We start from the raw sequence: 288,358 nt of genomic DNA on the forward strand, positions 1-288,358 counted from the left end.
CGTTATTTAAGTGCCACCACAAACTGCAGTTCCCTGTCAGGTCCACCACTTGTGCGTTATTTAAGCACCACACCACCACAAATTGCAGTTCCCTGTCAGGTCCACCCCCTACTGACTTGAGACCCGTTGTGGTTTGAGTCCTCTCCTGCTCTTTAACTCAATGTTCTCATCATTATGCTCAATGATGCACAAGCTGGGTAAGGGGCAAGAGAGGGTAAGTGTTCATGCCCCCTCCTACCCCCATGTAGAGAATGCTGAGAGAGGAGTTTTAACCGTATATCTTGCCTTGGGTGGCCTTTTGTGCTGGCCCAGCTTTGGGAAAGCAGCCTGAGGTGGAAGCATGGGTTGGTTCTAGAAAGGTTTTAAAAGAATGCAGTAATGCAGTAATGCAGTACAAAAATAACTTCTATATGCAAGTTCCTTCTATTTTTAGAAGTATATAATACAATGGCATTGGGTAACCCAACTGTTATCTTATTAATACAAAAGCGGGACAGGGTCAGACTGGCCTATCAGAGTAAAAGTACCAGGATCTTCTGTTGGGCCCCAGCAGGCCCCTGTCTTGGACAGTACCCATCAGTCAATTCCTATTTCCACCATAAGCCTATATAACCTCATTAAACTTTGGCTCTGTGTCCATCTAAATGGATGTGAGGTGGCCCCAGAAGGCCCTCTACTTGTGTCAGTTCTTGGGTAACAAGTCATTTCAGTGCAGCTGAAGAGGAATGAATCTTTGAATAAGTAGTGGAACCAAGGAGTCCATTTGGCCATTAGAGAATTGCTTGTAGGTTTCAAAAAATAAGTCTGCCTTAGGCCTATTAGTTATGGGCCTTTGTATGCATTTATGATAATAAATACTAACATAAGTTATGGGCTCCCTATAGTTTCATTTCCATAGTGTCAGCCTCATCTGGGGCCACTCAATCTAGAATAATGTTGTTGCGCTGCGAGATAACAACTTCAGTCAATAATTCAGTAACTTCTGCTATCTGATATTCTTGACATTATTGGCAGTTAAAACAGCTCATGCAATTTCTCGATAACAGCGTTTGGCAGAATCTCACAGATAACGATAAAAACAAAAAAAAAACTTCCTTAAAGACTAATGTCATGTCTGCCGGATGTATCGGTAATGTCAGTGATCCCTCTGCCAAGACTGCCGCACCTTCACTTGGTTATTTGTTGGAATTTATTTGTATCGACTCAAAAATTGGTTTATTAAATAAATCGATCATTGTTTAAATTATAATTTTTTGAAACCTCACATTGTTAAAGTGCAGGAATGGAACTAGGGGCAGGCTGAAGAGGCACAGTCCTAGGGCGCAATTGTCAGGAGCGCTTTGTCTAGGAGCTTCTGGCCCAAGATGGCGGCACCCATAGCTGCAACATCACGTCGTGTAGTGTTGCGCCGCTGTGTGATGTCATAACATTGCGCTTTAATGCAAAAATTCAAAATAATGCTGAAGACCCCGGTTCAATGCCCTAATATAGGTCTTTCCCTGTGGGTTACTATTTCGGCTTTATCTACTGGTATCTGACTTTTTACTTTGTTCCTATGTTGTGACTATGTTGATTGCCACTCACTACGATCTTTTGTCTATAACTTGCCCTTGGATACCGATTACTGGATTTTCAAAACTAAGCTTCCTCCTTGGTCGGGATTTCAACCTCGGTAAGGACAATCGAGCCCTAATAGCAATGGTGGGGGGAGGGGGGGGGTCCTAGGCTATCATTCCAACCCTGGGCTGAGTTGCCAATCGTAACCCCTTCGGGGGGGCAACATCAGCTGAACAGTTGGAGAGAGGATAAGGAAGAGTTTAAAGGTCCCCATACACACAACGATTCTAGCTGCCGATATTGGTCCCTTAGACCGGTTCGGCAGCTAATCTGCCCATGTATAGGCACTACCGACGGGCCTGAAATTGGCCAGATCTCGATTGGTCAGGTTAGAAAATCTAGTCGGATCGGGGACTGCATCGGCTTGTTGATGCAGTCCCTGGGCCAACTTTGCCTATACCCACCGCAATAATTTGATAGTTTGGCCCCAGGGTCAAACGATTGAATTAACCTGGAGCAACATCGCCAAGCAAGCGGATCTTAAGGTGTATGGGCACCTTAAGACTGAGAGATTAGTTGAGGGAGCGGCAGTTGATGAGCACTGAACTGGGGTGACATACAAGAGAGAGTTGCCGAGGGGTACAGAGGCAGAAGACGTGGGGGCTGGCCTTGGGCGCCCTTTACATTGCCTTAGCTCTGTTCAAGTGGCTTGTGGGGTCCCTTTAAACATCATGGGGACCCATTTTTAGGTCCTGAACTGTAGATTAAATAAGAGTGGACATCATTAATATAAATAAGTACCACTGGAGAGGCCTCCTACCATTGAGCTCCCAAAATAGTTTCGTGTTTGCCTTACCTTAAATATTCGCTTCCAAGTGATTGCAGATACAGAGTATGGGCAGTTTAAGCTGATCCGGATGTGGCTTCATCTGCACATGCTTATGTTAATGATCACATGGAAATGGAGATGAAGCTCAGCTACTCTACATATACTTTCTTACAAGGCCAACAGGGTAGGCAAGCTGAGCTTCATAGGTGATGGACCTATCGTGTTTTCATGAAGCCTTCTTCTAGTGCTTCTCATGGTTCTCTAGGCTTTTGTGTCGACACCATATATCACATTGGATGAGTCTTTTTTTAATATTTTATCGATCCAAGGATCTATATATGGAGGCATAATGAATTAATGTTGAGTTGGGTTTTGATGCATTGTTTAATTGTGAGCTTTCTCTAAAACAGCCTGTGGGTCGGGACCCCTTTGGGGGTCGAACAACCCTTTCACTGGGGTCGCCTAAGACCATCGGAAAACACATATTTCCGATGGCCTTAGGAATAATTTTATGGTTGGGGGTCACCACAACATGAGGAACTATATTAAAGGGTCACGGTGCTAGGAAGGTTGAGAACCACTGCTCTAAAAGTTTACAAAAGATTACATGAAATACATAGATGAAGAAAGAAGGCAGGAGTGTGAGAGACACAAAGATGAAAGAAGCAGAGAGTAGGAGAAAATTGGGCCCCGGAATAAGGTTTGATTGTTGAAGCTCCAAGCCTACTACAAAAACTAAGTTGCTGAGGCTTCTCAGGAATTCTGGAAAACAAGGTCAAAGAGCTGAAGTCCAAGTCAAGCATTTCTCATCATTGGAGAGTGAAGGGTCAGATAGACCAGGCCAATACGCTCTTATCCCCCATCAGATTCTAGGGCTGTCGGTTATCATTGGCACTCCCTGAATAAGCCTTCTTCATACTGAGCTGATACAGAGGGCACCTGAACTTTTCATTAGAGGTGATGAAAAGGCGATATCAGAAGAAACTGATAGGCTCATTAATGTTTTCACTCTGCTCCATGCTTATTGGTTAGCTTGCCCTTTTCTGCTAATGTGTCGTTCTAATCTGTAGTGTGACTGGAGCCTATGGTCCACATTATTAATGGATGTAGAAGCAAAATAAGCATCTGTACAAACTGATTGCATTTCTTACCAGTTTGTACCATTCCCTTAGCTCCAGACAGAAGACTACCATAGGGTGCTGTGCTCCCAACCACCAATGAGGCTTCTTATCCAGGCTGCAGGCTGAGTTATACAGGGAACGCTGAGTAATCACTCATGTATTATAAGGGATAATGTACCCCCTACTGTAAATGATAAGGATATTAGCAGTCACTGAGGGGTTCTGTGCCCATATAAAGGCACAAGGCTGCAGGCTGAGTTATACAGGGAACTCTGAGTATCACTCATGTATTATAAGGGATAATGTACCCCCTACTGTAAATGATAAGGATATTAGCAGTCACTGAGGGGTTCTGTGCCCATATAAAGGCACAAGGCTGCAGGCTGAGTTATACAGGGAACTCTGAGTATCACTCATGTATTATAAGGGATAATGTACCCCCTACTGTAAATGATAAGGATATTAGCAGTCACTGAGGGGTTCTGTGCCCATATAAAGGCACAAGGTTGCAGGCTGAGTTATACAGGGAACTCTGAGTATCACTCATGTATTATAAGGGATAATGTACCCCCTACTGTAAATGATAAGGATATTATCATGTAATAAAAGAGATGATGTTGGAGGAGATCCACAAGCATATATCGGTTCATGTATTGTCATTTGCAAGAACAACTCCATACAGTGTCAGACTTGGACCCCAGGGGCCCACCAGAAAACCTTTGACCATAGGCCCCACTCTCCAAACTATTTTCCCTCCTTTCCTCACCCAACCTCTTTATTCTCCTAGTCTCTTTTATTTACACGCTAGCATCTATTCTTCCATCTATTTCTACTCTTCCTTCCCATTCAGAAATAGGGGATAACGATCAAACAGGCCAAATGGTCAGGAGCAGGAGGGCAGGGCCGGGCCAAGGTATTTTGGCACCCTAGGCAAGGACTTAAATTACCGCCCCCCCATTACAATTTCCCACCTGATAACGGTATCAGTTTTTTTAATCTCTTTTTTTTGCATTTTAAAGTATTATATTTTATAATTTTTTATAATAAATCACACAAAACAGTCACAGGCAGCACATCAGCCCAAAATTAAAACCTAATAATCACAGCACACATAACTCTAATCAGTTCCAGCACAGCAGAAACCACCCCCACCCCCCAGTCACAGCAAAGTTACATGTATTGCCCCACAGAGAACCTTAGACCCTAGGGTCACTCTCCAAACTATTTTGCCTCCTTTCCTCACCCAACCTCTTTATTCTCCCACTCTCTTTTATTTACATGCTAGCATCTATTCTTCCTCTCTCTTCCCATTCAGAAATAGGTAATGACCAAGAAACAGGCCAAATGGTCAGGAGCAGGAGGGCTCACTTACACCTGGGCCCACCGGGAGTTTTCCTGGTATCCTGGCCAGTCCGACACTGGCTGCCATCATCATGCCACATAAAATAAGCCCCCCAATTGCTCCCATGTACCAGTGCCAACAGCCATCATATTGCCACCTAACATATTGCCCCCATCTGTACCTGTGCCAGCAGCACCCAACATATTGCCCCCCATCTGTACCAGCAGCACCCAACATATTTCCCCCCATCTGTACCTGTGCCAGCAGCCCAGCCACCCCTCATATTGCCCCCCATCTGTACCTGTGTCAGCAGCACCCAACATATTGCCCCCAATCTGTACCTGTGGCAGCAGCCCAGCCCCTCATATTGCCCCCATCTGTACCTATGCCAGCAGCCCAGCCACCCCTCATATTGCCCCCAATCTGTACTTGTGGCAGCAGCCCAGCCACCCCTCATATTGCCCCCATCTGTACCTATGCCAGCAGCCCAGCCACCCCTCATATTGCCCCCAATCTGTACCTGTGGCAGCAGCCCAGCCAACCCCTCATATTGCCCCCATCTGTACCTGTGCCAGCAGCCCAGCCCCTCATATTGCCCCCAATCTGTACCTGTGGCAGCAGCCCAGCCAACCCCTCATATTGCCCCCATCTGTACCTGTGCCAGCAGCCCAGCCCCTCATATTGCCCCCATCTGTACCTATGCCAGCAGCCCAGCCACCCCTCATATTGCCCCCAATCTGTACCTGTGCCAGCAGCCCAGCCAACCCCTCATATTGCCCCCATCTGTACCTGTGCCAGCAGCCCAGCCCCTCATATTGCCCCCATCTGTACCTGTGCCAGCAGCCCAGCCCCTCATATTGCCCCCATCTGTACCTGTGTCAGCAGCCCAGCCCCTCATATTGCCCCCATCTGTACCTGTGCCAGCAGCCCAGCCCCTCATATTGCCCCCATCTGTACCTGTGTCAGCAGCAGCAGTGTCTCAGCGAAATCCACTCCCAGGTCCCAGTCAGCCAAGGCCAGCAGTCCTGCTAACTCAGCCAGCCCAGGTCTCGACGGCACAAGCGAACGCCGCCGCACCCCATCGCCTTCTGTTCTTCTGGCGCCTTGTGAATGACACGCATGCGTAGGGGGGCGTGCGCGCCACTTCCCAATACGCATGCGCAGGCGGCGCAGAGGTAAGCATAGGGAAGGGTGGGGTGGCGGTGCGCTCGGTTCCTGGGAGTCTGGGACAATTAAAGAAAAGCTAATCATGCCAGAGGGGGGTTTGGGTAGCGCCAGCTACAACTACAAAAAAAATAAATTTTAATTTCCCCTTTAATGTGCGCCGACTGCGCCCCCAAGCGATTGCGCCCTAGGCAGGCGCCTACTCTGCCTACCCCTAGTTCCGGCCCTGCAGGAGGGCCCACTTACACCTGGGCCCACCGGGAGTTTTCCTGCTATCCTGGTGGGCCAGTCCGACGCCGACTCCATACGGGAGCCCCCTGTACTGCTTATTGGAACCATATGGGTCCATTTTCACTTTATATCTATATACATGTCGGGGGGGGGGGGCAGCATTGGAAGAAATTTCACTTCCGTTTGAGCTTGGAAAATCCCAGCTGGCCAAATACATAAACCCATGCTGCGCAATGTTGGCCTTATTGTTAATATATAAGAAAACAAATGTTCTGCAAACACAGTAAGAAAAATATGTGAGTACAAAGGTTGCTCTTTATTCGGTGCCGCTGCATTCGGCTGTACGTGAGTATTTGTTTTCCTTGTAAAAACTCTAAATAAAAAAATAACTCAGATAACAGCAAGCGTCTGACATTGGGTTTACTCAATTGTGTATCATTAATTCTTCCCAAAGTAGATACATTTTATGAGCTTTTTGTTAACCCTTTGACCTACCCCGTGTTGGAACTTTACAGAATTTCACAATCCAAAGCATCAAGTCAAAAACAGACCAAAAGATTTTTGCTGGATAACAATAACCCCTGGGAGTAACTATATATACAGCAGTACTGCTATACCTAAGCCCCCCCCCCCCCCCAATCCTACCTTAAAGGGGTTGTTCCCCTTTGCATTAACCTTAAGTATAATGTAACATTCTGAGAAAGTTTGCAATTGGTCTTCATTTTTTTATTATTTTTTAGTTTTTTAATTGCATCAATTTTAGCCCTCCAGCTTGGAGTTTTAACAGCTATCGGGTTGCTAGAGTACAAATTACCTTAGCAGTCAGGGAGTGGTCTGAATGAGAAACTGGTATATGAATAGGAAAGGGGCTCAGTACAGAAATAAGTTATGATAATTAACAATAACAAAACCATAGCCTCACACAATAATAGTTTTATGGCTGCCAGGGTTAGTGGTGCCTATAGTAGCAGTGGGGGGATAATAGCCTCTGGGAAGGGACTGGGGCTGTGGGATAGTAGGTATAGTAGGGAGAGATGGTGCCTATAGTAGCAGTGGGGGGATAATAGCCTCTGGGAAGGGACTGGGGCTGTGAGATAGCAGGTATAGTAGGGAGAGATGGTGCCTATAGTAGCAGTGGGGGGATAATAGCCTCTGGGAAGGGACTGGGGCTGTGGGATAGCAGGTATAGTAGGGAGAGATGGTGCCTATAGTAGCAGTGGGGGGATAATAGCCTCTGGGAAGGGACTGGGGCTGTGGGATAGCAGGTATAGTAGGGAGAGATGGTGCCTATAGTAGCAGTGGGGGGATAATAGCCTCTGGGAAGGGACTGGGGCTGTGGGATAGCAGGTATAGTAGGGAGAGATGGTGCCTATAGTAGCAGTGGGGGGATAATAGCCTCTGGGAAGGGACTGGGGCTGTGGGATAGCAGGTATAGTAGGGAGAGATGGTGCCTATAGTAGCAGTGGGGGGATAATAGCCTCTGGGAAGGGACTGGGGCTGTGGGATAGCAGGTATAGTAGGGAGAGATGGTGCCTATAGTAGCAGTGGGGGGATAATAGCCTCTGGGAAGGGACTGGGGCTGTGGGATAGCAGGTATAGTAGGGAGAGATGGTGCCTATAGTAGCAGTGGGATAATAATAGCCTCTGGGAAGGGACTGAGGCTGTGGGATAGCAGGTATAGTAGGGAGAGATGGTGCCTATAGTAGCAGTGGGATAATAATAGCCTATGGGAAGGGACTGTGGCTGTGGGATAGCAGGTATAGTAGGGAGAGATGGTGCCTATAGTAGCAGTGGGATAATAATAGCCTCTGGGAAGGGACTGGGGCTGTGGGATAGCAGGTATAGTAGGGAGAGAATTTTATTAAAATATATGAAACAGTTACAACAGAAATACAATTACATTTCAATCAAACAGAAATATACAATAAACAATATCACATCAAAAAACAAAGTGAACATTTCTCCAAAGCATCTTATTTCCCACAGATTTCTCAATTTCCATTGTCTTAATAAGAATTAGTTCATTTACAATCACTTTTGCAACATGTTCTGCAGGATCTTTCGTTTGTCCAAATGTCCATTTGCATCTCATATGCCAGAGATGATACCTTATCACCATAATGATTATATACAATGTTTCTTTGTCCGTGCCATTCTCCCTCCCAGCACCCACCACCCCATAGGCAAACTCAGAATAGTTGAGGTCTATAAGCATCTGTAGGTGTAACAGTCTCGCCAGTAGACATCTCAGAGATTGTGAGACAGGACACTCAATTAAAAAATGCTCCTGTGACTCCTCTGTCCCACAACCCCAAGGACATGCCCTGTTATCAACACTTCGATACTTAAGGTTTCCCCTTACAAATAGCTTCCCATGAAAGGACAGCCAAGCATTATCCCAAAATTTTTTAGGAATTCTCTTGCTATTCAGAAAGCTTAAACTCTCCTCCATAATCCTACTCACACAGTCCTGCACTATTGGGGGGGTACAAAAGAAAAAATCTAAAACCCGTAAATAAATACTTTCCTGCTTTCCAATGCTCCATTTCCGCAGAAGCTTAACTGCCTGGCTCAGAAATGATGGGATGCTGCCTCCTCTCACTCGAACCTCCTTCACTCTGTCCCCAAGTAACCAGTCCTTGATAAATGGCGATACCCAGTCCTTAACACTGACTTCCCACAGCAATTTCTTTTCTTGCATCAAATTCCTAAAATTATATTTCAGGAAAATGACACAAAAGAACCCCACTGGACATAACATGTCCAACCCACCCTTTTTTCTCTGCAGGAAGGTCACACCCCTTTTTACAGGATTGATCCTGCTCCCCCATAGCATCTGGAAGAACAGGCTCTGGATCCGGACATAGAGAGCTTCTGGCAATAAGAAGACATAGGAAACAAAGAGAAACAAAGGAATCAGATAAGCTTTAATAATGTCGATCCTTTCCCTATAGGTCAGCTTCCATGCCTTCCATCGCTGAACCTTTGCAATACCAACATCCAACTTTTCTTCCCAATTTACCTGAGCATTATCTCCTCTCCCAAATTTGATACCCAGAATTCTAACCTGCTCTGGGGCTACGGGAAAATTCTCAAGATTAAAACTTGGTCTCCCTTCTAAAACCCAAAGAGCTTCCGATTTTCCTGGTTGACTAGAGACCCAGAGGCCTCTGAATAACTTTTGATGTGCTCTGACACCAGCGACTCCTCCTCTGGATAAGACAGAACCAAAGTCACATCATCCGCGTAGGCTACCGACTTAAAAGACTGACCCATGGGAAACGGAACACCCTCCAAACCACAACTCTGCAAACCCCTTAAAAAAGGATCCAGAGCAAATATGTATAAGAGTGGGCTAAGAGGGCATCCCTGTCTCACCCCAGCCTGCACTTCAAAGTCTTCACCCTGCCAACCATTAATTAAAGGGAAGCTCTTTGCCCCTCCATACAAAACTCTTAACCATTCAATAAACTGACCCGGGATGTGGTACTTTTGCAAAGTAGCCCATAGGTATTCGTGATCGACTTTATCAAAAGCTTTAGCCTGATCTAATGAGAGAAAGTACCTTCCCCATTTATTTAGTTTACACCTTTCCAAAGTTTCCCTGAGAAGTAGAAGTGCCCCATAGATGTCACGTCCCTCCACCGAGCAGAACTGAGAAGATGACAAAAGAAGCCCAGCAAACTTACCCAGCCTTACAGAAAAAATCCTTGCAAGAAGCTTCCTATCGCAGTTGAGAAGTGCAATAGGCCTCCAATTCTCAATGTGTCTCGAATCCTTCCCCTTTGACAACAGAATCAACGAGGAGTTCTGCATAGAAGAAGGAAGGCTCCCATTCACTAAACTCTCATTAAACACCTCCACCAGAATTGGTGCCAACTTCACCTTAAAAGTTTTATAGAACTCAGCTGTTAAACCATCCAGCCCAGGAGCCTTCTTCTTCTGCTGTTTGTCAATGGCCTGCAAAACCTCCTCCTCTGTTATTTCTTTCACCAAAGGGGAAAAGTCCAAATTCTCAATGTTAGGGCCTGGGGTCGCCTCTAGGAAGGCTTGCATCTTTCCCCTATCCAAAGCTCTTTTTCTGAAAAGCTCAGCATAGTATGATCTTACAACTCCCAGAATCCCCTCCCTAGTACTCTGTAAGTGACCCTGGGAGTCATACAGACCTTCCACCAACTTTCTCTTAACTGTCTCCTTACAGTTTTGGTAAGGGTCTGGAGAGTTGGACACCCCATAATCCCTTTCCAAAACCAAGGACTTGTAGCGGCTATACTGCTGCTGTCTTAACAGATACTTGAGCCGGTTCACTTTTTCCCCCACCTCTCCCTCCGAAACACAGACCTCAAGCTTCCTTCTCAAGGACCAGCACTTTTGCTCTCTTTCCCTCCCTTTCTTAAAAGAGACAGACTTGAAAAAGGTTCTAAAAGAATCCTTGGTAGCATCCCACCATTCTGATAGTGAGCCGAAAAAATCTACCTTTGTGACTTCCCTCTGCAATAAACGCTCAAAGGATTTCCCTACCTCTGCATCCTCTAGGGAACCTGCCCCCAATCTCCACAGTCCCCTCCCAAATCTGGGTTTTCCTACAGAACCATAACAAAATGACAGGGCTAAATGATCAGAAAATTCTACTGCTGTTTCCTTGATCTCTGAGAAAATCTCCCCTTTCTTAACAAAAACCAAATCAATTCTGCTGCTTCTCCCACCACAATAATAAGTGTGCTTCCCCTTTCTCCCATGGGCTGTAGCGATGTCTATAAGGCCGGTCTCTTCCACCAAATTCACCAGAAACTGGCTCTCATATTTTTTATACCTTCCCGTTCTGTCCACATCCCTGAGAACCTGATTAAAGTCCCCAGCTAGAATCACAGGAGCAGATGTGTATAAGAACTGCTTAATTTCTGATAATAATTTCCTCCTCTCTGAGATTGTCTGGGGCCCATATACATTTATCAACCTCAACAGGGACCCATCAATCTGCACATCCAGCATCAGACACCTTCCCAGCCATATGTCTACTACCTTTTTTACCTCAATTTTTCTACCCCCTTTAAAGAGGATACCAACCCCACCAGCTGGCTCAGTAGCCACCGACCAAAAAGAAAACCCCCCTTTCCAATCCCTTTTAGCCTCCCTTATCTCTTGGATAGAGGTCAGTCTAGTCTCTTGCAGAAAGATAATATCTGCAGCCACTGACTCTAGGAAATCAAAAGCCATAAAGCGAGTCTTTCTGTTCTTAATGCTGCAAACATTCATGGTTATAAAATGTATATCAAGAGGCATCTTTATGTTTCTTGTTTAGAGACGCATCAGAACTTTTCCCACCTGATCTTTTTACCTGTATCCTTATACCTGTCTCCTGACTCTCCATCCCGCTTTCTTCTTCCAACTCCCCTTCCTCCAGCGACTCCAAATCTGCCCCCTGAGACTGAAAAGCCCCTTCCCTCTTGCTCTTTTTTCTGCTGGAGATGATATCAGAAGAGAGACTTTTTCTTTTCTCCCTCTCTTCCTCCTCCTCCATTCTCTCCAACTCTGCCTGCTCTTCTGCCAAATCCCCCCACGACTTCCCTCCTGGCAAAACAAATCTATTTTCAGTTGGGAGGGTCATTACACCTGGGCACTGATCTTCCTTAACTTCCTTTGATTTATTGCCCACCACTATCCAACCATCCTCCCCCCCTTGGGATGCCTGTACCTTTGCCTTTTTATTCCCCTTATTCCTCCCCCTTTCACTCTTCCTGCCCTCCTTCTCTGTCTCTTTCCCTCTCACCTCTGTTGGGCGCCCCCTGTCTGTCTCTTTTCCCCCACCTGCCCTCTCCTTTCCCCCTCCCTCAGTCTGTGGCAAGTTCTCCCCTGGCATTGGGGTACTCATTTTTTCTTCCAAATTTGGACAAGCCTTCCTAATGTTGCGCCAGGCGTCGGGGCAGGCCCTATAAGCATGGCCGGATTGCATACACAGGTTACACTTTATGGCCTTTACACACTCCTTGCTTGGGTGCCCAGTCTCCCCACACAAAGCACATTTCTGTATGTTGCACTTTACAGCATAATGCCTGTTGGACCCACATTTATAGCATAGCCTGGGCTGGCCCACATAGAAACAGACACCCCTTGCTTTCCCAATGAAAAAGGAATTTGGGAGATGTTTCTGAACATTCTGATCCACATGCAATTTTACTTGGACTTTATACCCCCCCACCCAGAATCCCTCCTCATCAAACACCGGCTCCAGGGGGGATAGGACAGTGCACTGGCGCCGGAGCCATATGAGGATGTCCTGCTCATGCACGGTCTCTCTCTTCATGATAATGGTAACCAGTTTGGTTTCGGGTTTGGACACAGGGATTACCCTAAACCCCTCCCACTCCTTGGCCCCTTTACTTGGATGGTACCGCCTCCAGAACTCCTCTAACCCTTGGGATAACTTAAAGCTTAAATCAAACTCTGTGTCTGTGACACTCAGCAAGGCATAAACGTCCTGTGGGGTAAAACCCAGCAACTGTTTAATAATGTTTCTGCCCACAAACCTGCGCCCCGGGAAATCCTCCCTCTCTTTCTCCCACTTAATTTTCACCACATTCTTCCTCTTATCAAACTCATCATCAAACTCCTCATCCTGCTCACGTGCAAAGAATCTCCTTCCCTCCCAAACACTGCCCCCCACAGCCCCAGCAACACTCTCAGTCCCCCCTTGCACATTGCTTTCCCCAGCAGAATAAACGACATTTTTTCCTTCCCCTCTCCCAGCTCCCTCAGTCACACATGCTGCATTACCTGCAATCACCTGCACCTCAGCTGCACCACTCTCAGCCGCTTGCACCTCAGCTGCCTCAGCACTCACTGCCCCACCCCCCTCACTCACACACATTGCATTGCCCCCAGCCGCTTGCCCCACACTGCCCCCAGCACTCACGGCAGCTGCACACACACTATCAGCATTGGAAATACCGTTACTATGTACAATATCAGTAGCAACACTACATTGAGTAAGAGTTTTTGAAACCTCAGTCTCTTTGAGCAGTTCTGCAACTTTTAGCAGTCTCTCAGCAGTCATATTGCCCTCCTTCATTTGTTCAAATCTCTGCTTGTTGCCATACAGCTCCTTCCATGGCTCTATAACAGCCAGAATGTCTTTAATGTAAGTCTCAGTGTCTTCCAGCTCCTTATTGTGGAAAGCCAACTCCCTGATATACAGAGTTCTCCTCTCTCCTCTTGCCAACTTCAGATTTTTTATAAGCCTGTCAATGTCTTTATTTAATTTGCCTTGTTTCTCCTCTAAACACCTCAGTTCTTTCAAAGCATTAATGATAGTGTCATACTGTATTACAGTCTCAGTAACTTTGTGCCCTTCCCCTGCCTTCCCCAGGGGGCCGGCAGCCATTACCTGCTCACTGTCCTGGGCCACACGGTTTCCATGCTCCTCACAGGCAGCAGCCATCTCCTGGTCACTCAGAGCGCTCTCTGCAACCTCCAGGGCCACACGGCTTCCATATTCCTCACTGGCAGCAGCCATCTCCTGGTTGGTCAGAGCATTTTCTGCAACCACCATTGCCACATGGCTTCCAAGCTCCTCACTGCCAGCAGCCATTTTGCAGCCATCAGACTCTCCTCTCACCTCCTGGTTTGCCTCTGTTGCAGCTCCCTGCAGTTACTCCAACACCGGCGTCCATTTCCACAGAGTCAGAGTCACTCTCAATGCCGCTTTGGGAACAACTTTTACTTTTCTTATTCTTTCCTTTAATAGAGCAGGAAACATTCCCCTTTGCAGCGCGCTCCACAGTCACCACAATGTTTGATCCGGCAGCCCTCTTGCTGCTGCCCAAACGGGTCTTCACTACCCGGCTAAAAGGTTTTATTGCCTTCTTCCCCATTGAGTAGGGAAAGCACCAAAAACACAAAGAAAAAAGCACCCACAAAACTAACCCCCAGACCCAGCTGGGCCTGGGAGAAAGTCACAGAACCACAGAACACTCAAAGCACCTCCACTCACTAGCAACAGCAATGAGAAAATGGCCTCTGAGAAGGGGGTGTGGCTGTGGGATAGCAGGTATAGTAGGGAGAGATGGTGCCTATAGTAGCAGTGGGGGGATAATAGCCTCTGGGAAGGGACTGGGGCTGTGGGATAGTAGGTATAGTAGGGAGAGATGGTGCCTATAGTAGCAGTGGGATAATAGCCTCTGGGAAGGGACTGGGGCTGTGGGATAGCAGGTATAGTAGGGAGAGATGGTGCCTATAGTAGCAGTGGGGGGATAATAGCCTCTGGGAAGGGACTGGGGCTGTGGGATAGTAGGTATAGTAGGGAGAGATGGTGCCTATAGTAGCAGTGGGGGGATAATAGCCTCTGGGAAGGGACTGGGGCTGTGGGATAGCAGGTATAGTAGGGAGAGATGGTGCCTATAGTAGCAGTGGGGGGATAATAGCCTCTGGGAAGGGACTGGGGCTGTGGGATAGCAGGTATAGTAGGGAGAGATGGTGCCTATAGTAGCAGTGGGGGGGATAATAGCCTCTGGGAAGGGACTGTGGCTGTGGGATAGCAGGTATAGTAGGGAGAGATGGTGCCTATAGTAGCAGTGGGGGGATAATAGCCTCTGGGAAGGGACTGGGGCTGTGGGATAGCAGGTATAGTAGGGAGAGATGGTGCCTATAGTAGCAGTGGGGGGATAATAGCCTCTGGGAAGGGACTGTGGCTGTGGGGTAGCAGGTATAGTAGGGAGAGATGGTGCCTATAGTAGCAGTGGGGGGATAATAGCCTCTGGGAAGGGACTGGGGCTGTGGGATAGCAGGTATAGTAGGGAGAGATGGTGCCTATAGTAGCAGTGGGGGGATTTTAGTCTCTGGGAAGGGACTGTGGCTGCGGGATGGTGCCTATAGTAGCATTTGATAAGTTAGATTAAGTTTTACACCATACATATATCTTTCACTATATCAGCATATATAAACAATTTCACAAGACTCCATTATATGGTAGTCATGTGACTTAGTGCTATAAACCTGTCACAACAATAAAAACAATATACAGTTCCAATGTGGAATAAAAAGAGAACATATGGCAATTATGTAATAAAAGGCACTGAGTCTGCCCAGGAGCAGTAACCCATACTGTTATAAACACTATTAAATATAAAGCAGAGTGCTACATACTCATAAAAGTTTAAAGATAAGAGGAGGGGTCAAAATTTCATTGTTAACGACTAGTGATGGGAGAAATAATTCAGCAGGCATGGATTCACTGCGAATTTCTGTGTTTTGCCATTGGCGGATTGTTTCGCGTCAAATAAACAACGCCCTTGACAATTTTTTTTTAGACATTTTTGGTGTTTCACAAATCTTTTGAAAGATTGGCTACATTTTTCGCAAACCGAAATGGGACAGATTCGCTCATCACTATCAATGACAAAAAGTTTTAAACATCTGATGGATTTTCTGACCGGTGTTAGAAGCAAGATCGCCAGATGTCCAATTGTTCGCTGCCCCCCAACCGCATGATAATTTGACGGTTTTGTCCGATCGAACTGAAATTGGTCGTTAAGTAAAGACAAATCATTACGTGTATGGCCAGCTTTGTCTGTGCCCCAGTGGCTGGGTGTGGGTTGGAAATTTCCGTTTTTCTGATACATAAACTCTTTCGGGCAATGAGTTCAGGCTGGCACAGCCTCCCGAGCTACTAAATATAACAGCACCCAAAATGGCCCCGCGTGCCAGCTCCCTGATGTTTTTTGTTTTTATATCGAGGGAGTTATTGTGTAAGTTATTGATCTGTTTGTCCGTTTGTTTTGCAAAATGAAAATCATTCACCTTTTACCCTGGAAGCCGCGGCTCCATGGCGGGATAGCAGGATTTCTGGGGAAGCGGGCACATCTTACTGCATATTACAGTTAGAAATCCCATGCCCTGTGGCAGTGCCTAGGGCAGTTATCATGATAGCTTGTTCGAGGGCTAATTTGATGTGTATATAGCAAGCTGATAGTTACTTACATAGTTACATTGGGTTGAAAAAAGACCAGTCCATCAAGTTCAACCCTTCCAAGTAAACCCAGCACACACAACCTATACTGATCTATCTATACACTCACATACATAAACTATATATACAACCACTAATACTAACTGTAGATATTAGTATCACAATAGCCTTGGATATTCTGCTTGTTCAAGAACTCATCCAGGCCCCTCTTATAGGCATTAACAGAATCTGCCATTACAGCATCACTAGGAAGGGCATTCCCCAACCTCACTGCCCTCACCGTGAGGAACCCCCTACCCAACATCCCCCGGCAGGGCATTCCCCAACCTCACTGCCCTCACCGTTAGGAACCCCCTACCCAACATCCCCCGGCAGGGCATTCCCCAACCTCACTGCCCTCACCGTGAGGAACCCCCTACCCAACATCCCCCGGCAGGGCATTCCCCAACCCCCTCACTGCCCTCACCGTGAGGAACCCCCTACCCAACATCCCCCGGCAGGGCATTCCCCAACCTCACTGCCCTCACCGTGAGGAACCCCCTACCCAACATCCCCCGGCAGGGCATTCCCCAACCCCACTGCCCTCACCGTGAGGAACCCCCTACCCAACATCCCTCGGCAGGGCATTCCCCAACCTCACTGCCCTCACCGTGAGGAACCCCCTACCCAACATCCCCCGGCAGGGCATTCCCCAACCCCCTCACTGCCCTCAACGTGAGGAACCCCCTACCCAACATCCCCCGGCAGGGCATTCCCCAACCTCACTGCCCTCACCGTGAGGAACCCCCTACCCAACATCCCCTGGCAGGGCATTCCCCAACCTCACTGCCCTCACCGTGAGGAACCCCCTACCCAACATCCCTCGGCAGGGCATTCCCCAACCTCACTGCCCTCACCGTGAGGAACCCCCTACCCAACATCCCCCGGCAGGGCATTCCCCAACCTCACTGCCCTCACCGTGAGGAACACCCTACCCAACATCCCCCGGCAGGGCATTCCCCAACCTCACTGCCCTCACCGTGAGGAACCCCCTACCTAACATCCCCCGGCAGGGCATTTCCCAACCTCACTGCCCTCACCGTGAGGAACCCCCTACGCTGCTTCAAATGGAAGCTCCATTCCTCTAATCTAAAGGGGGGGCCTCTGGTGCCCTGGTCCTTTTTATTGGAAAAAAGAACATCCCCTATGGGAAAAAAGAACACCGTCCTAGTTGGTTGCATAAAGCCCTGTATGTTATTATTAGTGCAGACAAAGTAGGCAGTGGAATCCAACCAGGGGAATGGCCCAAATAACACTATCATGGCCCAGTAGCTGGCAGTTTACACCACACTGGCACATAGGCCACCGGTTAGAGACAGAAGTCGCAGAAGAGAGAGCACATCCTGCAGGTTCAGGGAAGCAAAAGCAGAGAGATGAGGGGTTTTGCTTACAAGAAGCTCTGTATTGCTGTACCTACTTTCCCTATTGTCACATCACGGTACTGTCCCATAAACATTTACATGACAATGAGGCCTCCCCTTGGGACCAGGGCAGTTTAGAGCTACTTACCATAATAATAAATGGTTAAGATATACTCAACTGTCTATGCAAATACTGGGTCAGTACCTAAGATCCAATTACTAACAATACTATTCAGCTTTCCAGGGCATTGTTGTAGGTTTAAACTGTTGCTTTGTGTGCATTATAGCTTCTCATTAATGCTGGCTTTCTTCCAATAAGGAAACAGAGTAGGGCATATATACATATACAGTATTTATACAGGTATAGGACCCATTATCCAGAATGCTCGGCACCAAGGGTATTCCGGATAAGGGGTCTTTTAATAATTTGGATCTTCATACCTTAAGTCTACTAAAAAATCAATAAAACATTAATTAAACTTAATAGGATATTTTTGCATCCAAAAGGATTAATTATATCTTAGTTGGGATCAAGTACAGGTACTGTTTTATTATTACAGAGAAAAGGGAATCATTTAACCATTAAATAAACCCAATAGGGCTGTTCTGCCCCAATAAGGGGTAATTATATCTTAGTTGGGATCAAGTACAGGTACTTTTTTATTATTACAGAGAAAAGGGAATCATTTAACCATTAAATAAACCCAATAGGGCTGTTCTGCCCCCAATAAGGGGTAATTATATCTTAGTTGGGATCAAGTACAGGTACTTTTTTATTATTACAGAGAAAAAGGAATCATTTAACCATTAAATAAACCCAATAGGACTGTTCTGCCCCAATAAGGGGTAATTATATCTTAGTTGGGATCAAGTACAGGTACTGTTTTATTATTACAGAGAAAAAGGAATCATTTAACCATTAAATAAACCCAATAGGGCTGTTCTGCCCCCAATAAGGGGTAATTATATCTTAGTTGGGATCAAGTACAGGTACTGTTTTATTATTACAGAGAAAAGGGAATCATTTAACCATTAAATAAACCCAATAGGGCTGTTCTGCCCCAATAAGGGGTAATTATATCTTAGTTGGGATCAAGTACAGGTACTTTTTTATTATTACAGAGAAAAAGGAATCATTTAACCATTAAATAAACCAAATAGGACTGTTCTGCCCCAATAAGGGGTAATTATATCTTAGTTGGGATCAAGTACAGGTACTGTTTTATGATTACAGAGAAAAAGGAATCATTTAACCATTAAATAAACCCAATAGGGCTGTTCTGCCCCCAATAAGGGGTAATTATATCTTAGTTGGGATCAAGTACAGGTACTTTTTTATTATTACAGAGAAAAAGGAATCATTTAACCATTAAATAAACCCAATAGGGCTGTTCTGCCCCCAATAAGGGGTAATTATATCTTAGTTGGGATCAAGTACAGGTACTGTTTTATTATTACAGAGAAAAGGGAATCATTTAACCATTAAATAAACCCAATAGGACTGTTCTGCCCCAATAAGGGGTAATTATATCTTAGTTGGGATCAAGTACAGGTACTGTTTTATTATTACAGAGAAAAGGGAATCATTTAACCATGAAATAAACCCAATAGGGCTGTTCTGCCCCAATAAGGGGTAATTATATCTTAGTTGGGATCAAGTACAGGTACTGTTTTATTATTACAGAGAAAAGGGAATCATTTAACCATTAAATAAACCCAATAGGACTGTTCTGCCCCAATAAGGGGTAATTATATCTTAGTTGGGATCAAGTACAGGTACTGTTTTATTATTACAGAGAAAAGGGAATCATTTAACCATTAAATAAACCCAATAGGGCTGTTCTGCCCCAATAAGGGGTAATTATATCTTAGTTGGGATCAAGTACAGGTACTGTTTTATTATTACAGAGAAAAGGGAATCATTTAACCATTAAATAAACCCAATAGGGCTGTTCTGCCCCCAATAAGGGGTAATTATATCTTAGTTGGGATCAAGTACAGGTACTGTTTTATTATTAGAGAGAAAAAGGCAATCAGTTTTAAAATTCTTAACCATTTGATTAAAATGGAGTCTATGGGAGACGGGCTTTCTGTAATTCGGAGCCTTCTGGATAATGGATCCCATACCTGTACTAACTTTTTTTTTAAAGCTGCACAAAATTGCCTTCTACTAAACTGATTAAAGAGTCAGAAGTAGAGAACAGAAAGGGATTGGGTTTCTGAGTGCATTTTACAGTTGGTCCCATTGTGACATTTTCTCTGCTCACTAACTTGTTTTTCATAAGACTTTCCTTTTCTCACAAACTTAATTTTCTACTGTGTCCAGTCGGCCAAAATAAAACAGCAGGTGGCGCAGTCCCAAGGGGGCTTCTTGTATCTGTGACCTGCAGACCTCTAGATACAACTATGGTTCCACTATTGGCCTTCAGAGAATTGTGGGAGATGAAGCTGAGCTCATCAGGATTTAGGCTGGGACTATAAATAAGTCAATTTAACCCTAAATATATTCTTCTTTAGCCAGTCATTTAAGTGTTATGGGTATCCCTAACATTTTTGGTGAATAGGATGGTATCACTCTCTAGACTTCTCTCATAAGAACTTTCATTTGCTCATCCATCAGTCATGGAAAGTGTAAAACCTTTGACTTTGGGTCTTCTCTGGATTGTTGGCGAGCCTGGGGATTGAGTATAGGTCACACTGATGAACACTGACTCTTCTGCTTTATGGTTTATGTGGACATTCTTCTTCATTTTTATAGTTAATCCATGCCAATCCTAACTGCCCTAACCCAACCTAAGACAAACCCAGGCCAAGACTAACCCAGTCGCGTGGTGACTAATCTCCCTGTGTGTCACAGCCCTTGTAGTTAACTTAAAGGCAAAGTGCCCCTTTATGTTCACACAAAGTACCGCTGGTATCGATACTCATAGTACAGCGCTGATCCAGTGACAGGAGTGGCTGCCATTTTGGAATCAGGTAAACGGGTGATGAATTCAGATCTGGTTTTATCACCCTCCTCTGGAAGGGAATGTGACTGTTATCAAAGTGATTCACTTAAAACAAACAGGATCCGTCCAGAATCAGACGATGTTGATGCCAACGGCATCTTTTTTGTTTGCTGGATCCTGGATGGAGAGGTTGAAAAGTCAACTTAGTACCTATTGAGTCACATTTATTGGTGCCATGAACGTCATTATATTGGCCTTTTTTTTTTTGTTTCCTCAGTGTACTCTTTGTACAATGCCTTGGTCCGGCACGGGGGGAGGAAATCACATTATTGGTTCCATGAACGTCATTATATTGGCATTTACTTTGTGTCCTCGGTGCACTCTTTGTACGATGCCTTGGTCCGGCACAGGGGGAGGAAATCACATGTATTGGTACCATGAATGTCATTATATTGGCATTTTCTTTGTGTCCTCAGTGCACTTTCTGTACAATGCCTCGGTCCGGCACAGGGGGAGGAAATCACATGTATTGGTGCCATGAACGTCATTATATTGGCATTTTCTTTGTGTCCTCAGTGGACTGTTTCTACGATGCCTTGATCCGGCACGGGGGGGGAGGAAATCACATGTATTGGTGCCATGAACCTCATTATATTGGCATTTTCTTTGTGACCTCGGTGCACTTTTGTACAATGCCTTGGTCCGGCACGGGGGGAGGAAATGACATTTATTGATGCCATGATTGTAATTATATTGGCATTTTCTTTGTGTCATCAGTGCACTTTCTGTACAATGCTTTGGTCCGGCACAGGGGGAGGAAATCACATGTATTGGTGCCATGAACCTCATTATATTGGCATTTTCTTTGTGACCTCGGTGCACTTTTGTACAATGCCTTGGTCCGGCACGGGGGGAGGAAATCACATTATTGGTTCCATGAACGTCATTATATTGGCATTTACTTTGTGTCCTCGGTGCACTCTTTGTACGATGCCTTGGTCCGGCACGGGGGGAGGAAATCACATGTATTGGTACCATGAATGTCATTATATTGGCATTTTCTTTGTGTCCTCAGTGCACTTTCTGTACAATGGCTCGGTCCGGTACAGGGGGAGGAAATCACATGTATTGGTGCCATGAACGTCATTATATTGGCATTTTCTTTGTGTCCTCAGTGGACTGTTTCTACGATGCCTTGATCCGGCACGGGGGGGAGGAAATCACATGTATTGGTGCCATGAACGTCATGATATTGGCATTTTCTTTGTGTCATCAGTGCACTTTCTGTACGATGCCTCGGTCCGGCACAGGGGGAGGAAATCACATGTATTGGTGCCATGAACCTCATTATATTGGCATTTTCTTTGTGACCTCGGTGCACTTTTGTACAATGCCTTGGTCCGGCACGGGGGGAGGAAATTACATTTATTGATGCCATGATTGTAATTATATTGGCATTTTCTTTGTGTCCTCAGTGGACTGTTTCTACGATGCCTTGGTCCGGCCTCCGGCACAGGGGGAGGAAATCACATGTATTGGTGCCATGAACCTCATTATATTGGCATTTTCTTTGTGACCTCGGTGCACTTTTGTACAATGCCTTGGTCCGGCACGGGGGGAGGAAATGACATTTATTGATGCCATGATTGTAATTATATTGGCATTTTCTTTGTGTCCTCAGTGGACTGTTTCTACGATGCCTTGGTCCGGCACGGGGGGAGGAAATCACATGTATTGGTGCCATGAACGTCATTATATTGGCATTTTCTTTGTGTTATCAGTGCACTTTCTGTACGATGCCTCGGTCCGGCACAGGGGGAGGAAATCACATGTATTGGTGCCATGATTGTGATTATATTGGTATTTTCTTTGTGTCCTCAGTGCACTTTTGTACAATGCCTTGGTCCGGCACAGGGGAAGGCAATCAATTATTAACCCCCTAAGCCTGGAGCCACCTTTTTCACCTGACTTCGGGAAGCTGAAGAGATGCATAGGTCTTTCCACGATGGAAAGGCATTTCTAGTTCCGGCCCTGTTTAATATCTGTTTAATAAAAACAATAAAACACAATCCCCTGAGTTTCTACATTATAGAAACTGCGCCACCAAACAAAGAATGAGGCAGTTGCAGTTGTTGTCAGCCGCTGTAAGCAATATGGCAGCACCGACTCATAGAGATTCAGTGGGCACAATAAGCTTTATTCTGCATTAATTAAAAATACAATACACTGTATACAGGTTTTTTTTAATCATTTCATTGCTAGCAGGAAGCAGATAAAGCAAAATGACTCCCTACCTTCTGCGTGTGTCACATGACTCATCTGTTAGCATTACAGACATTCCATTGGCCTGAGGTAACCTTCTGCTGAATTGGTGGCCGCTTGCCTGGAATTGGTAGCCATATGCCTGATAAAGCCAGGGGATACTGTATCTCACATTAACATCAGGTGGCCACACACACACAGTGACCAGGGTGGCAAATCTGCCAATTGTTGGATTTGATCAAAATAATAGATAGAACGTTGGCTGATGGACCTCATGTGTGAGTTAATCAGATGGCCTTGAGTAGGGTTGGCATATTTTTTGGGGGAGGTTTGGGGGGTGGGCAGTAATGTCACTTGGGATAGGGTGATGATGTCATGGGTGGGGACATTGGGCGGGATAGGCATATGGGGTGGGGAAATGGGCGTGTGGGGCAGGTAACTGGGTGTGTGGGGTGGGTAAATGCGCTGTCTTTATTTAAAAGGGGCTATAAATGATAAGGATATTAGCAGTCACTGAGGGGTTCTGTGACCATATAAAGGCACAAGGCTGCAGGCTGAGTTATACAGGGAACTCCGAGTATCACTCATGTATTATAAGGGATAATGTACCCCCTACTGTAAATGATAAGGAGATTAGCAGTCACTGAGGGGTTCTGTGCCCATATAAAGGCACAAGGCTGCAGGCTGAGTTATACAGGGAACTCTGAGTATCACTCATGTATTATAAGGGATAATGTACCCCCTACTGTAAATGATAAGGATATTAGCAGTCACTGAGGGGTTTCTGTGCCCATATAAAGGCACAAGGCTGCAGGCTGAGTTATACAGGGAACTCTGAGTATCACTCATGTATTATAAGGGATAATGTACCCCCTACTGTAAATGATAAGGATATTAGCAGTCACTGAGGGGTTCTGTGCCCATATAAAGGCACAAGGCTGCAGGCTGAGTTATACAGGGAACTCTGAGTATCACTCATGTATTATAAGGGATCATGTACCCCCTACTGTAAATGATAAGGATATTAGCAGTCACTGAGGGGTTCTGTGCCCATATAAAGGCACAAGGCTGCAGGCTGAGTTATACAGGGAACTCTGAGTATCACTCATGTATTATAAGGGATAATGTACCCCCTACTGTAAATGATAAGGATATTAGCAGTCACTGAGGGGTTCTGTGCCCATATAAAGGCACAAGGCTGCAGGCTGAGTTATACAGGGAACTCTGAGTATCACTCATGTATTATAAGGGATAATGTACCCCCTACTGTAAATGATAAGGATATTAGCAGTCACTGAGGGGTTTCTGTGCCCATATAAAGGCACAAGGCTGCAGGCTGAGTTATACAGGGAACTCTGAGTATCACTCATGTATTATAAGGGATAATGTACCCCCACTCTGATGAATTGCATGTATGGATACTGACTTGTGACCAGAGGATTGGAAGGTTATTATCGGCTCCCCGTACTGCACACAAGCTCAGTAATAAGCTGCAGAATATGAACCCAATGGCCTGACAGGCTTGCATACTATCAGTGCTGCTCATATGCCGCCGCCTGTATTGTGTATTCGTACATACCGCTACCATATCATTTCTGGCTCCCTATGAGGAATAAACCATTGGGACATTCCCAGCTCCCTATTTCCTGCTCTAATGGTTTGTGCCGCTGCTGAGCGCAGCTTTCACCCAGGTCACACCCGGCCTGAATCAGCCCACGTAGGCCCCACACAGCACCTGTCTGCCTGCCACGGCCGGCTGGGCCTCTCAGCATTGTCTGCCTTTCACCCGTAGCCCAGATAAGTGCTGCTTTGAAGCTGACTTTTACCTGCTCTAAATATAACACCCAGGGGTGGAAACACCACCCACGCTTTTTAAAAAATTCTTCTGAGGCAAATGCAGCGGCGGAAAACAATAGTAAACATCACGTATGTGTTCTGAATTTAGCTGTGATTGTGCTGGCAAAATGGATTAAGTAACAGACCCCCCCCCCCTATTGCTTGTGGAACATTCCTCTCCCTGTGCTGTTACGTTTATCATATACACTCCTTAATTTCATATTTTGGGTACAGCTCTAAGTAGGGCATGGAGTTACTGTATAATAGGGCCCCCAGAGATTCTTTAACTATTGGTCAAGGGGCTCAAAATGCTCATGCAAATGCACAGTACTATTATCCTTTATTTGTCCAGCCCCAGTGGAGCTTACAATCTAAGGTCCCTATCACATTCCCATTAGTCCCTGCCCCAGTGAGCTTACAATCTAAGGTCCCTATTCCATTCCCATCAGTCCCTGCCCCAGTGGAGCTTACAATCTAAGGTCCCTATCACATTCCCATTAGTCCCTGCCCCAGTGAGCTTACAATCTAAGGTCCCTATTCCATTCCCATCAGTCCCTGCCCCAGTGGAGCTTACAATCTAAGGTCCCTATCACATTCCCATCAGCCCCTGCCCCAGTGAGCTTACAATCTAAGGTCCCTATCACATTCCCATCAGTCCCTGCCCCAGTGGAGCTTACAATCTAAGGTCCCTATCACATTCCCATTAGTCCCTGCCCCAGTGGAGCTTACAATCTAAGGTCCCTATCACATTCCCATCAGTCCCTGCCCCAGTGAGCTTACAGTCTAAGGTCCCTATCACATTCCCATCAGTCCCTGACCCAGTGAGCTTACAATCTAAGGTCCCTATCACATTCCCATCAGCCCCTGCCCCAGGGGAGCTTACAATCTAAGGTCCCTATCACATTTCCATGAGCCCCTGCCCCAGTGGAGCTTACAATCTAAGGTCCCTATCACATTCACACACACTAGGGTCAGTTATAAAAGGAGCCAATGAACCTGCCTTTATGTATTTGGGGACTGGGAGGAAACAGGAGGAAACCCATGAATACATAGAATTCTCAGGGATAGTGTCCTGTCTGGAATCAACAGTTGTTGGTCAGGTTGCAAAGTGCTAGAGGAAGGGGCAATATGCCAGGTTTTTTGCCCACGTGCCCCCTGGGAGTTATGAAACTCTTCTATGGAGCGCTGTGCCTGTATCTGTACTACCCCTGTTTATATGGCCCATTGTATGGCTCCACTACAGAGCCTAGGTCTCCTAGCCTAAAGGGGAGTGAAATAAATGAGGGGTGGCAATTTGTTCTAAATCATCATCTACCCCTCACTGGTGCACAACTTTCATAAAACCCCACCAATGTTAAATACTTTATGGCAGTGTCAGACTAGCCCAGCGGGAGACTAGGAAAATTCCCTGTGGGCCCAGGTGGGCTCTTCTGCTTCTGGCCATAACTTTTTTCATTCCCTGTATCTGTATTGGAACAAAGAGGCTGAATAGGTGGAGGACTTTAAAGAGAAGGGACCAGGAGAATAAAGAGTGGAGAAAAAGTCAGTCTGGTTGGTCCCAGGCTTCCCAGTCTGCCAGTGAGTGCAGGGCACCACATCCCTATGATTTGAATCCCTGTATGTGCCAATTAAAGCTGCAGTGCCGTACACTTGCCAGAAGGACTACTGTGCCCCGGGGGGTGCTAGGGTTACCTGGTAAGCCATGGCTCTGCAGTACTGTATGTCAGGCTGGAGCATTATTTATGTTAAGGTGGCCATATACAAGCAGATTTTAGCTGCCGATATTGGTCTTTTAGAGCGACTTAGCTTATCTGCCCGTGTAGGGCCACAAACGATGGGCCTCCCCGACCGACATCTGGCCTGAAATAGTCCAGATCTTATGTTGGATCTGTGACCACATTGGCTCGTTACTGCGGTCCATGAACCGACAGTGCCTATGCCCACTGTGTTAATTCGGTCGTATCGAATTAGCCCAATATCAGCCACCCGTAAATGGTCATATGGGGAGAAGATCCACTCGCTTGGTGACCTCTTCCAGATCTTACAGTGTATGGCCTGCTTAAGAGCCCCCCTATCCCAGGGCAGAAGGTTAGCAGTTTGGTTCATTGGCAGTGCCAAGACCATCGTAGACCCCTCTGCACGTCTCAGCCCCATCCCTATGAGTGGAAGTGACCGCGCACCCTGTACCACTGCCAGCACTGAGCCTTTCCAACAATACGCAGCCACTCATCGGCCAACTACTCATCAGAGCGCAGCCTGTCTGATAAACCCGTCTGAGCAGCGTGGCTGGCAGCTGGCATTGTGGGAATGGTGCCCAAGTAATCTGAGCTCACAGGTGATACATTTAATAGAGATCTGAGCCCGACGCTTCAAAGTCATCTCACGGGGCCATTGATCCTCACGCCACCCGGATGCCAGGAAATGTCTGTAACAGAATTAAAGGAACCTGCTGCGCGTTTCTCTCTATACCTGCTTTGTGCAGTTTGCCCGTGGGGCCAGGATTCGCTTATATAACGCAGGAATGCGCGCTGCAGTGTAATGTCACTTGTTAGTGTGCCCTTTACTCCAAATAGCTAGAATACTGCTGCATGGCCAGAGTTTCCCACCACTTACATAATGGTCCCTTTAGGGTACACATCCCTAGTGTGGGTGCTCTCTGTGCCTCTGTTTAGTAACTGCCGTACCTGGTGCACTCTTACCTTCCAGTTTGTGCCTGTATGTTACCCAACCACTTAGACTGTAAGCTCTACGGGGCAGGGACCTCCTTCCTACTGTGTCTCATACCACATGACACTTACTCCCTGTGTATTTATACTTATTTATTGTATTTATTATAACACTTGTCCTCCCTGTGTGTAATTGTGTATATTGTAAGATTGTACAGCGCTGCGTACCCTTGTGGCGCTTTATAAATAAAGTTATACATACACACATACATACATACTGCACCATCTCTGTGGTTCTATACCAGTGGCAATAAGTTACGCCATCTAAGCCATTTAATACAAGCCCTATATGGAACCCACTTATTAATCCTTTGTATAATCCATGGCTGCTTTGTATTCATTGCAGGCTGCAGCAGACATTTATGCCTTTTAATACTCCAATGTGCAAATGACTCTTTAGCCCCGGGGATCCATTATGTGCTGAGTGGGATTGGATTTACCCTGATCGCTCTATCGTTGGGAGAAAAAGATCTCTCGTTAGAGAGGAGGAAGTCAGGGGGAAATCTCAGCCTCGTTATATAATAGGAAAATAAGGGCACGCCCAGTGTTTTGCCTATACTGCCAGCAGCGTAGTAAATGCTGTTGATATACCCCATTTGTAATAAAAGGCACTAGTATGTCTGCCCAGGAGCAGTAACCCATAGCAACCAATAAGATGTTTGCTTTTAAACAGGTGACTAGTAAATGCTACCTGATGATTGGCTGCTATGGGTTACTGCTCCTGGGCAAACTTAGTGCCTTTTATTACATAACCCCAATAGGGTATTAGTGAGGTTACTAGTGGTCCTGTAGCAATAGTACCCCCTTACTTCAGCCTTGGGGTGCCTTGGAGCATTGGGCACTGGCATAGGGTTGCCACCTTTCCATGGGTGTAAATCCGGGCGGGGGGGTAGGGGGGTTTGACGTGATGTCATGGGGGTGGGTCTATGATGTGGTGATCATTGACCAGTTTTGGACCCAAATTGGGAAAAGCAGGCAGGCAATTTTGACCTGAAAACGAGGCTGTCTGGGTCAGAACCGGACAGGTGTCAACCCTACACTGGCATCAACTTTTGCTATATATTCTATCCATTATTGAGAGGAATAATATGTATATAAAGCTGAGTGCTTTTTGCTTGGGGGGCTGACTGTAATCACAGAAAAAGGGGTTCCCTCATCTGCGTTTAACTCCTTCAGATCCAATTCAGACCCTTTGTCCAGAGAGGACCTGCTTAAAGGCAGAAGAGGCCTGGCACCTTTGCAGCGCTGCCATTTAGCAAGGACTTTTGCAGAAACTCTCAATAGAAGGGAAAAAGCAAAACAATGTGTAAGCTTGGACCCGCTGGGCAGTTGTGCTGGGCGGCCACAGTTGGCAGGAAATGAAGTTACTGAGCAGAGGAAAGTCTTGTGATACCAGACAACTGAATTAAAGTAATTTGACAAATGTAAATTACAAAAGTGCTGACCAATTTAACATTCGTTTGTTTCAGGAGTTTACATTCCCTTTAATTAAGCCTCAGTGCTATTTTTAGCCTACAGGACAAAGTGCCAGCAGAGAGATAGGGTTTATTGGGCAATATAATTACACCCGGCGCACACGTCCGCTCCAACACTACATTGCTATCATTTCCAGCCGGGTAATTACATCACACCTTTACTGGCTGGGAAATGGCCTATTGCTGTACCTTCCTCCCCAGCTCAGCTCCAAGGTATTTGTATCCTGCTCCTTCCTGCTTATTGGCAATGTCCCTCGGGAAGATTAGTCGCCTGCGATAAACCTCTGCTACCGTGGGTGCCTAGTCTCCCCAGAAAGCCTTTCCTCCAGTAATAAAGGGAATGGAGGGTGGAAAGGCTTCTCCGCGGGGCATTACCCCTAATGCCCTCACTCTGTCTGGCTACAATGCAGGTCTTTTATATTACCCGTTAGTACCAATCGGCTGATAGCCAAGCAACACCGGAGGATTCATTTACCAATGATAAAAGGATAATTGCGCCCCTTAGTGGCCATGCAAGGAGCACAGGCACAAATTGCAGGGTTCGGTTTACACAGATGCAAGGGATCCCTGTATTTAACACTTGCCCCAAGCAGTGTGGGACTGGGCTGGCAGGACACCAGGAAATAACCTGCTGGGCACAGCCCTTATGGGCCCCACTGACCCAGACACTCTCCCTGTCTGACATTATAGGTGCTCCCCCTAATCACAAAAGTACAAGGTAGGTGTGGGGGGGAGGAGGAAGGTTGTGGGAACAGTATGTGGAGGACCTCACAACTGGGGCTGGGAGCCCTTGGGATGTGTAAGAGCCTTCGAGGCAGCAGCGCCTGTGGCCCACAGACCCCCTCAGACACAGTCCAAGGCTCGACAGGGGCAGGAGAGTGGATGAGACTGGGCACCCCTCTGTGTTGTTCTGGCTCTGAGTCCAGGGCTCCTATACCTGAGTCCAGGGCTCCTATACCTGAGTGCAGGGCTTCCATACCTGAGTCCAGGGCTCCCACACCTGAGTCCAGGGTTCCTATACCTGAGTACACAGCTCCCATACCCCCAATACTCACCAGTTTGCTCACAAGCTGCACAATGTCCCCAGTGTGCCTCCATACCTGAGTCCAGGGCTCCCATACCTGAGTCCAGGGCTCCCATACCTGAGTCCAGGGCTTCCATACCTGAGTCCAGGGCTCCTATACCCGAGTACACAGCTCCCATACCCCCAATACTCACCAGTTTGCTCACAAGCTGGAGAATGTCCCCAGTGTGCCTCCATACCTGAGTCCAGGGCTCCCATACCTGAGTCCAGGGCTCCCATACCTGAGTCCAGGGCTTCCATACTTGAGTCCAGGGCTTCCATACCTGAGTCCAGGGCTTCCATACCTGAGTCCAGGGCTCCTATACCTGAGTCCAGGGCTTCCATACCTGAGGCCAGGGCTCCCACACCTGAGTCCAGGGCTCCTATACCTGAGTACACAGCTCCCATACCCCCAATACTCACCAGTTTGCTCACAAGCTGGAGAATGTCCCCAATGTGCCCCCATTTGTACCCTCAGTGCTACATGCAAAACAAGGTACAATGGGCAAGTTGGGTTGTGAGCAAAATGCAGTTTGCCCACTTTTTTGGTAAATGAGCCTGCAAATACACCCGGGTGATTAGCAAGGGCATTAGGGCACTGTGCCGGGGCAGAAGCTTCCATCACACAAGGAAATATTACAGTTGCTCAAAACCAAAGGCAAAGAGGAAACAACTCAGTGATTATTTGTACCTATTATTGTTCCAGAAAATTGCAACAGAAGTTTCCTTTCTCTTGTCATTACATCATAAGAGAGAAAAAGTAACCAGAGAAGCTGCTTCCTCATTGGCTGGGAGTCTAGTGGCCCCGCCCCCAGCCATGTATTTATTCAGGTGTTGGCAAAGCGCAGCCTCAGCATCAGTGACAGCAGCACCCAGCAGCATCCCAAGCACCCAGGAACCATGAGGCACAGCAGCAGCCGGCACCCTGTGGAAGTGCAAGGGATCGGACTCATGCACCATGGCAGCCACAAGGTTAGAAGCGCTATATAAAGGGGATGTAAACACAAGTATAACATTTTGAAATAGATTGTAATTCTAAGAGAATCACCAATATTTTATAGTTATGTGTAAATGTAATTGCTTCTGAAAGCATTATCAGTCCGTCCCCTTTATAATCCCCTGCCCTGGTGGTTCTGACTATCAACATAGTGTAGCAGAAGCCGGCCGATGCAAGTCTGATGTCTGCTACATTGCTTTAAAAGTCAGAACCAGCAGGGGAGCAGACTGACACACTGCACTTATATTAGACAGATCTGTCATCTATCTATTTTCTATCTATATCATCTGTTTGTATTTCACTGTTATCTATCAATTTATCTAATTATCTATCATCTATCAGTCTGTCTATTTTCTATCTATATCTATATAATCTGTTTGTATTTCACTGTTATCTATCAGTCTATCTATCTATCTATCTATCTATCTATCTATCATCTATCTATCTATCTATCTAATCTATCTTTCTATCTATTTGTCTGTCTTTCTATCTATCTCTAGCCATTTATATCTGCCTGCCTTTCAACCAATCTTTATCTATCTATCTATCTATCTATCAATCTATTTGTCAGTCTATATCTAGCCATTTATATATGTCTCCTATCTATCGATCTATCTACCGATCTAATATCTATCTATTATCTATCTATCAATCTATTTGTCAGTCTATATCTAGCCATTTATATATTTCTATGTATCTATCTATCTATCTATTGATCTATCTACCGATCCAATATCTATCTATTATCTATCTATCTATCTATCTATCTATCAATTGATCTATCTACCGATCCAATATCTATCTATTATCTATCTATCTATCTATCTATCAATCTATCATCTTTCTATCTATTTGCCTATCTGTCTATCTACCTATCCCCTGTGCATAGTAACCAGAGGTGTAACATTATAATGTAACTGTAATGATAATAACTGTGTTCCCATCCCACAGACGTACATGTTCTCAGTGCTTTGGTCGGACCACAACAAGGTCCTCATTTACAGAACGATGGAGGAGTTTAAAAAGTTCCAGGTAAATGTCTTTGGGATATGAGTTCTGCTGTAGAAGGTTCAAGCCTGTAAATATCTTCCCAAAAATATATGTACCCATCCCTGAATAAAGCATTGATAAAGGCTCTGAGTGACTTTCTGAATGACGTGGGAAGCTTGGTGCTTTAGAAATACACATTAATAATAATATTATTATATAAGGTTAAACTGGATGGATCTGTGTCTTTTTTCTGAGATTTACAAATGTGATTGTTATTAATAGAACAGTATTTCTAGGCTTAACATAAAGGGGAACTCAGCCTTTAATGGGGCCCGGCCACATTATGGTATAGACAGGTCCTTGGGAACCTTGGGGTCGGATTATGGATAATAATTTGCTATTATTGTCTTTCTAATACAGTAGATTAATGTACAGTTTTTCCTCCGTGTCACAGAAAGAACTGAAGATGAAATTCCCATTAGAAGCCGGCGCAATGAAGAAATCAGAAAGGACAATCCCCAAGCTTAAAGGTATCACTGAGTTCTGACCTGAATTATTATCAAGGGGGTCCGGTTATCCGACCTCAGCACAGGGTGGGCTAATTTGCCCTTATCTATTGGCAGCTGCTGTTCAGAAAACAAGGAAGAGAAATGACTAGAAACCCCCAGGCAGCATGTTGCTGGAGTTTGAGGCTAAATGCCCAGTTGGCCATAGTGAAACCAAGAGGCAGAGGGTGACCTGCCCAAAGTCTGTATAGTTAGGGGTTTTAAGGTAGTGATGAGGTTTGTCCTGGGCCCTTAGCAGTCCAGGGCCCCCACAAAAAGGAAAAACGTAGCTAAGAGTACAAAGGTCCTACTCCATTGTGTAACCATTGTTGGATGAGGTTGTGTCTCCAACTGATTCCCGGCAGGTAAATAAGGGGCCGTGCCAAGGAACACAGATCGCATTGTGAAATCTCTTATCTGTATCTTCCTTTTAGTAGCGGCTTTATACACGGGTGACACAGAATTCTGGGTCAGGGTCCAGAGGCCATGCCAGGGGAGATTGCTATTGGCACACAGCATCGGCACTGGCACAAGGGGCATAGAATATATATATATATATGTTAATAGATAGAGTAACCAGTATTCCCATAGGTTTGACTGAACTTTTACCGTGAAGGTAAACCCACGTATATCTATGGTATTAGTTGCCTTTATAAAAGGGCACAACCTAATAAAGGGCAGAGTGACACCAGGCTTGGGGGGTGAGAAGAAGGAGGTTATCAGGATAGCGGAGTCCCATATAACCACTTGGCCACCTGCAGATCCTGCCCCCTATCTGACCAAACCCCACTTCGAGTCTACCCAGACCCAGCTCCTTTTAGTCCTGCCCCTTTTTTGACAGTCTGGGCCTCCCAACTGAACCAGGTCCCAAACATGTCTCCTCCTTATACACCAGATATATAACTATGGTATATATTCCTCTAAAGGGCACAACCTAATAAATAACAGAGTGACACAAGGTTTGGGGTGGGAGTTGGTTCTATCAGAAACACTATGACCCCCTAAACATGTCCCAGTTGGGCCAATTCAGCCCTCAATCTGCCCAAATCCAGCTTCTAATGTGCCTAAACTCAGCCCCTTTATTGGGATGTCCTGTCCTTCCAGTAAAAGGCCCCCCTGGATGAAAGAGGTATTTCCCCAACAACCCACCACCCCCCTCACCCGAATAGGGAAACATTTTATTAGGTAGAGTTGCTTTAAGACTCCATCCCTAATGTTGCTACAGCTCCCAGCATGCTTCAACCCTTGGTAATACTTTGGACTATGTTTGGAGTTGTAGTTCAGCAACATTTAGGTGAGCCATGGTTGAGTATGTATGTATATCTTTATATATAAAGTGCTACTTATGTACGCAGCACTGTACAGCAGAATACATTAATACAAACGGGGTTATTAAGATAATAATAGATAAATACAATAAATACAAATAAATACAAGATACAGTTGCAATAAGTTAAGAGTCAAATACACAAGAGGATGGAGGTCCCTGCCCCGTAGAGCTTACGCTTAGATCCTTAGATTTAATAACAGGGCTGGTGTGTAACATAGTCGGTCTGACCTTGCCCAATTTAATCTATCTGCAATACTTGATACCTCTGATGCTTCCAAACCTGTTTTGTGGTGTAAGTAAAGGGAAAAAAAATCTTTGGCGCCATCGCATGTCTCACTGGCTACAAAACCTATTAATTCATACAGTATTGCTGCAGTATTATCATTCCAATTTATTGACAGTAGATGGCACTGTTCACTAACATCAATCTTACATATTTATTTGTTACTGAAATTTATTGTAGTCTAACAAAAATATTGTTTCTCTATTGTTGTTCAGATGCCTTACGTGGTGGGTCTAAGAGAAAGGACTCCCGAAAGTACTTAGAGAGACTGCGAAAGCTGGAAACCTACTGCCAGGCGTTGCTAAGGCTTGACGCCAAGATCTCGCAGTGCCCCCTCCTGGTGCAGTTTTTCACCCTGCACAATAACGACTTGAATCCATCCTTCCCAGAAAACAGGTAATGACGATCACCCAAGAACAGGGTGGCGTATACCCCTTACATCTTATAGAGAACCCCGCTACCCATTTCATCCTGAAAACTAACCAAAGATGGTGGGGGGGGAGACACTTTGAGCCTTGGAATCCAAACTTACAGTATAGAGCCAAATGTGACTTCCTTTTTCTCTGGGGTAAATCACAATATACATTGTACATTTCTTTGTATAAGGAAATAGTCCAGCAAGGTTTCTAATTGGAGAATAATCCGGCATAATTAATAAATATTCACTTTGCGGGATCATTCTCCAGTCAGAAACCTCGCTGTACATTGTGCAGAAAGCTCCTCTGCATCCACTTGTTTGTGCCTTCTACATGGACTAAGCATCATCTAACCCATCTAACCCAGCTTTCAGCCCAATGTATGTGTACCTCCTAATCTTTATATCACATGCTGCTGACATTACTCTCCCTAAGGGTGAAAGCACATGGAGCTACTTGTAGCAGCTACTTTTTCATGGCTACTAAACTCCAGAAAATACCCTGCTCTAGACAATACTGAGAATTGCCTCTACTAAAACACATGTAGAGACAATTATCAGTAAATAATCTCTTTTAACAGCCGTGATAAGTAGCTGCTACTAGTAGCTCTGTGTGTCGTCACCCTAAGTTGTATTGCTGAGTAAAGGTGGCCATACACTGTAAGCTTGTTTGGCGACATCTTCTATCGATATGCCCACCTACGGCCCAAAGGATTGAATTTAATCGGCGGGTATAGGTGCTGTCTGTTCTGGGACCACATCAACGAGCCAATGTGGTACCCAATCCAACGGAAAAATCAAACCTGACCGATCGAGATCTGGCTGATTTCAGGGAGACCCGTCATTGGTGCCCATACCGCTGCCGAATTGGTCTAAAGGACCGGTATCGGCAGCTGAAACCTTAACTGTTACCAAGGCAGATTTGCATTTATATGGTGCATCCTAACACAGAGTTAAGGTGGCCATACAAGTTAGGATCCGCTCGCTTGGCGACTTCGCCAAGTGAGCGGATCTTCTCCTGATATCCCCACCTACGGGTGGGTGATATCAGGAAAATGTAGGCTAATTCGATCGCTTGGCCCTGGGGCAAACGATCGAATTATAACAGGAGCAATGGGCGCAGTCGGTTCGGGGACCGCATCAATGAGCCGATGCGGTCCCCGATCCAGCTAAATCTTTTAACCTGCCCGAGCGATATCTGGTCAATTTCAGGCCAGATATTGGTCGGGCAGGCCCCTCTTTCCTGCCCCTACACGGGCCGATAAGCTGCCAAATCTGTCCAAGCGACCGATATCGGCAGCTACAATCTGCCCGTGTATGGCCACCTTTAGCCGTTTACAGGCGGTGGTGTAATTAAAAAGGGCTCACGTTTGGCCAGGTCTAGTTACGGATAGCACCAGGTCAGATGTTTGTGACCAGTAAAGTTGATAGGTTACTGTGGGTTATACTTCCTGTACCTAACTTTGCACCTTTTATTACTCTACCCACCCTAAGTTTAAGAGGCAGGATGCGTTTTATTTCATCCATATGTGTATTTAACCAAAATAGCAAGTATTGCTGTGATTTCTCACGTCACTATCCTGATTTGGCCTGACCTTTCAGCTAAACACATTGACATTATTGGGTGGAAACGTTTATATTGTGGTTCAGGGAGTGTGAGGTCAGTGATCGGTGTGATTATGTTCAGATACTGTTCACAAGTGAAACTGTATATCTTGTTGTTATTGCAAGTGGTTTGGCAAGAGCTCTGTTGTATCTATAAGGAAAGGAAACATCAGTCCTGCTTTGTTTGCATAGTGTAATGTTGAAATAACCTGCCATTGTGTTTGTTCCAGTCTGGTGATAATGCCCTCCGACAACAAGGAAGAGAAGAGCATCTGCCCAAATCAGAATTTTAACGTCTCCGGACCACTTGTCTCCCTGACGTATCGCTGCACTGCTGACTTTGAAACGGTCGACCTGAAAAATAAGCCATTCAGAGCAAAGCAACACCAGTTGCTGGATGTGTTGGTGAAAGAAAGCACAGGTGCGTTTCTAGGCTCCCTTGTATGAACCTGCAGTCGTTAGTTGTCCCGCAGTTAGTCGGGCGGGACTGGGTTAGTAGGAGGAAGGCCGCATCTGGCTACAGATTAGCAAGGGAGTAGGAGAGCAGTAGTCAACCTCTAGTGCTCCACATTCTGTTAAACTTCAGGCCCCCAACGCCCCCTAACAACTTTCACTATGGAGTGTTAAACCCTTGTTCAGCTGGTTACACTACTAATGACATCAAACTATGCCTCATTATCCACTTGGCCAACTCCTTGTCTACTTTGTAACAACAGAAGTACTAAGGGAGGGGATATGAAAGGTTGTAGACAGTTGCAGCATAGACAGTTATCAATGGTCACTTGTGAATCTACAAGCCATATATACGTATGGGCCAAAACAATTGTGTCCAAATCGCTACTCTATCAGGGCAGATAGCGATAAGGATGGCAAGGGCAGCAACTCTGAACCTGCGGTCTAATGATGCTCCTTTTACAGGGTGGTGGCTGGTTGAGAATGATGATCGGCAAATTGCCTGGTTTCCAGCACCTTACTTGAAGGCCCACAGCAATACTGAAGATGGCTGCAGAAAGCAAGAATGTCAAGATCAAGGTAGGTTCAAAACTTTTGATGGACCTCATGGTTTTAGCAAATGCAAGGAAGCTACACTTGGCTGAGGGTTTCCACCATCATTGCGGCGTATAATATACCAGCTTAGGCGGTCCATCAGTCTTGGATTCTATCTTCTTAATTACACCATTCTAATTCACATCTTTTTTTTTCTTCCCAGGAACCTTTTGTGTTGTACTGAAAGCCTACGAGGCCCAGAACTTTGATGAAATTTCCATTGGTATCGGAGTCATTGTGGAAGTTTTGCAGAAATCCGATAATGGCTGGTGGCTGATCAGGTAAGATCTCATCTTTATGCTACAGAGCAACATCAACCCTCCATTTTGATTGGGCTATAGAAAACAACTGATTGGTTGCTTTTGGCCTTGTAGACCGTACCACCAGATATTGGTAGAAGAAATGGGTAACACACATCCAATAAAGCAGATAAGTGATTAAAATGTGTTGTGTGGTACATTACTCTAGGTACAACAGCAGGACGGGATATATCCCATCCATCTACCTAAAGCCATACAGGAATCCATGTGAGAAGTTCCAAAACATTCTTCGACGAGACATGTACATCTCTACACCAAATCTCTATGAAGAGCGAGTTGGAACCAAGATGGAAGATAGAGACCGGTCTCAGTCTGTGGGCGATTCGTCAGTTACATCTGCTGATATCAGGTCTTCCATGGCTTCTGGAATGGACAGTTCAAGTTCGAGTTCACGCTCAGTCTCTGACGGCGAGTCGTCAGCCGGTGGCTCTAACACATCACTCTCAGCTGCTGATCCTGGTGCTCCTAAAGTTCCAGCAAGGCCAAAACCAGATGAAATTTTCCAGAACTGTAGCACCGTGACCAAACGCACTGTGCAAAAATCCCTGTTCAGGCCTCATCTCACTGAGGTTCTGGTGGAAGCTCAACTGCGAAGCTCAGAGGGGAAAGAAAAATAGCCAAGTCAGATATGGTCCTTTAGACAATACATTATCTTGGCAAGAATTTTACTTAAGTGAAATTGATTGGGGATCTCTCAGGTACATGTGAGGTCCATTTAATGTCCATTGTAGGCATGAATCTAAGAAGCAGTAAAGCTTAAAGTGTAGTAGAATTTTCTCTACCCCAATGATTACAAGTGGCCAATAGCAGTGATATATGGAGGGGTTACTAAAAAGACATCATATAAATATATATATGTGTGTGTATATATATATTTAGTAGCAACCCACAATCACAGTTGGGCTAATACAGTAAAGGTTTGGCCTTGTGAAGCCAACGCTGGTGGTTTTGTTCCTTTGCCCACCAAGATGAAGCAAACGTTAGGTCGGACGAATGCCTATGGCACCATGCAAAGTGTACAACAAGAACTAGTACCTACACTGAGTTCTTTAGAACCCCCATGAATAGGTAACTAGAGCAGAATTACAACCAGGGACCACACACCAATAGGAGTAGGCTTTTGTCAACCTGTCCCATTGAGTAGTGCCCTTACTATGACCAGTCATGTGACCCTGTCAGTGCTACTCCTAGGAGCATGAGAGGGTAAGACTAAGCAGGGTCCTTAATGTAGGCTGAACAGCTGATATTGCTTTGGGTGACCGGGTAGCTTGTCTCTCTACTGATGACTATGTACTTTGTATCAAGGTATTATTATATATATATATATATATATTATTATATTCATGTTTAAGCACAGAAATCTAAGTACAAATGCTTTTTATTATATTTAAGCGGCGTAATTAAGCAAATAGAATGGTATCTCTATATCCAAAGCCCTCAAACAACAGTCGAGTAAGGAGAAAGCTGATTGGCTGATGTGCAGGACAATGATATGTATTGCTACAATTCCAAGTGTACGGTGTTTAGTAACCATACAAACACAAATATATAACTTTAATCAGCAGGCCGCAGTGCTGTCAGTATGGTTGTGTATATCGATGCAGCCACGTAACTCAGTGATCTCTGTGTGACTTCTATAATCAGAAATAAAACTGTTAAATAAATATTCTGTCCGTTTGTTCTTTAAAGTGTTTCCCTTCAGGTCATTCACTTTCTTGTTTAAAATGCCTTATACTGACCAGTCATTGCACTAAATATTTATAGGACTTTATAATAGGGATGCACCCAACCCTCGTTTTTGGGTTCAGCCGAACCCCCGAATCCACACCGGCGGATCCAGACGAATCCCAAACTGAATCCGGGATTCGGTGCATCCCCACTTTATAAAGCATGTCAGCGCAGTTCTGGAGCTTTCTGGGACTTCCCATCCACTGCTTTGGACCCCATTTGGGCATAATAATACCAGATGGAGTCACCCTAAAATGGCAGCCTGCCGGTAATTCTTACAGTTACATAGAAATAATTGATTCATTTCAATGCACCACCACACACTGGATTGGGTCAGTGCCTAAACTTTACATAAACTTATACCGAGTGCTTGCCGCTTGCTGTTTACCTCAGCTCTTTCTATGTTTACTACATGCATCATAGTTCAGCACCCCCCCCCCCTTTATTTCAGTTTTACACAGCTGCCAGTTGTAGTTCTAACTATATTGTTTGGAGAGTGTGTTTGGCACAGGGGTCCTCAAACTTCTTAAGCAAGGGGCCAGCCCTCAGACTGTTGGGGGGCTGCACTGCCATCACCCCCCCACCCCCGTTGTCAAACTGTGGCCCACTCCTGCATTCTTTTCCAATATCCCCCCCCCCCCGCCAGGGGTGAGGATGCAGCGGGGGGCCAGGTAAACTCCCCTGGGGGGCCGGATCTGGCCCGCGGGCCGTAGTTTGAGGACCCCTAGTTTGGCACATAGAGAGTTTGGTACCTGCCAAATGACAATGAAAGCAGCGCCAATGGTGCTTACTATTAAAGGAGAAGGAAAGGCTAATAAAGAGTTAATCTCAAGCTGCAGGCATACCTTCAGTTCTCTCAATAGTGCCCTTAAGTCTCCCCATATTTCTCCCGTTCAGATGATCTGAAGTCAAACAGGAAGAAAAAATGCCGAGCTGGGTAGAGAGGATTCCCATAATGCATCACTCCTGCTCAGACCCTAGCAAGCGCGCTCCCCTCCTCTGCCCTACCCTGGCCCCTGTGAGCGCGCACACAGACGCACAGAAGGACCAGGCAAGTGTTGCGGGAGCGTGGAGGCGGGGGGGTGTTTGGTGGCCACAGGGGGGGGCTGCGAGTGGGGGCGGGTTTGGTCATCATGGGAGGGTGCGAGCGGGGGGGGGGGTTGGTTGCCATGGGGCCATGGGGGGTGCGAGCGGCGGAAATTCAAGATGGCACAGACTGGAAATACAGCAAAGTTAGAAGGCAATTTTTGGGAGAAGTGAGCATTACTTAACAAAAATAAAGTTGCCAATTTGCTACAGGCAAGGGGGCTCTACACTATATTAAGGGCTATAGTAGAAGCCTTTCCTTGCTCTTTAAGGTTGCCACCTTTCTAAATGATTTTTACTGCTGGTGGAGGGGGTGGGGCAAACGTAAAAGGGGCAGAGCTATGATGTAGGAGCCAATGGAGTATGCAGAGGATTGGGGGGGGGGGGGGGGAGTTAAAACTGGGGTGGATTTGGGATGCGCCAGGGGCTCATCTTAAGGGTATTACAGATTTACTAAACACACTATTACCACGCCTTTCCCAATGCACATTGCAATGGATATGAGTTCAATGATGAATCTCCCTCTCAAAACATGTCAACTACGCAGACCGGCCCCCCCGACGCGCTCCCCAAGCTCTCCCTCAAACCCCCCCCGTGACACATATTCTTTAGTTTGACATATTTATATAATTTATATTTTCATCATTTTTTATTTTCACGGAAATACAAATAAATGAGTCACAGGAATAGATTCCTTTGTCAAAACCTGTAAAACCAACACAAAGGAGAGAAAAGGGGGTGTGGGCTTTGGTAGCCAGTCTCTCATTGGCTGCCTCCTTCCGGCCCCGCCCCATGATATGGATTGTTGTGTTGTACAGGTAACATCCCACCTGCATTCCTGCCTCTCAGCTTAGAGAAGGAAGATGAATTTCAGCCGATACCCGGTGGAAGCGACTGGCGTTGGGATGGTGCAAAATGGGAAAATAAAGGTAATCAAGGGGGGTTACTAATGGAATATGTTTATTGCAAATAAAGGGGAAAGGTAACTACAGCTAATACATTATTTGCTTGCGTCCCGCAGACCTACATGCTCTCTATCCTCTGGTCAGACCGCAATAACATTCTCATATACAGAACCTACGAGGAATTCAAGGATCTGGCTGTAAGTAACACTAATGCCTTTAATATATACTTGCCCTTTAACCCCTACATTGATGCCATTTGGAGATTAAACTGCACAGAGCTGGTTGCCATTCCTTCGCCATTCACCCTATAGCAATTAGATTCACACTGGGGAGTTCAGCACATCCCCCTATAACCACTATTTTCTAAGTGAAGAAAAATACCCAATGATGAGCAACTCCTCCAACTAAATCCCATTTTTTCTCTTCTATTTATCCAGAAGCAACTTAAAAGGAAGTTTCCCTTGGAATCTGGGCTTTTAAATAAATCAGAGAGGATCATTCCCATACTTAAAGGTAAGTACATACAAAAGTCAAACGTGGTGATAAAGTCCAACGCAAAAATTCTTATTTATATAAAGAAGGATTTACACTCCTATACCTGCTATCCCACAGCCCCAGTCCCTTCCCAGAGGCTATTATCCCCCCACTGCTACTATAGGCACCATCTCTCCCTACTATACCTGCTATCCCACAGCCCCAGTCCCTTCCCAGAGGCTACTATCCCACTGCTACTATAGGCACCATCTCTCCCTACTATACCTGCTATCCCACAGCCCCAGTCCCTTCCCAGAGGCTATTATCCCCCCACTGCTACTATAGGCACCATCTCTCCCTACTATACCTGCTATCCCACAGCCCCAGTCCCTTCCTAGAGGCTATTATCCCCCCACTGCTACTATAGGCACCATCTCTCCCTACTATACCTGCTATCCCACAGCCCCAGTCCCTTCCCAGAGTCTATTATCTCCCCACTGCTACTATAGGCACCATCTCTCCCTACTATACCTGCTATCCCACAGCCCCAGTCCCTTCCCAGAGGCTATTATCCCCCCACTGCTACTATAGGCACCATCTCTCCCTACTATACCTGCTATCCCACAGCCCCAGTCCCTTCCCAGAGGCTATTATCCCACTGCTACTATAGGCACCATCTCTCCCTACTATACCGGCTATCCCACAGCCCCAGTCCCTTCCCAGAGGCTATTATCCCCCCACTGCTACTATAGACACCATCTCTCCCTACTATACCTGCTATCCCACAGCCCCAGTCCCTTCCCAGAGGCTATTATCCCACTGCTACTATAGGCACCATCTCTCCCTACTATACCTGCTATCCCAGTGCCACAGTCCCTTCCCAGAGGCTATTATCCCCCCACTGCTACTATAGGCACCATCTCTCCCTACTATACCTGCTATCCCACAGCCCCAGTCCCTTCCCAGAGGCTATTATCCCCCCACTGCTACAATAGGCACCATCTCTCCCTACTATACCTGCTATCCCACAGCCCCAGTCCCTTCCCAGAGGCTATTATCCCCCCACTGCTACTATAGGCACCATCTCTCCCTACTATACCTGCTATCCCACAGCCCCAGTCCCTTCCCAGAGGCTATTATCCCACTGCTACTATAGGCACCATCTCTCCCTACTATACCTGCTATCCCACAGCCCCAGTCCCTTCCCAGAGGCTATTATCCCCCCACTGCTACTATAGGCACCATCTCTCCCTACTATACCTGCTATCCCACAGCCCCAGTCCCTTCCCAGAGGCTATTATCCCCCCACTGCTACTATAGGCACCATCTCTCCCTACTATACCTGCTATCCCACAGCCACAGTCCCTTCCCAGAGGCTATTATCCCCCTACTGCTACTATAGGCACCATCTCTCCCTACTATACCTGCTATCCCACAGCCCCAGTCCCTTCCCAGAGGCTATTATTCCCCCACTGCTACTATAGGCACCATCTCTCCCTACTATACCTGCTATCCCACAGCCCCAGTCCCTTCCCAGAGGCTATTATCCCACTGCTACTATAGGCACCATCTCTCCCTACTATACCTGCTATTCCACAGCCACAGTCCCTTCCCAGAGGCTATTATCCCCCCACTGCTACTATAGGCACCATCTCTCCCTACTATACCTGCTATCCCACAGCCCCAGTCCCTTCCCAGAAGCTATTATCCCCACTGCTACTATAAGCACCATCTCTCCCTACTATACCTGCTATCCCACAGCCCCAGTCCCTTCCCAGAGGCTATTATCCCCCCAGTGCTACTATAGGCACCATCTCCCCTACTATACCTGCTATCCCACAGCCCCAGTCCCTTCCCAGAGGCTATTATCCCCCCACTGCTACTATAGGCACCATCTCTCCCTACTATACCTGCTATCCCACAGCCCCAGTCCCTTCCCAGAGGCTATTATCCCACTGCTACTATAGGCACCATCTCTCCCTACTATACCTGCTATCCCACAGCCCCAGTCCCTTCCCAGAGGCTATTATCCCCCCAATGCTACTATAGGCACCATCTCCCCCTACTATACCTGCTCTCCCACAGCTCCAGTCCCTTCCCAGAGGCTATTATCCCACTGCTACTATAGGCACCATCTCTCCCTACTATACCTGCTATCCCACAGCCCCAGTCCCTTCCCAGAGGCTATTATCCCCCCACTGCTACTATAGGCACCATCTCTCCCTACTATACCTGCTATCCCACAGCCCCAGTCCCTTCCCAGAGGCTATTATCCTCCCACTGCTACTATAGGTACCATCTCTCCCTACTATACCTACTATCCCACAGCCCCAGTCCCTTCCCAGAGGCTATTATCCCCCCCCACTGCTACTATAGGCACCATCTCTCCCTACTATACCTGCTATCCCACAGCCCCAGTCCCTTCCCAGAGGCTATTATCCCCCCACTGCTACTATAGGCACCATCTCTCCCTACTATACCTGCTATCCCACAGCCCCAGTCCCTTCCCAGAGGCTATTATCCCCCCACTGCTACTATAGGCACCATCTCTCCCTACTATACCTGCTATCCCACAGCCCCAGTCCCTTCCCAGAGGCTATTATCCCCCCACTGCTACTATAGGCACCATCTCTCCCTACTATACCTGCTATGCCACAGCCACAGTCCCTTTCCCAGAGGCTATTATCCCCCCACTGCTACTATAGGCACCATCTCTCCCTACTATACCTGCTATCCCACAGCCCCAGTCCATTCCCAGAGGCTATTATCCCCCCACTGCTACTATAGGCACCATCTCTCCCTACTATACCTGCTATCACACAGCCCCAGTCCCTTCCCAGAGGCTATTATCCCCCCACTGCTACTATAGGCACCATCTCTCCCTACTATACCTGCTATCCCACAGCCCCAGTCCCTTCCCAGAGGCTATTATCCCCCACTGCTACTATAGGCACCATCTCTCCCTACTATACCTGCTATCCCACAGCCCCAGTCCCTTCCCAGAGGCTATTATCCCCCCACTGCTACTATAGGCACCATCTCTCCCTACTATACCTGCTATGCCACAGCCACAGTCCCTTTCCCAGAGGCTATTATCCCCCCACTGCTACTATAGGCACCATCTCTCCCTACTATACCTGCTATCCCACAGCCATAGTCCCTTCCCAGAGGCTATTATCCCACTGCTACTATAGGCACCATCTCTCCCTACTATACCTGCTATCCCACAGCCCCAGTCCCTTCCCAGAGGCTATTATCCCACTGCTACTATAGGCACCATCTCTCCCTACTATACCTGCTATCCCACAGCCCCAGTCCCTTCCCAGAGGCTATTATCCCCCCAGTGCTACTATAGGCACCATCTCCCCCTACTATACCTGCTATCCCACAGCCCCAGTCCCTTCCCAGAGGCTATTATCCCCCCACTGCTACTATAGACACCATCTCTCCCTACTATACCTGCTATCCCACAGCCATAGTCCCTTCCCAGAGGCTATTATCCCACTGCTACTATAGGCACCATCTCTCCCTACTATACCTGCTATCCCACAGCCCCAGTCCCTTCCCAGAGGCTATTATCCCACTGCTACTATAGGCACCATCTCTCCCTACTATACCTGCTATCCCACAGCCCCAGTCCCTTCCCAGAGGCTATTATCCCCCCACTGCTACTATAGGCACCATCTCTCCCTACTATACCTGCTATCCCACAGCCCCAGTCCCTTCCCAGAGGCTATTATCCCCCCAGTGCTACTATAGGCACCATCTCCCCCTACTATACCTGCTATCCCACAGCCCCAGTCCCTTCCCAGAGGCTATTATCCCCCCACTGCTACTATAGACACCATCTCTCCCTACTATACCTGCTATCCCACAGCCATAGTCCCTTCCCAGAGGCTATTATCCCACTGCTACTATAGGCACCATCTCTCCCTACTATACCTGCTATCCCACAGCCCCAGTCCCTTCCCAGAGGCTATTATCCCCCCACTGCTACTATAGACACCATCTCTCCCTACTATACCTGCTATCCCACAGCCCCAGTCCCTTCCCAGAGGCTATTATCCCCCCACTGCTACTATAGGCACCATCTCTCCCTACTATACCTGCTATCCCACAGCCCCAGTCCCTTCCCAGAGGCTATTATCCCCCCACTGCTACTATAGGCACCATCTCTCCCTACTATACCTGCTATCCCACAGCCCCAGTCCCTTCCCAGAGGCTATTATCCCCCCACTGCTACTATAGGCACCATCTCTCCCTACTATACCTGCTATCCCACAGCCCCAGTCCCTTCCCAGAGGCTATTATCCCCCCAGTGCTACTATAGGCACCATCTCCCCCTACTATACCTGCTATCCCACAGCCCCAGTCCCTTCCCAGAGGCTATTATCCCCCCACTGCTACTATAGACACCATCTCTCCCTACTATACCTGCTATCCCACAGCCCCAGTCCCTTCCCAGAGGCTATTATCCCACTGCTACTATAGGCACCATCTCTCCCTACTATACCTGCTATCCCACAGCCCCAGTCCCTTCCCAGAGGCTATTATCCCCCCACTGCTACTATAGGCACCATCTCTCCCTACTATACCTGCTATCCCACAGCCCCAGTCCCTTCCCAGAGGCTATTATCCCCCCACTGCTACTATAGGCACCATCTCTCCCTACTATACCTGCTATCCCACAGCCCCAGTCCCTTCCCAGAGGCTATTATCCCCCCACTGCTACTATAGGCACAATCTCTCCCTACTATACCTGCTATCCCACAGCCCCAGTCCCTTCCCAGAGGCTATTATCCCCCCCCACTGCTACTATAGGCACAATCTCTCCCTACTATACCTGCTATCCCACAGCCCCAGTCCCTTCCCAGAGGCTATTATCCCCCCACTGCTACTATAGGCACCATCTCTCCCTACTATACCTGCTATCCCACAGCCCCAGTCCCTTCCCAGAGGCTATTATCCCCCCACTGCTACTATAGGCACCATCTCTCCCTACTATACCTGCTATCCCACAGCCCCAGTCCCTTCCCAGAGGCTATTATCCCCCCACTGCTACTATAGGCACCATCTCTCCCTACTATACCTGCTATTCCACAGCCCCAGTCCCTTCCCATAGGCTATTATCCCACTGCTACTATAGGCACCATCTCTCCCTACTATACCTGCTATCCCACAGCCCCAGTCCCTTCCCAGAGGCTATTATCCCACTGCTACTATAGGCACAATCTCTCCCTACTATACCTGCTATCCCACAGCCCCAGTCCCTTCCCAGAGGCTATTATCCCACTGCTACTATAGGCACCATCTCTCCCTACTATACCTGCTATCCCACAGCCCCAGTCCCTTCCCAGAGGCTATTATCCCCCCACTGCTACTATAGGCACCATCTCTCCCTACTATACCTGCTATCCCACAGCCCCAGTCCCTTCCCAGAGGCTATTATCCCCCCACTGCTACTATAGGCACCATCTCTCCCTACTATACCTGCTATGCCACAGCCACAGTCCCTTTCCCAGAGGCTATTATCCTCCCACTGCTACTATAGGCACCATCTCTCCCTACTATACCTGCTATCCCACAGCCCCAGTCCATTTCCAGAGGCTATTATCCCCCCACTGCTACTATAGGCACCATCTCTCCCTACTATACCTGCTATCCCACAGCCCCAGTCCCTTCCCAGAGGCTATTATCCCCCCACTGCTACTATAGGCACCATCTCTCCCTACTATACCTGCTATCCCACAGCCCCAGTCCCTTTCCCAGAGGCTATTATCCCCCCACTGCTACTATAGGCACCATCTCTCCCTACTATACCTGCTATCCCACAGCCCCAGTCCCTTTCCCAGAGGCTATTATCCCCCCACTGCTACTATACAGTTTTCCTAAAGGTGGCTCTGTGTATTCATACAATGTAATTTCTAGTGGTGATTTATTATTATTCTGAATGAAATCATTGAAGTTAATTAAATGAGGTAAGGGGTAAGATTGGAACAATGTCAGTACAGAAGGTAACGATCTTAATGGGTTGCAGGGCACCATTTTACACTCTCTACCAGTAATTACAGCTGATTGTAGATTACTAAACAGCATGTTTAGTAAAGTCAATGACATCTTTTCCTGAGGGCAGCCTAATGGCTCTTGAAAGATAATGCCCTAATGGAACTTGGTGCTCATTAAACTGGAAAGAGGATTAAAATAATTATTGAGTGTGCAAATTAAAGGGGAACTACACCCTATTATTAGAAGGCCTTTTTATTATGTCATGCTTCTGCACTCATGTTTAGTAAGAAGGCAGTGTTTGTGTGGTTATTTCTATTCAGAGGAAAATACTCTGGGACAGTGTGTTTTGTACAGAAGAGGAGCCCCAGGCGTGGGTAAAAAGTTGAAGTTTTCAATATGTCCTCTATAGTTTTATGCTGAAGACACACAGAGCTACTTAGTCGCAGCTATTTGTCACGGCTACTAAACTCCAGAAAATCCCCTGCCATAGACAATACTGAGAATTGCCTCTGCTAGAACACACGTAGGGACAGTTATCAGTAAATGATCAGCATTGTCTGTTTTAGTAGCCACGACAAGTAGCTGCTACTACTAGCTTTGTGTACCTAAACTGCATCTGCAGCTCCATCTGAAATTTTACAGCAGGGAGGGATGGAAGGAAGGTGCTTGTGGAGAACACTCAGCTGCCCTCTTTCTTTTATAGACATTCCCTTGATTTACAGGAGCACCCGCTTCTCCAACCGCTTCATTGAGAGGCTGCACCTGGCCGAGCTTTACTCCCAGGAGTTGCTGCAGACTGACTCCAAAATCTCTCAGTGTGAAGATGTCATTCAGTTCTTCTCTCCGAACAACCAGGACCTTGCTCCCACCTTCACTGAAAACAGGTTTCTACCTATCATCTATCTATCTACCTATCATCTATCTATCTATCTATCTATCTATCTATCTATCTATCTATCTATCTACCTATCATCTATCTATCTACCTATCATCTATCTATCTATCTATCTATCTATCTATCTATCTATCTGTCTGTCTATCTATAATCTATCTATCTATCTATCTATCTATCTATCTACCTATCATCTATCTATCTATCTATCTATCTATCTATCTATCTATCTATCATCTTTCTGTCTATCTATGTCTGTCTGTCTGTCTGTCTTTTTGTTTGTATGTCTATACAGTATATCATTCTATGTATCTATATACAGTATCTATCTATCTATCTATCTATCTATCTATCTATCTATCTATCTATCTATCTATCTGTCTGTCAGGGCCTGTCTGTCTATCTATCTATCTATCTATCTATCTATCTGTCTGTCTGTCAGGGCCTGTCTGTCTATCTATCTGGCTGTCTCTCTCTCTGACTATCTATCTGGCTGTCTTTCTGTTTATATGTCTACTTATTGTACAGCGCTGTGGAATATGTTGGCGCTTTATAAATAAATGTTAATAATAATCATAATATATATCATTCTATCTATGTATCTATCTGTCTGTCTATCTATCTGTCTGTTTGTCAGGGCCTGTCTGTCTATCTATCTGACTGTCTCTCTCTGACTATCTATCTGTCTGTCTTTCTGTTTGTCTATCTATCCATCTATCTATCTATCTATATATCATCTATCTATCTATCTATCTATCTATCTATATATCATCTATCTATCTATCTATCTATCTATCTGACTATCTGTCTATCTCTGACTATCTATCTGTCTGTCTTTCTGTTTGTCTATCTATCTATCTACCTATCTATCCATCTATCATCTATCTATCTATCTATCTATCTATCTACCTATCTATCCATCTATCATCTATCTATCTATCTATCTATCTATCTATCTATCTATCTGACTGTCTATCTCTGACTATCTATCTGTCTGTCTTTCTGTTTGTATGTCTATATATCATTCTATCTATCTATCTACTTATCTATCTATCATCTATCTATCTATCTATCTATCTATCTATCTATCTGACTGTCTATCTGTCTATCTCTGACTATCTATCTATCTGTCTGTCTTTCTGTTTGTATGTCTATATATCATTCTATCTATCTATCTATCTATCTATCTATCTATCTATCTATCTATCTATCTATCATCTATCTATCTGACTGTCTATCTGTCTATCTCTGACTATCTATCTGTCTGTCTTTCTGTTTGTATGTCTATATATCATTCTATCTATCTATCTATTGCTAATATAGTAGCAGTATGGCTCCATGCATACAAAAACGCAAACTAGATTCTAATCAGTCAATGCAGCCTGAGAATATTTGAGTGCAATTCTCATGGGGCTTCTTTGAGGTGTGGTTGTTTGATTAACTATCCTGTTTGGTATGACAGTAAAATAACAGTTATACTTGATCCTTGTGAGACTACGGTATGTGGGTTGGTTTATTGCCTTATTCTGTAGAAGGAAGATACGCACTGCTGATTGCCCTTATCCAGCATACTGGAGGCTTCAGTGCACCATTTATAAATAGCCCACATACCGGTTCCTAAGAACTTTACTTAAATTGTCTGTTTGTTCTACACCCGCACTCTTTCCCATTGCATCACACGAGAGCGCTGGTTGGATTTATTTGGCCACTACACCTCACACATCTTCTATATATTTGTGATTGGCTGAGCTTGCAACTTTAGGGTGAAGACACACGGAGCTACTAGTAGCAGCTACTGGTCGTGGCTACTAAAATAGACAATGCTGATCATTTACTGTTAATTGTATCTATGTGTGTTATAGCAGAGGCAATTCTCAGTATTGTCTATGGCAGAGTATCTTCTGGCGTTTAGTAGCTGTGACAAGTAGCTGCTACTAAGTGTTGTGTAGACTTCTCTCATAATCTGGGTCAGGGCACCAAAATGTTGTATAGTGTATATATATATATATATATAGGTAGTATATTATTACAAATATACTAAAGATTACAATATTTCCCACAGCCAGGTAAAAGGAAACAACTACGGTTCTTTTCCAGAGATGAAGCAATTTTATTGAGATTGTCCAGCCCAGAGACAGCAAATAATACAGAGTTCTTTTTAATGTGCCCACAGGATCTATTCTATAGGGAACAGCCTTCAGAGGGCTTCTCCCTGACCTTCCATCTAAAAACTTTTTGTGGATGTGACTATGTGTCTATCTGTCTATGTGTGTGTGTCTATGCGTCTATCTGAGCTTTGGACACAAAATCCCCCATACCTGATTTAGTCAGAATATTACTGGATACATATATCCCTGCAAATATGGAGCCAAACCATCAATATTCTGATTTTATGTGTTCTTTATAAATCCACCCATGTCTGTACATTTAGCTTCCAACACCCACTATAGACTTTATGCTAGATATGAGGCCTTGTTTAGAGTCCCTGCACAGATATGCATATCGAAACCAATATATTTGCACTTTCTCTGGGCCACTCTCTGGAGTTTTTTTTTTTAATATTAAAAGCAAATATGTACACAGAAAGATAAACACTGAATGATATTAATGTGGGTGTTACTTAATTAAAAGTAGACGTTCATGTGTTTCCTGAAGCTTTGTAAATGTTTGTACGTTAATGAGTCCTCTTCATTGGATCTTCTCACTTAAGGTTGAAGACACACGGAGCTACTAGTAGCAGCTACTTGTCACGGCTACAGAAATGGACAATTTACTGATAACTGTCTCTACGTGTGTTTTAGCAGAGGCAATTCTCAGTATTGTCTATGGCAGGGGATTTTCTGGCGTTTAGTAGCCATGAAAAAGTGGCTTCTACTAGTAGCTCCATGTGTCTTCACTGATTTAGACACTAAACATCAGAACAGTTCATATATTTTTTTTAAATCCCATTGACCTATTACGTATATTTGTGGGAGAACATTAGCTATAGAAGAAGCCTGAAGAATGTATTTTGACATCAAACAGTATCCAGCCCATTGCACCACTTCATCCAGTCAAAACACTTCTGTGGTGTCAGCATCCAACACCTCTACTTCTATGTCAGGCCCTTCACACCCCCTCTTGAAACCTTTAGGTCTCTTCCATCAATGTTCTACTGTCATTAAAAAAGTTTCAAGTTCATTCCCTGCTTAAGTGTGAGATGAAAAAAAAAACATTAAACATGACCAAAAATTCAGATACATTTATCCTTCTGCTTGACTATCTTTTCCTGGAAGATATAACTTAGAGAAAAATATTCTACATAAAATGACATTGTCTCTAGATAAATTTGAACATGTAAGTGGTGTGTATGGGTTTAGAATTCTATTAAAGTTCACAGCTCTAAGTATTTCCCTTAACACATCCCTTGTCCTGTCCACAATTCTGCACAATCCTTACCCATAAGCCATTTCCCACAACTCTCTGTAAAGGTGGCCATACACGTTAAGATCCTTGGTGACTTCGCCAAGCGAGCGGATCTTCTCCCGATATCCCCACCTACGGGTGGGGGATATCAGGTGAATTCAGGCTAATTTGGTCGTTTGGCCCTGGGGCCAAACGATCAAATGAGAACAACGGTAATAGGCGCAGTCGGTTTGGGGACCGCATCAACGAGCCGATGCGGTCCCCGATCCGACTAAATCTTTTAACCTGCCTGATCGATATCTGGGCAATTTCAGGCCACATATTGGTTGGGCAGGTCCGTCGTTAGTGCCCATACACGGGCCGATAAGCTGCCAAATTGGTCTAAGGGACTGATATCGGCAGCTAGAATTGGCCTGTGTATGGGGACCTTTATTAATACCAAGGTAACCACCACAAAGGCACGTCAAAGCTTTTTCCAACTTAAGCACCTTAATTAACATCTGACCGACTCACTGTTTAAATCTATACAGATAGCTTGTGCATTATGTACATTCATACAATTAAATGATATTAATATCATACCCTTGCAGGTATGTATGCATAGTCCCCAAACACATTACTACACTAAGTAGCTCCGTGTGTCTTCGTCGCTGAAATGTGTCCCATAGGTTGGGAATTTATCTTTAGGGTAAGGAGTTTTCTGAGATCAATGGAAGCTGTGTCTAGTACAAGAGAAATTAAACCTTGGCTCAATGTCAGGGTGGTGTAGCAAAAGCTGGAGATTTATTGGCTTTTTTAAGGTTGGGAATCAGAGCATCAGCTTGGGGTATGGCCACTTAACAATTTAAACCCTTGAAGCTGATGCTCCTCCAATGGATTACAAAGTACAGCAATGGTGGGTTAAGATCAGATCTACTGTACAAATAAGACTCACTTTTGTTAGAGCTCCTCAGGGCTTGCTCTAGGGAACTGGCCAGTACATGCAAAGCTACAGATTGGGATAGGGATCAGTTTTCAATACAGGCAAAGCCAAGAAGGTGTTTTTATAAAATGGAATAAATGGTTAAATTAACTGTTGCATAACAAATGGCTTTGCAGATATTATTTATAATGCCTGCGCCACATGGTGAATGTTCCTTGCGTTTTCCCATTAGGGACCAAATATAAAGTCAGTGCGAGTCTGAAGGTTCAGAGAGTCAGGGCTTCCATAATGATGAACCTCTCTGTGTGCTTGCAGCTTGGTGATAATGCCTTCAGACAAAGACCAAAAAAAAGTCAACCACCAAATGAAGTCCTCAGCACCAGTATCAGAGCCAGTGATTACCCAGAAGTACATCTGCATTGAAACCTTTGAAACCAAAGACACCAAGAACAGGCCCTTCAAAGTCAACAAAGATGAATTAGTTGATGTGCTCATCAAGGATCCTACAGGTAGCTGTGACTCACTGAATGGACTGGAGAGTATGGGTGTATCCAATAGGCGGGGGTAATAAGGAATCACAAAGTGACTAGGTGGGCTTCTTGGAATACAAATGGTTCAAGGGGATACAACTTGTCACCTGTGGCACATCACTCACCCTCACAGGTGACAAACCGCCAAAAAATACCTTGTCATTGGGAAGTGTGGGATTCATCACCCTTAATCTAAGGTACCCATCAGTGTTCCATGCTGGGGGACTGACCCCGTTTGGAATTCCTTGTTCCCATGGAAAACTGACTCCATCAAGTGTCCTCACCTATGAATGCTGTCCCCGGCTGTCCTTGTAGCCAATCAATGCTTTTCCAGGTCCTCCCATGTCCTCCAAACTTCCCGTGCCAGCCTTTGTGCTGCTAAAAGAAGAAAGAAAGTGTATGAAATTATTCTGGAGCTTTTCTAGGGTATGAGGCTGTGATGTTGAGCAGGTAAACTAAAATGGGGGAGTGACCAAAAAGTGGGCATGGCATTAAAACGTGACCCCAATTTCATTTTGGAAATCTGGTAACCCTACCTTATTCCTGAAGAAAGAGTCAGTCCTGTCCAAAATCTATCCATATTCTACTCAGGTAACCATTACAAGTATAATTTATATAGCAAACTGGCATTTTCTAGTACCAGGGAGGCATGGGCAGCGGCCACACTGAGCTTATCCCTGTTGAAGAGTATTTGAGCATCAGATTAAGGTTGAGATGTATTCTTCTCTATGACCTAGCAGACAGTGTACCTTTGTTACTGGAAGCAACGCTACATGCTCCAGTGGGCACAATGATATACCCTGTATAAATCCATCCTGTTTCATTCTTGCAGGCTGGTGGCTGGTAGAGAATGAAGATGGAAATTTAGCATGGTTTCCTGGGCCGTATTTGGTAGAACCTGCGGATGCAGCCTGCACATACTCAAACAGGAAATCCTTAAATGATGGTGAGTATTGTACAGATTTACTGCTGGGCAGCCAAAAGCGTTTGTATGCCTTTAAGTATAAGCACTCTTACCCTGCAGTGGTAACAATTGCTGTGCGGCCATAAGGGCAGCCATTCAAGCTACAAAATAGGGATAACTAGGCACACCTTTGCATAGCAAATAGCATTCTTAGGCATTAACAGGGGTCAAATTTACACGTGAAGTTCTCCTTCCAATAAGTTGTAATGTGCCCCATGACATGCTAACAAACAATGAATTAGGTATTTGATTGCTGGGGTCCGAGGCTGTATATAGGTTTGGTGGAACCTCTGGCACCGGACCTAAATGTGCCCACAGTTGTACCCCCTTCGTTGCCGGATTTCCCCAGTAACTCTCTGGCGGCTGGGGGGATTTTTAATTTAAAAAAAAAAAAAAAGAAAAGTAGAAAATCAATTATATAGGCACCCAAATTGCTGCCCCAGGCACAGGCCCTTAGGTGCCTATATAAAAATACAGCCCTTATGGGGTTCCACTAACCAAGTGATCCCCAACCAGTGGCTCAGGGGCAACATGTTGCTCCCCAACCCCTTGGATGTTGCTCTCAGTGCCCCCAAACCAGGGAGTTATTTTTGAATTCCTGACTTGGGGGCAAGTTTTGGTTGAATAAAAACAAGATTTCCTACCAAATAAAGCCCCTGTAAGCTGATAGTGTGCATAGAGGCCCCTAATAGCCAATCACAGCCCTTATTTGGCTCCTCCATGAACTTTTATGGTGCTTGTGTTGCTCTCCAAGTCTTTTGACTGTGGCTCAAGAGTAAGAAAGGTTGGGGTCACTGACCCTCGTTGCTTGGGTTACTGTAACTTTATGCAATAAGTTAGTATATGCCACTGTTGTTTACTGTGGAATTCTGGTCTTGTTTCACCCCTCCAGGCACATCCTACTACGCAGTGAAGGGTTACCAGGCTCAGAACTCTGATGAACTTTCCCTCGGAGTAGGTGTTGTAGTGGAAGTAATAGAGAAATCTGACAATGGTTGGTGGCAAGTCTGGTGAGTATTCCCTTAGATGTCTCAAGTGGCGCATTACGTAGAGGAGGTCACCACAACCACTGATATCTTACTTCTTCCTTAGTTACAATGAGCAGTGCGGATACGTCCCATCTATGTTCCTCAAGCCATACTGCAACCCCCACCAGCAACTGCAGGTCACCTTCACCCATCACAGATTTGGATCAACCCCCAACCTACACAAGGCTCCGAGCTGCCTCACTGGAATCCATGAACCCAATACTGCAGACAAGGAGTATAGAACTGAGAATGGGAATAATGAGGCATCTCTAAACATAAGAAGATCCCGTTCTGTGGGTGAGTTTAAAGATTTTCAAGAATTTCAAGGAAACGTCCTGGGGAGAAGATCTTCTACTGAACGCTTCATTGAATGGGAAGCCCCCCACCATGATGATTATCCCTTGCCGACTGCAGAAAGCAATAATAGTGAAAAGATCCGTATTATTATATCATCAGAAGATAATGAGGATCCAAGACCAAACCAAAGTCAAACTGATTCTACCCAAAGCCACCTAAGGAAAGACTCCAAGTTGGATCATTCCACCCAAAGCCGCCTAAGGAAAGACTCCGAGTTGGATCATTCCACCCAAAGCCGCCTAAGGAAAGACTCCGAGTTGGATCATTCCACCCAAAGCCGCCTAAGGAAAGACTCCGAGTTGGATCATTCCACCCAAAGCCGCCTAAGGAAAGACTCCGAGTTGGATCAATCCACCACAGGTTCCTACGTTTCTTGTTTTTCCCCTGACAGCATGTCCAACACAAGACCACCAACGGTGCCACCAAGGCCAACAAGCCAAGAAATACTAAGCAGGTGCACCACCCTAACCAAAAAGGCCTCCCGAATCTAATACATAGCCTCCAATCGTCCCTAAATTCCCAGGGGCTGTTCTCTCTTCTCTGGATTTTTTGTGCCCTGGTTCAAAAAAAGTGAAACCATCAGGTTGTGAACCCAACCATGATGCTGTCCCACTGTTTAAAGGTAGAAGCGGTGTTTAAAGGCACAGTAAAGTTACGGAAAAAAATCCTTATTAACTTCAACAGCAGCTAAAGGGATGTAAAGCAATACAGTCACCCCCAAAAACAGTGGTGTAACTATAGAAGAAGCAGACCCGGGGGAGGGTTTTGCCCATATCCATCAATGAACTCTTTACTTTCATTTTGTTTTTGCTCATTGCCGAGTATCTCAGCTGCTGTGTGCTCCATAGCCACTCTTTACTATTTTATATCAGTGTTTTATATGGTTTGTCATTAATAGCAGCAGCGGCTAGAGCCCACCAGGGATATGCAAAAGGGCTCCAAATGCACCGGACACAGCGGCTTGCTTAAAACTCGATTTTTATTACTCCATTTAAAGACAATACGCCTGACGCGTTTCGTGTAAATATACACTTAATCATAGGCATGCCTGACATTTGAGACATTTAGGTTAAATTAATTGAGCCATTTCTAAGTTTAGGTTACTACCATTTCTTAGTTTGTAGAGCCCACCCGGGAACCTACTACTATAATACTCTAAACCCACAACTATAATATGTTTTATATTACTGTTTTTTGTATCTACCTTGTCTGTAATAAACAATAATGCCTATTATTATTCACTGGACACAACATTGAGAAGGATCTTTGTTTTTCCACCAGTGGAGCAGGAACAGCCCCCTAAGTTCACTCAGAGCCTGAACAGAGAGATGATACCATAAAACTATGGCAGCATAGGGATTCCCCTGTACTAAGCACAATTCAGCAGGAACAGCCCCCTAAGTTTGCTCATAGCCTGTACAGAGAGATACCATAAAACTATGGCACATAGGGATTCCCCTGTACTAAGCACAATTCAGCAGGAACAGCCCCCTAAGTTTGCTCATAGCCAGTAGAGAGATACCATAAAACTATGGCAGCATAGGGATTCCCCTGTACTAAGCACAATTCAGCAGGAACAGCCCCCTAAGTTTGCTCATAGCCAGTAGAGAGATACCATAAAACTATGGCAGCATAGGGATTCCCCTGTACTAAGCACAATTCAGCAGGAACAGCCCCCTAAGTTTGCTCATAGCCAGTAGAGAGATACCATAAAACTATGGCAGCATAGGTATTCCCCTGTACTAAGCACAATTCAGCAGGAACAGCCCCCTAAGTTTGCCCATAGCCTGTACAGAGAGATACCATAAAACTATGGCAGCATAGGGATTTCCCTGTACTAAGCACAATTCAGCAGGAACAGCCCCCTAAGTTTGCCCATAGCCTGTACAGAGAGTTACCATAAAACTATGGCAGCATAGGGATTCCCCTGCACTAAGCACAATTCAGCAGGAACAGCCCCCTAAGTTTGCCCATAGCCTGTACAGAGAGATACCATAAAACTATGGCAGCATAGGGATTCCCCTGTACTAAGCACAATTCAGCAGGAACAGCCCCCTAAGTTTGCTCATAGCCTGTACAGAGAGATACCATAAAACTATGGCACATAGGGATTCCCCTGCACTAAGCACAATTCAGCAGGAACAGCCCCCTAAGTTTGCCCATAGCCTGTACAGAGAGATACCATAAAACTATGGCAGCATAGGGATTCCCCTGTACTAAGCACAATTCAGCAGGAACAGCCCCCTAAGTTTGCTCATAGCCTGTACAGAGAGATACCATAAAACTATGGCACATAGGGATTCCCCTGTACTAAGCACAATTCAGCAGGAACAGCCCCCTAAGTTTGCTCATAGTCTGTACAGAGAGATACCATAAAACTATGGCAGTATAGGGATTCCCCTGTACTAAGCACAATTCAGCAGGAACAGCCCCCTAAGTTTGCCCATAGCCTGTACAGAGAGATACCATAAAACTATGGCAGCATAGGGATTCCCCTGTACTAAGCACAATTCAGCAGGAACAGCCCCCTAAGTTTGCCCATAGCCTGTACAGAGAGATACCATAAAACTATGGCACATAGGGATTCCCCTGTACTAAGCACAATTCAGCAGGAACAGCCCCCTAAGTTTGCTCATAGCCTGTACAGAGAGATACCATAAAACTATGGCACATAGGGATTCCCCTGTACTAAGCACAATTCAGCAGGAACAGCCCCCTAAGTTTGCTCATAGCTTGTACAGAGAGATACCATAAAACTATGGCAGCATAGGGATTCCCCTGTACTAAGCACACAGAATACAGTAATACTGGTGTCAATCTAAGCTCAAAGACATTCCCTAAGAGTAGAGGCGCAGAGTGGAACTAGGCAGGACAGTTGCTACATGAATTCTGTTACAGGGCATTTTCACCCATTCAGCCACTACTATAACAGCACAGTCACAAGTGAGACGAGTCACATGACAGACGCTCAGCCAATCGGCGCCGATTTTATGAAGAGAAACCGAAAACAGCGTCTTGCGCGTCTAAGGCGCTGAAGTCGCCATGGAGACCGCGGTTATCGGAAGTGCGTCATGCACCGGAAGCACAAGGCAGCTGGCGCGAAACTTTGGAAAGGGGAGAGGAGGTTTGAATAACAGTAAGTAGGAATAACAGTACCGGCAGGGCGGGCAGTGGGCCATAGGCCTGGGAAACGGGCGGGCTGGTCGGGAGAGGCCATATCTGGGGGTTCTGAGCCAGTAACTGTGCGCATACAGATGTGGCCCCTAGTGTTATTCCCCCAGGCTTAGTGCCGCAGTGCGATGTGCCGCTTGTGTCACTTGGCTCCGAGTTTCCCTGCATTACCGGCTGTTTGAGCTCTGCCCATCCCCCAACCGGTATTGTGTCCCTGTACTCTCCCCTTCCCATCCCCCAACCGGTATTGTGTCCCTGTACTCTCCCCTTCCCATCCCCCAACCGGTATTGTGTCCCTGTACTCTCCCCTTCCCATCCCCCAACCGGTATTGTGTCCCTGTACTCTCCCCTTCCCATCCCCCAACCGGTATTGTGTCCCTGTACTCTCCCCTTCCCACCCCCCATAGTCTCCTCTTGGGTTCCCATGTCCCCTCCCTCCCACCTTCATAAGGTGCCCATATAAAGGCACAAGGCTGCAGGCTGAGTTATACAGGGAACTCTGAGTACCACTCATGTATTATAAGGGATAATGTACCCCCCTACTGTAAATGATAAGGATATTAGCAGTCACTGAGGGGTTCTGTGCCCATATAAAGGCACAAGGCTGCAGGCTGAGTTATACAGGGAACTCTGAGTATCACTCATGTATTATACGGGATAATGTACCCCCTACTGTAAATGATAAGGATATTAGCAGTCACTCAGGGGTTCTGTGCCCATATAAAGGCACAAGGCTGCAGGCTGAGTTATACAGGGAACTCTGAGTATCACTCATGTATTATAAGGGATAATGTACCCCCTACTGTAAATGATAAGGATATTAGCAGTCACTGAGGGGTTCTGTGCCCATATAAAGGCACAAGGCTGCAGGCTGAGTTATACAGGGAACTCTGAGTATCACTCATGTATTATACGGGATAATGTACCCCCTACTGTAAATGATAAGGATATTAGCAGTCACTGAGGGGTTCTGTGCCCATATAAAGGCACAAGGCTGCAGGCTGAGTTATACAGGGAACTCTGAGTATCACTCATGTATTATAAGGGAAAATGTACCCCCTACTGTAAATGATAAGGATATTAGCAGTCACTGAGAGGTTCTGTGCCCATATAAAGGCACAAGGCTGCAGGCTGAGTTATACAGGGAACTCTGAGTATCACTCATGTATTATAAGGGAAAATGTACCCCCTACTGTAAATGATAAGGATATTAGCAGTCACTGAGAGGTTCTGTGCCCATATAAAGGCACAAGGCTGCAGGCTGAGTTATACAGGGAACTCTGAGTATCACTCATGTATTATACGGGATAATGTACCCCCTACTGTAAATCATAAGGATATTAGATGTCACTGAGGGGTTCTGTGCCCATATAAAGGCACAAGGCTGCAGGCTGAGTTATACAGGGAACTCTGAGTATCACTCATGTATTATAAGGGATAATGTACCCCCTACTGTAAATGATAAGGATATTAGCAGTCACTGAGGGGTTCTGTGCCCATATAAAGGCACAAGGCTGCAGGCTGAGTTATACAGGGAACTCTGTGTATCACTCATGTATTATAAGGGATAATGTACCCCCTACTGTAAATGATAAGGATATTAGTAGTCACTGAGGGGTTCTGTGCCCATATAAAGGCACAAGGCTGCAGGCTGAGTTATACAGGGAACTCTGAGTATCACTCATGTATTATAAGGGATAATGTACCCCCTACTGTAAATGATAAGGATATTAGCTGTCACTGAGGGGTTCTGTGACCATATAAAGGCACAAGGCTGCAGGCTGAGTTATACAGGGAACTCTGAGTATCACTCATGTATTATAAGGGATAATGTACCCCCTACTGTAAATTATAAGGATATTAGAAGTAGACCCCGAGGGGGTCTGTGACTATATTATTATATACAGGTCGGGGAATCTATGCCATGAGGATTTCTTGCACTGCACTATAACCTCTATACTTGTCTCCATATCAAGCGCTATTTGTTTGTGACCGCCAAACCATTGGACTTTCTGTTGTTGCTATGCCCAGTTTGACACGAGGACTGGAAGGTCTGGATAGAGATTCAAAACCTGCCCTGCATTTTAGTGTGCTGAGGCCTAGAGCTGGGCGGTATGACCAAAAATTTATATCACGGTATTTTTCAAAATTATATCGGTATCACGGTATTTGACGGTATATAAATAAAAAATAAATAATAAATATTGGTGGCCCACCCCCCACAACCCCCCCCCCCAACACCCCCCCAACCCCAACACCCCCCCACAACCCCAACACCCCCCCCCACAACTCCAACCCCCCCAACCACAACCCCGACCCCCCCCAACACCCCCCCCCCACAACTCCAACCACAACCCCCCACAACTCCAACCACAACCCCCCAGCAGAACTTACCCAACTTGTGGTTCCTCCAGCGATGCGTCCTAGCGACGTCGCGTGCGCGCTGACGTCACATGCGCACGGGCGCAACCCGGATATAATTGAAGAAAAATAGCAGGAGGCGCGCATACCGGTGTAGCGGTATGTTTAAAAACCATATTGTTTTTTTTTTTAAAAACCGGTATACCGCCCAGCACTACTGAGGCCCAATAATAAGTGCATTTGTGGCGTCTAACAGCAGCCCCGCTGGCGCTCACAGAACCTACAAATTGCTTGCTCTTGGTCACAAACAGTGTTTGTTTTAATCTTGATCAATACTCTCTCAACTTTTCCTTTTTTTGTGCTATAGTCACCATCACCATGAGAACATCAGGCGAATTTGCTGCCGAGAGTCATTCTCCCGAGGAAGCTCAAGGGGAAGAAAGTGTGATTGTCATCAGTGACGAGGAAGGAGAGGTCACTCTGGGATTGGGCAACTCTGTGTTATTAATAGAAGATGGTGGAGGTAAGTGGTTAATTTTAGAACTGTAACAAGGGTGGCATCCATGGGGCCAGTGGGTTGGCTATTATGGGTGTGTTTGGGTTGGTAGGTATAGCCCACCCTGGAAGTGATGTTCCTTTTCTCTAAAGATTCCATGGCCTCTACCTTTGTGACTCTAGTCAATAAATATAAATAAATAATATATATATATCAGTAAATATTGCTCTTTTACATCCTTTCCCTTGAGCCGCCATTTAGTGATGGGCTGGGTGTTCCCTCAGAGATCAGCTTACAGGAAGTGATGCAGCTCTAACTGTAACAGAAAGTAGTGTGGGTGTAAAAGGCAGAACTCTGTCCATTCATTGGCTGATGGGGCCTAGCATGTATGTGTGCACTGTGAATCCTATGATCCCAGGGGGCGGCCCTTAATACTTAAAATGGCAATTTTCTATTTAGGATTACCCAATGGCACATACTAAACAAGTATATTTTTATGAAAATGGTTTGTTTAGATGAAGCAGGGCTTTACATATGAGCTGGTTTATGCAATATATTTGTATAGAGACGTATATTGTTTGGGGGTATAGTTTCCCTTTAATGCAGGGGTGCTCACAGAATTATCTGAAACGGTTTGCTCTTTGGCCTGTTGGTATATGGATTTTTCCGCAGTTTGTTATATTTCAGTATGGTTTTGCCATGGAATGTAATACATTCATTCTTATGCTATTTTCACAGAGGACTCTTTCATTCGGGATAAGAGACCAGTGGAAGTGCTGGATGAAGAACTTGCCATTACATTCAGCAAACGGGGGAATGTGATGCCCCATGCCAGATACGACTGCACGGCTTACCCTTTCTCGTAAGTCGGTGGTGAATATTTGATTTTCCAGAGATGGTGTGAATGGTGGAACAAACATTATAAAGGGTGGTTCACCTTCAAGTACAGCCAAAAAACTATTGCTCCGTGAGGCTACAATTTTATTCTTATTGTTACTTTTTATCAATTATCTTTATATTCAGTCCCTCACCTATTTATATTCCAGCGTCACATTGAAACAACCGTCTGGTTGCTAAGGTAAGTAGGATCCTAGCAACCACATAGCTGCTTAAAATGGAGAGCTGCTGAACACAAAGAGAAATAACTGTAAACCTATAAAAAATGAAGACCAATTGCAAATTGCCTTAGAATATCAATATCTACATCATACTAAAGGAAACTACCACTTTAATAACGATAGTAACTCTTTCTGTTTCAGACGTGCTGAGGAAGAAACCCAGGTGCCACTGGAAGATAATGAGAAGGCTTGCGCGGAGTGCTATTGCTATCTCTGTGATAAGCTGGCCTCGGAGGTAAGAAGGGTAGACTTGGCCTTTATAGGGTGAGAAGGGGAACCATGGGGCCTGTGTTGCTCCACCTATTCACGTTGTTAGATTGTGGCTGCTTACTACTTGCCTCAGAGATATCTGTTCATGCTCAGGGTAACATCATTATGTTATTGCCCCCATGCAGTGCCCCAATTGGACGAGCGTTTCTTCCTGCCACTGCAATGCACACAACAAGAGCAAATACTGGAAGGAGCAGCGAGACTCCGCTTTGGCTGGGGTGCTAACCATATTCAATCTGGATCTCACAGAGATTGACTCAGAGCTTCGGGAAGGAGGTGAGAATAGGTCCCGTGTAAATGTGCCATGGGAATCTCTAGATAAGGCATCTTCCCGTAATTTGGATCACTATAAAAGCATGAGATAAACCCAATAGGATTGTTTTGCCCCCAATAAGGGGTAATTATATCTTAGTTGGGATCAAGTACAGGTACTGTTTTATTATTACAGAGAAAATGGAATCATTTAACCATTAAATAAACCCAATAGGGCTGTTCTGCCCCCAATAAGGGGTAATTATATCTTAGTTGGGATCAAGTACAGGTACTGTTTTATTATTACAGAGAAAAGGGAATCATTTAACCATGAAATAAACCCAATAGGGCTGTTCTGCCCCAATAAGGGGTAATTATATCTTAGTTGGGATCAAGTACAGGTACTGTTTTATTATTACAGAGAAAATGGAATCATTTAACCATGAAATAAACCCAATAGGGCTCTTCTGCCCCCAATAAGGGGTAATTATATCTTAGTTGGGATCAAGTACAGGTACTGTTTTATTATTACAGAGAAAAGGGAATCATTTAACCATTAAATAAACCCAATAGGACTGTTCTGCCCCCAATAAGGGGTAATTATATCTTAGTTGGGATCAAGTACAGGTACTGTTTTATTATTACAGAGAAAAGGGAATCATTTAACCATGAAATAAACCCAATAGGGCTGTTCTGCCCCCAATAAGGGGTAATTATATCTTAGTTGGGATCAAGTACAGGTACTGTTTTATTATTACAGTCAAAAAGGAAATAATTTTTAAATATTCAATTATTTGAATAAAACGGAATCTATGGGGGACAGCCCTCACGTAATTCTGAACATTTTAGGTAACGGGTTACTGATAACGGATCCCATACCTGTAAAATGTTTCCTTTCTATCAGCAGAAATTTGTTGCTAGACGTGGATGGTGAGTTTTATGATATCCACCGCTACTTCCGTCAACATCTTATATTATCCAGTGGGGCCATACCTAAATATCTGTTTAGAGCCCCCCTTATCCTTAATCACCAAGAATACTATTATAGCAGCTCATTGCCCTTCACTGCCAGTGCACCATAGTAGCAGCTACTTGTCTTGGCTACAGAAGTACACAGTGCTGATCATTTACTGATAATTGTCTGTGTGATTTTGCAGAGGCAATTCTCAGTATTGTGTATGGCAGGGGATTTTCTGATGTTTAGTATCTGTGACAAGTAGCTGCTACCAAGTAGCTCCGTGTTTCTTCACCTTCGGGGTGAAGACACACGGAGCTACTAGTAGCAGCTACTCATCACGGATACTAAAATAGATAATGCTGATCATTTACTGATAACTCTCTCTACTTGTGTTTTAGCAGAGACAATTCTCATTATTGTCTATGGCAGGGTATTTTCTGGTGTTTAGTAGCCATAAAAAGTAGCTGCTACTAGTAGCCCAGTGTGTCTTCACCCTTATGACATATTGCTATGGTGCTGAACATTTAGGCTGGGGGTTATCTAGCTAACGGGCTTTTTTGACTCTGATCAGCTTTTACACTTCTGACTAAATTACACAGCAGGGGGGACACATAGGTGCAATTGATTCTTGGATAGTTGTGTTTAACTGATGTATTATTTGTTTGTCTTTAGGGAGTTTGTTGCAGAATTTTATTAATGAAATGAATGTTATATACAAGAAGTACGTAGATGGGGAAATAATGAATCGAGAGAGCCTGTATTCCTGCACGTGCGCGTGCCACCGTAGAAGAACAACCCGGCCATGCAATAGCTGCGCAGTGCATCACACGGGAGCACTCATTCATAAGTAACGCCATTTCTTTCTTTCCTCTTTGTCCCTTTCTGAAATTCCCTGTAAAGTTTGACCCGAGATGTGTCCCTTGTTATGGTGACAGTGACTAAAGAGCCTTTCATTTGCCGTTACAGTTATGCTCCAGTGTTTGTGGCAGTCACAGAGTATTTAGATAAAGCCGAGCTGCAAAGCCCCAAAACGTCTGTAGTGATGCAACTGGGGGCAGTCAAAGAGTTGGTCAGCCATCAAGCGACTCCAAGGTTTGTTTTGCTTCGGAAGATCATTTTTAGTCATTGCTTTAGTTGTCCCTTTTAAGGCACGTACATACAAAAAAACACCTGTACCCCACTGCTCTTAAAGAGACCGTTTTCCTGAGCTCAGTATATTCCAGCAATACAGGGCACTGTTATATTATGGACCCCTTACCCATTATACAGCCTTGCTTTTCTATGTGTGTGGGATTATGGGTACCTACCAGAGGAACTTTCCCATGGGGGTTCAGTTAGCTGCTTTTTAATGAGACAAATGTCACATGGGGTTCTTTGACAGCCATTTCCATCAGTCAAAATGCCCTTCTCTGCCTCTCACTGCTTCCCATAGAAATCTATAGTTACATGGGTAGTTTACCCTTAAATTAAATTTTAGTATGATGTAGAGAGTGCTTTTTTGAGATTTTTTTTATTATTTTTTAATTAATTAGGTTTTTGTTCAGCAGCTCTCCAGTTTGGAATTTCAGCTGCAGTTGGGTTGCTAGGGTCCAATTTAACCTAGCAACCAGGCAGTGGTTTAAAAGAGAGACAGGGATATAAATACAGCAGAGCCTAAATAGAAAGATAAGTAATAAAAAGTAACGATAACAATTGTAAACCCCTATTTGAAAGAGTCAAAGGCATATCATTTAAAAACTAAAACAAATGGAGACCAATTGAAAAGTTGCTTAGAATTGCTCAAGCATGGCAGATCTTGCGTCACTTGCATGATCCAAATATTCGCCCAAGATTTTATAAATGTTACAAATTAATCAATTATCGTTCCATATATGTTTAAGAATTTGTGTTTATTTTTGTTGCAGCCCCCTTGGACTAAAGGTGCCACATGCGTGCTTGAAAGAATCATCAGTGCAGCTAATGGATAGGTATGTGCTTTGCTGTCTCTGTTATCAGAGGCTATTTCCTGAGTATGGCTTTAAAGGAGAAGGGAAGGGGGGGACAAATATTAGACACACCCTGTGTTTATAATCACTTACCTTATAGCTTGGGCCTGTGCTTTTGATAGCAGAAAACCACAATCACCACAAAGCATTAGTCTTATTCCTCTTCTTTCTTTAACAGTCCAAAGTTCAGCCTTTCACTCCTGACAGTGAAGCAGGAAAAAGAATTAAACTAATAGAAATTACGCAAGTGTAGACAAATTGCACATTTTGATATTCTTTTATTGAGTTGAAATTCTCTGTTGATTAGTGAAGTGAAAGGGAAAGTTAAATTCTGCATTGTTTTGTTACGGCTCAGACACACTCACTGTGGGGCAGCATTGCCCAGGTATCCACTATTATATGGGAAACTGAGCCTCCATGCCCGCTGGTGACCAATGGGCAGCTGTAAGCAAGGGCCACTCCATACAGACTGCTTTGTGATAGTGTGCAGAGTAGCCTAGAGCTTTAACATGATATCACAATGATGTTACAACTACTTGCCTACTGTGAAAGCCAGCAATCAGGTTTAAAACCAGTGATAGCTACCTAGGATAGGGCCAAGCTAAACTGCTTCATCTTTAGATTAACCCTTTTGTATGTTATAGGCTATTTCTAAGCAGTTTTTTAATTCTTCATTTTTCACCCGATGTAAATAAAGCACTGGAAGCCCTGGAATGGAATCAAAAGGCCCTGGCTCCAATTATTAGTCAGCATGTTAATTACAAACATATTTTCCCTTTTAAAGCAACAATGAACAGATAAACCCAAGAAATGCACTTATAATAGCACAGACCTGCCTTTACCGACCTGTTATTTTTTGTAATTAGCCATCAGTTGAGCCCATGCACTTGCATGTAAAACCACTGAACTACACAAGGTGTACATTTGTTTCCTTACGCAGGATTGTAAGATCTCTCCAGGGGCTTTTCGTTCTCGCAGATTTCCCAAAGGAACTTTATGATAAATTTGTGATGTTTTTCCAGTCTCTCACGCTTCCCCCTCACCTGTACGTGTACGTTAATAGGTAAGTTTAGCAGAGCCCGATAACATTGTGGGACTTGTTTGATGTTCTGCCACTAGGTGTCACTGTTGCACTCTTGCTCTGCTTGTACTGCCAATATGGGAGAATATAAACATTTGCTCTTTAAATTTTGTGTTTGAGTTTTTCTTCAAAGACTGCAAAGAAACATACAGTACCCTAAATCCGTGTCAGCACTGCTTCCAAGGGAGTATTCTTTATCACTGCAGAAACCCAGCAAGCATTCGGGTCCTGTTATGTAACAGAGCCAACAGTAGATGCTGCAGCTCCCCTTTTATAGAAACTTCACATATTTACCCCTTGATTTCCTTCCATCAGCTTGAACGTCATCCGCTGGGATAACTTATTCTTGACCTCGGTGTTGGCCGGCCAGAATACAACAGGCCAGCGCACTAACAAAGGGAAGAAAGAATTCCTCTGGGAGCCATTACCCGTGGTGCAGGCCAGGGTAAAGAGACTGGAGGATGAAAAGAGGTAACTTGTCAATCCCCTCAATTATCCATAATATCCACAATTATTCATAATATATTGAATTTTAAACAACAGCACTGCCTGCTGTTCATTTCTGCTTACAACTAAACAGAAATGTCAGATGTTGGCAGTTTTTATACCTCTAATATATGAATATGTAACAGCGCCACCTGCTGTTCATTTTGTCCATCAATCCACAGTTGGCAGAATATTAAAGAATATTAACCTTTAAAATAAGTTGATGTCAAATTGATGAGTTGTATTCTAAGCACCATTCTATTCTCAGTTACAGACAGGTGGTGCGCTACCTCAACGCTGTGAGATGCCCCGACACAGGAGGGTGAGTATCCCTTGTACCTACAGAAATGTGCCAGACATGGATCCTGTTATCACACGAGGCAGTTGAGAGAACCAGTGCTCTATCATGGGGCTTCCCATTGTGCATGGTTTGGGCACTGTCACAGTCAGAATATGCTGTGTGTGTGCAGTGACAGGCAGAATCCATTCATTCCTACATGCTTGGGGCATAACTCAGCAGGAACAGCCCTTAGCCTGTACAAAGAGATACCATAAACCTATGGTAGCATAGCGATTCCCCTGTACTAAGCACAATTCAGCAGGAACAGCCCCTAAGTTTGCTCATAGCTTGTACAGAGAGATACCATAACACTATGGCAGCATAGGGATTCCCCTGTACTAAGCACAATTCAGCAGGAACAGCCCCCTAAGTTTGCTCATAGCCTGTACAGAGAGATACCATAAAACTATGGCAGCATAGGGATTCCCCTGTACTAAGCACAATTCAGCAGGAACAGCCCCCTAAGTTTGCTTATAGCCTGTACAGAGAGATACCATAAAACTATGGCAGCATAGGGATTCCCCTGTACTAAGCACAATTCAGCAGGAACAGCCCCCTAAGTTTGCTCATAGCCTGTACAGAGAGATACCATAAACTATGGCAGCATAGGGATTCCCCTGTACTAAGCACAATTCAGCAGGAACAGTCCCCTAAGTTTGCTCATAGCCTGTACAGAGAGATACCATAAAACTATGGCAGCATAGGGATTCCCCTGTACTAAGCACAATTCAGCAGGAACAGCCCCCTAAGTTTGCTCATAGCCTGTACAGAGAGATACCATAAAACTATGGCACATAGGGATTCCCTTAGCTCAGTACTGCTGACTGTTCTGGTTGAGAACTGATATTGGCCTTTATTATTATTTGGCCTTTCAATAATTAGAATTGCTGAGTGATGTTTAATCCCTATATCTATGTAGCCCTTGCCCATCTGTAGCCCCTCCCCTATTTCCTTCCCCTGTTTAAATGAAAGCCTGAGCGCAGGATTGTCTGTGTCCCCCTTCTTTACAGGCTGACAAGCTTAAGGCAGAAAATCTGCTTCTATATGTGCAAATACGGAGATTTTGCAAGTGCCGCCTACGCTCTCATCCACCTGAAGAGCCTGCCGCGCAGCTTAGCCCTGTCCCTCACGCCGGCACAGTTTGAGTTGTACCTCCTAATGCTCCGGACCAGCAGCTACCCACCCGGGAACGACCTTGTGGCGGGGGAAATGTGGATTCCATTTGAAGGTGAAGGAAAGAAGGAACTTTATAGGCATGGACACAATCCTATTACAGGGCAAGGGCTTCTACTCTCTGGGGGGGAGGTAATTGGGCCGGCACTCCGGCAGGTTGGTACATGTGCAATTTAGTGGCCCCAGGGGATACACAAGTTCAGTTCTTAGATAGCCAAGGGGGTGGGGCTTGTGGCGGAATGGGTGGGCTTTGTGCAGGTCATGGCAGGGGTTTTGACATAATAGGGCACATGTGAGTGTCTGGGGCATTGGGGCTTCATTTTACTTGCTGACTGGGCCCGCTGCCCAGGGGACCTGGATGAAGGGTGAATAATTGGGGCCCCCTGGGGGTTGTTAAATTAATAGAGGGATGGTTCCATGGTTACTAATGGGATGTGATCTGGGGAAACCCTGAAGTTAGTGGCTCAGTGCTCAAAAAAAGTTGCCTCCCTCCGTCCCCCGGGGTCAGTGCAAAAGAAGTGTTTTGACCAGGGTCTGAGCTTAGAGTCTGCTGCCTGCCTGTTAAGTGGAAACCCCCAGAGAATAGCACTTTCCTTGTCCTTAATAAGTGGAATGTGTCACTATCCCTTTAAATCTATGACCATCCCTTTTAACGTGCAGGACTCTTATCCCATCAAGGGGATCTGATGCACTTTACAAAGGGTCATTGATAGTCTCCCTAGTTTCATCCTATTGCAGTATAGGTTACAAGCAGGCAGGCTGCCCCGTAACTGACATGCAGTGCACTATACCACCTGTGGGTGGCGTTATAACTGCGCTGAAGAATGGCTTTTATTTTTGAAGGGCCGCCAATGAGAAAGGGAATTTTAGTCCGTTGCGCGATCAAGATTCTTTTCCTGAACGTCGGCCTCTCTCAGCAGGTGGGTGGCAATGGGGTCCTTCCCAATTAGGGCGGGGCTTCACCTCCATGTTCGTTCCCCAGCAGCTGCCTGGGATACGTTATTATTACACCCTGATGGTTTGCCCCAGGAATATAAGGTGTAACATTTATTGTATATAACACTTTTCTTTAATATAGTTATAAGTGTGTATGTTTACATTCATAATTATTTGATTATTATCACATTTTTGCGTAAGCTTGCACATTTATTGTATTGCATAATTGAACGGAAAAAAAACAAAAAACCCAATGTTTATAATGATGCTTACCCCTCTCCAATAGTTGTAGTATTGCACTATTTTTGTACTGTACTGCATATTAATTTAGTCATTTTACCTTACCCCTGCACTGATTTTGTGTTGCACAATTCTGTGCTGGAATTTTATTTTCTATTATTATAGTAATTATAGTTATGTATTGCACCTTTTTGATCCAGGAGGGATGATATTTCGTCCCACCGTGTAATTGTAAGTATATTGTTGGGATGACAATAATGTGAGCAATAATGAGCAAAATGCCAATTAAAGAAAACAACTGTAATATATGTAATACTCCTTAAACATTGCCTTTGGTTTGTAGTTGTCATTGGCAGCCATATCTGTTGTGTGCAGTGCTTCTCCTGACTGCTGGAACAATGTAGCATAAGCCAAGTCTCCCATTCCCCCCATGCTTTGCGTGTAGCAGCCAAGTGTGAATAGGAACCTTCTATTGAATCTACTTTATTTTCCTTTAGGTGAAGTGCTGGGCTGCTCTAATCCGAACCTGGTGCACTAGCGACATGGTGACCCCAGAAGGGGCGCTCGATCCCATGCACTTAGATGAGCCAGACCTACATTTCCAAGGCGTATGTTGCACCAATCACTTGGAGCGAGTCCTTATTTACTATTTGTACTGGGCCGAGTCTGTCCATTAGGGGCCTTTGTGCTCCTGTCCCTTTTATATGGGGTATTGGAGCATTTATGGGGGTTCCCAGCTCATGTATCTGGCCACACCCACAGTCTGCCAGCTACAGCTATTGGGGTTATAACTGTGTAGGGAGGGTATGACGGGGTTAAGGACGGCCAGGAAACAGCGGGTACTTATTGTTTTCCAGCCTTTGTTTATTATTTTAAACAAATGAATGTTGAGTGATGATGATGTTAAAAGATCCCGGTATCCTCTTCCCGCAGATGGTGATGAACATGTCTTGTGCTATCCTGGATGAGCTGCGTAGGCAACCCCACGCTTACCTCCCTGATCCATTCCCAAAGGTAAGTACTATGTGGCCCACTCTTCTTCTTTATGGGACTGAGCAACCTGTTGGGCGGAGTTATAGGAACCATAAACTTATGTTACTGGAATATGATTGGCTGTTCTTTGGGGGCTCTTGGGTTCAAGCTCTTTGTTGTGGCTGCACTACCTGCCTCTGACCACTTGGTGGCATTGCAGCATTTACACAAGAGCTCTCCATGACCGGAGCACAAACCCACGTTCCCTGTAATAATAAATGCAATAGTAATTAAGGTAAAGGCGGCTACTGTGTGCCGGGCTCTGCCCTCCAAACTGGGGCCTCAGCGGGGCTTATAGCTGTAAAAACAGGGGTGATAATGAGAGGGGGCAGCCGGGTGGCTGGTTATATATGTCACTGATTACTTTGCTGTGTTTCTTGCAGTCTCCTTTTAGCTGTGAGCTGATCCTTGTGGTCCAGGCTGTCATTCAATTCATGATGAACTCAGTGACCCCGTTATGGGGCACATTACAACTCATCTTAGCCTTTGGGGTAAGAAGTGGGTCATTTACACACTTGCCCCCGTTACTGTGCCATAGACACGGGAGGCGCATTATTTCCCATATCCATAACGAGTCTGTGCTGTTTGCCTTAAATAAACTCTTCTTCTCTTTTCCCAGACGAATATTTGGGCGTTGGTGCTGCTATTGGATGGGATCTCCCCCATGCAGTCCCTGTTGGTCGGCTTTGTATCCAACCTAAACAAAGAGCTGTGTGATGAGGAGCAGCTTCTCTTGAGAGAGTAATATGCGCTCTTTTCTCTATTTCCTACTCACTGGCGCCATTACCTGCTGGCATTTAGCTCGGCGCAGCCATGCTCCCTAGTATTTATGTGGGGGTCCAGAAAATTTGACCCGCACCCAACCCTAACCCGCCCTCTCCCAACGCTAACTCGACCCGACTTCTCCCCTCCTTTTATAGACCTGCGCCCGACCCACCCCACAATGACATCACAAATGGGGCGGGCTGTGTCGGGCACGTACCTATAAATTCACAAGCCAAAAGAGGCAGCCGGCAGTGTTAGGTCGCGGGCGGGGAGGGTGAGCAGAAGAGCTCAAGTTGAACCCACCCATGACCCACAAGTGATGTGCTGAGGTCGGCCCAAACCCGCCCAACCCGCAGGTTAACCTTCTGGTCCTGTGGGTATCGGGCCGGCCCGCACATCACTACTCCCTAGCATCTCTCTCTGCCACCTCTGCTGGCAAGGGCATTCTGGGAGTTGGCCCGCACATCACTACTCCCTAGCATCTCTCTCTGCCACCTCTGCTGGCAAGGGCATTCTGGGAGTTGGCCCGCACATCACTACTCCCCAGCATCTCTCTCTGCCACCTCTGCTGGCAAGGGCATTCTGGGAGTTGGCCCGCACATCACTACTCCCTAGCATCTCTCTCTGCCACCTCTGCTGGCAAGGGCATTCTGGGAGTTGGGGTTCTGCCACAAAAATATAGTGTAAGTTTCCTGTTTCTGCTCTAGAACTTAACTTTTAGTATGATGTAGAGAGTAATATTCTGAGACAATTTGCAATTGGTCTTCATTTTTCATTAGTTGTGTTTTTTTAATTCTTTCACTCTCCAGTTTGAAATTTAAGCAGTTATTTGGTTGCTTGGGTTCACATTTTCTTAGCAACCAGGCAGTGGTTTGAATGAGAGTCTGCAATATGAATTGGAGAGGGCCCGAATAGAAAAAAATAAGTGATTATAGTAATATAATATAGTGATATAAAATTGCAGCCTCACAGAATAGTTCCGGGGTCAGTGACCCCCAGTTGAAAGTCCGAAGAAAACATGAAAAATAAATAATGAAGACCAATTGAAAAGTTGCTTATAATTGGGCAATATATATCATATTAATATTAACTAAAGGTGCCCATACACGGGCCGATTCTAACTGCCGTTATCGGTCCCTTAGGCCAGTTTGGCAGCTTATCAGCCCATGTAGGGGCACTAACGAGAGCCTGCCCGACCGATATCTGGCCTGAAATCGGCCAAATCTCAATCGGGCAGGTATGATTATCGGATCAGGGACCATATCAATGAACCGACGGGGCACCTATACCTGCCCCAGGGCCAAACGACTTAATTAGCCCGATATTTCCCACCTGTAGGTGAGGATATTGGGAGAAGAAGAGCAGATCTTAGCGTGTATGGCCACCTTTAGCGGTGAACCTCTATTGGCTTCCCACCCACAATTGCCGGCCGGGAATTATTATTATAGATTAGGCACCATGGGCAACTCCCTGCCAAGTTGCTTGGCTGTAACAAACTCTCTGCTCTCTCTTCCTTAGGCTGAGAAGGAACGGCGCCCACTACGCATCCCACTTGGTTTCAGCGTTTTTACTGCACTCGTTTGATGGGGTTCGCTCCGTTGGCTTTCACATCCTCGATATCATCATACTGAATATAAACATGTAAGCAAGCAGGACCTGAACGTGCCACCCTGTGCTGTAAGGGGTAGTGCACCTTGAAATTAACGTTAGACAGTAATATTCTGAGACATTTTGCAGTTGGTCTTTTTTTTGTGGTTTTTCAGTTATTTAGCTCTTCAGTTTGGTATTTTGGCAGCTATCTGGTTGCTAGGGTCTTATTTTCCCTATGAGCCTAGCGCCAGCGTGAATGGGAGTGGGCCTGAATAGATAGATAATAAATAGATAAGTTAAAAGACAATAAACAATAACATTGTAGCCTCACAGCAATAGTTTTTTGGCTGCCGGGGTCAGTGACCCCTATTTAAAAGCTGGAAATAAGAAGGCAAATAACTAAAATAAAAACTATAGAACATAAATAATGAAGACCAATTGAAAAGTTGCTAGCAATAGTCCATTCTATAAAAAAACTAAATGTTAGTTTGAAGGTGAAGCATTTCCCTTTAAAGGGATAAACAGCAACACTTAACCAGTGAAAGTGATTTATGGAGTATCAGCAGTTAGCTGGTTGTTATGGTCCAGTTTACCATAGCAACCTTGCACTTATAAATGCCTAGTGCCAGGCATGGCTTACATCATGGATTGGAAGGTGAACAGGGAAGGAGCAAAATAATTTTATATTTATAATTAATAACAAGTACACCTTTCCGCTGTGTGTGTTTCCATGAGCAGGCCTGAATTACAGACCTAAAGGGGGTGGAGCTTATGGTAAAGTGGGCAGTGTCTCAGGTGGGTGTGTCCAAGGCAGATCCGGGGCATGAAACAAGATTTCTATTAGCAGGGAGTATCCATGGCTTTTCTAATGCACGGTGAGGGCAGGAACATAGCCCCCAGCACCAAGGGGCAACTACCCTGGCAGCTTGTCCTTTAACCCTTAGCAATGTTCTTATGGAAGGTACACGCCCCTTTTTATGTGTGGGTGCTGTCACCTAGCAACCATGTGCTCATTTTCTTAGTAGATCTGTAAATCACAGGCCTGTTGCATCATGCTTCTTGCTTGTTACACTGGTTCTCTTTTCTTCCATAGGTTCCCATGGAGCCCTGCTCTTGCTGGGTACTTGAAGGTGAGGGTAAGTGACCATTGGGGGGGGGGATTCTGTACCTGAGGCCGAGGAGCTTACAGAGCTCAATACCTTGTCTAATCCATTGTAACAGGAAAGGGGGGCTCGCTAAAGGGGCTTCATGTGGCTCCTTGAGACCAAGACACTACCTTATTGTCCAAGCCAACGGCAGCTTTTTATTGGCCAATGTGTGCCCCGCCCAGCTTTAATAAATAAAAAAATAATCCTGCTGGTACAGTCCTGCACGGTTCTGGTCGGGCAGACCCACAACCCCACCCACACCTGCCACCCAATATGTCCCACTACACGACCCTGACTGCAAATAGCTAGTTTACCTTCCAGCCCGGGACCTGCATAAAAGGATGTGACGTCACCATATACAGGAAGTGATGTCACTCCAGAGCCAAATTACTTGGGTAAGGGAAAAAACTTGTAGTATCTAGAGGGGGGGGAAGGAACAGAGGGTACCAAGGTGGGAACTGATGTTGGACTCACCCCTCCATTTGACCGTCCATTAATGAACCCCTGAATTTGAAGCATGGATACCTTCATAAGTGGGTTTGCTTGACCTTTATTCTGTTTTATCACATACAGGTGCTGGATATCCAGAGTCTGAAGGTTCTCGCCGAGATCCAGGCATTAAAAAACAAGATTGCAAGGCTAAGAAGCTGCTGTTAATGGGGGAGGAGCCGAGGCTGCCCATAAAGAACACTGCCTTTAATACATATGCACTTTGCGCCGAGAGAATCTCTGTGCCTCTTTTTGTACTCAAGTGCCTCTGGGCCTGCAAGTGGAGGAAAAGCTTTTATATCCGAGTGATTTTATATTTCAGATATCCGTGGAAATTGTCCAACAGGGGGCGCTGGTGCTTGTTTGCGATCCAGCAAATAATGTTATTAGCGTACTTGCGGGTTTACTTACCCTTTGCAGCGGTGACTGTGTTATTATTCCCATGCAAAGTGCATATACTGTAGCATTACATTACTGTGGGCTAGGCCAAACTACAGTCTTTACTAATTATTGAATTCATAGCAACCAATCAGCAATTGGCTTTAGTTGGACAGCTGCAGGAGGACTGGTGAAAGCCATATACGGATTGGTTGTTATGGGCAGATACTCCAGAAGAATACTGGTCTCAGCTTTGTGAATTCCCACCATAATATTCATACTATAGCTCCTCTGCTGTAACTGAACGGCACCGCTGAGCATGCTGGGAGTGTAGTGCAGCAACAACTGGCTGGCCAAAGGAGTCGGTGAAGCTCCATCTATAGGGTTAACCTCCAAATGCCTAATAGATAATGTGCCACTTGTCATTTCCCATAATCCTTCTGCCATTCTCTTTCCTGAATAGCTGGCTGGCACTGGCCAATGGCGGCCTCGGGCCATGGGGTTCTGTACAGAGAAGCAATTGGACCCAATACTGTTTTATACTTAGTACTACGTGCTGTTTAGGAATCCAAATAAAGATGTTCTGTTTGTGTTTTGTTATTGTGCAACCCCTGTGTATTATTTTTTTATATTTAAAAACAAAAGGTTATAAAAGCAATTCTGATTGGTTCAGCCTTTGTGTGTCCATGAACTGTGTTTGTTTTCATAAACCTTTATTAAAGTGCCTATTTTATATCTGTGCCAGTGCAGACAACTGGTCATTGCTTGTCATTTGTCCACCTCCAAGGCATTCTGTTTTTAAAGGGTAACTCCATCATATTTATTTTTTTTTTGTTTTGTCCAGTGAAAACAAACATTTATGTGCATATCACATGGATGTGGGCAGATTTATAATAGAAAAGTGATGCACTTGGGCATGCAGAGAGCCATTTTAAAAGTCTGCATCTGGCCCAATGGCCTCCAGTTGGATATCCTTCCCAGCTTTGATGGTGTTGCTAAAGTTGGCCATACACGGGCCTATAAAAGCTACTGACTGAAGCTTATTAGTTAGGGACTTGGGCCTCACCGCTGCCTATCTGATTGGTATCTGCTTGGGTAGGTTAGAAAATTTCATGGGGGTGAGCACCACATTAGATGGGTTAGAGCTGAGAGCCATTTTGAAAGGCTGCATCTGGCCCAAAGGCCTCCAGTTGGATATCCTTGCCAGCTTTGATGGTGTTGCTAAAGTTGCCCATATACAGGCCTCTACTACTGACTGTTGCTGATTGGTTAGGGAATTGGGCCTCATACTGACTGATACCTGGTTTGGGTAGGTTAGAAAATTGCATGGGGGTGAGGACCACATTAGGTGCATTAGAGCTGAGAGCCATTTTGAAAGGCTGCATTTGGCCCACCGGCCTCCAGTTGGATATCCTTGCCAGCTTTGATGGTGTTGCTAAAGTTGGCCATACATGGGCCTCTAAAATCTACTGACTGTAGCTGATTGGTTAGGGAATTGGGCCTCATGGTTGGGTATTTTAGAAAATCACATGGGGGTGAGGACCCCATTAGGTGGGTTAGAGCTGAGAGCCATTTGGAAAGGCTGCATTTAGCCCACCAGTTGGATACCCTTGCTGTGTAATTTGTTGCTACAGGTGGCCGTACACAGGCCAATAAAGCTGCCAAATCAGCCCCTTTATACCAAGCTAGCCACTTACTGGCCCTGGAATGGGGGCTTCCTGATAGTCTAGACTGGCTCATAACTGGCTGGTTAAAAAATCCCATTGGGTGGGGACCAAGTTGGTGAATTGATGAGGCCTTCGCTTGCAGGTTCCCCTATGCCCTTATGATCTGACTGGATCATCCCAGTTTGGCCCAGAAGGTTGGAGCCAAATTGGCTAAAGATCATCTTTTCTCCTATGTCAGCTTCAGCCTTGTAGCATAACGTTGTTCTAAAATCCAACCTACCTTCCCCCATAGCCCTCCTGGGATGCCATATTCCTCCCATGGACGCTGTGACTGAGCTGGCATATCCATCACTTTCCCTTGTACAATCTTTCAAATAATGTCAAAGGGGCAGTTGCCCTTAAAAAGAGCTTTTTCCATGGTACAGTATGTTATTGAAATGAACTTGCCCTTTAAATGAAGGCCATTAGAGGGGATAGAGAGGACTATTTTGGGACGGTGGCACAAGGGATGTTCAGTGCGAGTGATACGGGTTACAATCACAGTGAAATATTTATCAGGCTCTTGCTGAATTATACAGGAGAATAATACAAATATAACGCTGGCACGTATAGCGGAATATTTTCCAGTTTCTCCCGGCGATCAGGTTACACAGGGAACCAATCAGCAATATGGCTGAACCCAGAGCCCACCCTTATAAATAGGGGCCTGGAATGTGATGGGATCATAAGGTGGGGTGCTGTCACCCACGACTCCCCTTGTTTATTTGCATCAACTTCTGCTCGGCAGGAACATCGCCAGGTAAGGAATGGGCTTTTTAGTATTTATATAGGAATCTGCACTCCATTGCTGTAGCCCAGGGCATCCACTAGAGGGCAGCACATTGTACAGACTCAGGTTTATGGCTCCCTGGGAAGTCAGGAGATGCTACTTGGAGCTGGTGGGAAATTGCTTCCCTTATTTCCTCTTGGGGGAAGAGCCCCGATAAGCTTATAATAAGGATACAGGGATACTGGGGGTTGAGCTTGGAAGGGCAAATAGGCACCATCTCCAAATATTACTCCAGCTGACCTGTGAGCGAGGATTCCAGGTGTATCTAGTAGGGCAAATAGACACTCTCCCCAAATCTCACCCTAACTGACCTTCAAGCTGGGCTTTCAGGTGTATCTAGTAGAGCAAATAGACACTCTCCCCAAATCTCACCCTTACTGCCTTCAAGCTGGGCTTTCAGGTGTATCTAGTAGGGCAAATAGACACTCTCCCCAAATCTCACCCTTACTGCCTTCAAGCTGGGCTTTCAGGTGTATCTAGTAGGGCAAATAGACACTCTCCCCAAATCTCACCCTAACTGCCCTACAAGCTGGGCTTTCAGGTGTATCTAGTAGAGCAAATAGACATTCTCCCCAAATCTCACCCTTACTGCCTTCAAGCTGGGCTTTCAGGTGTATCTAGTAGTCCAAATAGACATTCTCCCCAAATCTCACCCTAACTGCCTTCAAGCTGGGCTTTCAGGTGTATCTAGTAGAGCAAATAGACACTCTCCCCAAATCTCACCCTAACTGCCCTACAAGCTGGGCTTTCAGGTGTATCTAGGAAAGTAACTAGGCAATGTCCCCAAAGCTCACACCCATCTTATGATCAGGCTGCCCCCCAGCCCCAGCCCCCCAGCCGCTGCTTTAAGCCCTTTCAGGTGCCCCACACTTTGGGCGGCGCTGCCATAGAGTCTAATAAAGCCCGTTTGTGTCGGAGCCTCTCCCTGTGAGACACGAGAGTGACACCATATTGTCAGCAAAGCCCCTGAGAATGTGAAACAGATATCAGATACCCGGCCATTTGGCAGTGAAAGGATTACCTCCCAGATAAGGATAAAATACACTTTTTTTCCAATTTATAAATGGGGGGCACTTGTCAGGGGATTAACTTGGCCTTTCTATCTGGGTTGTTGCCAAAGTGACAGATGCACCAAATTCATAATATCTGGGGCATCTCTCCAGTAATCTGCTTATATTCTCTATATGACTGCTTTATCCAGATATCTCATATATGTAATGCACCGGGGGCAGTAACACCCTGCGGGTCAGGGAACGGGGGGCATCACGGGCTGAGACCCCTCTGGCACATTCCCAGGCTCCAACTCCCATACGGATTCTCCAGCCAAAAACTCCATCCCGGGCACAATTTGTTCTACAGCTTCTCCCTACCTGCACCCCTCTGTATGGAACCCCCCTCCCCCATCTATGGGCTCATCTGAGAATAGGACAAGATAAATTATAGAATTAAATAGACACACAGACAGACAGACAGATAGATCGATAGATAGATATAGATAGATAGATAGACAGACAGACAGATAGATAGACAGACAGACAGACAGACAGACAGATATAGATAGACAGACAGACAGACAGACAGATAGACAGACAGACAGATAGACAGACAGATAGATAGACAGACAGACAGACAGACAGATAGATAGACGTTGTGCTTTCTACACTAGCAGAGCAGAATTACAGATTTAAAAAACAGAATTTTGTCTCAGGATAGTCTTATTGCCCCCCCCCCCCCCGGTAACTGAGGGTGCTGTTGCTAAGAAGAGATTCTCAACTCGCCTCATGGCAACAGCGCCCTGAATAGATAAATAGATAGACAGATAGATGATAGATAGATAGATGATAGATAGATGATAGATAGATAGATGATAGATAAATAAATAGATAGATGATAGATAGATAGATGATAGATAGATGATAGATAGATAGATGATAGATAAATAAATAGATAGATGATAGATAGATAGATGATAGATAGATAGATGATAGATAGATGATAGATAGATAGATGATAGATAAATAAATAGATAGATGATATATAGATAGAGATGATAGATAGATAGATAGATAGATAGACTGATATATCAATAGATGATAGACAGACAGACTGATAGACATAGATAGATGATAGCTAGATAGGAAGATAGATAGAGATATAGATAGATAAGATAGAAAGAAAGAGAGAGAGAGATAGCAATAGATAGATAGATGATAGAAAGATAGATAGATAGATAGATAGATAGACAGACAGACAGATAGATAGTAGATTGATAGATAGATGGATAGATAGACATAGATCTTATAGATAGCTAGATATACAGACAGATAGATAGATAGATAGATCTGATGCAGTTATTAGAACATTACATAGTAAATGGGGGCCATATTGTGATTGGTGCCTCTCTTGGTGACTAAACTGTGTCCCCTGTTGAAGGTTCAGACTGGGATACAAAATAGTCCCTGGCATTCCCAGTACCCAGAGGCCCAAACAGCCCCCCAGCCCAATAAATAGTGACTGTCTATGGAACCTTACAGCAGCCCCTCTGGCATTTGCCAGAATCCACAGATTGCCAGTCCGGGCCTGCCCTGCTCTCGTGACCCGTTTAGTCAGTCAGAATCCCTGGGGGGGGGGAACATAAATGTGACAGGTTTCACGTCGGACTGCAGGTGCCCCTGCCGGCCGCATCCCCTAAGTCTCCCCCCCCACCAGGGGCCCCCCTAACCCCCCACGCAGCACCCCCACCCGACGTCCTCCCCCGAGAGTGCGTAATTTAATGCGTCGGGAGGAGCGGTCGGGCAGAGGGAGTGCAGCAAGGGTTGGGTCTGGGCCGCCGGGGCCCACTAGAGCCGGGGCCCACAGGGATTTTTCCCGGTGTCCCAGCGGCCCAGTCCGACCCTGACAGGTTTATATTACTTGTCTCACTTTCCTTTTCCCATAGGCCTCCCATTGTATTACAAGGCTGGGGGGCGGGGCTTGGCCAGGTAATAACACAGCCTGATTCCTGGTCCATGATACAGTATATGAATATAGATTTTGTGCAAATGATCAGTCAGTGGGTGGGTTTGGGCCCAGGGCTCCCAATAGCCACAACCGACTTGCGCCAAGTGAATGACATAAAGTGCCGCCATACTGACGCAAATACGCTTAGGGGGGAGGGGGGGCGTGTAAACCCCACCTTAGGTGCAATTTACCAAAACAGACGCTAATTTGTAGCTGGTAACCACAATTACGCAGGGGGTGGGGGTACAAATTGCCTATTTGCGTCCAATGACTGCTCTGCGTTCATAAGGGAGACCTAAGGCTGCCGAGTATTTGGGCGTCAGGATCCTAAAGCCACACAGGCAGCTGCCTCGCTGCTAGAGTTTCCCCCGGGGAGGCAATTAGCAGAGCATCTCTCAGACAGGTAGCTATGGTAGCCAAACATCGCATGTCATTAGCCACAGCGCCATCTGAGGCCGTCCCTGCCGCCTGCTGTGTGTGTGCTTTTTCCTATAGGAAAGCAGCCGCCACTTAGTGCTGAGAGCATTTAAGTGCTCAGAGAGATCCGGGCTGTGTCCGTAGAACGTTCCGTAAGGCCGGCATTATATCAGCCTGGGCCGAGGGGGGGCTACAATATAAAAATTACCAGGGAATCCAAAAGAACATCCTCCTGATCCGCTGTCTCCCCCCCTGTAATGCAGCTGGATTGGCCGGGCATTAACAGATTACATTCTGGCTTCCTGGCAGATTTAACTGGATTCATCCTGCAAAGAGGCCACTCGGACTTCTTACTCGGCTGCCGGGCACATCTGCCCCCCGACCCTCCTCGTAGGAAGCGACACCCCAATTCTGCCCCAGACGCATGAGGTGAGTGATTGGTTTGTCTCTTAACTTAGGCGTGACGGGGAGCCCTCCCTGCAGGCAAGGGTTAATATATTGATGGGGCCATTCTTAGCGGCGCGGCCCGGGGCAAAACAGACTTTGCAGGCCTATTTATATAAAGTAGCGCAGATTAGTTATTGTTCAGCTACAACCAACTGATACTCTGTCCTACTGCTACTATAGGCACCATCTCTCCCTACTATACCTGCTATCCCACAGCCCCAGTCCCTTCCCAGAGGCTATTATCCCCCCACTGCTACTATAGGCACCATCTCTCCCTACTATACCTGCTATCCCACAGCCCCAGTCCCTTCCCAGAGGCTATTATCCCCCCACTGCTACTATAGGCACCATCTCTCCCTACTATACCTGCTATCCCACAGCCCCAGTCCCTTCCCAGAGGCTATTATCCCCCCACTGCTACTATAGGCACCATCTCTCCCTACTATACCTGTTATCCCACAGCCACAGTCCCTTCCCAGAGGCTATTATCCCCCCACTGCTACTATAGGCACAATCTCTCCCTACTATACCTGCTATCCCACAGCCCCAGTCCCTTCCCAGAGGCTATTATCCCCCCACTGCTACTATAGGCACCATCTCTCCCTACTATACCTGCTATCCCACAGCCCCAGTCCCTTCCCAGAGGCTATTATCCCCCCACTGCTACTATAGGCACCATCTCTCCCTACTATACCTGCTATCCCACAGCCACAGTCCCTTCCCAGAGGCTATTATCCCACCATCTCTCCCTACTATACCTGCTATCCCACAGCCCCAGTCCCTTCCCAGAGGCTATTATCCCCCACTGCTACTATAGGCACCATCTCTCCCTACTATACCTGCAATCCCACAGCCACAGTCCCTTCCCAGAGGCTATTATCCCCCCACTGCTACTATAGGCACCATCTCTCCCTACTATACCTGCTATCACACAGCCCCAGTCCCTTCCCAGAGGCTATTATCCCCCCACTGCTACTATAGGTACCATCTCTCCCTACTATACCTGCTATCCCACAGCCCCAGTCCCTTCCCAGAGGCTACTATCCCACTGCTACTATAGGCACCATCTCTCCCTACTATACCTGCTATCCCACAGCCCCAGTCCCTTCCCAGAGGCTACTATCCCACTGCTACTATAGGCACCATCTCTCCCTACTATACCTGCTATCCCACAGCCCCAGTCCTTTCCCAGAGGCTACTATCCCACTGCTACTATTGGCACCATCTCTCCCTACTATACCTGCTATCCCACAGCCCCAGTCCCTTCCCAGAGGCTATTATCCCCCCACTGCTACTATAGGCACCATCTCTCCCTACTATACCTGCTATCCCACAGCCCCAGTCCCTTCCCAGAGGCTATTATCCCCCCACTGCTACTATAGGCACCATCTCTCCCTACTATACCTGCTATCCCAAAGCCACAGTCCCTTCCCAGAGACTATTATCCCACTGCTACTATAGGCACCATCTCTCCCTACTATACCTGCTATCCCACAGCCACAGTCCCTTCCCAGAGGCTATTATCCCCCCACTGCTACTATAGGCACCATCTCTCCCTACTATACCTGCTATCCCACAGCCCCAGTCCCTTCCCAGAGGCTATTATCCCCCCACTGCTACTATAGGCACCATCTCTCCCTACTATACCTGTTATCCCACAGCCACAGTCCCTTCCCAGAGGCTATTATCCCCCCACTGCTACTATAGGCACCATCTCTCCCTACTATACCTGCTATCCCACAGCCCCAGTCCCTTCCCAGAGGCTATTATCCCCCCACTGCTACTATAGGCACCATCTCTCCCTACTATACCTGCTATCCCACAGCCCCAGTCCCTTCCCAGAGGCTATTATCCCCCCACTGCTACTATAGGCACCATCTCTCCCTACTATACCTGCTATCCCACAGCCCCAGTCCCTTCCCAGAGGCTATTATCCCCCCACTGCTACTATAGGCACCATCTCTCCCTACTATACCTGCTATCCCACAGCCCCAGTCCCTTCCCAGAGGCTATTATCCCCCCACTGCTACTATAGGCACCATCTCTCCCTACTATACCTGCTATCCCACAGCCCCAGTCCCTTCCCAGAGGCTATTATCCCCCCACTGCTACTATAGGCACCATCTCTCCCTACTATACCTGCTATCCCACAGCCCCAGTCCCTTCCCAGAGGCTATTATCCCCCCACTGCTACTATAGGCACCATCTCTCCCTACTATACCTGCTATCCCACAGCCACAGTCCCTTCCCAGAGGCTATTATCCCACCATCTCTCCCTACTATACCTGCTATCCCACAGCCCCAGTCCCTTCCCAGAGGCTATTATCCCCCACTGCTACTATAGGCACCATCTCTCCCTACTATACCTGCAATCCCACAGCCCCAGTCCCTTCCCAGAGGCTATTATCCCCCCACTGCTACTATAGGCACCATCTCTCCCTACTATACCTGCTATCCCACAGCCCCAGTCCCTTCCCAGAGGCTATTATCCCCCCACTGCTACTATAGGTACCATCTCTCCCTACTATACCTGCTATCCCACAGCCCCAGTCCCTTCCCAGAGGCTACTATCCCACTGCTACTATAGGCACCATCTCTCCCTACTATACCTGCTATCCCACAGCCCCAGTCCCTTCCCAGAGGCTACTATCCCACTGCTACTATAGGCACCATCTCTCCCTACTATACCTGCTATCCCACAGCCCCAGTCCTTTCCCAGAGGCTACTATCCCACTGCTACTATTGGCACCATCTCTCCCTACTATACCTGCTATCCCACAGCCCCAGTCCCTTCCCAGAGGCTATTATCCCCCCACTGCTACTATAGGCACCATCTCTCCCTACTATACCTGCTATCCCACAGCCCCAGTCCCTTCCCAGAGGCTATTATCCCCCCACTGCTACTATAGGCACCATCTCTCCCTACTATACCTGCTATCCCAAAGCCACAGTCCCTTCCCAGAGACTATTATCCCACTGCTACTATAGGCACCATCTCTCCCTACTATACCTGCTATCCCACAGCCCCAGTCCCTTCCCAGAGGCTATTATCCCCCCACTGCTACTATAGGCACCATCTCTCCCTACTATACCTGCTATCCCACAGCCACAGTCCCTTCCCAGAGGCTATTATCCCCCCACTGCTACTATAGGCACCATCTCTCCCTACTATACCTGCTATCCCACAGCCCCAGTCCCTTCCCAGAGGCTATTATCCCCCCACTGCTACTATAGGCACCATCTCTCCCTACTATACCTGCCATCCCACAGCCCCAGTCCCTTCCCAGAGGCTATTATCCCACCATCTCTCCCTACTATACCTGCTATCCCACAGCCCCAGTCCCTTCCCAGAGGCTATTATCCCCCACTGCTACTATAGGCACCATCTCTCCCTACTATACCTGCAATCCCACAGCCACAGTCCCTTCCCAGAGGCTATTATCCCCCACTGCTACTATAGGCACCATCTCTCCCTACTATACCTGCAATCCCACAGCCACAGTCCCTTCCCAGAGGCTATTATCCCCCCACTGCTACTATAGGCACCATCTCTCCCTACTATACCTGCTATCCCACAGCCCCAGTCCCTTCCCAGAGGCTATTATCCCCCCACTGCTACTATAGGTACCATCTCTCCCTACTATACCTGCTATCCCACAGCCCCAATCCCTTCCCAGAGGCTACTATCCCACTGCTACTATAGGCACCATCTCTCCCTACTATACCTGCTATCCCACAGCCCCAGTCCTTTCCCAGAGGCTACTATCCCACTGCTACTATTGGCACCATCTCTCCCTACTATACCTGCTATCCCACAGCCCCAGTCCCTTCCCAGAGGCTATTATCCCCCCACTGCTACTATAGGCACCATCTCTCCCTACTATACCTGCTATCCCCAGGCCCAGTCCCTTCCCAGAGGCTATTATCCCCCCACTGCTACTATAGGCACCATCTCTCCCTACTATACCTGCTATCCCACAGCCCCAGTACCTTCCCAGAGGCTATTATCCCCCCACTGCTACTATAGGCACCATCTCTCCCTACTATACCTGCTATCCCACAGCCCCAGTCCCTTCCCAGAGGCTATTATCCCCCCACTGCTACTATAGGCACCATCTCTCCCTACTATACCTGCTATCCCACAGCCCCAGTCCCTTCCCAGAGGCTATTATCCCCCCACTGCTACTATAGGCACCATCTCTCCCTACTATACCTGCTATCCCACAGCCCCAGTCCCTTCCCAGAGGCTATTATCCCACTGCTACTATAGGCACCATCTCTCCCTACTATACCTGCTATCCCACAGCCCCAGTCCCTTCCCAGAGGCTATTATCCCACTGCTACTATAGGCACCATCTCTCCCTACTATACCTGCTATCCCACAGCCCCAGTCCCTTCCCAGAGGCTATTATCCCACTGCTACTATAGGCACCATCTCTCCCTACTATACCTGCTATCCCACAGCCCCAGTCCCTTCCCAGAGGCTATTATCCCCCCACTGCTACTATAGGCACCATCTCTCCCTACTATACCTGCTATCCCACAGCCTCAGTCCCTTCCCAGAGGCTATTATCCCCCCACTGCTACTATAGGCACCATCTCTCCCTACAATACCTGCCAACCCACTGCTGTGCTACCTGTACTCTCAAATGGCACATTTTTTACCTTTTACCCAATGTACCTACCCACAGTTTGCTCTAGGTGACACACTATGTGGAATATACAGAACATTACAAAGGATAAGTAAACTTTTTCACCCGACAAATCTCTGCTAAAATTTTGCAATGAGTCTTTGTTTGTCAAAATTTCACCATTTCCACAAATTCAAAGGGGGCAGTTCTGCTCATCACCAACTATAACCCCTCTTGTACTGCACCAATCACTCACTCGGGAGATGCACGTTGCCTGTTTATCTGTAGCCCGGCTATCAGTGATGTGGCACATATATGAAATGTAAACAATGAACTGAAGCATGGGGGAAAAAACATTAATTTACTTACGAATAATGAGATTGCTGACCTTTGGCCGGCAGCCTTCCCGCTATCATGAAACTACAGCTCCCAGCATCCCTTGTTAGCCTTAGCAAAGAGCTTAGTTATACAGTTTGGCATGTTATAACCATACGCATTAGAAAAAGTTGGGTGGTGGTCTTGTCACTAATATATAAAGGTTGTTATTGGGGTTGTGGTTCAGTGAGAAAACAAAATATCCCCATATGATGTTACTAGACCTGCTTGCCAGAAGAGCTTGCAATTAGTGTTGTGCCACCATATGAAAAGTGATTTCCTTTAGTGGCTGCCGGTTCACGTGTCTGAATGAATTAATATTATAGAGCTTTGGACTTAATCTGTAGATCCACTGACCCCAAGTCCCCCGATTGTCCCACCCGTACCCGCAAACTAAAGGGGGGTTTCAAATGAAAAGTTGCTAAGAACAGGCCAGTCGATTTGTTTTTATACACTTGGGGGGACTGCATGGGGGTAAGATAGTGACCAGGAGCAAATTTACCCAAGGATTTGTCCCAGTGTCTAGTTCTCCTTCTAATAAACTTTCCTTTATATTATTTTTATTTTCTTTCCAGAATTTTCTCTCACTTACTGCTGCTTCTCGCACCACAGCGCTTCCTCCTGCCCGGTGCAACGGAAAGTTCTTCCCCCTTCTTTTCTGAGACAGATTATGCAATCTATTTATTGAGCCTTAACAAGGTATTTATCGGACTCTTTCAGACTTGTCAGTTCTCACTGTGTGGGTTACAGATAGATAAACATTTATAGATAGATAGATGATAGATAGATACACTTTTATAGATAGATAGATAGATAGATAGATAGATAGATAGATAGATAGATGGATGGATAGATAGATGATAGATAGATACACTTTATAGATAGATAGATAGATAGATGATAGATAGATACACTTTTATAGACAGATAGATAGATAGATAGACAGATAGATAGAAATAGATATATAGACAGAGACATACACTCTTATAGCTAGATAGAAAAAGATATATATATGATAGATAGATACACGTTTATAGATAGAAAGAAATAGATATATAGATGATAGATAAACATTTATAGATATAGAGAAAAAGATTGATAGATAGACAGATAGATAGATGATAGTTAGAAATAGATATATAGATAGACAGCTAGATACATGTTTATAGATAGATAGATAGATAGATAGATAGATAGATAGAAATAATTATATAGATGATAGATAGAAATAGATATATAGATAGACAGCTAGATACATGTTTATAGATAGATAGATAGATAGATAGATAGATAGATAGATAGAAAGAAATAATTATATAGATGATAGATAGAAATAGATATATAGATAGACAGATAGATAGAAATATATAGATGATAGATACACGTTTAAAGATATATAGAAAAAGATATATAGATGATAGATAGATAATAGATAGAAATAGATATATAGATAGAAATAGAAAGACAGATAGATACACGTTTATAGATAGATAGATAGATAGATAGATAGATAGATAGATAGATAGATATAGAGACAGATAGAAAGAAATAGATATATAGATGATAGATACATACACGTTTATAGATAGAAAGAAATAGATAGATAGATAGATAGATAGATATATAGATGATAGATAGAAATAGATAGATAGAAAGATATATAGAAATAGATATATAGATGATAGATATATAGATAGATACAATACTTCCCTTTAGCTCAGTACTTTCCCTTTACTACGGATTTTGCAATTATCGCTGCATACAGCTCCGCTGAGTCTCAGGGGAGAGGCCCCAGGCAGTGTTGCCATCATTATCTTCTGTTTTGGGTTCATTAGTGACACAGAGAGCAGACACCGGTACTTGCAGCTTTTGGCTAAAGCTTTTTTGGTGGGGGGGATATGCAGGACTCTGGGTACCGATTCCTTTTAAAGGGACACTGTCCCTTTCATATTTTCTAATAGATTCTCTAGGCTGCCACTAGGTGGCGCGTCCAGTTAGTAACAAAAAACAGAGATCCACAGATAATGGCATTGCTGCAAAGGCTCCAAACATCAGGGCAGCAAGCCCTCTCTGCTTTGTAGAGAGACTGCTCTGGATAAGCTACAATAGATTGGAACAGATTGCCTCTGGGGAGTGAGGGGAGTGGGCCAATGACCTGAGTGAGGGTGTTGATGACATAGGAGGGGCGGAGTTATGGAGTTGACTGCCAAAGTGATGGTGCGGAAGGGCAGATTCTTTGGGAATCAGGCCAAAAAAAGGTAGGAAATGGGGAGGATCAGGGGTGGAACAAGAGGTCATTACAAATTTACTGGCAAATACATTACCGGTGATACTGGCCCAGACGCTATTTTACCAGCTGGGTGGCAGCCCTATCCAGGGCAGGAGAATGCAAGTAAAGCTGGTCATACATGAATGGATAAATGCCGCTGATTGGCCCCTAGTGTACTGGCCCGAGTATATTGCCTGCCCGGCAGCCTCCCAACCAAAATTTGTCCAAAAGGTTAAGGACCATTCATCTTAGGAAGGGCAATTAGCTGCTACAAACCCCCCTGAATATACCCCACCGCCCCATTCATTCCTAAGACAATCACTGTGACCAGCAGCTCCAATTGCCTGATCCACAAGGGCATCCATAGAAATAAATGGTGGGGGGGGGGGGTTGGACTTTGTAATGAGACTTTCCTGCATAGAGTAAAGGTCCCCATACACATGAAGATTCGCTTGCTTGGTGAGGTCGCCAAGCGAGCGGATCTTCACCCAATATCCCCACCTACGGGTGGGCGATATCGGGGAACATGTAGGTTAATCGTTCGTTTGGCCCTGGGCCCAAACGATCAAATTACAATGGCGGCAATGGGGCAGTCGGTTCGGGGACCGCATCAACGAGTCGATGTAGTCCCCTATCCGACTGAATTTTTTAACCTGCCCGATCGATATCTGGCCAATTTCAGGGCAGATATTGGTCAGGTATGGCCGTCGTTTCTGCCCCTACATGGGCCGATAAGCTGCCGAATCCGTCCAAGGGACCCATATCGGCAGCTACAATCGGCCCATGTATGGCCACCTTAACACTGTTCCTACTCAACCAAGCTCTCAGGGTGACAAGCTACCAAGCTGTAATAGTCTTTAGGGTGAAGACACACAGAGCTACTAGTAGCAGCTATTGTAAAACAGACAATGCTGATCAATTACTGATAATTGTATCTACGTGTGTTTTAGCAGAGGCAATTCCCAGTATTGTCTATGGCAGGGGATTTTCTGGAGTTTAGCAGCCATGAAATAGTAGCTGCTACTAGTAGCCCAGTGTGTCTTCACCCTTAATTAAAGCTGTAAGTCTGGTAAATCATTGCGCTGGTAATAAATACCTTCCTATTTACATTTCCTACATGTTCAGCTAATGCGCCCCGGCAGCATCTGTTACACTATATCCCATCTCAATTAAGGGCACAGGCACGCTCGCAGGCAGCTCAGTGTATGGGGGGGGGAGGGGGCTGGCAGATGGGGGCCTGACAGTACAATTTGCATTTTAAAGTTATTTGTAATTGTAATGACGAGCGAAAGCCCCGAGCCTGGGGGGGTTTAGATTCTCTGCAGTGATTCCGACCCCTGAAACAATGGAGCGGCAGCCGGCTGATTAACAGACCTGGAGGAGAACTGGTTTGTGCTGCATTTATTTTTGGGTTTATTTCCCCTTTACTGGCACTGAATGTGTGAATCAACCCTTCCCGGCCTGTTCCTGCCCTACTTTAGCATCCCCCCAGGCGCTTAGACCACCGTAGCACCGCGGCTGCCCTACTTGCTCTGGCTCAGCAGTGGCTCCGGGCCCTCCCTATGTCACACACGTGCTCCGCCACTGGAACATTCAAATCACAATCAAATTCTCTCTGCAGATTTGAATGCCGAAGCTCCTGTCCATGCAAATAGAGAAATCGGCTGAGCATCAGAAAGGAGAGGCGACCCCAAGGCGTTAGGCTCGTGGCCCCCGGCAGGTAAGAACGAGCCACCAGTTCAGGGCTCATTGGGTTTCTACAATTCTGGGTAATGCTGAGATTGCCAGAAGCACAATAGGCTGGAAGTCCAGGTTTGTAACTGGGACCCGGTGCCTAGGAATAGAGAAAGTATCAGCCCAGGAGGTACAGGGGGTCCAGTATTTATATTATAGATATCCAGCCTGTAAGGGTGAAGACACACGGAGCTACTAGTAGCAGCTACTAAAATAGACAATGCTGATCATTTACTGATCATTGTCTCTATGTGTGTTTTAGCATTGGCAATTGTCAGTATTGTCTATGGCAGGGGATTTTCTGGCCATGACAAGAAGCTGCTACTAGTAGCTCCATGTGTCTTCCCCCTTATAGTTGAACTAGAACTTCACCAGATGCTGGCAGATGTAGTTCAGCAACAAATGTAGGTGCTGAATACTCCCATTTTATGTAAGCTTTCCCCTCTGTATTCCTCTTCTCTAACTTAGGGTCCTGTTCAGCAGATGCCCTGTGCTTGTAGAGTAGAACGCAGAATGGATAGATAATGTATTGGAACCTGGGCTTGTTGCTTTAAATTCAGGTTGTGTGCCCTGTGCTGAATTTCTTTCCTGTATTACACAGTATTCTCCAAGGGCTTGTACCACTTAACTCCGCTACAATGGATGAAATGGATGCTCCACAGATGAAGAAGGAGGTAGAGAGTCTGAAGTACCAGCTGGCTTACAAGAGAGAGATGTGTTCCAAATCTATACCAGAGTGAGTACCGACACTGTGCTGGTGTGATAGTCTGGGAAGGGACTATGGCTGTGAGATAGCAGGTATAGTAGGGAGAGATGGTGCCTATAGTAGCAGTGGGATAATAGTCTCTGGGAAGGGACTGGGGCTGTGGGATAGCAGGTATAGTAGGGAGAGATGGTGCCTATAGTAGCAGTGGGGGGATAATAGCCTCTGGGAAGGGACTGGGGCTGTGTGATAGCAGGTATAGTAGGGAGAGATGGTGCCTATAGTAGCAGTGGGATAATAGCCTCTGGGAAGGGACTGGGGCTGTGGGATAGCAGGTATAGTAGGGAGAGATGGTGCCTATAGTAGCAGTGGGATAATAGCCTCTGGGAAGGGACTGGGGCTGTGGGATAGCAGGTATAGTAGGGAGAGATGGTGCCTATAGTAGCAGTGGGATAATAGCCTCTGGGAAGGGACTGGGGCTGTGGGATAGCAGGTATAGTAGGGAGAGATGGTGCCTATAGTAGCAGTGGGGGGATAATAGCCTCTGGGAAGGGACTGGGGCTGTGGGATAGCAGGTATAGTAGGGAGAGATGGTGCCTATAGTAGCAGTGGGGGGATAATAGCCTCTGGGAAGGGACTGGGGCTGTGGGATAGCAGGTATAGTAGGGAGAGATGGTGCCTATAGTAGCAGTGGGATAATAGCCTCTGGGAAGGGACTGGGGCTGTGGGATAGCAGGTATAGTAGGGATAGATGGTGCCTATAGTAGCAGTGGCGGGATAATAGCCTCTGGGAAGGGACTGGGGCTGTGGGATAGCAGGTATAGTAGGGAGAGATGGTGCCTATAGTAGCAGTGGGGGGGGATAATAGCCTCTGGGAAGGGACTGGGGCTGTGGGATAGCAGGTATAGTAGGGAGAGATGGTGCCTATAGTAGCAGTGGGGGGATAATGGCCTCTGGGAAGGGACTGGGGCTGTGTGATAGCAGGTATATAGGGAGAGATGGTGCCTATAGTAGCAGTGGGGGGGATAATAGCCTCTGGGAAGGGACTGGGGCTGTGGGATAGCAGGTATAGTAGGGAGAGATGGTGCCTATAGTAGCAGTGGGGGGATAATAGCCTCTGGGAAGGGACTGTGGCTGTGGGATAGCAGGTATAGTAGGGAGAGATGGTGCCTATAGTAGCAGTGGGGGGATAATAGCCTCTGGGAAGGGACTGGGGCTGTGTGATAGCAGGTATATAGGGAGAGATGGTGCCTATAGTAGCAGTGGGGGGGGATAATAGCCTCTGGGAAGGGACTGGGGCTGTGGGATAGCAGGTATAGTAGGGAGAGATGGTGCCTATAGTAGCAGTGGGGGGATAATGGCCTCTGGGAAGGGACTGGGGCTGTGTGATAGCAGGTATATAGGGAGAGATGGTGCCTATAGTAGCAGTGGGGGGGGGGATAATAGCCTCTGGGAAGGGACTGGGGCTGTGGGATAGCAGGTATAGTAGGGAGAGATGGTGCCTATAGTAGCAGTGGGGGGATAATAGCCTCTGGGAAGGGACTGGGGCTGTGGGATAGCAGGTATAGTAGGGAGAGATGGTGCCTATAGTAGCAGTGGGGGGGATAATAGCCTCTGGGAAGGGACTGTGGCTGTGGGATAGCAGGTATAGTAGGGAGAGATGGTGCCTATAGTAGCAGTGGGGGGATAATAGCCTCTGGGAAGGGACTGGGGCTGTGGGATAGCAGGTATAGTAGGGAGAGATGGTGCCTATAGTAGCAGTGGGGGGATAATAGCCTCTGGGAAGGGACTGGGGCTGTGGGATAGCAGGTATAGTAGGGGGAGATGGTGCCTATAGTAGCAGTGGGGGGATAATAGCCTCTGGGAAGGGACTGGGGCTGTGGGATAGCAGGTATAGTAGGGAGAGATGGTGCCTATAGTAGCAGTGGGATAATAGCCTCTGGGAAGGGACTGGGGCTGTGGGATAGCAGGTATAGTAGGGATAGATGGTGCCTATAGTAGCAGTGGCGGGATAATAGCCTCTGGGAAGGGACTGGGGCTGTGGGATAGCAGGTATAGTAGGGAGAGATGGTGCCTATAGTAGCAGTGGGGGGGGATAATAGCCTCTGGGAAGGGACTGGGGCTGTGGGATAGCAGGTATAGTAGGGAGAGATGGTGCCTATAGTAGCAGTGGGGGGATAATGGCCTCTGGGAAGGGACTGGGGCTGTGTGATAGCAGGTATATAGGGAGAGATGGTGCCTATAGTAGCAGTGGGGGGGGATAATAGCCTCTGGGAAGGGACTGGGGCTGTGGGATAGCAGGTATAGTAGGGAGAGATGGTGCCTATAGTAGCAGTGGGGGGATAATAGCCTCTGGGAAGGGACTGTGGCTGTGGGATAGCAGGTATAGTAGGGAGAGATGGTGCCTATAGTAGCAGTGGGGGATAATAGCCTCTGGGAAGGGACTGGGGCTGTGTGATAGCAGGTATATAGGGAGAGATGGTGCCTATAGTAGCAGTGGGGGGGGATAATAGCCTCTGGGAAGGGACTGGGGCTGTGGGATAGCAGGTATAGTAGGGAGAGATGGTGCCTATAGTAGCAGTGGGGGGATAATGGCCTCTGGGAAGGGACTGGGGCTGTGTGATAGCAGGTATATAGGGAGAGATGGTGCCTATAGTAGCAGTGGGGGGGGGATAATAGCCTCTGGGAAGGGACTGGGGCTGTGGGATAGCAGGTATAGTAGGGAGAGATGGTGCCTATAGTAGCAGTGGGGGGATAATAGCCTCTGGGAAGGGACTGGGGCTGTGGGATAGCAGGTATAGTAGGGAGAGATGGTGCCTATAGTAGCAGTGGGGGGGATAATAGCCTCTGGGAAGGGACTGTGGCTGTGGGATAGCAGGTATAGTAGGGAGAGATGGTGCCTATAGTAGCAGTGGGGGGATAATAGCCTCTGGGAAGGGACTGGGGCTGTGGGATAGCAGGTATAGTAGGGAGAGATGGTGCCTATAGTAGCAGTGGGGGGATAATAGCCTCTGGGAAGGGACTGGGGCTGTGGGATAGCAGGTATAGTAGGGGGAGATGGTGCCTATAGTAGCACGGGGGTGATGTACAGAGTTATAGAGTGAGTCCCTGCTATAAAAAGTTTTAAAAACACCCCTTTCCCAATTATCTTTTCTAAGAATAAGGATATTACAGGAATCCCTAACCAAACAGATTTAATACCATTTTTGGCCCTATCCCAGCAGTCAATATTTGGACTCGGCTCATATGTCAGAGGACATTAATGCTCTCACTATTACCAGAACCATAGTGCTTTGTTCGCAGACGATGCAATTGTGTGAGCTGTGCCCAGATTTGCACATGCAAATGCCAGTCTGGATTTGATTCAGCATTTGGCCAACCTTTTGCATTCGTTAAGCTCTGTGTATTTAGTTAAAAGTCAGCGTTCAGCTGGGATTCAGTGCTTCCCCAGCGGCTTCTTAGGGGTCTTGTAGCGAAATGATACCTTGGTCCAATCATAGAAAAGTCTCATGGTCACATGTCTTGATAGGATATTGACCACTCTTGGCAGTTAGGGGACATCCCTGATGTCTTTAAAGGGTAAGTTAAATGCTTAGCCAGTGTATTCTGCTCCATGGCAACCTCTTCTGAGTGCAGGGTGATTATCCTTCACCCATTGTGACTATCATACACCCATTGTGACATCAATACGAGTTGAAATCCCCAGTCTTCTCCTCCCAACAGGCTGCTAAAGTGGATCGAGGACGGCGTACCCAATGACCCCTTCCTGAATCCGGAGCTGATGAAGAATAACCCTTGGGTGGAAAGGGGAAAATGCAGCATACTGTAAAGCGCTCGCTCCCGACCCCCCCAGCGGTACCATTACCCATGTACTCTGAATGTACTTAAATATATAACAATATTAGGATATAGATAGGAAGCTGCTCGGAGAGTTTACATTGCTATTTAACAAACTGTATCAAATAAAGCGGTTGGGGGGGCTGGTATAATTTGATCATCTGGGTTTTTTCTTTTCAAGACCACCATAAGCCAGGTCAGTGGATCAATGTGGCCCTAAATCTCTAATATTTAATCTCTAGTTTGAGAGTTACAGTAGAAGGTGACAAAATACATTTGAGGGGGGGGGGGCATACGGTTACAATTGTATGGCGGCAATAATCCAGATGGGGGGGGCTTTGTACTATGCAGAATATAATTCTCGGCCTGCTGTGGGTAAATGCAAAGCCCACTGGCTCTACCCTACCGGCCTATGCACTAGGTAATGCGTTAGAAGGATACTACTAGTATTAATTACCCTACTGATTAGCCCTAACGGAATGCTACCCTCACAGGGCACTATATAGGGCTTACTTGGCTTAATAAAGCCTATCTTGGGCAAGTTGTCCAGGCTCATTTTCTCTGAAATCGAATGGAAATGGGCAGCTGGAAGAAAATGCTCTCTACTACACCCCTAAATGCCCACCCTCCCTGAGACACAATGAAGTCACATAACTAATAAAGGCATCTTGATGCAGTAATAGCTGACAGGCTCACACTCATTTTCTAAGTGAGAGAGTAAGGCAGAAATACTGCTGGTAGAAATACTGCCCCCTTTTGACAAAATGGGTAACTCTACAAGGGAGCAATCCGGTAGGGTAATGAATGATTTTAGTGTCCCTTTAAGCTTTCTTCAGGTTGATGTCAATACTTTACCAGATTAACCCCCATCTCTTCTGTAGCCTTTTTACCCCTACAAGTCAGTTTACCCCCATAGACCCTTCCTAATGAGAAACTTGAGGTTTTTCTTCCTTCTCTTAAATGTGGCTCTTTCTAAGGTTGTGCTTGACAGAGCTAATTTTACTTTTCAAACATGTAAAGGAAAAACAAAATGCTTTCTAACAAATATATATATATTTAACCGTTCCCTCCTGTGTTGTGATGGTTTTTTTTTTGCAATATGGTAGATAATTAATGGAGGTATGGGGGCTTGGGATCTGGGGATTTTAGGAAAAGGATAAGGGGAAGGCACAGAAGGCCCCAAGAGAGGAGCAAGAGTAGAAGAACAGGCAATATGGCACACAGGAAAATAATAGAAAGAAGTGGATAGCACAGTGGGGTTGGAGATAGGATAGCTCATTGAGATAGATAGAATAGCTCATAGTGATAGGATAGCTCATTGAGATATAGATAGATAGATAGGATAGCTCATTGAGATATAGATAGATAGATAGCTCGCTCATGAAGACAGAGAAGATGGGGGTGAGAATTGGGATATTCAGAGAGGCAGCAAAGGGTGAGAGAAAGGGCCAAAGGGGCAGAGAAGGGTCTCTTGGGTAGCCAGGAGAGAAGGGCCCATGAATGGAGAAAGAAAGGGACAAAAATGATAAGAGACTGGCGTATAAAGAGAGTTACAAAGGAAGGGGAAAGAAGAAACATATGGACAAGCTGAGAATGGAAAACAAGAACTAACCACACTATGTGCCATTTGCTATGGGGAAATAGGCAGAAATGTTGAAAAATATTTTTTTTTATTACTTTCATATTAAACAAAGAACTGTTGCAACCAAATAACTTGTTAATATCATGTTGCACCCAAATGTGGTGCTTTGTGATGTGAACCAGGAAAGAACAAGTTGTAAAGATTGAGTCTGCTCCTAAATACACACACACTCCCTATGTACACAGGCTGAGTAAGGCAACACTGCTCCCATAAATATCCTTATTGCTTCCACATTGGTCAAAATCCAAATGATCCTGGCAGAAAGGTTCAGCCAAAAACAACCCAGCTGGTCCTCAGTGGGCGCGCTCAGTCTCTATAAAACCCATATGCCCCGTGTAAGACACGCAAGCCTATAGGAGGTCCTTAATGTATATATTCCGCCGCACAGCATTAGAAACACCCTCATTAAAGCGAAACCAAACATCGCTGTTTCCCACCGCCTTCCCAATTCTTCTCTCCACCGATTCCTCCTGGTTTGCACTTGCTGAGCCGAGGGGGAAAACAAAAACAGAAACCACATAAATCTTTGTAACATACAAACGCGGGCTGCTCCTGCAGAATTGTGCTTAGCACAGGGAAAACCTAAGTGGTTATTGAGTTTGATTTACAGCCTTTGTTGCTGGCATAACATCCAATGCACCGATAGGGTATGTTATCATAACCGAGGGAAAATGTGTGCTCCATTGCCATGTAAGAGTTAAGGTCCCCAAACACGGGCAGATCCGCTCGCTTGACGATGTCGCCCTGCGGCCAAACGATCAAATTATAACAACGGGTATAGGAAAAGTCGTCCGGGGACCGCATCAATGAGCAGATGCGGTCCCCGATCCGACTAGATTTTCTAACCTGCCTGATCGAGATCTGGCCGATTTCAGGCGGGCCCGTCGGTAGTGCCCATACACGGGCCGATTAGCTGCCAAATCGGTCTAAAAGACCAATATCGGCAGCTACAATCGGCCTGTGTATGGGGACCTTTAGAATTCTATGGCATTAGTCCTAATGATAATAAGGGAGCGGTCACTTTGCCCAAGGATGGCAGGGCTTTAGGATAACTAAAGAAGGACCATTTATACACACGGAGTTTATACAGTTAATGCTTTACTTACCTGCCACTGGCGCTGCCACCTTCTTGACTATTTGGCGACCAAAGAAATCTTTTTCAGGCTGCAAAAGAAAGAGCACAACTCCTTTAAAGCCTTAACGCTCAAACCCAGTTTGTTTGCAGATCAGTTTTCCATTGCGCACTTACCTTCTCCTCAAACGCTGCTGCCTTCTTCATGATATTCTCCAACCGCTGTTCGTGGTTTAAAGCCGCGGGTTTGGCCGTGCTTTTGGCACCTTTGGTTTCAGTGGTTGGTTTAGCGGCATTGGCGCTGGCATTGTCCTGTAATGGGATACAATAAATGTTACTTGTTAAACCTACAGAGAAGCCAGACAGAAGATGTGCCCAAATAAAGGAAAAGCAAAGATTAAAAACCATTAATTTTTAGGCACTCCTAGCCACTAAACCGGGTCATTACTCCTCTTCTTCAAAGAACATTTCTATATTTTTCCACTTTGCCAGGTATTCCCAGTGCTGCCCTGGGGCGAAGGAGAAGGACTGCCGGCCCGAGTAAACAGGTTAGCGATTAGAATTAGGGGCAACACTACTATCATTTTCCTCTGTCATTTTACCTTCAGCTCTCCATTATATTACCTAGCTAATGATTATATGGATGCCGAAGGATAATGTCATCATTAGTTGCGGGATTTGCTCCTTGCCTAGCAAACATCCATTTGGTTGCTATAAGTTACACTGCCTAGAGCAACCTTTGTACCTATTTTATGATCCTATTAGTCAGTAGGGGCATAGCAATGAAATCCCCCCCCCCCCCCCATATATATATATATATATATATATATATATATATATATATATATCTTTCCGTTCAGACAGAATTCAAACCAAAGCTTCCACTCTGTATTTAAGGATGGGGGAACAGAAACAATGATCTGTACCCTTTACTTTGTGTGGGGAAACCTTGTACAAACACTTCCCTTTCCTTATCAATCACTGCAAGGCCATGTATATTATATTATAATATATATATATATATATATATATATATATATATTTAGCAGCAAATTGCTGACTATTAGGTATTGCAGCAGCAAAACAACCTACAGAGGCCGTGTATTTATAACACTTGTTTATGGATCCTCTGCCTTCCGTCTCTGGGATACAGTGTAAACTATAACCCTTCGGGGACCTTCTTGTTTGCCCAACTGTGAACCTACGGGGATTGGCTGGCATTTAGAGAAAACGCTCATCGGTACAGGAGGAGGGGTTAATAGTGAGGTTGCGCTAGTACGGACGTCACACAATGAGGCTCCAGGGAGTGGAAAATTGGGAGGACGAAAATAGGTATTACTACTTTCCTTTAATATGATGCACTGTCTGATTCCACAGGGAATTATTTACTGAGGGAACAAAAATAATCTGATATACTGGATACTCTTACATACCCCTTTTACTATAGGTTAAGCAGATTTAGGGTTTGCCAAATGTCACGTGTCCCTAATATGATCATGGTAAATCCTTTCTACTCGAGAACAATCGCTTAATCCTACTATTCCCCCATCAGATACCAGGGGATTTGCTTCTTTGCCCTTTCAGTAAAGCTTTGATCCCTTTCTTTTCATCTCTTATTTTGTATCCTATACATGGGCTTGATTTATTGGCATCTGCTGCAAGCAAATCCAAATCCACAGCACATGTGTTCCCACAATCACACATAAATTATACTCCGAGTCCCCATTCACTTACCTTATCCATATGTTACGAGTTTACCCACAAAGCACCAGTGAGGCCTGCGCACAGGTCTGAACCAACAGAAAACCAATGTGCTGTATTTAGCAAAGAGCAAAGATGGCGCTCACCCTTCCTGCATTTCTCGCTTGCTGGAATGCTTCTGTCCTCCTCATTCTCTCCAGTTCAATCTCGCGCGCTATGAGCTGTTTGGCTTGGTAAGTCAATGGTTTACGGATTGGAAGATCTGGAAACCTGCATACATCTTCAACATTCCTAGAGGGAAATATATATTATTTAACTTAATTTTTACATAGCACATAGTTATATAAACCACAACATCACAGCTCTAACATAGCCTTGGGGGCAGATGGTTACGGCACAGCACCGGTTGCTCTCTTAAATATACTCCCAGAAGTCCTGATAGTGCCTCAAACAGGCAGATACTGCCTGAGTGTGACAACTATTTACTGACTGCTCGGGCAAGACAAACCCTATTACAAAGCTTTATAAAGTCAACCAAAACAGCCAAGGAGAACTGTGACTATCACCTTTACTACTTCTACGTGGCACCATTAGAGGGCAGCAGAGAGTAAGTCCATGCAGGCAGACTCCATGGAAGCTAACCATCAGCAGCCAACGAATAAAAGTCTTCCGAGAGATTGCGACCCTTCACTCCCAGTGACGAATGGGAGAGTTTGGCCGGCAGGTAGATAAACATATAGACGAGACCCAGGATTAATAAAGCCATAGCCAGTGGCACTCCCCAGTCTGTAATAAACAGGGGCTCTTTGCAGCGGGCTTGAAACATGCCGGTTCTTCCTTTCCCTTGTAGCATGATAAGGGGCAGCTCTGCATGTAGCTCCTTGTTCTGCTGGTTCCTTGGATAACAAAGCTAATCCTCTAAGGCTGATCTGATTTATGGACTCTCTGATTCACGTGCTGGCCACTGGTCAACCCCCCCCTACCCACAATGCTGGCAAGATGCCTCAATTAATATCATACACTTACTGGAAAGGGAGAAGCAGTACTGTATAATTTCCCTGAATGCTGCAGAAGTCACTATGCAACAAATCAATGTCGCTTTTTAAAATGATATTGCTATACCTAAAAATGGCCAATAGCATTTGCACTTATTTCACCAGACTGCAGAGTTGATGCAACTGTTAGGCCTACAGGCTAACAGGCAAATCACACAGGGGCTCAGAGCAGAACCGCAACCTGCAATTTCCACCCTGGCTGACCAATATCTGAATGAGCACTGAATGCTTTTCACCAATAGGTTGCCTTGTTCACAAGTGGCCCAATCAGCATTCCAATGCCTGCACCGGGCAGCTGTTCTGAAGCAAAAGCTAAGGCTGATGCCACACGTGGCGTTTTTACACTGCGTTTTTTCTTAGCCTCAAAATGCCGCACAAGCCACACAGCCCCTGACTATGGCGTTTTTCAGCCTAGTACTGGTGACGTAGCAAATCCCGTTTCCATGGTGCTAATAGTGCGAAATAGTAAAAAACGCCGCGTATTTCCGCTAGGTCTGGCAGCTGCCTTTGTGTATACATAGGAATAGCTTGCTGTGCAAATACTGGCGTATTTCGGCCAACGCTTGAAAAATCCGTGCTAAGGCGTCTAGCATATTTCCGCATTGTGTGGTTTGCTTCGAGTCTTTTCAAGTTATTTCTATGGATGATGATATCGGGCGTTTTTCAGCCGCTGAGAAAATTAGAAAACGCAGCGTAAAAACGCCTCGTGTGGCATCAACCTTATCCCAGCTCCTCAGTATTCAGAGCCAAACTTTTGTTCCATAAAGACCAACATGGAGGAAGCAAAATCCTACTCACGGATCCAGCTTGTAGACATACTGCCCTTCCATGGTCCGCTCCTGGTGGTAGGTCAGGTTATAGGCTAGCATAGTATTAATAAGCTCGGCTAGCTGCTGCTTCTCTTTGGTACTGAACAGCTGCGTGTTTACCTGCAGAAAAGAAAACACAGTTAATAATCAAGGGCTGTGCATTATTCCTAATACAAAATTCTCTTTACCCTTTAGCACCCCTCCATTTATCTGTCTGACAGCTCAAATGCATCATGTAGGGCCTAATGGGCCTCTAATACGTGATAATGTAGGGAACGGCAGCACAGATCAATCATGTATAAGCACTAACTCTCCCTCTAAGGAACTAATGCCAACTCATGTACAGTGAGACAAATCACTGGCTCTGGATTTCTTTACTACCACCTCTCCGAAAAAGCCAAAAAGATTGCCATTTTGTTTTAATATTATTATCCAGCCTCTAATCTAACAGAAGCTGGGCTGGGAAATCTTAGGGATGGGGAAGAGTTAAAACCCCAGGCAGGGGGGGCAATATATAAACTTCCCGATTACAAACACTTAACCACCATCAATTATTCATCCATGGAAAGTGAGCGGGCCGAGAGCGCTGCTTTCGAGACACTGATCACAGACGGGCTGGTAACGTATTTCCCTTCGAGGAAACATATTGATCGTACCAGTGTATGTTTTCAGATAGGTAAAGAGCTGGGATAATTGTGTTGGGACTCTCATATGACTGCTTTGCTGTTAACCATTAAAAAAATATGTCTGAGTAGTTTCTATTCTAAGGTACCTAAATTCTATTTCTCCAATGCTCTTCTATCAATATACATGCTAGTATTTGGCTAGAAGTTGTGGGACTACACCACCCAGCAGTGTTGTATAGAGGAGCCCTGTCTCCTTGTGCCCTTAACGTAGCTTTTAATTCATTTATTTTGGGAATTAAACATGCTTTTGTATTGGTGACACTTCTGTAAGTAATTTGTATATTATCTTAGTTGGGATCAAGTACAGGTACTGTTTTATTATTACAGAGAAAAGGGAATCATTTAACCATGAAATAAACCCAATAGGGCTGTTCTGCCCCCAATAAGGGGTAATTATATCTTAGTTGGGATCAAGTACAGGTACTGTTTTATTATTACAGAGAAAAAGGGAATCATTTAACCATTAAATAAACCCAATAGGGCTGTTCTGCCCCCAATAAGGGGTAATTATATCTTAGTTGGGATCAAGTACAGGTACTGTTTTATTATTACAGAGAAAAGGGAATCATTTAACCATTAAATAAACCCAATAGGGCTGTTCTGCCCCCAATAAGGGGTAATTATATCTTAGTTGGGATCAAGTACAGGTACTGTTTTATTATTACAGAGAAAAAGGGAATCATTTTAAAAAAAATCTAAATGATTTTGTTAAAATGGGTCTATGGGAGACGGTTATTCCATAATTAGGAGCTTTCTTCCCGGATAACGGATCCCATACTTGTAGAGGGCTGCAGAATATATTGGCACTTTAGAAATACATGTTAATTCTACTAATAAGTCAGCAGGAGAGACTTAGATTTCGGAATTTTACAGATAATTGCACTGGTGCCTGGCTCACCCCAAGATACAAAATAAATTCCCTTTTTTAATTTACAAATTAAGATTTGAATTAAAAAGGTGTGAGCCCTGGGATTACAACACTCCGATTACTAAGACACTAGAAACATTAACTCTTGCAGGACTAGGGTGACCTTTGAGGGCAATTTTCTCTCTCATTTCAGAAGCCTGTAACGTGTGTAGTTTTTATGTATTACGTATTACCTTCATCAACGAGCCGATGCGGTCCCCAATCCTACTAGGTTTTCTAACCTGCCCGATCGATATCTGGCCGATTTCAGGCCAGATATTGGTCGGACAGGCAGCTACTATCAGCCCGTGTATGGGGACCTTTACTGTTCCTTTAAGGTCAGTGTCAGTACAAGGCACCGATTACAAGCAACAGGTTGAATAATATTTGTCACTATGTTCTTCCCATATCTGACCAGAGGGGTCTGCAGGCACTGACTCTCCTCACAGAACTCTTGTCTAACTTACCGGGCGCAGTTTAGGAGAGATCACATCCAGGAGAAGGCACAGAGCATCAAGCACCAAGGACTGAGGCCCCACGCGCGTTCGGATAGCTGGAGAAATTTCGGCCACCATTGCATTCAGTAGGTTTTGCATTTGATTAAGTTTGGACTGTGCCTAGAGGAGAAGCGCAAAACACTCTCTTGGTGTCTGAACAACTGTAAATAATGACAACCAGCAACTCAAAGGTCAGTCACGCTCTACTTGACGGCCTTTAGCAGAACTGATTTCCACTCATCTAAACATCTAAAAACACACAGAGCAGATTATGGAAGTCGCAACCAAAGTTCCAGAAATGGCCACCTTCCATGTCCTGTGAAAGGGGTTGTTCACCTTGATATCTAATATGATGTAGAGAGTTCTATTTTGAGAGAATTTGCAGCCGCTCTTCATTATTTATTATTTGCAGTTTTTGATATATTTAGCTTATTGTTTATCAGCTCTCCCAGTTTGGAATGTGTGGAGCTATCTGGTTGCTAGGGTCCAATTCACCCTAGCAACCTGGCAGTGGTTTGAAAGAGAGACAGGGATATGAACAGAGGAGGGCCTGAACAGAAAGATAAGAAATAAAAAGTATTAATAACAATAAAAATTGTAGCCTCACTCGCAGTAATTCTTTGGCTTCTGGGGTGAATGACCCCCATTTGAAAGCTCAGAAGTCAGAAGATGGCAACTAATTAAAGAACTATCCAAAATAAAAAATGAAGACCAGCTGAATCGTTAAACATTGGCCATTCTATAATATACTGAAAGTTAACCTAAAGGTGAATTACCCCTTTAAAGGGGAGGTTCACTTTTAGGTTCACTTTTAGTATATTATAGAATGGCCAATTCTAAGCAACTTTTCAATTGGTCTTCATTATTTATTTTTGTATAGGTTTTTAATTATTTCCCTTCTTCTGACTCTTTGCAGCTTTAAAAAACTATTGCTCTGTGAGGCTACAATTTTATTAGTTATTTTTATTCAGCCCCTTTTTATTCACATACCAGTCTCTCATTCAAACCACTCCTTGGTTGGTAAGGTAATTTGGTCCCTAGCAACCAGATAGCTAAAATTCCAAACTGGAGAGCTGCTAAACAAAAAGTGAAATAACTAAAAAACTACAAATAATAAAAAAATGAAGACCAATTTCAAATTGTCTCAGAATATTACTCTCTACATCATACTAAAAGTTAACTCAAAGGGGAACATCCCCTTTCATTATGATAGCGCACGTTGGAGTCGTTGGATTCTCCAGCTTAAAAATTTTCTGTACCGTTTTTTTTGGGTGCTTTAGAAAGCTTTTGTGCGGCATAGGTATAAATGCAGATTACTTTGACGTACCTCATAGTGGCTGTTGGGGTATGCAATGCGCGGCACATTTGAGGCTGCAAACAGGAGATGGAAAGCTACAGGCAGGAAGGGGAGGTATCTCATGAGCTGGAAATTCTGCCCGTGCATTATAGTCGTGTTCACAATGTCCGTGAACTCCAGCCAATCCAAAGCCAGGCACACTGTACTGAAGTTGGACTCTTTCACCTTCATGTTTAGGAAATTGTCGTACAAACCCTGCAGAGATTAAAGACCAAAGTGAGTAACAAACGGATAATAAGCATTCCTGTCAGTCTGGACTCTTGCTGAATTACATCCACTACAGCTTCTAGAATAATCTAACATAGGAGGATGTAGCTGGACAGCTGGAAAGCAACACTGTGAGGGACGTATATAGCGTGGCCACACCTGCATGCCCCTATACCTGTACAAAATACTGTAGATTCCCTATAGAGGTGGCCATACACGGGCCGACTCTAGCTGCCGATATAGGTCCCTCAGACCGATTTGGCAGCTTATCGGCCCGTGTATGGGCTCTAACAACGGGCCTGTTCGACCAACATCTGGCCTGCAATCGGCCAAATCATGGGCAGGTTTGAAAAGTAGTCGGATCGGGGACCACATCGACTCGTTGATGCAGTACCTGAACAGACAGATGCCTATACCAATCGTTCTAATTCGATCGTTTGGCCCCAGGGCCGAATTGGCCCGATATCGCCCACCCATAGGTGGGGGTATCGGGAGAAGATCGCTCGCTTGGCGACCTCGCCAAGTATGTGGATCTTAGCGTGTATGGCCAGCTTAAGTCTCTTAGGCCAAGGTACTATAGCGGGTGGAGAAGTGCCTGAAATCTGCCAGCTCCAGTTGTAGCCACACAAACAGTTTGTACTGCAGTTTTTGGACTGAAAACCCTACTGCACATTTTCAGACTGCGAACAACCTATACCAACTGCGACAAAAGGTTCACATGAAAGTCAATGGAAGCTGGCAGGGCTTTAGCTTGGCACTAGATTATGCCAAAAATTATTGAGTGAAATCTTGCCAAAATCACAAAAAGTAATTGTGCCATCATAACAATTCTGGCAGATTAAATTGCACATAACCCTATGTGTGTAAAGGGTAACTAAAGCTTTTTTTTTTTTATTTACTTTTTAGCATGCTGCATGTAGAAATAGGGATGCATCGAATTCACTGTTTTAGAATCCGGCTAAACCCCGAATCCTTTGTGAAAGATTAGACTGAATACTGGACTGAATCCTAATTTGTAAATTTGGATAAGGAAGGGTTAAAGACAATTACACACAAATTGTGCATTGAAATTTTTTTTAAAGGAATACTGTCATGGGGAAAACATGTTTATTTTCAAAACGCATCAGTTAATAGAGTTTCTTCAGCAGAATCCTGCATTGTAATCTGTTTTTCATAAACACAAACAAATTATATTTAATTTTGAAATTTCACATGGGGCTAGCCATATTCTTCATTTCCCAGGGTGCAACAGCCTTGTGACCTGTGCTCTGATAAACATCACACTTTACTGCTGCACTGCAAGTTGGAGTGATTCCCCCCCCCCTCCCAGCAGAACAATGGGAAGGGAGCAAGATAGAAGCTCCCAGTAGGTATCAGAATAGCACTCAATAGTAAGAAATCAGAGTCCGGCATTGGACTCCTCCAGTTACATGGGAGTAGGAGAAACAATAGGTTAGCTGAAAGCAGTTCTAATGTGTAGTGCTGGCTGAAAGCTCAGACTCAGGCACACTTTACTGCTGCGCTGCAAGTTGGAGTGATTTCCCCCCCCCCCACCCAGCAGCCGATCAGCAGAACAATGGGAAGGGAGCAAGATAGCAGCAAACAGTAGGTATCAGAATAGCACTCAATAGTAAGAAATCCAAGTCCAGCTTGGGACTCCTCCAGTTAAATGGGAGTAGGAGAAACAATAGGTTAGCTGAAAGCTCAGTGTAGCACTGGTGTAGCACTGGCTGAAAGCTCAGACTCAGGCACAATGCACTGAGATGGCGCCTACACACCAATATTACAGCTAAAAATACATTTGTTGGTTCAAGAATAGCATTTTCAATGGTAGAGTGAATTATTTGCCATGTAAACTGTGTAATTTAGGAACCGAATCCTGGATTCAGTGCATCCCTATGTAGAATAATTGCTAAACTTTGCAATAGGTTTTGTTTATGAATTTTGTTTATGAAATTTGTCTGTCCATTCTGCCTTTCTTCAAAGAGAAATATCAGCATTACAGTCACCCATAAACGTGCCATCTACATACCATGGTGAGCTTCTCGTACTCTCCCGTGGAAGTGGAGAGATGCAGAATGTGATGAAATCTCTGAGCCACGGCGCTTAATGGTGCCTTCCCCACCCCACCGAGAGATTCATTTCCTGACCCCAAAAAAAGATGGAGGTCTTTAATTGCAATTTCTTGGCCGATACGTTTCCTGAAAAACCACAGGAAAAGAGTGAGGAATGCTGCAGGACTACCAAAAAGATTAAATAAAAAATAACACTGGTGTGTGATGAAAGTCCTAATATTGTAATTGTAGTCAAAAAAGCTCAATGTAACATTGATCCTGAGTTAGCCCCTCCCACAAAAAACTTCTTACCTCTGAATCTTGGGAAGCTGGAAGATCTCCTGCCAAACAGAGAACAGGCCTTTGTTTTGATCCTTCAGGCCGATCTTCATGGTCTGCACACTGCGCATATTGAGCTCCTTCTTTCCTCGGCCGTGTAGGAACTGCGGAGAGCATGGTTGTAAGGACCCAAGGGAGAATAACGGATTCCCTGTCCCTCTGTTTGAGGCACAATCCCTCCAACCTGCTATGTTTTTACTTGCCTAACTGTGCCCAAAGGCAAATATACACAAATTTTGACTGCTTGAGATATCGGTCGTGTTATGTTTAAAATACCATTGGTCAAGGCCACAGATGGGCCCCATGAAATTTGCTCATTGGCCTGAATCACAAAATCTGGCACAAGCAGGTCTTAATGGAAGATGATCCCCTCCCTGGAAAACCCTGCCAGACAACTTTCCATTTATGACCAGTTTAACACTGGGGAATAAATAGATTAAACATTTTACTGTTCTCACTCAGTACACATTATTAGCAACTGTAAAGGGGAACTAAAGCTCAACAAAGATGTTACTTTATATGTTTTAGGCTTCTTTACGTGCCCAGTGCGCCCCAGCCCTTTAGCAGGGAAGATCTGTGCCCCTAAAGATGCCCCCCAGTAGCTCCTCAATATATTTTCTGTTGATTCCTAGCACATGCTCTGGGCTGCTGTCACTTACCTGAGCTTCGGGACCAAACGCATCAATCAATAATTAGCATCAACTTCTGCAGCAGATGCAACCTCACTTTTTGTTGTCTTGTTAATTTGACAACCCCTAAGCTATGCTCCTTAACAGCAACCCAAAGCCCACTGAGCATGTGCAGTGCCACGGACACGCACAAGATGGGATCACACAACAGGATCCATGATGGGGAGCTGCTGTGCACAGCTTTGAAGGAATGGACTATACGGCTGCAGAACCTCTGGGCTAATACAGTAAGCTCAATATATAAAATACAGTATTTCTAGTCAATCTTGCTTTAGGATTCCCAATCGCTCCTGTCTCTCTATTCTTTGGATTATCTGAAGCTCCAGCAGCATAAAACAACACATACATGCTGACAACGTGCAGTCCCCTGCACTGCTTCATTCACACATGGCTAGTCCATTATAATAAGATAAGGCAAAATAAGGACAAGGTATATCATTCAACGTAAGCCTAAAAATAAAGCAAAATCCACCGACCTACCTGCAATGTATTAATACAGGATCTGATATCATTCTCTGTCTTTTCACACAAAGCCATGAGGGCCCCAGTGTCTGCTTTCATACCTTGCTTAATGGTGATCTATAGAAACAATCAAATTAAATCTGAGAACATACAACACTAAAATCTCAGTTACAACCCAGCGATTAATTCCAAATAAATTTCAGTGACATTTTAAGATAACTACAAGAAAATCCTCCCCTCTTTTTTCTTTAACATTAGAATCGTCACAAGTAAATTACATTACTCGAAATGATTGGGCTTAAGCAGGAAAATGCAAAAGAAGGGATTACCACTCCCCCTCGATTAAGCCGAACTGCCCCAAGTAATTTAACATAAAATTAGCAAATGGGCATTTTTGGAAAATCTGTTCCCCACGGTAGCACATTTTTACTGTGGGCAACATATCCCCGTTTGCCATTGCCCATATGGAAACAAGAGCCACAACAGCAGGGAGATTATTCCTTGTATTATAGAATAGCTTTCTCAAATGACAAAAGAGGCGGCTGCTTCTGCTAATGTCAAATGAAGAGACATAAAATGCAACTTTAAACAATCCAGAATCCATAGTAGTAATAGCAATCAGCCATTTTGACAGTGGACTTTAGTGGACTTCAGATTTTAAATGTCGAGGTAACAAAAAACATCATTAGGGATAGAAAAGAATTGCTTGGGGCCAATTAAATGGAACCCCTTTCCGTCGCTGACCTCATACAGCCTTTGCACCAGTCTGGAAGGCAGAGTCTGAGGAAAATTCAGCATGAAAGCTTGCTGTCTCAGCAGCCGTAAGGAAGGGACATATCTGTGTAAGAGAACATAAAAGTAGATTGTGGGGTTATTAACATTAATATAGCAATAACTTAAGCAATAGCTTAAAGTGCAGTTTTATTTTGACCAGCAAGTACAGGGGTACCATTTAAAATCTATTCTGTACACTGTTCCTTTAATGCAAAGAAGGGAAACTCCCTAGATGTTATAGAACTATAACAGCCTATGGTGGTGTCGAGTGAGTTGTAGTTGTAATAAACACTCCCACTCAAATATTATAAAACACTTCCAAAATGATATTGTTTTCCATTTGTAGATTGTAAGCTCTTTTGGGCAGGGCTCTCTTCACCTCTTGTATTGGTTATTGATTGCTTTATATGTTACTCTGTAAGTCCAATGTATGAAACCCACTTATTGTACAGCGCTGTGGAATATGTTGGCACTTTATAAATAAATAATAATAATGGCAAAAGAAAAAAAAGCAGTTAAAGTCGCAACTTCTGGACACCCTTTTTCTCTCATTGCACAGAGGCATGAAAGCTGCAAACGCCTATTCACCTTAATCCTATGAATCCTATGGGGCACTTTGCAAGTTAAATTTAAGCTGAACATTTAAAAAAAATTCAAGGGGAAGTAAGCCAAGCTTACCTATCATTAAAGCTGTTTTGGGGAGGGATTAAGTATTAAAACATGCGGTGGTAATGTTCTTTTAAGGTTAAGATGCCAACACAAATCTGACAGGAATACTAACTGATCATTGCAGATACAGATGATTGGCCTGAGCAGTAAACCACCTTCTTTCTTTTTCTTCTTCCCTGTTGTCACATCTGTGCCACCCTCAGTTTCCTTGGCGTCTTTTCGGTTGATTAAACTCAGCAGCATGTTGATGGAGACCTGGGAGGACAGGTGTATTTAGAAGGCAAGTCACCCTGTTAAACATGGCAAGTAAACTCATGATTCTTGCAGTTCCATTGTAACATTAATAAAAGCCGATGCAGAGTTTCTATGCTTTACAGCTAGTGCTGGGCACTCTGCTAAAAAAATCAAAACAGCAGTTATATTAATCATCTGAGCTGCCTAGGTATTTTACATTTCACTTGCATAAGGGCATATTTCAATTAATACTGCATGCACTGAAATGCTTTATAAGCAATGAAATCTTACTGCTGGAGCACCATCAATTTCATCTATAATGAGGCAGTTGGGTCTCTCATCAACACCCAAAACAGATTTCATCTGAGTCGCTGCTTCTATGCGGGTTTTAAAGATCTCGGGGCTCCGATCATCACTGTTGAACACAAACAAGATAATTTGGTTTGATAAACTTTCTAAATATTGAATCTACATTAAAAACATTTTGGATAGCGTTTTCAGGCAGATAAGTGCTGATAAATGCTCTTGAGAATTTTCAAAGAGCCAAGGAAGTTGATGGATATTGGTCATGGGTGCGTTTTATTTTTTATTTCTGTTTTGTGGGGGCATAAAAGTAATATACACCCTACAACCCCATTCTATGTAACTCTGCTTTATGCACACACATGCCCTGGCAGTGATTTTAATCTAATGAAAAGTTACCACTCTCACCTGGCATTCATTTCCACCACATTGTATCCTGCGTGCCTTGCTATTACATGTGCCAGTGTGGTCTTTCCAAGGCCCGGTGGGCCGCAAAGAAGTGCAACCTGTTACAGGGAAAGAAAAACACTTGTTTTAAAGGGGTGGTTAAGTTGAGTTTTAGTATGTTATAGAATGGCCAATTGTAAGCAACTTTTTAATTGGCCTTTATTATTTATTTGTTACAGTTTCTTTTAAATTATTTGCCTTCCAATTCTTAAACAGGGTGTCACTGATCCCAGCAGCCACAAAACTATTGCTCCACGAGGCTACAGTTCTATTGTTACTTTTTGTAACTTCCTTTTCTATTCAGGCCCTCTCCTATTCATATACCAGTCTCTCATCCAAACCACTCCCTGATTGGTTGCTAGGGTCCAAGTTACCTTAGCAAATAACTGCTAAAACTCCAAACTGGAGAAAAAACATTTCTAATGTATAAAGGAATAACTTTTGCTACATTAAAATATGAGGTATAGCATACTTTGACTGTATATTTGTGTGCTTGAATCAGAATCGGGGCAGCACTATTTGTTAAGATACAGTGCTCAAATATAGATATTGTTTGAAATGAATGGCATTAATGAGCACCTTGTTTTTGGGTCTGTTGTGCTGATCCAGTTCAGCTTCCAGGATCTCCTCGGTGATCTGAGCTTTGCTCTTAAACTTGCTCTGCTGCTCTTTCTGATTCTTGAAGTTGGCGCGTGGGTCCACATTTGCCTTGGGTTTCTTCACCACTCTCTCTTTCCCAAACACCACAGTGTCCCACAGCTTTAACCATTTCAGTAGGCAGCGGTTTGTGTACTACAAATACAACATTCAAGAAGATGAGTTGCCTATGAGGAGTTCTGGTCTCTGCTTGAAATGCAGGGAATATATGCAGAGTTGTTTTCCATGGAAAGCTGGTTGATTAAACTTCAATGTCCACCTCCAGACAACAATCTTGGGCCAAAATACTCAAAAATTGCTAAATGATAGTATTCAAGGATAAATAAGGAAAGTCTATGAAAATAAATAGGAAGTCAGTATTACTATGAATGTCGGCACACAAACTTCTTTCTATAGAAAAGTGACCCAAGTTAACCCCCAGCCCTGCGGTACCAATTATAAAATGGGCTGCAGGAGTGGCAGCCATTTTGTCATTTAGAGCTGGAGCCAACATGACTGATCATTTCCACTGATTGGAGTTATCCAGACCTATGGATAGATTGCACTACCTCCTGGCAGAACAATGAAAGCAAAAAACACATTGGCAGCTATGGGTTACTGCACTTTTGCCCATTGTTGATAAATGAGCCCCAATGACTGTAAAGTACAAAGTGGCTTGTTTTGCTCTATAGTATCAAAATTTATGAAAGCTGTCAATATTTTGTAATTTCTGAATTATTTTGTTTGCCTGGATTTAATGATTGTGGAAATCAGACAGAAAATATATAGATATTTGTTTATTACTCATCTCTCTGTTCAACCCTCAAGAATTCATGATGATAGTCAACAAACCTCTGACCATGACACTTCTATTCAAATATAATTTAAAACTACAAATGGTCTCGGTTATTCTAAAGGTACACATTAAAGTGACCTCCCCATGTCACATAATGATGTAAGACAGCACAAACATATAGAGAAGCAGAGCCACAATATCTCACATCATCACTGAGCAATTCAGTGTAGTGCCTGGGAGTGAAGCAGTCTACCCACAGCGAGTGGGATGAAGATTCATTTTCGCCATCCTCTTCTCCAGCATTATCTCCATTTTCCAGTGTTTCACTATCGTCCTCTCCAAATTCATCATTAATTTGACTGTAAACACCAGAGAAAAAGTTAGACCCCCATTACTAAGACTACAGAGAACAACTGGTGCCACTTGGTTTGCCAAAAATCCCATTCAATTTTCCACTGATGGTCAATTTTCCCCCCTTACAACGTGCTCAAATGAATCTGTTGAACTGAAAACATAAAGGGTAGCATTCCCCATTCATAAGCAGCATGTATTTTATATATTCTTCCCTTAAAAAAACAGTAACACCAAAAAATGAAAAAGTGTTTTACAGCAATTAAAATCTAATGTTGCCCTGCGCTGGTAAGACTGATGTGCCATGGAGAGATCTAGTCGCTCAAGATAGATCTCTGCCACTGCGGACGACTAATCACTCCAAAATGCCTTTTCACCAGCAATTCCTATTGTTGCTGGAAAGGAATTTTGGAGAGACTGGTCGCCCATGGTAGCAGCGACTAAATCTCTCCATGGGACATCAGCCTAAATACTGTGTGTTTGCCTCAGAAAGACTACTATATATCATAAAAACAGCCCTGGGGATTGCCATTCAAGCTGGAAAAAAGGCACAGGTTACATTTATAGCAGATAACAGTTAAGCTCTGTAGAATCCCACTCTAATCTACAGTGTGTATCTGTTATCTGCCGTGTAAGGGCAGGGGTACACGGGGAGATTAGTTGTGGCGCGAGCGGTGGGATGGCATACGCGTCGTTGCGATGTCCCGCAGTCGCCCGAAGTTGTCTTCAGAGGAAACTTCGGGCGACTGCGGGACATCGCAGCAACACGTATGCCATCCTACCAGCGATTTACATTCTAGCCGGTGGGATTGCATTGCGGGGAGATTAGTCGCCCGTGACAAAGGAGATATGTTGCGGCGAGACTAATCTCCTTGTGTACCCCTGACCTAACCTCTTCTCCTTTGCCAGTTTAGAATTGCTGCACAGAAACTAATTTAGCTTCTGTGCAGCAAACATGATCATGATAATCTGCCTCTGACTTGCAGGAACCCTTTCCCCACCCCTTGTTCCATGTTGGGAAAAGATGGACGGAGTTTGGAACTTAAGTCCCTCTACCCTCCATAGTGGAACATACACAGATTCTCCAGAAAGAACAGACTTTAAGTACTAGAATCAAAAACAATCTGTTTCTAAATTATACCCACCTGTTCAGCATTTCTGTAAGTTTCTGGGATTCTTCTAACACCTGCCGTCGGCGCTGTAGCAGATAAAGTAGCAGAACAGTTAGAGCCTAAAATCTGGGAAGTTTACATTTTCAAAGGGGAACTACTTAAAAAAATATATTGGTGTTAATATTCTTTTAAATCTCAAGGCAAATCTTAATCATTACAGGGTTTTCGAAACTCAGATTATGCTATTAGATTCCAGAGATATATATATATATATATATATAGGAAAAAAAAGGCATTCATCCTTACTATATTTTTGAAGTACATGATAAAATATAATAGAAGAGAGACATTACCTCATCGTTAACCTGTTCCTTTAAGTAGGAGAATGGAACCCCCAGGAGATGCAGCTGCTGACCACTGTTCCACTTCACGTTCCCTTGCTTTTGCTGAAATATAAATGTGTGGGTTGAGTATAAAACTGCTCTTATCTGTCCGTGTATGGGCATGAACGATAGGCCTCCCCGACCGACATATGGCCTGAAATCGGGCAGATCATGATCGGGCAGATCATGATTGGGCAGGTATGATTTTTCCATCATATCAGAGGACGCATCGGCTCATTGATGCGGTCCCCAAACGGACGGTGCCTATACCCAGAGTTTTAATTCCATCATTTGGCCCTAGGGTATAGCTCCTGGGGTAAGGCTGAAGAAACCTCTTGCATTACATTAGTTTGTTCCTTCCATGTCCCTTCTATAGATTACACCTATTGCTTTGTATTAAAAGGTCAGCACCAGCAAAATGTTGAATAGAACCAGCACAACAAGGATAGCGAAGCAGGGAAATTATGTCACACTATACCCCCAAACAATGTAGGCCTCTATAAAAATATATTGCATAAAACAGCTCATATGTAAAACCCTGTTTCATCTAAATAAACCATTTTCATAAAAATATACTTTTTTAGTATAGGACCCGTTATACAGAATGCTCGGGACAAAGGGTATTCGGGGGGTCTTTCCGTAATTTAGATCTCCATACCTTAAGTCTACTAAAAAATCAATAAAACATTAATTAAACCCAATAGGATTGTTTTGCATCCAATAAGGATTATTTATATCTTAGTTTGGGTCAATTACAAGGTACAGTACAGAGAAAAGGGAATCAGTTTTAAAATTCTGAATTATTTGATTAAAATGGAGTCTATGGGAGACGGGCTTTCCGTAATTCGGAGCTTTCTCGATAACAGGTTTCCGGATAAGGGATCCCATACCTGTAGTATGTGCCATTGGGTACTCCTAAATAGGAAATTGTCATTTTAAGAATTAAGGGCCGCCCCCTGGGATCATAGGATTCACAGTGCACACAAACAAGCCAAGGCACACATACATGCTAGGTCCCATCAGCCAATGAATAGACAGAGTTCTGCCTTTTGCTCCCACACTACTTCCAGTTAGAGCTACATTATTTCTGCACAGCCCATCACAAAATGGTGGATCAAGGGAAAGGATGTTAAGGGATGTTAAGGGATGTAAAGGGTCGTGCCAGCAAAATGTTACTGTGTAATGGATGTCTAGGCACACTGTTGTAAAACAGGGAGCATTATACGATCAGCTATCAGGTTCCTGTTAAAGCACCTTTAGTTATAATCTTAATCTCACCTGAGTCCCTGAGCCATCATTATCCTCTTTTAATGTCATATACACCCTAGACCCGTCAGTGGATGTCACGTTAATGTAATCCTCCAGCACAGGGGGACGCTTAAGCACGCGCTTCTGCTCCGATTCTGTGGGCGTTACCTGCAGGGGTGCCATGTCGCTCACCTCAAAGGCATCGCAGCTTGGGAACTTGGAATCCCTGTCAATAAATCTGTGGTTACAAACGGGACAAACGATGCAAAATACACAAGCACAATATAGACAAAGTGTGAAAATAAGAAAAGGAGGTCATTTGTAATTCAAGTAGGACATCAAGTTAAAAATACAATGGGGTTAATTTATAAACACTGGGTAAATTTGCCCCTGGGCAGTAACCTATGCTAACCAATCAAATGTTTGTTCTCACTGCTTAACTGGCAGCTGGCTGAAAAAAAAAGTCAGTCGCTGATTGGTTGCTATGGGTTACTGCCCATGTGCAAATTTGCCCAGTGTTTATAAATGAGCACCACTGTCCACATTTATGGAGGAAACAGGCATGATACAGGTAATGGCAAATGGGCCACTTTGAGCCCCTAAAAAGTGTTACTAAAGCTGTCAAACCCACAATGGCTTGCACTGTAATCACCTGCAGCATTGTGCCTTTATATGGTCACAGAACCCCTCAGTGACTTCTAATATCCTTATCATTTACAGTAGGGGGTACATTATCCCTTATAATACATGAGTGATACTCAGAGTTCCCTGTATAACTCAGCCTGCAGCCTTGTGCCTTTATATGGGCACAGAACCCCTCAGTGACTGCTAATATCCTTATCATTTACAGTAGGGGGTACATTATCCCTTATAATACATGAGTGATACTCAGAGTTCCCTGTATAACTCAGCCTGCAGCCCTGTGCCTTTATATGGGCACAGAACCCCTCAGTGACTTTAAGACACTAATAAATCATAGCAGGACGTATATGAAAATTCTGAAGCACCATAGTCCACTGTAAATTTAAGGAATACCTTTCACTTTTCTTCTGAGTATAATGAGGAGAGGGTGGAGGTGTGATATCATCACTGAGGGCAGTACTGTTGCCTGCATATTCATCACTTCCAAAGTCTAGCTTCTTAACAGCTTCAATTCTTGGCCGTTTGTGTTTGGGAGCTAGGAAAGGGGGAAAAAATATGGTAAATTAAGTAAGAAAGGGATAGTTACAACTGAGAAAAAGAATCTAAAATGGGGAAAAATCAGTGGTTAACATGCTTATCTGTGCCTGTCACTGCATCCTATAGTAACCTATGGGAAATGTGGTGCCAAAAGCAAATGTTGCTTTACATGTTGCTTCACCCCTACATGTGATTTATGCCCCATGTGTCCCATAGATTACAACATGAATCAGTGACAGAGAGAAGGGCATTTTGACTACCGTGTTTTCCGTGTGATTGCAGCAAAATGCTCCTTCAGACATTAGCCTTTGGCAGGAATCTATTTTTACATCCTTCTAGTTCAACTAAAACCTTTAGGAACAACAAAGTATATGGCTTATACGAAAGTGTACATTTTTACGCTTTTTAATTGTCTACACTGTTGCTATTAAAATTGTGAGATCTTCTAAAGGCTTAATATAAACCAAAGTAATTGCAACTATTTATGATGTGTATTCAAAGTAACACTGGCACTGAAACATTTCAAATAGTCTGCTTGTTTTAGAAATTCATTTCTTGTGTTTTATTTATACATAGTTTTATTCAAAGTCTAGTCATCGCAAGTAAGGAGATTGCTTGAAGAAATCCAAAGATTTTATAGGGCCAAGGAATCCCCCAAAAGCCATCACAATATATTTATATTACAGCTTTTTTTTTTTTCTTAAATGGTTCTGGGCCATGAAGACAGGGGCACAAAATATAATTGGCCACTGCATGAAAGTGGTTAGGGTGCTGTGAGACATCTTATTCTACAGGCCACAACAGAAACCTAATTAAAGAAGTCCTCCGGTTAAATATTACTGTAGGTGCATGTGTAACAACACAACTAAAGCAAAGGTTGGTATATACCATACTATATGGAATAAGTGAGATAAGTCCTATGGGACCATCAGGAATGTGTGGGGAAACCATTCTGTCAAGCCTGAGCCTGGAAACAACAGGACTTTGTGTAGTAGCAATGACTTGTCCGCTGTGCCAACCCAAGTTATAAAGATGGCATCGTAATAAAGTTCACAAAAAGACACAAAATGTATCCAAAGCAAGGAGTAGGAATGCATTCAGATAAGAACTTACTGACAGGAGGCTCAAAGAAGCTGTCTGAGAATTCATCCTCTTCAAAGTCAAGGCAGCTTGCGTCTCGCTTTTTAGTCTTGCTGGTATTGACGCAAGCGAGAGCATCGCCGTTTCTCTCACTAGTTGTTTTGCTGTCGGCGTTGCTCTTTACACGATCCCCGGCAGAGATTGCCTCCTCGAAGGAAAGTTTGCTGCGTAGCTGGGACCTTTGGGGAGCGGGACGGGAAGGTACGTCATCTGTAAGGAAAATGTTTTAACAAAGCAAATTCATATGTGGTTGGACAGAAAGCTGCACACAACATAACACAATCCTTACTATGTGTGCTCCCTTTCCTTGTAAGCTTTATAAACTCCACACCTCATTAGCAGCCCTGCCCTACTGAATGGTGCCTTTCTAAAATGCAAGGCTAGTTTTATTTTACATTGGCTGTATATAAAAATGTTTCTTTTTGACCAGTTCTGCTGAGAGTTTTACCCAACAATGGCATGATCTTGCCCACAGAACAAATTTATTAGGACTAAAAATAATCTGATCCACTGATTTTTTTTTTGGGCAGATACAGTATATCCATGGCGAACCTGTACCAGCAAAGGCCCATAGCTCAGACATGGCTGCACAGAAATCTAATTGCTAGGGCTATGAAGCAAATACTTGCATTGGTGGAAATGAATCACCTAGCCCAGTGATTGCTAAAGTGTAAGGCTGCCTCCCAGAGGGGGGCCTGCAACAGTGCAGGTATCACACACTGAAGGTTAGTTTAGGGGAGATATGTAGCCACGTAATAAACCAGCGGTGCCCAGACTTTGTCACCCTGTGATCTACTCATGAGAGCTACCACAGTTAAAATTGTCTATCATTTGGCACAATAAGCAAGAAAAAGTATCAATCGATGTTTACCAAATACACATAGCAATACATAAATGCAGTGCCAAATTCACATTTAATGCCCATATAACATTATTCAAGTGCCAACTTCAAGTTTAATGTGAAAAGACTGCAGTAGCTTTTACTTCCCTTCTTCATGGGCCACTTTGTAGTCTGCACGCAGAAACATATATAAAGTGGGCACAAATATATACAGCGGCCCGGTGGGGACAATCTTCTATACCGGGATGAAACTACAAAGACAGACGGCCTGAGCAGCCGCACTCAAAAGCTCCAGTATGCTGGGGGGAAAAAAGAAGTGGCGGGATGTCATCCCACTGCATTCCAACTCGAGGTCTACCAAAATCTAAAAGTCCGTCTGCCTACAATCGTCAATTTTAATCAATAAATGTGCCTTACAAAAAAATGAAGGCCAACCTATAGTTGTCTTAAAGGAACAGTAACACCAAAAAATGAAAGTGTATAAAAGTAACTAAAATATAATGTGCTGCTGCCCTGCACTGGTAAAAGTTGTGTGTTTACTTCAGAAAGTCTACTATAATTTATATAAATAAGCTGCTATGTAGCCATGGAGGCAGCCATTCAAAAGAGAAAAGGCACAGGCACATAGCAGATAACAGATAAAACACTATTGTATTCTACAGAGCTTATCTGTTATCTGCTATGTAAGCTGTGCCTTTTCTCCTTTTTTCCATCTTGAATGGCTGCCCCCGTGGCTACACAGCAGCTTATTATATAAATTATAGTAGTGTTACTGTAGCAAACACACCAGTTTTACCAGCGCAGGGCAACAGTGCATTATATTTTTATTACTTTAAAGCTCTTTCATTTTTTAGTGTTACTGTTCCTTTAAAGGCACTTGTGTATTGTGCTCCATTTAGACCCACTTTGGCTAACTGTGGCTGTTACCGTAAGGGTGAAGACACACAGAGCTACTAGTAACAGCTACTTGTCACAGCTACAGAAATAGACAATGCTGATCATTTACTGATAACTGTCTCTACGTGAGTTTTAGCAGAGGCAATTCTCAGTATTGTCTATGGCAGGGGATTTTCTGGCGTTCAGTAGCCACGACAAGTAGCTGCTACTAGTAGCCCAGTGTGTCTTCACCCTAAAGGGTGCCACACCGGCACATCGTCAAGCAAACACACCAGAGATGGTCGGAATATATTAAACACCATAAGCAATTTATTATGATGTTTATTCACAGAAATGTAACTACAGAGCAGGAACCGCTGCTACATGATAGAGGAGACCCAATGGAGACCTAGAAACAACACACATTAGATTTGGGGTTCCTCTCTGTCCTGTGATATGTAAAAGCGCAACCCGGTTAGGGGATAATGGATAAGTAATGCGTGTAGTCCGACTTGCACAGGTCCTTTAATCAGCTGACTCAAACTACATTTCAACAGTCAGATCCACCAGTGCAGGAAACATTAACAGCCACATACGGATTTCTATAGCACTCACATTTACAAACTTGTAAACTGAATATTGTTATGGAATTTATATTGGAAAGTTTCTCAGTACAGGTATAGGACCCGTTATCCAGAATGTTCGGGACCAAGGGTATTCCAGATATGGGGTCTTTCCGTAATTTGGAACTCCATACCTTAAGTCGACTAAAAAAATCAATAAAACATTAAACCCAATAAGATTGTTTTGCATTCAATAAGGATTATTTATATCTTAGTTGGGATCAAGTACAGGTACTGTTTTATTATTACAGAGAAAAGGGAATCATTTAACCATTAAATAAACCCAATAGGGCTGTTCTGCCCCCAATAAGGGGTAATTATATCTTAGTTGGGATCAAGTACAGGTACTGTTTTATTATTACAGAGAAAAGGGAATCATTTAACCATTAAATAAACCCAATAGGGCTGTTCTGCCCCCAATAAGGGGTAATTATATCTTAGTTGGGATCAAGTACAGGTACTGTTTTATTATTACAGAGAAAAGGGAATCATTTAACCATGAAATAAACCCAATAGGGCTGTTCTGCCCCAATAAGGGGTAATTATATCTTAGTTGGGATCAAGTACAGGTACTGTTTTATTATTACAGAGAAAAGGGAATCATTTAACCATTAAATAAACCCAATAGGAAGTCACCTGTAGCGATATTTTGGGTTACAGGCTGTAGTAATGTTAACTATTGACAAAACTACAACTCCCATCAACCCCCATAGTGCCTAAATAGTAAGAGCATTGTGGGAGTCGTAGTTGCAAGGATCAGACAGTGCCACCACAGGTGCTTTATTAAAGAGATTCCTATTCTCCCCTCACCCTCAAACTCGGCCAGCACTTCCAGCTCCGAGGCGAACTGACTCTCGAAATCATCCTCCACTCCGTACAAGTCATATTCGTCCATAGCTACCCACGAAAGCCAACCCCCGGCCGCTGTCTGTGTCGCCAATCATTCCATTTCCTTGCAAGACCCACTAGTCGCCAGGAACTACGGATTCTGCAAAGATTCGCGCCAATACTCTGCCTCCGCCAATCACAGCCACTTCCGTGTGGACGTCTCTCAGACGTACGCCGGCCTTGTTCCCAACCGGCTTCCTGATTGGCTGCTCTTCCAGAAAGCCCTCTGCCATTGGCCCGTACGGGGAATGCTTTTCTGTTTCCGGATACAGCGGAACGACTATTGCCAGAGAGGTGTGCGCTCGTTGTATGTGTTGGAGCTACGCACTAAGCAGGTAATGTGCCTTTATATACGCATAGGCGCTGCCCTAGGGGACTATAGCAATACAGCGCCGGGGGCAGTTAGTATTATAGCCGTGTCTAATGTGTATTTACATTGTGTCCAAATGCGTCTCTCAGGGGTTGTAGGGAGTTGTAGTTTATCGGTAGCTGATAAGTGGCAGGGTGGCCAGCCTGTATCTTATACGGTTTTGGCGCTATTAAGATGCGGCAGTGTTTGTCAGCGCTAAGCATTGGTTGCTTACAGTGTGGTACTGCAATTTGCTCAAATTTGAACAGGCATTTTGGAAAGGTATCGCGGGCGACCAAATCGCTCCAAGGGGCAGTACCGACCAGCTACACTTTCCCCCAACTTTCCTCTCAAGGCAACTTTGGCAAATTGTAGCGATTTGGCAAACTAATCCCTTGGGGTGAAGACACACGGGGCTACTAGTAGCAGCTACTTGTTGTGGCTACTAAAACAGACAATGCTGATCATTTCCTTATTATCATCTCTACATGAGGCAATTCTCAGTATTCTCAGGGGCACATTTACTAATCCACGAACGTCCGAAAAGCGTCCGAATGCGGTTTTTTTCGTAATGATCGGTATTTTGCGACTTTTTCGAGCGCTCAATACGAAAGTCGCGACCATTCGTGAAAGTCGTACTGGCCATGAATAGATCGAGACAATTCACGAAGTTTGTAATGGCTATGAAAAAGTCGCGACAATTCGCGCAAGTCGTAACGGCTACGAAAAAGTCGCAAAATGTTCGTTTTCCAATCCGAATTTTTCCCATTCGGATTCGGGGATTAGTAAATCAGCCCCTTAGTCTATGGCACAATATTTTCTGGCGTTTGGTAGCTATGAAAAAGTAGCTGCTACTAGTAGCTACATGTGTCTTCACCCTAAGGGCAGTGGTACACAGGGAGATTACAAAGCCTTTAGGGCAGGGGTGTCGAACTCAATCAGAGAAGGGGCCAAAATCTAAAATTCAGCCTAAATCGCGGGCCGAATGGTTTACTGAACACAGTACCCCCCCATAGACAGTAGACCCCACACACAGTGCCCCCATAGAAAGTACCCCCAATTGCCCCCATAAACAGTACCCTCCATAGAAAGTAGCCCCCACACACAGTTCCCCCAATTGCCTCATACACAGTACCCCCCATAGACAGTAGCCAGCCCGCACAGTGCCCCCAATTGCCCCCACAGAAAGTACCCCCAACAGACCAGAGATGTCGGCGCCTCCTTCTCTCTTATGCCGCGGCAACAGGCACTACTATAAGGCAGCGCCTCGTCGCTGACGTGTGACGTCATACGCACGGGCGCAACCTTATAAAAAGGCCTGTTGCCGCCGGCATAAGAGAGAAGGAGCCACCCGCACAACCACATCGGATGCCGGACTATAGGTCACGCCTCCTGAATCTCGCGTGACTTGTTATCTATGGCATAGTCGGCCGTACTTGCTATCTATTACGCATGCGCATAGATTCTATGCGCATGCGTAATAGATAGCAAGTACGGCCGGCGAGATCACAAGCCTCCTATGTCACCGCGCGTTATTGTGATGGAACGCAGCGGCGTGCAGTGATGACAGCGCGGCGCGGGCCACATTGCAAGGCCTGGCGGGCCGGATTTGGCCCGCGGGCCTTGTGTTTGACATGTGTGCTTTAGGGTAAAGACATGGAGCTACTAGTAGCAGCTACTAAAATAGACAATGCTGATCATTTTCTAATTATTGTTTCTATGTGTGTTTTAGCAAAGGCAAGTCTCAGTATTGTCTATGGCAGGGGATTTTCTGCAGTTTAGTAGCCGTGACAAGTAGCTGCTACTGGTAGCTCTGTGTGTCTTCACCCTTAGGGCAAAATGAAAAAACAGCAGCACTCCGGAAATGTTGTAGAAAAAAGTGACTTTACTCAAGTGCACACAGCAACGTTTCGGGCTTAAACCAGCCCTTTATCAAGCCTAATCATACAAATACAATCAAGTGTTATATACCCACAGGAAAGGGAGGGACCATCACTCCAGCCCTCCATTTAACCCATAGTGTTCAATATACAAATTTTCAATATATAAATTCTCAAATTGCACATATCAAATTTTCAAATTGCAAAAAGACATATAAAACAGCACATGTGTATGTCATAGTAATACTTCCATAATATACTCTAGTGTATCAAGTGCATCAAAATTTAATAGTGATAAATATACTGCTAACGTATAGGAACAATAAATGTCTTACTTTAATGTATTTCATTAAAAATAATTTCTTTTTCCTTATTTCTTTTTCTTTTTGGCTCCGATGTCAAAACTCAGGGGACAAATCACCCCTGAATTGTTAGGAATCTGGAGCTTCCACATCTCTGAATCTTACTGTCCTATAACAAAAACAGTAATAAACAAATTTTTAGATAAAAACAAAACACAATATTTGTTAAAACACAGTATTTGTTAAAAACAAGCACTCGTAATCACTTACTTATATAAATAGCATAGGGGTATATTCCCTGTTAAGACCACCTGGTGATAAAGTACCCAATATATTTATCCAGCGCATTTCTAATTTCTTCAGCATCCACTGTCTATTACCTCCCCTCCTGAGAGGACCAACAGTATCAATAACCTGATATCTGAGATTACAAAGCCTTTAGGGTAAAGACACGGAGCTACTAGTAGCAGCTACTAAAATAGACAGTGCTGATCATTTACTAATTATTGTCTCTACGTGTGTTTTAGCAAAGGCAATTCTCAGTATTGTCTATGGCAGGGGATTTTCTGCAGTTTAGTAGCCGTGACAAGTAGCTGCTACTGGTAGCTCTATGTGTCTTCACCCTTAGGGCAGTGACAGACAATTGACAGAAATTAGTCGCCCAGCGACAAATCTTCGATGCCGTGGGCGACTAATCTCCCCACAATTCCATCCCACCAGCTAGAATGTAAATCGCCGGTGGGATGGCATACGCGTTGCTTAAAGTTTCCTTGCGAGAAAACTTCGGGCGACTTCGGCAAATAATATAATTGTAGCGACGCGTATGACATCCCACCGGTGATTTACATTCTTGCCGGTGGGATGGCATTGCAGGGAGATTAGTCGCCCACGGCATTGAATATTTGTCGCGGGGCGACTAATTTCCCCGTCTGTCACTGCCCTAAGGGTGAAGACACACAGAGCTACTGGTAGCAGCTACTTGTCACGGCTACTAAACTGCAGAAAATACCCTGCCATAGACAATACTGAGAATTGCCTTTGCTAAAACACACGTAGAGAAATTATCAGTAAATGATCAGCAGTGTCTATTTTAGTAGCTGCTACTAGTAGCTCTGTGTCTTTACCCTAAAGGCTTTGTATAAATAAACCCCTCCTTTTACCCCTTTGTTTTGTATTCCCTTTTTATCAGAATCACTCCTGGCCATGATAAAAACAATGGTTTTCTGATAGGATCAGTACTGTGGCACAGGTGCAGCTACAGAAAGATAGAATTTCTGTCCTGAGGACAATAGTCTGCACAGTGTGTTTGTTTTTAACCCAACACAAAGCACTCGCAATTACCCCCATTGGGGGCAGTGGGAAACACGAGACTATACCAGATCACATGTTAATCATTCTTAACAGTTCTCTTGATTATTTTTTTTTCAATGGAGTGGAGGCAAGAATCATGCAGTTTACAAGTTGCAGTAAATGAGAGAAAGTTGGTTATTTCAGGCATAAAATTATTTTATTAATTGCGATTAAAATTAGAAAAAAAAGCAGAGGGCAAAATTTCTAAATATCTGTCGTGGCCCATAGTCCAAAGGGAAGTTTTGATCAAAATGCAAACTGCAGGGTTCTCTATTAAAGTTGAAATTTAATCTTAATTTCTTAAATTAAAACTATATAATGTTTTTCTATATTTAATTACATGTTATTCATATCCAGGACATGTAAAAAAATTGCTACATTGTGTTTGTTTTTCATACTGTGAATAGAGTTATACTTGTGTGTGTGTGTATATACAGACAGGGCACCTACCTACTGTGTGTAAAGGTGGCCATACACTCGCAGACTTAAGCTGCCAATTTGGGCTCTTTCAGACCTATTTGTCAGCTTATCTGCCCAAGTATGGGCCCCTCCAGCGGGTTTACTCTACCTACATATGGCAGAAGATGTTGATCAGGTTTTTTCTAGGGAATATGAGCCATCAGAGTGAGGACCTCCTTAATGAGCCGTTGCGGTCGTCAATCTGAAGGTTTATGTTTCAGTTATTGTAATTCAATTCTTCGGCCCTAACGCTAAACAACTGGATATCCTCAAAGGGATTCTGTCATGATTTTATGGGGTACTTTATATTTCTAAATTACACTGTTTACATAGTAAATAATTCACACAATATTGGTGTGTAGGCGCCATCTCACTGCATTGTGTTTGAGTCTGAGCTTTCAGCCAGCGCTACACATTAGAACTGCTTTCAGCTAACCTATTGTTTCTCCTACTCCCATGTAACTGGAGGAGTCCCAAGCCGGACTTGGATTTCTTACTATTGAGTGCTATTCTGATACCTACTGGGAGCTGCTATCTTGCTCCCTTCCCATTGTTCTGCTGATCGGCTGCTGTGGGGGAAGGGAGGGGGGGTGATTTCACTCAACACTACAACTTGCAGCTCAGCTATAAATTGTGACTGAAGTCAGAGCACAAGTCACATGGCTAGCCCCGTTTGAAATTTCATAATTAAATATAAAAAAAATCAGTTTGTTTTTGAAAAATGAATTTCAATGCAGGATTCTGCTGGAGAAGCTCTATTAACTGATGGGTTTTGGAAAAAAAAGTATTATTCTTTAAGGTGGGATATCGCCACCTTAGGTTTAGAGCAGTTCCATTCAATTGATGATTTCGGTGTGCAACTGCTAAACCATGCATTTTGCACTGAAATCCACCCCTTGTGCCTTTTAGCCTTATTCTGAATGTGGCTGTGTTTACTTTGTTGTACATACAACTTCCCCATCATTTTCCAAGTCCCATTTTCTTTTCTAAGCAGTTGTTTTTAAAAAAGGCACTCTTCGCTTATCAAACATGCAAACATGAACAGGCAGGCTAATGAGCTCCTGATAAAACTAACCTTAGTGTGTGTGTGAATGTGAGAGACATTTAGGGGCCCCTTCACTAAAGCACAAATTTTGGCCAATTGAAAGCACGATTGGAAAAAAATTAGAGTAACCACGATAATTTCTGATGTGCGAAAAAAAATTTCTGTATCGTACGAGAATATTGTGGTTGCGATCCGAAAGTCCTGAAATTGTTGTATCCGAACGATCGTAAACGGCGCGTAAACCTTTCTGGCTTTGAAACTTCAATGCATGATTTTGGAAGCCTTCCATAGACTCCAGCTCCAACCTGGGCAAAAGAAAGTCACTAACTAAAGGTGGCCGGCCATACACTATAAGATGCGCTTATCTGGAAAGGTCAGCAAACGGCTGGATCTTTTTACCAATATGCCCGCCTAAGGTAGGCAGTATCGGAGTAATCTAAGGGCGACTAATCTCCCCTTCTGTCACGGTCCTAAAGCTGGCCATACACGCACCGGTAATAAACCTCGTTTCGTACAATATTCGATGCGTGTATGGCAAGCCGGCGAGGTGACCTTGATCGCAGGAGGCTGCGCCGATCGGGCGGGTTAAAAGATTTTGATTGGGCGCCATAGAAGGCGCCTGAGCAAAATCAGCCTTCAGGGCTGAATCGGCAGTAGGAGGTAGAAATCCTATTGTTTCTACCTCCTTATCTGCCGTTTCAGCCCTGAACGTTAGTGGCGGATTGGACGATCTTTCGTGCGACCGATGGTCGAAAATCGCCACGTGTGTGGCCACCTTAATAGTTTAGTCAATCAGTGTTTAAAGGAACAGTAACATCAAAAAATTAAAGTGTTTTTAAGTAAAATATAATGTGCTGTTGCTCTGCAAAAAACTGGTGTTTTTGCTACAGAAAAGCTACTATATAAATAAGCTGCTGTGTAGCCATGGGGGCAGCCATTCAAGCTGGAAAAAAGGAGAAAAGGCACAGGTTACATAGCAGATAACTAGTAGCTAAGCCCCATATAATGGTGGTTTATCTGTTATCTGCTAAGTAACCTGTGCCTTTTCTCAATTGAATGGCAGCCCCCATGGCTACACAGCAGCTTATTTATATAAACTATAGTAGTCTTTCTGAGGCAAACACACCAGTTGTAGCAATGCAGGGCAACAGTACATTATATTGTAATTACTTTCATTTTTTGGTGTTACTGTTCCTTTAAAAATAAAACTTTTAAACTACACTTATCTGTTGGAAGAATTCTTATCTTATACATATGCATTTTGTAATTTTCCACTGAGCTGGGGAGGGGGGGATAAGGTTTAGGAAGATATTCAAGCTATTGATTTAAAGGAACAGTAACACCAAAAATTGAAAGAGCTTTAAAGTAATAAAAAAATAATGCACTGTTGCCCTGCACTGGTAAAACTGGTGTGTTTACTACAGTAACACTACTATAATTTATATAATAAGCTGCTGTGTAGCCACGGGGGCAGCCATTCAAGCTGGAAAAAAGGAGAAAAGGCACAGGTTACATAGCAGATAACAGATAAGTTCTGTAGAATACAATAGTGTTTTATCTGTTATCTGCTAAGTGCCTGTGCCTTTTCTCCTTTGAATGGCTGCCCCCATGGCTACATAGCAGCTTATTTATATAAATTATAGTAGACTTTCTGAAGTAAACACACAACTTTTACCAGTGCAGGGCAGCAGCACATAATATTTTAGTTATTTTTATACACTTTCATTTTTTGGTGTTACTGTTCCTTTAAGGGCTGTGACAGACGAGGGGAATAGTTGTCCCCAGTAAATTTCCCCAAGTCTCTTCAGCTTTCTGAAGTCGCCCAAAGTTGCTTTGCAAGGAGACTTTGGTCAACTTGAGAAAGCTGAGGTTATGCATTTATAAATATTGAGTTTTTGAAAACAGGTATAGGATCCATTATCTGCAAACCAGTTATCCAGAAAGCTCCAGATTATGGGAAAGCCATCTTCCATAGACTTCATTGTAAACAAATATTCCATTTTTTAAAAAAATGATTCTGTAAGAATCCTTATTGGAGGCAATATTTTGTTCATTATATCTTGGTTCCAGTTAGGGCTTGGTTTGGAATGATCATCCTGAAATCCTGTTGTCAGTTTGGACGATAAAATGCAGTGTAATCTTCCGATGCCCTTTGCTGAAGGGTACAAGGTGCAGACTTATTTATTTAAATATGAGAAAAATAAATAAAACTTATGCTGAACATATTTATGTATATATGTTTTGTACAGTGTTGGAACTATGCATACAGCAGCCCTCCACAGACGTGGGGGGGCCTGGACCATGTTGTCTACCTTTAAATGTAGTGACGCTGGCATAACTTTATATTCTCCTGCCATAGACTTCTTCCAGTCATGCTGAGGCAATTTTTATTTAAATAGGAGCTATGTATTTATAAAGCGCCAACATATTCCTCAGCACTGGACAATAAATGGGTGCATACATTGAACATACAGATTTATGTAGATTTACACGTTATTGGTTTTGTCGTTACAAGTGTTGGTAATAGGTTGCTCACTTGCCCAGTAGAAGAACTCCTGTTCCTGTTCTCAACTTTGAGTAAGATAATTTAAGATATTACAGGTATACAGAAACCCATTATTCAGAAGGCTCAAATCTATGGGAAATTATTTTTTTTAGCAGCGTTAAGGTCCCCATACACGGGCCGATTCTAGCTGCCGATATGGGTCCCTTAGACCAATATGGCAGCTTATCGGGCCGTGTATGGGGACTTCCGACGGGCCTGCCCGACCGATATCTGGCCTGAAATTGGGCAGATCTCGATCGGGCAGGTTAGGAAATCTAGTCGGATCGGGGACCACATTGGCTCGTTGATGCGGTCCCCGGACCGACTTTACCTATACACGTCATTATAATTAGATCGTTTGGCTCCAGGGCCACCCGTAGGTGGGCAATATTGGGAGAAGATCCGCTCGTCTGGCGACATCGCCAGGCAAGCGGATCTGCCAGTGTATGGGGAGCTTTAGGTATGGTGATGTTACAAAAGACCCTTCATCCAGAAAACCCCAGTATTTTGAACAAATCCAATACCTATATCTGGAAACAATACTATTCTGATAGTTCCTATTTAGACAAATCTTTATATTTTACTGGTTTGTTCATTTGTAACAATAAGACAGATCCCAGCTATGAGACCCCTTATCTGGAAATCCAAAATCCTAGTAATAATAAAGTAGTTTGTATTAATCATTATTAAGCTACGTGAATCCATATCTGCGGCTAAACAATTGTATTACTATGTAACCTGTGCTTTTTTCTTTTTTCCAGCTTGTGACGCCCATCTCTCCTTTAGATTGTAAGCTCTGAGGAGCAGTGCCCCTTCACCACTTGTTTTGGTTGTAACTTTTTTTCTATGTAATCTGTACATTTGATGTATACACCCATCTGTTGTACAGTGCTGTGGAATATGTTGGCACTTTATAGATATTAATAATTATCTCACTTCACTTGTACTACTGCATTTTCAGATTGAAAAAATGCCATCTTGCCTAGTCCATGGTTGTCGTCACAGCACAGCAAGAAAAGGCCTCTATCCTGGCATCGTCTTGCACGGATTCCCAAAAAACCTTTCCAGAATAAAGCAATGGCTCTTAAACACAGGACAGAATTTTGGCAACCTTGATGCCTTTGCACAGAAAGTCCTGGATGGAAAGAAACACAATTCCTATCGTATTTGCTCTTCCCATTTTTCCTCCGATTGTTACGTCCAACTCGGCTGTACAAAGGGACTGAAAGCAGATGCAGTGCCCACAATATTTGCTTGGAACACCCCAGGCGAGAGCGAGGACAGTGCTTATCACATTCACCGCTCAACATACCCCGAGCGACCATGTGGCCGCTGTATGAAAAAGAAAATGGTCGACGCAAGCACGCTCACAGATCCAGCAATGTTTTCCAAAGAAGCAGGTGTGCAGTGGCCGGAGTTTGAGTTTAATACAGCTGGTGAGAGATGGAAAATAAAGCACGATCACTATTACTATTTAAGCTCTTCAAGAAAAAGCACCCAAAAACCTACAGTGGGTCGTGATCGTCAAAAAGACACAAGTAATAAGATCAACAACAAAGATGATGAGGAGGATGATGATGAAGACGATGATAATGATAGCAATGATAGCTTCCAAACCCACCAGTCCTCAGTACACGTAGATCCATTTTATTCTGGTATACCAGAGATAACCAGAGCAGACGGTTTCATGGATTTCACGCTATCCTCCTACAAAGTAAGACACAGCATACAAAATACGTTCGGAAGTACAGAGCACACCTTACCCATGGACAATGACGTTGCAGCGTTAGATGTTGTCCATCAAAGGAAGTTTATAGTGTTTGAGTCTTGCCTTGATGTCTTACTTCGTAAGCTTTCTTGTGGATTTGGTGTGAACTGCAGTGCTCCTATTGTTGGACTTGAGAAGCACGTGGAGGGTTCTTACTTGTCTGTAGTTGGACGGTGCTCCAAAGGCCACCGCTTTCATCTATGGGACAGCCAACCTGTAGTAGGAGACGTTGCACTGGGTAACCTGTTGACATCGGCTGCTCTGCTTTTCAGTGGTTCCAGATTTTATAAGGTTGAAGAAATGAGTCGGCTATTGGGACTGCAGCTAATTTCCCGCGACGTCTACCATAAATACCAGCGTACATTGCTGTTTCCTACAATTGATCATCATTGGCTGTATGAGCGCAAACTGCTCAAAGAGGCTGTAGGATCTAAAAAACTGTGCCTTTCTGGGGATGGGCATAACTCTACGGTCTCTATGTACACGTTCGTCGAACCCGAGAGCAAACTTATTTTAGATTTTCAAGTTGTTCAGAAGGCAGAGAGACGTAAAAGGCCAGACTTGGCGATGGAAAAGCTAGCCTTTGAAATCTGCTTAGATCGACTTCTCAAAGAGCATTATGTTGTTGAGGCCATTGCAACAGACCAACATCCAGCTATTGAAGAACTAATGTGTGAAAAGTACAGTTCTGTCATTCACAAGTATGATATTTGGGTTTGTGCCCAAAAGGTTAAGAGACAGTTGGTGGCCGCCAGCAAAAAGAGAAAATGTTCTCAGATAAGAAAGTGGATCCCTTCAATCATGCTACACTTTGAATGGTCTTCCAGAACTAGTCACGGCGATGTAGCCTTGTTTCGTGAGAAGTGGCAGTCACTGCTAATGCACATTACTAATCACCATAAGTGGGATGGTTCCAAAGTGTGCCATGTATGTTGCCATAAAGCTCTGGTTCGCCATTCACGGCCCCTTCCCTGGATCAAAATGTGGTGTCCGGCCTTCCATGCTTTACGTGAAGTCATTCTTTCCTCCAGGTTGGCGAAGGACTTGGCTCTCCTTTCTCAGTTTAGCCACGGTGAAGCTGTTTTGTTATACCATCGTCTTCTTCAGAAGTATATGCCTAGTTCAGTTCATCTTAGGATGGATGCTGTGGATGCAAGGACCAAACTAGCAGCTCTTACGTATAATGCAAATGTGCACATGAGACGTACAAAGGCTGAGGTCTCCGTAGAAGTATCTGGTGGTGCTGATTACAGTTGGCCGACCTTAAAATCACTGTCCAAACCAGACTCGAATGCTCATTTGTTGCGCATGATGGTGGATGCTATAAAACTGTGCTCCATTAACCCAAACCCATGTTAGTCTATATAAGTGTTGTTCTTGTTTGATGTTTTTCACCTTGACAGTTGTAGGGAATATTCTTTGGGCGGAGTTGGGGGGCAATACTGGAGGACCCTTTTGATGACTGAGTTTGTTTTGTGTGCTATGGTTTTTGTAATTAAACCTTCACTTGTAACTTTCTGTAAAGCTGTTATAATCTAAATAAGAAAAAAATGTTATCCCTATTTTTAAATTCCTCTGCCTTAAGTACTGCCTGCATTATTGTTCTTCAGAGGAAAAGGAAAGTTACTATCACTGGGGGGGTTGCTAAAATGTTAGGCACCCCCCTAGTGATTATAATCGCTTACCTAAAACCCCCGGCCGGTGATCCTGTCAGGAGAGCACTTCATTGGTCGGGCTGTAAACAAGCAAACGACCCTTCTTCTTGCTTTGGTCTTTGGGTGCGCACAGTAGAGTAAAGGTCCCCATACACGGGCCGATCCGCTGGGTTGGTGATGTCGCCAAGCGAGCGGATCTTCTCCCGATATCCCCCATCTACGGGTGGGCGATATTGGGACAATCCAGGCTAATTCGGCCAAACGATTGAATTATAACGGTGGGCATAGGAAAAGTCGGTACGGGGACCGCGTCAACGAGCCGATCCGACTAGATTTTTTAACCTGCCCGATTGAGATCTGCCCGATTTCAGGCCAGATATCAGTCGAGTAGGCCGTAGTGCCCATACACGGGCCGATTAGCTGCCGAATCGGTCTAAGGGACCGTTATCAGCAGCTAGAATCGGGCCGTGTATGGGGACCTTTAAAATCTGTCTTTTTCACTCAACTGTGCATGTGTCGGCCCTGGAATTCTGAAGAAAGACGATAGGAGGAAGAAGGAGAACTCGGTGGCATATACCCTGGGCTGGTGCAGTTTTCTCCTAACAGGAGCACCGGCCAGGAATATCGAGTAAGCTAAGCGATTACAATCATGGTCCCCCCAAGTGGTTTAGACCTTTAATCCATTGCCTCCCCTTTTTCCTGTACTTCTTTTTTTTTTTTTTTTTAGAACCTGACTTCCGGGCACATTTTTTGGTTCTTGGTTGAATGTTTATCACTAACAGATGCACAACTGGTGGTCATGGGGTTAAAGGAAACGCCAAACAGGAAGTAGCATTGAGGATATTGGTTGCAACATGTATAAGCAAATCTAAAGTAATGTGCCACACATTGTACAACACATAAGTGCATTTGTGTGATGTGTTGCTATGCATTTCAAAGCCAGTATTAATTAGTACAGGTATGGGACCTGTTATCTAGAATGCTTGGGACCTGGGGTTTTCCGGATAAGGGGTCTTTCCGTAATTTGGATCTCCATACCTTGAGTCTACTAAAAAATCATTTAAACATTAAATAAACCCAATAGGGCTGTTCTACCCCCAATAAGGGGTAATTATATCTTAGTTGGGATCAAGTACAGGTACTGTTTTATTATTACAGAGAAAATGGAATCATTTAACCATGAATTAAACCCAATAGGGCTGTTCTGCCCCAATAAGGGGTAATTATATCTTAGTTGGGATCAAGTACAGGTACTGTTTTATTATTACAGAGAAAAGGGAATCATTTAACCATTAAATAAACCCAATAGGGCTGTTCTGCCCCCAATAAGGGGTAATTATATCTTAGTTGGGATCAAGTACAGGCACTGTTTTATTATTACAGAGAAAAAGGGAATCATTTTTCAGAATGTTAATTATTTGCTTATAATCTATGGGAGATGGCCTTTCTGTAATTCGGAGCTTTCTGGATAACGGGTCCTATACCAGTACTGAGTATTGCTCAATTTACTACAAATTTACTACAAATTTTGTTGTTTACGCAGCAGTGTTGTGTGTTCAAGATGCAAATGATTGAAGGAGTAGTGCTCCTTTTACTGCAGAGCTGTGCAGGCAGAGTCTCCACTCTGGGTACCTGGAGTCAGAGGTTCCATAAACCGAGGAGTCATAGTTGTAGGATTTATGTACCGACAGCCCTGCTTTACTGCTCATTTGACAATTAGAAAGTGCCAATAAGAAATGAAGGTCTAGTGTCCCTGTACATAATTAGGAATGCACTGAATCCATTATTTGGGGATTCGGCTGAACCCTGAATCCTTTATAAAAGTTTCTGCCGAATACTGAACTGATTCAGAATCCGAATTTCCATATGAAGATTAGGCTTCGGAAAGGTTAGAAATGTTCATCTTCCATGTCTATATATGACGAAAAGTCACATGATTATTTGGATTTGGATTCGGCCAAATCTAAATCCTGGATTCAGTGCATCCCAACTGTTAATTAGTAGTATTAACTGTATTAACAGCTTCTCTTTCAATAAGTAGTAATAAAAGGCCATAGCACACTGTATGCCCCATGCATTTCTTATGGTATTATGGCATGCATTGATAGGAGTGTGAGCTACTTGTTTTGTAGGTGATGATTTTGAGTTGAAAATACATACCGTATATAATTGCTTTAAAGGAAATCTATACCCCCCAAACATTGTAGGTCTCTGTAAAAATATATTGGTTACACTTACTCATATGTAAAGCCCTGCTTCATCTAAATAAACCATTTTCATAAAAATATACTTTTTTAGTAGTATGTGCCATTGGGTAATCCTAAATAGAAAATTGCCATTTTATGAATTAAGTACCGCCTCCTGGGATCATAGGATTCACAGTGCACACAAACAAGCCAAGGCACACATACATGCTAGGCCCCATCAGCCAATGAATGGGCAGAGTTCTGCCTTTTGCTCCCACACTACTTCCTGTTACAGTCAGAGCTGCATTATTTCTTGTCAGGTGATCTCTACCTCGAGCCACCATTTTGGTCTGTGTGCTCCCTCAAACAAAGTAAAATGGCAATATTTACTGAATATATATATATTCCAGTTTGAAGAGATTCTTTAATAGGTCACTTAATATAAACTGTTGGTTAATTATTCATTCTGGGGGTATAGTTTTCCTTTAGGGCTGTGACAGACGGGGAGATTAGTCGCCCGCAACAAATCTCCCCGATATGCCATCCCACCAGCTAGAATGTAAATCGCCGGTGGGATGGCATACGCGGCGCGGCGATTTGCGGAAATCGACGAAGTTGCTTTGAGAGACAACTTCGGTGATTGCGGCACCACGTATGCCATCCCACCAGCGATTTACATTCTAGCCGGTGGGATGGCATATCGGGGAGATTTGTCGCGGGCCCTTAAGCACATTCATGTCTTCTCACCTCGTCTATGCAGTCTGCTGTTGGTTTATGATGCTATAGGCAAAATGATGTGTTTTGTGTTATAAAAATGACTTAAAATAATAAAGCAAATTAAAACTACCTGCAGGTAGTGGTGTTACTACTTGGGATTGTCTCTAGCAGCAATTTAATGAATAGCCTGATTCTACAAAGAAGCTTGAAAATATTTTCTATATGCTAGAAGCGTGTCCCCTGAGAGCTACCGTAGCAATAGCACAATGATTTTAAACCAACTGCTCTTCTCCCCTAATAACTTGGGAAATAAATGTCTAAGTAGCACAAGCAATACTAAAAGCCTATTTTTTTGTAGAAAAAAGGCTTTTTATTCTTTTTGTTCTATAAAGAGTGATGAATGGCATTTAACCTGTGTTTATCTTCCTGTGCAAGAACAAAACCCATTGTATTCTACAGTGCTTATCTGTTATCTGCAGACTTGAGCCTTTGCACCCTATTCATATTGAATTGCTGTCACCATGGCAATGCAGCAACTTATTTGCAGTGGGGCTTCTGGAGCAAATACACAGTTACCAGTGCAGGGTAACAGTCTCCTTTTTAATAGTGCCTTCCCACATTCACCCTAATGGTGGGAGGTTGAAATTGAATCTGAATTTCTCTACACGCTCGAGGCACAGGCAACAATAATAAGGGGGAAATGACTAGCTCATTAAAGCCTGAAAGCAAGCTTTTTAGGTACTAAAGCTCAGAAACATCCCCGTATTACCCCTGAGTGAAAATCACTTGGAAGCTCATAGTATAATTGTGTGCAGGCATCTGTCATTTTAAAATGCTTCATAGTTTCTTGCACTAAACTTACCTGGGGTATTTTCATAGGGTAATGGTTATGCAGAAACTAAAAGGCAAACTAAACTAGGACTACTGATTAAAAAGAAGGGATGGATTGATATATATGGCACGGGATCCCTTACGGAAATTCGGTATCCAGAAAACATCAAGTTCCGTGAAATCCATCTGCTATAGCAGGGGTGGGCAAACTACGGCCCGCGGGCCACATCCGGCCCCTTTGCCTTTTTAATCCGGCCCGCCGACGCCAAGTCTCATCACGCGAGACTTGGTGTCATTGGTGCGCCGGAATTGAAGAGAGAAGGGGGCCCGCCCTGGCCCGGTCCGGCCCGGGGGTGAGTAAATGTGGCCCGTGAGCCAAAAAGTTTGCCCACCCCTGTGCTATAGAGTCCATTTAAGGGCTGTGACAGACGAGGAATCTCCCCGAAATGCCATCCCACTGGCGTGAATCTAAATAGCCAGTGGGATGGCATACGCGGCGCGGCAAGTTGCCTTGCGAGGAAACTTCAGCGATTTCGGCACCACGTATGCTATCCCCCGGCTATTTACATTCACACCAGTGGGAGGGCATTTCGGGGAGATTTGTCGTGCGGCAACTAATCTCCCCGTCTGTCATAGCCCTAAAGGGGAACTCCAACAGTTGAGTCGCCCATGATAGAATCTGCTATCGCGGGTGACAAACTGCTCCACAAAGGCTTTCCATTGGCATTGCTTCTGCAATCCGAAGTCACACAAAGTTTTCTCCTGCAGGCTTAGACTTAGCGCAACTTCGGATTACCGAAGTGATGCAAAGGGCTTTCCACTGGCGATTGCTATTGTTGCTGGTGGAAAGCCTTGGTGGAGAGGTTTGTCTCCCGCAATAGCAGAGAACTCCAGCTTCGTGGGTTCTTGCCCTAAGGCAGGGATTCTTTACCTAAGGGTTGGAACCTATGCTGATTGGTATGGGTCCCCATTTTCCCCTTGTATAATGGGATGTTTCATCCTACTGTAGGAAATACATAGTTTATTATATTGACCTGAATCACTGGTTCAAAACCAATTTTTAAGTCTTGAAGCAGATACATTGACTTTTTTCCTCAGGGAACCCAAATTAAGGAAGTCAGCACAGCGCTCCAAATTATTTAAAATTAAACCCGAGTACCTGGAGGAAATGCACACACACTGGGAGAATGTACAAACTCTATACAGATAGCGCCCTGGTTGGAATTGAACACAGCACTGCAAGGCAGAAATGGTACCCACTGAACCAGCTTAAACGCTTGCCTAAAATATACACTTGAATTTAAACTTTATGAACAAAATGTTTGCCAAATGCATTGCTGAATTGCTGCATTGTTTGAATAGCATATGGCTTCTCATTTCTTCTGAGAATATATTATCTCACTATGCTTGTACTACTGCATTTTCAGATTGAAAAAATGCCATCTTGCATAGTCCGTGGTTGTCATCACAGCACATCAAGAAAAGGCCTAGATCCTGGTATTGTCTTGCACGGATTCCCAAAAAACCTTAACAGAATAAAGCAATGGCTCATAATGACACAACAGAATTATGGCAACCTTGAGGCCTTTGCACAGAAAGTCCAGAATGGAAAGAAACACAATTCCTATCGTATTTGTTCTGCCCATTTTTCCCCTGATTGTTACATCTACCTCGGCCGCACAAAAGGACTGAAAGCAGATGCTGTGCCCACAATATTTGCTTGGAACACCCCAGAGGGCAGAGAGAACAGTAGTAATCGCGTTTATCCTCAGCGGCTATGTCAGTGTATGAGAAAGAAAATGGTTGATGCCAGCACACTCACAGATCTGGAATCGCCAGACTCTGCAGTTGGTGAAAAATGGAAAGTAAAGCACGATCATCATTACCATTTAGGCTCTTCAAGGAAAAGCACCCAGAAACCTACAGTGGATCATGATCTTGAAAAAGATTCAGTAGACACGAGTAATATAAAGAACAACCCAGATGATGATGACGACGAAGACGAAATCTCTTTCATACGTGTAGATCCATTTTATTCTGGTATATCAGAGATAACTGGAGCAGATAGATTTATGGATTTCGCACCATCCCCCCACAAAGTAAGAGATGGCATGCAAAACATGTTCAGAAGTACAGAGCACACGTTTCCCGTGGACAATGACGTGGCAGTTTTAGATGTTGTCCATCAAAGGAAGTTTATAGTATTTGAGTCTTGCCTCGATGTCTTACTTCGTAAGCTTTCTTGTGGATTTGGGGTGAACTGCAGTGCTCCCATTGTTGGGCTTGAGAAGTACGTGGAGGGTTCTTACTTGTCTGTAGTTGGACGGTGCTCTAAAGGCCACCGCTTTCATCTGTGGGACAGCCAACCTGTAGTAGGAGACATTGCACTGGGTAATCTGTTGACATCGGCTGCTCTGCTTTTCAGTGGTTCCAGATTTTGTAAGGTTGAAGAAATGAGTCGGCTATTGGGACTGCAGCTAATTTCCCGCAACACCTACCATAAATACCAGCGTACATTGCTGTTTCCTACAGTCGCTAAGTATTGGCTGCATGAGCACAAACAGCTCAAAGAGGCCGTAGGATCTAAAAAATTGTGCCTCTCTGTGGATGGGCAGAGTTCTACGTTTTCTACGTACACGTTCACTGAACCCGAGAGCAAGCAAATTTTAGATTTTCAAGTAGTTCAGAAGGCAAAGACAAGTACTTCCCAAGAAATTGAAAAGCTAGCCTTTGAAACCTGCTTGGATCGACTTCTCAAAGAGCGTTTTGTTGTTGAGACCATTTCAACAGACCAACATCCTGGCATTGAGGAACTAATGTGTGAAAAGTATGGCAGTGTTTGTCACAAGTATGATGTTTGGCTTTATGCCCAAGAGGTAAAAAGGCAATTGGTGGCTGCCAGCAAAAGAAGAAAATGTTCACAGATCAGCAAGTGGATCCCTGCAATCATCCAGCACTTGGAATGGGTTTCGAGAACTAGTCATGGAGATGTGGCCTTGTTTCGTGAGAAGTGGCAATCACTGCTAATGCACATTACTAATCGCCATAAGTCGGACAGTTCCATAGTGTGCCATGCATGTCGCCATAAAGCTTTGAACCGCTGTTTACGATCACTTCCCTGGATCAAAAAATGGACTCCAGCCTTCCACGCTTTACGTGAAGTGGTTCTTTCCTCCAATCTGACGAAGGACATGGCCCGTTTTTCTCAGTTTAGCCTTGGCAAAGACATTTTGTTATACCGTCGCCTCCTTAAAAAATATAGGCCAAGTGATGTTCGTTTCAGGATGGATTCTGCGGATGCAAGGACCAAACTAGCAGCACTTACGTACAATGCATATATGCACACAGGGCAAAGAAGGCCTAAGGTTTCCCCAAGAGCAACTGGTGGTTCTGACCTACAGATAGACAAAGTGGATAACTGGTCTGCCTTGTCATCAACATCTAAACCAAATTTGAATGGTCATTTGTTGCGCATGATGGTGGATGCTATAAAATTGTGCTCCACTAACTCAAAGCAAAGAGTCTAGATAAGCCCAGCTCTTAAGTGTAAATATCAACCCCCGAAAGAAATATTCCTACTGCTTTAATGCAAGATAAAACCCGTTCCACAAACACTGATAGCAAACAAGGGGGGAGGGGGGTATTCAGTATTGACCCTTTTAATAACTGAGGGTTTTTTTGTGCACTATGTCAAATCAAAGTATTATACTTCACTTTCATTGCAACTTTTAAAGGGTTTGTGTGTAAAAGATTGAGAATTTTATTTCTATTATACCTGGTTTTGAACCTTTGCCTAACACTTGTGCCCAAAAGTAAGCCCTTTACGAATCAACTATTTTTTGGCAATAAATTGTATATGAGAAAGATTTTCAGTCTGTAGTACTATAAAAAGAAACTTGAGTGGCATGTAACCCTTGTTAATTTCTTGCATAACTTCAATGGCACTTTAAGGGTGTGGCACTAGGGGAGATTGGTCTCCCACAATAAATCTTTGCTGGTGACTAATCTCCCCAAAATGGGAAGATATACACGGTGCTTCTGTTCTCCGAAGTTGCATCGCAAGGAAATTTTGGCCGACTAACTACCATAATGGGCTTATTTAACAATTTTGAGTTTGTGAATTCAGGTCATAATCTCCCATATTTATTCATTAGGAAAACTTGCATGATTTAAAAAAAAAAAAAAAACTAATTTTCTAGTTTCCATATCTCAAATGAAAAATTTGGCTTGACTTTGCTTAGGACAACTCCCATTGACTTCTATAGAAACTAGCAAGCTTTTAGATGGCAATTTTTTTTTTGCCATTTGAGTTTTCGGGTTTTTGCACTTAATTAAAAAAGTCAAACTCAAACATTGAGAAATCTCCCCATGTGTCAGAGAATTCCTTTCTGAAGACAAAAGGCTCAAATTTGTGTTATGTACAGTAACCACAGTTATCCTGCATCGATATTTTATGTGATTCAGCGAAACAACCATCATGGTTAGGGTGAGAAGGGCTACAAGGAGCCAAAGAGCCTGTCACAAAGCAAGACATGCAGTGTAAAGCCTTCGTAAAACTGAAGGTATCTACATGCTTTATGCTACGCTTGCTTAAAACCAAAAATGATATGCATTAGCCCTCACTTAAGGAATTATAGGCACAGATATGAAAATGAATGTCCCCATTGCCAACTATGCATCCAGAACCGCTGGTTTAAATAGGTAAAGCCTAATATTTCAAAGCCATACATCCAAACTTGCCGACAGCCTTTTTCAATCTCCTTACATCTCATCAGCGCTGTTTTGTGCTTCATAAACACTCCTACGGTGCATATAAATTAGTTGCTGTGTAGCCCTGGGTGCAGCCATTCATTGCTGAAATTGGGGCCATGTTTACATAGCAGATAACAGATTAGCTGCGTAGAATACAATGGGTTTAGTAACCGAACAGGAAAATAAACAGAGTTTACATGCCATTTATGGTTCTCTACAGATCTTTAGAATTAGAACCCCTCTAAAAACAGACATTTTGTTACCAAGTTCTAGGGCAGGGATCCCCAACCTTTCTCACTCGTGAGCCACATTCAAATGTAAAAAGACTTGGGGAGCAACACAAGCACCATAAAAGTTAACGGAGGAGCCAAATAAGGGCTAAGATTGGCTATTAGGCAGCCTCTATGCACCCTATCAGCTTACAGGGGGCTTTATTTGGTAGGAAATCTTGTTTTTATTCAACCAAAACTTGCCCCCAAGTCAGGAATTCAAAAATAACTCCCTGAGAGCAACATCCAAGGGGTTGGGGAGCAACATGTTGCTCATGAGCCACTGGTTGGGGATCACTGTTCTAGGGGGAAAAAGTACAAATATTACATTTAAACTTTATTGTTAGATTCTCTGCATGAATACACACCAACAGAGTAATGCCATTTTTCATTTGTAAGGGCTCTGGTACACGGGGAGATTAGTCGCCCGCGGCAAAACTCCCTGCTCGCGGGCGACTAATCTCCCCGAGTTGCCTTCCCTCTGCCATCCCACCGGCGAACATGTAAGTCGCCGGCGGGATGGCAGACGCGGCGGGGCGATTTCGGGAAATCGCCGAAAAAGCCTCGCGAGTCTTTTTCGGCGATTTGCGCGAAATCGCGCCGCCGCGTCTGCCATCCCGCCGGCGACTTACATGTTCGCCGGTGGGATGGCAGAGGGAAGGCAACTCGGGGAGATTAGTCGCCCGCGAGCAGGGAGTTTTGCCGCGGGCGACTAATCTCCCCGTGTACCAGAGCCCTAAAGCTTCTAAGGGTGAAGACACACAGAGCTACTAGTAGCAGCTACTTGTTGTGGCTACTAAAATAGACAATGCTGATCATTTACTGGTAATTGTCTCTATGTGTGTTTTAGCAGAGGCAATTCTCAGTATTTTCTATGGAACGGTATTTTCTTGCATTTAGTAGCCGTGACAAATAGCTGCACTAACAAATCAACATGTTGGAAAGGAGCAATAATGCATTGCTTCGCAATGATCATTAAAATGATTAAGTTATTGCTTTTGCAGACTGGTCAAGATTTTGGAGATATAGATGCCTTTGCACAAAAAATACTGGACCATTAGAGTTTTGGAACACTTTGTACCAGATAATTATGTGGCCCATTGTGCAAAAAAAGCTCCTGTAGAACAGATGCACTGCCCACAGAATCCTTCAGTGAGTGCTGACTCTTTAGCTATAGATAATAGTATATTTTCTGGTGACCGAACACAGAGTCAGGTACAGGCGTCTGGTATCTGAAGGAGTTGAAGGATCCTGCTGCAAAGCAAGAATTGATAGCATTCTGAGCATTACCAGCAGTTCTATAATAACAGATCCACCCTTGTCCACCACTGTCCATGCAGTATGACATTGGAATTAGAGATCTTGTGAATGAAAGAAAGTTTATTGTATTTGAGTCTTGCCTTGATGTCTTGCTTCTTAAGCTTTCCTGTGGGTTTGGTGTGGACTGTAGTGCTCCCATTGTTGGACTTGAGAAGCACAAGGAGGGGTGGTTGCTTGTCTGTAATTGGACGCTGTTCCAAAGGCCACTGCTTTCATCTGTGGGACAGCCAACCTGTAGCAGGAGACGTTGCACTGGGTAATCTTTTGTCTTCGGCTGCTGTGCTTTTTAGTGGCTCCAATTTTTATAAGGTTGAAGATACGAGTCAGCTTTCGGGCCTACAGCTTATTCCCTATGACATGCACTTATAAATACCAGCGTATATTCCTGTTTCCTACAATTGATAAGCACTGGCAGTATGAACGTAGAAGGCTCAAAGAAGCAATGGGACGGAAAAAAATGTGCCATTTTGGAAATAAAGTATGATGTTTGGCTCTATGCCCAAAAGGTGAACAGACAATTGGTGGCCACCAGAAAAAGGAAAAAGTGTTCACAGATTAGCAAGTGGATCCCTGCAATCATTCAACACTTGGAATGGGCTTCTAGAACTAGTCATGGAGATGTGGCATTGCTGCATGAGAAGTGGCAGTCGCTTCTCTTACACATTACCAGCATAAGCGTGGTGGTTCCAGAGTGTTCCATGCCTGTTGCCATAAGGCTCTCAAAAGCGGTTCACAGTCTCTTCCCTGGGTTAACAAAATGGAGTGCAGCCTTCCATGCTTTACATGACGTGATTCTTTCCTCCAGGCTGACAAACGACTTGGCTCGTCTTTCTCAGTTTGGCAGCGGCAAAGAAGTTATGCCATAGTTTTCTTCAAAAATATAGGTCCGGTGAGGTCCACTTCATGATGGATACAAGGAGCAAACTAGTAGCTCTTACATACAGTGCAAATGTGCACAACATGTAACATACAAAGCCTACGCTCTCGCCAAAAGTTAAAGATGTTGGCCTACAGACTGACAAACTCATTTACTCTGGAACCAACTGCCATCTGTAATGAAATCGCCACCCAAATGTTAATTTGTTGCATGTGCTTTTCGATGCTGTAAAGTTGTGCTCCCTTAACCTGACCCAGAACTAGATGAGCCCAGCTCCAAGGTGCAGTACAGGCCCCCGGAAACTGGCCAGTCTGATGGCACATCAGATTAGTCGGAGGAACTAAGCCCTGTGTAAGTTCACATTTTAATAAAGGGTTATTGCATTTTTATTAAATTAATAGTGTTTCTAATTTAAAAATAATTTAGTAAGAAACAAAATAATAGAACTGGAAAGCTTGTAAAAAGTAGGGATGTGCCGAATTTGGGATTTGGGGAAGATTCAGCCTTTTTCAGCAGGATTTGGATTCGGAGGAATCCAAGTGTCTGGCCGAATCCTTAAAGGAGACATATCGTATAGAAATTAAGATTGTACCAGTGAGTTATTCTCCTAAATATAGAAGGATTGTGCTTAGGGTTGTGTTTCGGACTGATTTATTGAGAAATTCCACCAAAACCCGCCCCTCTGTTCCACTTCCTGCTGGCTGAATTCTCTGGATATGCAGGGGGGCCGGCAGCTCTAAGTAAACTGCACTGTAGGATAGGAACCAATCAGCAGCTAGGCTGACCTGATGGGGAACTGAAGCCTGTATTTGCTTGTGTGACTGCAGGGCTGTGATTGGCTCTCCCCCTCCTACTGTGCTTCTGGCAGGGACTGTTAGGACACGCCCACCCTTCATTTGAAACACAGAGAACTGATGGGATCTATAGGGAGCTCCAATGAAGGGGCCATTTTTACAGATAGGATTCATTTTTAGCCCAAAGTGAAACCAGCACCGTATATTATTCATAATTGCCTACAGAATTAGGGTTTTTTCTATTTATCCAATATGGACTTTTGGTTACATGAACACGGAGGTAAAAAAATGTACTTGCATGCTACTGTTTAACCCCTCCATAGCCTAATTTAAATATGCAAATTAGGATTTGGGTAGGTATTCACTGGAATACAAAGGATTCTTGGGTCGAACCCGAAAATACTGGATTCGGTGCATCCCTAAGTACAAGTAATATGGTTGAACCCAACTTCTACGTTGAAAATGCAAAGAAAAGTGCAACATATATAGGAAAAGCAGGTTAAACAATAGTAGGACTAGCGGAAGACCTTGCTGTCAGGAGGCGGGGCGTAGTGATACAGATTGCGTCAGAGGGGTGGGATGTATGTTTTAATGAGAACGGATAATGGAAACATTTGGCAGTGGGGTTTGGTGTAGGGCAGTGGTTTTCTGTAGTTTTAGTTAAAGCTTCTCTTGGAGCCTAAACCTTTGGTAAGGCCCCTCTTAGCTCACCCAAAGTTACAGTTAACATTGGTGTATCAACCTTTCAGCCATAGTTGGGCGGTATATATTCTATGTGACTTTCCTGCTAAGCGGAGTCTCTATAAGAGTAGTTATCAGTCTCAAATCTCCCTCTAATTGATCTTCAGGCTGAGCCCCTCAACCACTACTCCAGGCCTTGCCGACACCAGCCACAAATGGGAGCCACTGGCGTTGGGCATGATCGTAGCCAACATTAATCGTTCATCCCTAGAAACCTGGAATTTAGTCAGCTAATTGAGTGTCCTGGTAAAATTAAGAATAGCCTTGTTTCCTTCCGCTATATCTACTGCCATACTGTCTATAAAGGGAGATTAGAGCGAGTGCAAGAAATGTGCTTGTACATCTCTTCTGCTAGTTTTAAATTAAATTGCACTAAAGTGAATTAAAATTCTCTGCTGGTGTACATTTAACCTCTACCATTAATACATTACTGTTAAATTGTCACATATGTGTATATATTACAGTATTTAATAAGTTCTTACTGTATGTATTATTTTTGCATTCCGTAACAAGTCATTAAAATCTCGTATATTCCCACCACAGTTATTACATGAAAGGATGGCCTCTTTAAGAAAATGCAAAAAAAAAGGGATTAAAGATTAACATACCTATGTTCATTATAAGGAAACCTCCCCAATTGTCCCTATCATGGTCCTATATTTGGTGTTTAGCTTACTAAAAAATGGGTGGTGGGGTCTTAACCACGTGGCTTCTATGGAATCGTCTTGTGGCCCCTAATAAGGGTACTTTATGTTGAACATGTGTCTAGAGTAGTATGGTTTTGGGTTTGTTTGTGTGTGGATATTGTGTTAGACCTTTATTTTTTCTGTACAGTTCATGTATAATTGATATTTTATAGTTGCTGCCTTTGGCAGACATTGGCCCCGTGAGGTGGATGTCACTTAGACGTGCATATTTGAGTTTACCTAAATAATCCCTGAGAGGCAGCTTCTGGCACAAGTAGAGCATTTACCTGTTAAGTTCCTCCAGGGGGCGCTGCAGCAGTTAAAACACCTAGATCTTCTCTGTTGTCATAAGCTGCTGCAAAGCCAAGAGTGCAACCATTCAGGTTGAAAAGGGCACACCTTTACCTTGCAGATTACAGATAAGCTATGTAGAATACAATGGGTGAAAACTGCTCCCGTATGTAGTTTTGTGCCGTATTCTGATTAGTGTGGCTGCAAGCAATGGCAGATTCTTGGGGCAGGGGCAGATTCTTGTCCTGTGGCTAAACAGAGGCCAAGAATCGGCCCATACACTGGCATCTTCCTTGTGTACACCATTGCGTCGGCCCGGGTGCAGGCACGTGATGATACCTTGACACAGCCGATATCCGCAGTGTATGCATACACCCGGGCCAACACAATGTGCTGACTCGAGTAGTTTGTGTGTAAATCTGCCCTGTTTGCTGCTCCTGGGCTGGCACAATGGCTTCGGGTGCAGGCACTGGAATAAGCTTTTCGGAGCATGGGTGGATTCTTGGCCAGAGTTTATCCACAGCCCGAGAATCTACCCTGTGTGGCAGGACCCTCGACTTATCTCATAAAATAGGATATTTGTTGCAAAAAAAAAGCATTGATTTGTAAGATTTAGATGAACATATACTATATTTTCACTTTATAGCATTGCTATTTCATCTGGTTTATTGCTCTGGGTAACTGCACTGGTCCTATCTAGTACCTGTTGGTAAATTAGCACCCTGGTTCCTTATTAAAACCAAAATGAGTAAATAATTACTGTAGTAACTCCTCTAGTAACAGAACTAGTAACTCCTATTTTGTTGCAACTTGCTCCAAGCCAGGGCTGGAACTATAGGGAGGTAGAAGAGGCTTGTTCCTGGGGCACAGCAGTAAGTTGAGCCCTAGGACCCTATGTGTAGACTTTTGCTGCTTCGTCTTACTTCATTCCTGTGTACCCAGGATCAGCAAGCATATGGAGTTGGTGATAATGGCAATGGTGTGGGGTAGAGGCATTGACAGCTGAGGGCCTTGTCTGAGGTTGGTTAGTATACTTATATCTTCACTTTGAAGGCAAGGCAGATAAAATATGTATAATAGCACTGCTGTCTTTGTTAGCACTGATTATTTTTCTGCTCCAAAATAAAATACATTTATTGTTATGTTTTCAGGTTTAAATCATGCCGAATTGCATTTCGCCCGGTTGCAATAACAAAACTAACAAAACAACACACGCAAAAGGAGTGATAATGCATTGCTTCCCACCGAACATTACAATGATTAAGTTGTGGCTTTTGCAGATCGGTCGAGATTTTGGAGATGTTGATGCCTTCGCCCAAAAAGTACTGGATCACAAGAAAAATGGCGTGTTTCGTTTGTGTTCAGAGCACTTTGCAGCCGATAGTTATGTAGACCACTGTGCAACAAAGCGGCTTAAAACAGATGCACTGCCCACAATTTTTCCGTACCGGAAAACAGCTCCCGTATGGGATACTGGATTGTCATCTTTCTTTAACATAAACGCCTTATCTGCAAAGTGTTCACTGAGCGCCTCGCCATGTTCTACAAATGAAGGTAGTAGTCGTAATCCCAACAATATATCCACGGGGAAAGCGATTTGCAAATGTGTACGTAAGAAAATGGTTGATGCAAGCACGCTCACGGATCCAGCAATGTTCTCCAAAGATGACTCTTTGCCGTGGCAAGAGATACATGGAAGTGGCAAAGGACTGAAAAGAAAAGGCCACCACACTAAGTTCTCTAGAATAAGCTGCCAAAATCCTTCAGAGAGGGGTGCCTCTCTAGGTATAAGTAATAGGATGATCTTTCTTAATGACCAACCACAAAGTCAGGTTTCTGGAATCAAAGCAAAAACTGGTAGCATTCCAAACATTTCCAGCAGTTCTGTAATAACAGAACCACCCTTCTCCATGCACTATGATGTTGCCATTAGAGATCTTGTGAACGAAAGAAAGTTTATCGTATTCGAGTCTTGCCTCGATGTCTTGCTTCTCAAGCTTTCCTGTGGGTTTGATGTGAACTGCAGTGCTCATATTGTTGCACTTGAGAAGCACATAGAGGGTTCCTGGTTGTCTGTAATTGGACGCTGTTCCAAAGGCCATTGCTTTCATCTGTGGGACAGTCAACCTGTAGCAGGAGACATTGCACTGGGAAATCTATTGTCTTCAGCTGCTGTGCTTTTTAGTGGCTCCAATTTTTATAAGGTTGAAGATATGAGTCAGCTTATGGGCCTACAGCTTATTTCCTACGACATGCACTATAATTACCAACGTATGTTCCTGTTTCCTACAATTGATAAGTACTGGCAGTGTGAACGCAGAAGGCTCAAAGAAGCAATGGGACGGAAAAAAATGTGCCTTTCTGGAAATAAGCAAGGTTCCAAATACTCTACATACACCTTCACTGACGTCGAGACAAAACATATTCTAGATTTTCAAGTAGTGCAGAAGTCAAAGACTTCTACGTCCCTAGAGATGGAAAAGCTCGTCTTTGAAACGTGCTTAGATCGACTTCTAGAAGAGCATTATGATGTCGAGACCATTGTAACAGACCAACATCCCGCTATTGAAGAACTGATGTGTGAAAAGTACAGTCCTGTTGTTCATAAGTATGATGTTTGCTTTTATGCCCAAAAGGTAAAAAGACAGTTGGTGGCCGCTAGCAAAAGGAGAAAATGTTCACAGATCAGCAAGTGGATCCCTGCAATCATCCAACACTTGGAATGGGCTTCCAGAACTAGTCATGGCGATGCAGAATTGCTGCGTGAGAAGTGGCAGTCACTACTCCTGCACGTTACAAACCACGACGAACTGGATGGTTTCAGGGTCTGCCACGTGTGTTGCAATAAAGCTCTGAATCCCCATTCACGGTCACTTCCCTGGATCAGAAAATGGAGTCCAGCCTTCCATGCTTTACGTGGAGTGATTCTTTCCTCCAAGCTGACAAAGGACTTAGCCTGTCTTTCTCAGTTTAGCAGCGGCAAAGAAGTTACGTTATACCATTGTTTCCTTCAAAAATATAGGCCCAATAAGATCAGTTTCAGGATGGATGCTGTGGATGCAAGGACCAAACTGGCAGCTCTTGCATACAATGCAAATGTACACATGGAACATAAGTTAAGCTTTGTATCCTCGAAGGTGAAGGATAGTGTTGACCCATCGCTACTGAAACCACCGCCCAGGCTCAACTCAAATACTCATTTGCTGCAAATGATGTTGGATGCTATAAAATTGTGTTCCCTTAACCAGCCCTAGAGCTGCAATTCTAGATATGCCCTGCTCAAAAGTGCACCCAAGGGCACCAAAGAACTTGGTCTACTGCTCATAGTTGACACTACTCCTTTAAAACTGATGGCAAACTATCTTTTGTGGCTTTAATGCTGGCAAACGTTAAAGAAGCAACCGGTGATTGTCTGCGCCATGTTCCTTTATGAACTCTACGATTTATAGTGTTTCTTTTCCTTGGTTAAGTTGTTATTTGTACACAATGCCAGGGTTTTATGGGCATTCCAAAAGTACTCTTTCCAGGCGCTTTGCAGACAGTGGTATAAAACTGAAGATTCTCACAGATATGTAGTGATTGCTTTGTACTAGGACTGCCTTCACTTTTATACATGTCTTCAGTTTTATAGCAAAGCGTGATTCTTGACCATGTCCTTTCACCTTTTGCTGTTTTAGGGCCGTGGTAGACGGGGAGATTAGTCGCCCGCGACAGATCTCCCCGATATGACATCCCACCGGTGATAATGTAAATCGCCGGTGGGATGGCATACACGGCGCCGGTGATTTGCCGAAGTTGTGTCGAGAGGTATGCCATCCCACCGGCGATTTACATTATTACCGGTGGGATGTCATATCGGGGAGATCTGTCACGGGCGACTAATCTCCCCGTCCACCACGGCCCTTATGCTACAAAAGAGTTTTTTTTTTTTTTTAATTTTTTAATGTACCAAGGTTGATAAAATATACTGTAGTTTAGCCCTTTCTGCAAGTAATTCATAGTAATTTATTTTCCCCCAAATTAGACAGTATTACAGAATTGGAAGGCAAATGGGCAGTACATGTAATATGACCGAACCCAGCTTTGCAAAGACGAAAATGTGCAAAATACCCTGGAATGTAGGTCGTTCCAGAGTTGGGACCATGTTATCCGTCAAATGGCATCAGTCGGGGTGGAGCCATAGCAAAAGGGTGGGCTTTATGGTTATGTATGATTTATTTTTTTTATGTGTATGAGTTATTTTTAAACCTTTGAGGGCCCCCTCCGCTCATAACAAGGTTACAGATTTAAGTTACCCTTGGTATATCAACTATTCAGCCATAGTTTCAATAATACGTTGTATATAGAACAGCAAGTAAGTTCAAATTTTATTTTATTTGATTATCTATAAAAGCAGGTAGGTGTCACCTTAACTCTAATTGGCTTTTTGTCCCGCCCCCTCCCCCACACAACCACTACTCCAGGCCTCCACTGGTGGGAAATACTGATATTTTTTTTTTTTTTTTTTCCAACTCTTGAGAATCTCCTGGTAAAACAACAGATAGCTATGCCCCCTTTGCACCATATCCAATGCTGTACTGTCTATTTGAAGGGAGAGTAAATCGAGTGGGTAAAAAGTTTAGTTAGACATCTGTTTTTGCTAGTTTTTGCAATAAAGAGAATTACAAATTAAATGATCTCTGCTGGTCTACGTTTTTTCCTTCCTTTTTAATTGATGATCATGTACATATTTTACTGTATGTAATAAGCGCTATCTATCCTACATCTACATCTACATCCTACATCTGTAGGAAGTTAATTAATAACTAGTATGAACCAAAGACAGTTATTAATTGGAAGGATTATTAAAGATTCATATGCCATACAACACAGGCAGACCCTATCTGGTCCCATATGGTCTTGAAGTGGTTTTAGGCTTGTTCAAAAATGGATAGTGGCCGCGTCTTTCCCATGGCAGCTAAAATTAGGGACGGCTTTTGGAATGGAGGTCGGATAATCAAATAATGATTGTGAAGTCTTTGGGCACCTTAAGAAAGGCTGTTGAAAATTAAAATTCCTTGGAGACGTGCATCCAGTTGTCCGCCTACCTTTTGACAGACCTGTTTTAAAGGTTTAGTGTAAAAATAAAACTGGGTAAAACAGACTGCGCAAAGTAAAAAATATTTCTAATATAGTTAGTTAGGCAAAAATGTCATCTATAAAGACTGGAGTGGGCAGATGTCTAACATAATAGCCGGAACTCTACTTCCTGCTTTCAGCTCTCTAACCTCTTACTCAGTGACTTAAGAGGGAGGGGGGGTGGCACATGGGACATAACTAGTTAGTTAGTTAGTTAGATTGTGAGCTTGCAGGTCAGATCCTATAGCAAACTAACTGAACAGTCCCGTATGTCCCCCCCCTCAAGACACTGATTGGTTACTGACTGCTAACAGCATAGAGAGCTGTAAAGCAGAAAGTAGTGCTCTGGCTATTATATTAGACAACTGCCCGCTCCAGCATTTACAGATTACATTTTTGCCTAACTAACTATACCAGGGGTCCCCAACCTTTCTTACTCGGGAGCCACAGTCCAATGTAAAAAGACTTGGGGAGCAACACAAGCACCATAAAAGTTCATGGAGGAGCCAAATAAGGGCTGTAATTGGCTATTAGGGGCCTCTATGCACCCTATCAGCTTACAGGGGGCTTTATTTGGTAGGAAATCTTGTTTTTATCCAACCAAAACTTGCCCCCAAGTCAGGAATTCAAAAATAACTCCCTGGTTTGGGGGCACTGAGAGCAACATCCAAGGGGTTGGGGAGCAACATGTTGCCCCTGAGCCACTGGTTGGGGATCACTGAACTATATTGAAAACATTTTCTATTTTGCACAGTCTGTCTATTTAACCCAGTTTCATTTTTACACTGAACTGTTCCTTTAGGCTAAGGATCCACAGAGCCATACCATGGGCAACGAGCCACTCCGAAATGCCTATTTTCACCTGCACCAATAGTAGTCACTGGTGAAAAGGCCTACCCATCGCTTTGGCTTTCCGAAGTCATGTAAAGTCTCCCCCTGCAGGCAACTTTGCGTGACTTCAGAAAGCCGAAGTCAAGTGTTGGCCTTTCCACCAGCGACTCCTGTGGAAAGGCGTTTCGGAGAGATTAGTTGCCCACAGTAGCAGTGATCTATCACAGGTGACTAACTCACTCCGTGGGTCCTTAGTCTTAAGGGATACTGGCAAAAAAAGCCTTATCTTTAATAGGAAAATGTTGATAACATTTTAAAGTTAATAAAAGTTTTTAAAGGAGAACTAACTGAGGGGTGCCCCCCAGTAATTAAAATCACTTACTTGATACCCCGGGATGGTGGTCCTATTAGAGGAAAATTGCACCAGCCTGGTGCTTTATGTAGTATTTATGTAGAAGCTCATTTGCCCGCGATCTGCCTTCCTGTTCTGGAATGGAGAGAAGCAGTATTTAGCAAACGGGAGCACCAACCCAGGTTATCAGGTAAGTGATTATAAACTTTGGGGAGTGCCCAACATCTTGCTTCCCCCCCACCCTGTGATGTTACCAAGCCTTCAGTCAGACTCCGCCCTGCCAAGCTTCTGAGTACCCTATGGGGTTTTCTTTTTAATACCCAGGATTTGTCACATGAATTACTATGTAACTTACAGTTCATTCCCTCCCAAATATACATTTTTTTTTTCCTCTTTCACCACCACCACGTGCCAAAAATGGGCGCATTTGTAATATATATATATATATATAAATTTTTAAGTATACAGTGAGCAAGGTAAGAATAACTGTAAGATAAAGCCCTAAAAATAACAAATGGGAGGATGTTCTGAACATGAATTAGTTGGCAGCACCAATCACAAGAAAGTGACTCCCATTGGTCCCCCAAGGATATCGTCAGGTACACAATATATGCACAGATTTTATCGTTAACGGAAAGAAATTTTTTAACCTGTTCGACCAATCGCCATGGTATGAAAATTATCGGAACGATAATTCGGAGCCCACACTGGGTCCAAACATTAGTGCGTGTATGGGCAGCTTTAGGCTTACCTTTGTCTGATGCCCTAGTTTGCTGCTATGGAGGACTTCATAGACTGCGAAAATACCCACCCTGCTCCGTTTATTCACTCGGGCCACGATTTGCCAGTAAAGTATCAAGCAAATCTGTATCGTCCCACGGGAGACTGGTGATTGCTGGTTGGCTGCATTCTCATGTGTTCTTACAGTACTTATAAGGCCACCATTTCAGCCATTTTTAATCATCTGACGGGACAGGCAATCTAGCTGAAAATTCATTAACGCTTAAGCAATGATCGTATAAGGCAGTGATCCCCAACCAGTGTCTCGGGGGCAGCATGTTGCTGATCAACCCTTGGATGTTGCTCTCAGTGCCCCCAAACCAGGGAGTTATTTTTGAATTCCTGACTTGGGGGCAAGTTTTGGTTGAATAAAAACAAGATTTCCTACCAAATAAAGCCCCTGTAAGCTGATAGGGTGCATAGAGGCCCCTAATAGCCAATCACAGCCCTTATTTGGCTCCTCCATGAACTTTTATGGTGCTTGTGTTGCTCTCCAAGTCTTTTTACATTTGACTGTGGCTCCCGAGTAAGAAAGGTTGGGGACCCCTGGTATAAGGGATGAACATTCTTCTTTATGATGGAGCAGCAGTTCGCCAAACATCAATGTCTGATGATTTATTATAATAAAAAGACACCTAATGCTCCCCATGCACGGGCCGATCCGCTTGCTTGGCAATGTCACCAAATGAGCGGATCTTCTCCTGAAATCCCCCACCTACAGGTGGGCGATATCGGGAGAATCCAGGCTAATTCGATCGTTTGGCCCTGGGGCATAGGCAAAGTCAGTCCGGGGACCGCATCAACGAGCCGATGTGGTCCCCGATCCGACTAGATTTTCTAACCTGCCCGATCGAGATCTGGCCGATTTCAGGCCAGATATCGGTCAGGCAGGCCCGTCAGTAGTGCCCATACACGGGCCGATTAGCTGCCGAATCAGTCTAAGGGATCGATAACGGCAGCTAGAATCGCCCCGTGTATGGGGGACCTTAAGAATATAGATGTCAAAGGAACAATGGTGGCTGCCGTACTGGGTACCATGTTTTTTGGGATACGTAAAAAATGCACCTGAAATCTCCCCGCGTCCCATTGCCCAAAGAGGGGGCTTCACTATACTTTTTCACATGATGCCTTGTAGGAAGTATAGCATTTGGATATGTATTTATTTGCTGAAACAAATACTCTGTTTGCCCTGCAGTTAGTGTTTCAGCATGGAGCCCTGCAGCATTGAGAAGCTTTCCATCCTGTACCAGAGCGCCGACTTTCTGGTTGTCAACAAGCACTGGGACATCCGTATCGACAGCAAAATGTGGTACGAGAAGCTAACGGTGCAGAGCCAGCTGAAGCACAGGTTCCCCGAACTGGCCGACCCGGGCACCTATTATGGATTCAGGTAGGTACCAATGGGCACAATCTTGCTTGGCCAAGTGGGTGCTGCTCAGGCCAGTAATGGGATTACAGAGCCCATCTATGTTCCCTGCTGCCTTCTACCTTACATTATATCTGAACAAGTCCGCGTTACATTTTGATGGGGAAGGGATCCTATTGAGCCCCTACATGGGCAATTGGCACCAATCATACACCCACATCCCACATTAATATGAATGCATTTTATCCTGGCAGGTTTTGCCACCAGCTTGATTTCTCCACCAGTGGTGCCCTGTGTGTCGCACTCAACAAAGAAGCTGCGGGACGGGCATACCAGTGTTTTAAGGATCGTACAGTAACGAAGGCTTATCTTGCCCTGGTAATAATCGTGCCTTTATATCCTCAATGAAGCAGTCAGTTAAATAGTTTTAATTAAGGATGCAACGAATCCTATTCAGCTTAACCCTTCATGAAGGATTCAAATATCACACCAAATATGCAGCAGTCGGTTCGGGGACCGCATCAACGAGACGAGACAGAATCTTTTAACCTGCCCAATCGATATCTGGCCAATTGCAGGCCAGATATCGGTCGGGCATGGCCGTCGTTTCTGCCTCTACACGGGCCGATTAGCTGGCGAATCTGTCCAAGGGACCGATATCGGCAGCTACAATTGGCCCGTATATGGGGACCTTAAGTCTCGCGTGATGAGACTTGCGGAGTTGGCGGGCCGAATTAAAAAGACCAACAGGCCGGACGTGGCCTGCGGGCCGTAGTTTGCCCACCCCTGGTCTAAAAGAACCATACACCAGAAGATTTTACAATTTTAACCAGTTATAAATACTCACTTTAAAGGGGAACTAAAGCTTAACTAAAGAAATAGGCTAGAAATGTTGTACATTATGTGTTGGGCTTCTGTATAAGCCCAAGGCAACCACAACCCAAAGTTGCCCCAGTAGCTCCCCATGTTCTTTTCTGCTGATTCCCAGAACAAGCTCTGTGCTGCTGTCACTTACCTGAGCTTAGGGACCGATGCACAATATACTGTATATATAGAATATAAATGTCACAATAGTAATTCATTTACACTCACATTGCATGGCCGTTCTGGAACCAGTGCAGTTGGCATCAGAATTTAATAACCAGCCCTGTAGCATCAGTTTATATGACAGGCCAACCTCATTTTCTGCTTGATAATTTGCAACGACCCCTAAGCTTAGCTCTCAAACGGCTGCCCAGAGCCCACTGAGCATGTGCGGTGTCCCAGACAGAATCCAAGATGGAGAGCTCCTGTGACAACAGCAAAGACATAGGTCCCATTGTACCAACTGGAAATTTGGGATCCCTAACCAGTATAGGGCTACTCCAATTTTTTTTTTTTTTTTTTTTGCTTTATTTACAGGTCAGAGGAACAGTATCAGAGAAATACATGAGAATCTCGTTGGCCATTGGCAAAAACACTCAGGAAGGGCTAACCCATATGATGTGCGTAGAAGGGGCACCCGGTAAGTGGTAAGAGTAAATGAAGTGTGAATGCTGTGATTTACTACTTAAAGGGGTGGTTCACCTTTATGTTATAGAACTGCTAATTCTAAGCATCTATTCAATTGGTCTTTATTATTTATTTTTTTATAATTTTTCAACAATTTGCCGCCTTCTAACTCTATTGTTACTTTTTAATCTTATTTTTCAATTCATATTCCTCTCATTCAAATCACTCCCTGGTTGCTAAGGTAATTTGGACCCTAGCAACCAGACAGCTGCTGAAACACCAAACTGGAGAGCTGTTGTACAAAAAGTGAAATAACTACAATACTACAAGTAATAAAAAAATGAAGACCAATTGCAAATTGTCTCAGAGTATTACTCTCTACACCATACTAAAAGTTAAATCAAAGGTGAATATCCCCTTTAATGCAAGAGAAAATGGGATTGACTATGCGGTTCTCTCTAGGGATGCACCAAACCCAGTTTTTCGGGTTCGGGTGAATCCATGGTAAGGGATTCAGCCGAATACCGAACCGATTCCTAATGAGCATGTGCTAATTAGGATTTGGAAGGGTTAAATGTTACACTTCCGTGTTTGGCCAGGGCCGCGCATTCGGCTGAGCAAATTTTTTTTGGCAGGCATGGATTCGCAGCGAATTTCTGCATTTCACCATTGGCGAATTGTTTAGCGAAACTTCTGTGAAAATTCACCACAAAAAAATTTGTCGCACGGAAAATTGGGTGCGGTCATGTCAAAATTGGGCATGGTCGCGTCAAAAAACCGTGGGCGATAAGAAAATAGACATGGGGAACAAGAAAGACATGGGTGACAAAAAAATTGAGCGACAAATGCGTTTCACAAATTTTTCGCCTTTCGCGAATTTTATGGCGAAGCAAAACGGGACAGATTCGCTCATCACTAATCCCTAGTTCTCCCCTAAAACATCTCCTTTTCATTCAGACACAATGCTGGGCCCTGTTTGTTAGGACACTGTATAGAGGGGGTGGGTGAGTTGGGAGCCCCTAACACTTGTTCCTTCCCTGCAGGGTGTAAGAACGCCAAGTCGTGCCAGACGGACCTGGTTGTGTTACAGCATGGTTCCTATAAAGGAGACCCAGTCACCAAGGTTTTGCTGCAGCCTCTAACAGGTATGTGGGTAACCATTAGCACAAACTTATAAACCTAAATATCACTTTTCATCCATTTTCTTTTTTTTTTTTTCACAACCTCCATATAAGGGAAGGCATAACATTACTATAGTATATAGAAACATGCAGCCAACCAACATTGCACACATACTATACCTGCATGCATTAGAGCTGTTACCCAGGAACTGTTAGAGTGAGAGAAGTAAATAGAACTCCAGAACGATCCAGTTCAGCTGAAGTTGCTTGCCCAGCCTGCTGTTATTGGCCTTGTCCAAGCAGCCATTGTTTCCAGCCTTCCTTGCCACCTCCTATAGCTCTCCTGTTGTGTTATAATCCCCTTGCAAGGGCATATGCAAACAACGTCATCTGTTATCATTGGGGGAGTGGCCAGCCAAATGAAGGGCTTTGTAGAAAGTTTGCTCCTGTACAAACCATTAAGTGCTGTCTATCTTTTTCCATGAATTTACTTTTAGCATGGTAAAGAATGTTGTATTCCTAGCAACTTTGCAATTGGTCCTAATAATTTATTTATTATAGTTTTTTTTTTTTAAGCTATTTGCCTCCCTGCCTCTTTTTCAGATGGGGGGGCACACACAAATCTATTGCTCTGTGAGGCTACAGTTTTATTTTTACTTTGTGTTCCTTATCTTTCTATTCAGGCCCTTTACATTTTCATATTCAAATCACTGGTTGCTAGGGTAAATAGGACCCCTAACAACCAGGTAGCCGCTAAAATACCAAACGGGAGAGCTGCCGAACCAAAAGTGAAATAACTGAAAAACCACAAAAAAACAAATAACAACCGAAGATCAGTTGTAAATGTTCTCAGAATATAACCGTTTGCACCATATTATAAGTTCATTCGAAAAGGAACCACCCCTTTAACATGCTGCATGTTCATAGGACGAATTATTTGATGTTTAAATATTTATATAATATATACTACCTTTAACAACCGAATTGTGCGTTAGAATACAGTTGTTTATATTTGCCAACAGGCAGAACCCACCAGCTGAGAGTACACTGCAGTGCGTTGGGGTTCCCTATAGTGGGAGACTTCACATACAGCTATAAGAAGGACAGCGAGCCGTACCGTATGATGCTGCATGCCTACTACCTCCGGATCCCCACTGACCACGAGCTCATTGAAGTCACAGCTCCTGACCCTTTCCAGCCAGACACGGACCCTAACTGGACACCCCACGACACCCTGTGCTCCCTTAGCAAAGCCATGGCGGACCTAACTGCTTCCGCAAAGGCATCCGAACGGAACAGGCAGAACAGTGAACTGGTGAAAGCCGAGACAAAGCCGTCGAGCTCCTATAATGAGACTGAAGAGCAGAGAGCAGTGTGTCAGCAATGGTTAGCGGAATGGGCTTTTGAGTAATGCCTTTGCCAACCAGTTGCTAGTCAGTTTGCCCGTCTTAGTCCAGTTGCCTGCATTCCACCCATCCAACGCTGTAGCAACTCTTCCAGCCTCAGAATAAACCAGTTGCTACAGTGGGATCATTGGATCACAACCAGCTCTAATGCCATAGTTCCACCATGGATCCTTCCTGTCATGGTTTCTATACCTGTCATAGTGAATATCTTCCAGCATCGCCCCCTAGAGGCTTGATGTTTATATCTTGCATGCATTAAGATAGCATAGCAGAACACTCTATTAGCAATAGAACATTAAGGCATATACTATTCTGGAGACAACAAGCCATTTGCTTTTACTCCCTACATAGTGGAGCAATATATGGCCTCGGTACATAGCTGCGTTACTGTTAACCGGGAGTAGAATGGTTTGAGGCGGCCATGTTTGGTTGTGGAGTCGAGCACATGACATTCTAAGAGGAAGCGGCAAAGAGAAAAGAGGCAATATTGTTTATTCTAAATCTACGTTATGGGATTCTACAACAACTGAAGAGGTTATTTTAACGCCCCAAGTAGTCAGGTTTGTGATGTCTACTGGACAATTTTATGTTTTATCCATTTTACAAGAACTAGTCAAATTTGGAATAAAAGAAAAACTGGGAAATCTCCGTAGAAAGATGCTCAGGTGAATTAGAAATCATTTTGTTGAACGTTCTTGCAGCTTTCCGAGAATCTTTCCTTACTGGGAAATTATCCAGAAAGGTGAGAGTGTCTGCTGGAGAGGAGAGTGTCTGCTGGAGAGGAGAGTGTCTGCTGGAGAGGAGAGTGTCTGCTGGAGAGGAGAGTGTCTGCTGGAGAGGAGAGTGTCTGCTGGAGAGGAGAGTGTCTGCTGGAGAGGAGAGTGTCTGCTGGAGAGGAGAGTGTCTGCTGGAGAGGAGAGTGTCTGCTGGAGAGGAGAGTGTCTGCTGGAGAGGAGAGTGTCTGCTGGAGAGGAGAGTTGAATATTTTTTAATGTAAAGTGTCTGGGACAAATAGCTCCACTGATGCCGTGGTATACTGCTAATGAACAGTGATCCCCAACCAGTGGCTCGTGGGAGACATGTTCCTCACCAACCCCTTGGATGTTGCTCTCAGTGGCCTCAGAGTAGGTGCCATTTTTAAATCTCTGGCTTGGAGATGAGTTTTGGAAGCACAGAGACAGTTTCACTCCAAGCAGAGTCTTCTATAGGCCAGCAGTCCACATGGGGCTACCAAATAGCCAATCACAGCCCTTATTCGGCATCCCCAAAGGGTCCCTGACTAATGAAGATGTTATATCAAGCAAACAATAAATATGTGTGTATGTATAACTTTATTTATAAAGCGCCACAAGGGTACGCAGCGCTGTACAATCTTACAATATACAGAATTACACACATGGAGGACAAGTGATATAATAAATACAATAAATAAGTATAAATACACAGGGAGTAAGTGCCATGTGGTATGAGACACAGTAGGAAGGAGGTCCCTGCCCCGTAGAGCTTACAGACTGAGTGGTTGGGTAACATACAGGCACAAATTGGAAGGTAAGAGTGCATCAGGTATGGGCATTCGCCCTTAAGCGCAGGACTGGGCAAAATAATGTTTTAGTGCCCCAGAAGGTTCAATCTAAACTTTTTCTTACAGAGAGAGAGTGAATGTTCCAGAGGTAAGGAGCAGCGAGATAGAAAGGGTTAAGCTGAGAGAGCGCAGTGGGTGTGGATGGTGTAAAGAGACGGAGGCTCTGAGAGGAGCGGAGGAGACGACCAGTGAGGGAATGTAGTGAGGAGCAGAGGAGTGAAGGGCTCAGTGTGGGACTGGATTCCCTAAGGCCCAGCAGAGACTCAAGGGCCCCCATTCCAGCAGCAACACCCTGCCCCAAACCATTTTATTTACTATCATTCTCTGCCTTACCCCTTCCCCTACTCCCCTCCCACCCAACTGTTTCCATCAGCCAGAGACTTAGGGGCAGGGATTTGCCGCTTCCCCCCAAACCCACATTTGTAGCTCTCCGCCTTCCCATTCCCCAAATATGAGCCCCTCTATCCCCCTTCTTTCCACCAACCATTCTGCTCTTATTGTGCGCCATTTACTTTAGCTTCCCCCTCTCCTCTCCATGCTTTTCCCTCCGTACTTCTACCCCCGCCCACAAGTTCAGTCAGCCCTCACTTACCCCGCTCCTCTGATTGGCTACTTTCCCAAGAATGCCTGTGGCGCCCTCCCATTGGACAGCCCGGACAGCCCCGGATCAGTTGTGCCTGAAAGCAAAACTTCCCCCAACCCCGCCCCCTACCAGCGCACACCTCAACAGGGGTGGGTCCTACCCGGACACGCCCCCAAGCCCTACCACCTTGCACTTCAGACTAACAGCGGGGCCCACCGGGATAAGGTACCGTACAGCCAGCCCCACACACCCACAGCAGGGCCCAGCAGCACTGGGGGATGCCGGCGGGCCAGTCCGAGTTGTACCCATTTATGCGTGTTTTCCGGACTCCCCCAGGGGCCCCTGCCTGCACCATTAATGTGTTTAGGCTCCATGCGTGTCCCCGCTGAGATGAGAAAACGTGAGGCTGATGTCGGTGCAGGTAGTATTTAATACGGGAAGGCCATAGCTTTACTAGAACTTAGTTGGGAGCTGCGCACTGGGGGGAAGCGGTGAGTGTGAGGCTGCGGATCAGGGTGCGCATATAAATACTCTCCGCTGCACAAGCAGTCGGGTCTCTGACAGCTCCGCTCTTACTAGCGAGTTCCTCAGTATGTAATTGCGCTCCTTTCCCACATAGGGCACTTACACCAGAGGCCCCTCCCACCGCTATTACCCCATTGGCTGGCAGGGAATGTGTTGCATAGCAGTGGGACGCCGCGCAGACTCCCTGTATACCCGCGTTGCTATGGTGACATATGAGCCGTGTCCCTGTCAGACTCTGGAAACTTGCGAGTGACATGTCCTCTCAGGTACTTGTATCCCGTCCGCTGGCCCCACAGTCGGTCCCTGCGACGAGCCTTCCGGTGCCGTCACCTCAGGTGGCGCAGAACCCGCACTCCTCCTCCGGTCTGGCCACTGCCGGCTTCCGTACAGCCAAGTACCTGCATGAAGAATGGCAGCAGGGCAACCTGGCCACCTTCTACCGGGCCTTCTCCTACCGGGACCAGTCGGAGACGGGGAGGCCTGAGGCCAAGCAGCTTGTAGCGGAGACCAGGCGGACTGTACCAAGTGCCTGGGGGAGAGACTGCTGGATATTCACTTCTGTAAGTCTGAGCTGGCCCGGGGGATGTGGAGGCCGAGACCCAGCTGCTGGCATGATGGTACAGAATGGGTTTGCTGAGAGGGTATTGGCATTAAGCATTAAAACATGCCTCTCTTCTGCAATCTCAGGGTAATGGTCTGTGAGATGATACCCTGTAGGAAGGAATTGTTGGCTCAGCCAGACTACAAAAACAGTATGAGTGTTGCTACCTATCCACCGTAAGAGAACCACTGGTTCACCAGCCGCTACAGGCCTACAATTCCCAGCATGGGCATTTAGTAAAACTGGGAGCATCCAAGGTACATTAAAAGGGGTGTCTGTCTCCCCTCTGGAAGCTGCCTTTATAAATGGTAGATACTAAGCCCATTCCTACCACTTGTACCTGCTGATAAGATATTGAAGGCCATCGTCACTGCTGCCGGTCTCAGTGCTTTCCTTAGTGCTCTCTTCCATGTTATCATTATTTAGAATTTGCTCACTATTGTCTGTACAATCCCTGTATGGCCCAATTTGCTTTCCTTTCCTCCTTATACTTTCCCCCTGCTGTTCCTCCCTGGTACCCCAAGCCCCATTCTGCTATTAGGGTTGCCACCTATTTTTTCCTGTCATACTGGCCTTTGGTTCGGGGGAGTATGGGGGCCCCATGCTGGATTGTTCGCTCCTGGCATCTTTGCATTTTATATATAAATATCTTTGCTCTATGAGTTTGCAAAACCCCACCACAAAAAGAGTGTATGGTCAGGCTTAAGAAATATGTGTGTGTCACTTTGGTGCAGGCAAAAAATGCTAGAGGGCCAATGTGTGGCCCGGCCTTCCTATGTTTTTAACCTACTTTCCTATTAATCACATTGGCATCAACCATCATTTTTACTGGCTGGGCTGGGAAAATACCGGAGTGGAGTATGATGCACTGCAATTGGCTGAAGTCGCCCGAAGTTTCCTCTCAAGGTGACTCCGGCAAATCGCAGTGCAGCGTATACCATCCCACTGGTGATTTACACTCTAGTCGGTGGGGTGGCATTGCGGGGAGATTAGTTGCCCGCGACAATGGAGATTTGTCGGGGCGAGACTAATCTCCCCATGTTCCCCTGCACTTACACACAGGCCCGGATTTGTGGAAAGGCCACAAAGGCCCGGGCCTAGGGTGGCAGAAGTTTAGGGGTGGCATGCCGCCCCGCCGCAAGAAAATTTTTAAATTTGGCTCCCATACGGAGCAGTTGGGTCCTCTCCCCACTGCTCCGTATGGGAGTTTAAAGGAGGGTTTGTGCATGCGCACTGGGGGCCGCGTTCGCGCATGCGCAGAGGGGGACAGCCACAGGGGCGGCCTCGGGGCGCCTCACAGAGAAATCCGGCCCTGCTTACACAGTTTAATTGAAACTCCTCCGTTCACAGGTGGGGGGGGGGGGGGGGCAGCTGCAGAAAGAACTCCTCCGGTCACAGGCAAAGCAAGGAGGGCTGCAGAGGGGAACAAAGCATTGCACGGACTCAGCGGAAACCCTCCGGCCACAGGTCTCTGTTCTTCGTTCTCTGTTATTCTCCTGCACATTCAGACGGTTGAGAGGAAATCTCGGGAGAGTTCAGGACTTTTTTTTTCCCATGGAGCTTTGCACTCTGACTTTTGAAAAAGTCACAGTTGTAAAACTACTGCTTCTGGTCATTTTTTTAAAAAAAAGTTATGGTATGTCATTACACTTAACACTCTAAACACGTTCCTATTGTTAACTAAAAACTGACAGGATGTCTTTAAAGGAGACATATCCTATAAAAATGATGAATGTACCAGGGAATTATACTCCTCTAGATATAGAAGGAATGTGCTTAAAAAAGTTGTGTTTCTGACTGATTTATTGAGAAATTCCACAAAAACCCCACTAGCCCCGCCCATCTGTTCCATTTCCTGCTGGCTGAATTCTCTGGATGAGCTGGGGGGCGGCCCTCTGTACCCTGCACTGTAGGATAGGAACCAATCAGCAGCTAGGCTGACCTGATAGGGAACTGAAGCCTGTCTGTGCTTGTGTGAGTGCAGGGCTGTGATTGGCTACTCCCCCTCCTACTGTACTTCTGGCAGGGGCCGTTAGGACACGCCCACTCTCCATTTCAAACTCGGACAGAGAAGCGATAGGATCTATAGGGAGCTCCAATAAAGGGGTCATTGTTACAGATAGGGTTAATGTTTAGCCCAAGGGGAAACCAGCACCGTATATTATTCATAATTGCCTACAAAATTAGGGTTTTCCCATTTATCCAATATGTCTCCTTTAAGTGATTCTATGGGTCAGTTCTCATTCTCTTGTTCTCTGGTTCCTGGATCTTTATAAAGTCTCCTCCGCATTTGCGCTTGTGCGCCTTGGTGCCCGGAGTCCTGTCCGTAAGCCGCTTCACGACTTGTTGACAGGGGCCATTGCATTTCCACCAGTGGCGCTTCAGTGACTCGTATTCCTGAATGAAATCGTGATGGATCTATAAAATAACAGGAGAAATATCATGGAACCTGACACATTCTTTATATCAAACTTAATGGTACAATACAATTTTGTATATGTGTATGTATATACTGTATAAATATAAAACTACTTACCGTAATATTTGCGCCACTTTCTCTGTTGATTCTCTTCATGTGAAAATGAAAGGTTGCGCCATGATCTTTATCAGGCGTTCCTCTGAGTCGCTGGTAGTAGTGGATCATTTCATGCAGGAGCGTCTGTAGGGTGAGAAACAGCCCCAATGTTACTTGTTCTGCCTTCATGTATAGAAAATGCATCACATCTTTGCAGGCAAACCCATGTCTTTTCATAGATATTACATGCACATATCTGATTCCATAAGCAAATAAGATAAATCTAAATGCATCTTTCTAATAAACCATTTTGTGGTATCAGGTGAGGACGCAAGGAATGAGTAGTGAAAATCTTATCTAGCAACTTAAGGTGTCTATACACCTTAAGATCTGCTCGCTTGGCGCCATCGCCAAGTGAGCGGATCTTCTCCCGATATCCCCACCTACGGGAGGTATAGGCAAAGTCAGTCCGGGGACCGCATCAACGAGCCAATGCAGTCCCCGAGCCGACTAGATTTTTTAACCTGCCCGATCAAGATCTGCCCGATTTCGGGCCAGATATTGGTCAGGCAGGCCCTTCGGTAGTGCCCATACACGGGCCGATTAGCTGCCGAATCGGTCTAAGAGACTGATATCAGCAGCTAGACTCGTGCCCTGGGGCTGCTGTACCAACCAGATGGCACAACAGTCTGACACCCATTGTCCCGGTGGCCCAGTCCGACCCTGGTTTTCCAGCGACACAAGTACATGGCCAGTTTGGCTGTTATCAGTCGGTACAAACAGAGACAAAGAGAAAACTTACTTCCACTGTATCTTTCCTTGCCCGTAACTCAAGGAGAGGTTTGTTCATGTGAATTTTGCATCTTCTAGTTTTATTGTCATATATGAAACAGCCGGCAGTGCTGGAAAACATAATGCAAATTTGATAAGTGTCTGTGCTGAATAAACTCTACCATTTATTCTATTTATTAATAGAGCAATTTATATTGCTCTATTAATAATATCTTTTTCTCCCCAAGGTCTATTAACAACAAACCCCATTAGTTCCTGACTTACCTGCATAACCTGTTACTCCATTTAAGTTCTATTGGCGGCAACAGTCCACGAAAGAATTTTGCATTAAACTCTTCAAATAGGACGTGGATATCGGGTTTGGGGTCCAACACCTCCCAATATGGATCCACAACCGACAGATCAGTCTGAAAAGACAGATCAGTCTGACAGGCCACAGAATGTTTTTCTTGAGAAGTGAAATTTTCAGTAGATTGATTATTGAAAGAAAGATCTGGAGAATGTGATTCGGAATTGTGCTCCGAGGAGCTATCCGATGCTGAGATGAATAAGCCCATCCTCCTTCTCTAACCTCCTCTTACGCAGTTGTTTACCAACTGTGGCCAACTGTGAGCGCGCTGCAGGCAGTGTTGGTTCTCTCATTGTGATGTCATAGTGATGTCATGTGACATTTGTTTACAGGCTGTGAGTGCTGGAGGTGCCCATTGTGACATCACACTCACTGCACAACATGTAGGCCCTTAAGGAAAAGTGCATCTGTTGCAATCAATTCTACCTTTCTTAGTTTGAAATATTCCCCTATTAATAGGTTCATTGGTCCAACCAATCAGGCACTAGTATTTAAATCTTGATTTAGGCGACAGGATACATTTTAATTGACTTTCAACCAGGGATGGGAACCTAAATCCATGTGTTTGTACACTACAAATATTCAGTGCTCAATACTAAGACATCTGATTGAGTCTTACACCCCCATATTAAAGGGGAACAGCTTATTAAAGTGGACCTGTCACCCAGACATAAAAAGCTGTATAATAAAAGCCCTTTTCAAATTAAACAAGAAACCCCATACCATTTTTTTATTGCCACATTCATACCCAATATAAAAGCATTTAAAAATCCCAGCTGTCAATCATAAATTGCCTTCCCCACCTCTATGCCTTAGGCATAGGGGCGGGGCAGAGAGTTTCTTTCACTTTCAATTCAGAACTTCTTAGATGTTGCTGCACCCCTCACATTCCCCCTCCCTCCTCACCATCTAATTGAGTAACCAGTGCATGGATATGGGCATCAGGTCCCCCCATACTGGCACAGAAACAAGATTTTGGCAGGATGCAATGCCAGCTTTGATAACAGCGTCCACAAAATAGTCCCTGCCTACTTGCTACAATTGTGAATTCCAAGGCTGAAGAAAATAAGATTAAAATAATTTATATAGTGTAAGTAAAGTTTATTTTGCTTGACAAACATAATAGAAAACAATTTGGCATTATTTCTTAAGGTGACAGGTCCCCTTTAATGTATGGCCCTTCTTGGCGTAGGGGGCTATTCAGTTCAAAAATTTAGCATGCTACAGGCCTACAATTCCCAGCGTGGGCATTTAGTAAAACTGGGAGAATCCAAGGTACATTAAAAGGGGTGTCTGTCTCCCCTCTGGAAGCTGCCTTTATAAAATGGTAGATACTAAGCCCATTCCTACCACTTGTACCTGCTGATAAGATATTGAAGGCCATCGTCACTGCTGCCGGTCTCAGTGCTTTCCTTAGTGCTCTCTTCCATGTTATCCAGGATAAAATGAAAAAACAGCAGCACTCCGGAAATGTTGTAGAAAAAAGTGACTTTACTCAAGTGCACGCAGCAATGTTTCGGCCTTAAACCAGCCCTTTATCAAGCCTAATCATACAAATACAATCAAGTGTTATATACCCACAGGAAAGGGAGGGACCATCACTCCAGCCCTCCATTTAACCCATAGTGTTCAATATACAAATTTTCAATATATAAATTCTCAAATTGAAAAAGACGCAATAACCTACCTAGGAATCAACCTAACTTCCTCCTACCAAACCCTATACAGCACCAACTACCCTAAATTAATAGAAAAACTCAAAAGAGACCTAATAACCTGGCACACATATCACCTCTCATGGTTTGGCAGGATTGCAGCAGTACGAATGACCCTACTACCAAGAATACTATACTTATTTAGGACACTCCCAATCCCATTCCCAGAACAAATGGCAACGGCCCTCCAAAAAGCCATAACAAACTTTGTATGGGGAGGTAAAAAGCCCAGAATCAAAGCGCCAATCATGACCAAGCCCAAAACCCTTGGAGGCCTGGGAATCCCCCACATATACCGATACTATTTAGCAAGCAGACTAGAAGCTATGATAAGCTTACACACACCCACAAAGGAACCATGGAAAATGATTGAAAACCTACCAACTGCACCCTTACAATTAGCAAATCTATTCTGGATACCTAAATCATTAAGAATAACCACAGCAGAACTACTACCAACCTCCAAACACGCACTAGATCTTTGGGACACAATAGCACACAAATCAAAACTGAGCCATACTAACTCCAAACTCAGAACCATCTTCAGCAACAGAGAATTCACACCAGGCTGTACCCCCACGAACTTCAAACCCTGGATAGCTGCAAACCTGACCACGATAAAGGCGCTCGCACCAGAACAAAAAGTCATTTCCTTCCAGGAATGCACAGACAAACATGAGATCCCAAACACCCAATTCTATCAATACCTACAGATCAAACACTACCTAGAAGCAAAAATCAAAAAGCAAACAAACCAAACACTCACATACTTTGAAAGCATCTGCCACAAACAATCCCAGCCAGGACACTTAATATCCTTGCTATACTACCGACTAGCGGCAGATACAACACCCTTACAACAAACATACATGACAAAATGGGAAAAAGACATAAAGACCACAATACCTGAAGAAACTTGGTCACAAATATGGACCACAGCTAGCAAAACCTCAATCTGTGCAACCTCAAGCGAAAGAGCATACAAGATCATCTTCAGATGGTATTACACCCCATCCCGTATCAGCAAATTTACAAATAATCCAGAACTAGCACTCTGCTTTAGAGGATGTGGGGCAGAAGGATCATTCATACACACATGGTGGGCATGCAAAATAGCACAGGAATTCTGGAAACAGGTAGCAACTCTACTCTCCGAGGTCCTCCACACCACTATAGAACCAACCCCACAATTCTTTCTCCTAGGGCTACAAACAAGAACTACACAACCCAAACAAACACGCAAACTGACAGCTCACATCCTAACAGCAGCAAGATCATTATTAGCAGCTAATTGGAAACAACCTAACATACCTGGAACACCAACACTGATAACAAAAATAAACTGGATCAGAGCCATGGAATCAATCAGAAATAGACTGCTGGATAAAAGCTACGAGGGGGAGCTGGAGTGGTACCCGTGGGCCCAATACCTGGAGAGCCAGCAGACAGATAGCCCCGATTAGAAATCGACGAGAACCGGTAACCTTTACCTCCCCCAGATCCCCACCCCGTCCCCTTTCTACCCCCCTAACCCTACCTTTCTATCTCAGCTTAACCCACTATACTATACTTTACTATCTTTCTTAACCAATCAACTATAGCCTATCAGAAGAGAGAATCAACCACGCTATCAAAAGAAAAACAAACATAAAACAAGTACGATGTTGAAACTGTAACTTTTATTGCAATCCATTAAGAAATAACAATTGAATGTAAATCAGTCATGTTGATTGTTCTGTTTCTGCATTAAAAAACTAATAAAAACTTTCAAATAAAAAAAAAAAAAAGATTAAATTCTCAAATTGCACATATCAAATTTTCAAATTGCAAAAAGACATATAAAACAGCACATGTGTATGTCATAGTAATACTTCCATAATATACTCTAGTGTATCAAGTGCATCAAAATTTAATAGTGATAAATATACTGCTAACGTATAGGAACAATAAATGTCTTACTTTAATGTATTTCATTAAAAATAATTTCTTTTTCCTTATTTCTTTTTCTTTTTGGCTCCGATGTCAAAACTCAGGGGACAAATCACCCCTGAATTGTTAGGAATCTGGAGCTTCCACATCTCTGAATCTTACTGTCCTATAACGAAAACAGTAATAAACAAATTTTTAGATAAAAACAAAACACAATATTTGTTAAAACACAGTATTTGTTAAAAACAAGCACTCGTAATCACTTACTTATATAAATAGCATAGGGGTATATTCCCTGTTAAGACCACCTGGTGACAAAGTACCCAATATATTTATCCAGCGCATTTCTAATTTCTTCAGCATCCACTGTCTATTACCTCCCCTCCTGAGAGGACCAACAGTATCAATAACCTGATATCTGAGTTGTGAAATAGAGTGCTTCATCTCATGAAAGTGTGCTGGTATAGGAAGATGCAGTAGATTGCAACGTATATTAGACTTATGCTGTTTAATCCTGTCCTTGACCTTCTGAGTTGTCTCCCCCACATATGCAAGGCCACAGGGACACTTAATCAAATAAACCACATAAGTGGAGTTACATGTAAAATAATTCTTGATTGAAATATTTTTACCTGTATGTGGATGTGTAAAAAATTCCCCCTTAGTGATGTTATTACACTGTGCACATGATAAACATGGAAATGTCCCCATTTTAGGGGTACCAAGAAATCTCTGACAGTATTTCTTTTCTGAACCTATGTCAGCTTTGACCAAAAGATCTTTCAAGTTTTTATTCCGCTTATAGGCCATCAAGGGTGGTGTAGAAAATTCTGTGACAGTAGGAATACCCATCTGTAACACCTGCCAGTGTCTCCTAAGAATCCTCCCCACATGTTCACTTGCTACAGAGAATTGGCTAACAAATGCCAACCGTTTCTCTTTTTCTTTTGTCTTCCATGTTATCATTATTTAGAATTTGCTCACTATTGTCTGTACAATCCCTGTATGGCCCAACTTGCTTTCCTTTCCTCCTTATACTTTCCCCCTGCTGTTCCTCCCTGGTACCCCAAGCCCCATTCTGCTATTAGGGTTGCCACCTATTTTTATCTTTCATACTGGCCTTTGGTTCGGGGGAGTATGGGGGCCCCATACGGGATTGTTCGCCCCAACTAAGATATAATTACCTCTTATTGAGGGCAGAACAGCCCTATTGGGTTTATTTAATGGTTAAATGATTCCCTTTTCTCTGTAATAATAAAACAGTACCTGTACTTGATCCCAACTAAGATATAATTACCCCTTATTGGGGGCAGAACAGCCCTATTGGGTTTATTTAATGGTTAAATGATTCCCTTTTCTCTGTAATAATAAAACAGTACCTGTACTTGATCCCAACTAAGATATAATTACCCCTTATTGGGGCAGAACAGCCCTATTGGGTTTATTTCATGGTTAAATGATTCCCTTTTCTCTGTAATAATAAAACAGTACCTGTACTTGATCCCAACTAAGATATAATTACCCCTTATTGGGGGAAGAACAGCCCTATTGGGTTTATTTCATGGTTAAATGATTCCCTTTTCTCTGTAATAATAAAACAGTACCTGTACTTGATCCCAACTAAGATATAATTACCCCTCCTCGAATTTACCATATTGACTCCTTAGGTCTCATTAACCCCAATGCGAGCAAATGTGCAAACTCCCTACCAACCTTTCTTCCCTTCTCTTTTTCCTCCTTTTCTCTCCCCCTCTTTTATATTTGGTTTACTTGTTTGGAAAAAAGGAAAATAAAAGAATTTTAAAAAAAGATATAATTACCCCTTATTGGTGCAGAACAGCCCTATTGGGTTTATTTAATGGTTAAATGATTCCCTTTTCTCTGTAATAATAAAACAGTACCTGTACTTGATCCCAACTAAGATATAATTACCCCTTATTGGGGGCAGAACAGCCCTATTGGGTTTATTTCATGGTTAAATGATTCCCTTTTCTCTGTAATAATAAAACAGTACCTGTACTTGATCCCAACTAAGATATAATTACCCCTTATTGGTGCAGAACAGCCCTATTGGGTTTATTTCATGGTTAAATGATTCCCTTTTCTCTGTAATAATAAAACAGTACCTGTACTTGATCCCAACTAAGATATAATTACCCCTTATTGGGGGCAGAACAGCCCTATTGGGTTTATTTAATGGTTAAATGATTCCCTTTTCTCTGTAATAATAAAACAGTACCTGTACTTGATCCCAACTAAGATATAATTACCCCTTATTGGGGCAGAACAGCCCTATTGGGTTTATTTAATGGTTAAATGATTCCCTTTTCTCTGTAATAATAAAACAGTACCTGTACTTGATCCCAACTAAGATATAATTACCCCTTATTGGGGCAGAACAGCCCTATTGGGTTTATTTAATGGTTAAATGATTCCCTTTTCTCTGTAATAATAAAACAGTACCTGTACTTGATCCCAACTAAGATATAATTACCCCTTATTGGGGCAGAACAGCCCTATTGGGTTTATTTAATGGTTAAATGATTCCCTTTTCTCTGTAATAATAAAACAGTATCTGTACTTGATCCCAACTAAGATATAATTACCCCTTATTGGGGGCAGAACAGCCCTATTGGGTTTATTTAATGGTTAAATGATTCCCTTTTCTCTGTAATAATAAAACAGTACCTGTACTTGATCCCAACTAAGATATAATTACCCCTTATTGGGGGCAGAACAGCCCTATTGGGTTTATTTAATGGTTAAATGATTCCCTTTTCTCTGTAATAATAAAACAGTACCTGTACTTGATCCCAACTAAGATATAATTAATCCTTATTGGAGGTAAAACAATTCTGCTCGATTTAATTCATGTTTAAATAATTTATAGCAGACTTAAAGGAGAAGGTAAAAACTCCGTAAGCTTTATCAGAAAGGTCTATGTAAATACAGCCATAAGCACTAACATAAACGCTGCACTGAGTCCTCTATCAAAAGAAACACAGGATTTATTTCCTCTTTTGTGTACACATGTTCTTCTGTGTCAGACTTCCTGCTCTCAGAAAAATCCTTCAGAGCAGGGATAGGAGTCTGCTCAGTTTGCTCCTCTCTCCCTTCTCCTGCTCCCCCTCCTCAGAATTTGCTCCCCTTCCCAACTATTTTGTGTAATCTGAGCTACCAGCAGTCAGAGCTGCAGCAGGGAAGCTACTGAGACCAAGCTAAAATGGCAGCTGTTATCTTAAACAGAGGGAGCTTCTAGAGATATTTACTCAGGTATGGTAAAGCTTTCTGCAAAATAAATATAATGTTCTGGGGGGCACTAATGTGGCAAATCTATTGGCAGTAAAATGCCTTTCCTTCTCCCTTCTTCTCCTTTCCTTCTTCTTTGGTATGAATATCCAAACTTTGGAAAAACCCCTTAACTGGAAAGCCCCAGGCCCTGAGCATTCTGGATAACAGGTCCCATACCTGTAATAAACATTCAGATAGGCTTGGGAGCACCAGGAGCCAAACGCAGAGGAGAGGAATAGGCCACCATGCGAGTGAGTGGTGGGTTTTTGCCATTAGCCGTGTTCTGGACATATTCTTCAAATCCTGTAGCTAACCCCCCCCCCCACCACCACGCTTCCTACTATACCCACAAACATATGAAATCAGACGCCAACAGGCTTTAAGATTTATTCAATATATTATTTTACATCCGTTATACATTTCTTTTGCAGTTTGAGACAAATAATAAATTACATTTTATTCCAGAGAGCAGGTATTGATTGTGTCATGAGCTGCTATAGGAGTCATTTGTTGGGGGGGAAGGAAAAAGGTTCAGCCTTTAACAATCAAGCTACTCTCCTTCACTCTAATATCTACTGAGCATATTTTCATGCATTTGACAAAAATGTAAATTATCAAGACGGACCATTTCCCCATCCCCATCACACGAGTATCCAGAGTGCTCGAGTGGGCATTGGGCGTGGAGCTAACCTTACTATAATGGGCTTTGCCCCGCCCCCCAAGGGGCCGCCCTCCAACTACCTAGCCCCTCCCCCTGAGCACATGTGCATTATACTTCAGTGTGATCTGGGGAAGATCAGTTTTGGGTTGGCGAGGCCCATTGGGTTTTTTTCCAGTCCAACCCTGGAGCTGTTACAAACATTGTCTGGCATTGAGCATATATAACTGTCATTATTCCTATACTTGCTGCCTATTGGGAATAGGATAGTAGATAGGTTCAAAAAGAATTTTCAATAGCGAATCATACAGAGCTATACCCTCTAGGAGGAGTCTGAATGCCTCGTTTGGTGTCAGAAAAGCAATTTTCTCCATTTTTCTTCAAAGTATGAGTAGAAGTGGACTTTTGTTTTATTTTTCATGTTGGCGACAGGACAGCGAGTTTATTGGTCAATTTCTTCCATTTGTATTAACATAATTGAGGTTCTGAATGGTTTCTGTCGTTGTGGAACTTAGCAGAGGAGGAAGGCGATCAGACCAGCGACGAGGACAGAATGGGAAAGGACAACCGCTCCAGCAGAAGAACCAACTAGAAATGTAAAAAAAGCTGATATTACAATATGGAAAGATAAGTTAAATCACAAACATATTCCTGTTTCATCCTGATTTGTGAAGCGAGCATCCCCTTCAATGAAAGGTTTTATGGGAAAAACACAATGACAATGGCAGGGTCAGTTCAGCAATGCATTGGTAATGAGCCCAATTATCCAATATACAACAAGGGCTGCATTATAATGGAATAGCAATATACAATGAAGTATTTGGTGCCTTTGGTTAGGTTAGTGGCCATAATACATGGAGACATGGGGTCTCTGGCTGGACCTAGAGGGATCTCTTGTACCAACTTGATTACCTTTCTTAGTGGTCACTGAAGCAGCTGTGGTGGCGTCGGCTCTGCCTCCGGTGAGCCCAATCCCAAGCAGGTCCAGGGCTGACTGGCTCTGAGATCTGGTCCAAGTGCTTACAATTGTGTTGTTTTCCTGAGCCTTTAGATCAGCTACGTTGCTTCCAAGCAGGCCTTTCATATCACCGACTGATAGACCCTGTGGAGATATAAGAAGGCAATAAAGGATCTATCTAGCAGGGATATATTATTGTATTGCTGTTTAGTAAGACAAAATGGGCTTTAAAGAGATTCAAGGCTGGTTTGTTCCACTGCTAATTTAAAAAACACCGGTGCTTATTTATAAACACTGGACACAATTCTACCTGGGTAGTAACTCATAGCAACCAATCAGTGATAAGCTTTTCTTCAATATAAAAATAAAATCTGATTGGTCGCCATGGGTAACTGCCCAGGTGCAAATTTGCCCAGTGTTTATAAATGGCCCCCATTAAGTTTGCCAAGAAGCAGTAACCTATAGCAACCAATTAACAGGTAGGATTTATTGGTCACCTGTTTAAAATCACACATCTTATTGGTTGCTATAGGTTACTGCTCCTGGGCAAACGTAGTGTCTTTTATTACATATAGGGGTTAGACCAGGGGAGACTTGAATACAATGGTGGCTCCCTTCATGTATCTATGTATGTGTGTATGTATAACTTTATTTATAAAGCACCACAAGGGTACGCAGCGCTGTACAATCTTACAATATACAGAATTACACACAGGGAGGACAAGTGTTATAATAAATACAATAAATAAGTATAAATACACAGGGAGTAAGTGCCATGTGGTATGAGACACAGTAGGAAGGAGGTCCCTGCCCTGTAGCGCTTACAATCGAAGTATGGCAGTGGTTGTTTGTAGGAATCATATGGGAGAGCTGGTGATGTAGGGCAAGATGGCAGGAGTAACTCTTTATATCAGTAGGAAAATAGGTTGAAATAAACAAGAGTACTGTGTCAAACATGATGCCGGTTCCAGTTTGAACTAGAACTTACCAGCACTGAGTTTACATTTAAGTTTATGAATGTTCCGATGTCCATGCTAACATTTTTGGAAGCGAGGTATTGCAGATCTGCAGCTGGTGCCCCACCTGGAATAAGACAAGACACAATGGCGTTTAAAAAACACAGCTAAAGGGGGACTCCGGCTTCAGAACCACAGTTTGTTAAAGAGCCCCACACAACACTGTAATCACTGTAATCTGTTCCTTCAAAAAGTAGGAATAAATACCAGTTTTATATGCTGAAATACAGCTGCAAAACAGTCCTTCTCTTTCTGCATGATTTAAAATCCTGGCAGGGGAGGAGGGACTAAAACACTGATGTTACAAATTATAACAACTTCTCCACTGCTTACAGACAGCATGCAGGAACTACATAACCCACAATGCATTGCACTGGGATGTTCCTTTCCTTAGCGACATCACGTGTGCAGGGAATTGTGGGATTGAGAAGCTGCAGGCTGAAGGCAGGCTGAGGACACTTAATTACTGTTACTTTTTATTTGAGTCTCAAAGTAGCCAACCAGATCAGCAGGGGGACAGGGGGCGGGGCTTAGGGAACTGTTCCAAACCATACTATTACATTACAAATCATATTTTTAACTGATGTATCTTGCAAAGTTGCTTGAAATTATGTTTACTTTTTAAAAAGCTTAAGTTGTGTTTGGGTGGAGTTCCCCTTTAAACTTTCCATGCTAGAAAGCTCAGCATACAGTACAAAGTGGAATATGGGTGGGGGACTTTGTAAGTGAGAGGATACCCAGTTCTTTAAAACACTAAACTGCAGAATGTAAAAGAATACATTCTTTTTTAAAACCAGTTTAGTTCCACTGTATCAATAAGAAAGAGTTTTAAGAGTTTTGGGGTTCAAGCTCCCCCCTTTGTAGGCAAAAATGTGGTTGGTTTCTCCTTTGTTCCTAATTATATGACTACGTCATAACATCTACCCTGCTATAGTTTTAGGGGACTAGCAAAGTAGGAAGCACCCCCAACTTTCACTCTCATGACAGGCCTGCCTCTGCCTCGGCTTGGCAACCTCTGCAATAAGGTATCGAGTAATAGCCCCCCCACTCCCCATATTAAAAGCCTCGTGGATGTGAAGTTTGGTAGTTTCATCCAAACTTACTGATCAGCTCTTGGGGTTTGGGGTCTTCGTTGAGTTATTTTGAATGATCTTATTGGAACTGAGAGTCCTACTCTGAGCTAGAGGAGCCGGTTCTTGCCTACGTCTTATTGATCCAGCCATTGGGCTGTAAAACCAGTTCAGTGCAACTTGCCCTTCATTGGGCACACCCATAATATTATAGAGAGACCTCGGAATCCTAAGAAGCTCCTCCAACTATAAATCAGTGAAGCAGAAGGACTAAGCTCTAAGCTGCACCAAGGAATTTCTGGAACCATTGAGTCTTCCCAACTAGAGTGATGCCACTGGGATTTGCCAACTAGTCTTCCATTTGATCTATCTGTTGCTTTGTACTTACCTAGATATGGTTTCTTGAGGTTAAAGTAAGAAGACGAGTCACTGATCATACTTTGGAAGGATGTATTGGCAACACCGTACAGCTGGTTCTTCACTGACTGATTACATGGGTTGACATTTAATGGTTTGGCATCTCTGAAAATAGATATACAAATATATTATACATATATAAATATAGAATATATAACTAATTATAAAACAACAACAAATTCAATATACAGGTATCAGACCCCTTATCCGGAAACCCATTATCCAGAAAGTTCCTAATTACGGATAGGCCATCTCCATTTTAATGAAATAATTCACATTTTTATAAATGGTTTCCTTTTTCTCTGTAATAATAAAACAGGACCTGTACTTGATCCCAACTAAGATATAATTACCCCTTATTGGGGGCAGAACAGCCCTATTGGGTTTATTTAATGGTTAAATGATTCCCTTTTCTCTGTAATAATAAAACAGTACCTGTACTTGATCCCAACTAAGATATAATTACCCCTTATTGGGGCAGAACAGCCCTTTTGGGTTTATTTAATGGTTAAAACATTCCCTTTTCTCTGTAATAATAAAACAGTACCTGTACTTGATCCCAACTAAGATATAATTACCCCTTATTGGGGCAGAACAGCCCTATTGGGTTTATTTAATGGTTAAATGATTCCTTTTTCTCTGTAATAATAAAACAGGACCTGTACTTGATCCCAACTAAGATATAATTACCCCTTATTGGGGGCAGAACAGCCCTATTGGGTTTATTTCATGGTTAAATGATTCCCCTTTCTCTGTAATAATAAAACAGTACCTGTACTTGATCCCAACTAAGATATAATTACCCCTTATTGGGGGCAGAACAGCCCTTTTGGGTTTATTTAATGGTTAAAACATTCCCTTTTCTCTGTAATAATAAAACAGTACCTGTACTTGATCCCAACTAAGATATAATTACCCCTTATTGGGGCAGAACAGCCCTATTGGGTTTATTTCATGGTTAAATGATTCCCTTTTCTCTGTAATAATAAAACAGTACCTGTACTTGATCCCAACTAAGATGTAATGAATCCTTATTGCAACCAAAACAATCCTATTGGGTTTAAATAATTGTTTTAGTAGACTTAAGGTAGGAGATCCAAATTATGTAAAGACCCCTTTTCCGGAATACCCCAGGTCCCGAGCATTCTGGATAACGGGTGCCATACCTGTACTTCAATTCACATCCAGTCTATAACCGTTCTGCAACCAGAATTCCCTTTCAAAAAATGGCGGCTCACCCTAACGGTTACATTGGTCCATGAATTTTTTCCAGAAAACCCTAAATTCTTAAAATGGCAACTTTCTATTTAGATGTTTTTTCCCTAAATACTAGGGCAATATCCAAATGTTAACATTGTTTTTTTCCCCCCCCAGGTCTGTCATGACAAAAACCATGATCACTATGGTTATTTATACTAATTATAGTATAATTATATTACATTTGTTAAAAAAACAGAAAATGTTGCAGATTTTTTTATTCAGTCTAATGCTTCTTTTCGCTACACAGGTGGATTATAAAGACGCTTTGCACTCTTAACGTTCATACGTTTCTACAACTACCTGGCAAGACAATAACTGTGTCCATAATTAGCAAATAACTTTAGCGCAGGACTCACCCGATGGCACTTGGGGTGACGCTGCCCAATTGGGTGCTGTTTAGAAGGCAAATGTTCGGACTGCCGATGATGTTCAATGCAGAAGCGTTCAGTGCGTTTCCAGCAACGAATTTATTAATAACGGCTTGAACCTGTAAAATACAAAGTAGAGATGTTCAAGTTTAGTACATTAATGGGTGTAACTAGATGGGGGGGGGGTATTATGTGTGGTTTTTCTGTTTTAAAGCCCCTGCAATAACATTATTATGAAGCACTGTATAAATGTTGCTGGGGGCTCAGTAACCTACAGCTATATCACTGGCCAGTGGGGCTAAAAACAGCCCCCGTGCTTATAGTCACTCTTTAATATATAGGCTCCTAAACTGCCGTGCCTTCCTCCCCAGGGGGAGGGAAGAGCTCATCCCGGGGACCAGTTGGGTTCAGATCAAAGTAAATACCTATTTGCTGCCCAGTTAGATATACCTGGAAACCCAGTAGGGGGTTATTTATCAACAATGGGCAAATTTGCCTGTGGGCAGTAAATGGTGACCAATTAAATTGTTGCATAAAACCCAATCACTGAAGGGTTACAGCCCACGGGCAAATTTGGTAATAAATGAAACTCACAGTGAGATTTGGGGCAGGTGCTTATTTGGTCCCATAAATATTTCTGGAAGCTTGGTGTAAATTATTATTATTATCATTATTAACATTTATTTATAAAGCACCAACATATCCCACAGCGCTGTACAATAAGTGGGTTTCATACATTGGATATACAGAGTAACATATAAAGCAATCAATAACCGATGCAAGAGGCGAAGAGAGCCCTGCCCAAAAGAGCTTACAATCTACAAGGTACCATTTAGGATGAGATCTGGAGTGGCTATGTATATGCTTCCCTTGTTATTACATCTCATGCATGCACAATTGACAGAACTGTAGTGGGATGATATATGAGTAACCACACTGAAAAAGGTGATTTAAGCGTCCTAAAGGATAAGTAAACCTTGAAAAAACTGTATGTAAAAAAGTAAAATCGCTCCGGGTTCTTTTGTAAGCAATTTACGTTTATTTGTCTCAGTTTCAGAGCTATTTAAGTTTTCCTTAACTGCCAATATAATGAATTTTGTAACAACAGCTCCACCTGCTGGTCAGTTCATGCAGCTGTAGAGTCAAAGAGATAAACCTTCAGAAGGAAAACAGATAAGTGTTCAGATGTTCCTCTGCTCTTTGACTGTACAGTTCCAGGAACTGGCCAGCAGGTGGCGCTGTGGTCATTCTTTATGTTGGCAGTTAATAGAAACTAATTTTTTTAAACATTTTATATTTGATTCACACAATATTTACTGATGGACATAAAGTGGCTTTTTGTTGCTAATCCGTAAGGGATGAACTCGTGTAACATACCAGGTTGGTGGCTAGATCGTTGCTTAGTAAACTTTCCAGAGTATCGACTGAGGTGATGTTCCACTTTGCGACATCTACTTCAGAGCAGACGTTGGCGATGGCTCCGAGTGTGGTAAGCACTGTCTCTGGGTATCCGCTGGGATAGATCTGAAAAGATAAAGAGTGATATTTATGTTTTTTTGTTTATGTACGTTTTTGTAAATCACTTTAGAATTCCAACAAATTCCATGTTCTAGAGTTTTTTCCAGATTCCCACCTGATCGAGTCTGCTCTTTAGAACGATGAGCTGACCGTTCGTGAACGGCTTGCTGCCCAGGTCTTGTAGGAAATCGGTCAGCGTTTGGTTTGACAAGCAAGCGTCTAATTGGTCGGTAGGGTAAGACAGCGGGAGGCTGTTATCCTTAACATTATCTGCTGTGATCTGCCCAACTGTGCAGCCTGGAAGATGACAAATTTTAATAATTTAGGATGGAAAATAAAAAAATATATATACATTTTATGTAACAAACTATGTATTAAAGGATAAGTAGGACAGCCCCCAGAATAACATACCTTTCTCCCTGCATGATCTATTTAGTTTTTCTATTACAAGCAGATGAGCTGCAGCTCTTTTACTGACTTCCTTATCTAGCATGAAGCCCCGCCCCCTTTTTGCTTTCTGAGCACGCCTTCTTCTCTCCAACTATTAAGAACTTAAAGAGGTGTCTACTGGGCATGCTCTCTGCCTCTCCTCCAATGAAAATCAATCAGGCATGCACAACAGGCACCTCTTTGAGGTCATCATAGTCTGAGAGAGAAGGAGTGCTCAGAAAGCAAAAGGGGTGGGGCTTCATGCTAGACCAAGAAATTGGTAAATGAGCTGTAGTTGAACTGGCTGTAATAGAGAAACAAAATAAATCTGGATGCAGGGAGAAAGGTATGTTATTCTGGGGGCTGTGCAGAGGAGTTGAAGAGATAAAATAGATAGAAAAAAAAAATGTAAAAAAAAAAAAATATATATATATATATAAAAGCTCTTCTCTTTTTCAGTTTGGTTGATTTAAATAAGGAATAGAACAAGATCTGCTTACTGACTGCTCGGCGTGCCCTAGTGGGATATAAGGTCTTGACAATAGTTGCGAGCTGATTCCTTTTCAGGCCAGGGGCATCTTTTATCCAAGATACTAAGACAGTCTGTGCAAAAAAAAAAAAAACAATTGAAATCATCAGCCCCCCTCAATTCATTTAGATGAAAAATGGCAACATTTACTAAAAGAGTACATATAGTATATATTGTACATATAGACATATTAACCATTTTCCTTCCCACATTATCCCCGAACCACTGAAATTTGCTGTTTTTAGGTGGATTAGCTGAGGCTTTTCAATTCAAGGGGCACTAAATCAGCAATTTTCTGAAGCTGATTCCAGAGCTGAATTGCCAGCCAAGAAAATTCATATACATTATTTCCATTTTAAGGTCCCTACAGGCCATATACTTTTGGTACATTGAGCATCTAACTGTTCAGTAGATGGAAAGAGCAAAATGGCTTCGCTTGAAAGTAGGCAAAACTAGAAATTGCTGGTGGGCGAGGCTTATTATTACAGCAGGTGTGGCTTATAATTGTGGTTGTGGTTTATTGTGGCACACACCTAGCATCCCTCCACTTTTTCCACCTCAATTCAAGCACTGTACAGGCTATTAGAAAAGTTGATGTTGGTAGGACCATATGTCAACGGTTGGGCAAGATAATGTCATCAGTACAGGGTGCCAACAGTAGGACAAGATGGAGATGGGAGGGTAAGGCAGAAACAGAAGGGCACGATGGAGATGGGAGGGTAAGGCAGAAACGGTAGGACAAGATGGACATGGGTGGGTAAGGCAGAAACGGTAGGACAAGATGGACATGGGTGGGTAAGGCAGAAACAGTAGGACAAGATGGACATGGGAGGGTAAGGCAGAAACAGAAGGACAAGATGGACATGGGTGGGTAAGGCAGAAACAGTAGGACAAGATGGACATGGGTGGGTAAGGCAGAAACAGTAGGACAAGATGGACATGGGTGGGTAAGGCAGAAAAGGCAGAAACAGTAGGACAAGATGGACATGGGAGGGTAAGGCAGAAACAGAAGGACAATATGGAGATGGGTGGGTAAGGCAGAAACGGTAGGACAAGATGGACATGGGTGGGTAAGGCAGAAACGGTAGGACAAGATGGACATGGGTGGGTAAGGCAAAAAAGGCAGAAACAGTAGGACAAGATGGACATGGGAGGGTAAGGCAGAAACAGAAGGACAAGATGGAGATGGGTGGGTAAGGCAGAAACGGTAGGACAAGATGGACATGGGTGGGTAAGGCAGAAACGGTAGGGCACGATGGAGATGGGTGGGTAAGGCAGAAACAGTAGGGCACAATGGAGATGGGAGGGTAAGGCAGAAACGGTAGGACAAAATGGATATGGAGGGTAAGGCAGAAACAGAAGGACAAGATGGATATGGAGGGTAAGGCAGAAACAGAAGGACAAGATGGAGATGGGATGGTAAGGCAGAAACAGAAGGACATGATGGAGATGGGAGGGTAAGGCAGAAACAGTAGGACAAGATGGACATGGGAGGGTAAGGCAGAAACAGAAGGACAAGATGGAGATGGGTGGGTAAGGCAGAAACAGAAGGACAAGATGGATATGGAGGGTAAGGCAGAAATAGAAGGACAAGATGGAGATGGGAGGGTAAGGCAGAAACAGAAGGACAAGATGGAGATGGAGGGTAAGGCAGAAACAGAAGGACAAGATGGAGATGGGAGGGTAAGGCAGAAACAGAAGGACAAGATGGAGATGGGTGGGTAAGGCAGAAACAGAAGGACAAGATGGATATGGAGGGTAAGGCAGAAATAGAAGGACAAGATGGAGATGGAGGGTAAGGCAGAAACAGAAGGACAAGATGGAGATGGGTGGGTAAGGCAGAAACAGAAGGACAAGATGGATATGGAGGGTAAGGCAGAAATAGAAGGACAAGATGGAGATGGGAGGGTAAGGCAGAAACAGAAGGACAAGATGGAGATGGAGGGTAAGGCAGAAACAGTAGGACAAGATGGAGATGGGAGGGTAAGGCAGAAACAGAAGGACATGATGGAGATGGGAGGGTAAGGCAGAAACAGTAGAGCAAGATTGCGGTATTAGGACAAGGTGGCAACAGTATGACAGCAAAGCAGGGCAACAACTTGTAGTTGTCTAACAGTGACGGGGTGTTCACTCCAGTTCCAATATAATTGTCTGTGTTCTCTGAGTTCTTACATTGGAAATATTTGTGAGGATGTCCTTGTTAGCAAAGCCCATGATTCCCTTAAGGGATACCAGTGTTGATTTTGACCAAGTGGATGGTTGCCTTAAAAAAAAGAAAAAGAAAATGTATTAATTCCATTATCCCTTATAATACATGAGTGATACTCAGAGTTCCCTGTATAACTCAGCCTGCAGCCTTGTGCCTTTATATGGGCACAGAACCCCTCAGTGACTGCTAATATCCTTATCATTTACAGTAGGGGGTACATTATCCCTTATAATACATGAGTGATACTTGAGTTGAGATAATTGAGACCTTTTGCAGAAATAAGACCACATGTTAAAACTCGTACCCATACGGTGACTTCCCCTGGCTGATCACTTTAATAATGGAAGCTTTCTGGTCATCAGTGAGGGACGAGCACTGGGGCAGCTGGCTAATCAGACTGCTGTCGGAATTTTCAATGTAAGTCCCATTCAGGTCGCAAGCTATTTGTCCGAGCACCTGGATTTGGTCGCTGGTAAGGGCGAACCCTGTCACATTCTGTAGGAACATAAACATTAAAGTAGCTCAGGGATAGATACACTGTTGCTTAGCAGGAGTTGTATTTGTTACTGTCCTGAAGAAGGACAGCTAAATGGCACCATGTGAAACTATACCAAAACCTGGAGTTTTTTACTTACCAGACAGGACAAGGCCTTTGGCAGGAAATTCTTTTGGCTCTTGGAATAGGCTGAAAGGATGCTGATGTTTGCCGAACCGACATTGGTATAGAAGGTTCTACAGGATGTTGCATTCGTATTGTTCGGAGGGCTGGAAGGAACATGCGAATTCCAAAGTCAGATAAAGACTTATAGGAGTAAAAATGCTAGTTAATGTACTGATATTCAATTTGCGCTTGGTCTTTCTTTTTAGTTTATTTTTTTAAATTATTATTTAAAGGGGAACCAACATTTGTTAAAGAGCCCTACACAACATAGAAACCCCTAATATACCTATTACTGTAATCTGTTCCTTCAAATTACAGGCGGGGGGGGGAGGGACTAAAACACTAGGCTGGTACAGAAGCCCAAAACATAATGTACAATATTTTTGCCCTAAATCTTTAGTTAAGTGTTACTTCTCCTTTAAGAAGTGCACCAGAGCCATTAGGTTCCCAGTGACCCCAGTGATGCAGTTACTAAAGTGTAAAGATGGCCATACACGGGCCGATTCTAGCTGCCAGTATCGGTCCCTTAGACCGATGGACCTGCCCGACCAATATCTGGCCTGAAATCGGCCAGATCTTGATCAGGCAGGTTAGAAAATCTAGTCGGATCGGGGACCACATCGGCTCGTTTATGCGGTCCCCGAACTGACTTTGCCTATACCCGTCGTTATAATTAGCCTAAATTCCCCCGATATCTACCACCCGTAGGTGGGGGATATCAGGAGAAGATCCGCTCGCTTGGCAACATCGCCAAGCGAGCGGATCTGAAGGTGTATGGCCACCTTAAGAAGTCTCAAAAGATTTCTGAGTTCCAGATTAGCTCTTAAGCGTTCTACAAACAGCAGCAGAACTACAGAGACTAAGCGTTCCCAAATGGTTGAGGTGTTACCTGGCAAACAGATATATTTCTTTTGGATAGCTGGCCATGTCTGCATCAGAGCTAATTTTGACGATCGGCTTGGCTAGGCAGTTCAACTGGAACAGAACAAGGAAAGAAGAAAACATTCTGCTGTTACCAATCAAGGGACTTCCAGTTCGAAGAGCAACTTACAAGGGGGTCAGAATGACTGTAGAGCAAACAGTTTCTCTCCAGCTGTTAGGGGGCTGCATTCTCTGTACTATGGACAGGAGGTTGATAGAGTTGGAGTTTGGTTTTTCGGTGGCACTTGGCCCAATATACTGGGACCCAAAGTCTAATGTTATGCAGTCACTAAGAATAATGGCTGGCTCAATGCCAAAAAGTGCAGCTGTAGTGCTAATGTACTGTACCAGGGAATGGCGAATATTCTTAGAAACAGGGCCGGTACTAGGGGTAGGTAGAAGAGGTATCTGACATCAATCTCCAGGTACTTCTCTTGCCTACCCTTAGTCTGCGCTCCCTTGTCTTGACATTGCCCCTGCCATGTGTCATTATGAGGCGGGGGCAATGACTCCCCTCTTGCACGATGGCATTGGGAACACACGCATCAGGGGGGAAGGCGCAAGGGCGAGGTGGCCGACTGGGTTGCTTGACCCACCCCTGCTCAGAAAGTCATGGCCCAGCAAATCTGCCAAAGAGCCACCAGAAAGACAACTCCTCTTAGGTTTCCTTTGTTCAAAAATCCCAAGGTTGACTATAGTCTATCTGGATGCCAGTGGGGAACCTCAACTATATCTCCACAACGTGGTCTCAGATTATAGGAAGCACCATCTAAAATTAAAACTAAATAAATTATGATTTTCTTAATCCTTGGGATAAACTTTAATGCTTAACTTAATGCTTAACTCTATGCTATAGATGACATTTTGGCGTTCTAGAGCTACAGTAAAATGATTGATGGTGTATCAGTGGACATTTTTTTTTATCAGGGATCCCCAACCTTTTTTACTTGCAAGCCACATATATAAAGTGTTGGTGAGCCACACAAGCATGAAAAAAGTTCCTTGGAGATGCCAAATAAGGTCTGTGATTGGCTATTTGGTAACCCCATGTGGACTGCTGGCCTGCAGGAGGCTCTGCTTGGGGTAAAACTGCTTTTATGCTTCCAAAATTTGCCTCCAAGCCAGAAATGTAAAAATGGCCACTGGGAGCAACTTAAAGAGGGTGGTGAGCAACATTTTGCCCCCGAGTTACTGGTTGTAGATGACTCTAATAAAAAAGACTTCCTTTACGGTTCTAGAGCTACATTAAAATTATTAATAACCCTCCATAAGTCCCTCCATATTATTTATTTAATGCCATAATCTATACTATGGAGGTCTTAAAAATTCTGAATGATCAAATGACTGCAGTGTATTATAGTTAAATCTTTGAAGAAGAGATGTTCTAGAGTTCTAAAGCTAAAGAGGATTAATGATATATCTATGGGCATTCTATATTACAGATGACTCTTGGGAAAATACGTGATCTAGGGTTCTAGAGCCACAGTAAATTTGTTAATGATGGAACACCGGGCAATCTATTATATATAACTATTGGAGCAAGATCAAGGCCAGTGATCCCCAACCAGTGGCTCGGGGGCAACACGTTGCTCCCCAACCCCATGGATGTTGCTCCCAGTGTCCCCAAAGATGGTGGGAATTTTTGAATTCCTGGCTTGGAGGCAAGTTTTGATTGGAGTTGACATTGAAGCCCCGACAACCATGAAACAATTTTAGAAGAAAACTCCTAAAAAAACATACCTGGTCCTCTGAAAGAATGGCGTTATTTAAATACATAGCCTTTGCCAACAGCTGAACTTGGCTAGCACTCATTTTGTTGTTTGAGCCGCAGGTATACCCTTGCAAAACCGAGGCAGAGATACTGCAAATAAAAAAAAAATATATATGGGCATATTCTCATGGTACATTCATTTTCAAGGGGAACTATACCCCTGAAATTTGCAGGTCTCCACATGAAAGACCTGCTTTAAACTTTCTTGTGGGTTTGTCCGATCATTCTAATGGGGAAAAATGCAAAATGCTATGGGTATGGGACCCATTATCCAGAATGCTTGGGACCTGAGGTTTTCCGGATAAGGGGTCTTTCCAGAATTCGGATCGCCTACCTGAAGTCTACTAAAAAAATATTTAAACAGTAATTAAACCCAAAAGGATTATTTTGCCTCCAATAAGGGTTTATTATATCTTAGTTGGGATCAAGTACAGGTACTGTTTTATTATTACAGAGAAAAGGGAATCATTTAACCATTAAATAAACCCAATAGGACTGTTCTGCCCCCAATAAGGGGTAATTATATCTTAGTTGGGATCAAGTACAGGTACTGTTTTATTATTACAGAGAAAAGGGAATCATTTAACCATGAAATAAACCCAATAGGGCTGTTCTGCCCCAATAAGGGGTAATTATATCTTAGTTGGGATCAAGTACAGGTACTGTTTTATTATTACAGAGAAAAGGGAATCATTTAACCATTAAATAAACCCAATAGGGCTGTTCTGCCCCAATAAGGGGTAATTATATCTTAGTTGGGATCAAGTACAGGTACTGTTTTATTATTACAGAGAAAAAGGGAATCATTTAACCATTAAATAAACCCAATAGGGCTGTTCTGCCCCAATAAGGGGTAATTATATCTTAGTTGGGATCAAGTACAGGTACTGTTTTATTATTACAGAGAAAAGGGAATCATTTAACCATTAAATAAACCCAATAGGGCTGTTCTGCCCCCAATAAGGGGTAATTATATCTTAGTTGGGATCAAGTACAGGTAATGTTTTATTATTACAGAGAAAAGGGAATCATTTAACCATTAAATAAACCCAATAGGGCTGTTCTGCCCCCAATAAGGGGTAATTATATCTTAGTTGGGATCAAGTACAGGTACTGTTTTATTATTACAGAGAAAAGGGAATCATTTAACCATTAAATAAACCCAATAGGGCTGTTCTGCCCCAATAAGGGGTAATTATATCTTAGTTGGGATCAAGTACAGGTAATGTTTTATTATTACAGAGAAAAGGGAATCATTTAACCATTAAATAAACCCAATAGGGCTGTTCTGCCCCCAATAAGGGGTAATTATATCTTAGTTGGGATCAAGTACAGGTACTGTTTTATTATTACAGAGAAAAGGGAATCATTTAACCATTAAATAAACCCAATAGGGCTGTTCTGCCCCAATAAGGGGTAATTATATCTTAGTTGGGATCAAGTACAGGTAATGTTTTATTATTACAGAGAAAAAGGGAATCATTTAACCATTAAATAAACCCAATAGGGCTGTTCTGCCCCAATAAGGGGTAATTATATCTTAGTTGGGATCAAGTACAGGTACTGTTTTATTATTACAGAGAAAAAGGAAACCATTTTTAAAAAACGTGAATTATTTGATTACAATATAGTCTATGGGAGATGGCCTTTCCATAATTCGGAACTTTCTGGATAACGGGTCTCTGGATAAGGGGTCCAATACCTGTAATTGGGTTTATGAAAGTTCTACTTTGGTTTCCTAGCTGAGGAGTTGAATGGAGACAGGGATGTGGGAAAGTGGAAATGGCCAGATAAAATGCTGCCAAGAGTACTAGTTGCAAGGATACTATTCAAGTTTCAGAATTGGAACTTACTTGGATAAGACGGATTGGGCAGGCACAACATTGTCAAAAAACATGGCGGCCTGAGTAACAAAAGAAAGATTGTGTTAATTATTTGCAACAAAAGAAGGTAACTAGAGACAATACTGATGTGTTTTTGGCCATGACTTGTACAATAATAATATAGTGCAGGGTTTCATTGGGCACAACATATGTCTTTGTGTTTGTGTTGACATTCTCCATAGCCTTCTACACAGCAGTATCAAGCGTTGATGTCTAAGGCCAGGCAAGCAAAGTATTTATAATAGGGACGCACCAAATCCATAATCTTTTATTTGGCTGCACAATAGATCTTCCACAACTCAATCAGAACCCTAATCCCCCATTCCTGTTCCATTTCTACCCATTTATATAGAGCAAACCCTGTTCCTGGATGCTGAGGATGTGTGTTTGGCTACCTCTTGCTGCTGACTTACCTGATCTGGGGTCCAGGCTTTGTTGTTAATGTCATCCAGAACAGGCTTGAAGGCAAGTCGGGATTTGGGAATGAGTACGGCCATTGCACTGGGAATACTTTTGACAACATCTTCTGGCTTGGAACCTGCGGTTAGAATCTATAAAAATAGAGAAAAGAACATCGAATTTAGTTGCCGTTACCAATGTGCAGCTGTCCATTGGTCCATCTGTTTGGCTTATAACTCATTCAAGAATTGGTAGTTTATTTTTGTGTACCTACACAAGCAAGAGAACATACCAACTCCCATGTGTGGCTGGGAGGCATGCTGTCCCTCAAATTGTGCCACCCTAGGCCCAGGCCTGCACCTACCCCTGTGTCCCGTGTTTGGTATGATATGCTTACTCCTTGGATAGCTACTCACCTTTGCAACAAAAACGGTCTGCAGAGAAGTAGGAGCACTGGACATCTGGCTTGCAAACTGGGCATTTTTGGATGCGTTTAAAATCATACTTGGATCCAAACCCATGAGCTGCTGACTTGGAAGCCCAACCACCAAGCTGCCTAAGCTTTCTAAATTGGTGACCTACAGCAAATGAAAGAAACCAGGATTCCAGGTTAGCATCAGTAAATAGATATGCCAAAAAGGCTAGGTAACAATCATCTTAGTACAAGTTGATCCAGGGTCTGGTCCAACTGCCATCTTGGAGTCAGGAAGGAATTTTTTCCCATCTGCGGCAAATTAGAGAGGCTTCAGATGGGGTTTTTGCCTTCCTCTGGATCAACTAGCAGTTAGGCAGGTTATATATAGGCATTATTGTTGAATGTAATGGACGTACGTCCTTTTTCAACCTAACTTACTATGTTACTATGTCATTTAAAGAGGTGTATAGGCCTGCAAGTGGCTAGAACAAAGGTCTCCAGTTGGGCAGCCCTGACATAGTATTATAATACAAGGGTAGTTATGTGATGACAGTATCTCTTTGTCCAGCAGAGGCATGCTGGGAACTGTAGATCTACAGCAGGATACATCAACATTCAACTTTTTGAAAGCACCATTAATTTAACTTATTAGTAAAAAAAATGTACCTGGTAACCGGAATTGAGCAGCTTATTGATTATTGACTTAGATTGTCCATAATTCCAGCCGGACACACCGCTGAGAGAAGGCAGAGCGTTCTTGAGATCACTGTCCTTAATGCCACTGATTTGGGACTGTGAGAGTCCGACGGCAGTTTGGCCTAGATTACTGAGAGTGGCCGTTGTAAAGTTGTTCAGCTTGCTGACAAGAGAAATTGAGACCTAGGGAAATGAAAAGTAGGGTTATAGAATACAATATAAAATATAGACATGGTGGCATCACTAAACTTTACTGGGTCCCACAGCAAAATCACATTCGGCCCCCAAGACTTTGGGAAGAAGGCTTTATTGAAGTTATATTTGGAATTTCTCACCATTCAGGACACTAAACACTCCTGGTCCCCCTTGTAGTCTTATGTTCTGCTTCCCTGTTAGTCCCAGGGATATATTAATCTATCAACTGACAGTATTTGAATTGCCTGGCAGGGCTTACTGTATATATCATTTCACTCTACAGCTACTATATGAGAAGGTGCTTGCTTTGGACTGGCATTTTTCATAGGCAGCATCATAAAAGCATTATCCATTTATGACCACTAGGGGTGATGTTACTATTTTTTTTGTCTATAGAACATGTTCTTTGCAACGGAAGTCACTTGACAGCATTTATCTTTACTAACCTTCCCCAGTAATGTCATGAGCTGATAGGATAAAATGAACTAGTGGCATATGGCCTCTTAGTTCTGAGTGGGCCTAAGGAGAGTAGGGGCCACAAATGGTGCTTTCTCCCTCACAGATCCCTATACATACCTCATCAAGTCAGAATTGCTATAAGGGTGCCAATGGCATATTTCCCCATATTGACAAGGAGAAAAGACTCATACATAGAAAAGAACCAAGGTCATGTAGGCAAGCAATATTTCAGCAAAGCTGATGGCCTTCTTAGAAACAGGATATTTCATTACCTGTAATTCCTCAGCTGTTGGGGCGGAAGGACCTTGGGTCTGGTTTTTAGCACAGGCCTGGTTGATTTTCTGGGTGCTGTCAAGAATATCAGAACTGCTCATATTCTGAAAAGCTTGTGGTGTCAGGAAGCACAGGAGATTAGTCGGGATACTAAAAAAATAAGAAATAAAATAAACAGTTGTTACTCGTTGGCCTTCGATGCTGGGCGTTGATATGATCATCAGCACCACAAGGAGATACTTTGGTGTTACGGTGTGGTGCATAGTTACTGTACATTACTGGGGTTGCTTTTTGATATTCAAATGCTGGCCCAGTTGGGCCCATAGGAGGCCACCAGCAAAGCTCACATCCAGGGCCCACTTTAAGAACCTCTAGATCCAAAAATATGCAAAATCAGTGCCGTCCATTTCATTTCATGCAGTGGGCCAGTTAGTTGGAAAACTACATGTTTCTGGGCCAAATTATATCAAATTAATGATGTAATACACAGCATTCTATGGAGCCCATCGCCGACCAGAGGGCCAAAAAAATACCTTGGAGGGCTCAGTAGGGCCTCCTGTACCAGGTTATGTGGTATCTAGTAGGAGAGACAAATAGTGCCAAAAAAGGTAGTGCCAAAAGGGTTTTTGGCAGTGATTGGTATCACTAGGTACCTGATATATAGAGAACAAGGTGGTAGTATTCTACCAGGTTACATATAGACCTAAAGGAGCACACAGCCATCGCCCAAATGAGAACCTATCTGTACTGTACCTGCTCAGATTGACATTCCCGCCTGAGGTCAGGAGTGTGGTAAAGAAAATGGCGGTGTCCTTATCCAGGCTGAGCTGGCTGGCAAACTGGGCAGTGGCTGGGTTGCTGGCGAACATCTGCAGCTGCAAAAAATCATTTGAGTTATGTTAAAACTTTATCCCAATAATCATGTTCTGTACCATCAATGTCAATGTTTTTAGCAGTCCTTGAAACTCATTTACTAAAGCAAGGGGCATTTCGTAGTGCAAGGGGCAGTGCAAAACTGCCTCCATCCTATAAAGCTCCTATAAACTTGAGCTTTGCACCACATCGATTGAGGCTTTGAGATCAGGTTATTATACAGAGGGGGTCAGTGTATTAGTTCTCCTCCTATCATAGTTGCTCAGAAAAACCAGGAGGTTGGGTGCAGGATATAACAAAAATATATTTCTTAATTGAGCTCTTGCTAAACTTGGAGATATCCTGCCCCTTTAATAGCTGGGAGTGCACCATTGGCTTATGATGACTAGGGGGGGGGGGGTGTCCCATAACAGCCCCAATAACTGCATGAACTTACTATGCTTTGATTTGCAAAAGTTAACAGATCAGTCTGGCTTGTCAGTGTCATGAAGTTGCCTAAGTTGTTCATAAGCCAGGATCCAGAGTTGGGATCACTTTGGTTGTAGCATTTTGGTGTCCCTTGACCTACAAAGAAAAAATACAGGTATGAAAAATGATATACAACTGCTTTCCCTTCAATCCTCATGGTGGGGCACACAATATTTACGTACAAATCACAGCACAAACTTAGGTAGGATGAGTGAATAACTCATGAATGATGTTAATCAATATTATGGGTTCCCTTCAGCCCTTTATAAAGAAGTATGTAGGGCTTAGCATCCCTAACCAATGTTCTAGGTTCCTCCCAGCCTGGCCAGTGGCCCTGTGATCCTGTTGGATTAATAAAACTCACCATTATTATTCAGATATGGCTTAATGAAGGATCCATAGGCAGATTGCTGTTTGTCTGCTGTCAATTTTGGGTAAGCCGAGATCAAACCTTTGGTTCTGAGGAATATTACACAAATACAATCAGATAAAATATAGAAACTGTAAGAGATAGAGGTTCTAATATGAAATATTGAAAACAACCAGTGAGTTGGTCATACACAATGAAGATCATTTGGCAAGGATTTATGGTAATCTGATTAATTGGTGCCAGCCAACGTCTAATTGGTCCATTAGAATATGACTACATGGCCTACAGCCAACAAGATTTTCCAGCCATCAAAATCCGTAACCCTACACCAAACAGATATCAGACACAAAAGCCACTTACATGGCCATTAAGCTCCTATCATGTGTACATATAAGATTCTATCCCCCTATCCATATCAATACAGTTAAAGCTGTAAGGGGGTGGGTAGCTTTTCTTTTTACATTACACCATTACTAATGGGTTTTGGAGACAGGCAGACGATCCCTTCTTAAAGGTACACCTTCAAGCCCTATCACTTCTATAGAGGTTAGTATTGTACACATTGTACACCCTTGTGAAAGGGGCTGACTTTCTTTCTATTCTTGTCTGGAGCCCGGCCAACATTGAAATACCAGTGGCTAGTACATAAAACATATTAGTATATAGCCTAGACCAGAGTAAAGATAACTCACACTGCTTGGAAGGAGTCACAGGAGATGTTCTTTGGGATGAGACTGAGTTGATCTTGCGAGATTTGAGGCAGAAGAAGGCTCAGTTTATCTTGGAACAGTGATGACCAGTCAGAACTAGTTAAGTTATTTATTTGGGGGGTTAGGGTCTGGAAGGTTTTAGCTAGAAGCCCCTGAGCTAGAGGAGAAGGTATGGAGGTCATATTATTCTGCAAAAGAAAGAAACACATTTTTTAGAATGAACCGATTACGTGCATAGGCTGTCCACACATCTTACATCATGCTAAATTACTAAAGGGGCATCTTTGCTGCAAGTACAACATACAGTAAGAACATGTGTTACATTTCAGAGGGCATCAATGGAATCATTACAGAATCTTCCACCCATTAATAGGATACAATAGGGACACAATAGAGGACGGTCATTGAACCTACCGATGTAGCTGCAGAATTTATCTGGGCCAGGAAGTTGTAGGCATCGTTGGTGTTCTGCAGTAACCCTACAATCTGCCCTACGGCACTAGGGTTATTTCCAGCCTGTGGCGCCAAACTGAAGCTGACCACTTGTGGCACTGTGAGCGAAGACAACACGTCCAACTGCAAAATAAATACATGGGTAAGTGTATAAAGTCTTAGCTCGTGAGCAAGGATACATTCCTACATTTACTATGTAATCAGGAATTGGATATACTGCTTTTATCCCGCTTCTATAAACAGATTAATTATAGTCATAATTGCCTTTTGCCTACTTGTTGCTACTTTCTTTTTAAAGACAACCCTTCAAAAGTGGCTCCATCCAACCAAAAGAAGGCCATTCAAGGCGAATTGGAACATGGGATGGAGTCACCTTTTAGCATGGGTGGAAATTTGGTCTCTGCCCTTTTCCCACTAAGATGTTTTTATGTAAAGTAATATAAGAATACAGTTGCAGTTTGCCTTTTTTAAATCTCTGCTTTTTTTCATTGAGAAAAGAGATTGACCATGTTGAGGTTGACCAGGCGGAGGGAGAGAATAGATATGAACAGTAAAAAAGTTAAAAAAACATATAGAGCTCTACAATATTAGAACATGGAAGAACATGGAACATTCTTCTTCTGAGAACCTTCTTTATATTGTACTTGGTTGATCCTTGTTATATTCATTACTTTTTTACTGGATATTCAGTTGTAGCTTGTTACGCACCGCATTGAAGTTGGGATTTAAGTTAACCAAGGACGTGTAGTCTGCAAATTGAGAATATTTCCCAAAGTTGGCCTTGATCCATGTGCTGCTGTTAACATTCTTTGAGCAGGCTGAACCTAATGGAAGACAACACAAAAGGGAGCTGTCATTGCTGTCTAGCCCTTCAGTTCAAATAGTCTTCTATGGGACATATAGTGCAAGGTGCTCTTTTAGCTTAGACACTTGAACAGGAAATGCATCCTACTCTATTTTCTATCAGGAGTAGAAGCTTTTTCAAATGATCTCTTTAAGGGTATTCTCTGCAGTCACTTTTTCCTACACAATATTGAAAAAATCTCTTGCAAGCAACAACTATGACATTAATTAGTGTTTTCATCCTATCCCACTTAGATGACTGCAATTTCCTGCTATATGGCCTCCCTAACTGCCACCTCTTTGCCTCATCCTGACACCAAGAGAGAACAGGTTCCTCCACTTTTAAATTTCTTACAATGGCTTCCCATTACTCAAAGAATAACTACAAAATTATTCTTATGCCCTTCAAAGCCCTTCATTCTGCTGCCCCTCACTACATCACTTTTTTGTGTCTTCACACATTCCTGGCCAACTTCTCCGTTCTTCTCAGATGCCACCACCTGACCACACCACCACTGTTGTTTCCTGTCTCAAACCTCTGCTTCTATCCTTTGGAATTCCATGACTGAATTCCTTTATAAAGAATAACCACCCCCCCAGTCTCTTAAACTAAATGTAATGCCTACCTCTTTGAGCCCTGCCTTCACAGCTGACTGAGATGGTGCCTTAACCATTGTATAATCCATAATCTGCCCTTACTTATCCTGCTTGTTGTGTGTTACCCATACTCTTACATTCTAAACTATACAGTGCAGGGACCTCCTTCTTCCTCTTGATTCTTAACACATAGCCTTCAGGGACATCCGTGGCTTACTGCACCCCCCCCACCCATTCCCACCCTCCCACTGCATAAGGTAAAACCATGCAGCAGACCCTTCAACCTAGGCACCCCTGTATGGTAGTTACGTCACTGAATTTCCTGCTTGACACCAAACTGTTACATAGTTAACACCAATCAACAAATGTTATTCATTACCATTATTTTTGAGATAAGGTTGGATGAGAACTTTGTAAACATCTTCTTGTTTTACATTTTTCAGTTGGTTGAATGTAGAGTCCATTGATTTGATTCTGTTAGAAACAAAGAACATTAAAACTGGGGAAAAGTAGATTTGCTGTATACACTACCATAATGCTTGTGTACTATTCTTTAATGGGCTTCATTAAAATCATCATTGGTTTATAGGCAAAACACTTTTAATATAACTTATCTTGAGTCTATGAAATCCTGTGATCAGTAGGATGGCAAAAGCTTAGGGGCTCTGCCTTTGGCCTCATCATCAAGTCTTAGTCTTCAATTTTTTTCATTATAATATAAAAGGGGGTCCAGACTACTGTATTTCATCTCTTCTAGAACATCATCTAGACCAGGGGTCCCAGGGTGCCAAATAAGTGCTGCTATTGGATATTTGGTAGCCCCTATGGGGATTGGCAGCCTACATGAAGCTCTGTTTGCCAGTACTCATGGTTTTTCTGCAGCCAAAAGTTGCCTCCAAGCTATAAACTCAAAAATAAGCATCTGCTTTGAGGCCACTGGGACCAATAGCCACTGGTTGGGAATCACTGGTCTAGAATGTAGTGAGATGATTGGATTTGTACTACGGATCATTTCAGTTGTGAGACTAGCTGAGAACATTTGCATCAGGCAGCTGTCCTGCAGAGGTTAAAAAATAACCCATGAAGGAGAATTTACATATGTCATTACATGCCTATAATTTGTGTTGTTTCAAAAGGAAATGTGGCTCTTACTGCCGCTTGAGAAGTAAATCTCTTTAGTTGTGAAAGTGTCTGCCACCACTCACACCCATGACAGTCCGAATCCTTCACAGAGGCAACAGTGGCAATTTTGTTGACCATATAAAGGTGTAAGACCAAAGGCCGAAGCTTTTATTTCATGGAAACCCCATAATTATACTCTTGTTACTTTATCATAATGACACATGGAGGGATTAAAAAGAAAAGAGTCCACTTACACAGTTTGGAAGGAGTCACAAGAGAAGTTCTGGGGTAGAACCTTGAGCTGGTCTGTTGTGATTTCAGGTAGAACAAACTTCAGTTTATCCTGGAACAGCCCTGTCCAATCAGAGCTGTTGGAGGATGAGAGGCTTGGAACCAAAGCTTGGAAAGTTTTGTTGATCAGACCCTGAGCCAGAGGGTGTGGAATGGTGCTCAGATTATTCTGAAAAGAAATATAGAACAGCTTTATAAGTATGGCATTCATTTAAAAGAACCTTATGTGCCACAACGTTTGGTCCAGGTCTTCTCACCACCAGCAACAGATGCAGCACAAAGGTAAATGCTAGGAGCTAATTGGTTACTAGAACTGCCTCTCAGAAAGAATGAAGCTCATGACATGGGTAGACTGAAGCTGATGACTCTAAAGCAGGGGAATGAGACTTACTAGAGCAGCCGCTGAGTTGATTGTAGCCAGGAAGCTTTGGACATCCCCAGGGTTCTGATATAGTGCCATTATTTGCCCCACAGCATTGGTGTTGTTTGCAGCAACTGACCCCAGGCTGAAGCTTGCCACCTGGGACATTGCTAGGTTTGACAGTACATCCAGCTGCAAAGTACATTAAATGCAACAGTAAGCAAGGAATTCATTAAGGAACCACGTATACACAGTCACAGTAAATGCATTTTTGGGACTGTACGAAGGGTACAATTGTAGAGAATCCCATCATTAAGTCCCATAACACCTCCCCCCAAACATTACAGTTGGGCCGCAGTGAGTCGAATAGGTTTCTGGTGTGTCGAACACACAGTCAAAAATGTGTTGCCCCCATTATCCAAATAAAAGGGAATACGGTACCCAGGTTAACTTTTAAGCTGAAGTATCTGTTACTTACTGCGCTGAAATTAGGATTTAAGGCAATCAAGTCATTGTACGGTGCAAACTGTATGAATTTCCCAAAGTTCTGCGTGACCCAGGTACTGGTGTTGACATTCTGTGAGCAGGCTGAAGCTAATAGAAGATGAAAGATATTGAATGGGGATACCATTGTCATAGCCGTTGATTTCAACATGATGTAGGCATTAAAAAAGAAATCATAGCTGTAGACTAGCTTCTATTGGCATCCATCTTATCTCATCCCATTACCCTAGATTTTGGTTAAGATGGACTGTTTTACATGCATTTTGGGATACATCAAGTTCAGGATACAATTAGATATCATTCCTCAATCATTCCTCCCCCGAAAGAGTATCTGTCTGGCACACATTGCTTACAGCATCATGACATGGGCAGAGGGCCAAACAACTGCATCAAGGACTGCATCAATCAGCCAATATGCTCCTTGCCCCAACTGGATTATTAAACCTGCAAGATTTATATCTGCCTGATTTTTGACCAGATATCGATTGGGTAGGCCCCCACACGTGGCCTGATAAGCTGTAGACTCGGCCCATCTGCAGCTTTTATCCGCCCGTGTATGGACACCTTTAGGCCTTGTTATTCAGATGAACTAAATCAACGTTATGTGTCTTTAAACCCCTGAACTATGGAGATCACACCTTCCATTGTTAATAGGACAAATGGTCCTCATGGGGGACAAACAGCAACATAGCATTTCATCTTAGGAACAGAATCCTGAAATTACCATTGTTTTTGAGATACGGTTGAATGACGACTTTGTAAACATCCTCCTGTTTTACATTTTTCAGCTGGTTGAAGTCGGAGTCCATTGCTTTCATTCTGGTAGAAACAGAAAATGAGAACTTGGGAAATGTAGATTCAAAGTATATAAAACCGCATTGTTTGATTCTAATGCACCATTGGGTCTCCTTAATGGGTTTCATTTGAAGGCAAGGACCTTCTATACAATTTGTCTTATCTTATACTGGTGGTAATCATTAGTCATTTGGGTCTAGGAAATCCTGTGATCTGTAGGACTGGGAACATTTAAAATGCATTGCCATTGGCCTCATTGCTTCCAACAGGTTCCAGTCTCCAATACCAAAAATGGTCCAGTCTACTGGCTCCCATCCTTTCTAGCCACAAAAAAGCACTGGCACTCAAAGCTGCAAAAATGGGACAAGCACTTTAGAAATCTTTATTGCGGAGGTGCAACGTTTCGGGGCAAAATAACCCCTTTATCAAGCATTATTTTGCCCTGAAACATTGCACCTCCGCAATAAAGATTTCTAAAGGGCTTGTCCCATTTTTGCAGCTTTGAGTGCCAGTGCTTTTTTGTGGCTATTGGAATTCGGGAGGGTGCAGATCCCTCCGAGCAGTGTGCACCTTCATTAAGACTGCAGTGAATTACTTGAAACTTTACTCTTGCTGCTATCTTCTAACATAACATTCTGGACCCTCCATGGGTGTAAGAGTGGTCCATCTATAGACCAGAGCACAGGCTAAATGCTCTTCAACATTTTTTGGAACCTCTAATGTGACCTCTACCATTATCATTTAATTTTCATTGAGTCATGTGATACAAGTAAATAAATATATATAGGCTATAATTTGTAAATAAATTATAGGCTCTTATGAAATGTGATAATTATACTTCCATACTAATTAGAAGAACATACTTGACACCAGAGAACACAAGCTGAGCACCATTTTCTTATCTACATTTACGGCAGAAGTTGGACTTTAAAGTTAAATTTGACTTACACAGATTGGAAGGAGTCACAAGAGAAGTTCTGGGGCAGGAGCTTGAGCTGGTCTGTTGTGATTTCAGGCAGAAGAGATTTCAGGTTATTTTGGAAAAGCCCTGCCCAATCAGAGCTGCTGGAGAGGTTAAGACTGGGAACCAGGAGTTGAAAAGTTTTGTTCATCAGACCCTGCGCTAGAGGGCGTGGAATGGAGCTCATGTTCATCTGCAAAAGAAAGAAAATGTTTATGGTACAGCTTCAGTAGCATGGAATTATCCCTGAACTGCTGAAAGGACACTATCCCTGACCTTCTGAAAGCATATAAAGTCCTAAGAGATCACACATTGAAGGTACCCCCTCCCAACTGTCCCTGTTTTACTTGAACATTGGACCCAAAATGGCAGAATATGGATGTGGTTTGGGTCAGAGAGGGATGTGGTCTGAAAAGCTGACATGGAGGGCCCACTCTCTCAACAATTAAACAGAGGCACTTCCAATATATGGTATATGGGTTATATAGACCTATGGTGGAAATTAGAAAGGGCTAATGGGAATTTACCTTGACTGGGGCCTACTGGGAGAACTTCTGGTGCTCTGGTAGGCCAAACATTGGGTCTAGTGCTAAAATTGTGTTATGGAGCTCTGTACAGCTCTGCATGAGCTCTGCTCCTGTATAATACTATTTTGTCTGTACACGCCTTTATTGTTTTGAAAGCAGGGGCTCTAGTTTCATATGCTGGTTTCTTGTTGGTGGGGTTATAACACAATAGGAGTGAATGGGAGATAATAAGGAAGTGTGTAGCCAGCCTAAAACACATTATAAGCTTAGGCAAGTTTAAAACATCAGTCTGTATTAAGACACCTTTTGCGAAATAGGACAAAAAAGATTAAGGAAAATATCTCTATATTCACCTCTTAATATTTCCATTATAAATATACAAAGGGGAACCCTAGGAGTGTAAGCACTCCCCAAGCTCTATAGCTGCCAGTTGTAAGTCTCTACTGTATTAGTAACTGAACGTTTCTCCCTTTCTTGTGTGTGTTGGCCAACATAAAGATATGTACAGACTGTACACTCCCACATTCTGAGCTACATTATGGCATGACCAGTGTGGGGGAAAGCTTTTGGGTAAGTCCTTCAACTAAATACTGAATACTTTCTGTCATGCATGGGTAAGAAGTGGTCAGTTCTATTTCCATCACCTTGAGATCAGGTGTATTATTAGAATAAAACCAGAAAGGTGCAGCTTTTGCAGATTCTGGAAATATGCTTAATTCTTTCTGTATTTGTGAGCTCTGCATAGCTCTGCATAGGTGAGAAATCCAAAACACTCCAAGGCAGGTACCCATGTAGCATGATAGATTACTAAATCTGTAACATTGAAGATCTATTGAAGATCTAATCTAAGACTTTACTCATACTGTTCTAATTTAGCTTTTCTATTTTTAATTTGTTTTTATGTACCCCCTACTGTAAAATACAAGGATATTAGAAGTCACTGAGGGGTTCTGTAACCATATAAAGGCACAAGGCTGCAGGCTGAGATATACAGGGAACTCTGAGTATCACTCATGTATTATAAGGGATAATGTACCCCCTACTGTAAATGATAAGGATATTAGCAGTTACTGAGGGGTTCTGTGCCCATATAAAGGCACAAGGCTGCAGGCTGAGTTATACAGGGAACTCTGAGTATCACTCATGTATTATAAGGGATAATGTACCCCCTACTGTAAATGATAAGGATATTAGCAGTCACTGAGGGGTTCTGTGCCCATATAAAGGCACAAGGCTGCAGGCTGAGTTATACAGGGAACTCTGAGTATCACTCATGTATTATACGGGATAATGTACCCCCTACTGTAAATGATAAGGATATTAGCAGTCACTGAGGGGTTCTGTGCACATATAAAGGCACAAGGCTGCAGGCTGAGTTATACAGGGAACTCTGAGTATCACTCATGTATTATAAGGGATAATGTACCCCCTACTGTAAATGATAAGGATATTAGAAGTCACTGAGGGGTTCTGTGACCATATAAAGGCACAAGGCTGCAGGCTGAGTTATACAGGGAACTCTGAGTATCACTCATGTATTATAAGGGATAATGTACCCCCTACTGTAAATGATAAGGATATTAGCAGTCACTGAGGGGTTCTGTGCCCATATAAAGGCACAAGGCTGCAGGCTGAGTTATACAGGGAACTCTGAGTATCACTCATGTATTATAAGGGATAATGTACCCCCTACTGTAAATGATAAGGATATTAGCAGTCACTGAGGGGTTCTGTGCCCATATAAAGGCACAAGGCTGCAGGCTGAGTTATACAGGGAACTCTGAGTATCACTCATGTAATATAAGGGATAATGTACCCCCTACTGTAAATGATAAGGATATTAGCAGTCACTGAGGGGTTCTGTGCCCATATAAAGGCACAAGGCTGCAGGCTGAGTTATACAGGGAACTCTGAGTATCACTCATGTATTATAAGGGATAATGTACCCCCTACTGTAAATGATAAGGATATTAGAAGTCACTGAGGGGTTCTGTACATTATAGTAGTGTTATTGAGGTGTATCATGACCATACATAATGTGTTAATGTTGTTGACATAGGCTGGATTGTAACACAAATTAATTAAATAAGTATATAGATATATAATATGTTGGCACTGTATGAATGAAGCATAATCATAATGTATATAAGTACAACTTACTGCAGCTGAATTGAGGTTAGTCAGGAAGTTTTGGACATCAGCAGAATTCTGCAGTATTCCCATCATCTGGCCAACGTCATTAGAGTTGTTTGCGGAATTTGACTGCAGGCTGAAGCTCACCACTTGGGGCACTGTCAGGCTAGACAATACAGCCAACTGCAAAGCAGGATACATACACAAGCAACCAATCAACCAGGGAGTTGGAGAGCAGAGCAGTTTTTTTATATCAGTAGAACAGATAGGGCTGTGGACACAGTGAGGGTCATTTATGCTGAATGAGCTTCCAAATTGCTGAAAGACTGAGTAATTCAGATGTATCAAACATAGTTCCATATTCTAGGGTTTCATAGTTAGGCTCAGGATTAAGTATCCTTGGTTTGTTTAGAGCAGTGTATTCCAAACTGTGGGACTAGCCCCTTAAGCAGGTTAGAGTAGAGGCAGGGGAGGCTCAGTCTGAACATCAGTTAGGGTGAGAATTGGGGAGAATGGCAAATTACTCTCCTAGATACACCTGAAAGCTCAGCTTGAAGGTTGGTTAGGGTCAGATTTGGGGTGAATATGTATTTAGCCTTTTTTCTGTCCTAGAATTTTTTGGAATCAATATGTTCCTGTATCTGTACTCATTTAATTAGTAAGGGAAGCCCTGGAACAGGCTGGACCTTCAACAGGAGCATTGGACAAAGGTTGAGCCTTCACATTGGCAAGTTTGTCAACCACTGGTTTAGGGTAAGGTGCCCATTATCTTTAAAAGGACACCATATTCAATAAACAACATTTGTATCTGTACCTAATAAGAAGACATTTTGCCAAAAATGATTTCCCCCTTTTTTATTTTTGTCTTATGTAATAAAGGCACTAGGATTGCCCAGGAGCATTATCCCATAGCAACCAAACAGCAGGTAGAATTTACTGGTCACCTGTTTAAAAGCAAACACATCTTATTGGTTGCTATGGGTTACTGCCCCTGGGCAATAAGTGGGTTTCATACATTTGACATACAGAGTAACGTATAAAGCAATCAATAACCGGTGCCTTTTATTACATATGGGGCAGTGGCATTTCTAGGGCTGCTACTGCTGATGCTCATTGAATTTATACCTAATTGTGAATGGGACTCAGGGTCGGACTAGCCCGCTGGGACACCAGGAAAAATCCCGGTGGGCCCCGGCCCTAGTGGCCCCCAGCGGCCCAGTCCGACCCTTGCCGGCACTCCCCTACTGACTGTTCCTCCCCTGACACGTTCAATTTATACGCGCTCGGGGAGGACGTCAGGTGGGGGCCCTGGGGGGGTTAGGGGAGCCCCTGGGGGGGTAGGGGACACGGCTGGCTGGGGCACCTGCAGGGCCCCTGGGGCGCGAACCCCGGTGGGCCCTGCACCCTCCAGTCCAACCCTGATGGGACTTGTCATGATTTAGGCTACAATCATTGTCATCTGCTTGTCATTCACTTGTACTTACAGCACTGAAGTTAGGGTTAAGGCTGACAAAGTCATTGTAGTCTGCAAACTGAGCAAATTTCCCAAGGGTGCTTGCCAGCCAGATGCTGGAGTTGGCATTCTGTGAGCAGGCATTGCCTAGTAAGAGAGAGAGAGTGAGAGAGAAGAAGATATGGGAAACGTCCTACTGCTTCCAAGTAGTTGGGTCACTGATGTTTCAGATGCAGGTATTCAGGGCTGGATTCGATCCAACTCATGATATCATGGACCTTGGTGGAAGAACATACCTGATAAATTCTGCCGAACATTTAATAATGACTTGAGTACTGGAAACAGGTCTTTCCCATTAGTAATTGCCAAACCAGGGTCTACGGCACCGATACCCTGCACCCTGGAGGAAGAAGAAGGAAGTGCTTTTATATACTGCTCAGATTAACTGACAAGCCATAAAGGGGTTGCTCACCGTTGAGTTAACTTTTAGTATGATGTAGAGAGTTATATTCCCGAGACAATTTGCAATTGGTCTTCATTTTTTATTATTTGTAGTTTTTTTTTAAATTATTTCAATAATTGTGCAGCAACTTTCCAGTTTGGAGTTCTAACAGCTATCTGGTTGCTAGGGTCTGAATTACCTTAGCAACCAGGGAGTGGCTTGAATGAGAGACTGGTTTATGACTAGGAGAGCGACTGAATAGAAAAAAAAGTTATAAAAAGTAACAATAACAATAAAACTGTAGCCTCACAGGGCAATTGTTTTTGGCTGCCGGGGTCAGTGACCCCCCTGTGAAAGCTGCAAAGAGTTTGAAGAAGGCGGCAAATAATTCATGACATACTAAAAGTTAAATTAAAGGTGAACACCCCTTTTTTTTTAGAAAGAAAAATAGATTACATAAAACACCCCATGTTTAAAATCCTGCTTCATCTATATAAACCTTTTTTGTTTATAAAAATGTTTTTTTTTGCAGTAAGCGTCACTGAGAAAATGGATATTTTGAATACAAAGGGCCGCTCCCTGGGGTCATAGGATTCACAGCGCACACAAACAAACCAAGGGCACACATACATGTAACAAGGTCACAAGATGTTGATTAATGGACAAAGTGTTTCACTCCCACACTACTTCCTGTTACACTAGAAGGTGTCATGTGATCTCTGAGGGAGCACACAGCCCATCACAAAATGGCGGCTCATGGTAAGAGATTTAAACGTGCAGTATTTACTAATTTATATATTTCAGTTTGGTATAATTCTTTAATAGGCCACAATATGACATAAACTGTTGGCTAAGTATTAGTTTGTATTGTCACATTGCAATGGCTACTTACACTTCCTGGATGCTGGAACATGGCGCTTTCTTATCCACCAGACACTGCATCATTGGTGCGCTAAGGTATGGCAGGAACGGTTGAATGTATCTTGGGATCAGCTGAGGGGGGGACCCACTAGCAGGGCCGCTGCTGTTTACGTTCTGCATAATAGTGGGCCAGATGCCTGCCAGCAGGAAACGCTTCCATTCTTTGCTCACATTCCCAAACTGATCAGAAGAAAATAAAGAAAAGCTCACTGGCTATTTTTGTTTTGGTTTTAGTGTTCGTTAAAGAAAACAAATATAAAAATGCTCAGCAGAGCTGAAGATGTTCCTTTTATAGTAGAGCAGCGGTTCTCAACCTGTGGGTCGGGGCCCCTTTAGGGGTCGAACGACCCTTTCACAGGGGTCGCCTAAGACTGACGGAAAACACATATTTCCGATGGTCTTAGGAATAATTTTATGGTTGGGGGGTCACCACAACATGAGGAACTGTATTAAAGGGTTGCGGCATTAGGAAGGTTGAGAACCACTGTAATAGAGGGTACATTATAGATTCTATACCTGCCTGCCCCCCCCCATGGTTGCACCCTAGGCAGGTGTCGCTTCTGCCTACTAATAGTTCCAGCCCTATTGACTAACATCCCCATATTCAAAGAAAAGGTACCGCTATTCCCTGTTATTTTTACAGCATTAGTTTTTTATGTATATGAATCTGTAATCTGAAAACTCATTATCCAGAAAGTTCGGAATTACAGAAAGGTCATCTCGCATAGACTTCATTATAATCAAATAATTCAACATTTTTAAACATATTTCCTTTATCTTTGTAATAATAAAACAGAACAGAGATGGGATCCGTTATCCAGAAACCCATTATCAAGAAAGTTCCAAATTACGGGAAGGTCATCTCCCATGGACTCCATTATAAGCAAATAATTCAATTTTTTTAAATTATTTCCTTTTTCTCTGTAATAATAAAATAGTACCTGTACTTGATCCCAACTAAGATATAATTAATCCTTATTGGGGGCAGAACAGCCCTATTGGGTTTATTTAATGGTTAAATGATTCCCTTTTCTCTGCAATAATAAAACAGTACCTGTACTTGATCCCAACTAAGATATAATTACCCCTTATTGGGGGCAGAACAGCCCTATTGGGTTTATTTAATGGTTAAATGATTCCCTTTTCTCTGTAATAATAAAACAGTACCTGTACTTGATCCCAACTAAGATATAATTACCCCTTATTGGGGCAGAACAGCCCTATTGGGTTTATTTCATGGTTAAATGATTCCCTTTTCTCTGTAATAATAAAACAGTACCTGTACTTGATCCCAACTAAGATATAATTACCCCTTATTGGGGGCAGAACAGCCCTATTGGGTTTATTTCATGGTTAAATGATTCCCTTTTCTCTGTAATAATAAAACAGTACCTGTACTTGATCCCAACTAAGATATAATTACCCCTTATTGGGGGCAGAACAGCCCTATTGGGTTTATTTCATGGTTAAATGATTCCCTTTTCTCTGTAATAATAAAACAGTACCTGTACTTGATCCCAACTCAGATATAATTACCCCTTATTGGGGCAGAACAGCCCTATTGGGTTTATTTCATGGTTAAATGATTCCCTTTTCTCTGTAATAATAAAACAGTACCTGTACTTGATCCCAACTAAGATATAATTACCCCTTATTGGGGGCAGAACAGCCCTATTGGGTTTATTTAATGGTTAAATGATTCCCTTTTCTCTGTAATAATAAAACAGTACCTGTACTTAATCCCAACTAAGATATAATTGATGGAAGCAAAACAATCCTATTGGGTTTATTTAAAGTTTAAATGATTTTTTACTAGACTTAAAAAAATAAATTTCCAAATTACGGAAAGATCCCTTATCTGGAAAACCCTAGGTCCCGAGCATTCTGGATAATGGGTCCCATACCTGTACCTTTTTGGAGGCAAAACAATCCTACTGGGTTTATTTAATGTTTTTAGTATGTAGGTCCAAATTATATAAAGATCCTTATCCGGAATACGCCAGGTCTCGAGCATTCTGGATAATAGGTCCTGTACCTGTAGTTTGTATTTATGACTGATTGGGATAAACCAAATTACCAGATGATGGAAAAGAGTGGCGTGGGATGAATAAAGGCATTCTGCTACAGGGAATCAGAATTTTCCAGACACCCCCAGTTCTATGTGTTTAGACTGTATATACACATCTATTTAGCACTGAATAAACAAATAATGAAACCTAATGACAGACAGAAGGGCAGAACAATGGTATACGCCTTAGCTGAAAATATGTTGACTCACTAAAGCCATTATGTTTTTCCGACTTGCCCTTCTTGTGGTGTATTGAAAGGTTAACCAACCAGAAAAAGTGGAATTTGAGAAGAAACCAATTTGCCTTAGATCTGGTCAGAATAGATTTAGATGTAGACAAAAAAAAGTATTTGCCTGAAACCATCACATGCTTTACATGCAGGTGTGCAGACATTTGCTTGGTTATTGTGTCAAGTCATACACTCTATTTTTTTTACACTTGTTATTTTCAGAACCTATAAAACTATATAGAACAGGGGTCCCCAACAGTGAGCCACATCCCAATGGCCTTGTCCAATGGTGAAAATGACTAATGACTTCTTAACAACAAAAGGACATTGGCTCTAGACTAGGGACTCTGTGCTTTCTAGAGATGTCCAGCTGAAATCACTAGAGATATTTGTAAGACACCTCCCACCATGAACTAAAGGCTGATGGGAATGTTTAGAAATAGAGTTAATAAGAGATGGAAAGTACAAAGGGACCTCCATGATTTAGACTGAGGTTTCTCATATCTAATCTTTGGAGTCTTGCTAAATGACTAGGGACTCTGTGTTTTCTATGTCATACCAGTTAAAAACCATCTAGAACCAACAGTATTATTTAGACAAGAGATGTCCAGCTGAAATCGCTACAGATGTTTGTAAGACACCTCCCACCATGAACTAAAGGCTGATGGGAATGTTTAGAAATAGAGTTAAGAAGAGATGGAAAGGTTACAAAGGGACCTCCATGATTTAGACTGAGGTTTCTCATATCTAGTCTTTGGAGTCTTGCTAAATAGCTGTTATACGCACCTGCCCAGTTAGGCTGGAGAGCATAGCCGCTGAGTTGTTATTGGTCAGCTTTGAGAAAAACAAGATGGAATACTGAGTGTCATTGACCAGTCCGCTGTTGTTGGCACAGGCAGTCATATTCAGCAGCAGATCAGGGGAAAAGGTACTGAAATTGGCCACCTGAAAGAAGTAAGAATACCAAAATTATCAGCAAATATATATATATATATATATATATATATATACAAATATAGTTCTTAGGAATTTTTAACCCATGGCACAGTTAGAAGGGACTAAAGGCATACTTACTGGTGTGCAGGCATAGTCTTCAAATGTCCATAGGCATGGGTCTGAAAGGTCTGAAAAGTTGCTATAAAAAAGAAGGAAGGCATTAATTCATCAGTACTAATACCCAGTCATTCGTTTATGGAACCCAGAGCAGTTCTGTTGTTACAATTTACTATGAATGAATGATGGTTTTATCTCTACTATAATTAGATTCCTGGAGTCTCTACATGTCCTTATGTGTCTATTGCTTCATACACATGTGTTTGATGTGTTTGTCTGCAGTGTGACTTTATGGGTAAATTTAACCACTATGCATGGGTTAACTGATTTCATGATTTCTCAGTGGGTCTATACCCAGAGGAAGGGAGAACACAATACAAGTCTTTCTTTAGATATGATTTCTATTGCCATGTGTATAGACCCACTGGTCAGTGACGGCACGGGTGGAACAAGACAGCCATGTGAACAAAGCTTTAGACAACAGTTCTGTTTATAGAAATCACAAGCGCTGTGTGTTTTTAGGATAATAAGTGGACATGGTACAGTTGGTTACTGCTAATGTATGTGGCTGCCTGAATGTGTAGTTCAGAGTGCCATGGTATGGAGCTACAGTATGTGTGCCATTAGCCTTAGCCATGTCTAAAGGTGGCCATACAGTGTCGGACTGGGACCTCAGGGGCCCACCAGAAAACCTAGACCATAAGCCTATTCTCCAAACTATTTTTCCTCTTTTCTTTGCCCAACTTTTTTATTGTACTAGTCTCTTTTATTTACATGTTAGCATCTATTTCTCATTTTTGTTCCAATTCAGAAATAGGGAATGCCCATGAAACAGGCCAGATGGTCAGGAGCAGAGGGACCCACTGACACCTGGGCCCAATGGGGGTTTTCCTGCTATTCTGGTGGGCCAGTCTGACACTGTGGCCATACTTTTTAAGTGGGCGATATTGAGCTAATGCAATTGTTTGGTCAAATTACAACTATGGAGATAGGAGGGAAGGGCCATCAGGGGTCCCCATAAATGGGCAGATAAACTGCTGAATTGGTGTAAAGGGCACAAATTAGCAGCTTAAATCTGCCTGTGTATGGGCACCTTAGGCTGCCACTGCCCCAGACTGCCTCCTTATCACCTCCCCTAGGCCTTATGTTTCCCTTGGAAGCTGGAGGGACATGGTCCTAGCTATGTGTTTGGTCATGGAATATGCAATGCAGAGCAGAATCAGGAATTCCCTCACCTGTTGATGTTGGCACACAGCGCTGTTTCTGTGAAAAGCAAACAATTAAATGGTTAGGGAAATGTACTATTTTACACCAACACATAATAAATGGGATTGTTAGGAACCTACCATTAACAGAGCTGGGGGGACACTGTGGAGAGAACCAACAAAACATTAGCACAATTTTCAGGTCACAAAAGCATGCAACTATAGTGATAAAGAGTAGCAATAGGGCAGTTTCTCATCATGATCCATTTCAATGAAATGTAATAAAAGATGCAAATCTACTGACTTAGCTACCCATAAGAAAACAATTAGCTGGTACTGGTTACAGGTCAGTTGTTTGAAAACAAATATCTGATTGGTTGCTATCGGTTACTGGACCTGGGCACAGCTTACACCTTTTATTACTTTAGGTGTCTGTGGATGCTGGGAGCTATAGAGCCAGAACAGTCAGAACAGTTTAATAGTAGAAGAAGCCAAAATGAGGGTTAAACACCCATGTGATATATAGTATATAGCACTGCATTCATGGATAATTATAGACTTAGGGTGATGAAACACAGAGCTACTAGTAGCAGCTACTTGTCACACCTACTAAAATAGACAATGCTGATCATTTACAGCTAATTGTCTCTACATGTGTTGTAGCAGAGGCAATTCTCAGTATTGTCTATGGCAGGGTATTTTCTAGTAGCCATGAAAAAGTAGCTGCTACTAGTAGCTCAGTGTGTCTTCACCCTTATCTGAGAGGCCTGGTTATCTTATTTACACAGGATGTCTCTCTGGCTTTAAGGGCTCTGGCACACGGGGGAGATTAGTCGCCCGCGATTTAACTCCCTGTTCGCGGGCGACTAATCTCCCCGAGTTGCCTACCCCTGCCATCCCACCGGCGAACATGTAAGTCGCTGGCGGGATGGCAGACGCGGCGGCGCGATTTCGCGTAAATCGCCGAAAAAGACTCGCGAGGCTTTTTCGGCGATTTCCGCAAATCGCCCCGCCGCGTCTGCCATCCCGCCGGCGACTTACATGTTCGCCGGTGGGATGGCAGGGGTAGGCAACTCGGGGAGATTAGTCGCCCGCGAACAGGGAGTTAATCGCGGGCGACTAATCTCCCCCGTGTGCCAGAGCCCTAACAAATATGAAGAAGTGAGGTATTATAATTCTTAATTCCAGAGTAGCAACCTATAACAGCACCAATCAACTGATTAGACAACTACAATAAGGACCAGTACCCAGGGTCCAATGGACACAAATATAACCAAACCGGAGAATAATTTTGTCTACATACTCAGTATAAACCCAGATGCCACCCCCTGTAACAAAACACCCACTTCTCTCTAAAATTTCCTCCCGCTTCAACCAAGGAAACACCAAGGGTGGCACCATGGCTGCTCATATCTGGACCTGCAGGTTTGGCAGCCCTTGAATATTCCCATGAGAAAATAAGCAGATACATTCCGCCAGGGAGGTTTTTACACTTACAGTGTTGTTGGCAGCGGAAGACAGAGTAACCAGAAGGCCTGAATGCAACAAAAAAAACATGATATCAGTTACACTTGCAGTCATATTGTTTCTGTTCAAAAAGGTATTAATAGATTTCTCCGACTAACACAGAAATGCTCTCAGATTTGGTCTTCTTGAACTCCTTTATGGGGGCAATTCAACACTGGCCCACTTTGACTCTATGCCCGAAATTAGTCAATGGGCAGGTAAAGGCATCAAATCATTGCAGGACATAGAAAAGGATGGGGAATTCAAACAATTCGGCACCCTCAAGGAGGAATTGGAGCTCCCCTCTGCCATGTATTTTCACTATCTACAACTCAGGCATTTTTATGCCCAGTTCCTTATCAGACCAATACAGGTGACAGATACTTCACTTCACACTGTTTCTCCATGTATTTGGGGAATGCCCAGCCATTCAATGACTATGGTCTGCGATACTGAAATACATTAATGAAACATTGGCTTTTCCCAACATTCACTCTCCAAGGATATGTTTATTGTGGGCGCTGGAGGACCTGGAGTTATCAGCTGATCAACGGTTGTGCTAATTGTAATTGCTATTCTATGTAAAAAAAAGCCATTTTGTTAAATTGGAAATTGATGACTGCCTCCTCACTTAACTTCTGGAAAAAACTAGTTAATGACGTGCTACCTAAACAAAAATTGGTCTAGATTTCCAGAGGCTGTCCAGCCAATGCGGTGTGGGACACTTGGTTAAATGCACAATCTGGATAAACTTGCCAGGCTCGCTTAAACTTTTTATACCTTTATTCTTTCTTTCCTTCTATCTAAACCACATATGTCAAACACAAGGCCCATCTGGCTGTTTTATGTGGCCCTTGGTGAGTGTGTCTGACCATCCAGGGTGATCAATTTCTCTTTTACCTCACATAGTAACTACATAGTAACTAAGACGAAATATCATAATAAAAAAATTTGGCCTGCGACTTAGCCTGTGTTTTAGATTTCTGCTCCCTTATGTGATTGAGTTTGACACCCCTGTTCTAAAATGTTAAAGCTTTAAATAAAAACTTAATTAATAGGGACCTACATATAAACGTCCCAGACACAATAGGTGATGGTTTTATTCCAGTATATCAGATTTTGAAGGTGTTCTTAAATACCCCAAAAACTCAATGGCAAAGCAGTGAAAGTGGCTCCACTTGTAAAAAGATAGTTGGCTGGAAGCATGGCGTTGCACAAATGATTATCATGCAAGAAGATGGGGGGTAATTTGGGGTGCTTTGACGCCTTGTTCAGGCTGTGGCACTCAAAGTGTGTGCCGATGCAGATAGTTCTCTGGATACCTGATCAGCCTAAAGCAATTCCTTGTCACATTCCCATGTAGCAGGAATGTGAATTTCTCTCCGTTTTGGTATTTTTGTTGTTATTTTGCAACAACAGCCTACATTTATCATACACAACCAGAACTAATACAATATAAACACCAGTAAAGGTCAACGTGACCTTTATTCATTTCCCTTTTGGTGTGTTGTATTGGGCCTGTTGACGGAATCCAGTAGCCAGACAGGCATGGCTTGCAGAACAGGATAGATACTGGAATCTCCTGATGAGGAATAACTTGCATTCCTGTATAGCAGGGTTGTTTGACATTGGAATGATAACAGCAGGAAAGCCGTTAAGTATAACACAATACCCCCAGGACTGTAATTCCCCACAACTAAAATATAAAGAGCAAAAGTATGACTCCTCCAGCTGGCATGTTGGCCACCCAAAGTTTAGGAATCCACTAGGACTCATGGTTTTGCCATCACTCACCCACATGTGATTAACCATACTGTACTGCATGGGTTTGCACTTACTTGTGAGAAGTAGGGCACTTTTTAGCGGAACCCCCATGTTGCGGTCAGGAACGTCTCCCTGTATACAAAAAAAGTATCCAGTTTATGGTACAGTGACAAGCATCTTTCTGCATCTTGATAAGTGCTCTTGTCAAACGTGTTTTATTCCAAGTGATTCCCTTGGTTCTATTACCAAACAAAGAAATTCCATTGTGTAAAAGTGGAATCCAGTAGTAGGAATGGGATCTGTTTTTTGCCATTCTAGGGAACTGGAATTTCTCAGATAAGGGCTATTTCTGTAAGTTAGATCACCATTCATTAAGGCAATGGTCGTCAAATTTTTTTCAATTCAAGCCCCATTTAAAAGTACTACCTTTGGTCATGGATCCTCTTAACTCATGAAATGAGTACAGATATAGGAAAATATTGGTCTATCAGTCATTGTAGAAGAACATATTCATCCCAAATCTCACCCTAACTGACTATAAAGATCGGCTTTGTAGTGTATGTAGAAGCCCAAACAGACATTCTCCTCAATTGTCGACCCAAATGGCCCTCAGACTGAGCCTTCCCGGCACCCCAGGTAGTCCACAGCCACAGTTACCAGACCCACAGTATGGAACCACTGGCTTAAGGCTACTAACAAACATTTAAACATTAATAAAAAAATGCCATTGGTATTGATTGGCCACCAACAATGATCTTGGCAGTTTTGATACCATCAAGTACAAGCTACAGTTTTATTATTACAAGTAAAAAGCACATAAAGAATTTTTGCTATGGCAGATTGCTCTGCCCTTAATTCAGAGTTTTCTATATATCAAGTTTCTGGGTACAACATCCTATACTATAATACTATATAACAAATAATTAAAGATATCTTGCATGGTTTAAAATGTAAAACGCTGCATGAAATACGTAGGGGAAGCTGAAATTTATTTTTCATATACAGGTATGGGATCCGTTATCAGAAAACCCATTATCCAGAAAGTTCCGAATTACGGAAAAGCCATCTCCCATAGACTCCACTATAAGAAAATAAATCTAATTCATTTCTTTTTCTCTGTAATAATAAAACAGCACCTTCTACTTGATCCCAACTAAGATATAATTAATCCTTAATGGGGGCAGAACAGTCCTATTGGGTTTATTTAATGGTTAAATGATTCCTTTTTCTCTGTAATAATAAAACAGCACCTTCTACTTGATCCCAACTAAGATATAATTAATCCTTAATGGAGGCTTAACGATCTTATTGGGTTTAAATGATGTGTAAATTATTTTTTAGTAGACTTAAGGTGTGGAGATCCAAATTACAGAAAGATCCCTTATCCGGAAAGCCCTGGGTCCCAAGCATTCTGGATAACAGGTCCCATACCTGTATAATAATAATAATAATAATAATAATAATAATAATAATAATGTATATATAAATATACAGGTATGGAACCTGTTATCCAGAATGCTTGGGACCTGGGGTTTTCTGGATAAGGGGTCTTTCAATAATTTGAATCTCCATACATTAAGTCTACCAAAAAGACATTTAAACATCAAACTAACCCAAAAGGATTGTTTTGATTCAATTAAGGATCACTTATATTTAGGTTGGGATCAAGTACAAAGTACTGTTTTATTATTACAGAGAAAAGGGAATCATTTAACCATTAAATAAACCCAATAGGGCTGTTCTGCCCCCAATAAGGGGTAATTATATCTTAGTTGGGATCAAGTACAGGTACTGTTTTATTATTACAGAGAAAAGGGAATCATTTAACCATTAAATAAACCCAATAGGGCTGTTCTGCCCCCAATAAGGGGTAATTATATCTTAGTTGGGATCAAGTACAGGTACTGTTTTATTATTACAGAGAAAAGGGAATCATTTAACCATTAAATAAACCCAATAGGGCTGTTCTGCCCCAATAAGGGGTAATTATATCTTAGTTGGGATCAAGTACAAAGTACTGTTTTATTATTACAGAGAAAAAGAAAATTTTGAAAACTAGAATTATTTGCTTATAATGGAGTCTGTGGGAGACAGCCTTCCTGTAATTCTGAGCTTTCTGGATAATGGGTTTCCGGATAATGGATCCTATAAAATATTCTAATGCATTGTATAGCCTTGCATGGTTTAAAATGTAGAACTTTTCATGAAACGCGTTGGGGAAGATGAAATTTATTTTTCTTGTAATATATAACAATAATGTAGATATACACACACACACACATATATATATATAAATACATGATATTAAATATATATATATTATATAATATATATATTAAATATATACATAGAAATATTCAAATGCATTGTATAACCTGAATTTATCTTTTCCAAGAAAATGTTATAATACTCACATGATATTTAAATTAAGTATATATATATATATAAAACAATATTTTAAGCATCTTATAGCCTTGCATGGTTTAAAAGCATTGTTATATACAGACAAATACAAAGTTGTTTAGTAGGTAAGTGCAGGGATACCTACCTGTGTCGCAGCCGTGGGCCCTTCAGTAGTAACCGAGCTGCAAATAACAGGGATTTAAGGCAATATATACTGGCTGGGTGTGGCTTCTGTCTGATGCAAAACCTGAACTTTTGGTAGAGTTTGTCTCATTCACTGGGAGACGACTTCCCAAACAAGTTCAGCAAAATAAATATATAAAGCAAAAGTTTAATTGTAGGGTTCCTCTAGTTGTACTATTTGAACCAGGAAAATGACAAGAATTTGCATTTTGGGACATAAAAAATGTACAGCGGTTTAGTTTTGCAGCAGAAGAAGTTTGCTTTTCTATTGGGTGGTTGTCAATATTACATTTAAAAATATATGTTTCATTCTATTTTAAAGATTGATGGGGTTATGCAGTAAAAGGCATTAAATTTGCCCAAGAGCAGTAACCCCTAGCAACCAATCAACACGTAGAATTTACTGGTCACCTGTTTAGAGACAAACACATTATTGGTTGCTTTGGGTTTCTGCTACTTGACAAATTTAGTGCCTTTTATTACATATGGGGGTAGAGAATACCCACCTGGTGGAAGGGTTGGACTGGGCCGCCGGGACACCGGGAAAAATCCCAGTGGGCCCCGGCGGACCAGACCGACCCTTTGCGGCGCTCCCCCTGCCCCACCGTTCCTGCCCTGATGTGTTCATTTTATGTGCATGGGGGGGAGGACGTTTGGTGGGGGGGTGCCTGCGAGAGGGGTTAGGGGGGCCCCGCGGGAGGGGGCTATGGGCGCGGGCACCTGCAGGGCCCCGGTGGGCCCTTCACCCCCCAGTCCGACCCTGCCTGGTGGACAGGCAGCCGCTTCTATCCCCCCCAACCCTTTCACTTCTGCTGGCTGCATTCCCAGCCAATACCCATCCTGTGCGCAGGGAGACAGCCGGACCTGAGAGGAAACTTCACTGTATCTTTCCCTGTCCACCACTCACCACAGGGTGCTATTTTGCTAAGTGATTTAAATGATTAAACCAAATTGAAATGAGGCATCATGTACGGGTTATGTAACTAGTAGGATTCTTTAAGGTGACCACACCTTGCTCTGAAGCTTTTGGCTATGCGTGTAAAAAAATTATTTTGTGCACACATTTTAAATTTCTGTGCGCATTTTCAAAAAATATGTGCTCAGGACAGAATAAATAAAAAATGTAGTGTTTTTGCACAGAATTCTTTGTGCTCACCACAATTTGTTGTGTGCGCCAGGCTTGTTATGGGCACACGTATGAGCGCACAGCTAAAAGGGAACATTGCCGCCATACATGATTAGAGGTAAGTGCCAATGCGACTCTTTAGCCTGATGTATAGGCAGAGAATAGAGAAAAGATTTAAAAGCAATTAGCCCCCTCCCCCAAAAGTAATAGAAAGGAGCCACCCCAAATATATATATCACCCCAAATGATACAAGTGATGCAAGGGAACTATGGACAGTGGTTCCAGGCAGTGGCAGAGGTTCCTTAGTTGGTTGCATCAATAATTCTCACTGACATGTGAGTTAGATGCTAGGTCCAGGGGCTATAGGGGCAGTTCAGTCAGGGGGCCATGGCAGAGGGGTAGTTTAGTCAGGGGACCTATGGCAAAGGGGTAGTTTAGTCAGGGGACCTATGGCAAAGGGGTAGTTTAGTCAGGGGACCATGGCAGAGGGGTAGTTTAGTCAGGGGACCTATGGCAGAGGGGTAGTTTAGTCAGGGGACCTATGGCAGAGGGGTAGTTAAGTCAGGGGACCATGGCAGAGGGGTAGCTTAGTCAGGGGACCTATGGCAGAGGGGTAGTTTAGTCAGGGGACCATGGCAGAGGGGTAGTTTAGTCAGGGGACCATGGCAGAGGGGTAGTTTAGTCAGGGAATCATGGCAGAGGGGTAGTTTAGTCAGGGGACCTATGGCAGAGGGGTAGTTTAGTCAGGGGATCATGGCAGAGGTGTAGTTCAGTCAGGGGACCATGGTAGAGGGGTAGTTTAGTCAGGGGATCATGGCAGAGGGGTAGTTTAGTCAGGGGACCTATGGCAGACGGGTAGTTTAGTCAGGGGATCATGGCAGAGGGGTAGTTTAGTCAGGGGACCTATGGCAGGGGGGTAGTTTAGTCAGGCGACCTATGGCAGAGGGGTAGTTTAGTCAGGGGACCTATGGCAGAGGGGTAGTTTAGTCAGGGGACCTATGGCAGAGGGGTAGTTTAGTCAGGGGACCATGGCAGAGGGGTAGTTTAGTCAGGGGACCATGGCAGAGGGGAAGTTTAGTCAGGGGATCATGGAAGAGTAGTAGTTTAGTCAGGGGACCTATGGCAGGGGGGTAGTTTAGTCAGGGGATCTATGGCAGAGGGGTAGTTTAGTCAGGGGATCTATGGCAGAGGGGTAGTTTAGTCAGGGGACCTATGGCAGAGGGGTAGTTTAGTCAGGGGACCATGGCAGAGGGGTAGTTTAGTCAGGGAACCTATGGCAGACGGGTAGTTTAGTCAGGGGACCTATGGCAGAGGGGTAGTTTAGTCAGGGGACCATGGCAGAGGGGTAGTTTAGTCAGGGGATCATGGCAGAGTAGTAGTTTAGTCAGGGGACCTATAGCAGAGGGGTAGTTTAGTCAGGGGACCTATGGCAGAGGGGTAGTTTAGTCAGGGGACCTATGGCAGAGTAGTAGTTTAGTCAGGGGACCTATAGCAGAGGGGTAGTTTAGTCAGGGGACCTATGGCAGAGGGGTAGTTTAGTCAGGGGACCTATGGCAGAGGGGTAGTTTAGTCAGGGGACCTATGGCAGAAGGGTAGTTTAGTCAGGGAACCTATGGCAGAGTAGTCCTTGAGAGATACAGACTGCAAAGGGGGCAGAGCTTGTGGTGGTAGTGAACAGGGCTGGGAAGAGCATGGTCATGTTCTGGGCATATTAGGGCTGAGCAGGTTAGAGCATTGTGAATGTGGAATTTATTTGGGTTGTTTTTTATTTGGGGCCCCATTCTACTTGGTTTGCAGTGAATGTTTAATCATTCAATTAAGTAGCAGAACATGCAACCCAAGGGGTGGAACTACTGGGGTATAGTGGCGCGATTGCTGCAAGACCTGCATCACCTCGGGGCCCTCCAGATTCTCACACTGATGCAAATTGCAGCAAAAACTGCTTCTGAAGGGGAGGGGGGCAGGTTGCTTGGCCTGCACCTGTGCCCCGGCGCTTATAGTTATGTTATTGTGCACCTTCTTTCTGCTTTCTGATTCCCTGGGGTTCTGGGGTTTACCAACCATAAAAACATGGACTGAGACCAAGCGTAAGCAGCTTTGTTACCTTCCATTTGCAAGATACTAAAAAAGTATGATAGGTGCATTTCCCCCCCATAATTCTTGTGTATGTGTATGGGCTCAGCTGGGAGGTGTATATTACTCTTTTTGTATAATCTTATTTACCACCTTACCCCATGTTTTCCCATCAGCCTTTTCTACCTGCTCTTTGCTCTTTAGTTTTGTACACAGCAAACAAAGTAGAAGAGTAGAAGCTAATAGTGAAGGTCCTTAAGGAAAACTATAAAAATATATTGCATATAACAGCCCATATGTAAAGCCCTGCTTCTTCTAAATAAACCATTTTGATAAAAATATACTTTTTTAATAGTATGTACCATTGGGTAATCCTAAATAGAAAACTGGCATTTTAAAAATTATGGGCCGCCCCCTGGGATCATAGGATTCACAGTGCACACAAACAAGCCAAGGCACACATACATGCTAGGCCCCATCAGCCAATGAATGGGCAGAGTTCTGCCTTTTACTTCCACCCTACTGAGGGAACACACAGCCCATCACAAAATGGTGGCTCAAGGGAAAAGATGTAAAAGGGCAATATTCACTGATATATATATATATATATTCCAGTTTGATTCTTTAATAAGCTATTTAATGTGATATAAACTATCTGTTGGTTAAGTATTCACTCTGCGGGTGTGGTTTTCCTTTAATGGGGGGGGGCCTATATGCATGCACATGGGTATGTAGATGAAGTGAGCTATAGCAAGAGCAGATACCAGGGATACAAAAGATAAACGGACACAGCCCAGGTGAAGCCTCACACTCTCACCTTCATCCTGCAAGGCGAGGGACATTCCTAAGCAGACAGACAATGGCTACAACACAATAAATTGCTTGCAAGGAGTGTAAAAGAAGGTCTGGTTGACGCTAATTATATATCTGACACTCAGGGTTCAGCAAGACTTTTATTATTTTTCCTGGTAGCAGTTTGTTTGTTGGCACAACCATGCGTGTCAGAACTAGGAGATAGTGATGAGCACGGGGCCTGCTTCCCCTGGGGCCCCACACCCCCCCAGGGGCCCCCAACCACCCAGGGCTGGAACTAGGGGCAGCTGCCTAGGGCGCAACGATTGGGGGGCGCCAGGTAGCCTCTCCTGCCTACCCCTACCCCGCTCACTTTAGTCATTGCCTTAGCCGCTTGTCATTAGCAGCGGAGGCAATGATCCCTCGCATCACGAACCGCCACCCCCCCCTCGACTGCGCATGCGCACTAACGTACGCGGGGGGCGAGGTGGCTGACTGGGTTGCCTAGGATGCCCGGTCGGCTTGGCCCGCCCCTGCAACCACCTGCTTACCTGCCTGCTCATCCATCACCAGCCCCCCCCATGTACGTACCTTATACTTCACTGAGGGAGCGATGGCAGTGGGGAGAGGCACGTAGGGATCAGATCTGGGTTGGTGGGTAGGTGTCCTGTCTCCCAGACCAACCCTGGATGAGCAAATCTGCTGACAAAAATAGCAGTGAAGTCAGTATTTTTTTTTTTTTTGGGCTAAAATGCATTGGGGTCAATATTGGCGTTTATTTTTCTGCCTTCAAAAAAAAGCATCAATGGGCGTTTTTCTGGCACAATTTTTTGCAGCGTAAATTTGAAAAAAAAAGCAAAAACAGGATTTTGCTACGAAAAAAAAAAGTGCTCACCGCTACTGGGGAAAGAGCCAAGGGGGCCCAATATTTCAGCCTCTGGTTCCAGAAGTTATTGTGCGCTACTGGGTGGGGAGCGCGGGCGCAGGAAAAGGTTTGCGCACCGGTGAAACCTGCCCCCTCCTCCCAAAATCATTTTCCACAGCGCCTGGACACAATGCAGGAAATAGGCCGGATTCAATTCAGTGAGAAAAAGTTATTTCATAGTTTATCATGTGAAAACCTTCAGTCTTGTCCATGAGTTTTCACGTGATAAACCATGAGATCATTTTTTTCCACTGAATTGAATCTGGCCCAGTGTTTGCTATTTTAGTGGATCACTCATCTTCCTTGAACTCTTCCCAAGCCCAGCCATCCAATCAAGAAGCTGCTGCCATGTCAGGTGACGTTGGTCCTGCTTCCTAAATACATCATTAACACCCAGCCAGATGTTCTTGTGCTGCCTCGGCCTGGTTGGCATCACTTCCATATGACTTATGTGCCCGATTATATTGGCGCATCTGTGCCGCACATATTAATGCAGGGCGCTGTGGCTACCATGGAGCTACTGCCTGGTTTGGAGGTGGCGGCAGCTCCAGGCTCACCCTGCATCAATAGGTGTATCAGTGCTTAAGTCCAAACAGGAGGAAGAAAGTGGCACTGAGGGTAACTCCAGAGGTGGTCAGAGTGCCTTTTGATGCAAATGCCTTTAATCAATGGAATTTATTGCACAACTCACTGCAGGGGAATGTGCGCGACCACAGTTGTAAATTGACCCCTAATTTTCATTAGATGAGCTTAAAGGGAAACTATACCCCCAGAATGAATACTAAACCAACAGATAGTTTATACCATATTAAGTGGCCTATTAAAGAATCTCACCAAACTGGAATATATATATCAGTAAATATTGCCCTTTTCCATCTTTTCCCTTGAGCCACCATTTTGTGTGGGCTGGGTGCTCCCTCAGAGATCACCTGACAGGAAGTAATGCAGCTCTAACTGTAACAGGAAGTAGTGTAGGAGTAAAAGACAGAACTCTGTCCATTCATTGGCTGATGGGGCCTAGCATGTATGTGTGCCCTTGGTTTGTTTGTGTGCACTGTGAATACTATGATCCAAGTGGCACTTACTCTGGGCATTTTGCTGTTTACATTCATTTTCTGTTTAAGTGGGGATAGGAGATATTAGCAGTTTTATACTACCAATACCAGGCTTTCACCTCAATGGCTCTTTTTGACCAAGAGTTAATGAAAGGGGTTGTTCACCTTTAAATGAACCTTTACTTTGATGTAGACATTAATATTCTGAGCCAATTTGCAAATGATTTTCATTTCTTAATTTTTGTAGTTTTTCCTTTATTTAGCTTTTAGTTTCAGTTTGGAATTTCAGTAGATATCTTGTTGCTAGGGTCTTGTTTACCTTAGCAACCAGGCAGTGGGTTAAATAAAAGACTGGAATGTGAATAGGAAAGGGGCAGAATAGTAAGATAAGTAATAAGTTTATAAGCTCACAGAGCAATAGTATTGCAATTGTGGCTCCCATGCAGGGGTGGGCCAAGCTGTCCGGGCGCCCTAATCAACCCGGTCGGCCACCTCGCCCGCCCCGCCCCCCCATGCGCAGTTCGGGGGGGGGGGGGGGCGATGCCATGGGTCATTGCCCCCGCCGCTTGTCATTAGCGGCGGGGGCAATGGCAAAGTAGGGGAACTAGTGGTAGGCAGCAGAGGCTTCTCCCTGGCGCCCCCTAATCATTGCGCCCTAGGCAGCTGCCTCTTCTGCCTACCCCTAGTTCCGGCCCTGCTCCCATGGTGAAAATAAACCAGGAATAATATGGGAACCAATGGTGCGACTATTGGGGGGCAGAGGGTGTGTGTTCAAAACAGATAAGGGGTCATTTAGTATGTGCCCACCTGATCAAGAACATGAACCCACTGTGAAGATGGAATGGAACATGGAAATGTGGAGGTAAATATTGGTTTCTATTTTGGTGTATCTCACATGCAATGGAAGGAACAGGCAGCTATGAGGAATTTTAAATATCTTGTAGCAATGTTTTCTCTATCTACAGATGCTTAGCAGATCATTGAAGTCATGGGATAAGGGACTCGCCGAGCAGGACTTTGCTGCAGAACCTGTTTGAGCTGAATATGATGTTACTGGAAATTATACTCATATAAGCCAAGGCCTGGGGCATCCCACTGTCAGTCTGATGGGCTTAAGAGACATGTCATCGAGGCTTTAGTGAGCTGGGTCTCCACCCTATATGAAGGCGCACTCTCTTGTTGCCCACTGATGGTCTCTGATAGTATCATTATTATTGCATTTTATATATATAAGTTACAATACATTGGGCAGTACTATACATAAGGAATTACTAACAGTGATGAGTAGTGATGGTCGAAATAATTCGCCAGGCATCGATTCGCGCTAATCTCAGGGTTTCGCCATTGGCGGTTTTTTTGAGAAACAGATGACAAAATTCTCAGCAAAAAAAATCATAAAAAAGTCATAAAATATTAGCTGTTTCGCAAGTCTTTATTCGCAAGTTTTTCTGTGAAACCGGACAGCATTTTTTCGCCAGGCACTGCTGAAAAATTTGCGTCAAAAAAGGTGCACGGTACCTGCATTTTGTGCATTTTTCACCGCTTTATGATTTTTTTTTATCAGTTTCACAAATGTACTAATCCCACAGGCACAAGTGCTGGATCCCTAAGGGGTGCAAACTGGCACCCCTTGGCACCCATATGTACAGAACTGCTGTAGGACTCATTTGGGAATTGCTGAGCCCTGAACCTTGCCCCATTTGTCAAGAGCAAGACAGGCCTTAAGGCCATAATTACTAATAGCAGGGCAGGATGTCAAGCGAGTTTTACCCTAGTTTGTATCTGAAGGCTCAGCTCTTGTACACCTATAACAGAGTGCTAGGAGTTGTCCCTTCCTGTAAACATAATTCTGCAGCTCTGGAAAGGACATAGAAGTCCCCTAGGACTAGGAAGCTAGGGAGCATTATTGGGTGCAGGGAAGCACTCTTTGCCAATGCACACCTTGCACAACATGTGGAAGTTTACACTTTGTACAACTGCTCAGGGGATGGGTCCAAAGAGATGGACTTTGTACTCCTGAGAGATTCGGCCAGTTTGATTAGCAAATGAGGTTATAGCCCCCTGGCTTGGCCAGAGCTCTCTAGCACTGTGTGCTTAATGGTGCTTTATTTTGTGTGCATGTCTGTAATGTGATGTGTAAGGAGTATCTAAGGGGATGCCTACGTGGCCACCCACCCCCGGCTTATGAATACAGCATTTATCAAAAGAGTTACGCCTTTGGGCCCAAAGTGCAGGGCACCTTAAGCCTCATTTATAAAACCAAACAGTGTGCAAACTGCACTTTTTTTAAACAAAAAATCTTTTTTTTTCCACAATGGTGTTTTTTTTAGAATTCCAGCTTCTTAGTGGTCACAAGTTGCATTTGCTACAATTGTGCATGATACACAAATGGGGCGTATAGTGTTTGAGTCCTTTACTGAAGCCTCCATTTAAACTCAACCTGATTCACGATTATAGGGGGCTTCTTCTCTGGTCTTGTACAGGGGAATGTAAAGGCTCAATATATTTTGATGTTCTGTTTGTTCTGCCTCCAGTAATTTGCAATAAGGAAACAGGATAGGAACTTACTTTCAGCAGTAGCTAAAAAGAGCCTTCAAATGAGGTTTAGTTCCTTGATGTTTGTGCTTGGAATAAGCCAAGAAATCGTAATCCAAAAGATTGAGGTATAAAACAGAAAAGCTTCACACTCGAGTCTGAACAAAGGAGAATGGGGCCACGTGAGAAGATAAAGAGATATATGTGGAAAACAATGGAATTTTATGTAAAATCTTCAGGCAACCATAGAAATGCCATTAAAGGCCCAGTATACCCTAGGGTATGTGTCCTCAGCAATCCCTGCAACATGCATCATTGTTCCCTCTTAGCTTTATATTTTCATTAGACAAGTCCAAAGTAAAAACAATGAAATCAGCACTAAAGAATTTTAAGGTGCCATGCTCTCTTTGGCGTGACTCGGGGTGGCTTAGGAACCTTTGTGTATAGGAACATCTTATACACGGCTAAACAAACTGAAATAACCCCATACAAAAAAAATCAAAGTGACATTTTCAATAACCTCTTAGGGATTAACAATGACGAGAGAGAGAAACAAGGGTATGGCCATGCCTGTAGGTAAGGTTTCGAGTGGCTTCTATACACATAACTGGGACCTCTTGTAAAGGGGTGTATTGCCTACTAAGGGTCTAGCCCAGAGGCACCCAAACTTACAGTTTTCCCTCCTATGGGTCCCTAAGTAGTGAATGGAGAACCTGAAGCCGAGTTTGGATCGTTTTGAATTAATTCTTATTTTCTATCCGGAGCTCATCCCGTCAGTCAGTTACACTAAAATTTGGAGCAAGTCAAACTTTGCTAAGAGGTATGAGACTAAACCGTAGCTAAGCCCAAGCCCAAGCGAGTGGATCTTAGCGTGTTTGGCCACCTTAAGTTATGGATGTAAGACACATGAAGGGTTACACTGAGCCATTCTAACAGATAATGATCACCGACCTTTAAAACAATAGCTCATAGCCAGTGATCCTTTGCCCCTGTCTGGGACAATATGCGAAGCTATGCTGCATGACGATTAATTGGTACCTGTCAAACTGGAAGATTGGCTTACGCTGGGCTTGTATTGTGTTACCATGAACCGGTGCCGATGTGCACAAAGGAACCAATTGCTGGATTCCTATACTGCACAGAATAAGAACATCCCTAACAGCACAATATAAAAAATGCTTTTGGGCCCCTGTGGGATAGTGTGTATAGTAAGGTAAGAAAGGACAACATGCAGTGGGTAGGAGAAAGTCTATATCTGTACGATAGTGTGTAAAGGTGGCCATACACGAGGCGATTTCGCTCGTTGTGCGATGAACGATTATATCGACAAACGATCGTATGGCGATCGAGTTCCCATACGATATGCCATCCACGGGCAACGATAATTCGGGAAAGATTTTGTCGCATCATTATCGTAAAATACCTACGATCGTACATCTACGTACGATCGATGTCGTTGACTTCTGCTGCTGGCAATCGTGACATGCGCAGAGAACAATCGTTGAAAGACAAATGTCTGACACTCACACCAACTGGCAGATTTTATCGTTAAACGACCAAAATTTTTAAACCTGGCCGATCGATTTTGGGGACGATAATGTCGGCTCGTTTAGTGGGCCGACGATCGTTCGTACACCACCAACTATACGATAACTTAACGATAGCATCGGATCGTTCGGGAATCGGTCGTTTGTAAGTAAAAAATCGGTCCGTGTATGGCCACCTTATAGCAAGTCAAGATGGTATCAGGGTAGGGGCTATAACTGCTTGAGAGAATGTAGGTGCCATTAACACTGAATATCAGGGCTGCTCTCATAGACAATACTGAGAATTGCCTCTGCACAAACACATAGAGACAGTTATCAGTAAATGATCAGCATTGTCTATTTTAGTAGCCATGACAAGTAGCTGCTACTAGTAGCTCTGTGTGTCTTCACCCTAAGGGCTCTGGCACACATGGAGATTAGTCGCCCGCGACAAAACTCCCTGTTCACGGGCGACTAATCTCCCCGAGTTGCCATCACCTGCCATCCCACCGGCGAAAGTGTAAGTCGCTGGTGGGATGGCACACGCGTCGGCGCAATTTCACGCAAATTGCTGAAGTTGCCTTGTGAGGCTTTTTTGGCAATTTGCCGAAATTGCGCCGCCGCGTGTGACATCCCACCGGCTACTTACACTTTCGCCACACGGGGAGATTAGTCGGCCGCAACAAATCTCCCTGTTCGCAGGCGACTAATCTCCCCGAAATGCAATCCCACTGGTGAAAATGTAAATCGCCGGTGGGATGGCATACGCGGCAGCGCGATTTCCCTGAAATCGCGGAAGTTGCCTTGACAGCCAGAGCCCTAAGAGGATGGGGGTTGTTGCTGTTTAAATAACAACTGCGGGGCTGCAGGCTACATCATAAATAATGGGGTCCCACAAAGAGGTGCTTGGCTTAAGTCCAACCACCCCCAACCCCTTGGCTCCCTCTTATGCAAACAATCTAATTGCAAAGGGGCAAAGGGGGAATTCTTTAATTAACCAGCAACCCCAGTGAATGGCAACCTTAATGGCAACTTTGCTCCAAATACCACACTCAGAATTATATGTGAAAACCGACCGATCAAACATTAATCATCAGAACATGAAAAAGTAAAAGTGTGGTTTCCTGGATAATCTGTCGTATTCTTTGAAATAGAAAGTAGAAACTGAAAAGAGAAGGCAACCTCCCTATCCACACAAAGAGGAGGGATTTCCATGAATGCACCTGGTCCCCTCTTGTCTCATGGCTCCCATGGATTTTTCTGCAGATTTAGTTAAAGGTTAACTAACATCATCGGATGGGCAAACTTTTAGGCACCCCCAGGGGTCATAATCTCTTACTTTAACCCTTGCTTCTTGGCCCTGATCCCCACCCAGTAGCATGTGCATTAGAAGTCAGAATGAGATTGGTATCTGGCCTTCATTCTCCTCTTTAGAAATGGGCACCAAGAAACAAGGGTGCTTATGTAAAGAGAGCGCCAACCCCGCTGTGCAACTCTGCCCTAAGAAGATTGGTGTGGGGGTAGCAGGGCTGTTTTGGGGAGAAACGTTGGGGAGTTTCAGGATGGGGGACTATGGCCTGTACAGTCAGGGCTGCCATCAAGAATCATGAGGCCCCACAGTACAATAAGTTAGCAAGGCCTTCCCCCTCAGATCGCCCCAATTATTGGCCCATTGGTCACCTGGGCCCCCTGAGTGGAGGCCCCTATTGGCAAGTAGAATGGGGACCAAAAAAACACTGGACTGTGGGGTCTGCTCCCCCTATTGCTCTAAGAAATCTCCCTCCCTGGGTGCTTTCTAACTTACCAGCACGAGCACCTAGGGAGCGGGGAATACAAGTGGGCTAGTGGGTGGTTGGAGTGCCAGGTAGGTGTGCGTCAGGAAGGGTTGCCACCTGTCCGGTTTTGACCTGGACAGCCCAATTTTTGGAAGGGCTATCCGGGTCAAAACCTCTTGCCCAGTTTTCCAAATTAGGAAAACCAGGCAAGACTCATTGAGATTGACACGGTGATCGATCAATCGCCGATCACTGCATCATAGCCCCACCCAGTGATGTCACATACAAGCATCTTCCCCACCTGGTGACATCACACCCCGCCTCTTCCCCACCTCTGTAACATCACTGCCCACCCCCTGCCCGGGGGGAAAAAGCCAGGCCCCTTTGAAGAATTTTATTGCGGGGGGGCCAGTGCAGAATTGCTACGTCATTGTCCATCTCCACTCCTTAACCCCCTCCCAAATTACAGCGTCTGGCTTACCTTAACGTTACACCCTTGGCCTTTAAGACACTGTGGGGGTCATTTATAAAATTCACGCAGTGAACATATTTGCCCTGCCCGTGTTTATAATTATAAAGCTGGACAAGAGTGTGAATTGCAAAATTATATTTGCAAAGTAAAAATTGGCGCTATAATTGTGCACAAAAAAACACACATTACGCATTTCACTGCGATTCACAAAAAACGGAATGGCGGGCACAGCTGTGCAAAATGTAACCATTTAGGGGAAAACGTGCAAAACAACCATTTGTAAATTGAATTTCTCTGCGCGAACTTTATAAATGACCCCCTGAGCGTCACATGACTCCTAAATGTTATTATTCATACGAGAGAATGATATGAGAGCAGAAGGTGAACTAATATGAATAATGTGGTTTTGGGTGTAGCGCACTCACCTTTATGGTTCCCTACCTTTGTTTGTAAATACCGCATTCCATTCACATGAGCACACAGAAACTGGCAGATTTGTATAATTTGAAGTTATGATAGAGCTTTAGGTGGAGATATATTATCCTATCATCAGCTGGGGCTACAGCCCCCCAGTGCTCAAACCAATAGCACATGAAGCCTAGAAGCTTGACTCAAGTGAAATAGGGCTACCCCAGTCGATACTTTAGGCTCCTATACCGGTTGCTTGAGATCGTTTGTCTGGAGATGGCTTTGCTGCCTTCACTTGTACAAAGATAAACATTAATAAAACTTCAAAAAGTTCAAAAACTCTCTCTCTATTGATCATGATATAAACGGAATGGACACTATAGTTCGAATGTTGGTGCAAAGTTGAGTCTAGAATTGTGTCACTACTGGAGAATGCATTTAAAATGGGCACAAGTCTGGGGCAACTATTGAGGCAAACTGCTGTAAGGACCCTAGAGCTACTACCAAGTCTGGGGGGGGAGGGGCGAAGGTAGCTCTAGGGTTCTTCATCTTTTTTTTAAAAAGATTTTATTTTGCATGTTTTTTATTACAAACAGTTAAACAGTAGAAAACATATTAAAGATGAAAAAAGAGAAGGGGGAGATAGAGAAGAAAAAAGGGGGGGGGAAGGGGTGAGGCTAAGGTAGCAGTTCTGGCTCTACAGATTTAAAATTTGTTCATATTCACCTACTTTATAGGTTTAGCCACGTATCCCATATGGCGTTAAATTTTTCGGGGCATCCCCTTGCTAGATAAGTCAGTTTCTGGCTGGGGAGTGAGTCATCCACCAATTTTCGCCAAAATTGGAAGGGTGGAGGGTCTAAGGACTTCCAATGCATTAGGATGGATTTTTTAGCATAGTAGAGCAGCTGCAGATAGCACAGTCTAGAGTATGAGCGGAGTTGCAGGTCACCGGTTAGACCTAGGAGACAAACCTCTGGAGAGCGTATGTTTGGGAGGGCAAGTTTCTCATTAAGGAACTGTAAAACTTCACCCCAGAATCTCTGTATCTCTGGGCAGGACCAAAAAACATGGAACAAAGTGCCTACCTCACTCCTGCATTTGGGACATTGGTCAGATACATTTTCAAAGATTTTGGCCAGACGGTGAGGAGTTAGGTACGCTCTATTTAAAATTTTTATCTGAACATACCTGTCCCTCATACAGATTGATATTTCCGTCACTTGTTTAAGGGCGTCCGACCACATCTCGTCATCAAGTGCGGGGATATCCCTTTGCCATTTGGTTTTGGCTTTCTGTAGAGGGGAGTGACCTGCGGCAGACAATATGGTATAAAACCAAGACAGAGGTTTTACCAGGTCCTCTCTGCGGAGATAGACCTCCATAGTTGTTCGGGCTACCCTTAAGGGCCTAACAGGGAATTGGGTGTTAAAGGCATGGCGTAGCTGCAGGAATCTAAAGAGCATGTCCGGGGGGGGGTGCATCTCTTGTCTCAGTGTATCATATGTTTTACATTCACCCCCAGCGACAATGTCCTCTAAAGTTTTAATGCCTAGCTGTGCCCATCTTGCAATATCCGGGAGTGCATGCAAGTGTGAGAGCTGTTTATTGCCCCAGAGTGGGGTCTGTGGCGACCAAGTCTCAAGAGAGCCATGGGCCAGCTTTTGTGATTTTTGAAAGGCCCGTACCACTGTGGCCATAGGGGGTGTAGTGGCATACAGAGGAGAGGTGCCACGGTAGGGAAGCTTTGCCAGAGCTTCATATGAACCTAGTGTGGCAGCCTCTAGGACCACTGCTGGATTATTAATGTTGGGGACCATCCACCAGTGGGCATAAACTAGCTGGGCTGCTAAAAAGTAGAAATTGAAATTTGGTAGAGCTAGGCCTCCTCCGGAGGAAGGTGCTTGTAGTATTTTAATATTTAGCCGTGGATGGTCTCCTGCCCATAAAAATTCCCTAATTATTCTGTCCACTCCACTAAACCATTTTGCTCGAGGAGTTATTGGGGCATTATGCAGCGGATATAAGAATTTTGGGAGAAAAATCATTTTAAGAATATTGACTCTGCCAGGGAGGGAGAGAGGCAGGTCTTGCCATATAGCTACTTTGTTGGTTAACGCCTGCACCACTGGGTTTAGGTTTAGTTGTTCATACTTGTTTAAGTCTTTATGTACCGTGATACCAAGGTATTTGAATGAGGACACGACTTGTAATTGTGATATGTATTCCGGGGTACCTGGGGGTAGGGGGTCTATAGGGAATATAATTGACTTAGAGTGGTTAATTCTAAGTCCAGAATATCGACCAAATTCAGAGAGCACTGCCAGGAGATTCATCAGGGCTTGATGTGAGTTTGCCAAATATAACAACATATCATCTGCATAGAGTGATATTTTTTCTGTGATGTTTCCTATGCGTAAGCCCTCAATTGCCTCATGTGCCCTTATACGTATCGCCAGAGGTTCAATGGCTAGGGCAAACAGCATTGGGGAAAGAGGGCACCCCTGGCGCGTGCCTCTCTCAAGAGATATGGCCTCAGTAAGCCTGCCGTTGACTAGAATCTTGGCACGTGGGCGTGCATACAACATCTGAATCCAGTTTCTGTATCTAGGACCGAAGCCATATCGGGTCAGCACTTCCCAGAGGTAGTGCCACTGGACAGTGTCAAAGGCTTTGGCTGTGTCCAGTGCCACCACAATTCTATTCCCAGGGTTCTCATGCAAAATAGATAGATTAGTGAATAAGCGCCTTAAATTAATATCTGTGGCTTTAGAGGGCATAAAGCCTGTCTGATCTGGATGAATCAGCTCTGGTATTACTAGTTTGAGTCTATTTGCTAATATTTTGGCAAATATCTTGATATCGGAGTTTAATAGGGATATAGGTCGGTATGACTCACATTGTTCAGGTGGCTTATCCGGTTTAAGAATAAGGGTGACATAGGCATCGTAGCAGGAGTCCGGCAAAGTATTAGGTTGATTATTGCCATTAAATAACTCTACCATTTTGGGGGATAGGAAGTCGGCATATTTCTTGTACCATTCTATGGGTATCCCGTCTGGGCCAGGTGTTTTGCCCGAGGGGAATGCTTTAATTGCTTCCTTCACTTCATCAACAGTGATGTCTTTGTCAAGCTGTCTTACCAGGTCAAGTGGCACCTCTGGGAATTCTATGTCATTTAGATATTCAGTAAGTCCCTGCACTGAGTTATCTAGGGGCACTTGGTAAGTCCGTTTAAAGTACTGCCGAAAATGCTCTGTCATCTGCTCTGGATCAGTAAGCTCATTTGTCCCATCTCTCACACTACGTATTACAGTTCTAGGGACATCTCCCTTAGCCAGTAATGCCAGTAGCTTTCCATTTTTGTCACCTTTGTCATACCAGGCTGCGGTCCTGTGTAATTCACGTTGCGATTACTTCTCTGTAAGGAGCAAGTCTATATCTCTCTGTGCTGTTTGCATACCTAGCTCGGTCTCGTCTGATTGTACTAGAGATAAATCTGCCTCTGCCTTAGCCAGTGCATCCTGTGCAAGAGAGAGAGTCTGGCCATACTCCTGTCGGGCTGCTTTAATTAAGGAGATATACATTCCCCTAATGAAAGCCTTTCCAGCATTAGGGTTCTTCATCTTTAAAGGTAAACTATACCCCCAAACAATGTAGGTCTCTATAAAAATAAATTGCATAAACAAACCCTTCATCTAAATAAACCATTTTCATAAAAATATACTTTTTTTTAGTAGTATGTGCCATTGGGTAATCCTAAATAGAAAACTGCCATTTTAAGAATTAAGGGCCGCCCCCTGGAATCATAGGATTCACAGTGCACACAAACAAGCCAAGGCACACATACATGCTAGGCCCCATCAGCCAATGAATGGGCAGAGTTCGGCCTTTTGCTTCCACACTACTTCCTGTTATAGCTGCATTCTTTTCTGTCAGGTGATCTTTAAGGGAGCACACAGACCATCACTAAATGGTGGATGTCAAACACCCTTCTCTTTTCTAATAGAAAAAAAATCTTTATTTCATTGATTCATTTGGTTGATCTTCACTGTACTTTTTCCATTTTTTAATAACTTGGTGATGTCTCTTGTTGAAGGCTTGGCCTATCCAGTGATTTATAGCTTTATATATTATAGTGTCTGGTATTCTGTTCTTGATGCACAGGAAGGTCTTAATAGGTAACTCGGAGTAACTGAATAATGTTACTAAGCCTGGGATCTAGCAACTCCAGGCAAAGCATCCTGTATACTAAATATTGTATAAATATTAGTGTAGACAGACTTGTTATTCACCAATAGCTAGGGAGCTACTGTGATAAAATGAATGTGCAAAGACAATAATAATACCTTGCATGTTTGGGAAGACGGGAGGGCTAAATTAGAAGCAAAGCAAATTTGGCCCTAGGGCCAAACGATCGATCCTTTAGGTGGGCATATCGGTAGAAGATCCCGTATACGGCCACCTTAAGGCAAAGTGCTACCGTACCCTTTGCTTTGCTCTCCTCTGTTTGCTGTTCTTCTTCTTTTGTTTGACTTGCCCTTGGCGTGTATTCCTTCCTTCTCTATCGGCCCAATGATATGTCTTAATTCTAATGTAAACAGCAGCCTCAAGACATTAGGGGTATAATGTTGCACCCCCAGGCCCCATTATATATATTATATATAAACCTCTTTCGTGCTGACATTTACTGTAACTCATGTTCTCATGTTGACCTAAAAGCTTCCTTCTATTCCATTCCTTTCTATTCTTTTCCTGTGTCTGTTCTAATTGTTCTGTAAAGCTGTAAAGGGGAAGTTCACCTGTAAGTTACATTTTTTTTGGGTTATAGAAGGACTAATTGGGCTTTATTTTTCACTGAAGATGCTATCTGGTTGTCTCTGGCCCCAGCAACTGATGCGAGGCAACTGGGCTGAGGGCTTCTGGCATTCTTTATCTCCTGTATGTCTCTCCAGGCCTTCTTCTGTTCATCCTCTATTGTGACTTTCACATTGCTGCCCAGTTGTGCCCCAAAAAGCAAATTGTTACAGATATATAAAAATGTGTCCCACCAATAGGATCTCTGCACTGGGCCCACCAGTGTCTTATAACAGTCCTGCTCACCCCAATGGCATCATTGCATCACCCACAATTCCTTAGTAATTGTAATAGGGGTGAGCAGGACTGCTATAAGGTACTGGGCCCACATTACCCACAATTTCCTAATAATTACATCAATCAATCAACAATATAAATCCAACCTGTATTCACACCACCTGGTCATTGCTACAGCAGTCCCAACCAGGCTTAAGCTGGCCATACACGTGGCGATCTAACGATGTTTTGTGCGACCATCGCACGAAACATCGTCAGATCCGCCACACACAGTCAGGGGTGAAACAGCAGATAAGGAGGTAGAAACAATAGGATTTCTACCTCCTTCTGCCGATTCAGCCCTGACGGCAGATTTTGGTCAGGCGCCTTCTATGGCGCCCGATCAAAATTTTCTAACCTGGCCAGTCGGCGAGTCGTCCGATATCAGCAGCTTCCTGCGATATCGGTCGACTCGCCGACATGCCATACACCCACCGAATATCGTACGAAACGAGGTTTCGTACGATAGTATCGGTGCGTGTATGGCCAGCTTAAGACTGGGACCTAAAATAAGCCCTGGCATTTCAAGTACCCAAAGGTTCAAACAGCCACCCAACAGCCCAATAGTGACTGTCTATGACTGCAGGGTCTGTCTTCTTTATAGATTTAGCAAACTCCCCTTCCCACCACAATCTGAGAGCTAGTGGGTGAGGAGGGGAGTTGTGAGTGAGGGGTAGGGGGTGTGGAACAGGAGGGGTGGGTAATGCTTGTGTTGCACACTGGGCCCCTCCAAAGGTATTTTGCAGGGGGGGAAATGGTCTAAGAACACCACTGCTCCTAGGAGGCCAAGTACCTTCACAAGATGACCATGACTTCTGCCATCTTCAAAGTCCTTGTACTAGGACTTTGGAAGCCAGTCATACCATAAGGACCGATGCGGCACAGTGGCATCTGCACATGTTGGCAGCTGGAGCCTCCCACTGTCAGCCACCTTTATTCTGCAAGGGAAGAAGCATTCCTAACCAAACAATGGCTGCACCCTATGCTAACAATACAAAGGTTTCCACGGAGTATAATGAAAGGTTTTGGTGATAATTATATACCTGACACTCAAGGCTCAGCAAAACCTCCATTGCTTTCCGTGGAGGCAGTTTGTTTGTTGGCACTGTCAGGCAATGTTTGTTGTTTGAGAGGAGCACTTGGCACCCAAACAAAAAGATGCTGCTGGTGTGTGAGGGACCCTTTGTTTGCTTTCAATACGCACCATTAACTAAAGCGTTAAGAATGTATTTTAATGACCCCACCTTGAAGCTGATTGAAAGTGAGAGGCTCCGGTGACCTACTGTGCTGGTTGCTCCTGGTTCATTCTGTAACTGATGCAACTGATAGCTGCTCTTGGGAGCGATTACCAGGGAAATGGCTAGCATGTCACACCGACGGATATTTTGTGACCTTATATAAGTGGCCATATTTGTTTCACATGTCAAAGTCACTTTAAATAACCTACAGCCCCACTTTTAATTTGGCCAGGTTAGCAGGAGGGCCTACTGACAGCTGGGATTATAACATTTGGTGGTTAAATTCACCCAGTTCCTTAGGGCTATCTGTGATAATACTCATTTAACCCTTCACCATGCAACAGCTAGGGTTACCCTAAACCCTGCCTTGGGGCATAGAAGGTATAAGGGATCCAGTGGGACTGTGACTGATAGATCAGGAGGGGCAGGTAGTGCTTTCGATTTTTATGCAGTGGGTCCTGGCATGGTCTTGGAGGGCCACTGTCTCTAAATCTAAATTGGCCCTGGGTGTCAGGCTCTCTGATGCGCCCTATTAGGCCCAATCTAACAATTAACTCATGTCTGTAGGGGATCCAAAGGGTCAGGAAGTCCCTGGTCAGTTACTTATACCCTGTGGGAGGTAAGTATTCCCCATTGGCCCAAGGATAGATTTCCAGTTTTTGGCTAGGCCTCAATATCCAAGGAGAAGAGGTTGGGCCCTAAGGTAACCATTGTTTAGTGAAGCAGGGGTAACAGGGTAACAGGTAGCTTCCTGTCATAGTGCACCTTAGGGGTGTAAGATAGTCATGGCTAGTGAGAAAGAAAAGTTCTGTGCAGGGTTAGTTACCACCTGTCCCATTCTTAACTGCACATTCTGGCTTTTACATGGGCTGCCCTGATGGCTGCCCCACTCTACCCCCTGTCGGGATGGTCCTAGGGGTAAGGGTTGCCACCCAGCCAGTATGTCACTGGTCTAACCAGTAAAATACCAGCCAGGGCTAATGTTCCAGCCTACCCCAAGCCCTGCCCATTTACGGCCCCACCCCTGCCTCCAGGTCAGTGGCCGGTAAGGGGCCATGGAAAAGGTGGCAACGTTACTAGGGGTTAGTATTTTCTAGGGTGTTGTAGGGCACAGGGAAGTGCTCATTCCCTTAGAGCCCAACCAAGGGATATCATGTGACTGCCCCTCTACCCCTTACACTTCCTGTCATGCAGAACATCAGCAGGCTTATCTTGCTTTATGGCAGGGAGTCTTGGATCAGGGCAAGTCTCTTTCTTAAAAAAAGACTTCTTTACATTTCCTAATCTATGGCCTGCGATAATATTTGCCTAATAATTACCCGTAAGAGCGGGAAAAGAAAAGAGGCTTGGCTGAGGCAGAACCAACAAATCTTTGAACTTAAAATAAATATGTGAAATTTAAAGCTCTCCAGACAAAAGTTAAAAACTTATGCAAATATTAAATTGGATTATTAAACCAGTGGGGAATAGTGTGAGAACATCATGCCTAAAATTACACAAATTACGCAGGTTCTGAGTGATCACTTGACCACACTCCCTTGGTGACGCAAAGTAGGAAAATATATATAATATATATATATATATATAGCACTGCTGCAGGGCAAGGCCTTTGGAATGAAGCAACAACATGACCTAGAGACATAAATGTTCATTGCAACCTACTAATTCAAGGGCAACTCCACCCAAATTGTTCATTCAATTGCTATTGAAAGAAGTGTCTGTCTGTTTATATTCTCTGCACTACTGGTTCTGACCAGGTCTGGACTGGGATTCAAAATAGCATTTCCATTACAAAGGCCCAAACAGCCCCCCAGCAGCCCAATGAATAGTGACTGGCACCTTACAGTAGCCCCTCTGGCATTAGCCAGAATTCATAGATTGCCAGTCTGAGCCTAGTTCTGACCCCTGAAAAAATGTAGCAAAAGCTAGTTGACCTAGAGGAGACGTGACTCCTGCTACATTGTTTCAAGAGTCAGAACCAGAGAACAGAAAAGCATTAACATACACTGCTTTCTATAGCAATTATATTTACAGGCCTCATATGACCACCTTGCTAGCACTGCGCTATGGCCAACATGAAATCTAACTTATGGCCTATTAGGGCAGTCAGGGGCCCCTGCCTATTACTGTTCTTCTCACCCTGCTCTTCTGCACCAACCCCCATGCAACTGATCAACAATTAATGTTAATGTACTGAAATGATTCCTTTCCTTTTATATCTCTCAAATACAATGAGACTTGAATAATTGTATCCAGGCCTAGTAAGTCCCTAGCAACCAATCAAGAGCAGATAAGTTAATGCCACTTACCGATTGGTTGCTAAGGGTTACAAGACCCAGAGCATTCTGGTTATTTCATTAACCCCAGCAAATCCTCCATGCTGGAATAAATGAAAGTGGTATTTGGAGATGGCGATTCTAGAAATTGGGTTGGGGGGGGGGGGGGGTGGAGGACCATAAATAGCTGCTGGAAGGCCCAGACTCTAAAATGCATTAGCCAGTATTAAACAATATACAAAAGAGTTTTCCCCCTGCCTAATGCTCCTACGTCATTGCTGGGTAAAGGCAAACCAATGTTTTACCATTTTTCTATAGCGGCTGAATTCCAGGAAATAAATTTCACTTTAACTCAATAGAGGAAACCAGTATGGCAGCTTCTGTGCCCCGCAATAAAAACAAATAGGCAGGTGAATAAGTCTGCGTGCAACCATGCCCATAATGATGCCTCTATAACATTTATAGGAACATAAAGGGAAAGTAAACAACAGAAAGTATGTTTTTATACATTGGTGCACAGGTTATACACACACCCATATCAGACGGCATGTTTCCTTATGCCATGACACGCAGCTGTATTGACTGTGCCTATAGGACAATAGCGCGGCTTAGCCGCCTCACATTAGAAAACTTACAGAATGTTCCATTTGGCTGCACAATGGAAAGATCCTGTTACAGATTTCTGCAGGGGAAACCGGTATGTGTCTCCCTTGTAAAGGGTGACGGGGAGGGGGGGGGTATAATTAGGTCAAAGAATATTTGAACCATTCACTAGCGGATTTTCAGAAATAATTTACCCACAGGTTGGGCGAGTTTAGGCCAAAAAGGTCAAACCTCAAGCACGGCCCCTCCCCATTGGTGATGGAATAGTGCGGCCCTATAGTGGTTGATCCCACCCATAGATGGGAAATGAGAGGGGAGTTGGCTCAGCTGCGGGCCAGAAAATAGCAAACGACTTTGTGCTGGGTTTGGGAAGGTTCTGATCCATTCATCAGTGCTGTATTTAGATCTGGTGCCACCCTAGGCACCTAAACGTGCCCCCCAAGCTTGAGATCTGCAGATAGGGGTGCTATAGGTTTACCACCTGTCTGGTTTTGACCTGGACAGCCCAGATTTGGTAGGGCTGTTGGGGTCAAAATTACCTGCCTGGTTTTCCCAATTTGGAAAGACGGGCAGGATTCTCTAAGACTAATGCGTCATATAGCCTTGCAGTCCGAGCCCGGGAGGTCAAGCCCCTCCTCCCTGCCCCAAAAGGTGGCAAACGTAGGTTGCCATTTTTTTCTGTGATTTATATTGGCCTTGGGGTTGAGAGGGCAGTATGTGATGTCTGGGGATTTGGCTATAATGTAAGGGGTGGAAAAATAAGTTGACTGGGCGGGGGAAAGACTGATGGAGCAGAAAATGGGTGGACTGGGTGGGGAAATGGGTGGACTGGGTGGGGAAATGGGTGGACTGGGTGGGGTTATAGGTGGAGCAGAGGTGGGCCCATAGTTATAAAGGGTGATCGGCAGCAGAGAGGGTCAGGGAAGGGAGGGATTTTTGGCCATAACAAATTTACTGGCAAGTGCATTGGCTGTAAATTTGTAATATCTGTGCGGGCCCTAGCGGGTAACTTACTGGCTAAGCTGGTCAAATTCCGGCCAGATGGCAGCCCTATGTGATGTCACTTCCTCCAAAACTGCGTAACTATGGGCCGAATACTCCTCACCCCCTATGCACAAGTCCTCAGATGCCTGTATATAAATATGGCCCTGTCGCTCATTACTGCCTGTATAGCTGACATCACTCCTAATACACCTATTGAATGTAAATTACCCTATTGGACCCCACCTTATTGGCCAGGCAGACCTAGGTGCCAATCATTTTGGTTCTGGGGTCTGCCTCCAATCTTTCTATTAAATAACATTAACATCAGTGACGAGCGCACAGGGGGTGGTGGTCAAAACTGATCTGATCCTACCCTAACAAATTGTTTGACAAATGAACAGCAGGTGGTGCTGTTGTTTTAAACACATTACATTAGCTGTGTAAAAACCTACAATATCAGAAGGGAAATTGCTTATTCATTTGTTTTGAGGGGTTAGATTTTCTTAAACACTGTACTGTTTCTATGAGTGCGATGAAATTCCACTTCATGCCGTGCAGAACAAAAAGCTGTTCCTGGGCTCTTATTGTAAGACAAAGGCAACAGCACAAGAATATAAAACCAACTTAATGTGATTTATGACCAGGGTAGGACTGGGCCAGTGGGGCCCCAAGAAAAAAACCCATTGGGCCCCTGCCAACCCAGTCCTCTGCCAACTGTGGGTACATCTCCCACTCATTATGGCCGCAAGTAGTAAGTGCAGTATGCCTTGGGGCGGGGGATGGAGTTTGACGCGGCCCTGGACACCCCAGTCCGACCCTTTTTATAACACAATAGTGTCAATACTTTGGGAATCCAACTGAAAAATAGAATGTAGCAGCAGCAGTAGCACATCATCATTTATTATAGTTATGCTGCCCTCTAGTGATGAGAAGAAGAAAGCATGAAAAACAACTGGACAATACCTTGGGAATGTCAAACTTGCAGCACTTGATAAATGTCTATAGGGCTGCCATAAGGAACTATGGACCCACATGGGACCACAATTATTAACCCATTGGTGACCTAAGCAGAGGGCCCTGCCAACAGGGAGAAAAAAATGACTAGCACACTCATGATCACACCCTAGCCACAACCAATTATGCTGGATACCCACCCATGATCCACCAAAGCAACGCATGTGAGCAATTTCTGTAGGTCCCACACATAGTGGGTTATTGTGCAGCAGCAGTTGCTCAACCAGGATTCTGGGAATTGTAGTTTGGCAGCAACTGGAGGGCCATTGGCTGCACAGTGCCAACCCTTGCACTGAACTCATTTTCTCTAAATCCTGGACTCTGCCATTAGTGAAGTCACTAGTAGACTGATGAAAACTGATTGCTGATTGGTTGCTATCAGAGACTGCACATGTACAGTTTAGCACCTATGTTAGTAAATCAGCCCCATAATGTCCATGCAGCCCCCATAATGTCCCCAGGTTTTGGGGACTGGATTATGGATCAGCCAATCAAATTGACCTGCATGATTTCCCAGATTTAAAAATAATGAGTTGTTTTATAGAACATAGCACTAAAAAGGGGCGTCGTGTGCTATAGGTATATTTAAAGGGGGGTATAATGTACCACAGCTGCCATAAAGGTGTGAGTTATGGTCCCTGATATAAGACTGCAGCTATATTATATAAATAGTAATATAATCCAAGTCACTAAGTTCACAGAGAAGGCATAACAACATGGATCCTCAGCTCAAAGGAGAACTAAACCCACATAGTCAATACAGGGCCACTATGGAGACCTCCTTCCCACCTCCAGAACTGCCACAACCCCGCTCCCCAAATTAGCTTTGCCCCCCTTCTTCCTAAGGCAAAGAGTTGCACAGTGGGGGTTGCCATGTTCGACCTCTTGTTCTGCTCCATGGAGCTGACTGCTGACCAGAAGCAATTGGTGTAGAAGCCAGGACCAGGCACAGTAGTGATGGAGAGCAAGGGAAGCAGAGGGACATGGAGGCCACTGATCTAAACTACTTGGTAGGAAGTCTACTGTAATATTAGGGAGAAGAGATGTTTTGGGGTGGGAAGTTGTAGCAATTCAATAAGGGGCCCTGTGTTGGCCAAATGGGTTCAGTTCTCCGCTTTATCTTATAAGACATCTCCGTAGAGTCTGTTCCACAATAAGCAATGTTTGGTCCTGCTTCAGGTGATACTCAGCATCAACATACCTCTGACCTGGAGCTGCAGAGAGTTGACTATGTGTCCCCTTCCAGTGCAAGAAGTGGCGTAGTACAGAGGGGCGAGGGGGGGTTCCAAAGACCGGCAGGTGGAGATCAGAAAGGGTAAGGACGATGGGATAGATTTGGAGATCCAAGAAAAAGCCAAAATGGTGGAGGCAGCCAGCTAGCAGGCAATGAGTAGAAGGAAGGCTCCACAATATGAAATGTTTACAGATGATACAAAGCTTTCTAGTGAAAACCCATGGAGGGAATACAAGTCATGCTTGGGCAGCTGCTCCACGTGCCAAGGGAACTCTCCTGGGGGGAAGTCCCAGCAGCATCTTGTATTCCACCGTCATCCTTACCCAGTATGGTGCCCCCACCCAGCCTGTTGCAGGCCCTGTCTCCATAGCAGGCACGTGGCTTACATATGTCCCTTGTCTACTGAATTGCATGCTAAGGCTGAGCTGCTTGGATTGAGATGTTGTTATTAATCCCCTTGACAGCTACTAATGAGGCCATAACGTGCAGTCTCTTGGTCCTGCAGCCTGTGTGCTAATGAGCCAGTTGGAGATGATGTAAAAGCCCCGGAATGGTGTATGGAACAGAGTAGTCCAAGGGGGACATCCATGGGGCTTATATATTCAGCACCAATGATCAATGCACCGTTGGGATCATTATAGTCTATGGGGTATATAGGTTCTGAGAGGTTGGACTGGGCCAGTTGGAAACTGGAAAAAACCCAGTGGGCCCCAATCCCCGCCGGGAAGCATTGGTGCTCCACCTGGACCCCTCTCCCCCGATTGCATCTGGATAAGTATGAGGTATGTGTACTTGAGGGGCAGGTACCTCTGTGGGGATGTGGGGACCCCCTATCCGGTTTCCCAAATTAGGAAAACCAGGCAGGACTCACTAATATTGACACCACGATCGGCCAATTGCCACGTCATAGCCCCGTCCCCGTGACGTCACAGCCCCGCCCTGCAATGGCAATGCCCCGCCTCTTATCCCACCCCCCGTGTCATCACCCCTGCCCCCTGCCTGGCTAAGAAAGTTGGCAGAGGTGGCAACCCTATGTCCAGGCCTCTATCTATCTATCTATCTATCTATCTATATATATATATTTATATATATATATATATATATATATTATATAATATATACAAGGAAGAGTGGAGCACACCCTATAAAAGTTCAAATGCCCTGGGTGCTGGCTAAAATGAGGCAATATATGGACATATATATATATATATATATATATATATATATATATATATATATATATATTTATTTATACAAATGACTTGCTTTGTCATACAACAGATGCCGATTTTGAAACCAAACCTCGTAAACATCACAGAAATCTTTCCCTATAAATAAAAGAGATGAGGTTGTGCCCAGACAGCAGTGGAATACCTCTCTAATAAGCCTGGGGACTGTGCTGAGACCCACCGAGCACTGACAAGAGCAGACTTGAGGGGCCCGAGGGCTCACCTGATGCAGTTGCTGGGGGGCCCCAAGGCAGGTATCTACAATGGTAACTGTGTTTTGTTTTTTGTTTTGTTATTAAAAAATAGAAACATTTTTAATGAGTTATTCCGTTCCATGTTTCATAGACACAGAGGGCATGAGCAGCTACGGAACAGCACCAATATGTTATGTGCCACGGTGGGTCGCACCTTTCCCCAGGCTTCACGAACGAGGCCCGGATGTCTGGCTGCTGCGTGTATGTATGAAATGCCTCACTGACGGACATCACCAGGGGCTATGTAAATATAACCTGAACATGTCAAGTTTCGTCTCCACTTAGCAGGCAGGTGTGAGACCTAAATGCAACCAACAGTAAGGGAAACCAGCTAAACTGTAAGCTGCACTCATATGCAAGGCATACTAATATATAATATATACATTATACCTTATAATATAGTGATACTCAGAGTTCCCTGTATAACTCAGCCTGCAGCCTTGTGCCTTTATATGGGCACAGAACCCCTCAGTGACTGCTAATATCCTTATCATTTACAGTAGGGGGTACATTATCCCTTATAATACATGAGTGATACTCAGAGTTCCCTGTATAACTCAGCCTGCAGCCTTGTGCCTTTATATGGGCACAGAACCCCTCAGTGACTGCTAATATCCTTATCATTTACAGTAGGGGGTACATTATCCCTTATAATACATGAGTGATACTCAGAGTTCCCTGTATAACTCAGCCTGCAGCCTTGTGCCTTTATATGGGTACAGAACCCCTCAGTGACTGCTAATATCCTTATCATTTACAGTAGGGGGTACATTATCCCTTATAATACATGAGTGATACTCAGAGTTCCCTGTATAACTCAGCCTGCAGCTTGTGCCTTTATATGGTCACAGAACCCCTAGTGACTGCTAATATCCTTATCATTTACAGTAGGGGGTACATTATCCCTTATAATACATGAGTGATACTCAGAGTTCCCTGTATAACTCAGCCTGCAGCCTTGTGCCTTTATATGGGCACAGAACCCCTCAGTGACTGCTAATATCCTTATCATTTACAGTAGGGGGTACATTATCCCTTATAATACAGGAGTGATACTCAGAGTTCCCTGTATAACTCAGCCTGCAGCCTTGTGCCTTTATATGGGCACAGAACCCCTCAGTGACTGCTAATATCCTTATCATTTACAGTAGGGGGTACATTATCCCTTATAATACATGAGTGATACTCAGAGTTCCCTGTATAACTCAGCCTGCAGCCTTGTGCCTTTATATGGGCACAGAACCCCTCAGTGACTGCTAATATCCTTATCATTTACAGTAGGGGGTACATTATCCCTTATAATACATGAGTGATACTCAGAGTTCCCTGTATAACTCAGCCTGCAGCCTTGTGCCTTTATATGGGTACAGAACCCCTCAGTGACTGCTAATATCCTTATCATTTACAGTAGGGGGTACATTATCCCTTATAATACATGAGTGATACTCAGAGTTCCCTGTATAACTCAGCCTGCAGCTTGTGCCTTTATATGGTCACAGAACCCCTAGTGACTGCTAATATCCTTATCATTTACAGTAGGGGGTACATTATCCCTTATAATACATGAGTGATACTCAGAGTTCCCTGTATAACTCAGCCTGCAGCCTTGTGCCTTTATATGGGCACAGAACCCCTCAGTGACTGCTAATATCCTTATCATTTACAGTAGGGGGTACATTATCCCTTATAATACATGAGTGATACTCAGAGTTCCCTGTATAACTTGTTACAGGCACCAGAATTACAATGTACTGCACAATCCTTCAGGCTGCCTCTAGATGGCAGTGTTGAGATGATTTGACCACAGGTTTAATATAAACATTATTTTATATTGAAAGAAGTGATGTATAACAAGTTTAAAGACACATTTATCATATCAAATTACTCCATATCTCATTTTAAAGCAGGAGAAAATGTGCTACAGAAGCTGCGGTCTGTGCTTTAGAATTTCCTTAGTAAAAAATGATGTACCAGCTGTTGGGCTGTTTCGCTATTAGGTATTAAACTGCAGAGCAGCATTTACCTTTAATTACAGATACAAGTTATCCAATTTAAAAATGAATCCAAGCACTGGGAACTTCCGCAAGACTTTTTTTTCTCTATTTTTTGAAATAATAGCAGTTTTTACATGGCCAAAAGTATGACATTTTAACAACAGCGCCACCTTCTGGACATTTTGGAAGCCTGACTACAGTTAAGGTTGCCACCTTCTGCTGCTTAGGAGTCCAGGCAGGGGATGGGATCAATGAGATCTGGGGTGGGTGACGTCACAGATACAGTATCCGACAACCCCTATGCCCGCTGTTTTAATTCCAATTAGCCTCATATCACCCACCCGTAGGTGGGCATATCGGGAGAAGATCCGCTCGCTTAACGACCTTGCCAAACAAGTGGATCTTACACTGTATGGCCGCCTTTAGTCTGTATAAAGCCCATACAGAGAGAAAACACGGGGTAAAAAGTTCAGATGTTCTGCTCATCTGTATCTACGATCTGATCCCTGCAGGGGTTTCAGGGCTCAAACTCATTTTGCCTTTGAATTATCCAAAAAAAAAGGTGTTAAAAAGGTGGGAAGAGCCCTCGGACAGATGTTCCCATGGGTTGAAGGACATTTTATTTGCGCTTTAATTTATGATGCTAAGAGCTCATATACTTACTGTAGATGTTTGCCCTGGAGGGGTAGTTTAATGCATAGATTGTGGAGATAAAAGCAGAGCTAAACTGAATAAAGTAGCAAATCGGTGATGGGAAAATATTGGAAAATGAGAGAGAATGATATCCAGATATCAGAAAACAAGTAGCTGTAAGAGAAAATACATACAGGGAGTATCACTCATGTATTATAAGGGATAATGTACCCCCTACTGTAAATGATAAGGATATTAGAAGTCACTTAGGGGTTCTGTGCCCATATAAAGGCACAAGGCTGCAGGCTGAGTTATACAGGGAACTCTGAGTATCACTCATGTATTATAAGGGGTAATGTACCCCCTACTGTAAATGATAAGGATATTAGCAGTCACTGAGGGGTTCTGTGCCCATATAAAGGCACAAGGCTGCAGGCTGAGTTATACAGGGAACTCTGAGTATCACTCATGTATTATAAGGGATAATGTACCCCCTACTGTAAATGATAAGGATATTAGCAGTCACTGAGGGGTTCTGTGCCCATATAAAGGCACAAGGCTGCAGGCTGAGTTATACAGGGAACTCTGAGTATCACTCATGTATTAAAAGGGATAATGTACCCCCTACTGTAAATGATAAGGATATAAGCAGTCACTGAGGGGTTCTGTGCCCATATAAAGGCACAAGGCTGCAGGCTGAGTTATACAGGGAACTCTGAGTATCACTCATGTATTATAAGGGATAATGTACCCCCTACTGTAAATTATAAGGATATTAGCAGTCACTGAGGGGTTCTGTGCCCATATAAAGGCACAAGGCTGCAGGCTGAGTTATACAGGGAACTCTGAGTATCACTCATGTATTATAAGGGATAATGTACCCCCTACTGTAAATGATAAGGATATTAGCAGTCACTGAGGGGTTCTGTGCCCATATAAAGGCACAAGGCTGCAGGCTGAGTTATACAGGGAACTCTGAGTATCACTCATGTATTATAAGGGATAATGTACCCCCTACTGTAAATGATAAGGATATTAGCAGTCACTGAGGGGTTCTGTGCCCATATAAAGGCACAAGGCTGTAGGCTGAGTTATACAGGGAACTCTGAGTATCACTCATGTATTATAAGGGATAATGTACCCCCTACTGTAAATGATAAGACTGTTAGGAGTCACTGAAGAATTCATGACCAAGCACAAAGTCAAAGGATGGGATTTTTTTTTATATAGGAAAGAGGTGGCTTCTCTATTATATTTTATATCAATAATCAGTGCAAATATCGCTCATATGCCAAACATTGGAAATGACACCAGGTAGAGTTCAGTGCAACTGTGTTGATGAAATTGCATCAGGCACTCACTAGTGATAGGCAGGTTGACCCATGGGACCAACTGGTTTACTATTAGGTCAGGTGGGTAAGGGTTGAAATTTGGGCAATCATTGTGGGTTCAGGGTTGGTGCAGGTTAGACTGGGGAAGTATACTCTTCCTTTGCTTTCGGGTTTCTTCAGTCTTAGTAGATATGGTTGCTTTAGGCTTAATAACATGTTTGCTTCAGGCAAAAGCCAAGGTTGGTTTGGTCCTTTTTTCCATTTGTTGTGCCAGGGCAAGGTGTTCCATGATGAAGCTAATGGCTTACCACATAATGACTGACAACCAGAGAGAACTACCTAAACCTTTCCATCTCCAAATAGTCTAAGCCCCTGCGTTCACCTAGCGGTGTAATTTCCTAGTGACAAGCAGAAAGCACCATGGATTTGAGGGAAGAAGGTTCACCTTGCTGATGTCTCATGAGGAAGGGTGGCTAAGGTGCCATTGGCTTGTAGGGGCGAGTGCACAGGCTATCATTTCTGTGTGTATGGCCACTGGCTAGCCAACTGCTTCTAGAGGAGTCAAGAACTGCTGAGTCCATCCAATAGAACTATGTGCAAACTCGACACTAAGTTACCAGCTTCCATCCATATGGAGCTGCTGTTCCTTTTCACCAATAGTGGGCATAATTATACATTTTCGAGTTTGTGAATTCGAGAGTTTTTTCCAATTTGAGTTTTCCCCTTCCCTTCACCAAGTAGCTCTTTTGTGCTCTCCCTTTGAACTCTTGGCAAATTCAATATGTTTAAAATGATGAGAGACCCATTAGTAGGCAAAACACAGGGTAGAACTCTATATACGGTGCACAATGGGCACATTTTTTGTTGATGCCGATCCTCTCCACACAAAGAACAAGGAAATAAACTGATCGTTTTCATTGACTCTAGAAACCCTGAATATTTCTGGGAGATTTCTGCTTATGAAAACAACCTTGTACATTACCAGCCCTAAGGCTGAGATTCATCTGTCTTGTTATGCCCCAAGGGGATCTATGACTCAATGAGTAAAATTCAAATGCATGAAATGATAGTCGTTTGTGTTCGTTTAAAAGTAAACTATTATCCAAATTGAAAGTATTTTATGCAACATCCATCTTTTTGAAGACTTCTATAACTCTAATTACTTGTTGTGGTTTGTAACAATGGTACAATAGCCTCCTGTTTAATTGAGTAGAACATGGTATGTGTGGCTTCCTTAGGAGTGAGGCTGTCTCCTCAGGCATCAAATATCTTACATTGTGGTACGTTACGAACCACAGAGAACTACATTAAATGATTTGTGTACCTGCTGGTGTTAGATATTAGATGTGCTGTTACGGTCTATACCTGCCAATTAGTCCTGATTTCTGTGCCCTTATGGGTGTAGGAATTCTCAGCATGTAGGTTTGATTGGTGAGTACCAGGGTTGGTTCAAGTGCAAAAGTGAAGGCTTTGTTCCAAGCAGGGCCGGATATGTTGGCCGGGCGCCCCGAGGCCGCCCCCTCTCTGTCGCGCCCCCCTGCGCATGCGCGAACGGCGAACCTCCCCCCGCGCATGCGCGGCCCTTTTCAATCGCATACGGAGCAGTGGGGGAGAGGTCCCCATTGCTCCGTATGCGCAATAAACTTTAATATTTTGGTGCGGCGGGGCATGCCGCCCCCCAATTTTTGCCGCCCTAGGCCCGGGCCTTTGTGGCCTTTCCACAAATCCGGGCCTGGTCCCAAGTGTGATATTTTGGGTTTTGGCAAATAGCAGTGGGTACCAAAGTAAGTCTGATCTTAATTATTGCAATTGTTTTGCTTCCTGACTTTTATGTTATGCAATAAGGGTAAAGACTGAGTGTCCAACTGATGTTTAATTGGGTTTTTGAGCAGATTATTCAAAACTGAGCCTGATAGTAATGGGTTTAGAACATTCATCACTACACCTATGATGATCTGGACCATAATAAATACTTCTCAACACCTTACAACAGTGATCCCCAACCAGCGGCTCAGGAGCAACATGTTACCACCCCTTTGATGTTGCTCCCAGTGGCCTCAAAGTAGGTGCCCATTTTAAAATTTCTGGCTTGGAGGCAAGTTTTGGAAGCACAGAGAGAGTTTCAGTCCAAGCAGGGCCTCCTGCAGTCCAGCAGTCCCCATGGGGCTACCAAATAGCCAATCACAGTCCATATTTGGCATCCAGAAGGAAGTGTTTTCATGCTTGTGTGGCTCACCAACACTTTTACATGTGGGGTCTCGACAGGATTGTGAAGCCCATGGGTTAAGTTGAGTCTCCCTGATACACAGTTTGTTTGAGACAAACCTAATGGTTGCACCTTCCCATCTGCACAGCACTAAGCACCAGTGGCTGATATAGACTTCATGATAGCACAGATATTTCCGGATATATTGTGCCCGTACCTAACTGTGTAGCAATATACATACTGTATCACAACAAACAGCCTGTGTCAGTGAAAATAATACATTAAATAACATGTACCTACTATATAGTAGATGGATATGTATAGATTATTCCCCAGCGCAGGGGCACTTGGGTGTCAGAGTTTCATCGAGACCAATCCTGTTATTATGGGGGATAGTAGTAACGATGACGCAGTTAGTAAGTGCCGGATATGTAAACTTGTAGCTGATATCATTCCCACTCAGGCTGCAAATGCCTCGAGCATCAGAAAGCCAAATGGGGCCCTATATTAGCCGCTCATTGGGCCCAATACTGCATGGCACTAGTGCCCAAGTCCTGGGGCTTAAACAGTACATAGCCCATAGGGCCACACAGATAAACTATACCTGTCAGAGATTTCCAGCCTGCAGCCCTCCTGCTGTCATTGGGCTTCAAGTCCCCACAGGGGATGCTGGGAGTTAGCGCGTCTCTCTGGTTTATTTATCATCCGCCCAGGTGTGTGCCTTTCTGCTGTGCCCGGGGCCCCCCTCCTCTAGCTCTGGCCCTGAGACTCCATTATTTGCCTGATTCTGTGTGTGGGTAACTTGGGTGTATGTGTATTAGTAGATTAGTACAAATATTACTCCAGCACCGGTGCACTTGGGTGCCAGGGTTGTGCCCCTAGTCCAGGCCCAGACTGGCAATCTGTGGGTTCTGGCAAATACCAGAGGGGCTGCTGTAAGGTGCCACAGACACTCACTGTTTATTGGGCTGGTGGGGGCTGTTTGGGCCTCTGTGTATTGGATATACCAGGGCCTAGTTTGTATCCCAGTCTGTACCTGCCCTAGTCTAGACCAATATGTATAATTACTATAAAGAATAAATTCTGTGCGTGCAGATTCACCCATTCTGTTTTAAAGCTAGCCTTAGTTATTGGTCTTGACACTTGGTCTGAAAATGGTGCCCAACTGTGGTACTCACGCACCCCTGTGCTGGGGTTGTAGTATTTGGACTAATCTATCAGTACATCCCAGTTACCTACATATGGGTAATTGGTGTTATAGATCCTGGCATTATAGAGCCCTTCTGTGTGCAGATACATATATAACAGTAACGCTGGGGAGGAGAGAATGAGAGGGAGAAGTTGAGCTAAAGCTGGCCATGCATGGAATGAGCTGCTTCCTTCCCCAGGTCACTGGAGAATCTGATTTTATCCAATTCATTGACCCCTGTAGTGGGTCAGATTGGTCTGGTCTGAGTGTTTGGCACTTGGGCCCATGAGAAAAGTGAAATGGGGATTGTAATCCACAAACATGGGCTGGTGGGTCCTTGTCCAATTGGACTTTTGCCTGGCCAGATTGATATCTGAATAAATGGCAGTAAGATATCAACATGGAAGTGATCATTTTGGACCCAGTACTTGAGCCAACAGGCTTGTGGATTTAGTTATTAATGATCACTTGGCCCCTGATATCCCCTGTATGGGCACCTATAAAGAGATATTGCCAACTAAATACTGCAATTTATAAAGACCTGAAAACAATGAGTGATGTTTATTTAAAGTTGTGTTCCTCCCCCCCTACCCTTATTTCCACCTTTGCATCCTAGGTAATATCATTAGAACTCCCTATATGCTGAATGCCTAAATGGACTTTTCTAGATAAACCCAACTAGTCAACCTGACAAAGTTTCCTGAAACATGAAATCATTACACAAATTTCTTTACTACTATTTTTTTATTGCAAAAGTAAAACATTGCACAATAGAAGCACAGGTCCTCTTCTTTCCCTTCGCAGACGGATGGAGCCTTCTGGCGCAGATCCTCTTCTTTCCCTTCGCAGACGGATGGAGCCTTCTGGCGCAGATCCTCTTCTTTCCCTTCGCAGACGGATGGAGCCTTCTGGCACATTGGCAGTCGGCGCTAATCCCAGACTAGCTCCAACTGCGCATGCCTGGAAAGTAGGTTTTCTGGACACGTAATGGTGCCATAGCCAAGAGGAAAGTCTCTGTGAAGTCTTTCTGTAGGTCAACTCTCAAGTCTCTTGTTTGAAGGTCTCCTCTGAGGTTCCTGGATATTTATAACATTTCCTACTCAGTTCCTCTTGTTTGTATTTGAGCAGGCCTGCCCGCTACTTGTGCCCAGGGCCCATTGTATTTCCAGCAGCAGCGCTTCAACGGGCACATGACTTGTATGAAAGGGCATCAGGGATTCCATCCAGTTGTGTCTGTTCCTTGGTTTGGCTCTGTGTGACTCTTTGTGTGATTTCTGTATCCATTGGAACAGTCCCAGTATCCAACTTGTATCCCTTCTACTGGCCAGTTCAGCAGTACGGTTTGTTTCTCTTGCTGCCGCTGTGCCCGTGCCTTATATAACGTAGGCAATGCTAATCTTATGGCTGCTCATTGGCATTTTCTTGGCCCATTGGGGGTTCATTTCAGTTCTGCCCGTAGCAATAGCCTCCCACATTGCCTATCTGGATAGGGGCATCTCATTTTCCATAACTCAGTCCTGGGCATTCTTGGGCCACGGCCTTATTTCCTGGCAAAACTGTTATTAGCAAGGAGAAAGTCTCTAGAATATTCCTGAAGTGATTCTATAGGTCAGTTCTCTTTCTCTTTGGTTCTCGGACCTTTATAAATTCTCCTCCGCATTTGCGCTTGTGCGCCTTGGAGCCCGGAGTCCTGTCCGCAAGCCGCTTCACTACTTGTGCACAGGGGCCATTGCATTTCCACCAGTGGCGCTTCAGTGACTCGTATTCTCGATCGAAATCATGATAGACCTATAAAAAAATTAAATTTTTTAAGAATTTTGAGCCAATTTCTCATCTACAATTCTAGTTTGTGGTTTATTAAAAATAACATATTATATTAAACCACTTACCGTAATATTTGCGCCACTTTCTCTATTGATCCGTTCCATGTGAAAATGAAAGGTTGCGCCATGATCTATATCACTTGTTCCTCTGAGTCGCTGGTAGTAGTGGATCATTTCATGCAGGAGCGTCTGTAGGGTGAGAAACAGCCCCAATGTTACTTGTTCTGCCTTCATGTATAGAAAATGCATCACATCTTTGCAGGCAAACCCATGTCTATTCATAGATATTACATGCACACATCTGATTCCATAAGCAAACAAATAAAAAGGCAAACATATTTGAATTGGTTACATCTGTCCTTATTTTAAATTAATATAAAAGTACCAGTTAGCTCTGATACATCACCTAGGCCAGAGCTGCCCAAGTAGAGGCCTGCGGGCCATATGCAGCCTTCCTAAGGATTTAAATGGGGGCACAAACCAATGCTGTATTAGAGCTAACTGCCAGGGAGTTTAGATACAGTATAGACTATTTGAAATCTTCTGCTGTCTCTAGGGGATATTGGTGCAGTCCATGCTATGTCCCTAACGGACCGACATAGTTTTCATTTACTACAAAAATACACAAAAAAATATACAAAGAGAAAACTTACTTCCACTGTATTTTTCCTTGGCCGTAAATCAAGGAGAGGTTTGTTCAGGCGAATTCTGCATTTTCCACTTATATTATCTTGGATGCAAATTCCCGCAGTGCTGGAAAAAAATAATGCAGAATTGAGAAGTGTCTGAATAAATTCCCAGGCTGCGCAGGGGGGCTCCGCACACTGCATTATGGGATAGGAGCCAATCAGCAGCTTGGCGGACCTGATAGGGAACTAAAGCCTGGCTCTCCCCCTCCTACTGTGCCTCTGGCAGGTACTGTAAGGACACCCCAGAGAAGATCTAATAAAGTTTAAACCTTTAGCCCAGAGTGAAACCAGCACCATATAGTATTCATTATTGCCTACAAGTTTAGGGGCAGTCACTTATCCTATGTGTCTCTTTTAACAGAAAACTAATTGCTCTGCACATACAGATCTCTCCCTCCTGTGCACCTTACCAGGCTGGGGAAGTTGGGGGGAAGCTGTATAGCAGTGACAGTGACACAGATTGTCCCCCAAGGTCTATTAACAACAAACCCCATTAGTTCCTGACTTACATGCATAACCTGTTACTCCATTTAAGGTCAATTGGCGGCAACTGTCCACGAAAGAATCTCTTATTAAAGTCGTCAAATAGGGCGTGGATATCAGGTTTGGGGTCCAGCACCTCCCAATATGGATCCACAACCGACAGCTGCTCAATAGCTGGCTGAGTCACACCAGGATCCCCATCAGTCTGACAAGCCACAGAACGCTTTTCACGAGCCTGAGAAGTCACATTTTCGGTAGAATGATGATTAGAAGAAAAATCAGGTGAATATGATGTTGAAATCTGCTCCGAAGAGCAACTCGGCGATGAGAAAAACAAGCCCATCCTCCTCCAGCTTGTGTCTCTCTAGGGCAGTTGGTACCAACTGACGATTTCTTTGGGGGCAGTTGGTTCTCCTATGATGCAGTTGTGAGGTCATGTGACATTTGTTTACACTGTGAGCGCTGCAGGGGCCTCATTGTGACAGTGCTCACTGCAGCAATAACCAGTTGTTGAAGGCAAAGTACATTTTAAAAAACCACTTTCAAGGCCTTAGTTACCATTAATGGGTACAGCGGAAATGTGCAAGCGATTGTTATACATGTAACACTGTCATTGAACATGTCAACATATACAACTGCACATTTTTACCACAGTTGCACTTTGTACCCAAATGGACACATTTTGCCCTTAATGACATTGGAGCACTTGATATATATACCAGTCAACCTTAATCCCAAAACATTTATTTGGGTTGTTTGTTTACCCATGAAGCTGTGACAGTTGGTTTTGCCCATGTAGTGCAACATTAAGGTTGGGAACTCAGATGCCTCAATATAGGGGAGAGCTTTTTGGAGGGGTTTCCCAATGTTTGCCAATCATTGTACCCATGCATGTATCTCAGGGATGCTTACGGTATGGGCCAGGATCCAAATATGGGTTCCATGCTATTGCACTTTGGGTCTCCATGATCCCCCTAAGTAATGAGAATTTTTTTTCTGCAATAAAAGAGTTTTGGGTCTGAAAGTTGATTCTGCAACATAATTCTGTTCCCCTGAGAAAAAGAGTAAGAGCCACTGAGCTACATCCTTGGAGAGCCTTTGCCGCCTTCAGGTTGCACTTTCCTTTGGCCATTCTGGCCAATTCAGAGACCTCGGCCTCTGCCCCAGGACTGAAATCTGGGAGGTTTCTGGCCACATCCAATGCTCTGTTACAGCTCAGCTTGGCCATACAAATACGGGCGACTTACAGATAATCTCGTAGGACTGACGGGTCTGCTGAAACCTGGTGCAAGGAGTAGAAGACACCTGGGTGCATGGGGACCTGGTTCTTATCAGCTGCCATAGGCATTCTCTCAGCTCACCATTTAAAGTTAAACTTATTTATGGAGAATTCCCCCCTTCCCCTGAACTGGTGCATCCTTGCTCCCCATAATGTTCCTGCTCGTGCCTACCAGTTTCCCATGGAAGAGTTTCCCAGTGGGGTTGGCGATAGTGATGAGCACATTTATGCAACAGACACGGATTAGCAGTGCGATTCCAGTTTTGCCATCAGCGCATTTTTTGGCCTCCCTTTTGCTTCCTAGCACCAATTTGCTCCTTGTTTATAATACACACTTTATACTGTACATACATACATATATACATACATGCATACTGTACATACATACATACATATATACATACATACTGTACATACATAGATACATACATACATACTGTACATACATAGATACTGTGCATACATACATACATACATACATACATACTGTACATACATACATATATACATACATGCATACTGTACATACATGCATACTGTACATACATGCATATATACATACTGTACATACATGCATATATACATACTGTACATACATGCATATATTCATACTGTACATACATACATATATACATACATACTGTACATACATAGATACATACATACATACTGTACATACATAGATACTGTACATACATGCATACTGTACATACATGCATTTATACATACATACTGTACATACATAGATACTGTGCATACATACATACATACATACTGTACATACATGCATACTGTACATACATGCATACTGTACATACATGCATTTATACATACACACTGTACATACATAGATACTGTGCATAAATACATACTGTACATACATTCATACATACTGTACATACATAGATACTGTGCATACATACATACATACATACTGTACATACATGCATTTATACATACATACTGTACATACATAGATACTGTGCATAAATACATACTGTACATACATTCATACATACTGTACATACATAGATACTGTGCATACATACATACATACATACTGTACATACATAGATACTGTGCATACATACATACATACTGTACATACATACTGTACATACATACATACATTCAAGGGTCATTTATGACCCACAAGTGCAGTGTGCAATCACCATGTTTTTCGGCCACAGAGGTTTTCCTCCATCTATAAGTTACTTTTAGATCATTAAAATTCTCATTGGTGAATTGTTTAATGTAATTTATTTTTATGAGCTTCTATATAGGGCAAGGGGGGCAGTGGGACAGCTTTACGGTTAGGTTTAGTGTCCCTTTTTAAAACATGGTCAGTTGATATAGTGCTCTTTTGTTAGGTCTCTATGGGCCCATAGCATGTTCCCAGCTTTATAGCAGCCGGGATTAATACGAATTTTATTCCTCCACCCCAACGCTACCGACAGGAGCCCCCAGCCTAATACAGACAGGGCTATGAGTGGGCACAGGCGGCACTTGTCTCTGTATCTCTTGGCCCAGCTCTGAGATTCCTATCTGAACACATTTATCTGACCCACCACTCAGTATTATTGTTACTGCCCCAAGTCCTGCCGGACATGTTTTCCTTGTCTCCTTGGTGATAAAATATTATTATTATTATTATTAACATTTATTTATAAAGCGCCAACATATCCCGCAGCGCTGTACAATAAGTGGGTTTCATACATTGGACAGACAGAGTAACATATAAAGCAACCAATAACCAATACAAGAGGTGAAGAGGGCCCTGCCCAAAAGAGCTTACAATCTACAAGGAGAAAGGGTTGACACACAAGGTGTGGGATAGTTAAAGTTATACCCTCTGCCTCTCCAACATAGGCTGCTCTGACTTAAAGGCAAACTACCCCTTTACGCTTATCAGGATATTATTGTGCCACTTGCTATGGAAGCAGAAGGTGGGGCTACGTTAGTCCCCAGGGAACTGAATGGCACATCTAGCGGCCCAAGCAGGTTAAATGGAGCGACTCAAACAAGCTATAAATGGGCAACTAGCCACCCCTGCCTGACAAGGTCACTAATGGTGCAAATGGTTTACGGCTCACTGGCGGGAGGGGCAGCGATTTGGTGGCCGCAGGTCAAGGTAAATGTCACCGTCACAGCAAAATCCGATGCCAGACTTGAAAATAGTATTTACTATATGCAATTAAATATGAAGTGATAAGTATAACTTACTGACATGTCTAAGGAGAAAATGCTCAAGGTGTTTAACGGGTTAGTTCACCTTTAAATTAACTTTTAGTATGTTGTAGACAGTGATATTTTGAAACAGTTTGCAATTGGTCTTCATATTTTATTTTTTATGGTTTTCCAGTTATTTTGCTTTTTTTTTCTGCAGCTTTCCAGCTTATTATTTCAGCAGCTAACTGGTTGCTAGGGTATTATTTTCCATAGCAACCGGTAGTGGTTTGAATTAGAGATTGGACTAAGAATAAGGGAGGGACTGGACAGAAAGATAAGCAATAAAAAAGTAACAATAAAATTGTAGCCTCACAGAGCAATAGTTTTTTTGGTTGCCGGGGTCAGCGACCCCCATTTGAAAGCTCAAAAAAGGTAGAAGAGGAAGGCAAATAACTCAGAAACTATAAAGAATAAATAATGAAGGCCAATTGCAAAGTTGTTAGCAATGGGATATTCTATAGCATATGAAAAGTTAACTTTTAAAGGTGAACCACCCTTACGGGAGAAAGAAAAAATAAAAATGTACCTTTTTACCCCTTATCAATTTAAGGGGATTACAAATTTACCAGCAACTATATAACTAGTAACTTTGTAATAACGCCCACTCCTGTGGGAAGTGTTTTACTGTCTATAACTGGCACATCGCCTTACAGCATTGCACCCACTGCCATATTGCTAGTTCCGCCACTAAAATTAGCTTTAATTTTGAATGGGGGCTAGCCATATTCTTCATTTCCCAGTGTGCCACAGCCATGTGACCTGTGCTCTGATAAACTCCAGTCACACTTTACTGCTGCGCTGCAAGTTGGAGTTTAATCCCCGCTCTCCAAGCAGCCGATCAGCAGAACAATGGGAAGGGAGTAAGATAGCAGCTCCCAGTAGGTATCAGAATAGCACTCAATAGTAAGAAATCCAAGTCCGGCTTGGGACTCCTCCAGTTACATGAGAGTAGGAGAAACAATAGGTTAGCTGAAAGCAATTCTAATGTGTAGCGCCGGCTCCTTCTGAAAGCTCAGACTCAGTCACACTTTACTGCTGTGCTGCAAGTTGGAGTGATACCCCCCCCTCCCAGCAGCCGATCAGCAGAACAATGGGAAGGGAGCAAGATAGCAGCTCCCAGTAGGTATCAGAATAGCACTCAATAGTAAGAAATCCAGGTCCGGCTTGGGACTCCTCTAGTTACATGGGAGTTTCAGTGCACAGTGCAGTTTCAGTGCAGAAATAAAAAATTATTCCAATCAGTATGCAGCAAATATCTTAAAGGGCAACTAAAGCTTCAATATCAGTTCTCCGATGATGGGCTTCTTTAATTTATAAGCAACACTGTTACGGAAGGTTAACATCCTTTTCAATAAAATAAAACTGACTTGTGGCCCTTTAATTGGATTTGCAAAGGCCAAATACACAGAAATAAACACAGGGGAACAGTATGTACTTTAGTGGCGCAGTTTCCTTAATGCGCCCAGGTATGATAAATATGCTCTGATCTTCCTGTCAGCATTGGCATGAGTGAGATATTAATGACCTGTTTGGTTCGCAGCCTTGGGGCAGTGAAGCTTCTCCTGGAACTGGTGATTCTATTCGGATTTTCTAATAAATGGCAAAGTAAAAGAGAAGCCTTTGTGACACGACAGACACGCAAAGCAAGTGACAGTGACAGGCCGGGATGAATTATGAGCCGGGCCGGTGAGATTATTGCGGCGTTGTCTGAGTCAAACTCTATAGTGTGACGTCAAGAAATGGCTCAGGCACTCTTGCTGCGGGCCGTAATGAGAAGATATGGTGATAAGTAATGAATGCCACCCGCATAGGGGAGAGGACTGTAAGGATCATTGAAAACTACTGAACTGGGTGCTTCAAAACACCCTCTACTGTAGTTTTCTGTTGTCTATATATATATATTTCAACTGCATCTCTCCCCATTCCCTATAGTGGTTAATGAAAGATTTAATTACAGATGCAAGAGAATCCACTAATAATGCTGATTTCCTGCACTTTGTAGTCAAGCAACAACTGGTTGTGGTTAAGCAGGGAATTACAGTGCATCAGGGCTTAGTTCCCCTTTAATATTTTATTTTAGCTCCTGTGGCATTGGTAAACAAGTCCTATGGCAGTATAACCTCCTCCTTTCTGCTACTTCTATCTCTTTCCCTAAATTCTCAGACTGGGTTTGCTCTTCCGATTTCTTCGTCTACCTAAAAAAGTTTATTTTCTGTGGCAAACAGCTTGTGCTTTTGGGTGCAATATTCACGGTGAGGTCTCTCCAGTGATATATAGGACCCTATATGCAATTCAAGTGTGCAGGAGGCACAGTGTGCAAAGAACAGGAGCGAAGTGCCCTGTGCCCTATTTTTTGGGACATTGCACCAAGTCTTCCGGAGTTGGGCCTCATTCCATACATATCCTGAATGTGTTCAGCAGCGCTTCATATAGAGGGGGCTGTAGGTAATGCCATCATGGGTAGGGAATGGGTGGATAAGGGGCAGGGAACTGGAGGATGCACAAGGCTGAGGGAAGAAAGGAAATGATGTGTAATTACAAATTTGACCGCAAGTATATTCCGGCCCCAGCTCTAGCTGGTGATTTACTGGCTACACTGGTCAGTGTTGGACTGAGATGCCAGGGGCCCACCAGATAACCTTGGACCATAGGCCCACTTTCTAAACTTATTATTCCTCCTCTCCTTCCTCAACCTGTTTATTATCCAAGTCTCTTTTCTCTATCCTTCCATCTCTTTTTCCCATACAGAAATAAGTAATGACCATGCAATTGGCCAAATAGTTAGAAGCAAGAGGGCCCACTGACACCTTGGCCCACCGGGAGTTTTCCTGGTATCCTGGTGGGCCAGTCTGACACTGACGCTGGTCCAATGCAGGTTGGATAGCAACCCTAGCTGTAGGTGAGCATCCCCCTTGATTGGCCCCTAGCTTGCATGTTGTTTAGTCTAGCACCAAGGGCCTGTTGTAGCTGGTAAGTATAGGGCTTTCTTGCAGTTGTCATACAATCTGCACCATACATGAATGCCATGGATGTAATTTTTCACCCCTTAGTGCTTCAGCCCTTGTGCAAGAGGCATTGGTTAATAAGACCTAGAAATTAGCAGTATAACCTCCCTCTTTCTGCTGCTCTTTCTATTTTATGAGACACAGGAGGAAGGAGGTCCCTGACCTGCAGAGCATGCAATCTAAGTGTGTGCCTAACTTATAGACACAGATATGAGTCATTATCCTTTTTGGTTAGTAAAGATAGAAAATAATGGATACAGGGCATGCAAGTCCTAAAGGGGGAGAAGGACTTAATGGGATATTGTCATGGGAAAACATGTTTTTTTCAAATGCATCCGTTAATAGAGCTTCTCCAGCAGAATCCTGCATTGTAATCTGTTTTTCAAAAGCACAAACAGATTTTTTTTATATTTAATTTAGAAATATCACATGAGGCTAGCCATATTCTTTATTTCCCAGGGTGACACAGCCATGTGACCTGTGCTCTGATAAACTTCAGTCACACTTTACTGCTGCGCTGCAAGTTGGAGTGATATCCCCCCCTCCCAGCAGCCGATCAGCAGAACAATGGGAAGGGAGCAAGATAGCAGCTCCCAGTAGGTATCAGAATAGCACTCAATAGTAAGAAATCCAAGTCTGGCTTGGGACTCCTCCAGTTACATGGGAGTAGGAGAATTATTTGTGTAATTTAGAAATAAAAGTATACCATAAAAATCTGCACTGTAATTTGCAGGTAAAGACAACAGAAGAGAAATGAAGGAAATATAGACATAAAAGGGAGCAGAAAGCAAATGAAATACTGGGCTGTATTATATTAATGACACATTTCGGCAGGTTGATGTATTAGTCAGGGCTCAGATATGCTGAGATTTATACCTGCGGCTTAGAGTTGTAAAGGACTGAAGTTGCCAAAGGGAAGATGGCGTGAGATATAAACGTTCACAAACAGAGCAAAACATCTGACAATGTAGTTTAAAAGCTTAATATAAAAACATTACCAAAAAAATATAATATTGTGCTTTTTCCCTTGTTTTTAAAACTGCCGGGGGGTTGTTACCTTTGCCTTTGTAATCATTCTTATCTTAATATCTCTGCTTATAAATCCCACAGCAATATAAACAGTGGGGCTTCTCATACAGAAGGATCTCAGACAACTGTGGTCTGAATGTTCTTTATAAAGACAGATAGAACCTCAGCCATAAAGCATTGCAGGACTGCTGCTCTGGGAGGGGAGAGGAAGGAGAGGCAACCAATTCATTACACAATACAATTGTATTGGTTCCATTCTTGTTTAATTTGTTCATTAATGCCTTGGGTGTGGGTATTTTAGCTAATGTATCAGTGTTTGGAGACATCCAGGTTGTGGCATCCTTGTAGTGGGGGGATCTGTACAAATTGAAAACTGGGCAGTTATGTAGCAGATGAGATTTAATATTGAATGTATGTAAAATATAAATAGCCACTTATACCCTTAATGGGACTGCATTAGGCAAATCCATAATGGCAAATGGAGGATCCTTGGGGTCCTTGTAGATAATAAACTTGGCTGTAGCAAGCAATGCCAGGCAGCAGCTGCAAGGGCAAACAGGGTTTTGAGCTGTTTTGAAAGGGGTATAGATTTGAAGAGGTAGGGGGTCATTCTTCCAATCTATAGAGCACTGGTAAGGCCCCATCTAGAATATGCTGTGCAGTTTTGATGGGATATTATTAAATTAGACAAGGCCCAAAGAAAGCTGGTAAAGGGCTTGAAATGTCTAAGCTATGAAGAATATCTGGCCAAGTTGGGGTTGTTTATGATGGAGAAAAGGGGAGATAACTGATGCTTTATTTACCAGTAGGTCCTTCTAGTAGACACAAGAACATCCACTGAGATTAGAAGAAAGAAGGTCCCATCTTATTATCTAAAAAGTCTTTCCTACAGTGAGAGATATAAAGTCATGGAATTCTTTTCCTGAAGTGGTTGGGCACTGGTCTGATTGCCATCTTGAAGTCAGGAAGGAATTTTTTTTGGAAATTGGAGAGGCTTCAGATTTTTTTTGCCTTCCTCTGCATTTACAAGCAGTAAGGTTGGTTTCATTTAGACACAGAGGTTGAACCTGATGGGTGTGTCTGAAGTTACTATGTAATTGCAAGCCTGCAAAGTGAGAACCTTGTCTCAGGTGACAGTGTGTGGCACAATCCCAACTATTTGCTGTCGGTGTATGTTTAGCCCCTATAGCCACAGTAGGGCAAGGCTTGAGGAGCGAGGACAGGACTTTTGTGCAGTCATGACCACGAAGTGCAGTCAACATTTATTTACATGCAAATGGCCATTTTAGTTCTTCCAAGCAAGGATCTGAAAAAGGGGATATAAGTGGAAGGTACAGAACATCAGTTGGACAATTTTAAGAGGTTTGTCCATCTTCTGTTCCTCAATGACTAGGTTTAGTCAAGCTAAGAATAATCCCCCAGGTTAAGGACCTGGGGTATCTACCTTCAGGGGCATCTCCCTTGGAAATGTGACTTACATATGAGTTTAACATATTAATGGTCAAGCTAGGAACCATTCCCCATCTCAAGGACCTGGGGTATCTACATCAGGGGTCATCTACCTTGGAAATGTGAATTACACATGAGTTTAACATATTAATGGTCAACCTGGGAACCATTCCCCATCTCAAGGACCTGGGGTATCTACATCAGGGGTCATCTGCCTTGGAAATGTGACTTACACATGAGTTTAACATATTAATGGTCAACCTGGGAACCATTCCCCATCTCAAGGACCTGGGGTATCTACATCAGGGGTCATCTCCCTTGGAAATGTGACTTACACATGAGTTTAACATATTAATGGTCAACCTGGGAACCATTCCCCATCTCAAGGACCTGGGGTATCTACATCAGGGGTCATCTCCCTTGGAAATGTGAATTACACATGTGAGTTTAACATATTAATGGTTAAAGGATTTTCTGTGAGTTGAGTTCCGTTGGGTGCTAAACCTTTAGGCAAAACTAGATATACTAAAGTCATCTGGCTGACACCGCCATCTTGGACATACCTAAAGCAGCCCATGTCCAATTGAAAGTATGAATATTATTATTTGTATTTACCTTACACATGATACATCTTTGACATCAGTCCCTGTCCCATGGAGCTTACAATCTAAGGGCCCTATGATATTCATACAGGTCAGTGTTATCAGAAGCCAATTAACCTGCCTGTAAGCTTTTGAAGTGTGGGAGGAAAGCAGAGTACCTACATAAATACAGGGAGAACATATAAATTCCTAGAAATATTTGGCTGAAATCAAACCTAAGACCCCAGTACTGCAAGATAGTGCACTAAGGATTTTGCCACCTCAGTGAATATGGACTTGATAGGTCAATAACCTTCTGAACATCAAGCAGAGGAACCGGTCATTACAGTGAATTGGGCCAAAGGCTGGGTGCATGGCAGTTCCTGCTGGCAATGTACAAAACGGACCAGGCTGGAACAGGAGGAGTTAGAGTAGGAGGACTAGTTTGAGTTCTTTACCAGTCCTTCATCGCTGCTGGGTTTGAGTCTTATTTTTTTCATTATTTCTTTGCCTTTAGCTAATTCACAAGACACTTTAGTTTCCAAATCAATAAAGATCTTTTTATTACAAGAGTGAAAGTACTGGTTTTGGGGAAAGAGATATTTTATCTCACAAGTGAATCTCTTGCAGCTGCTTCCCTATTGCTAAACTCATTGCCCCGGGGGCTCCCTATTCACGGTGTGATTGTAACATGCTGGATACCGTGCCAACACTGCTCTTGGGTGTGTTCTACACTAAGAGGCAGATTTATCCAAATGTGAGTTTAGTAGTGATGAGCGAATCTGTCCCGTTTCACCGAAAAATTTGCGAATCTTTCAAAAGATTTGTGGAACGGCGAAAATGTCACGCATAAAAAAATTTTGTCGCCCGCGACTATTCGTTGACGCCGCGACTATTTATTTTGATGAGCAACTGTTATTTTGATGCACGACTATTATTTTGACGCGCGACTATTTATTTTGACGCCGCGACTATTCTTTGATGCCACGACTATTTATTTTGATGCCGCGACTATTCTTTGATGCCACGACTATTTATTTTGATGCCGTGACTATTCTTTGATGCCACGACTATTTATTTTGATGCCACAACTATTCTTTGATGCCGCGACTATTCTTTGATGCCACGACTATTTATTTTGATGCCGTGACTATTCTTTGATGCCACGACTATTTATTTTGATGCCGTGACTATTCTTTGATGCCACGACTATTTATTTTGATGCCACAACTATTCTTTGATGCCACGACTATTTATTTTGACGCCGCGACTATTCTTTGATGCCGCGACTATTCTTTGATGCTGCGACTATTTATTTTGATGCCACGACTATTTATTTTGATGCCACGACTATTCTTTGATGCCAGGACTATTTATGTTGATGCTGTGACTATTCTTTGACGCCGCGACTATTTATTTTGACGCCGGGACTATTTATTTTGACGCCACGACTATTCTTTGACGCCGTGACTATTTATTTTGATGCCGCGACTATTTATTTTGACGCTGCGACTATTTATTTTGATGCTGTGACTATTCTTTGATGCCACGACTATTCTTTGATGCCACAACTATTTATTTTGATGCCACGACTATTCTTTGACGCCATGACAATTTATTTTGATGCTGTGACTATTCTTTGACGCCGCGACTATTTATTTTGATGCCACGACTATTCTTTGATGCCACGACTATTTATTTTGATGCCACGACTATTCTTTGATGCCACGACTATTTATTTTGATGCTGTGACTATTCTTTGACGCCGCGACTATTTATTTTGACGCCGCGACTATTTATTTTGATGAGCGACTATTATTTTGATGCTGCGACTATTTATTTTAGATATAAATCTTGTTTCTTCAGTCTTGGAATTGCACAATCACAGCAATCAGATAGGCTCCATTTTGTGGGTACTGTTAATTAAGGCAAGTTTTGTATCACCCCAAAATCTTGTGTATGTGCTAGAATAGGGGTCCCCATGCACTGGCTACACAATTAGATGGTGAGAAAGGAGGGGAAAAGTGAGTGCTGAATTAAAAGTGAAAGTTATTGTCTGCCTCGCCTCTATGCTTAAGACAATATACGACAGCTGGGATTTTTAAAAGCCTTTGTAATGGGTATGAATGTGTTAATAAAAATAATTTGGGTTTAATGTTTAATTTGAAAAGGACTTTTATTATACAGATTTTTATTTCAGTGTGACAGGTCCACTTTAAGACAAACTCAATGAACAAAGTGGGGTTGGTTTCCCCAAAAACAGAAAGAAGCAGAAACAGTTGATGGAGTTGAGCAGGGACGGTGAAGAATGTGCAAGGGAAACCAGGGACTGTAGGGTCAGAGTTGAGAAAATGAAAGAATAGAAAGACTAACAGAAGTAATAAGATGTGAAAAGACAAGGTCAGAATGTAATATGGGAGGATGAAGGTAGATGTCAAGTGAAAATAAAAAGGGAAGGAGGAAGGAGCAGATGACAAAAGATCAGCTCAACTATGGTAACCAATGAGAGGGCTAATGGGAGAAAAGAGGTCAGAAAAGAGAGAAGGTTGGGGGTGATGAGCAATGGAAGGGAACAAGATAGCAGCTCCCAGTAGGTATCAGAATAGCAGTCAATAGTAAGAAATCCAAGTCCGGCTTGGGACTCCTCCAGTTACATGGGAGTAGGAGAAACAATAGGTTAGCTGAAAGCAGTTCTAATGTGCAACGTTGGCTCCTTCTGAAAGCTCAGACTCAGGCACACTTTACTGCTGCGCTGCAAGTTGGAGTGATATCCCCCCTCCCCCACAGCAGCCGATCAGCAGAACAATGGAAGGGAGCAAGATAGCAGCTCCCAGTAGGTATCAGAATAGCACTCAATAGTAAGAAATCCAAGTCTGGCTTGGGACTCCTCCAGTTACATGGGAGTAGGAGAAACAATAGGTTAGCTGAAAGCAGTTCTAATGTGTAGCGCTGGCTGAAAGCTCAGACTCAGGCACAATGCACTGAGATGGCGCCTACACACCAATATTACAGCTACAAATACATTTGTTGGTTCAAGAATGAAATTTTAAATGGCAGAGTGAATTATTTGCTATTAAACAGTAGAATTTAGAAATAAAAGCATATCCCTTTAAAGGGGTTCACAAGTATATTTGGATATCATCACCATACAGATGCCCCTTGCTAAACGATAAAAATGACTGGAAAAACGATATAGACCTTAAAGAAAACCATCTCTTTTTTTATCTTCTATAACTTCTATAACTGTTTAATGAAAACCAAGTAGAAAGGAAAACATGGTTTTTTCCCATTGAAAATGTTGTTATAATATCCCTGGCAAATAGTTTTGGATTGGGACACTGCTCTCCACCAAATCCCTAAACCGAGCGAGTTTGTGCTAAAATTGTATTTCATAAGATGCAAATATTAATACGCCCCTTCTTCAACTGTCAGTTCAGCTGCCTTACTCCCTACATTTATACCTAAAGATGCCCATACACCTTAAGATTCACTCACTTGGCGATGTCACCAAGTGAGCAGATCTTCTCCCGATACCCCCCACCTACGGGTGGGCGATATCGGGAGAATCCAGGCTAATTCGATCGTTTGGCTAAACAATCAAATTATAACTACGGGTATAGGCAAAGTGGGTCCGGGGACCGCATCAACGAGCCGATGCCATCCCCGATCCGACTAGATTTTTTAACCTGCCCGATTTCAGGCCAGGCAGGCCCATCGGTAGTGCCCATACACGGCCCGATTAGCTGCTGAATCAGTCTAAGGGACCCATATCGGCAGCTAGAATTGGCCCTTGTATGGGGACCTTAACAGTTGCATTGGGTAACAAATTACAATCTCCTTCTACAATCAATGTTGAATAAGATGACAGATAAACCAAACATCAGAAGTGCCGCTGTCTTCCAAAAAGTATTGTCCTTGTGACCTGGTTACTGTGGAATTGACTCAAAGCAATGGGTGTCTTCATTGTAAGTGACAGGTTCATTAGCGTTAAGATTGATATTTTGCTTAATAAATAAAAAAAAAAAACACTAATGCTAAAGTCATTCATAACCATGCAGGTGTCAGCTATTGAAAGAAATATGTTATGCAGGATTGAAAGTGACCTAGATGTGTCAGCGAGCGTTTAAACCTTCCCAAGTGAGAAGCAGGAGGCAACTGTACCTTTATGTGTGGGACAAATTCTAAGAAAATGTCAAATATTTTTTTTTTTTTTGTAACACTTGAGAAAATGCAATTTTTTGTAAACTTGTAATCAGAGGCGTAACTATAGGGGAAGCCGACCCCACGGTCATGGAGACCAGGGGGCACCCACTGCAGGGCCTGCTTTCTCTAAAGGTGTATAGCAGGGGTCCCCAACCTTTCTTACTTGTGAGCCACAGTCAAATGTAAAAAGACTTGGAGAGCAACACAAGCACCATAAAAGTTCATGGAGGAGCCAAATAAGGGCTGTGATTGGCTATTAGGGGCCTCTATGCACCCTATCAGCTTACAGGGGGCTTTATTTGGTAGGAAATCTTGTTTTTATTCAACCAAAACTTGCCCCCAAGTCAGGAATTCAAAAATAACTCCCTGGTTTGGGGGCACTGAGAGCAACATCCAAGGGGCTGGGGAGCAACATGTTGCCCCTGAGCCACTGGTTGGGGATCACTGGTGTATAGAAATCCCCCTCCCCAGATGCTCTTCTACCTAGGTGGGTACCGGGGGACGGGTCAGGGGTGGTTATGCATGCTGGGCCCCTCTGAAGATTTTTTAGTCGGGGCCTGGTGCCATGTAGTTAAGCCACTGTTTGTAATATTTATTACAACATATATTGGGGCTCAGAACATCGTTGATATCTAGCTTTTGGTTACAAAACAAGCACATCTATCAAAAATCAGTAACATTTCTCAAATGATATTTAGCATTTTCAGCATCGGTTATAATGGTTTGTTTCCATCTCCCATGGAGCGAGTTAGTTACCCGTGATAGATCCCTGCCAGATACACTTCTTGTACTTGCACGTAGTTGCCACTGGGTCCATCCTGCTTCTTCTCATAAATGGTGCAACACTGTGGCTACTGATATTGGGGGCCTTGGAACTACGAAACACAAGTGCCTTTGGGTCCATTTTGAAGATTTCTTGGCATCCGATGATCTTCTATCAATCTCTGAGAAATAACTGAGATTTTTAGAAGTAATTATATCTGTTCCACATCCTAAGGCTAAAGAACAACAAGGAGCTGAAGATAAGAATCATTTTTACATGACCGCACCCTGATGCTACCCTTTCCCCATATTAAGGGTGGAGGTGCTTAATGCCATGTCCACATTTTTAGATGATTCAGAGTAAAAGTAGGTCAACTCTTGGCTTAGCAATTCTGCTTTTATGACTTGTAGAACCCCAGAAATTCAGCCATTTCACCTGGCTTGTCGGCTCCATTCAGTCTTTATGGTTCTGCTTCAGGTAGATTGGATAGGGTACTATGACTGAACTGGTAGCTAAAGCCGGCCATACACATAATTATGATTCAAATCTGGCTGAAACCAATTTCTTAAGAAAAAGCCGGGATTCGGTGCATCCCTACTGGAAATGCATTGTAGGTCCCCCAAGGACCGTCAGATACACAATACATGCACAGATTTTATTGTTATCCGACTGAAATAGACGCGCGATGAAAAAATAGCCGTGGGCGACGAAAGAATAGCCGCGTGATGAAAGAATAGCTGCGCAACGAAAGAATAGTTGCGGGCGACAAAAAAATAGTCGCGCGATGAAAGAATAGCCGCGTGACAAAAGAATAGTCGCGCGATGAAAGAATAGCCGCGCGACAAAAGAATAGCCGCGTGACGAAAAAATAGCCGCGGGCGACGAAAGAATAGCCGCGTGACGAAAGAATAGCTGCGCAACGAAAGAATAGTTGCGGGCAACAAAAGAATAGTCGCGGGCAACAAAAGAATAGTTGCGCGATGAAAGAATAGCTGCGCAACGAAAGAATAGACGCAGGTGACAAAAGAATAGTCGCGCGATGAAAGAATAGCCGCGCGACGAAAGAATAGTCGCGGGTGACAAAAGAATAGTCGCGCGATGAAAGAATAGCCGCGCGACGAAAGAATAGTCGCGGGTGACAAAAGAATAGTCGCGCGACGAAAGAATAGTCGCGGGTGACAAAAGAATAGTCGCGCGATGAAAGAATAGCCGCGCGACGAAAGAATAGTCGCGGGTGACAAAAGAATAGTCGCGCGATGAAAGAATAGCCGTGCAACGAAAGAATAGTCGCGGGTGACAAAAGAATAGCCGCGCAGAGTATCTGTGGCTAGATTGCACACTATGTCTACCCGAAAGCTCAAGGACTCAACAATGCATTGTAGGAAAACGTAAAAACCACCAAAAATGTGTGGTTTTCGTGTTCTTTTTGTTTTTGTTCTGCATTTTAATTCGGATCTTTTAAAGGAACAGTAACACCAAAAAATTAAAGAGTTTTAAAGTAAATTAAATATAATGTACTGTTGCCTTGCACTGGTAAAAGTTGTGTTTTTGCTACAGTAACTCTACTATAGTTTATATAAATACCCCGCTGTGTAGCCATGGGGGCAGCCATTCAAGCTGGAAAAAAGGAGAAAAGGCACAGGTTACATAGCAGATAACGGATAAGCTCTGTAGAATACAATAGTGTTTTATCTGTTATCCGCTAAGTGCCTGTGCCTTTTCTCCTTTGAATGGCTGCCCCCATGGCTACACAGCTGCATTCTTTATATAAACCATAGTAGTGTTTCTGAGGCAAACACACCAGTTGTACCAGTGCAGGGCAGCAGTACATTATATTGGAATTTCTTTTATACACTTGAATTTTTTGGTGTTACTGTTCCTTTAATAAATGAGTAGACATTCGTGGTTTTAGTGGTTTGAAAAAACCCGTTGATAAAATGAATGTTGATAAATCTGCCCCCTAGTGCTTATAATGTATAGATTGCACACAAGAGCTACTGATATTGCGCTATCTGCTTCTGGCATTCTTTTATCATATATACACATATATTATAATCTTATTTTTTTATAAAAAGGTATACAGCCTTTCTCTTGCCTGGGTGAATAGGCCAGACTTAAAAGTAGTAGGTGTCTATAGGTACGGCAGGAAGGTCTTTCTTTTCTGCAGTGTCCTGCCATAGACTCAGCAGCAATTAGACCTTAATTCTATGGACCCAATTATCTATGGACCCAACTATTATTTGATATTTAGGGCAATCACATGAAAAATAATTTGTAACAAAACTCCCATAAGATATAAGAAAGAGATCTGCAAAAACAAGATACCCAGAAGGGTACAGCAAAGAAAAATCCAAAGAAAAATGTAGTCTGGAATGTGCTTCTACATGAAATGGGGTTAGAATGATGTTGTCTGATTACAAAGGTCTGACACATTTCTGTGAGTATCTGGGAGTGCAACATTCACTCTAAACTTAACCCCCTATGTTGTGGCTTTGTGTTTATAGGGATACATCTACTTAATGTACAATAAACATGAGGAGAACCCTTGGTTCTTGGACATTCTTGAACCTCCAAGGTTGGACCTCCAAGGCAGGCTTGCCCTTGGAGGTCCAACTTTCATCATAGCCAAATCTCCCTCTAATTTACCTTCAAAGGGTCTTTTAGGTGTGGTTCTTGAACGTTCTTGGACCTCTAAGGTTGGACCTCCAAGCATGATTTGTCTTTGGATGTCCAACTTTCATCATGGCCAAATCTGACTATAATTTACCTTCAAAGGGTCTTTTAGGTGTGGTTCTTGAACGTTCTTGGACCTCTAAGGTTGGACCTCCAAGCATGACTTGTCTTTGGAGGTCCAACTTTCATCATGGCCAAATCTCACTCTAATTTACCTTCAAAGGGTCTATTTGGTGGGGTTCTTGGATGTTCTTGGACCTCCAAGCATGACTTGTCTTTGGACGTCCAACTTTCATCATGGCCAAATCTCACTCTAATTTACCTTCAAAGGGTCTTTTAGGTGTGGTTCTTGGACCTTCTTGGGCCTTCAAGGTTGGACCTCCAAGCATGACTTGTCTTTGGAGGTCCAACTTTCATCATGGCCAAATCTCACTCTAATTTACCTTCAAAGGGTCTTTTAGGTGTGGTTCTTGAACGTTCTTGGACCTCTAAGGTTGGACCTCCAAGCATGATTTGTCTTTGGACGTCCAACTTTCATCATGGCCAAATCTCACTATAATTTACCTTCAAAGGGTCTTTTAGGTGTGGCTCTTGGACATTCTTGGACCTCCAAGCATGACTTGTCTTTGGACGTCCAACTTTCATCATGGCCAAATCTCACTCTAATTTACCTTCAAAGGGTTTTTTAGGTGTGGTTCTTGGACCTTCTTGGGCCTTCAAGGTTGGACCTCCAAGCATGACTTGTCTTTGGAGGTCCAACTTTCATCATGGCCAAATCTCACTCTAATTTACCTTCAAAGGGTCTTTTAGGTGTGGTTCTTGGACGTTCTTGGACCTTCAAGGTTGGACCTCCAAGCATGACTTGTCTATGGATGTCCAACTTTCATCATGGCCAAATCTCACTATAATTTACCTTCAAAGGGTCTTTTAGGTGTGGCTCTTGGACGTTCTTGGACCTCCAAGCATGACTTGTCTTTGGAGGTCCACCTTTCATCATGGCCAAATCTCACTCTAATTTACCTTCAAAGGGTCTATTTGGTGGGGTTCTTGGACGTTCTTGGGCCTTCAAGGTTGGACCTCCAAGCATGATTTGTCTTCGGAGGTCCAACTTTCATTGTGGCCAAATCTCACTCTAATTTACCTTCAAAGGGTCTTTTAGGTGTGGTTCTTAAATGTTCTTGGACCTCCAAGGTTGGACCTCCAAGCATGGCTTGTCTTTTGGGGTCCAACTTTCATCATGGCCAAATCTCACTCTAATTTACCATCAAATGATCTTTTAGGTGTATCAAAGAGAGTAAATAGACATTGTCTCCAAATTTCATCATAACTGGTCTTCATGCTGAGCCCATGAACCACTACTGCATGGGGAAGGCAGGTAAATTTGTAAAACAAACAAACTGTTAAAAAAATGGAGTTGAAAATATGTTTTTTTGTTACTCCATGTTACTACGTGTTTGGTCCTTGTGAGTTAGGTCACATAGCTTACCTGGTAAAGGTACAAGATGAAACAGTCACAAGTCACCTCATTTCTAACCAGCTACAAATAACTTAAATAACTTCTCAGGCATTTCCAGAGGAATTGTTATTTTGCAAACATTATGTCCATCATTATATAACTCTACAAACCTTGTTCAACATGAATGCAACAAACAGGGCTTGACATACTTTTTGCCTTTTGTATTAATCATGGAAAACCATTAATTTTTTTTCGTTATTTCTTGAGCTAAACAGGACAATCAGGGAAACTGAAGCTACTCCATGTTTGGTCCTTGCGAGTTAGAATCCCAGCTGATCTGTGTAAATCCGGCTCCCTGTTCTCTGTTCCTGCAATTGGAGTTGGGAGCATTAAGCCCAGTTTCCCAGCACTGAACAAGTCTGTCCCTTTATCCCCATGTCTGATTCCTGTGCCATATAATGAGGGGAAATAATGACATAATTATCTCTATATGTAAGGTACCAGCAAGATGCCTGACACGATGCTGGGTGCATGGATTCGCAGTGAATTTTCGCATTTTGGCATTGGAAAATTGTTTAGCGAAAGTTCATATGGGCACTGTTGCATCAAAATAGGCGTGGTCACGTCAAAATAGGCGTGGTCAAGTCAAAAAAAGATGTGGGCAACGGGAAAAAACGTGGACAACAAAAAAATTGTGCGACAAACGCATTTCATGGATTTTTTGCCATTTCACGAATTTTGCTGTCGTTTCGCAAATTTTTCAGCAAAGCGAAATGGGACAGATTTGCTCATCACTAGCGCTGGGAATCAACATTACCATTGGTCAGTTCTCCTGCATCTTTAATTACGTTTTTGGTCAGTAAAATTCTCAGTAGTGAATTGGTTTCCATGTGTAACGATGAGCGAATTTTTTCGGCAGGCATGGATTAGCAGAAAATTTCCGTATTTCGCCATTGGCGAATTGTTTGCGTGAAAATTCAGTGAAAATTCACCGAGGGAAAATTCGCCGTGCGTCAAATCGGGTGCAGTCGGGGCAAAAAAGGTTGCGGCAAACCAGACGCAGACACATCAAATCAGGCGCGGTTGCATCAAAAAAAGGCCCAGTTGCGTCAAAATTGGGCACAGTTGCATTAAAAAATAGCTGTGGCGACAAAAAATAGACGCGGGTGGCAAAAAGAATCTTGCAACAAATGCTTTTCGCGAATTTTACGCCATTTCGTGAATTTTCTTGCCGTTTTGCGATTTTAATGGCGAAGCGAAATGGGCCAGATTCGCTCATCACTACCCCATGTGTAATTATGTTTTTCATCAACTTCTATAGAGGACTAGGGGGCGCAGTGGGGCAGCTTTACGGTTGGGTTTAGTGTCCCTTTCATTGGGTCTTTTAGAATTTTCTGTGTATGGTGCCACATACGGCCGTGGTAAGTGTGGCTTTGTGCATCAATTTGTATAATTCTAGGAGTGCCCCATATATTGACAAAGTATTAATATCATTGTAACATAGAACACTGCCCTGTACCAATAATAGCTGGCCGGTGGGAAGCATTCCATAGGCTTTGTGTGAAAACGAATAAAACCCTAATTCATCTCTGGATTATCGATAACCAATGGGAGCGGCTGGATAAGCCCTACTGCCTGTATGTTTACAATGAGTCATGGGAAGGCATTATAGAAAGGTGAGCTCTGGTGAATAGGAAACATTGCACTTATGTGTATGACACGCAACCTGGGAGCTACACAGATGTTGCTGAACTACAGCTATGAAGGATTGTCACTTGCTGCAAAGCGTAGGGCCCAGTATTCTGAGATCATTTGCAACTGGTCTTCATTTTTTATTATTTGTAGGTTTTTTTTTTCAATTGTTTCACTTTGTATCTAGCAGCTCTCCAGTTTGGAATTTTAGCAGCTATCTGGTGGCTAGGGTCCAAATTACCTTAGCAACCAGGGAGTGGTTATAATGGGACACTGGAATGGAAGTGGAACTGGAAGACCAGATGGAAAGTTGCTTAGAATTGTTCATTATATAGTATAGGGGTTGTAAATCCAGCCATGATGCTGTCCCACTGCACCCACTAGTTTTGCTATAGAAGTTGCCAAAAAACATAATTCTGGATGCAAGAAAATTCACCAATGAGAATTCTACTGATGGAAAACATCATTATAAATGCAAGAGAACTGACCAATGAGAATGCTGATTCCCAGCACTGTGTCAGGCATCTTGCTGGTACCTTACATATAGAGATAATTATGTCATTATTTCCCCTCATTATATGGCACAGGAATCAGACATGGGGATAAAGGGACAGACTTGTTCAGTGCTGGGAAACTGGGCTTAATGCTCCCAACTCCAATTGCAGGAACAGAGAACAGGGAGCCGGATTTACACAGATCAGCTGGGATTCTCATTGGAGGATTCTTTTGCATTTAAAGCAGTCACTGGCTGTGGGGATTTGGGGAAAAGTTTCATTGTGCAATATTGCTTTAAGAATACAACCCTGATGTTGCTGGACTACAGCTCCCAGCATGCCTCACTCTTCATTATATTTTACATTATTCTGGGATTTGTAGTCCACTAACAGCTGAGTAAAGTTTGGTTGAGCAGTGCAGCAGGGTTTACATCCCCTTTAAAGGTGAACCAACAATATCATTACACATTTCCATGCCCTCTAGGGTCAGGGGACAACTGGTGTAACAGGATCCTCCAGTTTGTGGTGTTTCATTCTGTCTCAAGCAATACGCTCCCTGGTGGTTCCCAGTGGGCGCTGCGGTACCAGACAGTCTGTGAGTCCCCACTGACACTTGGTATTTCTTGGGCACTTTCACTAGCCTGTCAGGAAATGCTGTGTTTGGCTTTAGAGAGCCATCCTATGGCCACCAACATACCACAAATCGTTGGCATTTGATACCCCCTTCATGCTTGATGGAGTGTTACTGTAGCATTTTGTTGGGGCTCAACCCCACTGACCATCCCCATGTGGTACCCCCAGACAGGGCCATTCTAGATGATCTAGTGAATGTTATTGGATAGTAGTGATGAGCGAATTTTTTCGCCAGGCATGGATTCACAGTGAATTTCCGCATTTTGCAGTGGGAAAATTGGGCGCGGTTGCGTCAATTCGGGCACAGTTGCGGCAAAAAAAGTGCGGTTAGCAAAAAAAAAATAGATGGGGGCGACAAAAAAAATCACACAACAAATTTTTCGCCGGCTCGCAAATTTTCTTGCCGTTTCGCAAATTTTATGGCGAAGTGAAACGGGACAGATTTGCGTCAATTCGGGCACGCCCGCGTCAAACTGGGCACGGTCGTGCAATAAAAGGCACGATCACGTCAAACTGGGCGGGCGACAAAAAAAATAGACGTGGACAACAGAAAATAGACGGGGGCGACAACAAAAATTGCGCGACAAATGCGTTTCGCAAATTTTCTTGCTGTTTCACGCATTTTAAGCCGAACCGAAACGGGACAGATTCGCTCATCACTACTGGATAGGCCATGTTTCTCCTGCAGTGCAAGGTCAGTGATGGCGCCACGCTGGGGGTATATACAGTATGTGCATAGAGGGCAGCTAAGATAAAGAACCAGAACCCCTAGCAGAGCCCCGTGCCAGTACCAGGCAGCCTTCCAGAGCCATTGTGCCAGTGTAATCTCTATAGAGCCCTTGGCACAATGAAGGGAATTCCGTTCCATAGAAGGTGTCACTGGCAGCACCTGAGCAGGTTCCATTAAACATCTCAGTTAATCTCTGGTTTAGAGACACCAATGACAAACGCGTTGAGTTCATCCTCAGGTCCGTGTAAGCCTGCAGGGGGTCAGGGGCGAGCAGCGCTGCTGAGTTCCAGGTATTACATATCATATTCTTTTTTTATACTCTAATTAGGGTTTGGGTTCAATTTATTCTGCTGTAAATGTACAGATACTCAGGCTCATTTATCAACACTGGGCAAATTTGCCCATGGGCAGTAACCCATAGCAACCAATCAATGATTGGCTTTTTTCAGCCAGCTGCATGTAAAGCAATGAATGCAACAATTTGATTGGTTGCCATAGGTTACTGCCCATGGGCTAATTTGCCCAGTGTTGAGAAATGACCCCCACTGTGTTTGAAAACATCGACCATAAAGAAATGTGGCCTTGATAGGATGGCTATTGGTACACTTACTCTGCCTTACATATACTTGATATCTTCAGGGCATGTATTGAAGGGTTAATGCTTAATGCCCAATTAATCACTCGGGATTCCTGTAACTCACTCGTCCCTCCTTAAGGAATTGGTTGGGCTCTTGACTTACTAAACATGCTCTGTTCTTCTCAGCTCAGGTTACCAAACACGCCCTCCAGTCTAGCAGCCAATGAAGAGATGGCACTGCTGGTTTCCATGGAAACTCTAGCTGGGAACTCTGCTGGAGAAACATGTTTTTTTCTCCTAACCTCTTCTCCTGGGATTAGTTCTGCCTGTGTAAGCCTGCATTCTTCATTGCATGAACTTTACAGCACACAAGGGCAGATGTAAACTGATGAAATAAGAGGGGGAAATGCCTGCCAGTTGGAAGCTGCTATTTATTTTAAGAAAATGTGGGGGCAATCTGCTCAACTTCTATACATTGTAGGAAAATGTAGGGTTTACGTGTCCTTTAAACTTGTATCTATTTGTTATGACAATAAGTTCCCCTCTCAACCTCTTACCTTAATCTATGAATAAGAACAATGGGTTATCAGCGCTGGGAGGGAACCTTTATATAACAAGGAGCGGCAGGCAACTGTGAACAAACACACTGATCATTTCTATAGCTTGTCACCCAAAGGTGTCACCCTGCTGGGAATTGTATAGGTGCTAAAAACTTTTAATTTATCTGGTATCTGAAGAATGGCTTCTGTGAGTCATAAACAGAAAGGAACGTCAGTAAATCTGCTTATAAAACAGAATGTTTGTTGAACATGCATTATTCCATAGTTACATAGTTACATTGGGTTGAAAAAAGATTAGAGGCCATCAAGTTCAACCCTTCCAAGTAAACGCAGCGCCCACACAAACCTATGTATAAACAGAATCTGCCATGGCAACATCACTAGGAAGGGCATTCCCCAACCTCACTGCCCTCACCATGAGGAACCCCCTACCCAACATCCCCCAGCAGGGCATTCCCCAACCCCACTGCCCTCACTGTGAGGAACCCCCTACCCAACATCCCCCGGCAGGGCATTCCCCAACCCCACTGCCCTCACCGTGAGGAACCCCCTACCCAACATCCCCCGGCAGGGCATTCCCCAACCCCACTGCCCTCACCGTGAGGAACCCCCTACCCAACATCCCCCGGCAGGGCATTCCCCAACCCCCTCACTGCCCTCACCGTGAGGAACCCCCTACCTAACATCCCCCGGCAGGGCATTCCCCAACCTCACTGCTCTCACCGTGAGGAACCCCCTACCCAACATCCCCCGGCAGGGCATTCCCCAACCTCACTGCCCTCACCGTGAGGAACCCCCTACCCAACATCCCCCGGCAGGGCATTCCCCAACCCCACTGCCCTCACCGTGAGGAACCCCCTACCCAACATCCCCCGGCAGGGCATTCCCCAACCCCACTGCCCTCACCGTGAGGAACCCCCTACCCAACATCCCCCGGCAGGGCATTCCCCAACCCCCTCACTGCCCTCACCGTGAGGAACCCCCTACCCAACATCCCCTGGCAGGGCATTCCCCAACCTCACTGCTCTCACCGTGAGGAACCCCCTACCCAACATCCCCCGGCAGGGCATTCCCCAACCTCACTGCCCTCACCGTGAGGAACCCCCTACCCAACATCCCCCGGCAGGGCATTCTCCAACCTCTTTGCCCTCACCGTGAGGAACCCCCTACCCAACATCCCCCGGCAGGGCATTCCCCAACCCCCTCACTGCCCTCACCGTGAGGAACCCCCTACCCAACATCCCCCGGCAGGGCATTCCCCAACCTCACTGCCCTCACCGTGAGGAACCCCCTACCTAACATCCCCCGGCAGGGCATTCCCCAACCCCCTCACTGCCCTCACCATGAGGAACCCCCTACCCAACATCCCCCGGCAGGGCATTCCCCAACCCCCTCACTGCCCTCACCGTGAAAAACCACCTACGCTGCTTCAAATGGAAGCTCCGTTCCTCTAATCTAAAGGGGTGACCTCTGGTGCGTTGATTGTTTTTATGGGAAAAAAGAACATCCCCCAACTGCCTATAATCCCCTCTAATGTACTTGTACAGAGTAATCATGTCCCCTCGCAAGCGCCTCTTTTCCAGAGAAAACAACCCCAACCTCGACAGTCTAACCTCATAGCTTAAATCTTCCATCCCCTTTACCAGTTTAGTTGCACGTCTCTGCACTCTCTCCAGCTCATTAATATCCTTCTTAAGGACTGGAGCCCAAAACTGCCCCCCATACTCAAGGTGAGGCCTTACCAGGGACCTATAAAGGGGCAAAATTATGTTCTCATCCCTTGAGTCAATGCCCTTTTTTATACAAGACAGCACTTTATTTGCTTTAGTAGCCACAGAATGACACTGCCTGGAATTAGACAACTTGTGATCTACAAAAACCCCTAGATCCTTCTCCATTAAGGATGCCCCCAACACACTACCATTCAGTGTATAACTCCTTTATATTATTTCTACCACAGTGCATAACTTTGCACTTGTCCACATTGAACCTCATTTTCCAATTTGCTGCCCAGTTTTCCAATTTAATGCTCTACATAGTGGCAGCTTCCTGCATGGAACTTATAGTTTTGCACAAAAATAGAAACAGTACTGTCTATGCCCACCTCCAGGTCATTAATAAACAAGTTAAAAAGTCTGGCAAGATCTGTTACACATAAAACCATGCTGGCACAAACTAATAGTATTGTGAACTGCAATGTATTCAAGTACCCTATCCCTTATTACCCCTTCCAAAAGCTTTCCTATTACTGATGTCAGACTAACAGGCCTATAGTTTTCAGGCTGAGAACAGGATCCTTTTTTCTCTCGGCACCATGCCCGACCTCAACGAATCCTGAAAAATTAAGTGAAGAGGTTTGGCAATCACAGCGCTCAGCTCATTTAATACCCTGGGATGAATCCCATCCGGCCCTGGACCTTTGTTTACCTTTACATGTTCAAGTCTCTTTTGAATTTCCTCCCGAGTGACCCATGTGTCAGTAGCTAAATTACTAGAACTGGGCATATTACAAGGGAAGCCTTCATTATCTGGCTCCTCAGATGTATGGACAGATGAAAAATAAGAGTTCAAAATTTCAGCTTTTTCCCCCGTTCTCATCAACCAACTTACCCCCCCGTGATAATAAAGTTCCCACCCCTTCTTGCTTCATTTTTTTACTATTCACATAATTAAAAAATAATTTTGGATTCTTTTTACTCCTAGCAGCAATATCCCTTTCCATCTCTATTTTAGCTTGCCTGATAGCTTTTTTGATGCTTTATTTGCCTCCTTGTACCTGATGAAAGTCCCAGCTAACTTAAATGCTTTAAAAGCACGGTTTTGGGTTTTCTTACCAACCTCAACACTAACACCTTTATTCAGCCATAAAGGTTTTGCTTTTTGACGCCTCTCCTTGCTTACAAGGGGAATATACTGTTGTGTATACCTGCAAAGCAATGTTTTAAAGATATTCCATTTCCCTTTTGTGTTTAACCCTGTGAAAAGCCTTTCCCAGTTGATACATTGCAGAGATGCCCTTATACAGGTATAGGACCCATTTTCCAGAATGCTCGGGACCAAGGCTATTCCGGATAAGGGGTCTTTCCGTAATTTGGATCTCCATACCTTAAGTCTATTAAAAAATCAATAAAACATTAATTAAACCCAATATGATTTGTTATTTATATCTTAGTTGGGATCAAGTACAGGTACTGTTTTATTATTACAGAGAAAAGGGAATCATTTAACCATGAAATAAACCCAATAGGGCTGTTCTGCCCCCAATAAGGGGTAATTATATCTTAGTTGGGATCAAGTACAGGTACTGTTTTATTATTACAGAGAAAAGGGAATCATTTAACCATTAAATAAACCCAATAGGGCTGTTCTGCCCCCAATAAGGGGTAATTATATCTTAGTTGGGATCAGTTACAAGGTACTGTTTTATTATTACAGAGAAAAAGGAAATCAGTTTTAAAATTCTGAATAATTTGATTAAAATCGAGTCTATGGGAGACGGGCTTTCCGTAATTCGGAGCTTTCTGGATAACTGGTTTCTGGATAAGGGATCCCACACTTGTACTGGCAAAGTCTGCACGTCTAAAATTGAGTGTTTTAGTGCCTCCCTTATAGAGCTGTCTCTGCAGTATTATCTCAAAGGAGATTATGATGAATTCCAACATTATTAGTAGAGGTGAGATGATGCAAAATATATTATACAGAAACAGGATCTATTATCCAGAATGCCTGAGGTTTTCTGGACAAGGGATCTTTCTATAATTTGGATCACCATAACTCAAGGCTGCTATAAGGCATTTAATCATTCAATAAACCCAAAAGGATTGTTTTGCCACCAATATGGATTCATTCAACTTTGTTACCGTTAAGCACAAGGCGCTGTTTTATTATTCCAGAGAAAATGGAAATCATTTTTTAAAATAAAATAATGGGCTCTGTAGGAGATGGGCTTATTTGTGAGCTTTCTGGATAACAGGTTTCCAGATAAGGGATCCAATACCTGTATTGGGAAAAAGGTAACTGTTTTGCAGGTCCTTTAAAAGGGTTGTTGACCCAGCCATGCTGGTGCCCCACTGTGCCCCCTAATTTTGCTTCTTTTTTGCTCAACTGCACAGGCGTTGGCCCTGGGATTCTGAAGAAACAAAACAGAAGGAAGAAGAATGCTCACATATACCCTGGCCCGGTGCAGTTTTCTCCTAACAAGAGCACCAGCCTGGGGTATCAGGAAAGCAATTATAATCAGTGGGGGGTACCTAACATTTTGGCACAGCCCCAGTTATGTAGCCTTTCCTTCTCCATTAAAGCAGTCGCTGGCTGTGAAGATTTGGGGAAAAGTTTAGGAAAAGTTTTATTGTGCAATATTGTTTTAAGAATACAACCCTGATGTTGCTCGACTACAGTTGCCAAACTTCAGCATCTTTTCCTGATTTAGGCCACCATGAGGTGGACAATGTTGGGTTGAACTGATCGTTTGGCCCTCGTGTATGGGCAGCTTAAGGCTGAGAGTCTCAAGAATTCCACGCGTGCTTACAGTAGGCACGGCATACTTGAATTACATAAGGGCCCAACAAAGTGTAAAAAACTCGCTCTGGCTGGGGGGGACATTTTATAGCATATTAGGGGGAAACAAATCTCTCTCTTCGGTTTTTTTGTTTGCCTTTTGTTGGTGGACCCTTGCATTCTTTATGGCTCATTTACCGTTTCCCAAGGTGCAAATGCAAGATTAGTAAGGAGTGCAAGATTGCACTTAGGGCCTGGGTACTTAGCAGTACGTGGGACAATGGCCTGTAATGGCCTGTAAAGCACAGTGCTATCAGGTACATGCAGGGCTGGATTTCTCATTAGGGTGCCCCCGAGGCCACCCCACTTTTGCCGCCCACCTCACGCATGCGCACCGCCCCCACCGCCGCGCATGTGCGCCACTTAATTCATGCGGAGTTCGGAGCTGTGGGGAGAGGACGTGCTAAAGTTTCTGCGCGTCCTCTCCTCATTACTCCGTATGGGGGGCAAATTATTCTGTTGCGGCTGGGCGGCATGCCACCCCTAAATTTCTGCCGCCTTAGGCCCGGGCCTTTGTGGCCTCGCCAGAAATTCGGGCCTGCGTACATGGCTAATCTGTTCATAAAGTGGTAATAGGTGCTAAGTACAAAGCTTTCATCTGCCCCAAGTGCTCCCTACCCGGACAATGTAGGGTATGTCCCAGGGAACAACCACATGCAGTCCAACATGAATTCAGAGCAACGTTTGTTGTCTATTCTAGGCAGTGGTGTAACTATATATACAGCAGCCCACCCTCTCAGCCCCTTACCTACCTGAAATACAGCGGCCGGGGGGGGGGGGGGAGCACAATGTTTAGCACCTCTGCAACCCATGGGGCAAAGGGCAACAGGGTGCATTGTGCCTGAAATGTACTGTATTCATGGCACATGAGGCCTTTTCCTGGAATGAACATTGTGTTGCTTATGGCCTTAGGATACAGGTTCGCTTATCTATAGAAATCTATAGAAATAGACAAGTAGTAGGCAGTTCTGTTTTGTATTTTGGAATGTAGTTGTGTAACATGATAGACTGAGCCTCACAGCAGGTGTCTTAAAAGGGACTTTTACCTTTCCCTAAAATCTCTCTCATTAGCACCCAGCTTTCCAAAGCAGCCATTACTTACCTAGAGCCCCAGTTTGCCCATTATACACATCATGTGAGGGAGCCACAGCTTTCCAGGGCCAATAGCTACATTCATGTGCATAGGGGGTACTTTATTCACTATATATATTGCTTACATTTGACATGGATCTTGTATAGTAGTGTTGCTCTATCCAGATGTTGCTGACCTACAATTTACAAGATTCTTTTATTTTTAATTTAAATGTTTTTTGGATTTTAAAACCTTCGCTCCCCCCTCGTTCCCCAGCCCCTAGGCAACGAGCAGAGGTGGGGAATGAGTGGCCCCTGGAGCACAATTAACCAGGGGCCCCATGGAAAATGACAGGCACTTGGTTACTATGTGCCCGTCATTTCCTAGTCTCCTGCCTCCCCCCCAGTGCCACCCACTCACCTTCTCCAGCAATAAAGAGGGTCTCTGTACTGTTAGGGGGTCTTATGGCACATAATAAAAAAAACCGGGAGCTTATATTGCAGCGTCCAGAGCAGGGGTGACCAGACTCGGTCCAGTCGCGATCGACCGGGCCAACGCGGAAGTGCAATGTGCGTGCGTACACATTCACGGAGGACTTCCGCACCCCGGCTTGATCGCGGTCCACCAGGAATCCTCGGGGGATAGACTGGTGGACCACGATCAACGTATTGGCCACCCCTGGTCCAGAGCGTCAGACGTGAGAATTCATATGCACTATTTTCATTTAGGTGCCTCTGTAAGCCACATGGTTTGGTAAATCTATGCACAATGGGCATCAAACTATTCAGTAGGCCTGTGGCTTTCATATTTAGGATGTGTTTTCGTGGTACCTAATATTATGTGGGAGATAAGGTCCTTGAAAGTGGAAGGTTTGATGCCATTTTCAGGTATTTCATCACAACTGCCAATTTTCGGAAAACATTGCGACTCTGTAGTTTAAAGTAGAAAGACATGGTGCCCATTCTCCCGAATGTGTACTTTCCAAAAATATATGGTTTGGGGGGGGGGGGGCAATGCATTTTTTTGTGTTTTTACCCCATAAAAATGCAGTAGATGTGTTGAATTTTTAGAAGGTAAAGAGATCTCCAGGGCAATTTGTATGCACTAACTGCCTTTTGGGTCTCTAAATGCCAGATACACCGGTGATGCTATGCACAATGGGCATCAAACTGTTCAGTGGGCCCTTGGCTTTCATATTTAGGATGTGTTTTCTTGGTACCTAATGCTATGTGGGAGATATGGTGCTTGAAAGTGGAAGGTTTGAGAATTTTCATCACTTTTTATAGAAACTGCTAAATTCAGGAAAGCATTGCTGTTTGGTACTGAGTTGGAAGACATGGGTATCCATTTTGGATTCGGCAGAATGTGTACTTTTCAAAAATATATATGGTTTCCTGGGGTAAACCTTATGTTCCAGGATTTTGCCTTTGGAATCTAAAGTAATTAAATCTAAAGTATTATTCATACGTGCAGCATCAGGTGTTATAATGGGTGCAGAATTGGGTGCACCTGTTAAAAATCAGAACCAAAGCTTTTGCCCATACCTGGTACTAATGTGCCAGTTGCACTTTTTATTCTGCATAAGGAACAAGGTGCAATGTGTATAGTGCATAGATACAGGAAAACCCTAAGGGCGAAGATACACAGAGCTACTTAGTGGCAGGTACTAGTCATGGCTACTAAAAGCCAGAAAATACCCCGCCATAGACAATACTAGCAATTGCCTCTGGTAAAACACACATAGAGACAGTTATCAGTAAATGATCAGCATTTTAGTAGCCGTGACAAGTAGCTGCTTGTAGTAGCTCTGTGTGTCTTCACCCTTACAGCACCAGACTCCCTGTGCTTATGTCTTGTATGTGACCATAAAGCACTTATATGTTTGCACTTTGCCCTATTTGAGTTTAAGCTGGAGGACTGCCCCCCCCCCCCCCAAAGACACAGGTTAATCCCTGAGGGCAAAAGACATAAAGGCAAAGATTAGCTCCAGAAAACAGGTGTAGCTTGAAGGAGATTAGTCATAAAAAATGGAAAAAATCGCCTCCTACACACTGAAACACAACTTAATAAAGTGTAATAAAATAAAATGTACTAGTAGTCACCTGTCCTCAGCCTGCATCCTCCCAATCCCACAATCCCCTGCACATGGGATGTCAATAAGGAAAGGAACATCAGTGCAATGTATTGTGGGTTATGTAGTTCCAGCATAAGCTTATAATATAGCTCAAAATACACAGGGAGGGATTTCTCCATTTTTAAGTCGGGAAGAACTCACGGTTTTTCTGTAACTGTATTTTTTTTATTTTCAAACACTTGCTTCTTTAAGAATAAACCTTGGACACAATTATTATTATTATTAACATTTATTTATAAAGCGCCAACATATCCCGCAGCGCTGTACAAAAAGTGGGTGTCATACATTGGATATACAGAGTAACATATAAAGCAATCAATAACCGATACAAGAGGTGAAGAGAGCCCTGCCCAAAAGAGCTTACAATCTACACAATAGTTATGGTTGCATTTTATCACGGATAAAATAAAAGTACAAAAAACAAAAATCGTTTCATTCATTTCTATGGAAGAGCAAATTTTTTTCACCTGAGACTGAGATTTGTGGCACATTTTCAAAAATCAGCGCTAGGATTTTGACATGCATTTTATTTTGCTGGAAATAGCGTATTTTTTAGCTCAGGGGAAAAAAATGTGAGAAAAAGCGTATAGAAACAAAGGCCCATTTACGCAAACCTGAAGAAAAAATGCCAATAACAGTGAATCTGGCTAAATGTCACCTAAAGTTTTTCCACGGTTTTGTACATTTTACAGCTAAACAGGGCAGTCATCACAATTGAAAATCTCAGAAACTAGTGATGAGTCTGTCCCGCTTTGCTGGAAAATTCGCAAAACGGCAGAAAAATTCGCAAAACGACAGAAAAATTAGCGAAACGGTGAAAAAAAGTGAAACGCGATTGTCGCCCGTGTTTTTCTTTTTGCTGCCTGTGTCTTTTTTTTGCCGCGACTGCGATCGTGCCTATTTCGATGTGACTGCACCCACTTTGACGCGGCCATGACTTTTTTTTTATGAGCGTCGAAATGCAGAGATTTGCGGTGAATCCATGGCTGGCGAAAAAAAAATTCGCTCATCACTATTGGAGACTGTAAACTGTAAAAAAAAATATTATTTAAAAATTGCTTGAAATCTTCAGAGACAGTTCCCACTGACTTCTATAAAAAAAAAGCAGCCAAATGATTTCATGTAAATGTTTTGCTGTTTCCAAAAAATACTAACAATCTCACATTTTGATCAGTCTGCAAATTTTTTCGCCAGGCAAGGATTTGCAGCGAATTTCCGCCATTGGCAAATTGTTTTGGGAAACTTCTGCTAAAATTCAACGTGGAAAAATTAGGTTTGCGTCAAAAAAAGTCGCGGTCACGTCAAATTGGGTGCAGCTGCGACAAAATAGGCAAGGATTAATTTGGGCACGGTCGCGTCACAATGGATGCAGTCACATCAAAATGGGTGCAACCGCGTCAAAATGGGCACAGTCACGGCAAAATAGGTGCGGTCAAAGCAAAAAAAAGAGGCGACAAATGCATTTCGCGGATTTTCGGCGTTTCACTAATTTTTCTGTTGTTTCCCGAATTTTTGGGTGAAGCAAAATGGGACAGATTCGCTCATCACTAGTCCAGAGGGTATCAGAATTTTGTAGCTAACAAATGGGGGAGAATGCAGAGATCCCCTGTTGCACCTACATTGGAAAGGGAGCAGGCTAATGTTCTTTTTTGTCACGATTTGTAATTTTTGTGGCAAAATATGTGGGTTCGGCTGAATCCAAAAAAGTGGATTCGGTGCATCCCTCTTTGTTATAATAAATAAAGTACCCCCTGTTGTAAAATATAAGGATATTAGAAGTCACCTTAGACTTCCATTACCTTTTTTATGGTCATAAACTCCTCAGTGACTTATAATATCCCTATATGTTACAATAGGGGGTACTTTATTCACTATATATTATAAGGAACTCCTCAGTGACTTATAATATCCCTATATTTTACAATAGGGGGTACTTTATTCACTATATATTATAAGGAACTCCTCGGGGGCTTATAATATCCCTATATGTTACAATAGGGGGCACTTTATTCACTATATATTATAAGGAACTCCTCGGGGGCTTATAATATCCCTATATGTTACAATAGGGGGCACTTTATTCACTATATATTATAAGGAACTCCTCGGGGGCTTATAATATCCCTATATGTTACAATAGGGGGGTACTTTATTCACTATATATTATAAGGAACTCCTCGGTGACTTATAATATCCCTATATGTTACAATAGGGGGTACTTTATTCACTATATATAATAAGGAACTCCTCTGTGATCTATAATATCCCTATATTTTACAACAGGGGGCACTTTATTCACTATATAATGTGTATGAATTGATAGACTGGCCAGTCACCTATTGATTGTAAAATGTGTGTTATATTGAATAAACAGTATTTTAATTCCACACAATCTATTTTATAATTTCTTGCTGAAATTGTGGTTGGTTGGAGCCACCAACTTGTGGAATTAAAACTATTATATAATACTTATGAAACGCCCATAATGGTACGTCCCATAGCCTCCCAACAGGCAGATTAATGAGAACACAATGGCCAAAAGGCACTGACAGACCTCAATGTATCTAAACATTGTCCAAATAACTGGAACTGCTCTAAATACCATCGGTGCATTATGTCTCCATTGCATAGTTCAGATTCTTAGCGTTCAAAGAAAATTGAAATTAGGTTAATGCGTCACTAAACAGCATTTTAACCCCCCCAAATATAACCCCCCCCAGGCAACAAAAAATTCTGTACCCCTGCTGTAGTCTCTGTTAATAATATGCACCAAATAATTTGTATCTGTGACATTTGGCCCAAGATGTAGATATTATAAACAGCGCATCTAATTGCAGTTTGGGCCGTTGCTGTTTGTTTTATTGGGTAAGAAAGAAAACAAATACAAAAGGATCAATCAGTTTAAGATATCAGATATCAGCTGGCATACCCTTTATTAGTGGCCATGGTATGACCCAACTAGAGTTGACAAAAACAGTCGGCTCTGTCACCATAACTCAACATTCTTTGTCTGATTTCCAAGTACAGGTATGGCCCATCTCCCATAGACTCCATTTTGGGTTTATTTAATGGTTAAATGATTCCCTTTTCTCTGTAATAATAAAACAGTACCTGTACTTGATCCCAACTAAGATATAATTACCTCTTATTGGGGGCAGAACAGCCATATTGGGTTTATTTAATGGTTAAATGATTCCCTTTTCTCTGTAATAATAAAACAGTACCTGTACTTGATCCCAACTAAGGTATAATTACCCCTTATTGGGGGCAAAACAGCCCTATTGGGTTTATTTCATGGTTAAATGATTCCCTTTTCTCTGTAATAATAAAACAGTACCTGTACTTGATCCCAACTAAGATATAAATAATCCTTATTGGATAGAAAACAATCCTATGGGGTTTGATTAATGTTTTATTGATTTTTTAGTAGACTTAAGGTATGGAGATCCAAATTCCGTAACCGGAATACCCTTGGTCCCGAGCATTCTGGATAACGGGTCCTATACCTGTAATATGTTAGTAACCTACATGTTTTTAGAAGAGGGGAGGGGTCTTACAAGGTCACATTCTCTTTTTTTTTTTTTTTTTAATACACAAAAGTGGGGCAAATGACCTGAAAGGTAGAATGAAAGAGTTAAAGAATAAGAAAGAGTTATAAAAGGGAATCAACTCATCGGTGGCATTGAAGCCAAGGGGGGTAGAGCAGACCCAGCAGGACGGGTTGGGTTCTGGTACAGAATGCCCTGACACCTGAATACCTTTAAATTGGGGCATGAATTCACGTTAATGAGTCAAAATACCTCTCTGCCAATGAGTTATGATTGATGTTCACATTATGATTTACCCCCCCCCCCCGCTTAAGTACAACATGGTAGTCCCAGACCCCTTTATTTATGAAAGCACGATGAACACTATAAGGGGCGTATTTATTGTAGTGTGCAAGCCAACATTGCCGGTGGTGTTGCCCATAGCAACCGATCAGATCTTTGCTTTTGTTTTCTAACGTCGTTTCTATCACATGACTCACTAAAACTTGTATATTATAATATATAAAGTAACCCCCTGTTGTAAAATAGGAGGATATTAGAAGCCACCTTGGAGTTCCATGACCTGTATCAAAGCACGTGACTTATAATTTCCCTATATTTTACAACAGGGGGTTAGAGCATGAATTCACGTAATGAGTCAAAATAACTTGCTGCCAATGAGTTATGATTTATGTTCACATTTATGATTTTAGTGTGTAAGCCAACATTGCTCATAGCAACCAATCAGATCTTTGCTTTTGTTTTCTAACTTGTCATTTCTATCACATGACTCACTAAAACTTGTTTACTATAATAAATAAAGTACCCCCTGTTGTAAAATATGAGGATATTAGAAGTCCCCTCGGAGTTCCATGACCTCGGCCTTCAGCCTCGCACCTTTATATGGCCATGGAACTCCTCGGTGACTTAAAATATCCCTATATTTTACAACAGGGGGTTAGAGCATAAATTCACGTAATGAGTCAAAATACCTTGCTGCCAATGAGTTATGATTTATGTTCACATTTATGATTTTAGTGTGTAAGCCAACATTGCTCATAGCAACCAATCAGATTTTTGCTTTTGTTTTCTAACTTGTAAGTGTTTAAATGTTTTTGCTGATTGGTTGCTATGGGCAACATCATTAGTGATGTTGGCTTACACACTTTAATAAACATTCCCCTAGGTCTTCTCTAACATGTGATAGGGACCTTAGATTGTAAGCTCCACTGGGGCAGGGACTGATGGGAATGGGATAGGGACCTTAGATTGTAAGCTCACTGGGGCAGGGACTGATGGGAATGTGA

The 288,358-nt window shown here is 43.8% G+C and overlaps 8 protein-coding genes across 18 annotated transcripts; 5 read left to right on the top strand and 3 right to left on the bottom strand.

Moving 5' to 3' along the window:
* Positions 1–30,444: 30,444 nt before the first annotated feature.
* Positions 30,445–39,114, top strand: noxo1.1 (NADPH oxidase organizer 1). The gene is made up of 9 exons (XM_012970700.2): positions 30,445–30,466; positions 30,670–30,890; positions 31,867–31,947; positions 32,360–32,435; positions 34,279–34,459; positions 36,314–36,504; positions 37,002–37,115; positions 37,294–37,411; positions 37,599–39,114. Exons 1-9 carry the CDS (start codon positions 30,445–30,447, stop codon positions 38,065–38,067), a joined length of 1,473 nt encoding a protein of 490 aa, XP_012826154.1. The 3' UTR covers positions 38,068–39,114.
* Positions 39,115–41,086: 1,972 nt separating this feature from the next.
* On the top strand, positions 41,087–56,743 carry LOC101733866 (NADPH oxidase organizer 1-like). The gene is made up of 8 exons (XM_031893588.1): positions 41,087–41,193; positions 41,286–41,366; positions 41,607–41,682; positions 48,353–48,533; positions 53,184–53,377; positions 54,231–54,344; positions 55,255–55,372; positions 55,455–56,743. Exons 1-8 carry the CDS (start codon positions 41,128–41,130, stop codon positions 56,236–56,238), a joined length of 1,614 nt encoding a protein of 537 aa, XP_031749448.1. The 5' UTR covers positions 41,087–41,127; the 3' UTR covers positions 56,239–56,743.
* A 1,909-nt stretch (positions 56,744–58,652) lies between these two features.
* Positions 58,653–76,767, top strand: LOC779553. 3 transcript variants are annotated; one of them, XM_004918067.4, is made up of 20 exons: positions 58,653–58,883; positions 61,647–61,802; positions 62,514–62,637; positions 63,035–63,128; positions 63,289–63,439; positions 65,046–65,220; positions 65,340–65,465; positions 66,278–66,340; positions 67,299–67,421; positions 67,755–67,910; positions 68,194–68,247; positions 69,276–69,493; positions 70,282–70,358; positions 71,112–71,222; positions 71,548–71,628; positions 72,030–72,137; positions 72,266–72,387; positions 73,930–74,052; positions 75,095–75,137; positions 75,723–76,767. In XM_004918067.4, the coding sequence occupies exons 1-20, from the start codon at positions 58,790–58,792 to the stop codon at positions 75,804–75,806; spliced, it is 2,283 nt and encodes a 760-aa protein (XP_004918124.2). In that variant the 5' UTR covers positions 58,653–58,789; the 3' UTR covers positions 75,807–76,767. The 3 variants fall into 3 exon arrangements, with proteins under 3 accessions (XP_004918124.2, XP_002935893.3, XP_031749013.1); XM_002935847.5 differs by having other exon boundaries at positions 75,095–75,131; XM_031893153.1 differs by lacking the exon at positions 58,653–58,883 and adding an exon at positions 58,978–59,121 and having other exon boundaries at positions 75,723–75,872.
* Positions 76,768–81,989: 5,222 nt separating this feature from the next.
* gng13 (guanine nucleotide binding protein (G protein), gamma 13) lies at positions 81,990–96,990 on the top strand. Of its 4 annotated transcripts, XM_031892613.1 has the most exons (5): positions 81,990–82,358; positions 87,958–88,081; positions 91,273–91,371; positions 91,985–92,121; positions 95,812–96,990. In XM_031892613.1, the coding sequence occupies exons 4-5, from the start codon at positions 92,024–92,026 to the stop codon at positions 95,915–95,917; spliced, it is 204 nt and encodes a 67-aa protein (XP_031748473.1). In that variant the 5' UTR covers positions 81,990–82,358; positions 87,958–88,081; positions 91,273–91,371; positions 91,985–92,023; the 3' UTR covers positions 95,918–96,990.
* A 585-nt stretch (positions 96,991–97,575) lies between these two features.
* Positions 97,576–122,013, bottom strand: chtf18 (chromosome transmission fidelity factor 18). Its single transcript, XM_002935859.5, has 22 exons — positions 121,825–122,013; positions 118,648–118,884; positions 117,391–117,532; positions 116,386–116,581; positions 115,078–115,170; positions 114,758–114,810; positions 113,467–113,620; positions 112,409–112,621; positions 111,791–111,888; positions 111,371–111,494; positions 110,958–111,100; positions 110,147–110,240; positions 109,421–109,519; positions 108,225–108,355; positions 107,891–108,059; positions 105,622–105,846; positions 104,265–104,414; positions 102,194–102,324; positions 100,487–100,631; positions 98,817–98,951; positions 98,674–98,731; positions 97,576–98,051 (listed from the first exon to the last, which is right to left on the bottom strand). The coding sequence occupies exons 1-22, from the start codon at positions 121,907–121,909 to the stop codon at positions 97,918–97,920; spliced, it is 3,009 nt and encodes a 1,002-aa protein (XP_002935905.3). The 5' UTR covers positions 121,910–122,013; the 3' UTR covers positions 97,576–97,917.
* Positions 122,014–122,132: 119 nt separating this feature from the next.
* rpusd1 (RNA pseudouridine synthase domain containing 1) lies at positions 122,133–159,878 on the top strand. Of its 6 annotated transcripts, none has more exons than XM_012970821.3 (6): positions 122,158–122,237; positions 154,996–155,190; positions 155,421–155,544; positions 156,568–156,670; positions 157,701–157,802; positions 158,801–159,878. In XM_012970821.3, exons 2-6 carry the CDS (start codon positions 155,009–155,011, stop codon positions 159,187–159,189), a joined length of 900 nt encoding a protein of 299 aa, XP_012826275.2. In that variant the 5' UTR covers positions 122,158–122,237; positions 154,996–155,008; the 3' UTR covers positions 159,190–159,878. The 6 variants fall into 6 exon arrangements, with proteins under 6 accessions (XP_031748737.1, XP_031748736.1, XP_012826273.2 ...); XM_002935848.5 differs by lacking the exon at positions 122,158–122,237 and adding an exon at positions 142,858–144,558; XM_031892877.1 differs by lacking the exons at positions 154,996–155,190; positions 155,421–155,544; positions 156,568–156,670; positions 157,701–157,802; positions 158,801–159,878 and adding an exon at positions 138,417–140,900 and having other exon boundaries at positions 122,133–122,237.
* A 13,561-nt stretch (positions 159,879–173,439) lies between these two features.
* Positions 173,440–215,422, bottom strand: msln (mesothelin). Its single transcript, XM_031892874.1, has 41 exons — positions 215,370–215,422; positions 212,896–212,953; positions 211,049–211,086; positions 209,693–209,714; positions 209,582–209,609; positions 208,368–208,428; positions 208,080–208,238; positions 204,967–205,175; positions 203,929–204,032; positions 203,664–203,779; positions 202,207–202,362; positions 199,507–199,712; positions 198,488–198,582; positions 197,738–197,853; positions 197,290–197,451; positions 196,862–197,067; positions 195,865–195,959; positions 194,754–194,869; positions 194,007–194,168; positions 193,575–193,780; positions 192,877–192,971; positions 192,481–192,608; positions 191,925–192,046; positions 191,171–191,321; positions 190,215–190,427; positions 189,550–189,711; positions 189,148–189,285; positions 188,705–188,754; positions 186,821–186,941; positions 185,049–185,134; positions 184,134–184,263; positions 183,803–183,993; positions 183,462–183,552; positions 181,261–181,363; positions 180,447–180,628; positions 180,191–180,337; positions 178,802–178,932; positions 177,157–177,290; positions 175,671–175,765; positions 174,637–174,826; positions 173,440–174,312 (listed from the first exon to the last, which is right to left on the bottom strand). The coding sequence occupies exons 2-41, from the start codon at positions 212,930–212,932 to the stop codon at positions 174,236–174,238; spliced, it is 5,031 nt and encodes a 1,676-aa protein (XP_031748734.1). The 5' UTR covers positions 212,933–212,953; positions 215,370–215,422; the 3' UTR covers positions 173,440–174,235.
* Positions 215,423–251,015: 35,593 nt separating this feature from the next.
* Positions 251,016–252,908, bottom strand: LOC105948375 (LOC105948375 sprT-like domain-containing protein Spartan like). The gene is made up of 4 exons (XM_012970699.3): positions 252,435–252,908; positions 251,890–251,989; positions 251,303–251,425; positions 251,016–251,201 (listed from the first exon to the last, which is right to left on the bottom strand). Exons 1-4 carry the CDS (start codon positions 252,749–252,751, stop codon positions 251,016–251,018), a joined length of 726 nt encoding a protein of 241 aa, XP_012826153.2. The 5' UTR covers positions 252,752–252,908.
* Positions 252,909–288,358: the final 35,450 nt, after the last annotated feature.

This window comes from Xenopus tropicalis, chromosome 9 (genome assembly GCF_000004195.4).
Source record: "Xenopus tropicalis strain Nigerian chromosome 9, UCB_Xtro_10.0, whole genome shotgun sequence".
In the NCBI taxonomy this organism is placed as follows: Eukaryota; Metazoa; Chordata; class Amphibia; order Anura; family Pipidae; genus Xenopus; species Xenopus tropicalis.

What these genes read in the sequence shown, in the direction of transcription:
- msln (XM_031892874.1), bottom strand. Translation starts at nt 212,932, where the DNA reads ATGGGGGTTCCGCTAAAAAGTGCCCTACTTCTCACAA. An exon ending in TGTGACTCCTTCCAAGCAGT is followed by an intron (nt 192,972 to 193,574) that starts GTGAGTTATCTT and finishes AATATTCCTCAG; the next exon opens with AACCAAAGGTTTGATCTCGG. An exon ending in TAGGGCACGCCGAGCAGTCA is followed by an intron (nt 180,629 to 181,260) that starts GTAAGCAGATCT and finishes GTCATCTTCCAG; the next exon opens with GCTGCACAGTTGGGCAGATC.
- rpusd1 (XM_031892876.1), top strand. Translation starts at nt 122,151, where the DNA reads ATGCTTTTCTGTTTCCGGATACAGCGGAACGACTATTGCCAGAGAGGT. An exon ending in TGGAGCTACGCACTAAGCAG is followed by an intron (nt 122,238 to 130,793) that starts GTAATGTGCCTT and finishes CTGCATTTTCAG; the next exon opens with ATTGAAAAAATGCCATCTTG.
- LOC779553 (XM_004918067.4), top strand. Translation starts at nt 58,790, where the DNA reads ATGGAGACCGCGGTTATCGGAAGTGCGTCATGCACCGGAAGCACAAGG. An exon ending in AGATGCCCCGACACAGGAGG is followed by an intron (nt 68,248 to 69,275) that starts GTGAGTATCCCT and finishes CCTTCTTTACAG; the next exon opens with GCTGACAAGCTTAAGGCAGA. An exon ending in ATCATACTGAATATAAACAT is followed by an intron (nt 74,053 to 75,094) that starts GTAAGCAAGCAG and finishes TTTCTTCCATAG; the next exon opens with GTTCCCATGGAGCCCTGCTC.
- noxo1.1 (XM_012970700.2), top strand. Translation starts at nt 30,445, where the DNA reads ATGCAGTTTGCCCACTTTTTTG. An exon ending in GCAGTTTGCCCACTTTTTTG is followed by an intron (nt 30,467 to 30,669) that starts GTAAATGAGCCT and finishes TTACATCATAAG; the next exon opens with AGAGAAAAAGTAACCAGAGA. An exon ending in GTTGGTGAAAGAAAGCACAG is followed by an intron (nt 36,505 to 37,001) that starts GTGCGTTTCTAG and finishes CTCCTTTTACAG; the next exon opens with GGTGGTGGCTGGTTGAGAAT.
- LOC101733866 (XM_031893588.1), top strand. Translation starts at nt 41,128, where the DNA reads ATGAATTTCAGCCGATACCCGGTGGAAGCGACTGGCGTTGGGATGGTG. An exon ending in GATCATTCCCATACTTAAAG is followed by an intron (nt 41,683 to 48,352) that starts GTAAGTACATAC and finishes TTTCTTTTATAG; the next exon opens with ACATTCCCTTGATTTACAGG. An exon ending in CCCACCTTCACTGAAAACAG is followed by an intron (nt 48,534 to 53,183) that starts GTTTCTACCTAT and finishes GTGTGCTTGCAG; the next exon opens with CTTGGTGATAATGCCTTCAG.
- LOC105948375 (XM_012970699.3), bottom strand. Translation starts at nt 252,751, where the DNA reads ATGGGCTTGTTTTTCTCATCGCCGAGTTGCTCTTCGGAGCAGATTTCA. An exon ending in CAAGGAAAAATACAGTGGAA is followed by an intron (nt 251,426 to 251,889) that starts GTAAGTTTTCTC and finishes CTCACCCTACAG; the next exon opens with ACGCTCCTGCATGAAATGAT. An exon ending in AAAGTGGCGCAAATATTACG is followed by an intron (nt 251,202 to 251,302) that starts GTAAGTGGTTTA and finishes ATTTTTTTATAG; the next exon opens with GTCTATCATGATTTCGATCG.
- chtf18 (XM_002935859.5), bottom strand. Translation starts at nt 121,909, where the DNA reads ATGGACGAATATGACTTGTACGGAGTGGAGGATGATTTCGAGAGTCAG. An exon ending in AGTGCTGGCCGAGTTTGAGG is followed by an intron (nt 118,885 to 121,824) that starts GTGAGGGGAGAA and finishes TTTTCCTTACAG; the next exon opens with ATGACGTACCTTCCCGTCCC. An exon ending in ACTCAGAAGAAAAGTGAAAG is followed by an intron (nt 116,582 to 117,390) that starts GTATTCCTTAAA and finishes ATTTATTGACAG; the next exon opens with GGATTCCAAGTTCCCAAGCT.
- gng13 (XM_031892613.1), top strand. Translation starts at nt 92,024, where the DNA reads ATGGATGAAATGGATGCTCCACAGATGAAGAAGGAGGTAGAGAGTCTG. An exon ending in TGTTCCAAATCTATACCAGA is followed by an intron (nt 92,122 to 95,811) that starts GTGAGTACCGAC and finishes TCCTCCCAACAG; the next exon opens with GCTGCTAAAGTGGATCGAGG.